A 288,358-nucleotide genomic window follows, 5' to 3' on the forward strand; every position below is an offset into this window, starting at 1 on the left:
CACTAGGACTTATGTGTGGGCACTGGAGTACCAGCAAGTCTAAAGAAGAGAGAAGGAAAATCAAGTCAAAACGGAGAAGAAATGCTTTACAACGGATAAAAAGCATCCAGATCAAACGAACGTTCAACTACAATGAACAGATGAGGGTGTGGTCAAGCACCATATCGCAAATTCTGATTACATCGTAAGTATTCAAGCTACATTTATTGCTTACTGTCCTTATTCCTGATCGCCGTAGTTGTAGTCTCAAGGACCCATCAACAAACTAAGAACAGCGTGATGCTGTCTTTGGCCATATTTATTGCTAACTAACTTTAATCTTTGTAGGGTTCTTTCCCTTCCCCAATTCCCTGGACACATAGGAGTCACACCACCCAAACCTTAGGTGGAAAAGACATTCTGGCCATAGTTATAGAGTCAGGGACCTATAAACAAAATAAAAGCAGCGTGGTACTATCTAAGCGCAAAGAGCTCCAGAAAAATGGGAATATCTAACTACAGGTGATTCAATTGCTTACCGATCATAATAAATCGACCTGTTCTCATCCACAGCGCCTTTCACCTTCTCCGAAATCCGAGATCCCAGCAGCCCAGACATAATGGGAGGGCAGTTCTGTTTATATAGTCCAGCTAATGAGGTGTAATTGCCGACACCTGTAATTGACGCGCGGAATCCAGGTCGAGAGAAGCCTCGGTGTAACATTGTAGGTGCTTGCAAATACGGCGGCCATTTTAGAGTGTGTCCCGTAACTAATGATTTGATGGTGAATGCGCCGTATTAAATAAAAACTTAGCATATTGTAGGTCCTCACGAAAGAAAAACTGGATGAAAAGAATTTAAAAGTCCTAGTGTATGGTTAAACGATAATATATGCCAAAATCCGAAGGCAAATGTAAAAGTACTTATTTGCGCCCATTAACATAAGCTGAACGATTCATAATTGATCCCGAAATGGCCGTATACAACGAAAGCCTCTCAGAAGTCTGAATCGATTCTGAGATGTGAAAGGCTGACTTTTACTCAGACGCCCAATCGACCACAAGCTTAAGAACCCCATCCTATTCCACCAGTAACAGCAAATGGCGAGTGAAGGCGCCGGGCGAGAATGACGTGACCTGCCTGCCTCTAATTTGCCTTTGCCATGCTCGTATTTAGTTTTGAAGAGAAACTTTAGCCCATACACCCAAAGTTGGACTCGAAAATAAATAATGTGCATAAGGAAAATGATTTAGGTCTCCTTTTCTCTTCTCGCCCGATGATGTACAATAGACCAAAGAGTCAGAATATTACTGGGGGTCAAGTTGAGTGGATGTCGTGAGTGAACCAAAGAGAGAGAGAACGTGCATTAAGACCAAATAGGTGTTGAAATGAAGGTAAGTAAAATCTAAGAAGGGGACGAGGATAGAAATCCATGTTCTCCAGTTTAACATGAAAACAACGTTTTAAGTTTTACTCTGTACATAAGTGTGACATCACAACATAAAATCTACATTACCTGATTGACCTGGGCTTTACATGAAAGATCTTTATCTAATAGAAAACCAAGGTTTCTGACCTTATCTACTGGGAGAGGGCAAGATCCTGCTTCGGGAGGCCACCATAAGTTACTCCAGATAGATGGTTTATGACCGAACTCTATGATTTCGGTCTTGTCCGTGTTCAGTCTAAGAAAATTGTGGCTCATCCAGTTCTTCACCCCAGCAAGGCAGTTTCTAAAGCGTTCCGCCGTGGCTTCGATGGAATGTGAGATTGACACTATAATTTGAGTGCCATCTGCGTAGGACACCAGTTGTAGGTCATGGGATCTGATCAAGGCTGCTAAAGGAGTGACATATAGGTTGAATAATGTGGGCGATAAGGCCGATCCCTGTGGGACCCCACCCGGAAGGGAAAATTCAGTGGACTGTAATCCATTCCAGATCACTTGTCTAGTGCGAGCGCCTAAAAAAGAGGTGATAAGAGCCAGAGCAGTGTCGGTGAATCCTAGGGAGGTTAGCCTTTTTTTGTAGGACAGAGTGGTTTACAGTGTCAAAGGCCGCTGTAAGGCCGAATAATATCAGGGCCGACCGACCACCCTCGTCCATGGTCTTTCGTATTTTTTCAGTGGCCATGATGAGAGCTGATTCCGTGGAGTGGAGGGGTCTAAAACCGTGCTGTGACGGATCTAGCAGCTTCTTTTCATCCACATATCTCATAATTACCTGATTCATGGCTTTTTCTAAGATTTTTGCAGGTAAGGGCAGACAGGAAATGGGACGGTAGTGTTTGGGTTCTGAGGGATCAAGGGTGTCCTTCTTAAGGATAGGTCTGATACAGGCCATCTTCCAGCTTTTGGGGAATTCACTTTGAAGAATAATTTTGCATCTGCACACTCATCTTATAAAGTCTCCAGTGATTAGTGCCTGAAAACATTGATCAACAGTTAAGCAATATAAGGTTGACCCCCCTATGCACACCTGTCTGTCCTTCATTGCTAAAAAAAAGCTGCATGTGGCCTCACAAAACACATATACGAATCACGTAGATCTTAGATCTTTATTGTGTAAAAGCGATTAGCCATTTGTCAATCTCAGCCCCCACTCTTCACATCTTGTTAGGCCTTCTTTCATACTGCGGGTTTGGAGACGCAAGATCTCGGCCCCAACCAATCTCGGCGGCCATCTTGGAGCGAGGTCTTAAAATTAAACCACTGACTGAGCCTCCCGAGTTGCTTGGCTTTGTCACTCCTACCTGGAGGAGGTACCCGATCTTCTCCTGCTTGATTCCAGCTTACGAACCTGATTTTGACCGGCTCCTGATGCATAACGCATCTTCTTGACCTGCTCCCGCTGCCTGTCATCTGAAATTTCATAATCTTCTCAGTATTCACGGCACCTAAAACAAAGAAAACATAGTAACAGTGAGTGAAACAACTAAACCTACGCTCGCACTCAAAGACGCTCGAGGCATCAAAACAAAGGCCAGTGCGCACGGAACCCTAAAAGCTTGCAAAGACTTTTGATGTCAGCTTGTCTAAAAGTATTTTGCCTCCATTAATGCATCGGACATCAGCAAAACCATTTAACAATAGATGTATGAATGGAATGAATGAATATGAATGGAATGTGAATTATGAGATGCCACTTACGTTGTTGTAATGCACATCTATACAGTAATAGGTTTGGAACTGAGAGATACTACGTATGTTGTTGCAACTCAGATCTATGCAATTATAGATCTGGAACTGGAAGATGTTACTAACGCTAATGTAATGCTAATAATTAACAAATAGACTGTTGTGTTGCTAACCAAGGGAAAGTTTGATAACTAGAGACTTGTACTAACAGGTGCATGAAAGATATGGACTTTGTAATGGTGTCTAATCTCATTGTGTGCTTCACTGATAATCATGATAACTTCTTCAAACTGTTACTAGAGTTAGTAGATGGTGATTGCATTATTTTCAATAATAGCAGATATTCAGGTGTATATGTGTTGTTTTTTCTTATAAAGGTACTCCCTTGGCATTGAGGCATAAAAGTAGTTCCTAGATTTCGCAGGCTACCGAGTTCAGGAAGAATTCATGTAGCAGACCAGTGTGCCTTCTCGTCTGCAATTGTGTTCCCTCCAAGTGTGGAGGCTTTGTCTGAAGGTGAGTGAGTGGCTTAATCTTTGCTCCCCCTGAACCTGGATTTCAGATGAGTGGTACCTGGCTCGTGACAGTTGTAATGTATTTGACCTCTTTCTCTTGTATTCCCCTTTTCCCCTTTTATGCACACTTTTATCACCCCTCTAACCCCACCATCCTTGATACAGTCGTTATCCCATGCTGTTGGAATGTTCAGGTAAGGCAGGTGGAACTGTGTGATCCTGTCTTAGAGAAGAGCTTTGAAGGTGTTGCTCTTAACAATTAAAGATTTTCTTATTAATACATTTAAACTGGTTGAGATATGTGAAATATTTATGTTTGAGTTTGGCAGTCATGCCATCTTTACCAAACATGAATTAATTGATAAAAAGGATATGCACTCTACCAAGCAATAATTCATTGGTAAACAGATTAAACTCATTACCAAACGAGATATAAGTGATAAAGAGTACGAAAGTGGGTAAAAAATTACCTTTGACTGATTAGTAGTTTACAAAGTGAATCAAAAGAACTACACAAACCTTCCATTAAATCTTATATCCTTCTCAAAACTACAGTGAATATGAAACACTATGATCCTCAATTTCTGTGACCACTAAGTGCTACTTTGCTTTAGAATGGCTGTAGTGCATCTTTTCCCAAGAGCTAGGTTGCCACTGAGAATTTTAATGCATGTTCCTGTGTTCCCGCTTCTCAGACGGCACTGCATTCCATGTAATTTTGTAATTTTTACAAGTTCACTTGACAGATTTCTTGGTCCTTTTCTTGATGATTTTAATTTCTCTCAATGCAGAGTTGCTTTTCATTTTTGCAATTGCTGGACATTCAATTGAAATGATTTTCTGCTGGTTTTTTGGGAGCTGCTATTAGGTTTAGGGACAAGATATTGCTGCAACGAATTTTAACTATTTATGATATACTTTTATCTATAGTTATTTTTTTATTTGTCATAATGTTGATATGATAATTTTAATTTTGTAACCTTTATAGTTTAAAAGTTGAATAAAGGAATTGATGGTTTTATTGAATGATGTAGGATTTCTACTACAACACGATAAAGAATAACAATATGATAGTGTGGTTGGGATGTATGATGGAACTACGCATGCCATTACCACGCATGCCTTTACCACGTTTTCATTACCACACATATGTCTTTACCACGCAAGTCCACCACGCAATGCCTTTACCACGCATACCTGTACAACGAAAATGTAAGTATATCGCAGGTAATTGAAAACCATACATATACATATATTGTATTGTAATTGCATTTATATAGCGCTTACTACCCCATACGAGGTGTCGAATCGCTTTTTCGGCGAGTAACACGCTACTCCGGGACCCATAGAGGATAAGTGTTGAATTAGTATAGTGAAACATGCAAGTACATTTTAAGTGGTGGATAGGTTAGTCAGTTATTTTGATTTGGAATGATAGCAGAAGGATAGAGGAGGACAAAGGTTTGTATTTATATAGCGCTTGTTGACGCACGCTATTCAGGAAGCCTACAAAGGTGGTGAATTAATATAGTGAAATATGAAGTAATTTCAGTGGTGGATATTAGTCAGTTACTTGGAGTGAGAAGGATAGCGGAGGGATAAAAGGGGAAGAAAGATTTGCATTCATATAGCACTTGTTACCCCTGATGGGTGTTGAAGCGCTTTTCTGGCGAGTAGCACGCCACTCCGGAACCCATAAAGGATTACTGTTGAAAATGAGTATAGTAAAAAAATATGAAGTAATTTGAGTAGTGGATATGTTATTCAGTTATTTATTTTATTTATTTATTTTATTTTTTTATTTTATGTAGCTTATAAAGCGCGCAGCTACCCCCTGAGGGGTGTCCCGGCGCTGGAACCTGAGTCTTTAGAGGGGAGAGAAGGAACGGACAGGGGAAGTGACATGATAAATCAGAGTCTAGAAAAGAGCCAGGTTTTGGGTAGTATATTAGTATACTTTAATGTGGAATTTGAGAAGTGAACATGTTAGTCTGTTAATTTCGATTGAAAAGGATAATGGAGGGATAAAAGAGTGAAAGATTTTTTTTTTTTAGGTCGTAGCAATAGGAGGAGGCTTTTGGATGAGTAAAAAGGAGTTTTGGAGGGGAGGACTCAGAGGAAAGAGTTTAGAAAGGTTTGTTTTAGGGGATCGGTATAGTAAAAGAGGTGTCAGGTGATGCAAGGAGGGGTAGAGTAGTAGAGAGTCTAGAAAGGGTTATTTTGGCAATCATAGTAGTGGTATGGGGTTTGGGATAAATGAGAGAGTGGATGTAGAGTATATATTGATAGATGTATAGGATGAGAGATAGGGCAGTGCATTGGAAGGAGTAGTAGAAGAAGTTTGAGATGAGTCAGAAGATTGGGCTAGAAGATATATTGAGCGAAGAATAGGCTGAGAAATAGGGTAGTGCATTGGAATGCTAAATTAGAAGAAAGTGATAAATCTATAGATCCATAATTACATTGAAAGTATATAGATACACAAAGGAGGTGAGTATATGTCGATTAAAGATATTAATAGAGGCACAGTGTGAGAACTGGGGTCACCAATTCCACGGGGGTAGCGTTGCGCGAGCGGAAAGGCACCCGAAAGCTAGGTGTAAAGTAGAAGTGCAGCACACACTCACAGGGAACGCACACCATGAATGACACCACACCAGCTAGTTTTTTAGAATCAAGGTGCTTTTATCTAGCTCGAGTTCATTGCTGGTAAGTAATTCATTGTAATCAATTTAGCATCAACTCATTACGTAACATTTCATTGGAGCATCAGAAGTAAAACCATTCCTTGAAAGATCAACCAACATTTCATTGTTTAGGCATGTGCAAAACCATTCCAATAAAACTCAGGCAACAATGTTTATCCCCATCAGATTCTACATAGCCACAGTTCCTGGGATCAGCTGTAATAAAACATATTTCTCAAGCACATGACTCCTTAAAAACAGATACCAATACTGAAAGGGGTGCAGCACGGCTGGAATACAGTTCTACACGGCAGGGGGCCATGAACACTCCCCCAACCAGGGGTTAACGTTTGGAACAACACCAGGTGCTCAGTTCGGGCTGTCACCCGGTTCAGGGGCTCTCAGTCTCCTTTAGCGTTGTTTCAGGCTCTGGACCGACTAGGCCCTGGCCGCCCTGCCCAGGGTCACCACAGGGTTAATCAGGGCCCAACCACAGTCTCCTAAGGGGACGGGTGGTAACGGGCCCTCCGCCCTCCCCCCCAGGGGTATTACCTTCTTCTGCGGCCCTCCAGGGGCCCTTGCGGCGTGCAGTAGGCTGGTGGTGCAAGTTGCAACCGGGCGGGGGCTCGCACTCCCTTGGGAGCCCCCTTGTCGGTGTGGCAGGGCTAGCGGGAGGGGCTCTCCTTCTCTATGGGGGGGACGGAGGCTGCATCGGGGTCTTTGCGCGGGGAGCCCCGGGGCCGCAGGATTGACGACAGGCCCCCAGGCGCCTCTCAAGCGGCAGTGCCGAACCCGGGCTTCCCCCCACGTGGCACCGGGCCCCCAGCGATGAGCACCACACGGCGCTGTCCGATCACAGGGCAGGACAGGGACCGGCAGCAGCGGCGAAGGGCGCCGGCGCCCAGATGGCAGGAATGCAGGCCGCAGCACTAGCGGTGACACAGGGGAGACCCGGGCTGCTGCGGTGAAACAGGTATGCAGCGCTTCAATGGATACAGCGCTTCCAGGGGCAGAGGGGCGCTTGGCCAATATAGTGCTCAGGGTTGCACAGCAGGAGAGCGCTTCGGAAGTACAGCGCTTTAGAGATAGCAGTTTGAGCAGTCCAAGGCAAGGGAGCTTCAGCAGGACAGCACAGGGGGGCACAGTTCAGTCAGGGGAGCGCTAGGATGGTGCAGCGCTAATACCTGGTCGATCCCCCAGCAGTCCTCCTTGCAAGTAGATGTTCCCTTGCGGCGCTGGGTGGTTTCTGTGCCCTTCTCAGGCAGTTTCTTGGGGGGTAGGTAGTAAGGGGGTTGAGTTAGTGGGTCAGAGTCAGGATGGTTCCCTTAGCTCACTGTAGGTGGTTCCCTGGGTTCCCCAACACTGGGCCAGATCAGTGGGTTTGGTAGAGTCCCTCACTCAGCTTAGAAGGCAGTGCCTTGGCCCAGTTGTAGCAGCAAGCCTCAGCCAGGCCTACTAGTGCAAGGGATTCGCTCTTCTCCGCTCAGAGTCCTTATACCAATAGTAAGAAGTTGGCACAGAAACTGGAATAGAAAAGACAGAGTTTATTAAACCTCATGAGGTGGAACTACATTCACACAACACCCTTCGGTATAGTATGAGGTAGCACACTGACTAGAAGGAGCTTGGTCCTTTTATACCCACACAGGGGCTGAAATGAAGGCGGTACAAGGCACAGAGTGTTGGTTTCAATACATACAAGGTCATACAGAGAGTGTGCTAGCGACAAGTGGGAAGGGCTGACAGCTAATTTTGGTGGACACAGCTTGACAGTTACAAATTGGAGACAGCTGTATGCTCTTCTGAGCATTTGCAAAGTAGAGGAGACTAAACATATCTTGTCTCTAGGCAGATTTCAAGAGCAATTGACAGGAAGGTAGGACAGAGCACATGGCATACAAAATGGCCGACAGAAATAAAAAATGGATTCCGTAAAACGGGCAAGGTAGTCTCGAAATACAGAATGTCTTCTGCTAATGCTTAACCTAATTATTGCTAAACTACCACAGACGACCCTTTCAGCATTTGCTGAAGACATTAGTCTGTCTAGGGTAATCTGGATCTGCATCCTGTATATTGATATTCATCATATCAGTAATTTCATTGCTTAACATTTGCTGTTCTTTTGTAACACTTCTTTTGGCAGGTGTACAAGCAGTAATGCACATAGATCAAATCATGGGACCACATTGTATACAAGTACAGCATGTAAATAGTATCACCAGTAGTATACATAGAAAAGTCAGTAGTTTCCAGCCCCAAGTAACATAGAGTGTCCATATCCAGTTTGAAAATGTCCATGTACCAGTCTCTGGATGAATGTCTGCAGCAATCTTATGCAACTTAGAGATTGCGTCATAAACTGAAGGTGAGTGGTCTGGGATGAAGACGCAGCAACTGCTTTCGATGATGCGGCATGCACCACCGCGATCAGCCAAGATCACATCGAGCACCATCTGATTTTGGAGTGCTACAATTCTTGCAATTTGCAGTTCTTCTGTAATGTTCCCAAGTGCCATAGCTGTTTGATTGGTGGCAGCTTCCACTACACGAGTCAATCGTCTGATCGTTCTACTATTTAATGCAGCACCCACAAAGAAATACAAACCCAAATTGAAATCAACATATTGTTGCAGAGCGGTGTCTGTCTGGTTAATCTCATCAGTACTTGTTGTCCGTTTATATCTATTCCTTGAAATATCATTATACAGTTTCAAGTCAAGATGATATGATGCAGGTGCTAAAAACACAGGGGGTAACAAAAATGATATGTAGCATACCCCTGATCATCCAACAGGTAATTGGTAATATCCTTTATTACCGCACACAAAATAGGTGTTATGTGACGATATAAAGCTGCTATTGTTAACACCCTCAATGTTTAATACAGTAGTACATTCGCTTCGTCCTACGGGAATTCTCCCAGCACTGCTAATACACAAATCTGCTTTTGCTCTGGTTACAGTAATCACAAAGGGTCCAATGTTCTTCATATTCCTCACATTTGTGAAGACATATGGTGTTGAAATATTGTCCGGTTGGTATTCATCCCACTCCCATTTAGTCCCTTTAGCTTGAGGATAACCGTTCTCATCTTGGTAACATTCTTTATTTAACTGAAAAATGATTCCACCTACTGAAGGCTTTCTATAAGCAAACAAAAGGGCATACCAAGCTTGACATGAACCATTATGAGAAAACGGTAGAGCAATAAAAGTCGTTCCTCCTTTCTTCTGGTGCGCAGGCATCATCCCACACACCCAACAATTGGTAGTATTTGTAGCATTATGGGTATGATGCAACATCTGAATGAATGTGTTATTCAGATAGGACTGTCGATTTTCTGCTTATGATAAGGAAGAGTGTAATAGTAGTGCTCCAGTGGAGCTGGAGTAGTTGCACCAAAAACCTGTCGAGCAGGAATTGCTTTCTCAATGAACCAAGTGGTTATTGCCAAAACCACCAGGGCAACAACAAATCCTACACCACAAATTATTTTCTTGTTCTCGTTGGAGCTCTTATCCCTTGGGTAGCCGCTGATTTCTACATCACGGGCCAAGACGGGTGTCACTACACTAATGCAGGGCTGACCCCCTTTTGCCTCATTGGCTCTCCGTTTCACAAACCCAGGGCGGTAGCTGAATCAGTCTCGTTCAAAACTGCAGATTCTTTCTTCAGTCTCAAATTATATCGCACTGTTCCAGGAATCGTGTGGTCCGGGAATACTTCCGTAGACTCGTCAGATGAGATAGCTTGACCCTTCTCCATTTCCAGAATCTCTCGATGGTCGGTCAGCACAGCAGGTTCCACCAAGGCGGGCGTTACACGCTTGCAATGTGTGGTATGGAGCCAGTTTTTTCTGTACGTCACTCAAACTGCTGTCCTTGTAGCCAACTGCACCTGCTCCGGGCCTCGCCACCTCGGCTCCAAGCTGTTCGATCTGTCGAAGACCTTGACCATCACATGGTCACCAGGACGGAGATCATGGGCCTCACCTGTAGATCTATTAGGAAGAGCTTATCGACCTGTTGATGAATAGAAGTCAAACTGTCAGTAACTGTTCCAAATAATCATTCAACAGAACACAAGGTACATCATGTATGGGGCGTGGCTTAGGAACTCCCCAAATGTTCATCAGTCTTCCAAATACCACCTCATACGGTGTGAGACCTGATCGTGAGTGTGGTACTGATCTTATGGACAACAGTGCCAAAGGCAATGCATCTGGCCACTTTAGGGACGTGGAAGCTAGTATTTTTGCCAGCTTCAATTTTAAGGTAGCATTATACCTTTCTACCAATCCTGCTGAGTGTGGGTGGAAGACTGCATGGAATTTCTGTTTTATCCCTAATCCTTTCAGGACATTATCAACAACCTGCCCAATAAAATGGGGTCCGTTGTCACTCCACAAAGTTTTACAAACACCATATCTAGGGAAAAATTCCTTCAGAAGCACCTTTGCTGTGGTAAGAGCAGTATTATCCTTTGTAGGATACGCCTCTATCCATTTACTGAAGGCACATACCACCACTAGGACATATTTTAGATTATTACAGCACTCAAGCTGGATGTAATCCATCTGCAAAACTTCAAAAGGTGCGGTTGGTGTAGCAAACCCTCCTGTAGGAGTTCGTGTCCCTTTTCCAGGATTGTACTGCCAACAGATCAAACAGGACTGTACCACTCTTTTAGCTGTGCTGGCAATTTCAGGGTGCTCCCAGACTTGTTCAAGCAATTTAGTGATTGCTAGAGCCCCACCATGTGCCAGCCCATGTGCCATTTGAACCATAGGTTGTAAATAGGCTGCAGGCAATTTCCACGTGTTCATCTCTTTGTTACGCCAACAACCCTCCTCGTCCAACATTCCGTCTTTGGACCACTGTTCAAGTTCTTCCACAGAGGCAGATCTCTGTATATCCAATACTTCCTCTCTAGCATCATGCCAACGCTCAGCTTGTGATTTTACTACGTACATAGGTGTAGTGCTTCGCTGTATTGCAGTTTCGCGAGCTACACGATCTGCAAAGGCATTTCTTTGTCCTATTTTGTCGGGAATCTTCTTGTGTGCGCTACACTTCATAATGGCAACTTTCTTTGGATATGTAAGTGCAGTCAAAAGATTATGTACGGGGGCGTGGCCAAGGCGGCGATGTGAACAGACACATCTCGGGCGAGCTCCGTCGCCCCGCTGCCCCAACTAGCCATCATAAGCGGAACCCGGGGGGCTTTCAGGGGAAATCTGCCTGCCAACTGCTCCCTGGACAAGGGGTGACCTCCGGGGAAATCGCCCCGGTGCGAGAGACCCAGCGGGGGCCAGCCAGTGCCCAGAACGATTACCGGCCAGGGTGCTCCCGCCATTTTGCCGCCGAGCCCGGCGACTGGCGCCCTGAGCGCGCCTTCATAGCAGGCGTCCCCTTGAGCTGCAGAGGTACCTGGAGGAGCGAGCGGTCTCCGGAGGCGGATTCCCCAGCTGCCGACTACACGTCGGGAGACCAGAGACCGGAGGGAAAGCTGCAGCAGATTTAGAGGCGGCCCCCTGGCGGGGGTGTTGCTGGAGCCCGGCTGCGGACATCACGCGAGACCCCGGCTTCTGCGGAGGCGCAAGGCCGCGACTGGCGCGGGGAGACGGCCGACAGAACTGCTGCTGCGACGCCCTGCTGCGGGACCACGATCGGTTGCTGAGGAATCCTGGAGTGCAGTTCCCGTTGTGCCCGCCGCCTGCCTGCTGACGGCTGAGCCCTGGTCCCTTGAGCCGCGACCGGGCTCCCTCAAGGTACTGTCCGCCATCTTGCCTCCCCTACCGGCCCCCGCCGCCCGGGTGCCTGCCCTCCCGCGCTCCCGGCTGGACACTGCTGGACACCTACGCTCACTCCCCCCTGCCCTCCCGCGACCTGGCTGGACACTGCGGGCCCCGTCGGGTGGTGCCCGCCTGCTGGAGCGGGGCCGGGCGCTGCGGAGAAGGCCCTCCCTGCACCGCGCTGCCACTGGGGTTGAGGGAACCGGCCTTTGCTTTGTGAGCCACAGCGGGTCCCTGTCCCGCCTTTGAATAGCCAGCGGAGCGGAGTGGTGGAGCTGCGGGTGGCGGCGCGCTCCCCGGACTGAGGCGGAGTGACTGCACGGCCGCCGGTCCTACTCCGGGACCCGGCTTCAGTGAAGGGGTGAGGCCGCTCTGGGTGCGGGACGACTGCCGGCTCCCCTGGTGGGGTATCGTCTCGCTCCCCCTGACCCTTGCTGGACTGTCCTTGGCGCCCCCCTCCTGACCTGCGGACTGCTGCTCTGCCGGCGCTCTGGGCTGAGGCGCTGAGACCGGTCACGCTGATTACCTTCCCGGCCGGCTTGCCTCCATATCCTGGAACTGAGCCGCCATTTTGGGCCCCTGCATCAGTGCCTCTGCTTGACTCCGCTACCCTTGGGGACCCTCTGGGAGGCGTTAGAGAGGGTCGGGCCCCACTGGTCAAGCTCCGGTGCCCGCGCTGGACCCTCATCTGCACTTCTGCCCCACGGCACCTGGGGGGGGCTTTGGGCTGACCGGCTGCCTGGAGCTATGGCGGCGCCTGGAGCTGCCGCGCAGTGACTGAGAGCGCCGGAGGAGCTGCCCGCTATCCTGGACAGGCCTTGGAGTGCTGTTGCTTGCCACCTCGACTGCACAAGCGACCCCACAGCGTACTGGACCCCTGCTGCCCGGGCGAGCCTCACCTGCCACCAACGGGCCGGGACTGCCCTACCTCGGGCTTGTGGAAGTTGTCCCGCGCCGCCTCCTGATCCCCGGCCTTGAACCCCTGATCGCAGGACCAGGGCTGCTCGACCACCGGGGCGCTGGTGCGACCTCCCTTGATCTTTTCCTCACCACGACCCGGAGGATCCACGCAACAGCCTGCCCTGCTTCTCACTATCCTTGGTCACTCCGAGTTGGTCATGACTCGGGGCAGAGGGACCAAGCCGGACCCCCCCCCAGCGACGACCAGGGGCACATCCGTGGCTTCCATGTGGGGTAAGGCGGGTTCGTCGCCATCTTCTGGGGGTCCCCCGCCAACGGGGGAGAAGCCTCTACCGCCGGCCGACTCCCCTCCGGTGACTCAGGCCTTCATGTCCTCCTTCATGGCAGATCTTAAGTCCGAAATTGGGTCCCTCAGGACGGAGGTCCACACATGCGTCAAGGAACTACGCAAGGAGGTCACCGACCTCGGCGACCGGGTAGATGGCCTGGAGAAGACGGTCGACTCCCGCACCGACGACCTCGAGCAGCTCTGGCAGAGAGTGGCGACCCTCGAAGAGCAGCACATCCAGCTCCAGATCAAGCAGGAGGATTTGGAAAACAGGGGGCGCCGCAACAACCTCCGCATACGGGGTGTGCCACTCGGAGAAGAGGGGACTAACACCATGGCCTATGTGGCGCTACTCCTGCAAGCGGTGTGGGGCGAAGAGGATGCTCCCCCACCGCGTCTTGACCGCGCACACCGAGTCTTTGGAGCGGGGGGCAAAGCTGGCCTCCTCCCAGACATTGTCGTCAGACTTCATTACTTCACGGAGAAGGAGGCCATACTCAAGGCGGCTAGGGATGCCCCGGACCTGCGGTACGAAGGCCACAGAATCCAGATCTTTCAGGACCTGGCCCCCACCACGCTCCACAGGAGGAGGGTCTTCCGACCGATCACGGAGAAGCTCCGGACCCTCAACATTTCTTATCAATGGGGCCACCCTTTTGCTCTCATCTTTAAGTGGGAGGGCAAGCGAAGGGCCCTCCGGTCCTACCAGGAAGCGGCGCAATTGCTTGAAATGCCGGGGTCCCCGGATCACAGCCCGGCCCGCTCTCACCACACAGAGAAGGCTCCTCCGCGCCCCGACTGGTCCACTGTACGTAAACGTCGCCGGTCCCCCCCTGTGGACGCCCTCTCTGCCTCACAGACCAAGCAGGACATTATTGCCCACATCCGCTCCCTCGAGGGCGACCGCGGGGAGCAGGACTCACAGCTTCCCGCTTCTGGCGCTGAGGGCGGGGACCGTCCTACGACACCGGAAGGCCACTGATTGTGACCACTGAGACCCGAGCTGCCTTCTGCCTCCACTCGCCCATCGGACACACGGACTTAACCTATCGTGTCACGGCGGCCTGCTCCTACTGCTCTTGGAGGGGGACCTCCCCCATCTCTCTAGCGGGTCGCCCCTGCGGCTTCCCCCCCTGTGGGGATCGGGAACATCTGACTCTGGCCGACACCTCTCCTGGGTCCTGCTCCACTCCACTGAGCTTCGGTGCCCTGTTGGCGACTGGTCCGCGCATGCGGACCCATGACTCACCCCCGGACTACCTAGCGGCAGCGGGGTGGACGAGCTGCGAGACGACTGGATTCCACTTCATCTACCTAGATCTCCGCTCCCCCCCTTTGTCCCATAGGAAGTGACATTCCTGAGTTCATCCAAACCCTTGGGTAAAGGATGTCTGGTACCTGGGACAATGTACACTGGCCCTGTTGGCCTGTTTTGGTTATATCTCTTCTTTGCGCCCTTTATATTTCTTCTCTCTCATCTCTTCCTCCTTTTCTCTTGCTCTGCCTTCTCTTACTGTTCTCTCCCCGCGCCTGCGGAGGGGTGGCGTGGTGGGTCCTACAGGGGTTGACGCGCTGGAGGCGAGTTGAGGCTGCCGCTGCCCTGGCTGAGGGGAGATTTGCTACACTGGGTCTTGCGCTGCTCCACTCCCCCTTGGTACTATGACAGCGAACGTCCCTACACCCTTGAAGGTCCTCTCACTCAATGTCAAGGGGCTCAACTCCCCCAACAAGAGAAATCAGATATGGCGCTACCTCCTACACCACTCCCCTGACATTATCCTCCTCCAGGAGACGCACCTTCTCAGGGGAGACACCACACGCATGGCGCACCCTAGATACCCCACACAGTTCTGGGCATCCTCCGACACCAAGACAGCGGGGGTGGCAATCCTCTGCAGGGCTGGCATTAGGCGGGGACCCACGAAACCCTTCAAGAGTGCTGACGGGCGTTTCCTCCGAGCCACGGTGCAGGTGGGTCGTATACAGCTCACCCTCGGATGTGTATATGCGCCCAACCAGTCGCAGGACAAATACCTCCAGACACTCCTGCGGGATCAGTTCCCATCGGGTGACCCTAACGTGATCCTGGGTGGGGACTTCAACCTTGTCTGGGACCCTGAGCTGGATCGTGCGGGGGCCTCCTTCAATGGCACGGGAGCGATGTCCGCTACCCTTAGAACGCAGCTTACAGACCTGGGACTCGTGGATGTGTGGCGCTACCACAACCCGGGGACCCGGGACTACTCCTTTTATTCACACTCCCATCGGACATACTCCCGAATCGACTATCTCTTCACATCCCTTGCATTGGCCCGAGACTCCTTGGCTGCCGCTATATCCGACATCTCCCTGTCAGACCACGCCCACGTGGAACTTTTGCTGCAGGACCCCCTGGCCCACGCCACTCGTGAACGCCGATGGGTGCTCCCGCCGAGAGTCCTTCGGGACCCGGAGGACGTCGCCAGCATCCGTGACGCCATAGACTCGTATTTCGCTGTCAACGACACCCCTGACTTGCCCTTTCATACGATCTGGGATGCCTTTAAGGCCACCATTCGGGGCCATATCACCTCCCTGGCGGTGGCGCGGAGGAAGGAGGAGTTCAAGATGGAAACCGACCTGGCTAACGAGATCAAACAAGCGGAGGCCCGGGACCGGGACTCCCCTTCACGGGCGTCAAAGAGAATTCTCGCCAACCTCAGGGGGCAACTCCGCGCTCTGCGCACCAACAAGGCGGAACACTCCCTACTGGCGCTCAAACAACGCTACTACGAGGGCGGGGACAAAGTTGGCCGCCTGCTGGCCGGCAGGCTGCGGGCACGTGCCGCTAGGGCCCACATCGCCAACGTCAAGCGGCTGGACGGCACCTGCGCCACCACTGAGAAAGCCAAGCAGGCCGCATTTGTCGCTTACTACACTTCTCTATATGCTGAGGAGCCTACCTCCGCGGAGGCGCGGGAGGCCGTTCTTGCGGATTTCGAGGGGTCTCCACTGTCTCCGGCGTGTGCAGCTACACTAGAGGGCCCCCTGCAGGAGGAGGAAGTAACGGAAGCTGTTAAAGACCTTCCCACTGGAAAGACCCCGGGGCCGGACGGCCTGCCGTTGGCCTTCTATCGCCTATTCCTGACCCAGCTCCGCCCGCACCTGCTGCGGCTATACGGTTCCTTCTCGGACACCACCGGCCCGTCCCCTGACATGGGCCTGGCGGAAATCGCCCTGATCCCCAAGCCGGGGAAGGACCCCACCTTATGTGCCTCCTACCGCCCCATTGCCCTCCTGAACACAGACCTTAAGATCTACACTAAGATCCTGGCCAAACGGCTGGACCCGTACATGCCGGGATTGGTAAACCCGGATCAGGTGGGTTTTATACGGGACCGTCAGGGGGCCGACAATGTTCGCAGGTTGGCACATTTGGTGGGGAAGGTGCAGCATTGGGATATCCCGGCTTGCCTCCTTTCACTAGACGCGGAAAAGGCCTTCGACCGGGTGGATTGGTCCTTCCTGCGGGCGGTCCTCCGGAAACTAGGCCTAGGCCCTACCATGATTTCTAGGTGCATGGCCCCGTACCTCGGGCCGCAGGCCAGAATTAGGGTCAACGGCCAACTGACATCGCCACTCTCGATCCACAGGGGCACGAGGCAAGGATGCCCGCTTTCCCCGCTCCTGTTCGCCCTAGCGGTGGAACCCCTGGCGGAGCTGATTAGGCGCACTCCTGACATTCACGGGATCCCCCACGGGGGGCGCTCCAACAAGGTAGCACTGTTCGCGGACGATCTGATCCTTACTCTTACGCACCCTCGGGACTCTCTCCCAGCGGTGCATAACGCCCTCACACTGTTTGAACAAGCGTCCGGCCTTAAGATTAACCACACCAAATCTTGGGCTCTGAACCTTACCATCCCCGAGGAGGAGGTCTCTTTCCTGAAGGGGGTCGCGCCCTATCGTTGGGCGGAAGACCACATTAAATACCTGGGCCTGGACCTCACGCCCCACCTCGACTCGTGGTCCACGAGGAACTGGGCCTCCTGCCGCAAGGAGGTTCTGGCGGACCTGCGGAAATGGAAGCCCTTGATGATTTCTTGGCTGGGGCGATTGAATGCGGTCAAGATGTCGGTCCTCCCCCGTATTCTATATGTTTTCCAGTGCCTACCCACCCCGATCCCGCTCCACTGCATCAGGAATCTCCAACGTGACCTCACGTCCTTCATATGGGGTGGCAAGCGACCCCGGTTCTCGCAGAAGGTTCTCATGGAACCGAGAGACAGGGGCGGTCTCGCCTGCCCAAATCTCCTCCACTACTACTGGGCGGCGCATCTTCGGTTCGTGATAGAATGGGGTGCACGCGAAAGCGACAAGCACTGGTTCCACATGGACCGAGTAGTCACGGGGCGCACCATATGGGATCTCCCTTGGCTGCCGCGTGTGGCGCGCTCCAGAAGTGCTTACATGGCGGTCCCAACGAAGACGGTTCTTGACGTGTGGGACAGAGTGGCAGTGCCCAAGGGACTAACGACGTTCCCCTCACCACACACCCCCATTGCAGGTAACCCGCACTTCCCTCCTGCCGCCCGGACCCGGGCTTTTGAGAGCTGGACACAGGGAGACTGCAGGGTTGTGGGGGACCTCTTTCTTGGGGGGTCGCCTAAATCGTGGCCAGACTGCAGGGACGAATTTAACCTCCCCTTAACCGCCAGCTTACAATATGCGCAGCTGCGCCACTGGACTTCGGGAGACGACATGTTTCGGGCTGCTACCAGGGCATACACTCCATTCGAGAAGTTGGCACGCTCCCTAGGGGGACTGAAGCGGCTCATCTCCCAGATCTACAACATCCTGCAACACCCCACCAATCCGCCCGCACACCCCTACCAAAGGCAATGGCAGTCGGCGACTGGCGCCGATATCACACCTTCTCAGTGGGCTAGGCTGTGGACTGACATTCCCAAAACCTATCGCAGCATTCCGCAGAGGGAAAACGCATACAAGATGCTTACGCAATGGTACTACACCCCCCTGCGACTCAGCAAAATGTTCCCCACTTCCTCCCCACTGTGCTGGAGGTGTGGCACTGCGACTGGCGACTTCGTACACATCTGGTGGTCGTGCTCTACCCTGGCTGTCTTCTGGAAAGAGGTCCTTAGTCACATCAAGAAGGTGTTGGGTTTCCCCCTCCCCGAGGAGGTATGCACACTCCTGCTGGGCATTCGACCCCCCACACTCAGGGCCCTCACGCGCAGCGACTGGATCCTCACCCTTCACATGTTAGGCGCTGCCAAACAACTCATTGCTCTGTACTGGAAGCGGGCTGAGGCACCGCCGATAGCGTCCTGGTTCGTGCGCCTCTGGCAGGTCCTGACTATGGAGCTGCTCACGGCGCGGATACAATCGAAGGGGGTACGCTTCAAGGCGGTGTGGGAACCTCTTGTGCGCCATCTGTGCTCCATCAGCTATGCCCGCCATATGCCTCCCAGACTTCGCGCCCTGCAGTTATTTGAGGACGCCCTCATCCCTGCTGACCCGAGCAGACTAGGCTCTTAGTCGCTTCCCCCGGTGCAGGCTTGCGTCTCCTATCCCCGACCGGCGACTGCAGTTTCTCCCCCTAGACCCCTCTCCGCCTCGCTACTGCTCAGTCCTCTTCCGACTTTTTCTTCTTTCCTACTTGCCTCTCTGGCTTCCGCCCCTCTTTGGGGCAGTTTGGGCCCCGTTGGGCCTTTTGAAAATGTGACATCACTGCTCCCTCTCCTATACGCGCCTCCCCCGCACAACGATGCATCGCCAGCGTATGGTTGCCTCCTGCCGCCATTGCCCCTAAAGCCACGCAGCCGGCCCCCTCCAGGGGTTGTAGGCAGGGCGCTGTGTTAATGCTCCATCCTCCCCTGGCAACGTGAGTTTACACACTCCTTTTTTGCGCGGCCGGCCCCGACTTGGGGTTGTAGGCTTATCGCTGTGTTCACAATAAAACAGTTTTGAACAAAAAAAAAAAAAAAAAAAAAAAAAAAAAAAAAAAAAAAAAGATTATGTACTAGTTCTCCATGCATTATCTTCATCCCGTGGGATGTAAGAAAGCCTCTTTCCTTCCAAAGTAGGCCAAAATCATGAACCACTCCAAAAGCCTAGCAGCTATCCGTGTAAATGTTCATACATAAGTCAGTACTAAGCTCACATGCTCGTGTCAAAGCTATTAGTTCAGCTGCTTGAGCCGACTTTTGTGGTATGCGAGCAGTTTCCACTACTGTTTCAAGTGTTGAGATTTGGTATGCGGCTGAGGTTGTGCCATGTGGTAACTTCAAACAGGACCCATCAACCCACAGCTCCCCATCGACATCTGGAAGGGGCGTATCTTGCAGATCAATGCAACCCTTTCTCTGTTCCTCAGTAAGGAACATACAATCGTAAGACGCCTTTGATTGAGACTGAGTCGCAGGATATGGCAACAAAGTGGCTGGGTTTAGTGTTGCACACCTCTTTAATGTAATATGAGGTGCTAACAGTGTCAATTCGTATCCTGTCAAGCGAGCACTAGTTAAATGCTGAGTTTTAGTCTGATTCAAAAGGGCATCTACTGCATGGGGTACTAGCGCCAACAGTTTCTGTGACAAAAACTATCCCTTCACTCTGACGTATAGACACGGCTGTCGCTGCGACTGAACGGAAACATCCAGTCAACGCACAAGCAACAGGATCAAGAACTGCAGAAAAATACGCACAGGGACGTTGCTTGTCACCGTGTGTTTGCACTAATCCATCCATCCATCTTTCTCGTGTACATAGAGTGTAAAGGCCTTCGTATAATCTGGTGTACCTAACACTGGTGCAGAGCAAAGAGCTTGTTTCAACTGGCGAAAAGCGTTTTGACATTCATCTGTCCAAGGAAGAGGAAGAGGAGTGTTCTTAGTCAAAAGTGCTAGCAATGGCTTAACAATGTTTGAAAAACCCCATGGCTTAACAATGTGTGAAAAACCCAATATCCATTGCCTACAAAATGAAGTTAAACCATTAAATGCACGGACATCTTTCTGTGTGGAAGGTACTGGAGTATCTAAAATTGCTTGAATGCGATCTGATGTCAGTGTACGTCCCTCCTTAGACAGAAGATGACCTATATAGGTTACCTTCGGTCTACAATATTGCAGTTTCTTCCGTGATACTTTATGGTGATGTGTCGCAAGAAAAGAAAGTAAGGACAAAGTACATTTTTCACACTGTTCAGGTGTATCAGCTGCCAACAAGATGTCATCGACATATTGTATGAGAGCCACTCCTTCAGGCAAAATAAAGGAATCGAGTTGTCTTGTCAAGGCTTAACTATAGATACTTGGACTCTCAGTGTACCCTTGAGGAACTCTACAAAATCTATATGATCTGTTATTCAAAGTGAAATCGAACAAATATCGGCTATCAGGATGAATAGGGATCGAGAAGAAAGCATTCTTCAGATCCACTACTGAAAATGTAGTTGCAGTTGGAGGGACCAAAGTAAGCAGTGTCGTTATGTCAGATACTACAGGATACTGTGGTACTACAATCTTGTTGACCTCTCTCAAATCAATGATAAATCTTAGTGTCAGCATCTTTTTTCAAAATGGGAAGAATCGGACTATTGCAAACATTATATGGAACTTCTTCCACCACTCCCACCTTAATCAGATCTTGTACAATACGTGTAAGTGCCTCTTCTCCTTCTCGAGAAATTTTATACTGAGGCAATCTCTGCAGTATACCACCCTCCTTGACACTAATATGTACTGGTGGAATAATCATTTGCCCTATGTCAGTGTCTGAAGTAGCCCACAAAGTACTAAGGAGTGAAGCTAGTGCAATATCCTCTTTAACAATACAGGATCTCTCAATCATAGGGTGGTTGTCGTTTAAAATAACCCGTACTCCTTCCGGAGAACATCGTATCGTGGCCCTGAAATATTTGAGCATGTCAAGACCCACAATGTTGTCTGGTGTATTTGGAGAAAAGCAAAAATGGACAGGGAGCAGTGAACCTATCAACATGGAGTGCAAGTGGTTGTGACAATGGGCTAAGGGAAGGTGTTCCATCAAAACCTATTGATGTAATAGTTAATCCAGACAGGGCAGCCCTTGGAATCAAGTGTTTAGACAAGTAGCTCCTGTATCAACCAGAAACTGATCAGTAGAACCCAAAACATGTGCTGTAACATAGGGACCACTGTTCCCACTAAGCTGCGCGCGTGGGCGCGCGCCCACGATGGTCACTCGGAGCGCGCAGTGTCCAGGATTTAGCGCGCACACCCCTACCTCGCGCCGCCGCTTTTAAAACACAAGCGGCGCGAAATCCAGGGGGGAGGCAGAGGAAGAGACGCAAAGCCCATTGTGCTCAAAGTGCTTCAGACTTTAGCTTCAGCCCCCCCCCACCGCTCCTCCCCTTCCTCCCCTCATGTGTGGACCCCCAGGCTGAGATAGCTTCCCGGGCACCCAACAGCCGCACTCAAGTACTTCACGGGTCTTTAAAAGACCATTTGCACATTAATGGGCTTTGTCGTTTTTTCACACCTTCTTAGCCCCTGCATCTCCAGACTCCACACTTCCTACTGGCACAAAAGAAGAAAGCACGAACATGCAAAGGGTCAGATAAAATTGCAAGAAGTATCTGGCAGTGAATTAAAGAGGCCGACGTTAAATGGCACTGGCAGAGGACTTCAGAGGCAGAGCTTCGGGCACCGGCATTCTTCGCACACCACTAGTTTTCTATGTGACGGCTGTGGCTAAGGTACTTATTGTGCTGCTGTAAAGGCATCGAAATCCGCTTGCTTAACTTTTACGTGCGTAATTTCATATGCACATAATACTTTATATAAGTTTGCATTTGAAACCTATAGCTGCAAAAGTTTGGTTAGTTTGTGGGATGCAAAAATAGTTTACTTATTTCCTGGCATAATATTTTCGTTGTTTTGGCCGCCGTGCTGTTTATGTATGCGGTTCCGGTTTTTATACCTCTTGCTTGCCTTCTTTTGTCCTGACCGCTACCTTTCTTTAGCTGGTGACGTCAAATCTCACTCCAGCCAGTATCTGCAACGTGGAACCTTCTCAGCTCTTTGTTTCATGGGGTGTAAGAAGCAGTAGCAGCAGCTCAATTGCTCATAATACCTTAATAGAGGAAATGCCATTTAAGTCAGTTTTGTTTCAGAAGTATTGTCGGGTTCAGTTTCCGTAGCTTCGTGTACTAGTGACATTGGGTTATGTTTTGGAGTCTGGAATCCCGGGGTTTCATTGTGCACTTTGGGGTGACATGTTAAACCTCTTTGTGCAATGTACCTCCCTGTGTGCCTTGCGTCTATTATGCCATTTTATTCTTAGATGCTGGCTGCATTTAGTGGGACAGAATCAGTGTTTAGTTTGTTTTCTGTGAGATTGCCCTCTCCTGCCTACTTTGGGGGGTAAGATGGCTCAGTGAGATGAGTGGGGGCTGCTTGCTGGATGCAGATCCATGTCTGCAAGAGATCCAGATCTGGCCGGTGAACCCTGTCAATCAAATGCACCTTGTTTTCTTGGGTAAAGACTTGCCAATTGCTGAACTTAGTTTACCTCTCTTATCCTGTGTGGAGAACATTAGGGTGGTGTTCCTAATTCTGGCTCTCTTCCCTGGATGCTGCAGACCTGTTGCATTGAAAACACATTTCAGTATGGCTCTGGGTGATTGCCAGGTGACAGCGCTTTATTAAACAAACAAATAAAGAATTCAAGCGCTGCAAAGCCATACATTATGTGGTGTGTGCACTTTCTATTCATGGTTGTGTAGAGCACCAAAAACGGCGTAAGTAGTTTGGGCGTTGTACTCGCCAATTCTATAATTCTGTCATAGGTTTGCACTGGTCTCCGATGTGGCAAAGCAGGCTACACCAGTTGCGGCCCTGACTGGTGTTGCCCGACTGATTCAGGACGGTGGTAGTTGCTGACCGGGACTGGGCTGCAGACAGTCACAGGGGAGACACACAAACAGCGTTTGGGCTGGTGGGTGCTGTGGGCAGTAGGAGGACGAGGGCATCTCTCTGGGCAGGACTGGGATGTGCTCCATCAGATACTATCTCCGAGTTCTCTGCCTGGGAGCCCGTGTTTTACATGGCAGAACCCCTCTTCCCCTTCCACTATCCGTATAATATGCAGTTGGGTGTGCTCTATTCCGTATACTATTCAGACTGCCATTCACGGGTTACCTCACAAGTTAGACCTCAAAGGCTGTTTTTTTACTTTTTGTTTTAGTTGAAGATTATCTTTTTACAAATATTTTTTTATTGTGTGTGTGTATATGTGAAAGAAACGTATAGCAGCTACCCCCCACCTCCCCCACCCCAATCCTAAAAACCATTGTTAGGCTCTGTCTACAACTATTGCATGCTAATTTATTTGTTGAAGCCGCTTCCTCTGAACCTCTAGTAAGTGCCTAAGGAATGGTATAACAATTTGAACCACATTATCAAAATGACAGACTGGTACAGCATGAACTTTTTATCAGAACCCTTTTCAGAGGACTAGTGGGTCCAGCCATGGGAGTTGAGCCCTTTTACTTCTGATTTTCCTAGGGCTTTACTTACCATAGGTTTTAAGCAACTGGCCCAAGTAACCCATCTGCGGTTGACTCTCCCTAGTAGCTTGTTTATTTCTTTCAAGAGTATCTTGTTACATATGGAGACGCATCTGTTACCTGAACGCCTGTGGGTTTCTGGCCGAGGGGATTTCCCTCCATGGCTTTCGTTTCAGTATTGGGTTTTTTTCACCTGTTTTTTTGGTATATTTCTTGTGCATATGCAATAGAAATGAAAAGTTTAAGAAATAAGTAAAAATAAAAAAAATAAATGAAAGGACATATTGGCCCTCAGCACTAAGTGCCCTGCTTTCTAAGTGCATGTGTTGCTATGAAATGCTATCCCAGGCAAGACAGCCAAGAGCCTAAGTGGGCTGACCCATTTTGTCTGCAGTGGTCGGCCGAAGCAACATGTGAGCGACAATTTAACGTATGAACGGATGAAGAGGGCTCACTCAGAACCTCCTCTATGTATATATTTTAATTCATGACTATTTTAATACCCAATAAAGGTCTCACAATATTAAAGTTTGAGCTATTGCAGTTGCATTATTTAGCAATGCCAATAGCTCAAACTTTAATAATGCGAGACCTATTGCATTGCAAATGCTTGTTAATCTCCAGGTGTTAAGAGTTGAAAGGCTCTGTGCAGGTTTAGGAAACCGACCCACCCTCCTCTTGTAAATGACACTGGTTTACGGACCTTCCGGCCTCAACTACACCTGTTTTGTCTCCTCGGGGCGCTCATACCAGCATTTTAGACCATCACATGAGAATGTTTTAATCCAGCCTGACCTTTGTGTGGCACACGTTCAGGTGCACTGCTGCAAAAAAGGGGCTTCAAACTCGCCATAGAATGAGGTGTTTGCTTTTCTTTCTGTGCTTCTGCGGCATCATTTTCTGTCTGGATTGTCTTCTGCTCGGCCTTTAAGTTCTCAGGCACAGCTCATAAAGGGTACAGCTAACGCGCACAGACCGTCTATGGAACATGCACCACGGGGTGCATTACCAGCACTTTTCTTTGTCCAGTGCTCGTCTGAGTGCGGTGTGCGTTGGCGGGGAATTTCTTTTTGCATCCTTACCTAAGTGATCAGAAATGAAACACATAAAATGTTCCCAACTCTGTTTAGTTTAAAATATAGCGTGCCATGTTTTTAGTCCTCAAGGGAGGGTAAGCCCGGAATGTGTAGGTGACACAACGCTTTAAAGTCTTGGCTGCCATACAAAGAAGAGGTAAGATTTTTTAAAGGTTTGACGTAACTCCTAAACTCATGTTCAGTTGAGTGCTAAAGTCTTACCGTGTAACAGGCATATTTACCCTCTGTACTACTTTATGATGAGTCAAAACTGCAACCAGACAAACATGTCTCTCCAGCAGAAATATTAGTCACGGGAAACCTCCTTTACCTCGCAGTCTCAACAACAACCAGCCTTTTGCAAAGCATTCACTACCCCGACTGCGACTTTACCACAAGTTACTTTAACCCAGAAGTTGTTACGACGACTTGTTGTAGGAGACTCTTTTTTGGACTGGTGGCAAACTATCTCTGACGGGATATCCAGACATTACTCCGTAGCTTGCACGTCTAATTGTAAATATGTTATCTAATTGTAAATATATGTGATCTTGTATAGGCTCCCAACATTCCCCACCCTATGAACAGTCCTTGAGCTGAGGATCTTCAGCAAAATCGTATTTTGATACCACCATTGGAGTCCTGTGCTTTTCTAAACCCAAAGTGTACTTGCTTGTGTAACCAATTCATGTCATTGCATGTGTATCTAAATTGAAAACCTGCCTTAAGACATTTCATGCGGCGCTACCTGTGTGGAAATGCACTCTCTTTTCACTTTTTTAAGCAAAGGTTTGGAGTGATATTTGGCACTGCACCCACATACGCAGTCTGGTTCCTCAATTGCAGCGCACAGAGACCTTATACTGCCGCACACAGAGTTAAAAAATTAGAGGGAACATAGATAGGGACCCTTCTGATCTACTGGAACTTCAACTGATTCCTTACCCCATCCTAGGCAATCCTATGCATAAGCAGAATCTTGCAAATTAGACGGCTCATAGTCGGACATTTGATATTGAATCCGTCTGTCAAAAGTATTAGCTCCCTCTTGTCCACGTGTATTAGCGTCAAACCTAGCACGATCATTTGTATTTCCTCTAGGCCCTGAATATCCTGAACGATTTCTCATTTGTCCCCGACCACGTGAACCCTGCTGAGCACGTAGCACCGGACAATTAGAAATCCAATGGCCAAATTGTCTGCAATACGCACACTGATTAATAGACAAACCTACACGAGGAGAGGGAGGAAAAGACAAACCATAAGATCCACGTCCTCCTCTATTATCACCTCTAGAAGGTGGGCCATAAGCTTGAGCCATCATAACCTTTGTCTTTAACTCTTTAGATTTTTTTATCCTCCTTACTTTTTGCTTCTAATTCCTGTTGTTCATAATACTGAGCCATAGTTAGGAGAGAAGCCGGAGAGGAGGTAGTCGATGAACTTTCGCTGGCCTTTAAGCGACTAGCTATTTCTGGCAAAAGGTTTGTGACATATTTATCGACAAACAGATGCCTACCTGTGTCATCTGTCAATGACTGGCCACTAAAATCGTGGAATGCTTCCTCAAAGCGTGTGAAAAAATCTGAAACTGATTCGTCTACTTTTTGTTTGCAAGATGCTAACATAGTCCAATCTATATTTTTAGGGGGAATAATGGTCTTTATTTTAACCAATATAGCTGCTGGAAGATCTAAAATTTGCTGACATGGTTTTTGTGCAGGTTCTCTATCTTTATCTAATTGTTCTATATCTGACCACAATGCCCCAAATACCACACAATCGTCAACTTTACGCACAGTTCTCCACATATCAGGTGGTAATATTAATCCAAAAAACAAATCAATGTCAGACAAAGTCATAGTACAAGAACTAATGGCACCCTCAATTTCTTCATAAAAAGCTGTCGGATTCTCTCGTGGATCAGGCAATGCATTTTTAAGAGCCATGACATCTGCTCTATTCCAAGGAGGGTAAACCCAATTATAAATAAAATACCCTTTTGCGTCAGTAGAAGTCTTATCATCACTTGTGCCTGTTCCTTTAGGAGGAACATATAAAGGCGCGGCATCCCGCATAGGTTTCACATTTACAACATTATCTGTTTCGAGCGTCGGAGCTCGTGCCATGTTGATTCGAGATGTTTGTGTAGCTGTGTCTGCTGCCTTTTTCTCCTCCCGCAAACGGACTGCTTCATCACGTAGTTTAACCAAGCGTCTGATTGTGTCAGGCACCTGGGAGAAGACAAAAGAACCTTCACGTAATTGCTTACAATCCGCTGCTATTTCATCTGGCTCTACTTTCATTGAATATTTCCTAATTCGCTCAAGAACCTCTCCAGCAAATATCTCGGTGAAATATTTTTGTTCCCTTTCCGACCAATTCTGAATAGTATCTAAAATTTCAGAGGCAGTATTAGTACTAAGATCGGCTTTACGCGCCGCAGATCTAATCTGAGAGGAACGTTCGGTATTTAACATTGAGCGAGTGTCTCGAGCTTTATCCTGATCCGTAGGAGAGTAGTCATCTGACTCATCAGGAGCAGAGGGGAGAGTATATGGAGGTGGACAACGATCTAATAAGAGAGAATCATCTTGGGGTTTATTAAGAATAGGATAAAGAGGCCTACGAATAGCGTATTGGCCATTTACCTGTAACTGACGCTCCCTATCTTCCCTTTTTTAAATTTCTTTAATTTCTTTATTTCTCATTTCTAATGCTTTCTCATGCACACTTTTACGCTGTTCTTTTTCAATCAAGGCCTGTTCACGTTTCATTTGCTCACGCACTTCTTTCTCCCACTTTCGCACTCAGTCAAACATGTCTTGCCTTTCGCTTGAACATCCGTTGCTCCACATACTGAATCTTTCGCAAATAAAATGACCCCTGCATAGGCCAACGCAACTCAGGATCCTTACGGGTATATTTGTTCCATAACGTGCTGTACATTATGGACGAAATACCATATTTAATATACATATCCCTATTAGGCGTCCCCTCCGGGGGGGCCGGTTGTGCTTCATCGATTCTCAAATTGGTACCACTACAAAAACAACACATTGTACGAAATGTGCTAGAAACAGGCATGCCGAAAATAGTGCAAAATATGCAGTATTATAAAAAAGTAGCGCTTAAAGTACTCTTTGTACGTTGCGCCGTTCAAATTTCATAGGAATAGAGAAAAATCTCCTCATTACCTGCCTATATGTGTTGCAACTCAGATATGGTTCATTTACATAGGACGAGTTTAATATTTTGGCCAATTCATATACTAATGCCGTAGTAAGCGTTTCTAAACTACCTTACTAGTAGAAGGCTTCATACTTGCAGCAAGTGCCGTAAAACGGCTCTTATCAGTGAAATGGTGTCCAGGTTCCTCCTGCCAAGTTCTCAAATCGACCAAACGGTCACTGCACGGCGAATCAACAGAAGAGATCTCAGTCGAGGACCGGCGCCACCTGGATGGTCAGATCAGAAAGAAAGGGAAAATGCCGTGGATGCTAAGACTCGGGTCTCTTCCGGCAGTGATCATGTCCAAAGCGAGATTCCAATCCTTCATCTCGACCAGTCCTTTGGGCATCCGAGTCACCGATGAGCCCCACGTTGGACGCGCCAATTTGTAGTAGCAAGCCTCAGCCAGGCCTACTAGTGCAAGGGATTCGCCCTTCTCTGCTCAGAGTCCTTACACCAGTAGTAAGAAGTTGGCCCAGAAACTGGAATAGAAAAGACAGAGTTTATTAAACCTCATGAGGTGGAACTACATTCACACAACACCCTTCGGTATAGTATGAGGTAGCACACTGACTAGAAGGAGCTTGGTCCTTTTATACCCACACAGGGGCTGAAATGAAGGCGGTACAAGGCACAGAGTGTTGGTTTCAATACATACAAGGTCATACAGAGAGTGTGCTAGCAACAAGTGGGAAGGGCTGACAGTCAGCTAATTTTGGTGGACACAGCTTGACAGTTACAAACTGGAGACAGCTGTATGCTCTTCTTAGCATGTGCAAAGTAGAGGAGACTAAACATATCTTGTCTCTAGGCAGATTTCAAGAGCAGTTGACAGGAAGGTAGGACAGAGCACATGGCATACAAAATGGCCGACAGAAATAAAAAATGGATTCCGGAAAACGGGCAAGGTAGTCTCGAAATATCGAATGTCTTCTGCTAATGCTTAACCTAATTATTGCTAAACTACCACGCAGTCACTTCCAGTGGTGTAGGTTCCTCCCCTAGGCCCTACCGCCTAAACTCCTGCAGAGGTACCCCCAGGTCCAGTGATGCCCCAACTGGCAAACAGGTTTCCCTCCTTTCCCTAAATACCCCTAGGTCAGGTAACCACTCTCTAAGGCGGCAAAGTGTAACCCCTCCCCTATTCCGGAAGGTTCCAGGAGCTTCCACAGTCTAAGCTATGGGCAGAAAAGGCACAATGGCATTGCTACAGTATCCTACTGTCCCAGCCAGCTCCTGACTACTAATATGTTACTAAAAAGCCCACTCCGCAGTACCAGGGGCCTGTGGCAGCCATGTTGGTAGGAGAGAGCACCTGCACCGTAGCACTGATTGGCAGTGGTAAGGCGCCCAGAGACCGAGGTCCAACAAAAAAAAGGTGGTGGAAAAAACAAGGCAAGGCGAAAAAAAACAGGGTAAGACCACCCTAGGGCTGACAGGTCTAACATGCAACCCCCCCAGCCGAAAGTGGGGAGAGCTACCCAACCTCTAGGGAGTTCTCGTCACTAAGGCAGAAAAACCGGGAGAGACCGTCAGCATTGGCATGGTCAACTCCAGGCCGATGTTCCACCCGAAAGTCCATACCCTGGAGGGAAATGGACCACCTTAGCAACTTTGGGTTTTCGCATCTCATTTGCATGAGCCAGCGAAGGGGTCGGTGGTCAGTCTGAATGAGGAAGTGAGAACCAAAGAGGTATGGCCTCAACTTCTTCAGGGCCCAGACCACAGCGAAGGCTTCTCGCACGATTGTACTCCACCGTTGTTCCCTGGGGAGTAGCCTTCGGGAAATAAAGGCCACAGGTTGGTCTTGGCCGTCGTTGTTCAATTGAGAGAGCACAGCTCCTATGCCATGCTCACAGGCGTCTGTCTGCACGATGAATTCCTTTGAGAAATTGGGTGTTGCAAGCACCGGAGAGGTGCGCATCGCGTGCTTCAAGGTGTCGAATGACTCTTGACAGGCAGCCGTCCAGATGACTTTTCGGGGCTGCTTTTTGGACGTTAATTCAGTCAGAGGGGCTACGATGGTATCATACCCCTTGACAAACCAGCGGTAATATCCAGTGAGGCCGAGGAAAGTTCGGACCTCAGTTTGGGTTTTGGGGGGCTCCAAGGCCATGATGGTCTCAATTTTGACCTGGAGGGGTTGCACCTTACCGCCGCCCACCAGGTGTCCCAGGTAGACGACAGATCCCTGTCCAATCTGGCACTTGCTAGCCTTGATGGTTAGGCCAGCATGTTGCAGAGCCTGCAGCACCTCCTGGAGATGCTGCAGATGGTCCTCCCAGCTGCTGCTAAAGACAGTTATGTCATCCAGGTAGGCAACGGAGAAGGACTCTAGGCCAGACAGCACCTGGTTAACCAACCACTGAAAATTGGCCGGAGCATTCTTGAGCCCGAAGGGCATCACCCGAAATTGAAAGTGGCCCTCGGGGGTGGAGAACGCTGTTTTCTCCTTCGCTCCATCCATCATGGCAATCTGCCAGTATCCTGACGTCATATCGATGGTACTGAGATACCGGGCTGCTCCCAGCCGGTCAATCAGCTCATCCGCCCGAGGGATCGTGTGAGCGTCCGTTTTGGTCACAGAGTTCAGATCACGGTAATTTACACAGAACTGAAGTACTGGTGTTGTGCCCGCATGGGGCCGCCTACGGCACCAACACTACCGGACTAGCCCAAGGGCTGCTGGAAGGCTCAATCACCCCCAGCTTCAACATTTTGGCCACCTCACCCTGGATGCTGCTCTTGATCTTGTCGGACAGCCGGTAAGACTTGGTCTTCATAGGTGGGCTGTCCCCTGTGTCCACGTCATGGGTACACAGATGCGTGATTCCAGGCATGAGGGAGAACAACAAGGCATACTGCTCCAATACCTGGCGGCAGTTCCTCTGTTGCTCCGGGGTCAAGGACGGGGAGAGGACCACTCCCCCCACCGATCCATCCTTCTCTTGGGCCACCAGAAGGTCTGGAAGAGGCTCGCTCTCTTCCTCCTCGCTCCCATCCGTCACCATGAGGAGAGCAAGCTCAGATCGCTCATGGTGTGGCTTCAGGCGATTGATGTGGAACACCCTATGGGGTTGTCGGGGGGTCTTCAGGTCGACGACATAGGTGGTCTGGCCTCGCCTCTCCACAATTTCCTATCACTGTAGAGGAGGCCATCCTCCCAGCACACATTGTAATTGCCGGTCACTTGGTTGGTCGCTTGGGCTTCGGCCTGCCGCCGCATGCCTTCAAGCGTGGGGCACTCTCTCTGCGCCCAACAGAATTCCTCCCGGGTAGGCCCTCCTTCCACCTGCCACTCAGCAGGGGTCCACCTCCGCGGACTCCGGGGTTACCTCCACGGGCTCCCCATCCATCTCACGGGGCATGTCCTCCACAACATCCTCTTCTTGACCAGCATTGGGTTGGGCCGTAGTCTCAGGCTCCAACCCGGGTTGAGTTCCTTGCCAGGCAGCCATGGACCTCGTGACCACGCAAGTCCATCCTGGTAACCCCAGTATTTTAGTGTGGGCTTGGAACTCCACTTCCTTCCAGGCGGTATACTCCAGATCATTTCCAAGCAGACACTCAACTGGCAAGGCAGGGCTTACACCAACTCTCAATGGGCCCTTGACTCCTCCCCATTCAAAGGGAACCTAAGCCACAGGGTATTGACTCAGACTGCCGTCAGCCAATATGGCCGGATGGAATACGTCAGAGATCACTTGCTCCGGGGACACCAGCCGCCTCAACACTGTTGTCATGCTGGCACCTGTGTCCCTCAGAGACTCCACCTCCTGTCCGTTAACCTGCACCCTCTGCCGGTATTTGGCAGTTTTCGATGGCTAGGGTGTCACTGGGACCATCTCTCTGTCCCCGAGTGAGACCGGGGTCAGGCCTGTCCACTCCCCTCCCTTGTTTAGGGGCAACTCCTTCCCCAGCGCTACACTAGCCACCCTGGGGCTCTTACCTCCTGTGGGGGCTAGGGACCTCTTGCGACACTGGTGATCCCCCTTGTAGTGTCCAACCTCCCCACACTCGTAGCACCGGACAGTTCTTGGCTGCTGACTCTTGTCAGGGTAAGTGGGTTTCAGGGATCCAGATTGAGGTGGGGAACCTACTCCTTTCCCAGGCTGTCTATTTTGTGGGCTTCGTGAGAACTCCTTTCTTTTATCTCCCCCCTCTCTCTTATGGGAAAAACCCTGTTCACCTCTCGGGCCATCTCCCTCGGGTCCCTTGTGGGACACCCAAGTGCTAACCCAGGTATCCGCCTCTTCCGCAAGTTCGCGAGAATCGGTCACCTTGTGGTCCACCAGATGTTGGCGCAGCTCCAGAAAACATTTATCCAGAAGGTGCTCTCTTAAGAACAAATTGTATAGCCCTTCATAATTGCTCACTTCGCTGCCACGCACCCAACCATCTAAAGCCTTCCGGGCATAGTCAAAGAAATCCACCCAGTTCTGTGTATGCAGCTTATGGCTGTTGCGGAACCTCTGGCGATACCTCTTTGGGGTGAGGCCAAACTTCTTAAGCAGAGCCTCCTTCATGACAGGGTAGTTGACTTGGTCCGCTTTCTTTAAGGTCCAGAGTGTGTCCTTTACCACTGGAGGTATGTATCGGTACAGGCCACCCCCCCAGTAGCTCTCAGGCACCCCATGGGTTACCAAGGACACCTCATACGCCTCCAATCACTTGTCAATGTCATCCCCCACACTGTAACTGGCTATCACCTCCTTTGGTAGATAGAACTTAAGCTCTCGTGGAACCTCTGGTACGCTGCCACCATTCAGATTACCTTGCTCACCTATCTGCATTGCTCGCAGCTCCAACTCTTTTAAGCTAAGCTCGTGCGCGAGCCTTCTCTCCTCCATCACTAACCTCTTTTCCTCTCTCTCCTTCTCCATCTTAGCAAGCTCCCATCTCAATTGCCTCTCCTCCCTCCTGTCCTTATACTCCTCTGGCGATGCACTCCTCCTAGACACACGACTGCCTGCCCCGGAACGTCTTCCTGGCAACACATTCTCACTAACATTAATGTTCAGTAGGTGTAGCTCTCCTGGAGCACCCGCCTCCTTTTGTGTGCCCAGCTCCTCCTGTCCCCCCTCCCCTCCCCTCCGGGTGGGCCATTACCCATGTCCTCAAGGCTTTCCAAAGCTCCTCCTTCTTGGCGCTTCGCCGGACAGACACCCCCATCCCCCTGACAGAAGTCCTTCAGCTGTGCCAGCGTGTACACTTCGAGATTGGCCAGCTCAAACTCCATTTTGACAGGTGGGGACCCAGACAGTCTAAGAAAAAGAACTCTAGGACGTAGGTAACAGGTTAAACAGGAATCTGCACAATCACTTAGACAGTGGGGGTCAATTTGGTAAGCTTGCCTGCAACAGGTGTCCAACTGCGGCGCGCACTGACTCACTGGAGGGTGCTGCACAACCACAGGTCCTTATCCCGCTGCTGCCACCAATGTGAGAACTAGGGTCACCAATTCCACGGGGGTAGCTTGGCGCGAGCGGGAAGGCACCCGAAAGCTAGGTGTAAAGTAGAAGTGCAGCACACACTCACGCTGAAACAGGGAACGCACACAATAAATAACACCACACCAGCTAGTCTTTTAGAATCAAGGTGCTTTTATCTAGCTCGAGCTCATTGCTGGTAAGTAATTCATTGTAATAAATTTAGCATCAACTCATTACGTAACATTTCATTGGAGCATCAGAAGTAAAACCATTCCTTGAAAGATCAACCAACATTTCATTGTGTAGGCATGTGCAAAACCATTCCAGTAAAACTCAGGCAACAATGTTTATCCCCAGCAGATTCTACATAGCCACATTTCCTGGGATCAGCTGTAATAAAACATATTCCTCAAGCACCTGACTCCTTAAAAACAGATACCTAATACTGAAAGGTGTGCAATAGGGCTGGAATACAGTTCTACACAGCAGGGCAGGGGGCCATGAACACTCCCCCCAACCAGGGGTTAAAGTTTACCACAACACCAGGTGCTCAGTTCGGGCTGTCGCCCAGTTCAGGGGGCTCTCAGTCTCCTTTAGCGTTGTTTCAGGCTCTGGGGCCGACTAGGCCCTGGCCGCCATGCTCAGGGCCACCACAGGGTTAATCAGGGCCAACGGGGCCCAACCACAGTCTCCTAAGGGGAGGGGCAGTCACGGGCCCTCCGCCCTCCCCCCAGGGGTATTACCTTCTTTTTCGGACCTCCAGGGGCCCTTGCGGCGTGCAGTAGGCTGGTGGTGCGAGTTGCAACCGGGCGGGGGCTCGCACTCCCTCTGGAGCCCCCTCGTGGGTGTGGCAAGGTTAGTGCTGCGGCGACCCTCTCCTGGCTCCGGGGGCCGCCGCGGGGGACGGAGGCTGCGTCGGGGTCTTCACGCGGGGAGCGCCGGGGCCATGGGAGTGACGACAGGCCCCCAGGCGCCTCTCAAGCAGCAGCGCCGAACCCTGGACTTCCCCCCCATGTGCCGCCGGGCCCCCAGCGATGAGCGCCACACGGCGCGGTCCGATCACAGGGCAGGACAGGGACCGGCAGCAGCAGCAAAGGGCGACGGCACCCAGATGGCAGGAATGCAGTCCGCATCGCTAGCGGTGACACAGGGGAGACCCGGGCTGCTGCGGTGAAACAGGTATGCTGCGCTTCAATGGATACAGCGCTTCCAAGGGCAGAGGGGCGCTTGGCCAATATAGCGCTCAGGGTTGCACAGCAGGAGAGCGCTTCGGAAGTACAGCGCTTTAGAGATAGCAGTTTGAGCAGTCCAAGGCAAGGGAGCTTCAGCAGGACAGCACAGGGGGGCACAGTTCAGTCAGGGGAGCGCTAGGATGGTGCAGCGCTAATACCTGGTCGATCCCCCAGCAGTCCTCCTTGCAAGTAGATGTTCCTTTGCAGTGCTATGTGGTTTCTGTGCCCTTCTCAGGCAGTTTCTTGGGGGGTAGGTAGTAAGGGGGGTTGAGTTGGTGGGTCAGAGGCAGGATGGTTCCCTTAGCTCACTGTAGGTGGTTCCCTGGGTTCCCCAATGCTGGGCCAGATCAGTGGGTTTGGTAGAGTCCCTCACTCAGCTTAGAAGGCAGTGCCTTGGCCCAGTTACTTCCAGTGGTGTAGGTTCCTCCCCTAGGCCCTACCGCCTAAACTCCTGTAGAGGTGCCCCAGGTCCAGTGATGCCCCAACTGGCAAACAGGTTTCCCTCCTTTCCCTAAATACCCCTAGGTCAGGTGACCACTCTCTAAGGCAGCAAAGTGTAACCCCTCCCCTATTCCCAAAGGTTTCAGGAGCTTCCACGGTCTAAGCTATGGGCAGAAAAGGCGGGATGGCATTGCTACAGTATCCTACTGTCCCAGCCAGCTCCTGACTACTAGTATGCTACTAAAAAGACCACTCCGCAGTAGCAGGGGCCTGTGGCAGCCAAGTTGGTAGGAGAGAACACCTGCGCCTTAGCACTGATTGGCAGTGGTAAGGCGCCCAGAGACTTAGGTCCAACAAAAAAAAGGTGGTGGGAAAAACAAGCCAAGGTGAAAAAAAACGTGGTAAGACCACCCTAGGGCTGACAGGTCCAACACACAGGATGAGAAATAGGGTAGTGCATTGGATATGCTTTTTCAGGAGAAAAGTAACAGACACACAGATCCAAGTACATGGAAGGTACATAGATGCCCAATGGAAGTATGTACATGTAGTCCAAAGATGATTTTTATTTATTTATTATTATTATTTTTTCTCTCAACAACATAATTATTTTACATGTTTATACAAAGTAATACGCAAACATAGGTACATCAAAAGTGACAAAAAAATGCTTGTATACAGAGGGATATGCTGTAAATTTCTGTTTGCGTATGGTGCTTATGTGGGGAAGAGCCAAATCTTGAGTAGTTTTCTGAAGATAAGGTGGTTGTCGGTGGACCTTATGTTTGGGGGTAAAGAGTTTAATAGTTTGGCTGCTTGAACATAGAAGGATGTGCCACCCATGGTTTTTTTCTTGTATCATGGGATTTTGAGGCGAGATGCTCCTTTAGAGCGGAGGTTCCTTTGTTGATTGTGTTTGGTGATTTTATTCCTGATGAAGAGCGGTCCCATTCCATGTATTGCTTTGTGGGTGATACAAAGCAGCTTGAACGTGGATCTTCTGGCAACCGGTAACCAATGCAGGGCTTTCAAGGCAGGGGAGATGTGGTCTCTCGGTTTGATACGCAAGAGTAGTCTGGCAGCCGAGTTCTGAATCCGTTGTAGTCTTTTCATGCTCGTTAAAGGTGATCCGTGGTACAGGCTATTGACGTAATCGAGTTTGGACAGAACAAGGGAGATGGTAGCTTGGACCTTGTGTGGAAACCCCAATTGAGGGAAAATTTGTTGCAGCGTTTTTATAGTAGCAAAGCTTGATCTTGCTAGTTGATCCACTTGGGCATTCATCGACAGCTTGGAGTCCATGGTCATTCCGAGGTTTCTTACTTCCTTCCTTCGATACATTAGGCAGTGATCCCAGTTCATCAGGCCATGCAGTAGCGGGCTGTAATGTTTCCAATCGCCACACGTGAGTTTTTCAGTTTTTAAAGCATTCAATTTGAGATGGCTCCAGGTCATCCACTGATCCACGGCTCTGAGACAGCTGAAAATTTGTGATTTTCCAATGTCTTTGGGGCATTCCAGTTGAAGGAGTATTTGCGTGTCATCTGCATAGTTATAGCACGTGAGGTGAAATTTATTGATCAGTACAGGTAATGACTTCATGTAGATGTTGAAAAGCATGGTCGAGGTGATAGAACCTTGAGGGACCCCTGCTTTTGTGGAATACGGGTTGGACGAGAAAGGTGGGGTATGGATGACATTAGTTCTGTTTCGAAGGTATGACGCGATCCAGTCTAAAGCAGTTCCCTCTATGCCTGCTTCATAGAGTCTCTGTGTCAAGTACCTGTCCCAGAATCTCTAGTTTCCGCAGGAGCCGATGACTGTCCTCAATTTCCAAACTCCATTACCAAGGTTCTAGTAAACTCTAACAACAACGAGAGGGAAAAGGGAAATTGGAAAGAAAGTGACACGCCACGTCTTCTTGCTGGACGGCACTGCTTCTGTTCTGCTGCGTGCTTCCTGCAAAAGAACAACCTTAGCAATTTTTGTAAAACTTTCTTAAATCTTATATCACTTCTTTACTATGATTACCTGTTCTAGCATTGTGGCTATATGTCTCTTGTGAATTGATGTTCTATTGGGTGTCGCTCTTCAGAGGTTTCATCTGACTAATAGAAGTACAAAACAAGCATTAATAATCAATAATTATTCTTAAACTTTTCCTCTTTAATGCCCTTCTTCAGATCTTTACCCTTTATACCTGACTAGTAATTTATGAGTCTTTGTCTTTTCTTTTCTCCTTAGAGCAAGTTTCGAAGATGAATGTAGTGAGCCAGCTTCAAGAAGATGTGTCTACCAGGGAGGCTTAAAACGGTTGGTAAGTATCCCTATACATATATATATATATATATATATATATATATATATATATATATGCACGAAAACTCCAAAACGCCACCTCCAATCCCAACTCGGATCAGCGAAGCAAGCAGGAGACGGACCACCAAGTCGAATTACAGGTTCTTTATGGCATTTCAGCTGGATAAAAGGGCAAGACGCGTTTCGGGCTTGGACAGCCCTTGTTCACATGCAAATGACCAAATGTAACATTTTTCTTTTTATAATGCTTAGTGACCCGCCTACATCCCGCCTCCAATCTGGTCCTGTGACCATAAAGATAGAAAACATACTGTGCATAGGACTTCTGTGTGCAAAATACGCAAATATCAATGTAAAGTGCGCCACATAAAAATGAACATATATTGACAATCTAGTAAAAAACATACTTGTTTTACCGATTCATTTGTTATAGCAGGATAAATCCTTTCTTTTCTGTTATCTATAACATAACATTATATTTATGTGTAATACATAGAGAATGCACATTGTTATGTTATCAGCGGACAATAATAGCAAGAAAAAGGCAGGGAAACTTGTAGTGCTGCTGATAGTGACACCCGGTCAATGCCGAAAGTGCGAGAAGTTATATTACACGTGCAAACAGTCGGGATAAAGTGCTGCAGTGCATGATAAATCAACCTGTAATTGTAATGCATAAATGCTATCTTAACAATTGGGATCAAACAAGACCTCATTTTGTTAGAAAAAAGTTAATTAAAACATTACATATTGGTTTAATAATTTATCATGGTTAAAAGTGAATAAAACACCCTGTGTATAAAAAAGTAATAGCACGTATGTACAAATGAAGAAGCTGGAGAACTGATGGATACATTACAATGGCTAACAGGGAGCCTGACTAGCCATTGTGGAGCAACAAATCATCCATCTAAAGGGTCAAGAAATCTATCACAGATAATCATTCCACAGGCAACAGGGAACCTGACTACCTGGGGCTATAGGTGCATGTTTGGGGAGTCAATACCAGAGCCCAGACAGAACATATTACAAGAAGTTATACAAGTCCTCGGTGTTATTCAGTCCGTTGGGCCACTTGCTGTCGAACTCGAGGATCATGTTACACTCCAATTGTCTCAGTTTCAGCGCTCTATTACCTCCCCTTAGAAGTTTAGGTACCGCTGCCACTACATAGTAAGTTAAGCAATTCACATCCTTATTGTGTTTGCTTTGAAAATGGCGAGCCACCGGATATCAGGGGTCGCTGTGAAGGATGGCTTGGAGGTGTTGTAAAATCCTGATGTGCACCTGTTGTTTGGTACTGCCTATATAATTCAGGCCACAGGTGCACGTCAGGACGTAGACGGCGAATTCCGTTTTACAGGTGTGATTGCCTGTGATCGGAATTTCAGTGCAACTGAATGGGGTGCGGTAAAGAGTTTTGTTCACACCAAACTTGCAGGCCCTGCAGCTAGAGCATTTGCGAAACCCAGCTGCAGGTTGCAGCCAATTCGCCTTATGTTTCAGTTCAGGACTGCTTTGATCTAGACTAGCCCCCATACTGCGAGCTCTGCGAAACGTAACTAATGGTTTATTCGGTAGCATGCACCCTAATATATTGTCTGTGAGAACAATAGACCAATTCTTGTTAATGATCTGTCTGATCTTAGTTTCTTGATCACTGAAGGCCGTTATGAATCTAGGACAATTATTTTATAGCTCATCTACAGCAGGGGTAGATACTATAGCCTGGCTGCTAGTAGTGTCAGTAGGGAAAAGGCTGGCCCTCGTTCTTAAATTGGCTTTGACTAATGCCTGCTCAAACATAGTGTCTGAATAGCCTCGAATTTTCAGCCGGTCTCGTAGTTCCCCCACACATCTAGCAAAGTCATCAGTGGAACTACATATTCTTTTGAGCCGTAAAATTTCACCAAAAGGAAAGCTGTTAATAGTGTGTTTGGGGTGGAGACTGGAGGCGTGCAGGGTGGTGTTACCTGCAGTAGGCTTTCTATGCAGTGTAGTCTGTACTCTATTGTAATTGTCAAAATAAATTTTGACATCAAGAAATTCAACCTGCTTAGCACTTATATGAGATGTAAACTTCAGGTTAGGGAAGTTGTTGTTAATTTCTTCAATGAAGGCGGATGCTTCTTTCTCGTCTCCCTGCCACACTATAAAAATGTCATATATATATTTACGCATAATTACACCTACTTGTAGATCTATGTCGTTCCTGCTTGCTCTCCAAATACAGATGGGTAAGTCTTTCATTAGCCAAAATAATAATGCTGCGATATTACTTCGTACCGCCTTTTTTAGCAACTAGTCTCTTTGTAGGTAGCTTTGATAAACAAATACAATTTAGTGTCTCTTGTGACTGCTACCATAGGAAAAATAATGGCAACATCCAGGTCAATTATTAACTCAAGAGAACTAAAAGGCTTCTCTGTGAACTTTCTTTTATGGTTCTCCTCGTTCAAATATAACAAAATGAGCTTACTGCAGTCTCCTAAAATCGCTAGAAAGAAAGAGTATCTCTGCAATACTCACGAAATCCAAAACGACATTCACGGGAGCGCCGCTAAAACTAAAGCGACCACTCTTCATGAATCAACAGCTGAAGTACGCATTTTACCACTTTTGAAAACGCGAGCACAGCTGCGCTGGAGACAAGAGCGGAACACTATACTGCAAACCTAGACGTGCTCCACGGCGGCCATCTTGAAATTCTGCCTTAGAGAATTCTTTTGCTTGCTTAACATTAACGTTGTCCATCTATTTGGCAGCCACTTCTTTGACCTGAAATAACCACTAAGAGCTCCTTTACGCCCTACTAGAAGGATTTTTAGTTTTATGAGGGAATTTATCGGACCAGTCCCGACAGTACCCCCCCCCCACCAAAACTCTCCCCTTCATCTCCTTGGGTTTGTTTGGAAATTTCTTGTGGAATTCTTTAATCAATCGAGGAGAGTTCAGATTACTTTTGGGCTCCCAAGTTCTTTCTTCTGGACCAAAACCCTTCCAATCCACAAGATAGAACAACTTCCCTTTCTTAACCTTTCTTAAAAGCGCACAAAGTCGGACTTCTTCAGCCGCCAGTTGGACCAAGCGAAGAACAGGCCAAGAAAGCTGTTCGAGCTAATCAAGACCCAAACAAAGGCACAACCCACACAATCAAACAGCACAACAAACGACACCCCACACTGTGAAGCCTTCTCTGCTTTCTTTAAACTAAAGACTGACAACATAAGAAATGACCTCATCATAGATGTAAGCCGATACCCCAACCACACCAGAATGGCAGACACTCAACCTAAAAACAAGGCATCCTGGCAGTACTTCGATACCTATTCAGAAGAAGCAATATACAAACTGCTCTGCACCTTGAAGCCCTCTAATCACCTCACAGACCCTCTACCTGCTAATGCTGTAAAAGACTTTATCCCCTTGCTCCTCCCTCTCTGGACCAAGATCATCAACAGCTCTCTGCAACAAGGCCACATTCCAGACTCCCTTAAGGTGGGGCAAGTCACGCCCATACTCAAGAAACCTACAGCTGATCCGTCTGACCTAAACAACTATCGGCCCATCACCAATATCCCCACCCTGGCCAAACTGCTGGAGAAATGTGTCCAACTCCAACTAACAAAACACATTGATCAATTTGACCTCCTCAACCCTCATCAATCAGGCTTCAGAGCGAAACATAGCACGGAAACAGCTATGACACACATAATTGATGACGCCCTCCAAATTCTGGATCGCAATGAGTCCTGCCTCCTCATCCTTCTTGACCTCTCGTCAGCATTTGACACGGTCAAACATGAGAACTTGCTGGAGCTGCTAAGCACTAGAATGGGGCTATCGGGAACTGTTCTCAAGTGGTTTTCGTCTTTTCTTCACAATCGGTCTCAGAGGTTCAAGATCGACAATGTGCTATCTACACCTGTGCCTGCAGATCTAGGTGTCCCACAAGGATCCACCCTCTCCCCTACACTGTTCAACCTCGTTATGGAACCGCTCGCCACCTTGCTTCAAGCATCCAATGTTCAATTCCATATGTACGCCGATGACACACAACTCTATCTAAAGTTACAATCCCCGGAAGATATCAAACATCTGAATTCCACGCTTATTAACACCCAATCTTGGCTGGCCGATAATCACCTCAAACTAAATGCTCTGAAAACTGAGTTCCTACTCATCACACCCCCGGCGAAAATCTCCACCACCCAAACCTGGCTCAACAACCTAACAGCACTCAATATCCAACCTACCATCGTGGACTCGGCGAAATCCCTAGGCATCACACTCGACGCCAAGCTCAACATGCAGCAACACGTCAGCAAAGCCACAAAAGCAGCTAATTTTCAAATTAACACGCTGAGGAAAATTAAACCCTTCCTCCCGGCCAAAGACTTCCAAACTGCTGTACAAGCTTTAGTCATCCCTCGAATAGACTACGGAATTGCGGCCCTCAGCGGTCTCCCACTAGCCACAACAGCACCCTTAAGAGCCTCCCTGAACGCTGCCGCGAGACTCATTACTGGCTCTAGAAAGCACTCGCACATATCCCCAGACTTAAAGACTCTAAAATGGCTGCCTTTTGAGGCCAGAATACATCTAAAAATTGCAGTTATGACACACGCGGCCGTGCACCACAAGGCACCCAACTACCTCGCTCAAAAGCTGTCTATATCAGGAGGTTCGAGATCCAATAGGAGTACAAAAAATCTACTCCTGAAACCTCGTAGATTCCGGAAAGTGAAAACCTACAAGCGCTCCTTCTCAGGAATGGCACCCAGGATCTGGAATGCGCTCCCTCCTGAAATCAGGCTGATCTCCTCCACTGCACTCTTCAAGAAAGAGGTGAAAACCATCCTTCTGGCCAAGATCTCCTGATCGTTATAGATGTTGGTTCAGAGACTCTGCATTGCTTGTATCACTGCTCAATATCCCCTGGCACTATACTCTACTTGTTGGGGGCACCACTACGCTACTCTCTTACTACCGACCAAGATGTGATACACGTTGGTTTACTGATCCACCTGTACACCTCTGTAATGGGATCAATGACCTGTGCTGTCCTATATTACTTCCTTACCTGATTGTATATGGATTGGTTTTATGTATGTTTTTATTAACCATGTTATTACCATGTTATTGACTATTATACTGTTCCCATTATCTCTGTTGACTCCTACTGCCCCTACCCTGTCTTTGTGAAGCGCTCTGATATCTGTAAGGATCCTGTTCGCGCTATATAAAACTTTGAATAAATAAATAAAATAAACCTTGGAATCTAACAATTCTCTTTACCTCGAACTCCTCTTCAGACTGCACCATAATAGGCTTGGGAGAACCCTTTCTTCTCAAATTGGGAGGACTCTTTCTCAACAATGAAACATGAAATACAGAGTGCAACCGTAATCTTGGAGGAAGTCAAACTTGTACACTGACTGGATTTACCATCCTTTCTACTTGAAAAGGACCAATACATTTAGGCTGAAATTTTCGATTTCCCTTTAACCGGAGATTACGAGTGGATAACCAAACTTCCTCCCCTGGTTTATAAATTGGGCTGATGCGTCTTTTCTTGTCTGCCTGTTTCTTGTAAGACACATTAGCTTTGATAAGATTGTCTGTGGCTTGCTGATAAGCTTCTTGTAGGTTTTGCACCACCTCCTCTACAGATGGAACATCACTCTCCTGCCTACCCACAAAAGTGTTTGGATGTCTCCCAGAGTTCAAATAAAAAGGGGTATAACCAGTAGAAGAATGTTTCGCATTATTATAAGCGAACTCAGCCGCCCAAATGATCTCAGGCCACTCCCCCTCATGATCCATTAAGGACAGGCCCAGATACTGCTCAAGTTCTTGATTTACTCTTTCCGGTGGCCGTCAGTTTCAGGATGAAAACTGGAAGACAAACATGAATCAACATCCAATTTTTTCAAAAAAGCCCTCCAAAAATGAGAGATGAACTGAGGGCCCGATCAGAAATGACCACCTTAGGAATGCCATGGGCTCTGACTACATGTTGAGTGAATAAGGATGATAACTGAGTGGCATTTGGCAAAGATTTCAAGGGAATGAAATGACTCATTTTGGTAAAATGATCCACTACCACCCAAATGACTGAAAACCCCTGACTGGAGGGAAGTTCTACAATGAAGTCCATGGAAACAGTATGCCACGGATATGGGGCGGGAGACAAAGGAAGTAATAAACCTCGTGGAGCCATTCTAACAGATTTCCCCTTTAAACACTGTTCACAAGAGGCCACATGTTGTCCCACCTGAGCTTCCATGGTCGGCCACCAAAATTCGCGTAGAACCAACTCCAAGGTTTTCTTGACTCCTTTATGGCTAGCTAATAAATCATCATGGAAATGCTGGATAACCTGCCCTTGAAGGTCTTGAGTTGGAACAAACAATTTGCCCTTGAAATAAAAAGGGCGTCCATTAGCAACCTCACGATTGGAATCCTGGCCTCTCCATTCTGAAGGGTTTAGAGACTTTAAGGCCAGATCCAGCTTCTGTTCAAAGTCGGGAAAATAAATAACTCCAATTATCCTTTCCTTCTGGATTATCAACTCTTTCTCCAGTATCGGAGGTGCTTCTCCATCAGTCAGACGTGATAAGACATCTGCCTTTCCATTGGAGGAAACCAGGTCTATAGGTTAACTCAAAGTCGTAATCGGCAAAAAACAATGACCAACGCAATTGTCTTGGGTTCAAGGTTCGAGCGGATTTTAAAAACTGAAGATTCCGATGGTCAGTGAAGACGGTAACTTCATGCCGAGCACCCAACAAGTAATGCCTCCACTCCTGAAAAGCATCCTTGACCGCCAATAACTCCTTACCGTCGATGGAATAGTTCAATACTGCTGGAGTCAGTTTGCGAGACCGGTAGGCAACAGGATGAAGCTGACCCATTGTTTGATCTCTTTGTGATAGAACTCCTCCAATTGCCAAATTGGAAGCGTCAGCTTCAACAAAGAAAGGCTCCTTAGGATTTGGATGCAAAAGCAATGGCGCAGAAGTAAAGGCTTCCTACAATTCACAAAATGCTTGCTCCGTTGCTGCCGTCCAATCAAATTTCAGTCCTTTTCGCAACAGACGAGTTAACGGAGAGACGGTCTCTAAAAAATCTTCAATGAATCGTCTGTAAAAAATTGGCAAAGCCAATGAAACTCTGTACTTGTTTCACATTTCGTGGAGTTGGCCATTCTTTGATAGTCTTCACTTTTGCTTCATCCATGGAAACCCCTTCAGGTGACAGGACAAAGCCCAAACATTCCACCTTACTGGAATTAAACACACACTTCTCCAACTTCACAAAAAGTTGATGATCCAATAACTTCTGTAGAATGGTACGAACATGCTGAATGTGCTCCTTCAGATTTTCCGAGAATATTAGGATATCATCAATGTAGACTACTGCAAAGCGGTCTAAAAATTCCCTCAAGACATCATTTACAAAGTGCTGAAAGGCTGCAGGGGCGTTGCATAAACCAAAAGGCATCACCTGATAATCGAACAATCCGAGCCTGGTTCGGAAAGTGGTCTTCCATTCCTCCCCCTTGGCCATGCGAACCAGATGATAAGCCCCTCTCAAATCCAACTTTGTATGGACTTGTGCACCCTTGACCTGATCCAACAATTCAGAATTTAACGGCAATGGATACCTATTCTTCTTTGTGACAGAATTCAAAGCTCTATAATCGATGCAGGTCCTCAAGCTTCCATCCTTCTTTGGAATAAAAAAGAGTGGAGAAGATGCTGGGGACTGAGATGGACGAATAAAACCAGTAGAGAGATACGGGTCCAAATACTCCTTAAGATATTGATTTTCTTTTTCGGGCAGAGCATAAATCCTACTGCAAGGTAGCGAATTCCCAGGTTCCAAGTCTATTGTACAGTCATAATCTCGATGTGGAGGTAACTTATTGGCCTCTTTTTCATCAAAAGCCGCCGCCAGATCCAAATATTCATTGGGAATTTCCTGTGTTTCCATTACACAAATGGACTTGCCCCAACTCGCCAGATTTCTGGATGGTGAATCCAACAGAGGTTCCGAATCAATATGAAAACAATGAGTCTGACAATAATCGGAATTCATCACAATGGTTCTCTTGGCCCAGTCAATTGTCGGATTATGTTCTGTAAGCCACGGTAGACCCAAAATCAGCTGAAATTGTGGAGCGTCTATAAGACTAAAACTCAAAACACTTAAATGTCTGCCAGGACCAGTTAACCTGATTTCCTCTGTATCATGTATTATGGGCCCCGAGGATAAATTGGTTCCGTCCACCGCTCGAACAGCTTCAGGTCTTTGTTTCTTCACAAACTTGATTCCCAATGATTTAGTGAATCCTATATCACAAAAATTACCCGTAGCTCCCGAGTCAATCATTACTGAAATAACTTTCAACATTGTTTCACCAAATTCAATGGATCTTGCCACAATTAAGTGCGGTGCTGAAGAGTGCAATGTATTGGCAACATGCAGAGAATCAAAAATTAGCTAGCATTCGCGCCAAGAATTTTCAATTCTATTAAGGACACGGAGGCGAGGATTATGCTTCTCTTTCTTATATTTGCTACTCACAGCATCCAATGAAAAACGTTTTGTATGCAAATAAAACTACATTTCCCATGATGCTTGTACATACATCACATCCTGTATAGCCCCATAGGAGCTGCTGTATCCTGTGTCTCCTCCTCTTTCTTTGCTCGAACATATACAGTCCACACATTAATAAATGCAGTCCTTTTCACAGAATATGAGTCTCAATAAACATCCTTCAACATGGAGAACCAGCATTAATAAATCCAGTCCTTTTCACGGAACTGAGTCTCGATAAACATCCTTCAACATGGGGAACCATCGTCAACTGGAAAGATCACATGTTCTAGGCCAGAAGAACACCTGCTCCTTCTTCCTTACTCGAAGCTGAAAGTAATGATACAGGAAAAACCCGTAACTTCTGCTGATACAGAATATCAAGTACATGCGGGTGGGCAATTATTACCAATACTGTAATAAACCGGGTGGGATAATCCTCGCCTCCGTGTCCTTAATAGAATTGAACATTCTTGGCGCGAATGCTAGCTAATTTTTGATTCTATTACAGGACCGGAGGCTTCGGATTATGCTAGTTTAACGCTTATCAACATAACTACAGTCTTAAATCTCCCACCGGCACATAATATACTGGTTAAATAGAGTCCAAGAAACTCCATCAGAATAAGTAAAACATGCACGACAATGGAATTATCTAAACGATAATGAAAAGTATTGTACCTGGGCGAACTGCGCCTCACAATTGGTTCTAACCCCATTCTGGCAATAGGCCCTCAATAATCGGCTGTAATAGCCTCGTACTCACATATAGAATGTCAATAATCATATGAACATCTACTCGAAAACCTCAGATAGTAAATCCGAGAATCATCGTTGTAAGCCATGAGGCATGCGAAGAAACACCCATAAAGTGCATTATCTCGAAAGCGTGTGACCAGGTCCTGGCCACATGCAATTCAGACCTCGCTGACAGAGCAACTTCCTATAGTATATACTGTACCTGTAAAACGCGGGCTTGCCTCGCCCTAGGAACACCTGAAGGTGGAATGCTTCATAACACTGCCTGACAATATGTAATGTCCAGTCGACATACTATTATAAGTATAGTAATAAAAGGAAATCACGAGACTTAGTCCGGTTTGGAATATGTACGCCACCAAAGAATTCGCAAGAAAAAACCCAACGCAAGTTCAGCAACTTGCCCTGAACCGAGAATGAGCCGCCGAAAACCGGCCAAAATGGATGCTATAAGGTGAACGTTACCGAAGTCCCCGTACAATATGTGGTAAATAGCTTACAAGTAGAGAAATCAGTCCTCACAAAACCGCCAAAGGCGCACATAGCTACAAGCGACCCTCTATCGCTTAAACGTATGTCGGGAATGAAAGGACCCAGACTACGAAATGAACGCCCTCAGCACGTTCGAAATACAAGGAAGCTAATGCAGATACCAGAAACTTGGTCATAAATAAAGCAAAGTCTGAATACCCATCACCTAGGAAAAACTGTATTCACCACATCGCCACGTGTCAAACCCAGACCCGTGCATACCAGACGGCAGCGATGAAACTGTGGGTCGTAGCCCCTGGTGAACCATAAAGGCATCTGCCCTGATCTATAGTGCTAGTTCATGAGAAAAAACAGGGAAAATTGTAAGGTAAGGCAGGAACCGAGCTGGCCACCGCGGACCCAAGGGACATTGGGATTTCAAAAGGAGTCCACCCTGCCCGAAGGACCGACCTAGTCGCCGGAAATACAAGGAACCGGATGGAACAATCCGTCACTGTCATGTAGGTTAAGCGGTATACCGGTTCAACAACCTAAATATGAAGGTTTCGGCAGAATGGCCTGAGTCCTGGAACAAGTCCACTAAAAATTGACCTATATGCCCATATCTGCTGATCGTTCTCGCAGTCGAGATATTGCGCATGTTGATCAGTAAGCCTCCAGAGGCGTGCACGACAAAAGCTTGAATAACTGAAGTATCGGAAAACTGTTTGAATGACGGTGCCCAACACACCGCAACAGTGGCACTCACATGAAGGGAAACGCAAGCACTGATAGCATCGGAAGCCAATCTCGCACTATAGATTGGGACGTACAACCACTGAGTCGCGTAAGCTTGAGATAAACCTAAAAGTAAGAGCCACAAATGTATGAAGGTTATGACCGGGCTATTCCAGCACATCAATTCGATGCCTGGAAATGTAAGGCCAAGGCCTGGTAAGATAGACCTATCCATACATATATGTATCCAGGTAACTTGAAAGGTAAAATAACTCTGTACACGGAGGGTACTAGAGAGCTAATATCTTGGTATGACCTACACCTCGCATCACCCATTGGAACCGCTACCGGAACAACTGCCATCGTGGGGAAGGAGGAGATCACTAGACACTCTCCTGAACGCTATATGCCAGAAGCTGAGGAAAAACGATGGAAAAAGGAACCGACCAACTAGTATGAATGTGACCACAAGCAAAAACAGCAACCCTTTACACACTCGACGATAATCAATCTGTCCCATAGGGGCCTGTCGCGAAAGGGCCTACCTGGATCTGATGTCCTGGGGCCCAACTGTATGAAAGGCTTTGCGCCTCTCGGACGATCTGGCGCAACTGCGTCATACCGCCTATCGTGGCTGACTACGACATTGATTTGCAGCTTGTCAAATCCGGGAATCCCTTTCCGAGACGACTGGAAAGAAGAAGATTGGCGACACCGTCGGGTAAATCCTCAACTATACCCACAAGGGGCTCGCAACACCCTAGGCTAAATCCCGTCACACGCGTTGGCCGCCTTATGTGTTGGCGAAAAGGAAACACGAAATAAAAATAATAGATAAAAATAAATAAATAAAAAATAAAATCATGCTCAAAGATGTGTGGTAGCAGAAGGGAAAAAGGGGTGCGTCAAGCAAGCCCTGTCACACAGTTAGGTAACGTCATACTCGAGGCCCTGTTGACCACACAAGAACGGAAAGAACCTGGGTGTCAACATAATTAGTTCAGGAGGCTCTTGCGCTCCTATCAGTAGTTGTCATCCTCCAATACATATATATCACCATCACCTTCAAGGGATATCCGTATTCAACATGTATAGTAGTGCAAAGCACAACGCAATGGAGGAGTAGAGGGGGAGCCAACCCTGTGCACACTGAAACAGAGAAATGAATAATGTATCGGCTCCTCAGCAAAGCTGTAGTCATTATACCAGCCCAAAGGGCGTCGGAGTCAATGTAAATTACAAGGAGCGTGTGCGCAATGTGGAAACATCATCGTTGGAACGTAACTAGGATCAAAAAGTCTAGACAAAAACATAATACCCATTACATCATGGCACAGTGCAAGCGCCGCATTTCAGCTCCCGAGGGAGCATTGATGTAGATTGCGGCCGAGTCCAGGCCACCCATGAGGCTCAATTTCGCCGGCAAGAGCAAAGCGACCTCACTACTCCAGCAGGAGCGATCTGAAAATGGTATTGGTGGATGAAACAAAAAACGCTACCAAAATCAATAATGAAACATGTACCAGGAAAATAAGGAACGTGAATTACAATAAAACACGAAGATAGAAATTATAAACCTTTAATTTTCTTTTGATAATTAGAAAACATGACTCGGGGCACCTGGGATCGAACCCTGCACCATGGTGATAAGAGGCAACAGCCTTGCCCCTAAGCCACGTGTAAACCAATCATGGTGAAGATAATGAGGCCTGAAGACCCCTGCAGGGAAGCACGGCCCTGGAAAAAACCAGCGAAGTACAGGGCGCCTGATAAGACCACCCGCGTAGCGGCTACACCGCCGTACACACAGTCCCAGGAGACGAGGCGGCGCGCGCCCGCCATTTATGAAGGGGAGCCAGAAGTTGTAACGTTCTGCTGCCAACAGGGACAGAAGCCGCGCCCGAACGGGCCAACAGAGGGAAGCACATACTCTCTGTGGGAGGCTCAACACTCCGCCCCCTCGATAAACACTGCCATGCCAAGGCCGTCGGGCGTCGGAAAACGCGGCCGGAGAGGCCGAACAATCAAGTAAGGAAAAGCTTCCCAGGAGCACGCCGCTCCCAGCGGGAGCCGCTCCACCGCTGGTTCAAGAAGTATGGCAATTCCGTTTTAAGTCTGCAAAAAACATGCGTTGAGCATCAAAACACCATAGTGGCACCAGCATCAAATACAGCGCGATAAAAGCGCAGAGCATTTTCACATAGCGCGATATAAGCGCAGGCATGCAAATTAGCGCGATATGAGCGCAAACATACAGGTAATACATCAAAGGCAATCCAACAGTCAACTAAGACCTTAATCAAACACAATGTTCTGAGCACTTAACTGTCTGCGTGAGCAGCAAAGAAAGAGGAGGAGACATAGGATACAGCAGCTCTTATGGGGCTATACAGGATGTGATGTATGTACAAGCATCATGGGAAATGTAGTTTTATTTGCATACAAAACGTTTTTCATTGGCTGCTGTGAGTAGCAAATATAAGAAAGAGAAGCATAATCCGAAGCCTCTGGTCCTGTAATAGAATCTGGAGTCGACTTTTCCTTGGCTTCCACCAGAGCAACTCCTCTTACTGGTGGAGCCTGTCTTTTACTGGAGCATTGTTCTTTGGTTTCTTAGTGCATTCCTTCACGAAATGCCCTGATTCACCACAGTACATGCACAACTTGCCCATTCTTCTTCTCTCTCTCTCTTTTCTTTAGTTAATGGGCCCGGCACAGATCCAATCTGCATAGGTTCCTCTTCAGAAACTGTCTCCTTGAACTTCACATTTTCGGGTCTAGATCGATCGAAACAAGGTGGAAAATATTTAACTTTCTTTCGATGCTCATTCTTTCGCTCGCTTTGTCGTTGGTCTGAAGAACCAAATCGATTAATTCTGATACATCTGTGGGTCGCACTGGTATCTGAGCTAACCCATCCTTCAACTCATCCTTTAGACCTCGGTAGAAAATGGAAGCTCTCTTAGACTCTGGCCAATAGGTCTCTACAATCAACTTGTTAAATTGCGCCAAGTATGCCACCAACTCTCTGTTTCCCTGTTTCAAATTGAGCAGTTCATTGTCAGTGATTTGAGAAACAGATCTTCTATCAAAAATTCTCAAAAGTTCCTTCTTAAAGGCATCAAAATCGTACAAAATTGCATCGTTGTTATTAACCAATGGCATAGACCACGCCGCTGCGTCACCACTCAGGTAAGACAACATGAACACCACCTTGGCCTGATACTCTTTAAATATTATTGGCCTACAAAGATAGTGCAAAGAGCATTGAGTGATAAAAATCTGCGCCTTATGACGATCCCCACTAAACCTTTCTGGAGCTGCTAAAGGAAAAGTGGGAGAAATAGCATGAATAACCTGAGTAGTTAGTTCCGGTGCAGAGGGAGCAGGTGCAAAAGACTGAGGTTTACTTTCAGTAAGTTCTGTAACTGTACTCGCAGATAATTCATCTAACCTTTGTCTCAAAAACCGAGTCTCTCTACTAGACCTCCTAACCTCTTCCCTAAGGGATTTATTCTCCGACATAGTGTCGCTGAGTTGTGCTTGGATACCTTCTAAACCAGTGGCTAATGTCTTCATATCAATACCCTCAGCCATCCTGCCCAGGCAGAAATGTTTTGAGAAGGGCACTTCAATCTGTCAAGTAAATGTCCCAGAATCTCTAGTTTCCACAGGAGCCGATGACTGTCCTCAGTTCCCAAACTCCATTACCAAGGTTGTAGTAAACTCTGGCAACAAAGAGGGGAAAAGGGGAATTTGAAAGAAAGAGACACGCCACGTCTTCTTCTTGCTGGACGGCACTGCTTCTGTTCTGATGCGTGCTTCCTGCAAAAGAACAACCTTAGCAATTTCTGTAAAACTTTCTTAAATCTTATATCACTTCTTTACTATGATTACCTGTCCTAGCAATGTGGCTATCTGTCTCTTGAGAATTGATGTTCTATTGGGTGTCGCTCTTCAAAGGTTTAATCTGACTAATAGAAGTACAAAACAAGCATTAATAATCAATAATTATTCTTAAACCATTCCTCATTAATGCCCTTCTTCAGATCTTTACCCTTTATACCTGACTAGTAATTTATGAGTCTTTGTCTTTTCTTTTCTCCTTAGAGCAAGTTTTGACGATGAATGTAGTGAGCAAGCTTCAAGAAGATGTGTCTACCAGGGAGGCTTAAAACGGTTGGTAAGTATCCCTATACATATATATATCTATATATATATCTATCTATATATATATAAACGCGTAGGGCTTTTATCTTTGAAGGAATCATCCTGCTGTTTGCTGCGCTGCTTTTGTCCTGCATTAAAGGCGGTTAACTTTCTGATGTGGCTCCTCACATGGACGTTTTTTTGTGATGGATTAAATGCGGCCGTGTCCGGTTGCGAGGAAGCCCGCTCCTCATCTCAGGCAGATCCAGCGCTTGCTAACTCTGAGCGCAGTGGAGCAGAAAGGCCATTTTTGGGATTATGAACTAATGCAGCTTTGCACACATGGAAGTCACCTTCGCCCACTGGGGTTTTCTAATGTGGAACACTGGTCTGATTCTAGCAGCACCCACAGGGGGGAGAAGATGGTGAACCACAGGCTCCAGCATGCCCTGAGGCACTCAGTCACAGAGGCGGAGCCTCGCAATACTTATCAAGGTGTTCCCCATCATGACTGCCATTTCAGCTTTTTACCCGTGAACAAGAACACTCCGTTGTTCGAAACGCGTAGGGCTTTTATCTTTGAAGGAATCATCCTGCTGCTTGCTGCGCTGCTTTTGTCCTGCATTAAAGGCTATTAACTTTCTGATGTGGCTCCTCACATGGACGTTTTTTTGTGATGGATTAAATGCGTCCGTGTCCGGTCGCCAGGAAGCCCGCTCCTCATCTCAGGCAGATCCAGCGCTTGCTAAATCTGAGCGCAGTGGAGCAGAAAGGCCGTTTTTGGGATTATGAACTAATCCAGCTTTGCACACACGGAAATCACCTTCGCCCACTGGGGTTTTCTAATGCGGAACACTGGTTTAATTCTGGCAGTACACACAGGGGGGAGAAGATGGTGAACTACAGGCTCCAGCATGCCCTGAGGCACTCAGTCACAGAGGCAGAGCCTCGCAATACTTATCAAGGTGTTCCCCATCATGACTGCCATTTCAGCTTTTTGCCCGTGAACAAGAACACTCCATTGTTCGAAACGTCTAGGGCTTTTATCTTTGAAGGAATCATCCTGCTGTTTGCTGCGCTGCTTTTGTCCTGCATTGAAGGCTGTTAACTTTCTAATGTGGCTCCTCACATGGACGTTTTTTTGTGATGGATTAAATGCGGCCGTGTCCGGTCGCGAGGAAGCCCGCTCCTCATCTCAGGCAGATCCAGCGCTTGCTAAATCTGAGCGCAGTGGAGCAGAAAGGCCACTTTTGGGACTATGAACTAATGCAGCCTTGCACACACGGAAGTCACCTTCGCCCACTGGGGTTTTCTAATGCGGAACACTGGTTTAATTCTGGCAGCACCCACAGGGGGGAGAAGATGGTGAACTACAGGCTCCAGCATACCCTGAGTCACACAGTCACAGAAGCGGAGCCTCGCAATACTTATCAAGGTGTTCCCCATCATGACTGCCATTTCAGCTTTTTGCCCATGAACAAGAACACTCCGTTGTTCGAAACGCGTAGGGCTTTTATCTTTGAAGGAATCATCCTGCTGTTTGCTGCACTGCTTTTGTCCTGCATTAAAGGCTGTTAACTTTCTGATGTGGCTCCTCACATGGACTTTTTTTGTGATGGATTAAATGCGTCCGTGTCCGGTCGCCAGGAAGCCCGCTCCTCATCTCAGGCAGATCCAGCGCTTGCTAAATCTGAGCGCAGTGGAGCAGAAAGGCCGTTTTTGGGACTATGAACTAATGCAGCCTTGCACACACGGAAGTCACCTTCGCCCACTGGGGTTTTCTAATGCAGAACACTGGTTTAATTCTGGCAGCACCCACAGGGGGGAGAAGATGGTGAACTACAGGCTCCAGCATACCCTGAGTCACACAGTCACAGAGGCGGAGCCTAGCAATACTTATCAAGGTGTTCCCCATCATGACTGCCATTTCAGCTTTTTGCCCATGAACAAGAACACTCCGTTGTTCGAAACGCGTAGGGCTTTTATCTTTGAAGGAATCATCCTGCTGTTTGCTGCGCTGCTTTTGTCCTGCATTAAAGGCTGTTAACTTTCTGATGTGGCTCCTCACATGGACTTTTTTTGTGATGGATTAAATGCGTCCGTGTCCGGTCGCCAGGAAGCCCGCTCCTCATCTCAGGCAGATCCAGCGCTTGCTAAATCTGAGCGCAGTGGAGCAGAAAGGCCATTTTTGGGATTATGAACTAATCCAGCTTTGCACACACGGAAGTCACCTGCGCCCACTGGGGTTTTCTGATGCGGAACACTGGTTTAATTCTGGCAGCACACACAGTGGAGAGAAGATGGTGAACTACAGGCTCCAGCATGCCCTGAGGCACTCAGTCACAGAGGCGGAGCCTCGCAATACTTATCAAGATGTTCCCCATCATGACTGCCATTTCAGCTTTTTGCCCTTGAACAAGAACACTCCGTTGTTCGAAACGCGTAGGGCTTTTATCTTTGAAGGAATCATCCTGATGTTTGCTGCGCTGCTTTTGTCCTGCATTAAAGGCTGTTAACTTTCTGATGTGGCTCCTCACATGGACTTTTTTTGTGATGGATTAAATGCGGCCGTGTCCGGTTGCGAGGAAGCCCGCTCCTCATCTCAGGCAGATCCAGCGCTTGCTAACTCTGAGCGCAGTGGAGCAGAAAGGCCATTTTTGGGATTATGAACTAATGCAGCTTTGCACACATGGAAGTCACCTTCGCCCACTGGGGTTTTCTAATGTGGAACACTGGTTTGATTCTGGCAGCACCCACAGGGGGGAGAAGATGGTGAACTACAGGCTCCAGCATGCCCTGAGGCACTCATTCATGGAGGCGGAGCCTCGCAATACTTATCAAGGTGTTACCCATCATGACTGCCATTTCAGGTTTTTCCCCGTGAACAAGAACACTCCGTTGTTCGAAACGCGTAGGGCTTTTATCTTTGAAGGAATCATCCTGATGTTTGCTGCGCTGCTTTTGTCCTGCATTAAAGGCTGTTAACTTTCTGATGTGGCTCCTCACATGGACGTTTTTTTGTGATGGATTAAATGCGGCCGTGTCCGGTCGCGAGGAAGCCCGCTCCTCATCTCAGGCAGATCCAGCGCTTGCTAACTCTGAGCGCTGTGGAGCAGAAAGGCCGTTTTTGGGATTATGAACTAATGCAGCTTTGCACACACAGAAGTCACCTTCGCCCACTGGGGTTTTCTAATGTGGAACACTGGTTTGATTCTGGCAGCACCCACAGGGGGGAGCAGATGGTGAACTACAGGCTCCAGCATGCCGTGAGGCACTCATTCACGGATGCGGAGCCTCACAATACTTATCAAGGTGTTCCCCATCATGACTGCCATTTCAGCTTTTTTGCCCGTGAACAAGAACACTCCATTGTTCGAAACGCGTAGGGCTTTTATCTTTGAAGGAATCATCCCGCTGTTTGCTGCGCTGCTTTTGTCTTGCATTAAAGGCTGTTAACTTTCTGATGTGACTCCTCACATGGACGTTTTTTTTGTGATGGATTAAATGCGGGCGTGTCCGGTCGCGAGGAAGCCCGCTCCTCATCTCAGGCAGATCCAGCGCTTGCTAAATCTGAGCGCAGTGGAGCAGAAAGGCCACTTTTGGGACTATGAACTAATGCAGCCTTGCACACACGGAAGTCACCTTCGCCCACTGGGGTTTTCTAATGCGGAACACTGGTTTAATTCTGGCAGCACCCACAGGGGGGAGAAGATGGTGAACTACAGGCTCCAGCATACCCTGAGTCACACAGTCACAGAGGCGGAGCCTCGCAATACTTATCAAGGTGTTCCCCATCATGACTGCCATTTCAGCTTTTTGCCCATGAACAAGAACACTCCGTTGTTCGAAACGCGTAGGGCTTTTATCTTTGAAGGAATCATCCTGCTGTTTGCTGCACTGCTTTTGTCCTGCATTAAAGGCTGTTAACTTTCTGATGTGGCTCCTCACATGGACTTTTTTTGTGATGGATTAAATGCGTCCGTGTCCGGTCGCCAGGAAGCCCGCTCCTCATCTCAGGCAGATCCAGCGCTTGCTAAATCTGAGCGCAGTGGAGCAGAAAGGCAGTTTTTGGGACTATGAACTAATGCAGCCTTGCACACACGGAAGTCACCTTCGCCCACTGGGGTTTTCTAATGCAGAACACTGGTTTAATTCTGGCAGCACCCACAGGGGGGAGAAGATGGTGAACTACAGGCTCCAGCATACCCTGAGTCACACAGTCACAGAGGCGGAGCCTAGCAATACTTATCAAGGTGTTCCCCATCATGACTGCCATTTCAGCTTTTTGCCCATGAACAAGAACACTCCGTTGTTCGAAACGCGTAGGGCTTTTATCTTTGAAGGAATCATCCTGCTGTTTGCTGCGCTGCTTTTGTCCTGCATTAAAGGCTGTTAACTTTCTGATGTGGCTCCTCACATGGACTTTTTTTGTGATGGATTAAATGCGTCCGTGTCCGGTCGCCAGGAAGCCCGCTCCTCATCTCAGGCAGATCCAGCGCTTGCTAAATCTGAGCGCAGTGGAGCAGAAAGGCCATTTTTGGGATTATGAACTAATCCAGCTTTGCACACACGGAAGTCACCTGCGCCCACTGGGGTTTTCTGATGCGGAACACTGGTTTAATTCTGGCAGCACACACAGTGGAGAGAAGATGGTGAACTACAGGCTCCAGCATGCCCTGAGGCACTCAGTCACAGAGGCGGAGCCTCGCAATACTTATCAAGATGTTCCCCATCATGACTGCCATTTCAGCTTTTTGCCCTTGAACAAGAACACTCCGTTGTTCGAAACGCGTAGGGCTTTTATCTTTGAAGGAATCATCCTGATGTTTGCTGCGCTGCTTTTGTCCTGCATTAAAGGCTGTTAACTTTCTGATGTGGCTCCTCACATGGACTTTTTTTGTGATGGATTAAATGCGGCCGTGTCCGGTTGCGAGGAAGCCCGCTCCTCATCTCAGGCAGATCCAGCGCTTGCTAACTCTGAGCGCAGTGGAGCAGAAAGGCCATTTTTGGGATTATGAACTAATGCAGCTTTGCACACATGGAAGTCACCTTCGCCCACTGGGGTTTTCTAATGTGGAACACTGGTTTGATTCTGGCAGCACCCACAGGGGGGAGAAGATGGTGAACTACAGGCTCCAGCATGCCCTGAGGCACTCATTCATGGAGGCGGAGCCTCGCAATACTTATCAAGGTGTTACCCATCATGACTGCCATTTCAGGTTTTTCCCCGTGAACAAGAACACTCCGTTGTTCGAAACGCGTAGGGCTTTTATCTTTGAAGGAATCATCCTGATGTTTGCTGCGCTGCTTTTGTCCTGCATTAAAGGCTGTTAACTTTCTGATGTGGCTCCTCACATGGACGTTTTTTTGTGATGGATTAAATGCGGCCGTGTCCGGTCGCGAGGAAGCCCGCTCCTCATCTCAGGCAGATCCAGCGCTTGCTAACTCTGAGCGCTGTGGAGCAGAAAGGCCGTTTTTGGGATTATGAACTAATGCAGCTTTGCACACACAGAAGTCACCTTCGCCCACTGGGGTTTTCTAATGTGGAACACTGGTTTGATTCTGGCAGCACCCACAGGGGGGAGCAGATGGTGAACTACAGGCTCCAGCATGCCGTGAGGCACTCATTCACGGATGCGGAGCCTCACAATACTTATCAAGGTGTTCCCCATCATGACTGCCATTTCAGCTTTTTTGCCCGTGAACAAGAACACTCCATTGTTCGAAACGCGTAGGGCTTTTATCTTTGAAGGAATCATCCCGCTGTTTGCTGCGCTGCTTTTGTCTTGCATTAAAGGCTGTTAACTTTCTGATGTGACTCCTCACATGGACGTTTTTTTTGTGATGGATTAAATGCGGGCGTGTCCGGTCGCGAGGAAGCCCGCTCCTCATCTCAGGCAGATCCAGCGCTTGCTACCTCTGAGCGCAGTGGAGCAGAAAGGCCGTTTTTGGGATTATGAACTAATGCAGCTTTGCACACACGGAAGTCACCTTCGCCCACTGGGGTTTTCTAATGTGGAACACTGGTTTGATTCTGGCAGCACCCATAGGGGGGGGAGAAGATGGTGAACTACAGGCTCCAGGATGCCCTGAGGCACTCATTCACGGAGGCGGAGCCTTGCAATACTTATCAAGGTGTTCCCCATCATGACTGCCATTTCAGCTTTTTGCCCGTGAACAAGAACACTCCATTGTTCGAAACACTTAGGGCTTTTCTCTTTGAAGGAATCATCCTGCTATTTGATGCGCTGCTTTTGTCCTGCATTAAAGGCTGTTAACTTTCTAATGTGGCTCCTCACATGGACGCTTTTTTGTGATGGATTAAATGCGGCCTTGTCCGGTCGCGAGGAAGCCCGCTCCTCATCTCAGGCAGATCCAGCGCTTGCTAAATCTGAGCGCAGTGGAGCAGAAAGGCCGTTTTTGGGATTATGAACTAATGCAGCTTTGCACACACGGAAGTCACCTTCGCCCACTGGGGTTTTCTAATGTGGAACACTGGTTTGATTCTGGCAGCACCCACAGGGGGGAGAAGATGGTGAACTACAGGCTCCAGCATGCCCTGAGTCACACAGTCACAGAGGCGGAGCCTCGCAATACTTATCAAGGTGTTCCCCATCATGACTGCCATTTCAGCTTTTTGCCCATGAACAAGAACACTCCGTTGTTCGAAACGCGTAGGGCTTTTATCTTTGAAGGAATCATCCTGCTGTTTGCTGCACTGCTTTTGTCCTGCATTAAAGGCTGTTAACTTTCTGATGTGGCTCCTCACATGGACTTTTTTTGTGATGGATTAAATGCGTCCGTGTCCGGTCGCCAGGAAGCCCGCTCCTCATCTCAGGCAGATCCAGCGCTTGCTAAATCTGAGCGCAGTGGAGCAGAAAGGCCGTTTTTGGGACTATGAACTAATGCAGCCTTGCACACACGGAAGTCACCTTCGCCCACTGGGGTTTTCTAATGCAGAACACTGGTTTAATTCTGGCAGCACCCACAGGGGGGAGAAGATGGTGAACTACAGGCTCCAGCATACCCTGAGTCACACAGTCACAGAGGCGGAGCCTCGCAATACTTATCAAGGTGTTCCCCATCATGACTGCCATTTCAGCTTTTTGCCCATGAACAAGAACACTCCGTTGTTCGAAACGCGTAGGGCTTTTATCTTTGAAGGAATCATCCTGCTGTTTGCTGCGCTGCTTTTGTCCTGCATTAAAGGCTGTTAACTTTCTGATGTGGCTCCTCACATGGACTTTTTTTGTGATGGATTAAATGCGTCCGTGTCCGGTCGCCAGGAAGCCCGCTCCTCATCTCAGGCAGATCCAGCGCTTGCTAAATCTGAGCGCAGTGGAGCAGAAAGGCCATTTTTGGGATTATGAACTAATCCAGCTTTGCACACACGGAAGTCACCTGCGCCCACTGGGGTTTTCTGATGCGGAACACTGGTTTAATTCTGGCAGCACACACAGTGGAGAGAAGATGGTGAACTACAGGCTCCAGCATGCCCTGAGGCACTCAGTCACAGAGGCGGAGCCTCGCAATACTTATCAAGATGTTCCCCATCATGACTGCCATTTCAGCTTTTTGCCCTTGAACAAGAACACTCCGTTGTTCGAAACGCGTAGGGCTTTTATCTTTGAAGGAATCATCCTGAGGTTTGCTGCGCTGCTTTTGTCCTGCATTAAAGGCTGTTAACTTTCTGATGTGGCTCCTCACATGGACTTTTTTTTGATGGATTAAATGCGGCCGTGTCCGGTTGCGAGGAAGCCCGCTCCTCATCTCAGGCAGATCCAGCGCTTGCTAACTCTGAGCGCAGTGGAGCAGAAAGGCCATTTTTGGGATTATGAACTAATGCAGCTTTGCACACATGGAAGTCACCTTCGCCCACTGGGGTTTTCTAATGTGGAACACTGGTTTGATTCTGGCAGCACCCACAGGGGGGAGAAGATGGTGAACTACAGGCTCCAGCATGCCCTGAGGCACTCATTCATGGAGGCGGAGCCTCGCAATACTTATCAAGGTGTTACCCATCATGACTGCCATTTCAGGTTTTTCCCCGTGAACAAGAACACTCCGTTGTTCGAAACGCGTAGGGCTTTTATCTTTGAAGGAATCATCCTGATGTTTGCTGCGCTGCTTTTGTCCTGCATTAAAGGCTGTTAACTTTCTGATGTGGCTCCTCACATGGACGTTTTTTTGTGATGGATTAAATGCGGCCGTGTCCGGTCGCGAGGAAGCCCGCTCCTCATCTCAGGCAGATCCAGCGCTTGCTAACTCTGAGCGCTGTGGAGCAGAAAGGCCGTTTTTGGGATTATGAACTAATGCAGCTTTGCACACACAGAAGTCACCTTCGCCCACTGGGGTTTTCTAATGTGGAACACTGGTTTGATTCTGGCAGCACCCACAGGGGGGAGCAGATGGTGAACTACAGGCTCCAGCATGCCGTGAGGCACTCATTCACGGATGCGGAGCCTCACAATACTTATCAAGGTGTTCCCCATCATGACTGCCATTTCAGCTTTTTTGCCCGTGAACAAGAACACTCCATTGTTCGAAACGCGTAGGGCTTTTATCTTTGAAGGAATCATCCTGCTGTTTGCTGCACTGCTTTTGTCTTGCATTAAAGGCTGTTAACTTTCTGATGTGACTCCTCACATGGACGTTTTTTTGTGATGGATTAAATGCGGCCGTGTCCGGTCGCGAGGAAGCCCGCTCCTCATCTCAGGCAGATCCAGCGCTTGCTACCTCTGAGCGCAGTGGAGCAGAAAGGCCGTTTTTGGGATTATGAACTAATGCAGCTTTGCACACACGGAAGTCACCTTCACCCACTGGGGTTTTCTAATGTGGAACACTGGTTTGATTCTGGCAGCACCCACAGGGGGGGGGAGAAGATGGTGAACTACAGGCTCCAGGATGCCCTGAGGCACTCATTCACGGAGGCGGAGCCTTGCAATACTTATCAAGGTGTTCCCTATCATGACTGCCATTTCAGCTTTTTGCCCGTGAACAAGAACACTCCATTGTTCGAAACACGTAGGGCTTTTCTCTTTGAAGGAATCATCCTGCTATTTGATGCGCTGCTTTTGTCCTGCATTTAAGGCTGTTAACTTTCTGATGTGGCTCCTCACATGGACGCTTTTTCGTGATGGATTAAATGCGGCCGTGTCCGGTCGCGAGGAAGCCCGCTCCTCATCTCAGGCAGATCCAGCGCTTGCTAAATCTGAGCGCAGTGGAGCAGAAAGGCAGTTTTTGGGATTATGAACTAATGCAGCTTTGCACACACGGAAGTCACCTTCGCCCACTGGGGTTTTCTAATGTGGAACACTGGTTTGATTCTGGCAGCACCCACAGGGGGGAGAAGATGGTGAACTACAGGCTCCAGCATGCCCTGAGACACTCATTCACGGAGGCGGAGCCTTGCAATACTTATCAAGGTGTTCCCCATCATGACTGCCATTTCAGTTTTTTACCCGTGAACAAGAACACTCCGTTGTTCGAAACGCGTAGGGCTTTTATCTTTGAAGGAATCATCCTGCTGTTTGCTGCGCTGCTTTTGTCCTGCATTAAAGGCTGTTAACTTTCTGATGTGGCTCCTCACATGGACGTTTTTTTGTGATGGATTAAATGCGGCCGTGTCCGGTTGCGAGGAAGCCCGCTCCTCATCTCAGGCAGATCCAGCGCTTGCTAACTCTGAGCGCAGTGGAGCAGAAAGGCCGTTTTTTGGGATTATGAACTAATGCAGCTTTGCATACACAGAAGTCACCTTCGCCCACTTGGGTTTTCTAATGTGGAACACTGGTTTGATTCTGGCAGCACCCACAGGGGGGGAGAAGATGGTGAACTACAGGCTCCAGCATGCCCTGAGGCACTCATTCACGGATGCGGAGCCTCACAATACTTATCAAGGTGTTCCCCATCATGACTGCCATTTCAGCTTTTTTGCCCATTGAACAAGAACACTCCATTGTTCGAAACGCGTAGGGCTTTTATCTTTGAAGGAATCATCCTGCTGTTTGCTGCGCTGCTTTTGTCTTGCATTAAAGGCTGTTAACTTTCTGATGTGACTCCTCACATGGACGTTTTTTTTGTGATGGATTAAATGCGGGCGTGTCCGGTCGCGAGGAAGCCCGCTCCTCATCTCAGGCAGATCCAGCGCTTGCTACCTCTGAGCGCAGTGGAGCAGAAAGGCCGTTTTTGGGATTATGAACTAATGCAGCTTTGCACACACGGAAGTCACCTTCGCCCACTGGGGTTTTCTAATGTGGAACACTGGTTTGATTCTGGCAGCACCCATAGGGGGGGGAGAAGATGGTGAACTACAGGCTCCAGGATGCCCTGAGGCACTCATTCACGGAGGCGGAGCCTTGCAATACTTATCAAGGTGTTCCCCATCATGACTGCCATTTCAGCTTTTTGCCCGTGAACAAGAACACTCCATTGTTCGAAACACTTAGGGCTTTTCTCTTTGAAGGAATCATCCTGCTATTTGATGCGCTGCTTTTGTCCTGCATTAAAGGCTGTTAACTTTCTAATGTGGCTCCTCACATGGACGCTTTTTTGTGATGGATTAAATGCGGCCTTGTCCGGTCGCGAGGAAGCCCGCTCCTCATCTCAGGCAGATCCAGCGCTTGCTAAATCTGAGCGCAGTGGAGCAGAAAGGCCGTTTTTGGGATTATGAACTAATGCAGCTTTGCACACACGGAAGTCACCTTCGCCCACTGGGGTTTTCTAATGTGGAACACTGGTTTGATTCTGGCAGCACCCACAGGGGGGAGAAGATGGTGAACTACAGGCTCCAGCATGCCCTGAGACACTCATTCACGGAGGCGGAGCCTTGCAATACTTATCAAGGTGTTCCCCATCATGACTGCCATTTCAGTTTTTTACCCGTGAACAAGAACACTCCGTTGTTCGAAACGCGTAGGGCTTTTATCTTTGAAGGAATCATCCTGCTGTTTGCTGCGCTGCTTTTGTCCTGCATTAAAGGCTGTTAACTTTCTGATGTGGCTCCTCACATGGACGTTTTTTTGTGATGGATTAAATGCGGCCGAATCCGGTTGCGAGGAAGCCCGCTCCTCATCTCAGGCAGATCCAGCGCTTGCTAACTCTGAGCGCAGTGGAGCAGAAAGGCCGTTTTTTGGGATTATGAACTAATGCAGCTTTGCATACACAGAAGTCACCTTCGCCCACTTGGGTTTTCTAATGTGGAACACTGGTTTGATTCTGGCAGCACCCACAGGGGGGGAGAAGATGGTGAACTACAGGCTCCAGCATGCCCTGAGGCACTCATTCACGGATGTGGAGCCTCACAATACTTATCAAGGTGTTCCCCATCATGACTGCCATTTCAGCTTTTTTGCCCGTTGAACAAGAACACTCCATTGTTCGAAACGCGTAGGGCTTTTATCGTTGAAGGAATCATCCTGCTGTTTGCTGCGCTGCTTTTGTCTTGCATTAAAGGCTGTTAACTTTCTGATGTGACTACTCACTTGGACGTTTTTTTTGTGATGGATTAAATGCGGGCGTGTCCGGTCGCGAGGAAGCCCGCTCCTCATCTCAGGCAGATCCAGCGCTTGCTACCTCTGAGCGCAGTGGAGCAGAAAGGCCGTTTTTGGGATTATGAACTAATGCAGCTTTGCACACACGGAAGTCACCTTCGCCCACTGGGGTTTTCTAATGTGGAACACTGGTTTGATTCTGGCAGCACCCATAGGGGGGGGAGAAGATGGTGAACTACAGGCTCCAGGATGCCCTGAGGCACTCATTCACGGAGGCGGAGCCTTGCAATACTTATCAAGGTGTTCCCCATCATGACTGCCATTTCAGCTTTTTGCCCGTGAACAAGAACACTCCATTGTTCGAAACACTTAGGGCTTTTCTCTTTGAAGGAATCATCCTGCTATTTGATGCGCTGCTTTTGTCCTGCATTAAAGGCTGTTAACTTTCTAATGTGGCTCCTCACATGGACGCTTTTTTGTGATGGATTAAATGCGGCCGTGTCCGGTCGCGAGGAAGCCCGCTCCTCATCTCAGGCAGATCCAGCGCTTGCTAAATCTGAGCGCAGTGGAGCAGAAAGGCCGTTTTTGGGATTATGAACTAATGCAGCTTTGCACACACGGAAGTCACCTTCGCCCACTTGTGTTTTCTAATGTGGAACACTGGTTTGATTCTGGCAGCACCCACAGGGGGGAGAAGATGGTGAACTACAGGCTCCAGCATGCCCTGAGACACTCATTCACGGAGGCGGAGCCTTGCAATACTTATCAAGGTGTTCCCCATCATGACTTCCATTTCAGTTTTTTACCCGTGAACAAGAACCCTCCTTTGTTCGAAAAGCGTAGGGCTTTTATCTTTGAAGGAATCATCCTGCTGTTTGCTGCGCTGCTTTTGTCTTGCATTAAAGGCTGTTAACTTTCTGATGTGACTCCTCACATGGACGTTTTTTTTGTGATGGATTAAATGCGGGCGTGTCCGGTCGCGAGGAAGCCCGCTCCTCATCTCAGGCAGATCCAGCGCTTGCTACCTCTGAGCGCAGTGGAGCAGAAAGGCCGTTTTTGGGATTATGAACTAATGCAGCTTTGCACACACGGAAGTCACCTTCACCCACTGGGGTTTTCTAATGTGGAACACTGGTTTGATTCTGGCACCACCCATAGGGGGGGGAGAAGATGGTGAACTACAGGCTCCAGGATGCCCTGAGGCACTCATTCACGGAGGCGGAGCCTCGCAATACTTATCAAGGTGTTCCCCATCATGTCTGCCATTTCAGCTTTTTGCCCGTGAACAAGAACACTCCATTGTTCGAAACACTTAGGGCTTTTCTCTTTGAAGGAATCATCCTGCTATTTGATGCGCTGCTTTTGTCCTGCATTAAAGGCTGTTAACTTTCTAATGTGGCTCCTCACATGGACGCTTTTTTGTGATGGATTAAATGCGGCCTTGTCCGGTCGCGAGGAAGCCCGCTCCTCATCTCAGGCAGATCCAGCGCTTGCTAAATCTGAGCGCAGTGGAGCAGAAAGGCCGTTTTTGGGATTATGAACTAATGCAGCTTTGCACACACAGAAGTCACCTTCGCCCACTGGGGTTTTCTAATGTGGAACACTGGTTTGATTCTGGCAGCACCCACAGGGGGGAGAAGATGGTGAACTACAGGCTCCAGCATGCCCTGAGACACTCATTCACGGAGGCGGAGCCTTGCAATACTTATCAAGGTGTTCCCCATCATGACTGCCATTTCAGTTTTTTACCCGTGAACAAGAACACTCCGTTGTTCGAAATGCGTAGGGCTTTTATCTTTGAAGGAATCATCCTGCTGTTTGCTGCGCTGCTTTTGTCCTGCATTAAAGGCTGTTAACTTTCTGATGTGGCTCCTCACATGGACTTTTTTTGTGATGGATTAAATGCGGCCGTATCCGGTTGCGAGGAAGCCCGCTCCTCATCTCAGGCAGATCCAGCGCTTGCTAACTCTGAGCGCAGTGGAGCAGAAAGGCCGTTTTTTGGGATTATGAACTAATGCAGCTTTGCATACACAGAAGTCACCTTCGCCCACTTGGGTTTTCTAATGTGGAACACTGGTTTGATTCTGGCAGCACCCACAGGGGGGGAGAAGATGGTGAACTACAGGCTCCAGCATGCCCTGAGGCACTCATTCACGGATGTGGAGCCTCACAATACTTATCAAGGTGTTCCCCATCATGACTGCCATTTCAGCTTTTTTGCCCGTTGAACAAGAACACTCCATTGTTCGAAACGCGTAGGGCTTTTATCGTTGAAGGAATCATCCTGCTGTTTGCTGCGCTGCTTTTGTCTTGCATTATAGGCTGTTAACTTTCTGATGTGACTACTCACATGGACGTTTTTTTTGTGATGGATTAAATGCGGGCGTGTCCGGTCGCGAGGAAGCCCGCTCCTCATCTCAGGCAGATCCAGCGCTTGCTACCTCTGAGCGCAGTGGAGCAGAAAGGCCGTTTTTGGGATTATGAACTAATGCAGCTTTGCACACACGGAAGTCACCTTCGCCCACTGGGGTTTTCTAATGTGGAACACTGGTTTGATTCTGGCAGCACCCATAGGGGGGGGAGAAGATGGTGAACTACAGGCTCCAGGATGCCCTGAGGCACTCATTCACGGAGGCGGAGCCTTGCAATACTTATCAAGGTGTTCCCCATCATGACTGCCATTTCAGCTTTTTGCCCGTGAACAAGAACACTCCATTGTTCGAAACACTTAGGGCTTTTCTCTTTGAAGGAATCATCCTGCTATTTGATGCGCTGCTTTTGTCCTGCATTAAAGGCTGTTAACTTTCTAATGTGGCTCCTCACATGGACGCTTTTTTGTGATGGATTAAATGCGGCCGTGTCCGGTCGCGAGGAAGCCCGCTCCTCATCTCAGGCAGATCCAGCGCTTGCTAAATCTGAGCGCAGTGGAGCAGAAAGGCCGTTTTTGGGATTATGAACTAATGCAGCTTTGCACACACGGAAGTCACCTTCGCCCACTTGTGTTTTCTAATGTGGAACACTGGTTTGATTCTGGCAGCACCCACAGGGGGGAGAAGATGGTGAACTACAGGCTCCAGCATGCCCTGAGACACTCATTCACGGAGGCGGAGCCTTGCAATACTTATCAAGGTGTTCCCCATCATGACTTCCATTTCAGTTTTTTACCCGTGAACAAGAACACTCCTTTGTTCGAAAAGCGTAGGGCTTTTATCTTTGAAGGAATCATCCTGCTGTTTGCTGCGCTGCTTTTGTCCTGCATTAAAGGCTGTTAACTTTCTGATGTGGCTCCTCACATGGACGTTTTTTTGTGATGGATTAAATGCGGCCGTGTCCGGTTGCGAGGAAGCCCGCTCCTCATCTCAGGCAGATCCAGCGCTTGCTAAATCTGAGCGCAGTGGAGCAGAAAGGCCGTTTTTTGGGATTATGAACTAATGCAGCTTTGCATACACAGAAGTCACCTTCGCCCACTGGGGTTTTCTGATGCGGAACACTGGTTTAATTCTGGCAGCACACACAGGGGGGAGAAGATGGTGAACTACAGGCTCCAGCATGCCCTGAGGCACTCATTCATGGAGGCGGAGCCTCGCAATACTTATCAAGGTGTTCCCCATCATGACTGCCATTTCAGGTTTTTCCCCGTGAACAAGAACACTCCGTTGTTCGAAATGCGTAGGGCTTTTATCTTTGAAGGAATCATCCTGATGTTTGCTGCGCTGCTTTTGTCCTGCATTAAAGGCTGTTAACTTTCTGATGTGGCTTCTCACATGGACTTTTTTTGTGATGGATTAAATGCGGCCGTGTCCGGTTGCGAGGAAGCCCGCTCCTCATCTCAGGCAGATCCAGCGCTTGCTAACTCTGAGCGCAGTGGAGCAGAAAGGCCATTTTTGGGATTATGAACTAATGCAGCTTTGCACACATGGAAGTCACCTTCGCCCACTGGGGTTTTCTAATGTGGAACACTGGTTTGATTCTAGCAGCACCCTCAGGGGGAAGCAGATGGTGAACTACAGGCTCCAGAATGCCCTGAGGCACTCATTCACGGGGTTGAGCCTCGCAATACTTATCAAGGTGTTCCCCATCATGACTGCCATTTCAGCTTTTTGCCCGTGAACAAGAACACTCCATTGTTCGAAACACGTAGGGCTTTTCTCTTTGAAGGAATCATCCTGCTATTTGATGCGCTGCTTTTGTCCTGCATTAAAGGCTGTTAACTTTCTGATGTGGCTCCTCACATGGACGCTTTTTCGTGATGGATTAAATGCGGCCGTGTCCGGTCGCGAGGAAGCCCGCTCCTCATCTCAGGCAGATCCAGCGCTTGCTAAATCTGAGCGCAGTGGAGCAGAAAGGCAGTTTTTGGGATTATGAACTAATGCAGCTTTGCACACACGGAAGTCACCTTCGCCCACTGGGGTTTTCTAATGTGGAACACTGGTTTGATTCTGGCAGCACCCACAGGGGGGAGAAGATGGTGAACTACAGGCTCCAGCATGCCCTGAGACACTCATTCACGGAGGCGGAGCCTTGCAATACTTATCAAGGTGTTCCCCATCATGACTGCCATTTCAGTTTTTTACCCGTGAACAAGAACACTCCGTTGTTCGAAACGCGTAGGGCTTTTATCTTTGAAGGAATCATCCTGCTGTTTGCTGCGCTGCTTTTGTCCTGCATTAAAGGCTGTTAACTTTCTGATGTGGCTCCTCACATGGACGTTTTTTTGTGATGGATTAAATGCGGCCGTGTCCGGTTGCGAGGAAGCCCGCTCCTCATCTCAGGCAGATCCAGCGCTTGCTAACTCTGAGCGCAGTGGAGCAGAAAGGCCGTTTTTTGGGATTATGAACTATTGCAGCTTTGCATACACAGAAGTCACCTTCGCCCACTTGGGTTTTCTAATGTGGAACACTGGTTTGATTCTGGCAGCACCCACAGGGGGGGAGAAGATGGTGAACTACAGGCTCCAGCATGCCCTGAGGCACTCATTCACGGATGCGGAGCCTCACAATACTTATCAAGGTGTTCCCCATCATGACTGCCATTTCAGCTTTTTTGCCCATTGAACAAGAACACTCCATTGTTCGAAACACTTAGGGCTTTTCTCTTTGAAGGAATCATCCTGCTATTTGATGCGCTGCTATTGTCCTGCATTAAAGGCTGTTAACTTTCTAATGTGGCTCCTCACATGGACGCTTTTTTGTGATGGATTAAATGCGGCCTTGTCCGGTCGCGAGGAAGCCCGCTCCTCATCTCAGGCAGATCCAGCGCTTGCTAAATCTGAGCGCAGTGGAGCAGAAAGGCCGTTTTTGGGATTATGAACTAATGCAGCTTTGCACACACGGAAGTCACCTTCGCCCACTGGGGTTTTCTAATGTGGAACACTGGTTTGATTCTGGCAGCACCCACAGGGGGGAGAAGATGGTGAACTACAGGCTCCAGCATGCCCTGAGACACTCATTCACGGAGGCGGAGCCTTGCAATACTTATCAAGGTGTTCCCCATCATGACTGCCATTTCAGTTTTTTACCCGTGAACAAGAACACTCCGTTGTTCGAAACGCGTAGGGCTTTTATCTTTGAAGGAATCATCCTGCTGTTTGCTGCGCTGCTTTTGTCCTGCATTAAAGGCTGTTAACTTTCTGATGTGGCTCCTCACATGGACGTTTTTTTGTGATGGATTAAATGCGGCCGTATCCGGTTGCGAGGAAGCCCGCTCCTCATCTCAGGCAGATCCAGCGCTTGCTAACTCTGAGCGCAGTGGAGCAGAAAGGCCGTTTTTTGGGATTATGAACTAATGCAGCTTTGCATACACAGAAGTCACCTTCGCCCACTTGGGTTTTCTAATGTGGAACACTGGTTTGATTCTGGCAGCACCCACAGGGGGGGAGAAGATGGTGAACTACAGGCTCCAGCATGCCCTGAGGCACTCATTCACGGATGTGGAGCCTCACAATACTTATCAAGGTATTCCCCATCATGACTGCCATTTCAGCTTTTTTGCCCGTTGAACAAGAACACTCCATTGTTCGAAACGCGTAGGGCTTTTATCGTTGAAGGAATCATCCTGCTGTTTGCTGCGCTGCTTTTGTCTTGCATTAAAGGCTGTTAACTTTCTGATGTGACTACTCACATGGACGTTTTTTTTGTGATGGATTAAATGCGGGCGTGTCCGGTTGCGAGGAAGCCCGCTCCTCATCTCAGGCAGATCCAGCGCTTGCTACCTCTGAGCGCAGTGGAGCAGAAAGGCCGTTTTTGGGATTATGAACTAATGCAGCTTTGCACACACGGAAGTCACCTTCGCCCACTGGGGTTTTCTAATGTGGAACACTGGTTTGATTCTGGCAGCACCCATAGGGGGGGGAGAAGATGGTGAACTACAGGCTCCAGGATGCCCTGAGGCACTCATTCACGGAGGCGGAGCCTTGCAATACTTATCAAGGTGTTCCCCATCATGACTGCCATTTCAGCTTTTTGCCCGTGAACAAGAACACTCCATTGTTCGAAACACTTAGGGCTTTTCTCCTTGAAGGAATCATCCTGCTATTTGATGTGCTGCTTTTGTCCTGCATTAAAGGCTGTTAACTTTCTAATGTGGCTCCTCACATGGACGCTTTTTTGTGATGGATTAAATGCGGCCGTGTCCGGTCGCGAGGAAGCCCGCTCCTCATCTCAGGCAGATCCAGCGCTTGCTAAATCTGAGCGCAGTGGAGCAGAAAGGCCGTTTTTGGGATTATGAACTAATGCAGCTTTGCACACACGGAAGTCACCTTCGCCCACTTGTGTTTTCTAATGTGGAACACTGGTTTGATTCTGGCAGCACCCACAGGGGGGAGAAGATGGTGAACTACAGGCTCCAGCATGCCCTGAGACACTCATTCACGGAGGCGGAGCCTTGCAATACTTATCAAGGTGTTCCCCATCATGACTTCCATTTCAGTTTTTTACCCGTGAACAAGAACACTCCTTTGTTCGAAAAGCGTAGGGCTTTTATCTTTGAAGGAATCATCCTGCTGTTTGCTGCGCTGCTTTTGTCCTGCATTAAAGGCTGTTAACTTTCTGATGTGGCTCCTCACATGGACGTTTTTTTGTGATGGATTAAATGCGGCCGTGTCCGGTTGCGAGGAAGCCCGCTCCTCATCTCAGGCAGATCCAGCGCTTGCTAACTCTGAGCGCAGTGGAGCAGAAAGGCCGTTTTTTGGGATTATGAACTAATGCAGCTTTGCATACACAGAAGTCACCTTCGCCCACTGGGGTTTTCTAATGTGGAACACTGGTTTGATTCTGGCAGCACCCACAGGGGGGTAGAAGATGGTGAACTACAGGCTCCAGCATGCCCTGAGACACTCATTCACGGAGGCGGAGCCTTGCAATACTTATCAAGGTGTTCCCCATCATGACTGCCATTTCAGCTTTTTGCCCATGAACAAGAACACTCCGTTGTTCGAAACGCATAGGGCTTTTATCTTTGAAGGAATCATCCTGCTGTTTGCTGCGCTGCTTTTGTCCTGCATTAAAGGCTGTTAACTTTCTGATGTGGCTCCTCACATGGACTTTTTTTGTGATGGATTAAATGCGTCCGTGTCCGGTCGCCAGGAAGCCCGCTCCTCATCTCAGGCAGATCCAGCGCTTGCTAAATCTGAGAGCAGTGGAGGAGAAAGGCCATTTGTGGGATTATGAACTAATCCAGCTTTGCACACACGGAAGTCACCTTCGCCCACTGGGGTTTTCTGATGCGGAACACTGGTTTAATTCTGGCAGCACACACAGGGGGGAGAAGATGGTGAACTACAGGCTCCAGCATGCCCTGAGGCACTCATTCATGGAGGCGGAGCCTCGCAATACTTATCAAGGTGTTCCCCATCATGACTGCCATTTCAGGTTTTTCCCCGTGAACAAGAACACTCCGTTGTTCGAAACGCGTAGGGCTTTTATCTTTGAAGGAATCATCCTGATGTTTGCTGCGCTGCTTTTGTCCTGCATTAAAGGCTGTTAACTTTCTGATGTGGCTTCTCACATGGACTTTTTTTGTGATGGATTAAATGCGGCCGTGTCCGGTTGCGAGGAAGCCCGCTCCTCATCTCAGGCAGATCCAGCGCTTGCTAACTCTGAGCGCAGTGGAGCAGAAAGGCCATTTTTGGGATTATGAACTAATGCAGCTTTGCACACATGGAAGTCACCTTCGCCCACTGGGGTTTTCTAATGTGGAACACTGGTTTGATTCTAGCAGCACCCTCAGGGGGAAGCAGATGGTGAACTACAGGCTCCAGAATGCCCTGAGGCACTCATTCACGGGGTTGAGCCTCGCAATACTTATCAAGGTGTTCCCCATCATGACTGCCATTTCAGCTTTTTCCCCGTGAACAAGAACACTCCGTTGTTCGAAACGCGTAGGGCTTTTATCTTTGAAGGAATCATCCTGCTGTTTGCTGCGCTGCTTTTGTCCTGCATTAAAGGCTGTTAACTTTCTGATGTGGCTCCTCACATGGACGTTTTTTTGTGATGGATTAAATGCGGCTGTGTCCGGTCGCGAGGAAGCCCGCTCCTCATCTCAGGCAGATCCAGCGCTTGCTAACTCTGAGCGCTGTGGAGCAGAAAGGCCGTTTTTGGGATTATGAACTAATGCAGCTTTGCACACACGGAAGTCACCTTCGCCCACTGGGGTTTTTGTAATGTGGAACACTGGTTTGATTCTGGCAGCACCCACAGGGGGGGAGAAGATGGTGAACTACAGGCTCCAGGATGCCCTGAGGCACTCATTCACGGAGGCGGAGCCTTGCAATACTTATCAAGGTGTTCCCCATCATGACTGCAGTTTCAGCTTTTTGCCCGTGAACAAGAACACTCCGTTGTTCGAAACGCGTAGGGCTTTTATCTTTGAAGGAATCATTCTGCTGTTTGCTGCGCTGCTTTTGTCCTGCATTAAAGGCTGTTAACTTTCTGATGTGGCTCCTCACATGGACGTTTTTTTGTGATGGATTAAATGCAGCCGTGTCCGGTTGCGAGGAAGCCCGCTCCTCCTCTCAGGCAGATCCAGCGCTTGCTAACTCTGAGCGCAGTGGAGCAGAAAGGCCATTTTTGGGATTATGAACTAATGCAGCTTTGCACACATGGAAGTCACCTTCGCCCACTGGGGTTTTCTGATGCGGAACACTGGTTTAATTCTGGCAGCACACTTAGGGGGGAGAAGATGGTGAACTACAGGCTCCAGCATGCCCTGAGACACTCATTCACGGAGGCGGAGCCTTGCAATACTTATCAAGGTGTTCCCCATCATGACTGCCATTTCAGTTTTTTACCCGTGAACAAGAACACTCCGTTGTTCGAAACGCGTAGGGCTTTTATCTTTGAAGGAATCATCCTGCTGTTTGCTGCGCTGCTTTTGTCCTGCATTAAAGGCTGTTAACTTTCTGATGTGGCTCCTCACATGAACGTTTTTTTGTGATGGATTAAATGCGGCCGTGTCCGGTTGCGAGGAAGCCCGCTCCTCATCTCAGGCAGATCCAGCGCTTGCTAACTCTGAGCGCAGTGGAGCAGAAAGGCCATTTTTGGGATTATGAACTAATGCAGCTTTGCACACATGGAAGTCACCTTCGCCCACTGGGGTTTTCTATTGTGGAACACTGGTTTGATTCTAGCAGCACCCACAGGGGGAAGCAGATGGTGAACTATAGGCTCCAGCATGCCCTGAGGCACTCATTCACGGGGTTGAGCCTCGCAATAGTTATCAAGGTGTTCCCCATCATGACTGCCATTTCAGCTTTTCCCCCGTGAACAAGAACACTCCGTTGTTCGAAACGCGTAGGGCTTTTATCTTTGAAGGAATCATCCTGCTGTTTGCTGTGCTGCTTTTGTCCTGCATTAAAGGCTGTTAACTTTCTGATGTGGCTCCTCACAAGGACGTTTTTTGTGATGGATTAAACGCGGCCGTGTCCGGTTGCGAGGAAGCCCGCTCCTCATCTCAGGCAGATCCAGCGCTTGCTAACTTCGAGCGCAGTGGAGCAGAAAGGCCGTTTTTTGGGATTATGAACTAATGCAGCTTTGCATACACAGAAGTCACCTTTGCCCACTGGGGTTTTCTAATGTGGAACACTGGTTTGATTCTGGCAGCACCCACAGGGGGGTAGAAGATGGTGAACTACAGGCTCCAGCATGCCCTGAGGCACTCATTCACGGAGGCGGAGCCTTGCAATACTTATCAAGGTGTTCCCCATCATGACTGCCATTTCAGCTTTTTGCCCATGAACAAGAACACTCCGTTGTTCGAAACGCGTAGGGCTTTTATCTTTGAAGGAATCATCCTGCTGTTTGCTGCGCTGCTTTTGTCCTGCATTAAAGGCTGTTAACTTTCTGATGTGGCTCCTCACATGGACTTTTTTTGTGATGGATTAAATGCTTCCGTGTCCGGTCGCCAGGAAGCCCGCTCCTCATCTCAGGCAGATCCAGCGCTTGCTAAATCTGAGAGCAGTGGAGGAGAAAGGCCATTTTTGGGATTATGAACTAATCCAGCTTTGCACACACGGAAGTCACCTTCGCCCACTGGGGTTTTCTGATGCGGAACACTGGTTTAATTCTGGCAGCACACACAGGGGGGAGAAGATGGTGAACTACAGGCTCCAGCATGCCCTGAGGCACTCATTCATGGAGGCGGAGCCTCGCAATACTTATCAAGGTGTTCCCCATCATGACTGCCATTTCAGGTTTTTCCCCGTGAACAAGAACACTCCGTTGTTCGAAACGCGTAGGGCTTTTATCTTTGAAGGAATCATCCTGATGTTTGCTGCGCTGCTTTTGTCCTGCATTAAAGGCTGTTAACTTTCTGATGTGGCTTCTCACATGGACTTTTTTTGTGATGGATTAAATGCGGCCGTGTCCGGTTGCGAGGAAGCCCGCTCCTCATCTCAGGCAGATCCAGCGCTTGCTAACTCTGAGCGCAGTGGAGCAGAAAGGCCATTTTTGGGATTATGAACTAATGCAGCTTTGTACACATGGAAGTCACCTTCGCCCACTCAGGTTTTCTAATGTGGAACACTATTTTGATTCTAGCAGCACCCTCAGGGGGAAGCAGATGGTGAACTACAGGCTCCAGAATGCCCTGAGGCACTCATTCACGGGGTTGAGCCTCGCAATACTTATCAAGGTGTTCCCCATCATGACTGCCATTTCAGCTTTTTCCCCGTGAACAAGAACACTCCGTTGTTCGAAACGCGTAGGGCTTTTATCTTTGAAGGAATCATCCTGCTGTTTGCTGCGCTGCTTTTTTCCTGCATTAAAGGCTGTTAACTTTCTAATGTGGCTCCTCACATGGACGTTTTTTTGTGATGGATTAAATGCGGCCGTGTCCGGTCGCGAGGAAGCCCGCTCCTCATCTCAGGCAGATCCAGCGCTTGCTAACTCTGAGCGCTGTGGAGCAGGAAGGCCGTTTTTGGGATTATGAACTAATGCAGCTTTGCACACACGGAAGTCACCTTCGCCCACTGGGGTTTTTGTAATGTGGAACACTGGTTTGATTCTGGCAGCACCCACAGGGGGGGAGAAGATGGTGAACTACAGGCTCCAGGATGCCCTGAGGCACTCATTCACGGAGGCGGAGCCTTGCAATACTTATCAAGGTGTTCCCCATCATGACTGCCGTTTCAGCTTTTTGCCCGTGAACAAGAACACTCCGTTGTTCGAAACGCGTAGGGCTTTTATCTTTGAAGGAATCATACTGCTGTTTGCTGCGCTGCTTTTGTCCTGCATTAAAGGCTGTTAACTTTCTGATGTGGCTCCTCACATGGACGTTTTTTTGTGATGGATTAAATGCAGCCGTGTCCGGTTGCGAGGAAGCCCGCTCCTCATCTCAGGCAGATCCAGCGCTTGCTAACTCTGAGCGCAGTGGAGCAGAAAGGCCATTTTTGGGATTATGAACTAATGCAGCTTTGCACACATTGTAGTCACCTTCGCCCACTGGGGTTTTCTGATGCGGAACACTGGTTTAATTCTGGCAGCACACACAGGGGGGAGAAGATGGTGAACTACAGGCTCCAGCATGCCCTGAGACACTCATTCACGGAGGCGGAGCCTGGCAATACTTATCAAGGTGTTCCCCATCATGACTGCCATTTCAGTTTTTTACCCGTGAACAAGAACACTCCGTTGTTCGAAACGCGTAGGGCTTTTATCTTTGAAGGAATCATCCTGCTGTTTGCTGCGCTGCTTTTGTCCTGCATTAAAGGCTGTTAACTTTCTGATGTGGCTCCTCACATGAACGTTTTTTTGTGATGGATTAAATGCGGCCGTGTCCGGTTGCGAGGAAGCCCGCTCCTCATCTCAGGCAGATCCAGCGCTTGCTAACTCTGAGCGCAGAGGAGCAGAAAGGCCATTTTTGGGATTATGAACTAATGCAGCTTTGCACACATGGAAGTCACCTTCGCCCACTGGGGTTTTCTAATGTGGAACACTGGTTTGATTCTAGCAGCACCCACAGGGGGAAGCAGATGGTGAACTACAGGCTCCAGCATGCCCTGAGGCACTCATTCACGGGGTTGAGCCTCGCAATACTTATCAAGTTGTTCCCCATCATGACTGCCATTTCAGCTTTTCCCCCGTGAACAAGAACACTCCGTTGTTCGAAATGCGTAGGGCTTTTATCTTTGAAGGAATCATCCTGCTGTTTGCTGCGCTGCTTTTGTCCTGCATTAAAGGCTGTTAACTTTCTGATGTGGCTCCTCACATGGACTTTTTTTGTGATGGATTAAATGCGGCCGTGTCCGGTCGCGAGGAATCCTGCTCCTCATCTCAGGCAGATCCAGCGCTTGCTAACTCTGAGCGCTGTGGAGCAGAATGGCCGTTTTTGGGATTATGAACGAATGCAGCTTTGCACACACAGAAGTCACCTTCGCCCACTGGGCTTTTCTAATGTGGAACACTGGTTTGATTCTGGCAGCACCCACAGGGGGGAGCAGATGGTGAACTACAGGCTCCAGCATGCCCTGAGGCACTCAGTCACAGAGGCGGAGCCTCGCAATACTTATCAAGGTGTTCCCCATCATGACTGCCATTTCAGCTTTTTGCCAGTGAACAAGAACACTCCATTGTTCGAAACGCGTAGGGCTTTTATCTTTGAAGGAATCATCCTGCTGTTTGCGGTGCTGCTTTTGCCCTGCATTAAAGGTTGTTAACTTTCTGATGTGGCTCCTCACAAGGACGTTTTTTGTGATGGATTAAATGCGTCCGTGTCCGGTCGCGAGGAAGCCCGCTCCTCATCTCAGGCAGATCCACCGCTTGCTAACTCTGAGCGCAGTGGAGCAGAAAGGCCGTTTTTGGGATTATGAACTAATGCAGCTTTGCACACACGGAAGTCACCTTCGCCCACTGGGGTTTTCTAATGTGGAACACTGGTTTGATTCTGGCAGCACCCACAGGGGGGAGAAGATGGTGAACTACAGGCTCCAGCATGCCCTGAGACACTCATTCATGGAGGCGGAGCCTTGCAATACTTATCAAGGTGTTCCCCATCATGACTGCCATTTCAGCTTTTTACCCATGAACAAGAAGACTCCGTTGTTCGAAACGCGTAGGGCTTTTATCTTTGAAGGAATCATCCTGCTGTTTGCTGCGCTGCTTTTGTCCTGCATTAAAGGCTGTTAACTTTCTGATGTGGCTCCTCACATGAACGTTTTTTTGTGATGGATTAAATGCGGCCGTGTCCGGTTGCGAGGAAGCCCGCTCCTCATCTCAGGCAGATCCAGCGCTTGCTAACTCTGAGCGCAGAGGAGCAGAAAGGCCATTTTTGGGATTATGAACTAATGCAGCTTTGCACACATGGAAGTCACCTTCGCCCACTGGGGTTTTCTAATGTGGAACACTGGTTTGATTCTAGCAGCACCCACAGGGGGAAGCAGATGGTGAACTACAGGCTCCAGCATGCCCTGAGGCACTCATTCACGGGGTTGAGCCTCGCAATACTTATCAAGTTGTTCCCCATCATGACTGCCATTTCAGCTTTTCCCCCGTGAACAAGAACACTCCGTTGTTCGAAATGCGTAGGGCTTTTATCTTTGAAGGAATCATCCTGCTGTTTGCTGCACTGCTTTTGTCCTGCATTAAAGGCTGTTAACTTTCTGATGTGGCTCCTCACATGGACTTTTTTTGTGATGGATTAAATGCGGCCGTGTCCGGTCGCGAGGAATCCCGCTCCTCATCTCAGGCAGATCCAGCGCTTGCTAACTCTGAGCGCTGTGGAGCAGAATGGCCGTTTTTGGGATTATGAACGAATGCAGCTTTGCACACACAGAAGTCACCTTCGCCCACTGGGCTTTTCTAATGTGGAACACTGGTTTGATTCTGGCAGCACCCACAGGGGGGAGCAGATGGTGAACTACAGGCTCCAGCATGCCCTGAGGCACTCAGTCACAGAGGCGGAGCCTCGCAATACTTATCAAGGTGTTCCCCATCATGACTGCCATTTCAGCTTTTTGCCAGTGAACAAGAACACTCCATTGTTCGAAACGCGTAGGGCTTTTATCTTTGAAGGAATCATCCTGCTGTTTGCTGTGCTGCTTTTGCCCTGCATTAAAGGTTGTTAACTTTCTGATGTGGCTCCTCACAAGGACGTTTTTTGTGATGGATTAAATGCGTCCGTGTCCGGTCGCGAGGAAGCCCGCTCCTCATCTCAGGCAGATCCACCGCTTGCTAACTCTGAGCGCAGTGGAGCAGAAAGGCCGTTTTTGGGATTATGAACTAATGCAGCTTTGCACACACGGAAGTCACCTTCGCCCACTGGGGTTTTCTAATGTGGAACACTGGTTTGATTCTGGCAGCACCCACAGGGGGGAGAAGATGGTGAACTACAGGCTCCAGCATGCCCTGAGACACTCATTCATGGAGGCGGAGCCTTGCAATACTTATCAAGGTGTTCCCCATCATGACTGCCATTTCAGCTTTTTACCCATGAACAAGAAGACTCCGTTGTTCGAAACGCGTAGGGCTTTTATCTTTGAAGGAATCATTCTGCTGTTTGCTGCGCTGCTTTTGTCCTGCATTAAAGGCTGTTAACTTTCTGATGTGGCTCCTCACATGGATGTTTTTTTGTGATGGATTAAATGCGGCCGTGTCGGGTTGCGAGGAAGCCCGCTCCTCATCTCAGGCAGATCCAGCGCTTGCTAACTCTGAGCGCAGTGGAGCAGAAAGGCCATTTTTGGGATTATGAACTAATGCAGCTTTGCACGCATGGAAGTCACCTTCGCCCACTGGGGTTTTCTAATGTGGAACACTGGTTTGATTCTAGCAGCACCCACAGCGGGGAGCAGATGGTGAACTACAGGCTCCAGCATGCCCTGAGGCACTCATTCACGGAGACGGAGCCTCGCAATACTTATCAAGGTGTTCCCCATCATGACTGCCATTTCAGCTTTTTGCCCGTGAACAAGAACACTCCGTTGTTCGAAACGCGTAGGGCTTTTATCTTTGAAGGAATCATCCTGCTGTTTGCTGCGCTGCTTTTGTCCCGCATTAAAGGCTGTTAACTTTCTATTGTGGCTCCTCACATGGACGTTTTTTGGTGATGGACAAAATGCGGCTGTGTCCGGTCGCGAGGAAGCCCGCTCCTTATCTCAGGCAGATCCAGCGATTGCTAACTCTGAGCGCAGTGGAGCAGAAAGGCCGTTTTTGGGATTATGAACTAATGCAGCTTTGCACACACGGAAGTCACCTTCGCGCACTGGGGTTTTCTAATGTGGAAACTGGTTTGATTCTGGCAGCACCCACAGGGGGGAGAAGATGGTGAACTACAGGCTCCAGCATGGCCTGAGGCACTCATTCACGGGGGCAGAGCCTCGCAATACTTATCAAGGTGTTCCCCATCATGACTGCCATTTCAGCTTTTTCCCCGTTAACAAGCACACTCCGTTGTTCGAAACGCGTAGGGCTTTTATCTTTGAAGGAATCATCCTGATGTTTGCTGCGCTGCTTTTGTCCTGCATTAAAGGCTGTTAACTTTCTGATGTGGCTCCTCACATGGACGTTTTTTTGTGATCGATAAAATGCGGCTGTGTCGGGTCGCGAGGAAGCCCGCTCCTTATCTCAGGCAGATCCAGCGATTGCTAACTCTGAGCGCAGTGGAGCAGAAAGGCCTTTTTTGGGATTATGAACTAATGCAGCTTTGCACACACGGAAGTCACCTTCGCCAACTGGGGTTTTCTAATGTGGAACACTGTTTTGATTCTGGCAGCACCCACAGGGGGGAGCAGATGGTGAACTACAGGCTCCAGCATGCCCTGAGGCACTCATTCACGGATGCGGAGCCTCGCAATACTTATCAAGGTGTTCCCCATCATGACTGCCATTTCAGCTTTTTTGCCCGTGAACAAGAACACTCCATTGTTCGAAACGCGTAGGGCTTTTATCTTTGAAAGAATCATCCTGCTGTTTGCTGCGCTGCTTTTGTCTTGCATTAAAGGCTGTTAACTTTCTGATGTGACTCCTCACATGGACGTGTTTTTTTGTGATGGATTAAATGCGGCCGTGTCCGGTCGCGAGGAAGCCCGCTCCTCATCTCAGGCAGATCCAGCGATTGCTAACTCTGAGCGCAGTGGAGCAGAAAGGCCGTTTTTTGGGATTATGAACTAATGCAGCTTTGCACACACAGAAATCACCTTCGCCCACTGGGGTTTTCTAATGTGGAACACTGGTTTGATTCTGGCAGCACCCACAGGGGGGGAGAAGATGGTGAACTCCAGGCTCCAGCATGCCCTGAGGCTCTCATTCACGGAGGCGGAGCCTCGCATTACTTATCAAGGTGTTCCCCATCATGACTGCCATTTCAGCTTTTTGCCCGTGAACAAGAACACTCCGTTGTTCGAAACGCGTAGGGCTTTTATCTTTGAAGGAATCATCCTGCTGTTTGCTGCGCTGCTTTTGTCCTGCATTAAAGGCTGTTAACTTTCTGATGTGGCTCCTCACATGGACGTTTTTTTGTGATGGATTAAATGCGGCCGTGTCCGGTTGCGAGGAAGCCCGCTCCTCATCTCAGGCAGATCCAGCGCTTGCTAACTCTGAGTGCAGTGGAGCACAAAGGTCATTTTTGGGATTATGAACTAATGCAGCTTTGCACACACGGAAGTCACCTTCGCCAACTGGGGTTTTCTAATGCGGAACACTGGTTTAATTCTGGCAACACCCACAGGGGGGAGAAGATGGTGAACTACAGGCTCCAGCATGCCCTGAGGCACTCATTCACGGAGGCGGAGCCTCGCAATACTTTTCAAGGTGTTCCCCAGCATGACTGCCATTTCAGCTTTTTGCCCCTGAACAAGAACACTCCGTTGTTCGAAACGCGTAGGGCTTTTATCTTTGAAGGAATCATCCTGCTCTTTGCTGCGCTGCTTTTGTCCTGCATTAAAGGCTGTTAACTTTCTGATGTGGCTCCTCACATGGACGTTTTTTTGTGATGGATTAAATGCGGCCGTGTCCGGTTGCGAGGAACCTCATCTCAGGCAGATCCAGCGCTTGCTAACTCTGAGCGCAGTGGAGCAGAAAGGCCATTTTTGGGATTATGAACTAATGCAGCTTTGCACACATGGAAGTCACCTTCGCCCACTGGGGTTTTCTAATGTGGAACACTGGTTTGATTCTAGCAGCACCCACAGGGGGAGCAGATGGTGAACTACAGGCTCCAGCATGCCCTGAGGCACTCATTCACGGAGGCGGAGCCTCGCAATACTTATCAAGGTGTTCCCCATCATGACTGCCATTTCAGCTTTTTGCCCGTGAACAAGAACACTCCGTTGTTCGAAACGCGTAGGGCTTTTATCTTTGAAGGAATCATCCTGCTGTTTGCTGCGCTGCTTTTTTCCTGCATTAAAGGCTGTTAACTTTCTGATGTGGCTCCTCACATGGACTTTTTTTGTGATGGATTAAATGCGTCCGTGTCCGGTCACCAGGAAGCCCGCTCCTCATCTCAGGCAGATCCAGCGCTTGCTAAATCTGAGCGCAGTGGAGCAGATAGGCCGTTTTTGGGATTATGAACTAATCCAGCTTTGCACACACGGAAGTCACCTTCGCCCACTGGGGTTTTCTAATGCGGAACACTGGTTTAATTCTGGCAGCACACAAAGGGGGGAGAATATGGTGAACTACAGGCTCCAGCATGCCCTGAGGCACTCAGTCACAGAGGCGGAGCCTCGCAATACTTATCAAGGTTTTCCCCATCATGACTGCCATTTCAGCTTTTTGCCAGTGAACAAGAACACTCCATTGTTCGAAACGCGTAGGGCTTTTATCTTTGAAGGAATCATCCTGCTGTTTGCTGTGCTGCTTTTGTCCTGCATTAAAGGCTGTTAACTTTCTGATGTGGCTCCTCACAAGGACGTTTTTTGTGATGGATTATATGCCTCCGTGTCCGGTCGCGAGGAAGCCCGCTCCTCATCTCAGGCAGATCCACCGCTTGCTAACTCTGAGCGCAGTGGAGCAGAAAGGCCATTTTGGGGATTATGAACTAATGCAGCTTTGCACACATTGAAGACACCTTCGCCCACTGGGGTTTTCTAATGTGGAACACTGGTTTAATTCTGGCAGCACACACAGGGGGGAGAAGTTGGTCAACTACAGGCTCCAGCATGCCCTGAGGCACTCATTCACGGAGCCGGAGCCTCGCAATACTTATCAAGGTGTTCCCCATCATGACTGCCATTTCAGCTTTTTGCCCGTGAACAAGAACACTCCTTTGTTCGAAATGCGTAGGGCTTTTATCTTTGAAGGAATCATACTGCTGTTTGCTGCGCTGCTTTTGTCTTGCATTAAAGGCTGTTAACTTTCTGATGTGACTCCTCACATAGACGTTTTTTTTGTGATGGATTAAATGCGGCCGTGTCCGGTCGCGAGGAAGCCCGCTCCTCATCTCAGGCAGATCCAGCGCTTGCTAACTCTGAGGGCAGTGGAGCAGAAAGACCGTTTTTGGGGATTATGAACTAATGCAGCTTTGCACACACAGAAGTCACCTTCGTCCACTGGGGTTTTCTAATGTGGAACACTGGTTTAATTCTGGCAGCACCCACGGGGGGGGAGAAGATGGTGAACTACAGGCTCCAGCATGCCCTGAGGCACTCATTCACGGAGGCGGAGTCTTGCAATACTTATCAAGGTGTTCCCCATCATGACTGCCATTTCAGCTGTTTGCCCGTGAACAAGAACACTCCGTTGTTCGAAACGCGTAGGGCTTTTATCTTTGAAGGAAACATCCTGCTGTTTGCTGCGCTGCTTTTGTCCTGCATTAAAGGCTGTTAACTTTCTGATGTGGCTACTCACATGGACGTTTTTTGTGATGGATTAAATGCGTCCGTGTCCGGTCGCCAGGAAGCCCGCTCCTCATCTCAGGCAGATCCAGCGCTTGCTAAATCTGAGCGCAGTGGAGCAGAAAGGCCGTTTTGGGGATTATGAACTAATCCAACTTTGCACACACGGAAGTCACCTTCGCCCACTGGGGTTTTCTAATGCGGAACACTGGTTTAATTCTGGCAGCACACACAGGGGGGAGAAGTTGGTCAACTACAGGCTCCAGCATACCCTGAGGCACTCGTTCACAGAGGCGGAGCCTCGCAATACTTATCAAGGTGTTCCCCATCATGACTGCCATTTCAGGTTTTTGCCCGTGAACAAGAACACTCCGTTGTTCGAAACGCGTAGGGCTTTTATCTTTGAAGGTATCATCCTGATGTTTGCTGCGCTGCTTTTGTTCTCCATTAAAGGCTGTTAACTTTCTGCTGTGGCTCCTCCCATGGACTTTTTTTGTGATGGATTAAATGCGGCCGTGTCCGGTTGCGAGGAAGCCCGCTCCTCATCTCAGGCAGATCCAGCGCTTGCTAACTCTGAGCGCAGTGGAGCAGAAAGGCCAATTTTGGGATTATGAACTAATGCAGCTTTGCACGCATGGAAGTCACCTTCGCCCACTGGGGTTTTCTAATGTGTAACACTGGTTTGATTCTAGCAGCACCCACAGGGGGGAGCAGATGGTGAACTACAGGCTCCAGCATGCCCTGAGGCACTCATTCGCGGGGGCAGAGCCTCGCAATACTTATCAAGGTGTTCCCCATCATGACTGCCATTTCAGCTTTTTCCCCGTGAACAAGAACACTCCGTTGTTCGAATTGCGTAGGGCTTTTATCTTTGAAGGAATCATCCTGATGTTTGCTGCGCTGCTTTTGTCCTGCATTAAAGGCTGTTAACTTTTTGATGTGGCTCCTCACATGGACGTTTTTTTGTGATGGATTAAATGCGGCCGTGTCCGGTCTCGAGGAAGCCCGCTCCTCATCTCAGGCAGATCCAGCGCTTGCTAACTCTGAGCGCAGTGGAGCAGAAAGGCCGTTTTTGGGATTATGAACTAATGCAGCTTTGCACACACGGAAGTCACCTTCGCCCACTGGGGTTTTCTAATGTGGAACACTGGTTTGATTCTGGCAGCACCCACAGGGGGGGAGAAGATGGTGAACTACAGGCTCCAGCATGCCCTGAGGCACTCATTCACGGAGGCGGAGCCTTGCAATACTTATCAAGGTATTCCCCATCATGACTGCCGTTTCAGCTTTTTGCCCGTGAACAAGAACACTCTGTTGTTCGAAACGCGTAGGGCTTTTATCTTTGAAGGAATCATCCTGCTGTTTGCTGCGCTGCTTTTGTCCTGCATTAAAGGCTGTTAACTTTCTGATGTGGCTCCTCACATGGACGTTTTTTTGTGATGGATTAAATGCGGCCGTGTCCGGTCGCCAGGAAGCCCGCTCCTCATCTCAGGCAGATCCAGCGCTTGCTAAATCTGAGCGCAGTGGAGCAGAAAGGCCGTTTTTGGGATTATGAACTAATCCAGCTTTGCACACACGGAAGTCACCTTCGCCCACTGGGGTTTTCTGATGCAGAACACTGGTTTAATTCTGGCAGCACACACAGGGGGGAGAAGATGGTGAACTACAGGCTCCAGCATGCCCTGAGGCACTCAGTCACAGAGGCGGAGCCTCGCAATACTTATCAAGGTGTTCCCCATCATGACTGCCATTTCAGCTTTTTGCCCGTGAACAAGAACACTCCATTGTTCGAAACGCGTAGGGCTTTTATCTTTGAAGGAATCATCCTGCTATTTGCTGCGCTGCTTTTGTCCTGCATTAAAGGCTGTTAACTTTCTAATGTGGCTCCTCACATGGACGTTTTTTTGTGATGGATTAAATGCGGCCGTGTCCGGTCGCGAGGAAGCCCACTCCTCATCTCAGGCAGATATAGCGCATGCTAAATCTGAGCGCAGTGGAGCAGAAAGGCCGTTTTTGGGATTATGAACTAATGCAGCTTTGCACACATGGAAGTCACCTTCGCCCACTGGGGTTTTCTAATGTGGAACACTGGTTTGATTCTAGCAGCACCCACAGCGGGGAGCAGATGGTGAACTACAGGCTCCAGCATTCCCTGAGGCACTCATTCACGGAGGCGGAGCCTCGCAATACTTATCAAGGTGTTCCCCATCATGACTGCCATTTCAGCTTTTTGCCCGTGAACAAGAACACTCCGTTGTTCGAAACGCATAGGGCTTTTATCTTTGAAGAAATCATCCTGCTGTTTGCTGCGCTGCTTTTGTCCCGCATTAAAGGCTGTTAACTTTCTAATGTGGCTCCTCACATGGACGTTTTTTTGTGATGGATAAAATGCGGCTGTGTCTGGTCGCGAGGAAGCCTGCTCCTCATCTCAGGCAAAACCAGCGCTTGCTAACTCTGCGTGCAGTGGAGCACAAAGGCCGTTTTTGGGATTATGAACTAATGCAGCTTTGCACACACGGAAGTCACCATCGCCCACTGGGGTTTTCTAATGTGGAACACTGGTTTGATTCTGGCAGCACCCACAGGGGGGAGAAGATGGTGAACTACAGGCTCCAGCATGCCCTGAGGCACTCATTCACGGGGGCAGAGCCTCGCAATACTTATCAATGTGTTCCCCATCATGACTGCCATTTCAGCTTTTTTCCCGTGAACAAGAGCACTCGGTTGTTCGAAACGCGAAGGCCTTTATCTTTGAAGGAATCATCCTGCTGTTTGCTGTGCTGCTTTTGTCCTGCATTAAAGGCTGTTAACTTTCTGATGTGGCTCCTCACATGGACGTTTTTTTGTGATGGATTAAATGCGGCCGTGTCCGGTCGCGAGGAAGCCCGCTCCTCATCTCAGGCAAACCAGGGCTTGCTAACTCTGCGTGCAGTGGAGCACAAAGGCCGTTTTTGGGATTATGAACTAATGCAGCTTTGCACACACGGAAGTCACCTTCGCCCACTGGGGTTTTCTAATGTGGAACACTGGTTTGATTCTGGCAGCACCCATAGGGGGGAGAAGATGGTGAACTACAGGCTCCAGCATGCCCTGAGGCACTCATTCACGGAGGCGGAGCCTCGCAATACTTATCAAGGTGTTTCGCATCATGACTGCCATTTCAGCTTTTTGCCCGTGAACAAGAACACTCCGTTGTTCGAAACGCGTAGGGCTTTTATCTTTGAAGCAATCATCCTGCTGTTTGCTGTGCTGCTTTTGTCCTGCATTAAAGGCTGTTACCTATCTGATGTGGCTCCTCACATGGACTTTTTTTGTGATGGATTAAATGCGGCCGTGTCCGGTTGCGAGGAAGCCGGCTCCACATCTCAGGCAGATCCAGCGCTTGCTAACTCTGAGCGCAGTGGAGCAGAAAGGCCATTTTTGGGATTATGAACTAATGCAGCTTTGCACACATGGAAGTCACATTCGCCCACTGGGGTTTTCTAATGTGGAACACTGGTTTGATTCTAGCAGCACCCACAGCGGTGAGCAGATGGTGAACTACAGGCTCCAGCATGCCCTGAGGCACTCATTCACGGAGGCGGAGCCTCGCAATACTTATCAAGGTGTTCCCCATCATGACTGCCATTTCAGCTTTTTGCCCATGAACAAGAACACTCCGTTGTTCGAAACGCGTAGGGCTTTTATCTTTGAAGGAATCATCCTGCTGTTTGCTGCGCTGCTTTTGTCCTGCATTAAAGGCTGTTAACGTTCTAATGTGGCTCCTCACATGGACGTATTTTTATGATCGATAAAATGCGGCTGTGTCCGGTCGCGAGGAAGCCCGCTCCTTTTCTGAGGCAGATCCAGCGATTGCTAACTCTGAGCGCAGTGGAGCAGAAAGGCCGTTTTTGGGATTATGAACTAATGCAGCTTTGCACACACGGAAGTCACCGTCGCCCACTGGGGTTTTCTAATGTGGAACACTTGTTTGATTCTGGCAGCACCCACAGGGGGGAGAAGATGGTGAACTATAGGCTCCAGCATGCCCTGAGGCACTCATTCACGGGGGCAGAGCCTCGCAATACTTATCAATGTGTTCCCCATCATGACTGCCATTTCAGCTTTTTGCCCGTGAACAAGAGCACTCCGTTGTTCGAAACGCGTAGGGCTTTTATCTTTGAAGGAATCATCCTGCTGTTTGCTGTGCTGCTTTTGTCCTGCATTAAAGGCTGTTAACTTTCTGATGTGGCTCCTCACATGGACGTTTTTTTGTGATGGATTAAATGCGGCCGTGTCCGGTCGCGAGGAAGCCCGCTCCTCATCTCAGGCAGAACCAGCGCTTGCTAACTCTGAGTGCAGTGGAGCACAAAGGCCGTTTTTGGGATTATGAACTAATGCAGCTTTGCACACACAGAAGTCACCTTCGTCCACTGGGGTTTTCTAATGTGGAACACTGGTTTAATTCTGGCAGCACCCACGGGGGGGGAGAAGATGGTGAACTACAGGCTCCAGCATGCCCTGAGGCACTCATTCACGGAGGCGGAGTCTTGCAATACTTATCAAGGTGTTCCCCATCATGACTGCCATTTCAGCTGTTTGCCCGTGAACAAGAACACTCCGTTGTTCGAAACGCGTAGGGCTTTTATCTTTGAAGGAAACATCCTGCTGTTTGCTGCGCTGCTTTTGTCCTGCATTAAAGGCTGTTAACTTTCTGATGTGGCTACTCACATGGACGTTTTTTGTGATGGATTAAATGCGTCCGTGTCCGGTCGCCAGGAAGCCCGCTCCTCATCTCAGGCAGATCCAGCGCTTGCTAAATCTGAGCGCAGTGGAGCAGAAAGGCCGTTTTGGGGATTATGAACTAATCCAACTTTGCACACACGGAAGTCACCTTCGCCCACTGGGGTTTTCTAATGCGGAACACTGGTTTAATTCTGGCAGCACACACAGGGGGGAGAAGTTGGTCAACTACAGGCTCCAGCATACCCTGAGGCACTCGTTCACAGAGGCGGAGCCTCGCAATACTTATCAAGGTGTTCCCCATCATGACTGCCATTTCAGCTGTTTGCCCGTGAACAAGAACACTCCGTTGTTCGAAACGCGTAGGGCTTTTATCTTTGAAGGAAACATCCTGCTGTTTGCTGCGCTGCTTTTGTCCTGCATTAAAGGCTGTTAACTTTCTGATGTGGCTACTCACATGGACGTTTTTTGTGATGGATTAAATGCGTCCGTGTCCGGTCGCCAGGAAGCCCGCTCCTCATCTCAGGCAGATCCAGCGCTTGCTAAATCTGAGCACAGTGGAGCAGAAAGGCCGTTTTGGGGATTATGAACGAATCCAACTTTGCACACACGGAAGTCACCTTCGCCCACTGGGGTTTTCTAATGCGGAACACTGGTTTAATTCTGGCAGCACACACAGGGGGGAGAAGATGGTCAACTACAGGCTCCAGCATACCCTGAGGCACTCGTTCACAGAGGCGGAGCCTCGCAATACTTATCAAGGTGTTCCCCATCATGACTGCCATTTCAGCTTTTTGCCCGTGAACAAGAACACTCCGTTGTTCGAAACGCGTAGGGCTTTTATCTTTGAAGGTATCATCCTGATGTTTGCTGCGCTGCTTTTGTTCTCCATTAAAGGCTGTTAACTTTCTGCTGTGGCTCCTCCCATGGACTTTTTTTGTGATGGATTAAATGCGGCCGTGTCCGGTTGCGAGGAAGCCCGCTCCTCATCTCAGGCAGATCCAGCGCTTGCTAACTCTGAGCGCAGTGGAGCAGAAAGGCCATTTTTGGGATTATGAACTAATGCAGCTTTGCACACATGGAAGTCACCTTCGCCCACTGGGGTTTTCTAATGTGGAACACTGGTTTGATTCTGGCAGCACCCACAGGGGGGAGAAGATGGTGAACTACAGGCTCCAGCATGCCCTGAGGCACTCATTCACGGGGGCAGAGCCTCGCAATACTTATCAATGTGTTCCCCATCATGACTGCCATTTCAGCTTTTTTCCCGTGAACAAGAGCACTCAGTTGTTCGAAACGCGTAGGGCTTTTATCTTTGAAGGAATCATCCTGCTGTTTGCTGTGCTGCATTTGTCCTGCATTAAAGGCTGTTAACTTTCTGATGTGGCTCTTCACATGGACGTTTTTTTGTGATGGATTAAATGCGGCCGTGTCCGGTCGCGAGGAAGCCCGCCCCTTATCTCAGGCAGAACCAGCGCTTGCTAACTCTGCGTGCAGTGGAGCACAAAGGCCGTTTTTGGGATTATGAACTAATGCAGCTTTGCACACACGGAAGTCACCTTCGCCCACTGAGGTTTTCTAATGTGGAACACTGGTTTGATTCTGGCAGCACCCATAGGGGGGAGAATATGGTGAACTACAGGCTCCAGCATGCCCTGAGGCACTCATTCACGGAGGCGCAGCCTCGCAATACTTATCAAGGTGTTTCGCATCATGACTGCCATTTCAGCTTTTTGCCCGTGAACAAGAACACTCCGTTGTTCGAAACGCGTAGGGCTTTTATCTTTGAAGGAATCATCCTGCTGTTTGCTGTGCTGCTTTTGTCCTGCATTAAAGGCTGTTAACTTTCTGATGTGGCTCCTCACATGGACTTTTTTTGTGATGGATTAAATGCGGCCGTGTCCGGTTGCGAGGAAGCCGGCTCCTCATCTCAGGCAGATCCAGCGCTTGCTAACTCTGAGCGCAGTGGAGCAGAAAGGCCATTTTTGGGATTATGAACTAATGCAGCTTTGCACACATGGAAGTCACCTTCGCCCACTGGGGTTTTCTAATGTGGAAACTGGTTTGATTCTGGCAGCACCCACAGGGGGGAGAAGATGGTGAACTACAGGCTCCAGCATGCCCTGAGGCACTCATTCACGGGGGCAGAGCCTCGCAATACTTATCAATGTGTTCCCCATCATGACTGCCATTTCAGCTTTTTGCCCGTGAACAAGAGCACTCGGTTGTTCGAAACGCGAAGGCTTTTATCTTTGAAGGAATCATCCTGCTGTTTGCTGTGCTGCTTTTGTCCTGCATTAAAGGCTGTTAACTTTCTGATGTGGCTCCTCACATGGACGTTTTTTTGTGATGGATTAAATGCGGCCGTGTCCGGTCGCGAGGAAGCCCGCTCCTCATCTCAGGCAGAACCAGCGCTTGCTAACTCTGCGTGCAGTGGAGCACATAGGCCGTTTTTGGGATTATGAACTAATGCAGCTTTGCACACACGGAAGTCACCTTCGCCCACTGGCGTTTTCTAATGTGGAACACTGGTTTGATTCTGGCAGCACCCACAGGGGGGGGAGAAGATGGTGAACTACAGGCTCCAGGATGCCCTGAGGCACTCATTCACGGAGGCGGAGCCTTGCAATACTTATCAAGGTGTTCCCCATCATGACTGCCATTTCAGCTTTTTGCCCGTGAACAAGAACACTCCATTGTTCGAAACACGTAGGGCTTTTCTCTTTGAAGGAATCATCCTGCTATTTGATGCGCTGCTTTTGTCCTGCATTAAAGGCTGTTAACTTTCTGATGTGGCTCCTCACATGGACGCTTTTTCGTGATGGATTAAATGCGGCCTTGTCCGGTCGCGAGGAAGCCCGCTCCTCATCTCAGGCAGATCCAGCGCTTGCTAAATCTGAGCGCAGTGGAGCAGAAAGGCAGTTTTTGGGATTATGAACTAATGCAGCTTTGCACACACGGAAGTCACCTTCGCCCACTGGGGTTTTCTAATGTGGAACACTGGTTTGATTCTGGCAGCACCCACAGGGGGGAGAAGATGGTGAACTACAGGCTCCAGCATGCCCTGAGACACTCATTCACGGAGGCGGAGCCTTGCAATACTTATCAAGGTGTTCCCCATCATGACTGCCATTTCAGTTTTTTACCCGTGAACAAGAACACTCCGTTGTTCGAAACGCGTAGGGCTTTTATCTTTAAAGGAATCATCCTGCTGTTTGCTGCGCTGCTTTTGTCCTGCATTAAAGGCTGTTAACTTTCTGATGTGGCTCCTCACATGGACGTTTTTTTGTGATGGATTAAATGCGGCCGTGTCCGGTTGCGAGGAAGCCCGCTCCTCATCTCAGGCAGATCCAGCGCTTGCTAACTCTGAGCGCAGTGGAGCAGAAAGGCAGTTTTTTGGGATTATGAACTAATGCAGCTTTGCATACACAGAAGTCACCTTCGCCCACTTGGGTTTTCTAATGTGGAACACTGGTTTGATTCTGGCAGCACCCACAGGGGGGGAGAAGATGGTGAACTACAGGCTCCAGCATGCCCTGAGGCACTCATTCACGAATGCGGAGCCTCACAATACTTATCAAGGTGTTCCCCATCATGACTGCCATTTCAGCTTTTTTGCCCGTTGAACAAGAACACTCCATTGTTCGAAACACTTAGGGCTTTTCTCTTTGAAGGAATCATCCTGCTATTTGATGCGCTGCTTTTGTCCTGCATTAAAGGCTGTTAACTTTCTAATGTGGCTCCTCACATGGACGCTTTTTTGTGATGGATTAAATGCGGCCGTGTCCGGTCGCGAGGAAGCCCGCTCCTCATCTCAGGCAGATCCAGCGCTTGCTAAATCTGAGCGCAGTGGAGCAGAAAGGCCGTTTCTGGGATTATGAACTAATGCAGCTTTGCACACACGGAAGTCACCTTCGCCCACTGGGGTTTTCTAATGAGGAACACTGGTTTGATTCTGGCAGCACCCACAGGGGGGAGAAGATGGTGAACTACAGGCTCCAGCATGCCCTGAGACACTCATTCACGGAGGCGGAGCCTTGCAATACTTATCAAGGTGTTCCCCATCATGACTGCCATTTCAGTTTTTTACCCGTGAACAAGAACACTCCGTTGTTCGAAACGCGTAGGGCTTTTATCTTTGAAGGAATCATCCTGCTGTTTGCTGCGCTGCTTTTGTCCTGCATTAAAGGCTGTTAACTTTCTGATGTGGCTCCTCACATGGACGTTTTTTTGTGATGGATTAAATGCGGCAGTGTCCGGTTGCGAGGAAGCCCGCTCCTCATCTCAGGCAGATCCAGCGCTTGCTAACTCTGAGCGCAGCGGAGCAGAAAGGCCGTTTTTTGGGATTATGAACTAATGCAGCTTTGCATACACAGAAGTCACCTTCGCCCACTTGGGTTTTCTAATGTGGAACACTGGTTTGATTCTGGCAGCACCCACAGGGGGGGAGAAGATGGTGAACTACAGGCTCCAGCATGCCCTGAGGCACTCATTCACGGAGGCGGAGCCTTGCAATACTTATCAAGATGTTCCCCATCATGACTGCCGTTTCAGCTTTTTGCCCGTGAACAAGAACACTCTGTTGTTCGAAACGCGTAGGGCTTTTATCTTTGAAGGAATCATCCTGCTGTTTGCTGCGCTGCTTTTGTCCTGCATTAAAGGCTGTTAACTTTCTGATGTGGCTCCTCACATGGACGTTTTTTTGTGATGGATTAAATGCGGCCGTGTCCGGTCGCCAGGAAGCCCGCTCCTCATCTCAGGCAGATCCAGCGCTTGCTAAATCTGAGCGCAGTGGAGCAGAAAGGCCGTTTTTGGGATTATGAACTAATCCAGCTTTGCACACACGGAAGTCACCTTCGCCCACTGGGGTTTTCTGATGCAGAACACTGGTTTAATTCTGGCAGCACACACAGGGGGGAGAAGATGGTGAACTACAGGCTCCAGCATGCCCTGAGGCACTCAGTCACAGAGGCGGAGCCTCGCAATACTTATCAAGGTGTTCCCCATCATGACTGCCATTTCAGCTTTTTGCCCGTGAACAAGAACACTCCATTGTTCGAAACGCGTAGGGCTTTTATCTTTGAAGGAATCATCCTGCTATTTGCTGCGCTGCTTTTGTCCTGCATTAAAGGCTGTTAACTTTCTAAAGTGGCTCCTCACATGGACGTTTTTTTGTGATGGATTAAATGCGGCCGTGTCCGGTCGCGAGGAAGCCCACTCCTCATCTCAGGCAGATATAGCGCATGCTAAATCTGAGCGCAGTGGAGCAGAAAGGCCGTTTTTGGGATTATGAACTAATGCAGCTTTGCACACATGGAAGTCACCTTCGCCCACTGGGGTTTTCTAATGTGGAACACTGGTTTGATTCTAGCAGCACCCACAGCGGGGAGCAGATGGTGAACTACAGGCTCCAGCATTCCCTGAGGCACTCATTCACGGAGGCGGAGCCTCGCAATACTTATCAAGGTGTTCCCCATCATGACTGCCATTTCAGCTTTTTGCCCGTGAACAAGAACACTCCGTTGTTCGAAACGCATAGGGCTTTTATCTTTGAAGAAATCATCCTGCTGTTTGCTGCGCTGCTTTTGTCCCGCATTAAAGGCTGTTAACTTTCTAATGTGGCTCCTCACATGGACGTTTTTTTGTGATGGATAAAATGCGGCTGTGTCCGGTCGCGAGGAAGCCTGCTCCTCATCTCAGGCAAAACCAGCGCTTGCTAACTCTGCGTGCAGTGGAGCAGAAAGGCCGTTTTTGGGATTATGAACTAATGCAGCTTTGCACACACGGAAGTCACCATCGCCCACTGGGGTTTTCTAATGTGGAACACTGGTTTGATTCTGGCAGCACCCACAGGGGGGAGAAGATGGTGAACTACAGGCTCCAGCATGCCCTGAGGCACTCATTCACGGGGGCAGAGCCTCGCAATACTTATCAATGTGTTCCCCATCATGACTGCCATTTCAGCTTTTTTCCCGTGAACAAGAGCACTCGGTTGTTCGAAACGCGAAGGCCTTTATCTTTGAAGGAATCATCCTGCTGTTTGCTGTGCTGCTTTTGTCCTGCATTAAAGGCTGTTAACTTTCTGATGTGGCTCCTCACATGGACGTTTTTTTGTGATGGATTAAATGCGGCCGTGTCCGGTCGCGAGGAAGCCCGCTCCTCATCTCAGGCAAACCAGGGCTTGCTAAGTCTGCGTGCAGTGGAGCACAAAGGCCGTTTTTGGGATTATGAACTAATGCAGCTTTGCACACACGGAAGTCACCTTCGCCCACTGGGGTTTTCTAATGTGGAACACTGGTTTGATTCTGGCAGCACCCATAGGGGGGAGAAGATGGTGAACTACAGGCTCCAGCATGCCCTGAGGCACTCATTCACGGAGGCGGAGCCTCGCAATACTTATCAAGGTGTTTCGCATCATGACTGCCATTTCAGCTTTTTGCCCGTGAACAAGAACACTCCGTTGTTCGAAACGCGTAGGGCTTTTATCTTTGAAGCAATCATCCTGCTGTTTGCTGTGCTGCTTTTGTCCTGCATTAAAGGCTGTTACCTATCTGATGTGGCTCCTCACATGGACTTTTTTTGTGATGGATTAAATGCGGCCGTGTCCGGTTGCGAGGAAGCCGGCTCCACATCTCAGGCAGATCCAGCGCTTGCTAACTCTGAGCGCAGTGGAGCAGAAAGGCCATTTTTGGGATTATGAACTAATGCAGCTTTGCACACATGGAAGTCACATTCGCCCACTGGGGTTTTCTAATGTGGAACACTGGTTTGATTCTAGCAGCACCCACAGCGGTGAGCAGATGGTGAACTACAGGCTCCAGCATGCCCTGAGGCACTCATTCACGGAGGCGGAGCCTCGCAATACTTATCAAGGTGTTCCCCATCATGACTGCCATTTCAGCTTTTTGCCCATGAACAAGAACACTCCGTTGTTCGAAACGCGTAGGGCTTTTATCTTTGAAGGAATCATCCTGCTGTTTGCTGCGCTGCTTTTGTCCTGCATTAAAGGCTGTTAACTTTCTAATGTGGCTCCTCACATGGACGTATTTTTGTGATCGATAAAATGCGGCTGTGTCCGGTCGCGAGGAAGCCCGCTCCTTTTCTCAGGCAGATCCAGCGATTGCTAACTCTGAGCGCAGTGGAGCAGAAAGGCCGTTTTTGGGATTATGAACTAATGCAGCTTTGCACACACGGAAGTCACCGTCGCCCACTGGGGTTTTCTAATGTGGAACACTTGTTTGATTCTGGCAGCACCCACAGGGGGGAGAAGATGGTGAACTATAGGCTCCAGCATGCCCTGAGGCACTCATTCACGGGGGCAGAGCCTCGCAATACTTATCAATGTGTTCCCCATCATGACTGCCATTTCAGCTTTTTGCCCGTGAACAAGAGCACTCCGTTGTTCGAAACGCGTAGGGCTTTTATCTTTGAAGGAATCATCCTGCTGTTTGCTGTGCTGCTTTTGTCCTGCATTAAAGGCTGTTAACTTTCTGATGTGGCTCCTCACATGGACGTTTTTTTGTGATGGATTAAATGCGGCCGTGTCCGGTCGCGAGGAAGCCCGCTCCTCATCTGAGGCAGAACCAGCGCTTGCTAACTCTGAGTGCAGTGGAGCACAAAGGCCGTTTTTGGGATTATGAACTAATGCAGCTTTGCACACACGGAAGTCACCTTCGCCCACTGGGGTTTTCTAATGTGGAAACTGGTTTGATTCTGGCAGCACCCACAGGGGGGAGAAGATGGTGAACTACAGGCTCCAGCATGCCCTGAGGCACTCATTCACGGGGGCAGAGCCTCGCAATACTTATCAATGTGTTCCCCATCATGACTGCCATTTCAGCTTTTTGCCCGTGAACGAGAGCACTCGGTTGTTCGAAACGCGAAGGCTTTTATCTTTGAAGGAATCATCCTGCTGTTTGCTGTGCTGCTTTTGTCTTGCATTAAAGGCTGTTAACTTTCTGATGTGACTCCTCACATAGACGTTTTTTTGTGATGGATTAAATGCAGCCGTGTCCGGTCGCGAGGAAGCCCGCTCCTCATCTCAGGCAGATCCAGCGCTTGCTAACTCTGAGCGCAGTGGAGCAGAAAGACCGTTTTTGGGGATTATGAACTAATGCAGCTTTGCACACACAGAAGTCACCTTCGCTCACTGGGGTTTTCTAATGTGGAACACTGGTTTGATTCTGGCAGCACCCACGGGGGGGGAGAAGATGGTGAACTACAGGCTCCAGCATGCCCTGAGGCACTCATTCATGGAGGCGGAGTCTTGCAATACTTATCAAGGTGTTCCCCATCATGACTGCCATTTCAGCTGTTTGCCCGTGAACAAGAACACTCCGTTGTTCGAAACGCGTAGGGCTTTTATCTTTGAAGGAAACATCCTGCTGTTTGCTGCGCTGCTTTTGTCCTGCATTAAAGGCTGTTAACTTTCTGATGTGGCTACTCACATGGACGTTTTTTGTGATGGATTAAATGCGTCCGTGTCCGGTCGCCAGGAAGCCCGCTCCTCATCTCAGGCAGATCCAGCGCTTGCTAAATCTGAGCACAGTGGAGCAGAAAGGCCGTTTTGGGGATTATGAACGAATCCAACTTTGCACACACGGAAGTCACCTTCGCCCACTGGGGTTTTCTAATGCGGAACACTGGTTTAATTCTGGCAGCACACACAGGGGGGAGAAGATGGTCAACTACAGGCTCCAGCATACCCTGAGGCACTCGTTCACAGAGGCGGAGCCTCGCAATACTTATCAAGGTGTTCCCCATCATGACTGCCATTTCAGCTTTTTGCCCGTGAACAAGAACACTCCGTTGTTCGAAACGCGTAGGGCTTTTATCTTTGAAGGTATCATCCTGATGTTTGCTGCGCTGCTTTTGTTCTCCATTAAAGGCTGTTAACTTTCTGCTGTGGCTCCTCCCATGGACTTTTTTTGTGATGGATTAAATGCGGCCGTGTCCGGTTGCGAGGAAGCCCGCTCCTCATCTCAGGCAGATCCAGCGCTTGCTAACTCTGAGCGCAGTGGAGCAGAAAGGCCATTTTTGGGATTATGAACTAATGCAGCTTTGCACACATGGAAGTCACCTTCGCCCACTGGGGTTTTCTAATGTGGAACACTGGTTTGATTCTGGCAGCACCCACAGGGGGGAGAAGATGGTGAACTACAGGCTCCAGCATGCCCTGAGGCACTCATTCACGGGGGCAGAGCCTCGCAATACTTATCAATGTGTTCCCCATCATGACTGCCATTTCAGCGTTTTTTCCCGTGAACAAGAGCACTCAGTTGTTCGAAACGCGTAGGGCTTTTATCTTTGAAGGAATCATCCTGCTGTTTGCTGTGCTGCATTAAAGGCTGTTAACTTTCTGATGTGGCTCCTCACATGGACGTTTTTTTGTGATGGATTAAATGCGGCCGTGTCCGGTCGCGAGGAAGCCCGCCCCTTATCTCAGGCAGAACCAGCGCTTGCTAACTCTGCGTGCAGTGGAGCACAAAGGCCGTTTTTGGGATTATGAACTAATGCAGCTTTGCACACACGGAAGTCACCTTCGCCCACTGAGGTTTTCTAATGTGGAACACTGGTTTGATTCTGGCAGCACCCATAGGGGGGAGAATATGGTGAACTACAGGCTCCAGCATGCCCTGAGGCACTCATTCACGGAGGCGCAGCCTCGCAATACTTATCAAGGTGTTTCGCATCATGACTGCCATTTCAGCTTTTTGCCCGTGAACAAGAACACTCCGTTGTTCGAAACGCGTAGGGCTTTTATCTTTGAAGGAATCATCCTGCTGTTTGCTGTGCTGCTTTTGTCCTGCATTAAAGGCTGTTAACTTTCTGATGTGGCTCCTCACATGGACTTTTTTTGTGATGGATTAAATGCGGCCGTGTCCGGTTGCGAGGAAGCCGGCTCCTCATCTCAGGCAGATCCAGCGCTTGCTAACTCTGAGCGCAGTGGAGCAGAAAGGCCATTTTTGGGATTATGAACTAATGCAGCTTTGCACACATGGAAGTCACCTTCGCCCACTGGGGTTTTCTAATGTGGAAACTGGTTTGATTCTGGCAGCACCCACAGGGGGGAGAAGATGGTGAACTACAGGCTCCAGCATGCCCTGAGGCACTCATTCACGGGGGCAGAGCCTCGCAATACTTATCAATGTGTTCCCCATCATGACTGCCATTTCAGCTTTTTGCCCGTGAACAAGAGCACTCGGTTGTTCGAAACGCGAAGGCTTTTATCTTTGAAGGAATCATCCTGCTGTTTGCTGTGCTGCTTTTGTCCTGCATTAAAGTCTGTTAACTTTCTGATGTGGCTCCTCACATGGACGTTTTTTTGTGATGGATTAAATGCGGCCGTGTCCGGTCGCGAGGAAGCCCGCTCCTCATCTCAGGCAGAACCAGCGCTTGCTAACTCTGCGTGCAGTGGAGCACATAGGCCGTTTTTGGGATTATGAACTAATGCAGCTTTGCACACACGGAAGTCACCTTCGCCCACTGGCGTTTTCTAATGTGGAACACTGGTTTGATTCTGGCAGCACCCACAGGGGGGGGAGAAGATGGTGAACTACAGGCTCCAGGATGCCCTGAGGCACTCATTCACGGAGGCGGAGCCTTGCAATACTTATCAAGGTGTTCCCCATCATGACTGCCATTTCAGCTTTTTGCCCGTGAACAAGAACACTCCATTGTTCGAAACACGTAGGGCTTTTCTCTTTGAAGGAATCATCCTGCTATTTGATGCGCTGCTTTTGTCCTGCATTAAAGGCTGTTAACTTTCTGATGTGGCTCCTCACATGGACGCTTTTTCGTGATGGATTAAATGCGGCCTTGTCCGGTCGCGAGGAAGCCCGCTCCTCATCTCAGGCAGATCCAGCGCTTGCTAAATCTGAGCGCAGTGGAGCAGAAAGGCAGTTTTTGGGATTATGAACTAATGCAGCTTTGCACACACGGAAGTCACCTTCGCCCACTGGGGTTTTCTAATGTGGAACACTGGTTTGATTCTGGCAGCACCCACAGGGGGGAGAAGATGGTGAACTACAGGCTCCAGCATGCCCTGAGACACTCATTCACGGAGGCGGAGCCTTGCAATACTTATCAAGGTGTTCCCCATCATGACTGCCATTTCAGTTTTTTACCCGTGAACAAGAACACTCCGTTGTTCGAAACGCGTAGGGCTTTTATCTTTGAAGGAATCATCCTGCTGTTTGCTGCGCTGCTTTTGTCCTGCATTAAAGGCTGTTAACTTTCTGATGTGGCTCCTCACATGGACGTTTTTTTGTGATGGATTAAATGCGGCCGTGTCCGGTTGCGAGGAAGCCCGCTCCTCATCTCAGGCAGATCCAGCGCTTGCTAACTCTGAGCGCAGTGGAGCAGAAAGGCCGTTTTTTGGGATTATGAACTAATGCAGCTTTGCATACACAGAAGTCACCTTCGCCCACTTGGGTTTTCTAATGTGGAACACTGGTTTGATTCTGGCAGCACCCACAGGGGGGGAGAAGATGGTGAACTACAGGCTCCAGCATGCCCTGAGGCACTCATTCACGAATGCGGAGCCTCACAATACTTATCAAGGTGTTCCCCATCATGACTGCCATTTCAGCTTTTTTGCCCGTTGAACAAGAACACTCCATTGTTCGAAACACTTAGGGCTTTTCTCTTTGAAGGAATCATCCTGCTATTTGATGCGCTGCTTTTGTCCTGCATTAAAGGCTGTTAACTTTCTAATGTGGCTCCTCACATGGACGCTTTTTTGTGATGGATTAAATGCGGCCGTGTCCGGTCGCGAGGAAGCCCGCTCCTCATCTCAGGCAGATCCAGCGCTTGCTAAATCTGAGCGCAGTGGAGCAGAAAGGCCGTTTTTGGGATTATGAACTAATGCAGCTTTGCACACACGGAAGTCACCTTCGCCCACTGGGGTTTTCTAATGAGGAACACTGGTTTGATTCTGGCAGCACCCACAGGGGGGAGAAGATGGTGAACTACAGGCTCCAGCATGCCCTGAGACACTCATTCACGGAGGCGGAGCCTTGCAATACTTATCAAGGTGTTCCCCATCATGACTGCCATTTCAGTTTTTTACCCGTGAACAAGAACACTCCGTTGTTCGAAACGCGTAGGGCTTTTATCTTTGAAGGAATCATCCTGCTGTTTGCTGCGCTGCTTTTGTCCTGCATTAAAGGCTGTTAACTTTCTGATGTGGCTCCTCACATGGACGTTTTTTTGTGATGGATTAAATGCGGCAGTGTCCGGTTGCGAGGAAGCCCGCTCCTCATCTCAGGCAGATCCAGCGCTTGCTAACTCTGAGCGCAGCGGAGCAGAAAGGCCGTTTTTTGGGATTATGAACTAATGCAGCTTTGCATACACAGAAGTCACCTTCGCCCACTTGGGTTTTCTAATGTGGAACACTGGTTTGATTCTGGCAGCACCCACAGGGGGGGAGAAGATGGTGAACTACAGGCTCCAGCATGCCCTGAGGCACTCATTCACGGATGCGGAGCCTCACAATACTTATCAAGGTGTTCCCCATCATGACTGCCATTTCAGCTTTTTTGCCCGTTGAACAAGAACACTCCATTGTTCGAAACGCGTAGGGCTTTTATCGTTGAAGGAATCATCCTTCTGTTTGCTGCGCTGCTTTTGTCTTGCATTAAAGGCTGTTAACTTTCTGATGTGACTACTCACATGGACGTTTTTTTTGTGATGGATTAAATGCGGGCGTGTCCGGTCGCGAGGAAGCCCGCTCCTCATCTCAGGCAGATCCAGCGCTTGCTACCTCTGAGCGCAGTGGAGCAGAAAGGCCGTTTTTGGGATTATGAACTAATGCAGCTTTGCACACACGGAAGTCACCTTCGCCCACTGGGGTTTTCTAATGTGGAACACTGGTTTGATTCTGGCAGCACCCATAGGGGGGGGAGAAGATGGTGAACTACAGGCTCCAGGATGCCCTGAGGCACTCATTCACGGAGGCGGAGCCTTGCAATACTTATCAAGGTGTTCCCCATCATGACTGCCATTTCAGCTTTTTGCCCGTGAACAAGAACACTCCATTGTTCGAAACACTTAGGGCTTTTCTCTTTGAAGGAATCATCCTGCTATTTGATGCGCTGCTTTTGTCCTGCATTAAAGGCTGTTAACTTTCTAATGTGGCTCCTCACATGGACGCTTTTTTGTGATGGATTAAATGCGGCCGTGTCCGGTCGCGAGGAAGCCCGCTCCTCATCTCAGGCAGATCCAGCGCTTGCTAAATCTGAGCGCAGTGGAGCAGAAAGGCCGTTTTTGGGATTATGAACTAATGCAGCTTTGCACACACGGAAGTCACCTTCGCCCACTTGTGTTTTCTAATGTGGAACACTGGTTTGATTCTGGCAGCACCCACAGGGGGGAGAAAATGGTGAACTACAGGCTCCAGCATGCCCTGAGACACTCATTCACGGAGGCGGAGCCTTGCAATACTTATCAAGGTGTTCCCCATCATGACTGCCATTTCAGTTTTTTACCCGTGAACAAGAACACTCCTTTGTTCGAAATGCGTAGGGCTTTTATCTTTGAAGGAATCATCCTGCTGTTTGCTGCGCTGCTTTTGTCCTGCATTAAAGGCTGTTAACTTTCTGATGTGGCTCCTCACATGCACGTTTTTTTGTGATGGATTAAATGCGGCCGTGTCCGGTTGCGAGGAAGCCCGCTCCTCATCTCAGGCAGATCCAGCGCTTGCTAACTCTGAGCGCAGTGGAGCAGAAAGGCCGTTTTTTGGGATTATGAACTAATGCAGCTTTGCATACACAGAAGTCACCTTCGCCCACTGTGGTTTTCTAATGTGGAACACTGGTTTGATTCTGGCAGCACCCACAGGGGGGTAGAAGATGGTGAACTACAGGCTCCAGCATGCCCTGAGACACTCATTCACGGAGGCGGAGCCTCGCAATACTTATCAAGGTGTTCCCCATCATGACTGCCATTTCAGCTTTTTGCCCATGAACAAGAACACTCCGTTGTTCGAAACGCGTAGGGCTTTTATCTTTGAAGGAATCATCCTGCTGTTTGCTGCGCTGCTTTTGTCCTGCATTAAAGGCTGTTAACTTTCTGATGTGGCTCCTCACATGGACTTTTTTTGTGATGGATTAAATGCGGCCGTGTCCGGTCGCGAGGAAGCCCGCTCCTCATCTCAGGCAGATCCAGCGCTTGCTAACTCTGAGCGCTGTGGAGCAGAAAGGCCGTTTTTGGGATTATGAACGAATGCAGCTTTGCACACACAAAAGTCACCTTCGCCCACTGGGCTTTTCTAATGTGGAACACTGGTTTGATTCTGGCAGCACCCACATGGGGGAGCAGAATGTGAACTACAGGCTCCAGCATGCCCTGAGGCACTCAGTCACAGAGGCGGAGCCTCGCAATACTTATCAAGGTGTTCCCCATCATGACTGCCATTTCAGCTTTTTGCCAGTGAACAAGAACACTCCATTGTTCGAAACGCGTAGGGCTTTTATCTTTGAGGGAATCATCCTGCTGTTTGCTGTGCTGCTTTTGTCCTGCATTAAAGGCTGTTAACTTTCTGATGTGGCTCCTCACAAGGACGTTTTTTGTGATGGATTAAATGCGTCCGTGTCCGGTCGCGAGGAAGCCCGCTCCTCATCTCAGGCAGATCCACCGCTTGCTAACTCTGAGCGCAGTGGAGCAGAAAGGCCGTTTTTGGGATTATGAACTAATGCAGCTTTGCACACATGGAAGTCACCTTCGCCCACTGGGGTTTTCTAATGTGGAACACTGGTTTGATTCTGGCAGCACCCACAGGGGGGAGAAGATGGTGAACTACAGGCTCCAGCATGCCCTGAGACACTCATTCATGGAGGCGGAGCCTTGCAATACTTATCAAGGTGTTCCCCATCATGACTGCCATTTCAGCTTTTTTGCCCGTGAACAAGAACACTCCATTGTTCGAAACGCGTAGGGCTTTTATCTTTGAAGGAATCATCCTGCTGTTTGCTGCGCTGCTTTTGTCTTGCATTAAAGGCTGTTAACTTTCTGATGTGACTCCTCACATGGACGTGTTTTTTTGTGATGGATTAAATGCGGCCGTGTCCTGTCGCGAGGAAGCCCGCTCCTCATCTCAGGCAGATCCAGCGATTGCTAACTCTGAGCGCAGTTGAGCAGAAAGGCCGTTTTTTGGGATTATGAACTAATGCAGCTTTGCACACACAGAAGTCACCTTCGCCCACTGGGCTTTTCTAATGTGGAACACTGGTTTGATTCTGGCAGCACCCACAGGGGGGGAGAAGATGGTGAACTCCAGGCTCCAGCATGCCCTGAGGCTCTCATTCACGGAGGCGGAGCCTCGCATTACTTATCAAGGTGTTCCCCATCATGACTGCCATTTCAGCTTTTTGCCCGTGAACAAGAACACTCCGTTGTTCGAAACGCGTAGGGCTTTTATCTTTAAAGGAATCATCCTGCTGTTTGCTGTGCTGCCTTTTCCTGCATTAAAGGCTGTTACCTTTCTGATGTGGCTCCTCACATGTACTTTTTTGTGATGGATTAAATGCGGCCGTGTCCGGTCGCGAGGAAGCCCGCTCCTCATCTCAGGCAGAACCAGCGCTTGCTAACTCTGAGTGCAGTGGAGCACAAAGGTCGTTTTTGGGATTATGAACTAATGCAGCTTTGCACACACGGAAGTCACCTTCGCCAACTGGGGTTTTCTAATGCGGAACACTGGTTTAATTCTGGCAGCACCCACAGGGGGGAGAAGATGGTGAACTACAGGCTCCAGCATGCCCTGAGGCACTCATTCACGGAGGCGGAGCCTCGCAATACTTTTCAAGGTGTTCCCCATCATGACTGCCATTTCAGCTTTTTGCCCCTGAACAAGAACACTCCGTTGTTCGAAACGCGTAGGGCTTTTATCTTTGAAGGAATCATCCTGCTGTTTGCTGCGCTGCTTTTGTCCTGCATTAAAGGCTGTTAACTTTCTGATGTGGCTCCTCACATGGACGTTTTTTGGTGATGGATTAAATGCGGCCGTGTCCGGTTGCGAGGAAGCCCGCTCCTCATCTCAGGCAGATCCAGTGCTTGCTAACTCTGAGCGCAGTGGAGCAGAAAGGCCATTTTTGGGATTATGAACTAATGCAGCTTTGCACACATGGAAGTCACCTTCGCCCACTGGGGTTTTCTAATGTGGAACACTGGTTTGATTCTAGCAGCGCCCACAGGGGGAGCAGATGGTGAACTACAGGCTCCAGCATGCCCTGAGGCACTCATTCACGGAGGCGGAGCCTCGCAATACTTATCAAGGTGTTCCCCATCATGACTGCCATTTCAGCTTTTTGCCCGTGAACAAGAACACTCCGTTGTTCGAAACGCGTAGGGCTTTTATCTTTGAAGGAATCATCCTGCTGTTTGCTGCGCTGCTTTTGTCCTGCATTAAAGGCTGTTAACTTTCTGATGTGACTCCTCACATGGACTTTTTTTGTGATGGATTAAATGCGTCCGTGTCCAGTCACCAGGAAGCCCGCTCCTCATCTCAGGCAGATCCAGCGCTTGCTAAATCTGAGCGCAGTGGAGCAGACAGGCCGTTTTTGGGATTATGAACTAATCCAGCTTTGCACACACGGAAGTCACCTTCGCCCACTGGGGTTTTCTAATGCGGAACACTGGTTTAATTCTGGCAGCACACAAAGGGGGGAGAATATGGTGAACTACAGGCTCCAGCATGCCCTGAGGCACTCAGTCACAGAGGCGGAGCCTCGCAATACTTATCAAGGTGTTCCCCATCATGACTGCCATTTCAGCTTTTTGCCAGTGAACAAGAACACTCCATTGTTCGAAACGCGTAGGGCTTTTATCTTTGAAGGAATCATCCTGCTGTTTGCTGTGCTGCTTTTGTCCTGCATTAAAGGCTGTTAACTTTCTGATGTGGCTCCTCACAAGGACGTTTTTTGTGATGGATTATATGCGTCCGTGTCCGGTCGCGAGGAAGCCCGCTCCTCATCTCAGGCAGATCCACCGCTTGCTAACTCTGAGCGCAGTGGAGCAGAAAGGCCATTTTGGGGATTATGAACTAATGCAGCTTTGCACACATTGAAGACACCTTCGCCCACTGGGGTTTTCTAATGTGGAACACTGGTTTGATTCTAGCAGCACCCACAGCGAGGAGCAGATGGTGAACTACAGGCTCCAGCATGCCCTGAGGCACTCATTCACGGAGCCAGAGCCTCGCAATACTTATCAAGGTGTTCCCCATCATGACTGCCATTTCAGCTTTTTGCCCGTGAACAAGAACACTCCTTTGTTCGAAATGCGTAGGGCTTTTATCTTTGAAGGAATCATACTGCTGTTTGCTGCGCTGCTTTTGTCTTGCATTAAAGGCTGTTAACTTTCTGATGTGACTCCTCACATAGACGTTTTTTTTGTAATGGATTAAATGCGGCCGTGTCCGGTCGCCAGGAAGCCCGCTCCTCATCTCAGGCAGATCCAGCGCTTGCTAAATCTGAGCGCAGTGGAGCAGAAAGGCCGTTTTGGGGATTATGAACTAATCCAACTTTGCACACACAGAAGTCACCTTCGCCCACTGGGGTTTTCTAATGCGGAACACTGGTTTAATTCTGGCAGCACACACAGGGGGGAGAAGATGGTCAACTACAGGCTCCAGCATACCCTGAGGCACTCATTCACAGAGGCGGAGCCTCGCAATACTTATCAAGGTGTTCCCCATCATGACTGCCATTTCAACTTTTTGCCCGTGAACAAGAACACTCCGTTGTTCGAAACGCGTAGGGCTTTTATCTTTGAAGGTATCATCCTGATGTTTGCTGCACTGCTTTTGTTCTCCATTAAAGGCTCTTAACTTTCTGCTGTGGCTCCTCCCATGGACTTTTTTTGTGATGGATTAAATGCGGCCGTGTCCGGTTGCGAGGAAGCCCGCTCCTCATCTCAGGCAGATCCAGCGCTTGCTAACTCTGAGCGCAGTGGAGCAGAAAGGCCATTTTTGGGATTATGAACTAATGCAGCTTTGCACACATGGAAGTCACCTTCGCCCACTGGGGTTTTCTAATGTGTAACACTGGTTTGATTCTAGCAGCACCCACAGGGGGGAGCAGATGGTGAACTACAGGCTCCAGCAAGCCCTGAGGCACTCATTCGCGGGGGCAGAGCCTCGCAATACTTATCAAGGTGTTCCCCATCATGACTGCCATTTCAGCTTTTTGCCAGTGAACAAGAACACTCCATTGTTCGAAACGCGTAGGGCTTTTATCTTTGAAGGAATCATCCTGCTGTTTGCTGTGCTGCTTTTGTCCTGCATTAAAGGCTGTTAACTTTCTGATGTGGCTCCTCACAAGGACGTTTTTTGTGATGGATTATATGCGTCCGTGTCCGGTCGCGAGGAAGCCCGCTCCTCATCTCAGGCAGATCCACCGCTTGCTAACTCTGAGCGCAGTGGAGCAGAAAGGCCATTTTGGGGATTATGAACTAATGCAGCTTTGCACACATTGAAGACACCTTCGCCCACTGGGGTTTTCTAATGTGGAACACTGGTTTGATTCTAGCAGCACCCACAGCGAGGAGCAGATGGTGAACTACAGGCTCCAGCATGCCCTGAGGCACTCATTCACGGAGCCAGAGCCTCGCAATACTTATCAAGGTGTTCCCCATCATGACTGCCATTTCAGCTTTTTGCCCGTGAACAAGAACACTCCTTTGTTCGAAATGCGTAGGGCTTTTATCTTTGAAGGAATCATACTGCTGTTTGCTGCGCTGCTTTTGTCTTGCATTAAAGGCTGTTAACTTTCTGATGTGACTCCTCACATAGACGTTTTTTTTGTGATGGATTAAATGCGGCCGTGTCCGGTTGCGAGGAAGCCCGCTCCTCATCTCAGGCAGATCCAGCGCTTGCTAACTCTGAGCGCAGTGGAGCAGAAAGGCCATTTTTGGGATTATGAACTAATGCAGCTTTGCACACATGGAAGTCACCTTCGCCCACTGGGGTTTTCTAATGTGTAACACTGGTTTGATTCTAGCAGCACCCACAGGGGGGAGCAGATGGTGAACTACAGGCTCCAGCAAGCCCTGAGGCACTCATTCGCGGGGGCAGAGCCTCGCAATACTTATCAAGGTGTTCCCCATCATGACTGCCATTTCAGCTTTTTGCCCGTGAACAAGAACACTCCTTTGTTCGAAATGCGTAGGGCTTTTATCTTTGAAGGAATCATACTGCTGTTTGCTGCGCTGCTTTTGTCTTGCATTAAAGGCTGTTAACTTTCTGATGTGACTCCTCACATAGACGTTTTTTTTGTGATGGATTAAATGCGGCCGTGTCCGGTCGCGAGGAAGCCCGCTCCTCATCTCAGGCAGATCCAGCGCTTGCTAACTCTGAGCGCAGTGGAGCAGAAAGACCGTTTTTGGGGATTATGAACTAATGCAGCTTTGCACACACAGAAGTCACCTTCGCCCACTGGGGTTTTCTAATGTGGAACACTGGTTTGATTCTGGCAGCACCCACGGGGGGGGGGAGAAGATGGTGAACTACAGGCTCCAGCATGCCCTGAGGCACTCATTCACGGAGGCGGAGTCTTGCAATACTTATCAAGGTGTTCCCCATCATGACTGCCATTTCAGCTGTTTGCCCGTGAACAAGAACACTCCGTTGTTCGAAACGCGTAGGGCTTTTATCTTTGAAGGTATCATCCTGATGTTTGCTGCACTGCTTTTGTTCTCCATTAAAGGCTCTTAACTTTCTGCTGTGGCTCCTCCCATGGACTTTTTTTGTGATGGATTAAATGCGGCCGTGTCCGGTTGCGAGGAAGCCCGCTCCTCATCTCAGGCAGATCCAGCGCTTGCTAACTCTGAGCGCAGTGGAGCAGAAAGGCCATTTTTGGGATTATGAACTAATGCAGCTTTGCACACATGGAAGTCACCTTCGCCCACTGGGGTTTTCTAATGTGTAACACTGGTTTGATTCTAGCAGCACCCACAGGGGGAGCAGATGGTGAACTACAGGCTCCAGCATGCCCTGAGGCACTCATTCATTGAGGCGGAGCCTTGCAATACTTATCAAGGTGTTCCCCATCATGACTGCCGTTTCAGCTTTTTGCCCGTGAACAAGAACACTCTGTTGTTCGAAACGCGTAGGGCTTTTATCTTTGAAGGAATCATCCTGCTGTTTGCTGCGCTGCTTTTGTCCTGCATTAAAGGCTGTAAACTTTCTGATGTGGCTCCTCACATGGACGTTTTTTTGTGATGGATTAAATGCGGCCGTGTCCGGTCGCCAGGAAGCCCGCTCCTCATCTCAGGCAGATCCAGCGCTTGCTAAATCTGAGCGCAGTGGAGCAGAAAGGCCGTTTTTGGGATTATGAACTAATCCAGCTTTGCACACACGGAAGTCACCTTCGCCCACTGGGGTTTTCTAATGCAGAACACTGGTTTAATTCTGGCTGCACACACAGGGGGGAGAAGATGGTGAACTACAGGCTCCAGCATGCCCTGAGGCACTCAGTCACAGAGGCGGAGCCTCGCAATACTTATCAAGGTGTTCCCCATCATGACTGCCATTTCAGCTTTTTGCCCGTGAACAAGAACACTCCATTGTTCGAAACGCGTAGGGCTTTTATCTTTGAAGGAATCATCCTGCTATTTGCTGCGCTGCTTTTGTCCTGCATTAAAGGCTGTTAACTTTCTAATGTGGCTCCTCACATGGATTTTTTTTGTGATGGATTAAATGCGGCCGTGTCCGGTCGCGAGGAAGCCCACTCCTCATCTCAGGCAGATATAGCGCATGCTAAATCTGAGCGCAGTGGAGCAGAAAGGCCGTTTTTGGGATTATGAACTAATGCAGCTTTGCACACATGGAAGTCACCTTCGCCCACTGGGGTTTTCTAATGTGGAACACTGGTTTGATTCTAGCAGCACCCACAGCGGGGAGCAGATGGTGAACTACAGGCTCCAGCATGCCCTGAGGCACTCATTCACGGAGGCGGAGCCTCGCAATACTTATCAAGGTGTTCCCCATCATGACTGCCATTTCAGCTTTTTGCCCGTGAACAAGAACACTCCGTTGTTCGAAACGCATAGGGCTTTTATCTTTGAAGAAATCATCCTGCTGTTTGCTGCGCTGCTTTTGTCCCGCATTAAAGGCTGTTAACTTTCTAATGTGGCTCCTCACATGGACGTTTTTTTGTGATGGATAAAATGCGGCTGTGTCCGGTCGCGAGGAAGCCCGCTCCTTATCTCAGGCAGATCCAGCGATTGCTAACTCTGAGCGCAGTGGAGCAGAAAGGCCGTTTTTGGGATTATGAACTAATGCAGCTTTGCACACACGGAAGTCACCTTCGCGCACTGGGGTTTTCTAATGTGTAAACTGGTTTGATTCTGGCAGCACCCACAGGGGGGAGAAGATGGTGAACTACAGGCTCCAGCATGCCCTGAGGCACTCATTCACGGGGGCAGAGCCTCGCAATACTTATCAAGGTGTTCCCCATCATGACTGCCATTTCAGCTTTTTCCCCGTTAACAAGAACACTCCGTTGTTCGAAACGCGTAGGGCTTTTATCTTTGAAGGAATCATCCTGATGTTTGCTGCGCTGCTTTTGTCCTGCATTAAAGGCTGTTAACTTTCTGATGTGGCTCCTCACATGGACGTTTTTTTGTGATCGATAAAATGCGGCCGTGTCCGGTCGCGAGGAAGCCTGCTCCTCATCTCAGGCAGAACCAGCGCTTGCTAACTCTGCGTGCAGTGGAGCACAAAGGCCGTTTTTGGGATTATGAACTAATGCAGCTTTGCACACATGGAAGTCACATTCGCCCACTGGGGTTTTCTAATGTGGAACACTGGTTTGATTCTAGCAGCACCCACAGCGGTGAGCAGATGGTGAACTACAGGCTTCAGCATGCCCTGAGGCACTCATTCACGGAGGCGGAGCCTCGCAATACTTATCAAGGTGTTCCCCATCATGACTGCCATTTCAGCTTTTTGCCCGTGAACAAGAACACTCCGTTGTTCGAAACGCGTAGGGCTTTTATCTTTGAAGGAATCATCCTGCTGTTTGCTGCACTGCTTTTGTCCTGCATTAAAGGCTGTTAACTTTCTAATGTGGCTCCTCACATGGACGTATTTTTGTGATCGATAAAATGCGGCTGTGTCCGGTCGCGAGGAAGCCCGCTCCTTTTCTCAGGCAGATCCAGCGATTGCTAACTCTGAGCGCAGTGGAGCAGAAAGGCCGTTTTTGGGATTATGAACTAATGCAGCTTTGCACACACGGAAGTCACCGTCGCCCACTGGGGTTTTCTAATGTGGAACACTGGTTTGATTCTGGCAGCACCCACAGGGGGGAGAAGATGTGAACTACAGGCTCCAGCATGCCCTGAGGCACTCATTCACGGGGGCAGAGCCTCGCAATACTTATCAATGTGTTCCCCATCATGACTGCCATTTCAGCTTTTTGCCCGTGAACAAGAGCACTCCGTTGTTCGAAACGCGTAGGGCTTTTATCTTTGAAGGAATCATCCTGCTGTTTGCTGTGCTGCTTTTGTCCTGCATTAAAGGCTGTTAACTTTCTGATGTGGCTCCTCCCATGGACTTTTTTTGTGATGGATTAAATGCGGCCGTGTCCGGTTGCGAGGAATCCCGCTCCTCATCTCAGGCAGATCCAGCGCTTGCTAACTCTGAGCGCAGTGGAGCAGAAAGGCCATTTTTGGGATTATGAACTAATGCAGCTTTGCACACATGGAAGTCACCTTCGCCCACTGGGGTTTTCTAATGTGGAACACTGGTTTGATTCTGGCAGCACCCACAGGGGGGAGAAGATGGTGAACTACAGGCTCCAGCATGCCCTGAGGCACTCATTCACGGGGGCAGAGCCTCGCAATACTTATCAATGTGTTCCCCATCATGACTGCCATTTCAGCTTTTTTCCCGTGAACAAGAGCACTCAGTTGTTCGAAACGCGTAGGGCTTTTATCTTTGAAGGAATCATCCTGCTGTTTGCTGTGCTGCATTTGTCCTGCATTAAAGGCTGTTAACTTTCTGATGTGGCTCCTCACATGGACGTTTTTTTGTGATGGATTAAATGCGGCCGTGTCCGGTCGCGAGGAAGCCCGCCCCTTATCTCAGGCAGAACCAGCGCTTGCTAACTCTGCGTGCAGTGGAGCACAAAGGCCGTTTTTGGGATTATGAACTAATGCAGCTTTGCACACACGGAAGTCACCTTCGCCCACTGAGGTTTTCTAATGTGGAACACTGGTTTGATTCTGGCAGCACCCATAGGGGGGAGAATATGGTGAACTACAGGCTCCAGCATGCCCTGAGGCACTCATTCACGGAGGCGCAGCCTCGCAGAACTTATCAAGGTGTTTCGCATCATGACTGCCATTTCAGCTTTTTGCCCGTGAACAAGAACACTCCGTTGTTCGAAACGCGTAGGGCTTTTATCTTTGAAGGAATCATCCTGCTGTTTGCTGTGCTGCTTTTGTCCTGCATTAAAGGCTGTTAACTTTCTGATGTGGCTCCTCACATGGACTTTTTTTGTGATGGATTAAATGCGGCCGTGTCCGGTTGCGAGGAAGCCGGCTCCTCATCTCAGGCAGATCCAGCGCTTGCTAACTCTGAGCGCAGTGGAGCAGAAAGGCCATTTTTGGGATTATGAACTAATGCAGCTTTGCACACATGGAAGTCACCTTCGCCCACTGGGGTTTTCTAATGTGGAAACTGGTTTGATTCTGGCAGCACCCACAGGGGGGAGAAGATGGTGAACTACAGGCTCCAGCATGCCCTGAGGCACTCATTCACGGGGGCAGAGCCTCGCAATACTTATCAATGTGTTCCCCATCATGACTGCCATTTCAGCTTTTTGCCCGTGAACAAGAGCACTCGGTTGTTCGAAACGCGAAGGCTTTTATCTTTGAAGGAATCATCCTGCTGTTTGCTGTGCTGCTTTTGTCCTGCATTAAAGTCTGTTAACTTTCTGATGTGGCTCCTCACATGGACGCTTTTTCGTGATGGATTAAATGCGGCCTTGTCCGGTCGCGAGGAAGCCCGCTCCTCATCTCAGGCAGATCCAGCGCTTGCTAAATCTGAGCGCAGTGGAGCAGAAAGGCAGTTTTTGGGATTATGAACTAATGCAGCTTTGCACACACGGAAGTCACCTTCGCCCACTGGGGTTTTCTAATGTGGAACACTGGTTTGATTCTGGCAGCACCCACAGGGGGGAGAAGATGGTGAACTACAGGCTCCAGCATGCCCTGAGACACTCATTCACGGAGGCGGAGCCTTGCAATACTTATCAAGGTGTTCCCCATCATGACTGCCATTTCAGTTTTTTACCCGTGAACAAGAACACTCCGTTGTTCGAAACGCGTAGGGCTTTTATCTTTGAAGGAATCATCCTGCTGTTTGCTGTGCTGCTTTTGTCCTGCATTAAAGGCTGTTAACTTTCTGATGTGGCTCCTCACATGGACTTTTTTTGTGATGGATTAAATGCGGCCGTGTCCGGTTGCGAGGAAGCCGGCTCCTCATCTCAGGCAGATCCAGCGCTTGCTAACTCTGAGCGCAGTGGAGCAGAAAGGCCATTTTTGGGATTATGAACTAATGCAGCTTTGCACACATGGAAGTCACCTTCGCCCACTGGGGTTTTCTAATGTGGAAACTGGTTTGATTCTGGCAGCACCCACAGGGGGGAGAAGATGGTGAACTACAGGCTCCAGCATGCCCTGAGGCACTCATTCACGGGGGCAGAGCCTCGCAATACTTATCAATGTGTTCCCCATCATGACTGCCATTTCAGCTTTTTGCCCGTGAACAAGAGCACTCGGTTGTTCGAAACGCGAAGGCTTTTATCTTTGAAGGAATCATCCTGCTGTTTGCTGTGCTGCTTTTGTCCTGCATTAAAGTCTGTTAACTTTCTGATGTGGCTCCTCACATGGACGCTTTTTCGTGATGGATTAAATGCGGCCTTGTCCGGTCGCGAGGAAGCCCGCTCCTCATCTCAGGCAGATCCAGCGCTTGCTAAATCTGAGCGCAGTGGAGCAGAAAGGCAGTTTTTGGGATTATGAACTAATGCAGCTTTGCACACACGGAAGTCACCTTCGCCCACTGGGGTTTTCTAATGTGGAACACTGGTTTGATTCTGGCAGCACCCACAGGGGGGAGAAGATGGTGAACTACAGGCTCCAGCATGCCCTGAGACACTCATTCACGGAGGCGGAGCCTTGCAATACTTATCAAGGTGTTCCCCATCATGACTGCCATTTCAGTTTTTTACCCGTGAACAAGAACACTCCGTTGTTCGAAACGCGTAGGGCTTTTATCTTTGAAGGAATCATCCTGCTGTTTGCTGCGCTGCTTTTGTCCTGCATTAAAGGCTGTTAACTTTCTGATGTGGCTCCTCACATGGACGTTTTTTTGTGATGGATTAAATGCGGCCGTGTCCGGTTGCGAGGAAGCCCGCTCCTCATCTCAGGCAGATCCAGCGCTTGCTAACTCTGAGCGCAGTGGAGCAGAAAGGCCGTTTTTTGGGATTATGAACTAATGCAGCTTTGCATACACAGAAGTCACCTTCGCCCACTTGGGTTTTCTAATGTGGAACACTGGTTTGATTCTGGCAGCACCCACAGGGGGGGAGAAGATGGTGAACTACAGGCTCCAGCATGCCCTGAGGCACTCATTCACGAATGCGGAGCCTCACAATACTTATCAAGGTGTTCCCCATCATGACTGCCATTTCAGCTTTTTTGCCCGTTGAACAAGAACACTCCATTGTTCGAAACACTTAGGGCTTTTCTCTTTGAAGGAATCATCCTGCTATTTGATGCGCTGCTTTTGTCCTGCATTAAAGGCTGTTAACTTTCTAATGTGGCTCCTCACATGGACGCTTTTTTGTGATGGATTAAATGCGGCCGTGTCCGGTCGCGAGGAAGCCCGCTCCTCATCTCAGGCAGATCCAGCGCTTGCTAAATCTGAGCGCAGTGGAGCAGAAAGGCCGTTTTTGGGATTATGAACTAATGCAGCTTTGCACACACGGAAGTCACCTTCGCCCACTGGGGTTTTCTAATGAGGAACACTGGTTTGATTCTGGCAGCACCCACAGGGGGGAGAAGATGGTGAACTCCAGGCTCCAGCATGCCCTGAGGCTCTCATTCACGGAGGCGGAGCCTCGCATTACTTATCAAGGTGTTCCCCATCATGACTGCCATTTCAGCTTTTTGCCCGTGAACAAGAACACTCCGTTGTTCGAAACGCGTAGGGCTTTTATCTTTAAAGGAATCATCCTGCTGTTTGCTGTGCTGCCTTTTCCTGCATTAAAGGCTGTTACCTTTCTGATGTGGCTCCTCACATGTACTTTTTTGTGATGGATTAAATGCGGCCGTGTCCGGTCGCGAGGAAGCCCGCTCCTCATCTCAGGCAGAACCAGCGCTTGCTAACTCTGAGTGCAGTGGAGCACAAAGGTCGTTTTTGGGATTATGAACTAATGCAGCTTTGCACACACGGAAGTCACCTTCGCCAACTGGGGTTTTCTAATGCGGAACACTGGTTTAATTCTGGCAGCACCCACAGGGGGGAGAAGATGGTGAACTACAGGCTCCAGCATGCCCTGAGGCACTCATTCACGGAGGCGGAGCCTCGCAATACTTTTCAAGGTGTTCCCCATCATGACTGCCATTTCAGCTTTTTGCCCCTGAACAAGAACACTCCGTTGTTCGAAACGCGTAGGGCTTTTATCTTTGAAGGAATCATCCTGCTGTTTGCTGCGCTGCTTTTGTCCTGCATTAAAGGCTGTTAACTTTCTGATGTGGCTCCTCACATGGACGTTTTTTGGTGATGGATTAAATGCGGCCGTGTCCGGTTGCGAGGAAGCCCGCTCCTCATCTCAGGCAGATCCAGCGCTTGCTAACTCTGAGCGCAGTGGAGCAGAAAGGCCATTTTTGGGATTATGAACTAATGCAGCTTTGCACACATGGAAGTCACCTTCGCCCACTGGGGTTTTCTAATGTGGAACACTGGTTTGATTCTAGCAGCGCCCACAGGGGGAGCAGATGGTGAACTACAGGCTCCAGCATGCCCTGAGGCACTCATTCACGGAGGCGGAGCCTCGCAATACTTATCAAGGTGTTCCCCATCATGACTGCCATTTCAGCTTTTTGCCCGTGAACAAGAACACTCCGTTGTTCGAAACGCGTAGGGCTTTTATCTTTGAAGGAATCATCCTGCTGTTTGCTGCGCTGCTTTTGTCCTGCATTAAAGGCTGTTAACTTTCTGATGTGACTCCTCACATGGACTTTTTTTGTGATGGATTAAATGCGTCCGTGTCCAGTCACCAGGAAGCCCGCTCCTCATCTCAGGCAGATCCAGCGCTTGCTAAATCTGAGCGCAGTGGAGCAGACAGGCCGTTTTTGGGATTATGAACTAATCCAGCTTTGCACACACGGAAGTCACCTTCGCCCACTGGGGTTTTCTAATGCGGAACACTGGTTTAATTCTGGCAGCACACAAAGGGGGGAGAATATGGTGAACTACAGGCTCCAGCATGCCCTGAGGCACTCAGTCACAGAGGCGGAGCCTCGCAATACTTATCAAGGTGTTCCCCATCATGACTGCCATTTCAGCTTTTTGCTAGTGAACAAGAACACTCCATTGTTCGAAACGCGTAGGGCTTTTATCTTTGAAGGAATCATCCTGCTGTTTGCTGTGCTGCTTTTGTCCTGCATTAAAGGCTGTTAACTTTCTGATGTGGCTCCTCACAAGGACGTTTTTTGTGATGGATTATATGCGTCCGTGTCCGGTCGCGAGGAAGCCCGCTCCTCATCTCAGGCAGATCCACCGCTTGCTAACTCTGAGCGCAGTGGAGCAGAAAGGCCATTTTGGGGATTATGAACTAATGCAGCTTTGCACACATTGAAGACACCTTCGCCCACTGGGGTTTTCTAATGTGGAACACTGGTTTGATTCTAGCAGCACCCACAGCGAGGAGCAGATGGTGAACTACAGGCTCCAGCATGCCCTGAGGCACTCATTCACGGAGCCAGAGCCTCGCAATACTTATCAAGGTGTTCCCCATCATGACTGCCATTTCAGCTTTTTGCCCGTGAACAAGAACACTCCTTTGTTCGAAATGCGTAGGGCTTTTATCTTTGAAGGAATCATACTGCTGTTTGCTGCGCTGCTTTTGTCTTGCATTAAAGGCTGTTAACTTTCTGATGTGACTCCTCACATAGACGTTTTTTTTGTAATGGATTAAATGCGGCCGTGTCCGGTCGCGAGGAAGCCCGCTCCTCATCTCAGGCAGAACCAGCGCTTGCTAACTCTGAGCGCAGTGGAGCAGAAAGGCCGTTTTGGGGATTATGAACTAATCCAACTTTGCACACACAGAAGTCACCTTCGCCCACTGGGGTTTTCTAATGCGGAACACTGGTTTAATTCTGGCAGCACACACAGGGGGGGGGGGAGAAGATGGTGAACTACAGGCTCCAGCATGCCCTGAGGCACTCATTCATGGAGGCGGAGTCTTGCAATACTTATCAAGGTGTTCCCCATCATGACTGCCATTTCAGCTGTTTGCCCGTGAACAAGAACACTCCGTTGTTCGAAACGCGTAGGGCTTTTATCTTTGAAGGAAACATCCTGCTGTTTGCTGCGCTGCTTTTGTCCTGCATTAAAGGCTGTTAACTTTTTGATGTGGCTACTCACATGGACGTTTTTTGTGATGGATTAAATGCGTCCGTGTCCGGTCGCCAGGAAGCCCGCTCCTCATCTCAGGCAGATCCAGCGCTTGCTAAATCTGAGCGCAGTGGAGCAGAAAGGCCGTTTTGGGGATTATGAACTAATCCAACTTTGCACACACAGAAGTCACCTTCGCCCACTGGGGTTTTCTAATGCGGAACACTGGTTTAATTCTGGCAGCACACACAGGGGGGAGAAGATGGTCAACTACAGGCTCCAGCATACCCTGAGGCACTCATTCACAGAGGCGGAGCCTCGCAATACTTATCAAGGTGTTCCCCATCATGACTGCCATTTCAACTTTTTGCCCGTGAACAAGAACACTCCGTTGTTCGAAACGCGTAGGGCTTTTATCTTTGAAGGTATCATCCTGATGTTTGCTGCACTGCTTTTGTTCTCCATTAAAGGCTCTTAACTTTCTGCTGTGGCTCCTCACAAGGACGTTTTTTGTGATGGATTATATGCGTCCGTGTCCGGTCGCGAGGAAGCCCGCTCCTCATCTCAGGCAGATCCACCGCTTGCTAACTCTGAGCGCAGTGGAGCAGAAAGGCCATTTTGGGGATTATGAACTAATGCAGCTTTGCACACATTGAAGACACTTTCGCCCACTGGGGTTTTCTAATGTGGAACACTGGTTTGATTCTAGCAGCACCCACAGCGAGGAGCAGATGGTGAACTACAGGCTCCAGCATGCCCTGAGGCACTCATTCACGGAGCCAGAGCCTCGCAATACTTATCAAGGTGTTCCCCATCATGACTGCCATTTCAGCTTTTTGCCCGTGAACAAGAACACTCCTTTGTTCGAAATGCGTAGGGCTTTTATCTTTGAAGGAATCATACTGCTGTTTGCTGCGCTGCTTTTGTCTTGCATTAAAGGCTGTTAACTTTCTGATGTGACTCCTCACATAGACGTTTTTTTTGTGATGGATTAAATGCGGCCGTGTCCGGTCGCGAGGAAGCCCGCTCCTCATCTCAGGCAGATCCAGCGCTTGCTAACTCTGAGCGCAGTGGAGCAGAAAGACCGTTTTTGGGGATTATGAACTAATGCAGCTTTGCACACACAGAAGTCACCTTCGCCCACTGGGGTTTTCTAATGTGGAACACTGGTTTGATTCTGGCAGCACCCACGGGGGGGGGGAGAAGATGGTGAACTACAGGCTCCAGCATGCCCTGAGGCACTCATTCACGGAGGCGGAGTCTTGCAATACTTATCAAGGTGTTCCCCATCATGACTGCCATTTCAGCTGTTTGCCCGTGAACAAGAACACTCCGTTGTTCGAAACGCGTAGGGCTTTTATCTTTGAAGGAAACATCCTGCTGTTTGCTGCGCTGCTTTTGTCCTGCATTAAAGGCTGTTAACTTTCTGATGTGGCTACTCACATGGACGTTTTTTGTGATGGATTAAATGCGTCCGTGTCCGGTCGCCAGGAAGCCCGCTCCTCATCTCAGGCAGATCCAGCGCTTGCTAAATCTGAGCGCAGTGGAGCAGAAAGGCCGTTTTGGGGATTATGAACTAATCCAACTTTGCACACACGGAAGTCACCTTCGCCCACTGGGGTTTTCTAATGTGGAACACTGGTTTAATTCTGGCAGCACACACAGGGGGGAGAAGATGGTCAACTACAGGCTCCAGCATACCCTGAGGCACTCATTCACAGAGGCGGAGCCTCGCAATACTTATCAAGGTGTTCCCCATCATGACTGCCATTTCAACTTTTTGCCCGTGAACAAGAACACTCCGTTGTTCGAAACGCGTAGGGCTTTTATCTTTGAAGGTATCATCCTGATGTTTGCTGCACTGCTTTTGTTCTCCATTAAAGGCTCTTAACTTTCTGCTGTGGCTCCTCCCATGGACTTTTTTTGTGATGGATTAAATGCGGCCGTGTCCGGTTGCGAGGAAGCCCGCTCCTCATCTCAGGCAGATCCAGCGCTTGCTAACTCTGAGCGCAGTGGAGCAGAAAGGCCATTTTTGGGATTATGAACTAATGCAGCTTTGCACACATGGAAGTCACCTTCGCCCACTGGGGTTTTCTAATGTGTAACACTGGTTTGATTCTAGCAGCACCCACAGGGGGGAGCAGATGGTGAACTACAGGCTCCAGCATGCCCTGAGGCACTCATTCATTGAGGCGGAGCCTTGCAATACTTATCAAGGTGTTCCCCATCATGACTGCCGTTTCAGCTTTTTGCCCGTGAACAAGAACACTCTGTTGTTCGAAACGCGTAGGGCTTTTATCTTTGAAGGAATCATCCTGCTGTTTGCTGCGCTGCTTTTGTCCTGCATTAAAGGCTGTTAACTTTCTGATGTGGCTCCTCACATGGACGTTTTTTTGTGATGGATTAAATGCGGCCGTGTCCGGTCGCCAGGAAGCCCACTCCTCATCTCAGGCAGATCCAGCGCTTGCTAAATCTGAGCGCAGTGGAGCAGAAAGGCCGTTTTTGGGATTATGAACTAATCCAGCTTTGCACACACGGAAGTCACCTTCGCCCACTGGGGTTTTCTAATGCAGAACACTGGTTTAATTCTGGCTGCACACACAGGGGGGAGAAGATGGTGAACTACAGGCTCCAGCATGCCCTGAGGCACTCAGTCACAGAGGCGGAGCCTCGCAATACTTATCAAGGTGTTCCCCATCATGACTGCCATTTCAGCTTTTTGCCCGTGAACAAGAACACTCCATTGTTCGAAACGCGTAGGGCTTTTATCTTTGAAGGAATCATCCTGCTATTTGCTGCGCTGCTTTTGTCCTGCATTAAAGGCTGTTAACTTTCTAATGTGGCTCCTCACATGGATTTTTTTTGTGATGGATTAAATGCGGCCGTGTCCGGTCGCGAGGAAGCCCACTCCTCATCTCAGGCAGATATAGCGCATGCTAAATCTGAGCGCAGTGGAGCAGAAAGGCCGTTTTTGGGATTATGAACTAATGCAGCTTTGCACACATGGAAGTCACCTTCGCCCACTGGGGTTTTCTAATGTGGAACACTGGTTTGATTCTAGCAGCACCCACAGCGGGGAGCAGATGGTGAACTACAGGCTCCAGCATGCCCTGAGGCACTCATTCACGGAGGCGGAGCCTCGCAATACTTATCAAGGTGTTCCCCATCATGACTGCCATTTCAGCTTTTTGCCCGTGAACAAGAACACTCCGTTGTTCGAAACGCATAGGGCTTTTATCTTTGAAGAAATCATCCTGCTGTTTGCTGCGCTGCTTTTGTCCCGCATTAAAGGCTGTTAACTTTCTAATGTGGCTCCTCACATGGACGTTTTTTTGTGATGGATAAAATGCGGCTGTGTCCGGTCGCGAGGAAGCCCGCTCCTTATCTCAGGCAGATCCAGCGATTGCTAACTCTGAGCGCAGTGGAGCAGAAAGGCCGTTTTTGGGATTATGAACTAATGCAGCTTTGCACACACGGAAGTCACCTTCGCGCACTGGGGTTTTCTAATGTGGAAACTGGTTTGATTCTGGCAGCACCCACAGGGGGGAGAAGATGGTGAACTACAGGCTCCAGCATGCCCTGAGGCACTCATTCACGGGGGCAGAGCCTCGCAATACTTATCAAGGTGTTCCCCATCATGACTGCCATTTCAGCTTTTTCCCCGTTAACAAGAACACTCCGTTGTTCGAAACGCGTAGGGCTTTTATCTTTGAAGGAATCATCCTGATGTTTGCTGCGCTGCTTTTGTCCTGCATTAAAGGCTGTTAACTTTCTGATGTGGCTCCTCACATGGACGTTTTTTTGTGATCGATAAAATGCGGCCGTGTCCGGTCGCGAGGAAGCCTGCTCCTCATCTCAGGCAGAACCAGCGCTTGCTAACTCTGCGTGCAGTGGAGCACAAAGGCCGTTTTTGGGATTATGAACTAATGCAGCTTTGCACACATGGAAGTCACATTCGCCCACTGGGGTTTTCTAATGTGGAACACTGGTTTGATTCTAGCAGCACCCACAGCGGTGAGCAGATGGTGAACTACAGGCTTCAGCATGCCCTGAGGCACTCATTCACGGAGGCGGAGCCTCGCAATACTTATCAAGGTGTTCCCCATCATGACTGCCATTTCAGCTTTTTGCCCGTGAACAAGAACACTCCGTTGTTCGAAACGCGTAGGGCTTTTATCTTTGAAGGAATCATCCTGCTGTTTGCTGCACTGCTTTTGTCCTGCATTAAAGGCCGTTAACTTTCTAATGTGGCTCCTCACATGGACGTATTTTTGTGATCGATAAAATGCGGCTGTGTCCGGTCGCGAGGAAGCCCGCTCCTTTTCTCAGGCAGATCCAGCGATTGCTAACTCTGAGCGCAGTGGAGCAGAAAGGCCGTTTTTGGGATTATGAACTAATGCAGCTTTGCACACACGGAAGTCACCGTCGCCCACTGGGGTTTTCTAATGTGGAACACTGGTTTGATTCTGGCAGCACCCATAGGGGGGGGAGAAGATGGTGAACTACAGGCTCCAGGATGCCCTGAGGCACTCATTCACGGAGGCGGAGCCTTGCAATACTTATCAAGGTGTTCCCCATCATGACTGCCATTTCAGCTTTTTGCCCGTGAACAAGAACACTCCATTGTTCGAAACACTTAGGGCTTTTCTCTTTGAAGGAATCATCCTGCTATTTGATGCGCTGCTTTTGTCCTGCATTAAAGGCTGTTAACTTTCTAATGTGGCTCCTCACATGGACGCTTTTTTGTGATGGATTAAATGCGGCCGTGTCCGGTCGCGAGGAAGCCCGCTCCTCATCTCAGGCAGATCCAGCGCTTGCTAAATCTGAGCGCAGTGGAGCAGAAAGGCCGTTTTTGGGATTATGAACTAATGCAGCTTTGCACACACGGAAGTCACCTTCGCCCACTTGTGTTTTCTAATGTGGAACACTGGTTTGATTCTGGCAGCACCCACAGGGGGGAGAAAATGGTGAACTACAGGCTCCAGCATGCCCTGAGACACTCATTCACGGAGGCGGAGCCTTGCAATACTTATCAAGGTGTTCCCCATCATGACTGCCATTTCAGTTTTTTACCCGTGAACAAGAACACTCCTTTGTTCGAAATGCGTAGGGCTTTTATCTTTGAAGGAATCATCCTGCTGTTTGCTGCGCTGCTTTTGTCCTGCATTAAAGGCTGTTAACTTTCTGATGTGGCTCCTCACATGCACGTTTTTTTGTGATGGATTAAATGCGGCCGTGTCCGGTTGCGAGGAAGCCCGCTCCTCATCTCAGGCAGATCCAGCGCTTGCTAACTCTGAGCGCAGTGGAGCAGAAAGGCCGTTTTTTGGGATTATGAACTAATGCAGCTTTGCATACACAGAAGTCACCTTCGCCCACTGTGGTTTTCTAATGTGGAACACTGGTTTGATTCTGGCAGCACCCACAGGGGGGTAGAAGATGGTGAACTACAGGCTCCAGCATGCCCTGAGACACTCATTCACGGAGGCGGAGCCTCGCAATACTTATCAAGGTGTTCCCCATCATGACTGCCATTTCAGCTTTTTGCCCATGAACAAGAACACTCCGTTGTTCGAAACGCGTAGGGCTTTTATCTTTGAAGGAATCATCCTGCTGTTTGCTGCGCTGCTTTTGTCCTGCATTAAAGGCTGTTAACTTTCTGATGTGGCTCCTCACATGGACTTTTTTTGTGATGGATTAAATGCGGCCGTGTCCGGTCGCGAGGAAGCCCGCTCCTCATCTCAGGCAGATCCAGCGCTTGCTAACTCTGAGCGCTGTGGAGCAGAAAGGCCGTTTTTGGGATTATGAACGAATGCAGCTTTGCACACACAAAAGTCACCTTCGCCCACTGGGCTTTTCTAATGTGGAACACTGGTTTGATTCTGGCAGCACCCACATGGGGGAGCAGAATGTGAACTACAGGCTCCAGCATGCCCTGAGGCACTCAGTCACAGAGGCGGAGCCTCGCAATACTTATCAAGGTGTTCCCCATCATGACTGCCATTTCAGCTTTTTGCCAGTGAACAAGAACACTCCATTGTTCGAAACGCGTAGGGCTTTTATCTTTGAGGGAATCATCCTGCTGTTTGCTGTGCTGCTTTTGTCCTGCATTAAAGGCTGTTAACTTTCTGATGTGGCTCCTCACAAGGACGTTTTTTGTGATGGATTAAATGCGTCCGTGTCCGGTCGCGAGGAAGCCCGCTCCTCATCTCAGGCAGATCCACCGCTTGCTAACTCTGAGCGCAGTGGAGCAGAAAGGCCGTTTTTGGGATTATGAACTAATGCAGCTTTGCACACATGGAAGTCACCTTCGCCCACTGGGGTTTTCTAATGTGGAACACTGGTTTGATTCTGGCAGCACCCACAGGGGGGAGAAGATGGTGAACTACAGGCTCCAGCATGCCCTGAGACACTCATTCATGGAGGCGGAGCCTTGCAATACTTATCAAGGTGTTCCCCATCATGACTGCCATTTCAGCTTTTTTGCCCGTGAACAAGAACACTCCATTGTTCGAAACGCGTAGGGCTTTTATCTTTGAAGGAATCATCCTGCTGTTTGCTGCGCTGCTTTTGTCTTGCATTAAAGGCTGTTAACTTTCTGATGTGACTCCTCACATGGACGTGTTTTTTTGTGATGGATTAAATGCGGCCGTGTCCTGTCGCGAGGAAGCCCGCTCCTCATCTCAGGCAGATCCAGCGATTGCTAACTCTGAGCGCAGTTGAGCAGAAAGGCCGTTTTTTGGGATTATGAACTAATGCAGCTTTGCACACACAGAAGTCACCTTCGCCCACTGGGCTTTTCTAATGTGGAACACTGGTTTGATTCTGGCAGCACCCACAGGGGGGGAGAAGATGGTGAACTCCAGGCTCCAGCATGCCCTGAGGCTCTCATTCACGGAGGCGGAGCCTCGCATTACTTATCAAGGTGTTCCCCATCATGACTGCCATTTCAGCTTTTTGCCCGTGAACAAGAACACTCCGTTGTTCGAAACGCGTAGGGCTTTTATCTTTAAAGGAATCATCCTGCTGTTTGCTGTGCTGCCTTTTCCTGCATTAAAGGCTGTTACCTTTCTGATGTGGCTCCTCACATGTACTTTTTTGTGATGGATTAAATGCGGCCGTGTCCGGTCGCGAGGAAGCCCGCTCCTCATCTCAGGCAGAACCAGCGCTTGCTAACTCTGAGTGCAGTGGAGCACAAAGGTCGTTTTTGGGATTATGAACTAATGCAGCTTTGCACACACGGAAGTCACCTTCGACAACTGGGGTTTTCTAATGCGGAACACTGGTTTAATTCTGGCAGCACCCACAGGGGGGAGAAGATGGTGAACTACAGGCTCCAGCATGCCCTGAGGCACTCATTCACGGAGGCGGAGCCTCGCAATACTTTTCAAGGTGTTCCCCATCATGACTGCCATTTCAGCTTTTTGCCCCTGAACAAGAACACTCCGTTGTTCGAAACGCGTAGGGCTTTTATCTTTGAAGGAATCATCCTGCTGTTTGCTGCGCTGCTTTTGTCCTGCATTAAAGGCTGTTAACTTTCTGATGTGGCTCCTCACATGGACGTTTTTTGGTGATGGATTAAATGCGGCCGTGTCCGGTTGCGAGGAAGCCCGCTCCTCATCTCAGGCAGATCCAGCGCTTGCTAACTCTGAGCGCAGTGGAGCAGAAAGGCCATTTTTGGGATTATGAACTAATGCAGCTTTGCACACATGGAAGTCACCTTCGCCCACTGGGGTTTTCTAATGTGGAACACTGGTTTGATTCTAGCAGCGCCCACAGGGGGAGCAGATGGTGAACTACAGGCTCCAGCATGCCCTGAGGCACTCATTCACGGAGGCGGAGCCTCGCAATACTTATCAAGGTGTTCCCCATCATGACTGCCATTTCAGCTTTTTGCCCGTGAACAAGAACACTCCGTTGTTCGAAACGCGTAGGGCTTTTATCTTTGAAGGAATCATCCTGCTGTTTGCTGCGCTGCTTTTGTCCTGCATTAAAGGCTGTTAACTTTCTGATGTGACTCCTCACATGGACTTTTTTTGTGATGCATTAAATGCGTCCGTGTCCAGTCACCAGGAAGCCCGCTCCTCATCTCAGGCAGATCCAGCGCTTGCTAAATCTGAGCGCAGTGGAGCAGACAGGCCGTTTTTGGGATTATGAACTAATCCAGCTTTGCACACACGGAAGTCACCTTCGCCCACTGGGGTTTTCTAATGCGGAACACTGGTTTAATTCTGGCAGCACACAAAGGGGGGAGAATATGGTGAACTACAGGCTCCAGCATGCCCTGAGGCACTCAGTCACAGAGGCGGAGCCTCGCAATACTTATCAAGGTGTTCCCCATCATGACTGCCATTTCAGCTTTTTGCCAGTGAACAAGAACACTCCATTGTTCGAAACGCGTAGGGCTTTTATCTTTGAAGGAATCATCCTGCTGTTTGCTGTGCTGCTTTTGTCCTGCATTAAAGGCTGTTAACTTTCTGATGTGGCTCCTCACAAGGACGTTTTTTGTGATGGATTATATGCGTCCGTGTCCGGTCGCGAGGAAGCCCGCTCCTCATCTCAGGCAGATCCACCGCTTGCTAACTCTGAGCGCAGTGGAGCAGAAAGGCCATTTTGGGGATTATGAACTAATGCAGCTTTGCACACATTGAAGACACCTTCGCCCACTGGGGTTTTCTAATGTGGAACACTGGTTTGATTCTAGCAGCACCCACAGCGAGGAGCAGATGGTGAACTACAGGCTCCAGCATGCCCTGAGGCACTCATTCACGGAGCCAGAGCCTCGCAATACTTATCAAGGTGTTCCCCATCATGACTGCCATTTCAGCTTTTTGCCCGTGAACAAGAACACTCCTTTGTTCGAAATGCGTAGGGCTTTTATCTTTGAAGGAATCATACTGCTGTTTGCTGCGCTGCTTTTGTCTTGCATTAAAGGCTGTTAACTTTCTGATGTGACTCCTCACATAGACTTTTTTTTTGTAATGGATTAAATGCGGCCGTGTCCGGTCGCGAGGAAGCCCGCTCCTCATCTCAGGCAGAACCAGCGCTTGCTAACTCTGAGCGCAGTGGAGCAGAAAGGCCGTTTTGGGGATTATGAACTAATCCAACTTTGCACACACAGAAGTCACCTTCGCCCACTGGGGTTTTCTAATGCGGAACACTGGTTTAATTCTGGCAGCACACACAGGGGGGGGGGGGAAGATGGTGAACTACAGGCTCCAGCATGCCCTGAGGCACTCATTCATGGAGGCGGAGTCTTGCAATACTTATCAAGGTGTTCCCCATCATGACTGCCATTTCAGCTGTTTGCCCGTGAACAAGAACACTCCGTTGTTCGAAACGCGTAGGGCTTTTATCTTTGAAGGAAACATCCTGCTGTTTGCTGCGCTGCTTTTGTCCTGCATTAAAGGCTGTTAACTTTCTGATGTGGCTACTCACATGGACGTTTTTTGTGATGGATTAAATGCGTCCGTGTCCGGTCGCCAGGAAGCCCGCTCCTCATCTCAGGCAGATCCAGCTCTTGCTAAATCTGAGCGCAGTGGAGCAGAAAGGCCGTTTTGGGGATTATGAACTAATCCAACTTTGCACACACAGAAGTCACCTTCGCCCACTGGGGTTTTCTAATGCGGAACACTGGTTTAATTCTGGCAGCACTCACAGGGGGGAGAAGATGGTCAACTACAGGCTCCAGCATACCCTGAGGCACTCATTCACAGAGGCGGAGCCTCGCAATACTTATCAAGGTGTTCCCCATCATGACTGCCATTTCAACTTTTTGCCCGTGAACAAGAACACTCCGTTGTTCGAAACGCGTAGGGCTTTTATCTTTGAAGGTATCATCCTGATGTTTGCTGCACTGCTTTTGTTCTCCATTAAAGGCTCTTAACTTTCTGCTGTGGCTCCTCCCATGGACTTTTTTTGTGTTGGATTAAATGCGGCCGTGTCCGGTTGCGAGGAAGCCCGCTCCTCATCTCAGGCAGATCCAGCGCTTGCTAACTCTGAGCGCAGTGGAGCAGAAAGGCCATTTTTGGGATTATGAACTAATGCAGCTTTGCACACATGGAAGTCACCTTCGCCCACTGGGGTTTTCTAATGTGTAACACTGGTTTGATTCTAGCAGCACCCACAGGGGGGAGCAGATGGTGAACTACAGGCTCCAGCAAGCCCTGAGGCACTCATTCGCGGGGGCAGAGCCTCGCAATACTTATCAAGGTGTTCCCCATCATGACTGCCATTTCAGCTTTTTGCCAGTGAACAAGAACACTCCATTGTTCGAAACGCGTAGGGCTTTTATCTTTGAAGGAATCATCCTGCTGTTTGCTGTGCTGCTTTTGTCCTGCATTAAAGGCTGTTAACTTTCTGATGTGGCTCCTCACAAGGACGTTTTTTGTGATGGATTATATGCGTCCGTGTCCGGTCGCGAGGAAGCCCGCTCCTCATCTCAGGCAGATCCACCGCTTGCTAACTCTGAGCGCAGTGGAGCAGAAAGGCCATTTTGGGGATTATGAACTAATGAAGCTTTGCACACATTGAAGACACCTTCGCCCACTGGGGTTTTCTAATGTGGAACACTGGTTTGATTCTAGCAGCACCCACAGCGAGGAGCAGATGGTGAACTACAGGCTCCAGCATGCCCTGAGGCACTCATTCACGGAGCCAGAGCCTCGCAATACTTATCAAGGTGTTCCCCATCATGACTGCCATTTCAGCTTTTTGCCCGTGAACAAGAACACTCCTTTGTTCGAAATGCGTAGGGCTTTTATCTTTGAAGGAATCATACTGCTGTTTGCTGCGCTGCTTTTGTCTTGCATTAAAGGCTGTTAACTTTCTGATGTGACTCCTCACATAGACGTTTTTTTTGTGATGGATTAAATGCGGCCGTGTCCGGTCGCGAGGAAGCCCGCTCCTCATCTCAGGCAGATCCAGCGCTTGCTAACTCTGAGCGCAGTGGAGCAGAAAGACCGTTTTTGGGGATTATGAACTAATGCAGCTTTGCACACACAGAAGTCACCTTCGCCCACTGGGGTTTTCTAATGTGGAACACTGGTTTGATTCTGGCAGCACCCACGGGGGGGGAGAAGATGGTGAACTACAGGCTCCAGCATGCCCTGAGGCACTCATTCACGGAGGCGGAGTCTTGCAATACTTATCAAGGTGTTCCCCATCATGACTGCCATTTCAGCTGTTTGCCCGTGAACAAGAACACTCCGTTGTTCGAAACGCGTAGGGCTTTTATCTTTGAAGGAAACATCCTGCTGTTTGCTGCGCTGCTTTTGTCCTGCATTAAAGGCTGTTAACTTTCTGATGTGGCTACTCACATGGACGTTTTTTGTGATGGATTAAATGCGTCCGTGTCCGGTCGCCAGGAAGCCCGCTCCTCATCTCAGGCAGATCCAGCGCTTGCTAAATCTGAGCGCAGTGGAGCAGAAAGGCCGTTTTGGGGATTATGAACTAATCCAACTTTGCACACACGGAAGTCACCTTCGCCCACTGGGGTTTTCTAATGTGGAACACTGGTTTAATTCTGGCAGCACACACAGGGGGGAGAAGATGGTCAACTACAGGCTCCAGCATACCCTGAGGCACTCATTCACAGAGGCGGAGCCTCGCAATACTTATCAAGGTGTTCCCCATCATGACTGCCATTTCAACTTTTTGCCCGTGAACAAGAACACTCCGTTGTTCGAAACGCGTAGGGCTTTTATCTTTGAAGGTATCATCCTGATGTTTGCTGCACTGCTTTTGTTCTCCATTAAAGGCTCTTAACTTTCTGCTGTGGCTCCTCCCATGGACTTTTTTTGTGATGGATTAAATGCGGCCGTGTCCGGTTGCGAGGAAGCCCGCTCCTCATCTCAGGCAGATCCAGCGCTTGCTAACTCTGAGCGCAGTGGAGCAGAAAGGCCATTTTTGGGATTATGAACTAATGCAGCTTTGCACACATGGAAGTCACCTTCGCCCACTGGGGTTTTCTAATGTGTAACACTGGTTTGATTCTAGCAGCACCCACAGGGGGGAGCAGATGGTGAACTAGAGGCTCCAGCATGCCCTGAGGCACTCATTCATTGAGGCGGAGCCTTGCAATACTTATCAAGGTGTTCCCCATCATGACTGCCGTTTCAGCTTTTTGCCCGTGAACAAGAACACTCTGTTGTTCGAAACGCGTAGGGCTTTTATCTTTGAAGGAATCATCCTGCTGTTTGCTGCGCTGCTTTTGTCCTGCATTAAAGGCTGTTAACTTTCTGATGTGGCTCCTCACATGGACGTTTTTTTGTGATGGATTAAATGCGGCCGTGTCCGGTCGCCAGGAAGCCCGCTCCTCATCTCAAGCAGATCCAGCGCTTGCTAAATCTGAGCGCAGTGGAGCAGAAAGGCCGTTTTTGGGATTATGAACTAATCCAGCTTTGCACACACGGAAGTCACCTTCGCCCACTGGGGTTTTCTAATGCAGAACACTGGTTTAATTCTGGCTGCACACACAGGGGGGAGAAGATGGTGAACTACAGGCTCCAGCATGCCCTGAGGCACTCAGTCACAGAGGCGGAGCCTCGCAATACTTATCAAGGTGTTCCCCATCATGACTGCCATTTCAGCTTTTTGCCCGTGAACAAGAACACTCCATTGTTCGAAACGCGTAGGGCTTTTATCTTTGAAGGAATCATCCTGCTATTTGCTGCGCTGCTTTTGTCCTGCATTAAAGGCTGTTAACTTTCTAATGTGGCTCCTCACATGGATTTTTTTGTGATGGATTAAATGCGGCCGTGTCCGGTCGCGAGGAAGCCCACTCCTCATCTCAGGCAGATATAGCGCATGCTAAATCTGAGCGCAGTGGAGCAGAAAGGCCGTTTTTGGGATTATGAACTAATGCAGCTTTGCACACATGGAAGTCACCTTCGCCCACTGGGGTTTTCTAATGTGGAACACTGGTTTGATTCTAGCAGCACCCACAGCGGGGAGCAGATGGTGAACTACAGGCTCCAGCATGCCCTGAGGCACTCATTCACGGAGGCGGAGCCTCGCAATACTTATCAAGGTGTTCCCCATCATGACTGCCATTTCAGCTTTTTGCCCGTGAACAAGAACACTCCGTTGTTCGAAACGCATAGGGCTTTTATCTTTGAAGAAATCATCCTGCTGTTTGCTGCGCTGCTTTTGTCCCGCATTAAAGGCTGTTAACTTTCTAATGTGGCTCCTCACATGGACGTTTTTTTGTGATGGATAAAATGCGGCTGTGTCCGGTCGCGAGGAAGCCCGCTCCTTATCTCAGGCAGATCCAGCGATTGCTAACTCTGAGCGCAGTGGAGCAGAAAGGCCGTTTTTGGGATTATGAACTAATGCAGCTTTGCACACACGGAAGTCACCTTCGCGCACTGGGCTTTTCTAATGTGGAAACTGGTTTGATTCTGGCAGCACCCACAGGGGGGAGAAGATGGTGAACTACAGGCTCCAGCATGCCCTGAGGCACTCATTCACGGGGGCAGAGCCTCGCAATACTTATCAAGGTGTTCCCCATCATGACTGCCATTTCAGCTTTTTGCCAGTGAACAAGAACACTCCATTGTTCGAAACGCGTAGGGCTTTTATCTTTGAGGGAATCATCCTGCTGTTTGCTGTGCTGCTTTTGTCCTGCATTAAAGGCTGTTAACTTTCTGATGTGGCTCCTCACAAGGACGTTTTTTGTGATGGATTAAATGCGTCCGTGTCCGGTCGCGAGGAAGCCCGCTCCTCATCTCAGGCAGATCCACCGCTTGCTAACTCTGAGCGCAGTGGAGCAGAAAGGCCGTTTTTGGGATTATGAACTAATGCAGCTTTGCACACATGGAAGTCACCTTCGCCCACTGGGGTTTTCTAATGTGGAACACTGGTTTGATTCTGGCAGCACCCACAGGGGGGAGAAGATGGTGAACTACAGGCTCCAGCATGCCCTGAGACACTCATTCATGGAGGCGGAGCCTTGCAATACTTATCAAGGTGTTCCCCATCATGACTGCCATTTCAGCTTTTTTGCCCGTGAACAAGAACACTCCATTGTTCGAAACGCGTAGGGCTTTTATCTTTGAAGGAATCATCCTGCTGTTTGCTGCGCTGCTTTTGTCTTGCATTAAAGGCTGTTAACTTTCTGATGTGACTCCTCACATGGACGTGTTTTTTTGTGATGGATTAAATGCGGCCGTGTCCTGTCGCGAGGAAGCCCGCTCCTCATCTCAGGCAGATCCAGCGATTGCTAACTCTGAGCGCAGTTGAGCAGAAAGGCCGTTTTTTGGGATTATGAACTAATGCAGCTTTGCACACACAGAAGTCACCTTCGCCCACTGGGCTTTTCTAATGTGGAACACTGGTTTGATTCTGGCAGCACCCACAGGGGGGGAGAAGATGGTGAACTCCAGGCTCCAGCATGCCCTGAGGCTCTCATTCACGGAGGCGGAGCCTCGCATTACTTATCAAGGTGTTCCCCATCATGACTGCCATTTCAGCTTTTTGCCCGTGAACAAGAACACTCCGTTGTTCGAAACGCGTAGGGCTTTTATCTTTAAAGGAATCATCCTGCTGTTTGCTGTGCTGCCTTTTCCTGCATTAAAGGCTGTTACCTTTCTGATGTGGCTCCTCACATGTACTTTTTTGTGATGGATTAAATGCGGCCGTGTCCGGTCGCGAGGAAGCCCGCTCCTCATCTCAGGCAGAACCAGCGCTTGCTAACTCTGAGTGCAGTGGAGCACAAAGGTCGTTTTTGGGATTATGAACTAATGCAGCTTTGCACACACGGAAGTCACCTTCGCCAACTGGGGTTTTCTAATGCGGAACACTGGTTTAATTCTGGCAGCACCCACAGGGGGGAGAAGATGGTGAACTACAGGCTCCAGCATGCCCTGAGGCACTCATTCACGGAGGCGGAGCCTCGCAATACTTTTCAAGGTGTTCCCCATCATGACTGCCATTTCAGCTTTTTGCCCCTGAACAAGAACACTCCGTTGTTCGAAACGCGTAGGGCTTTTATCTTTGAAGGAATCATCCTGCTGTTTGCTGCGCTGCTTTTGTCCTGCATTAAAGGCTGTTAACTTTCTGATGTGGCTCCTCACATGGACGTTTTTTGGTGATGGATTAAATGCGGCCGTGTCCGGTTGCGAGGAAGCCCGCTCCTCATCTCAGGCAGATCCAGTGCTTGCTAACTCTGAGCGCAGTGGAGCAGAAAGGCCATTTTTGGGATTATGAACTAATGCAGCTTTGCACACATGGAAGTCACCTTCGCCCACTGGGGTTTTCTAATGTGGAACACTGGTTTGATTCTAGCAGCGCCCACAGGGGGAGCAGATGGTGAACTACAGGCTCCAGCATGCCCTGAGGCACTCATTCACGGAGGCGGAGCCTCGCAATACTTATCAAGGTGTTCCCCATCATGACTGCCATTTCAGCTTTTTGCCCGTGAACAAGAACACTCCGTTGTTCGAAACGCGTAGGGCTTTTATCTTTGAAGGAATCATCCTGCTGTTTGCTGCGCTGCTTTTGTCCTGCATTAAAGGCTGTTAACTTTCTGATGTGACTCCTCACATGGACTTTTTTTGTGATGGATTAAATGCGTCCGTGTCCAGTCACCAGGAAGCCCGCTCCTCATCTCAGGCAGATCCAGCGCTTGCTAAATCTGAGCGCAGTGGAGCAGACAGGCCGTTTTTGGGATTATGAACTAATCCAGCTTTGCACACACGGAAGTCACCTTCGCCCACTGGGGTTTTCTAATGCGGAACACTGGTTTAATTCTGGCAGCACACAAAGGGGGGAGAATATGGTGAACTACAGGCTCCAGCATGCCCTGAGGCACTCAGTCACAGAGGCGGAGCCTCGCAATACTTATCAAGGTGTTCCCCATCATGACTGCCATTTCAGCTTTTTGCCAGTGAACAAGAACACTCCATTGTTCGAAACGCGTAGGGCTTTTATCTTTGAAGGAATCATCCTGCTGTTTGCTGTGCTGCTTTTGTCCTGCATTAAAGGCTGTTAACTTTCTGATGTGGCTCCTCACAAGGACGTTTTTTGTGATGGATTATATGCGTCCGTGTCCGGTCGCGAGGAAGCCCGCTCCTCATCTCAGGCAGATCCACCGCTTGCTAACTCTGAGCGCAGTGGAGCAGAAAGGCCATTTTGGGGATTATGAACTAATGCAGCTTTGCACACATTGAAGACACCTTCGCCCACTGGGGTTTTCTAATGTGGAACACTGGTTTGATTCTAGCAGCACCCACAGCGAGGAGCAGATGGTGAACTACAGGCTCCAGCATGCCCTGAGGCACTCATTCACGGAGCCAGAGCCTCGCAATACTTATCAAGGTGTTCCCCATCATGACTGCCATTTCAGCTTTTTGCCCGTGAACAAGAACACTCCTTTGTTCGAAATGCGTAGGGCTTTTATCTTTGAAGGAATCATACTGCTGTTTGCTGCGCTGCTTTTGTCTTGCATTAAAGGCTGTTAACTTTCTGATGTGACTCCTCACATAGACGTTTTTTTTGTAATGGATTAAATGCGGCCGTGTCCGGTCGCCAGGAAGCCCGCTCCTCATCTCAGGCAGATCCAGCGCTTGCTAAATCTGAGCGCAGTGGAACAGAAAGGCCGTTTTGGGGATTATGAACTAATCCAACTTTGCACACACAGAAGTCACCTTCGCCCACTGGGGTTTTCTAATGCGGAACACTGGTTTAATTCTGGCAGCACACACAGGGGGGAGAAGATGGTCAACTACAGGCTCCAGCATACCCTGAGGCACTCATTCACAGAGGCGGAGCCTCGCAATACTTATCAAGGTGTTCCCCATCATGACTGCCATTTCAACTTTTTGCCCGTGAACAAGAACACTCCGTTGTTCGAAACGCGTAGGGCTTTTATCTTTGAAGGTATCATCCTGATGTTTGCTGCACTGCTTTTGTTCTCCATTAAAGGCTCTTAACTTTCTGCTGTGGCTCCTCCCATGGACTTTTTTTGTGATGGATTAAATGCGGCCGTGTCCGGTTGCGAGGAAGCCCGCTCCTCATCTCAGGCAGATCCAGCGCTTGCTAACTCTGAGCGCAGTGGAGCAGAAAGGCCATTTTTGGGATTATGAACTAATGCAGCTTTGCACACATGGAAGTCACCTTCGCCCACTGGGGTTTTCTAATGTGTAACACTGGTTTGATTCTAGCAGCACCCACAGGGGGGAGCAGATGGTGAACTACAGGCTCCAGCAAGCCCTGAGGCACTCATTCGCGGGGGCAGAGCCTCGCAATACTTATCAAGGTGTTCCCCATCATGACTGCCATTTCAGCTTTTTGCCAGTGAACAAGAACACTCCATTGTTCGAAACGCGTAGGGCTTTTATCTTTGAAGGAATCATCCTGCTGTTTGCTGTGCTGCTTTTGTCCTGCATTAAAGGCTGTTAACTTTCTGATGTGGCTCCTCACAAGGACGTTTTTTGTGATGGATTATATGCGTCCGTGTCCGGTCGCGAGGAAGCCCGCTCCTCATCTCAGGCAGATCCACCGCTTGCTAACTCTGAGCGCAGTGGAGCAGAAAGGCCATTTTGGGGATTATGAACTAATGCAGCTTTGCACACATTGAAGACACCTTCGCCCACTGGGGTTTTCTAATGTGGAACACTGGTTTGATTCTAGCAGCACCCACAGCGAGGAGCAGATGGTGAACTACAGGCTCCAGCATGCCCTGAGGCACTCATTCACGGAGCCAGAGCCTCGCAATACTTATCAAGGTGTTCCCCATCATGACTGCCATTTCAGCTTTTTGCCCGTGAACAAGAACACTCCTTTGTTCGAAATGCGTAGGGCTTTTATCTTTGAAGGAATCATACTGCTGTTTGCTGCGCTGCTTTTGTCTTGCATTAAAGGCTGTTAACTTTCTGATGTGACTCCTCACATAGACGTTTTTTTTGTGATGGATTAAATGCGGCCGTGTCCGGTTGCGAGGAAGCCCGCTCCTCATCTCAGGCAGATCCAGCGCTTGCTAACTCTGAGCGCAGTGGAGCAGAAAGGCCATTTTTGGGATTATGAACTAATGCAGCTTTGCACACATGGAAGTCACCTTCGCCCACTGGGGTTTTCTAATGTGTAACACTGGTTTGATTCTAGCAGCACCCACAGGGGGGAGCAGATGGTGAACTACAGGCTCCAGCAAGCCCTGAGGCACTCATTCGCGGGGGCAGAGCCTCGCAATACTTATCAAGGTGTTCCCCATCATGACTGCCATTTCAGCTTTTTGCCCGTGAACAAGAACACTCCTTTGTTCGAAATGCGTAGGGCTTTTATCTTTGAAGGAATCATACTGCTGTTTGCTGCGCTGCTTTTGTCTTGCATTAAAGGCTGTTAACTTTCTGATGTGACTCCTCACATAGACTTTTTTTTGTGATGGATTAAATGCGGCCGTGTCCGGTCGCGAGGAAGCCCGCTCCTCATCTCAGGCAGATCCAGCGCTTGCTAACTCTGAGCGCAGTGGAGCAGAAAGACCGTTTTTGGGGATTATGAACTAATGCAGCTTTGCACACACAGAAGTCACCTTCGCCCACTGGGGTTTTCTAATGTGGAACACTGGTTTGATTCTGGCAGCACCCACGGGGGGGGGGAGAAGATGGTGAACTACAGGCTCCAGCATGCCCTGAGGCACTCATTCACGGAGGCGGAGTCTTGCAATACTTATCAAGGTGTTCCCCATCATGACTGCCATTTCAGCTGTTTGCCCGTGAACAAGAACACTCCGTTGTTCGAAACGCGTAGGGCTTTTATCTTTGAAGGTATCATCCTGATGTTTGCTGCACTGCTTTTGTTCTCCATTAAAGGCTCTTAACTTTCTGCTGTGGCTCCTCCCATGGACTTTTTTTGTGATGGATTAAATGCGGCCGTGTCCGGTTGCGAGGAAGCCCGCTCCTCATCTCAGGCAGATCCAGCGCTTGCTAACTCTGAGCGCAGTGGAGCAGAAAGGCCATTTTTGGGATTATGAACTAATGCAGCTTTGCACACATGGAAGTCACCTTCGCCCACTGGGGTTTTCTAATGTGTAACACTGGTTTGATTCTAGCAGCACCCACAGGGGGAGCAGATGGTGAACTACAGGCTCCAGCATGCCCTGAGGCACTCATTCATTGAGGCGGAGCCTTGCAATACTTATCAAGGTGTTCCCCATCATGACTGCCGTTTCAGCTTTTTGCCCGTGAACAAGAACACTCTGTTGTTCGAAACGCGTAGGGCTTTTATCTTTGAAGGAATCATCCTGCTGTTTGCTGCGCTGCTTTTGTCCTGCATTAAAGGCTGTAAACTTTCTGATGTGGCTCCTCACATGGACGTTTTTTTGTGATGGATTAAATGCGGCCGTGTCCGGTCGCCAGGAAGCCCGCTCCTCATCTCAGGCAGATCCAGCGCTTGCTAAATCTGAGCGCAGTGGAGCAGAAAGGCCGTTTTTGGGATTATGAACTAATCCAGCTTTGCACACACGGAAGTCACCTTCGCCCACTGGGGTTTTCTAATGCAGAACACTGGTTTAATTCTGGCTGCACACACAGGGGGGAGAAGATGGTGAACTACAGGCTCCAGCATGCCCTGAGGCACTCAGTCACAGAGGCGGAGCCTCGCAATACTTATCAAGGTGTTCCCCATCATGACTGCCATTTCAGCTTTTTGCCCGTGAACAAGAACACTCCATTGTTCGAAACGCGTAGGGCTTTTATCTTTGAAGGAATCATCCTGCTATTTGCTGCGCTGCTTTTGTCCTGCATTAAAGGCTGTTAACTTTCTAATGTGGCTCCTCACATGGATTTTTTTTGTGATGGATTAAATGCGGCCGTGTCCGGTCGCGAGGAAGCCCACTCCTCATCTCAGGCAGATATAGCGCATGCTAAATCTGAGCGCAGTGGAGCAGAAAGGCCGTTTTTGGGATTATGAACTAATGCAGCTTTGCACACATGGAAGTCACCTTCGCCCACTGGGGTTTTCTAATGTGGAACACTGGTTTGATTCTAGCAGCACCCACAGCGGGGAGCAGATGGTGAACTACAGGCTCCAGCATGCCCTGAGGCACTCATTCACGGAGGCGGAGCCTCGCAATACTTATCAAGGTGTTCCCCATCATGACTGCCATTTCAGCTTTTTGCCCGTGAACAAGAACACTCCGTTGTTCGAAACGCATAGGGCTTTTATCTTTGAAGAAATCATCCTGCTGTTTGCTGCGCTGCTTTTGTCCCGCATTAAAGGCTGTTAACTTTCTAATGTGGCTTCTCACATGGACGTTTTTTTGTGATGGATAAAATGCGGCTGTGTCCGGTCGCGAGGAAGCCCGCTCCTTATCTCAGGCAGATCCAGCGATTGCTAACTCTGAGCGCAGTGGAGCAGAAAGGCCGTTTTTGGGATTATGAACTAATGCAGCTTTGCACACACGGAAGTCACCTTCGCGCACTGGGGTTTTCTAATGTGTAAACTGGTTTGATTCTGGCAGCACCCACAGGGGGGAGAAGATGGTGAACTACAGGCTCCAGCATGCCCTGAGGCACTCATTCACGGGGGCAGAGCCTCGCAATACTTATCAAGGTGTTCCCCATCATGACTGCCATTTCAGCTTTTTCCCCGTTAACAAGAACACTCCGTTGTTCGAAACGCGTAGGGCTTTTATCTTTGAAGGAATCATCCTGATGTTTGCTGCGCTGCTTTTGTCCTGCATTAAAGGCTGTTAACTTTCTGATGTGGCTCCTCACATGGACGTTTTTTTGTGATCGATAAAATGCGGCCGTGTCCGGTCGCGAGGAAGCCTGCTCCTCATCTCAGGCAGAACCAGCGCTTGCTAACTCTGCGTGCAGTGGAGCACAAAGGCCGTTTTTGGGATTATGAACTAATGCAGCTTTGCACACATGGAAGTCACATTCGCCCACTGGGGTTTTCTAATGTGGAACACTGGTTTGATTCTAGCAGCACCCACAGCGGTGAGCAGATGGTGAACTACAGGCTTCAGCATGCCCTGAGGCACTCATTCACGGAGGCGGAGCCTCGCAATACTTATCAAGGTGTTCCCCATCATGACTGCCATTTCAGCTTTTTGCCCGTGAACAAGAACACTCCGTTGTTCGAAACGCGTAGGGCTTTTATCTTTGAAGGAATCATCCTGCTGTTTGCTGCACTGCTTTTGTCCTGCATTAAAGGCTGTTAACTTTCTAATGTGGCTCCTCACATGGACGTATTTTTGTGATCGATAAAATGCGGCTGTGTCCGGTCGCGAGGAAGCCCGCTCCTTGTCTCAGGCAGATCCAGCGATTGCTAACTCTGAGCGCAGTGGAGCAGAAAGGCCGTTTTTGGGATTATGAACTAATGCAGCTTTGCACACACGGAAGTCACCGTCGCCCACTGGGGTTTTCTAATGTGGAACACTGGTTTGATTCTGGCAGCACCCACAGGGGGGAGAAGATGTGAACTACAGGCTCCAGCATGCCCTGAGGCACTCATTCACGGGGGCAGAGCCTCGCAATACTTATCAATGTGTTCCCCATCATGACTGCCATTTCAGCTTTTTGCCCGTGAACAAGAGCACTCCGTTGTTCGAAACGCGTAGGGCTTTTATCTTTGAAGGAATCATCCTGCTGTTTGCTGTGCTGCTTTTGTCCTGCATTAAAGGCTGTTAACTTTCTGATGTGGCTCCTCCCATGGACTTTTTTTGTGATGGATTAAATGCGGCCGTGTCCGGTTGCGAGGAATCCCGCTCCTCATCTCAGGCAGATCCAGCGCTTGCTAACTCTGAGCGCAGTGGAGCAGAAAGGCCATTTTTGGGATTATGAACTAATGCAGCTTTGCACACATGGAAGTCACCTTCGCCCACTGGGGTTTTCTAATGTGGAACACTGGTTTGATTCTGGCAGCACCCACAGGGGGGAGAAGATGGTGAACTACAGGCTCCAGCATGCCCTGAGGCACTCATTCACGGGGGCAGAGCCTCGCAATACTTATCAATGTGTTCCCCATCATGACTGCCATTTCAGCTTTTTTCCCGTGAACAAGAGCACTCAGTTGTTCGAAACGCGTAGGGCTTTTATCTTTGAAGGAATCATCCTGCTGTTTGCTGTGCTGCATTTGTCCTGCATTAAAGGCTGTTAACTTTCTGATGTGGCTCCTCACATGGACGTTTTTTTGTGATGGATTAAATGCGGCCGTGTCCGGTCGCGAGGAAGCCCGCCCCTTATCTCAGGCAGAACCAGCGCTTGCTAACTCTGCGTGCAGTGGAGCACAAAGGCCGTTTTTGGGATTATGAACTAATGCAGCTTTGCACACACGGAAGTCACCTTCGCCCACTGAGGTTTTCTAATGTGGAACACTGGTTTGATTCTGGCAGCACCCATAGGGGGGAGAATATGGTGAACTACAGGCTCCAGCATGCCCTGAGGCACTCATTCACGGAGGCGCAGCCTCGCAGAACTTATCAAGGTGTTTCGCATCATGACTGCCATTTCAGCTTTTTGCCCGTGAACAAGAACACTCCGTTGTTCGAAACGCGTAGGGCTTTTATCTTTGAAGGAATCATCCTGCTGTTTGCTGTGCTGCTTTTGTCCTGCATTAAAGGCTGTTAACTTTCTGATGTGGCTCCTCACATGGACTTTTTTTGTGATGGATTAAATGCGGCCGTGTCCGGTTGCGAGGAAGCCGGCTCCTCATCTCAGGCAGATCCAGCGCTTGCTAACTCTGAGCGCAGTGGAGCAGAAAGGCCATTTTTGGGATTATGAACTAATGCAGCTTTGCACACATGGAAGTCACCTTCGCCCACTGGGGTTTTCTAATGTGGAAACTGGTTTGATTCTGGCAGCACCCACAGGGGGGAGAAGATGGTGAACTACAGGCTCCAGCATGCCCTGAGGCACTCATTCACGGGGGCAGAGCCTCGCAATACTTATCAATGTGTTCCCCATCATGACTGCCATTTCAGCTTTTTGCCCGTGAACAAGAGCACTCGGTTGTTCGAAACGCGAAGGCTTTTATCTTTGAAGGAATCATCCTGCTGTTTGCTGTGCTGCTTTTGTCCTGCATTAAAGTCTGTTAACTTTCTGATGTGGCTCCTCACATGGACGCTTTTTCGTGATGGATTAAATGCGGCCTTGTCCGGTCGCGAGGAAGCCCGCTCCTCATCTCAGGCAGATCCAGCGCTTGCTAAATCTGAGCGCAGTGGAGCAGAAAGGCAGTTTTTGGGATTATGAACTAATGCAGCTTTGCACACACGGAAGTCACCTTCGCCCACTGGGGTTTTCTAATGTGGAACACTGGTTTGATTCTGGCAGCACCCACAGGGGGGAGAAGATGGTGAACTACAGGCTCCAGCATGCCCTGAGACACTCATTCACGGAGGCGGAGCCTTGCAATACTTATCAAGGTGTTCCCCATCATGACTGCCATTTCAGTTTTTTACCCGTGAACAAGAACACTCCGTTGTTCGAAACGCGTAGGGCTTTTATCTTTGAAGGAATCATCCTGCTGTTTGCTGTGCTGCTTTTGTCCTGCATTAAAGGCTGTTAACTTTCTGATGTGGCTCCTCACATGGACTTTTTTTGTGATGGATTAAATGCGGCCGTGTCCGGTTGCGAGGAAGCCGGCTCCTCATCTCAGGCAGATCCAGCGCTTGCTAACTCTGAGCGCAGTGGAGCAGAAAGGCCATTTTTGGGATTATGAACTAATGCAGCTTTGCACACATGGAAGTCACCTTCGCCCACTGGGGTTTTCTAATGTGGAAACTGGTTTGATTCTGGCAGCACCCACAGGGGGGAGAAGATGGTGAACTACAGGCTCCAGCATGCCCTGAGGCACTCATTCACGGGGGCAGAGCCTCGCAATACTTATCAATGTGTTCCCCATCATGACTGCCATTTCAGCTTTTTGCCCGTGAACAAGAGCACTCGGTTGTTCGAAACGCGAAGGCTTTTATCTTTGAAGGAATCATCCTGCTGTTTGCTGTGCTGCTTTTGTCCTGCATTAAAGTCTGTTAACTTTCTGATGTGGCTCCTCACATGGACGCTTTTTCGTGATGGATTAAATGCGGCCTTGTCCGGTCGCGAGGAAGCCCGCTCCTCATCTCAGGCAGATCCAGCGCTTGCTAAATCTGAGCGCAGTGGAGCAGAAAGGCAGTTTTTGGGATTATGAACTAATGCAGCTTTGCACACACGGAAGTCACCTTCGCCCACTGGGGTTTTCTAATGTGGAACACTGGTTTGATTCTGGCAGCACCCACAGGGGGGAGAAGATGGTGAACTACAGGCTCCAGCATGCCCTGAGACACTCATTCACGGAGGCGGAGCCTTGCAATACTTATCAAGGTGTTCCCCATCATGACTGCCATTTCAGTTTTTTACCCGTGAACAAGAACACTCCGTTGTTCGAAACGCGTAGGGCTTTTATCTTTGAAGGAATCATCCTGCTGTTTGCTGCGCTGCTTTTGTCCTGCATTAAAGGCTGTTAACTTTCTGATGTGGCTCCTCACATGGACGTTTTTTTGTGATGGATTAAATGCGGCCGTGTCCGGTTGCGAGGAAGCCCGCTCCTCATCTCAGGCAGATCCAGCGCTTGCTAACTCTGAGCGCAGTGGAGCAGAAAGGCCGTTTTTTGGGATTATGAACTAATGCAGCTTTGCATACACAGAAGTCACCTTCGCCCACTTGGGTTTTCTAATGTGGAACACTGGTTTGATTCTGGCAGCACCCACAGGGGGGGAGAAGATGGTGAACTACAGGCTCCAGCATGCCCTGAGGCACTCATTCACGAATGCGGAGCCTCACAATACTTATCAAGGTGTTCCCCATCATGACTGCCATTTCAGCTTTTTTGCCCGTTGAACAAGAACACTCCATTGTTCGAAACACTTAGGGCTTTTCTCTTTGAAGGAATCATCCTGCTATTTGATGCGCTGCTTTTGTCCTGCATTAAAGGCTGTTAACTTTCTAATGTGGCTCCTCACATGGACGCTTTTTTGTGATGGATTAAATGCGGCCGTGTCCGGTCGCGAGGAAGCCCGCTCCTCATCTCAGGCAGATCCAGCGCTTGCTAAATCTGAGCGCAGTGGAGCAGAAAGGCCGTTTTTGGGATTATGAACTAATGCAGCTTTGCACACACGGAAGTCACCTTCGCCCACTGGGGTTTTCTAATGAGGAACACTGGTTTGATTCTGGCAGCACCCACAGGGGGGAGAAGATGGTGAACTCCAGGCTCCAGCATGCCCTGAGGCTCTCATTCACGGAGGCGGAGCCTCGCATTACTTATCAAGGTGTTCCCCATCATGACTGCCATTTCAGCTTTTTGCCCGTGAACAAGAACACTCCGTTGTTCGAAACGCGTAGGGCTTTTATCTTTAAAGGAATCATCCTGCTGTTTGCTGTGCTGCCTTTTCCTGCATTAAAGGCTGTTACCTTTCTGATGTGGCTCCTCACATGTACTTTTTTGTGATGGATTAAATGCGGCCGTGTCCGGTCGCGAGGAAGCCCGCTCCTCATCTCAGGCAGAACCAGCGCTTGCTAACTCTGAGTGCAGTGGAGCACAAAGGTCGTTTTTGGGATTATGAACTAATGCAGCTTTGCACACACGGAAGTCACCTTCGCCAACTGGGGTTTTCTAATGCGGAACACTGGTTTAATTCTGGCAGCACCCACAGGGGGGAGAAGATGGTGAACTACAGGCTCCAGCATGCCCTGAGGCACTCATTCACGGAGGCGGAGCCTCGCAATACTTTTCAAGGTGTTCCCCATCATGACTGCCATTTCAGCTTTTTGCCCCTGAACAAGAACACTCCGTTGTTCGAAACGCGTAGGGCTTTTATCTTTGAAGGAATCATCCTGCTGTTTGCTGCGCTGCTTTTGTCCTGCATTAAAGGCTGTTAACTTTCTGATGTGGCTCCTCACATGGACGTTTTTTGGTGATGGATTAAATGCGGCCGTGTCCGGTTGCGAGGAAGCCCGCTCCTCATCTCAGGCAGATCCAGCGCTTGCTAACTCTGAGCGCAGTGGAGCAGAAAGGCCATTTTTGGGATTATGAACTAATGCAGCTTTGCACACATGGAAGTCACCTTCGCCCACTGGGGTTTTCTAATGTGGAACACTGGTTTGATTCTAGCAGCGCCCACAGGGGGAGCAGATGGTGAACTACAGGCTCCAGCATGCCCTGAGGCACTCATTCACGGAGGCGGAGCCTCGCAATACTTATCAAGGTGTTCCCCATCATGACTGCCATTTCAGCTTTTTGCCCGTGAACAAGAACACTCCGTTGTTCGAAACGCGTAGGGCTTTTATCTTTGAAGGAATCATCCTGCTGTTTGCTGCGCTGCTTTTGTCCTGCATTAAAGGCTGTTAACTTTCTGATGTGACTCCTCACATGGACTTTTTTTGTGATGGATTAAATGCGTCCGTGTCCAGTCACCAGGAAGCCCGCTCCTCATCTCAGGCAGATCCAGCGCTTGCTAAATCTGAGCGCAGTGGAGCAGACAGGCCGTTTTTGGGATTATGAACTAATCCAGCTTTGCACACACGGAAGTCACCTTCGCCCACTGGGGTTTTCTAATGCGGAACACTGGTTTAATTCTGGCAGCACACAAAGGGGGGAGAATATGGTGAACTACAGGCTCCAGCATGCCCTGAGGCACTCAGTCACAGAGGCGGAGCCTCGCAATACTTATCAAGGTGTTCCCCATCATGACTGCCATTTCAGCTTTTTGCTAGTGAACAAGAACACTCCATTGTTCGAAACGCGTAGGGCTTTTATCTTTGAAGGAATCATCCTGCTGTTTGCTGTGCTGCTTTTGTCCTGCATTAAAGGCTGTTAACTTTCTGATGTGGCTCCTCACAAGGACGTTTTTTGTGATGGATTATATGCGTCCGTGTCCGGTCGCGAGGAAGCCCGCTCCTCATCTCAGGCAGATCCACCGCTTGCTAACTCTGAGCGCAGTGGAGCAGAAAGGCCATTTTGGGGATTATGAACTAATGCAGCTTTGCACACATTGAAGACACCTTCGCCCACTGGGGTTTTCTAATGTGGAACACTGGTTTGATTCTAGCAGCACCCACAGCGAGGAGCAGATGGTGAACTACAGGCTCCAGCATGCCCTGAGGCACTCATTCACGGAGCCAGAGCCTCGCAATACTTATCAAGGTGTTCCCCATCATGACTGCCATTTCAGCTTTTTGCCCGTGAACAAGAACACTCCTTTGTTCGAAATGCGTAGGGCTTTTATCTTTGAAGGAATCATACTGCTGTTTGCTGCGCTGCTTTTGTCTTGCATTAAAGGCTGTTAACTTTCTGATGTGACTCCTCACATAGACGTTTTTTTTGTAATGGATTAAATGCGGCCGTGTCCGGTCGCGAGGAAGCCCGCTCCTCATCTCAGGCAGAACCAGCGCTTGCTAACTCTGAGCGCAGTGGAGCAGAAAGGCCGTTTTGGGGATTATGAACTAATCCAACTTTGCACACACAGAAGTCACCTTCGCCCACTGGGGTTTTCTAATGCGGAACACTGGTTTAATTCTGGCAGCACACACAGGGGGGGGGGGAGAAGATGGTGAACTACAGGCTCCAGCATGCCCTGAGGCACTCATTCATGGAGGCGGAGTCTTGCAATACTTATCAAGGTGTTCCCCATCATGACTGCCATTTCAGCTGTTTGCCCGTGAACAAGAACACTCCGTTGTTCGAAACGCGTAGGGCTTTTATCTTTGAAGGAAACATCCTGCTGTTTGCTGCGCTGCTTTTGTCCTGCATTAAAGGCTGTTAACTTTCTGATGTGGCTACTCACATGGACGTTTTTTGTGATGGATTAAATGCGTCCGTGTCCGGTCGCCAGGAAGCCCGCTCCTCATCTCAGGCAGATCCAGCGCTTGCTAAATCTGAGCGCAGTGGAGCAGAAAGGCCGTTTTGGGGATTATGAACTAATCCAACTTTGCACACACAGAAGTCACCTTCGCCCACTGGGGTTTTCTAATGCGGAACACTGGTTTAATTCTGGCAGCACACACAGGGGGGAGAAGATGGTCAACTACAGGCTCCAGCATACCCTGAGGCACTCATTCACAGAGGCGGAGCCTCGCAATACTTATCAAGGTGTTCCCCATCATGACTGCCATTTCAACTTTTTGCCCGTGAACAAGAACACTCCGTTGTTCGAAACGCGTAGGGCTTTTATCTTTGAAGGTATCATCCTGATGTTTGCTGCACTGCTTTTGTTCTCCATTAAAGGCTCTTAACTTTCTGCTGTGGCTCCTCACAAGGACGTTTTTTGTGATGGATTATATGCGTCCGTGTCCGGTCGCGAGGAAGCCCGCTCCTCATCTCAGGCAGATCCACCGCTTGCTAACTCTGAGCGCAGTGGAGCAGAAAGGCCATTTTGGGGATTATGAACTAATGCAGCTTTGCACACATTGAAGACACTTTCGCCCACTGGGGTTTTCTAATGTGGAACACTGGTTTGATTCTAGCAGCACCCACAGCGAGGAGCAGATGGTGAACTACAGGCTCCAGCATGCCCTGAGGCACTCATTCACGGAGCCAGAGCCTCGCAATACTTATCAAGGTGTTCCCCATCATGACTGCCATTTCAGCTTTTTGCCCGTGAACAAGAACACTCCTTTGTTCGAAATGCGTAGGGCTTTTATCTTTGAAGGAATCATACTGCTGTTTGCTGCGCTGCTTTTGTCTTGCATTAAAGGCTGTTAACTTTCTGATGTGACTCCTCACATAGACGTTTTTTTTGTGATGGATTAAATGCGGCCGTGTCCGGTCGCGAGGAAGCCCGCTCCTCATCTCAGGCAGATCCAGCGCTTGCTAACTCTGAGCGCAGTGGAGCAGAAAGACCGTTTTTGGGGATTATGAACTAATGCAGCTTTGCACACACAGAAGTCACCTTCGCCCACTGGGGTTTTCTAATGTGGAACACTGGTTTGATTCTGGCAGCACCCACGGGGGGGGGGAGAAGATGGTGAACTACAGGCTCCAGCATGCCCTGAGGCACTCATTCACGGAGGCGGAGTCTTGCAATACTTATCAAGGTGTTCCCCATCATGACTGCCATTTCAGCTGTTTGCCCGTGAACAAGAACACTCCGTTGTTCGAAACGCGTAGGGCTTTTATCTTTGAAGGAAACATCCTGCTGTTTGCTGCGCTGCTTTTGTCCTGCATTAAAGGCTGTTAACTTTCTGATGTGGCTACTCACATGGACGTTTTTTGTGATGGATTAAATGCGTCCGTGTCCGGTCGCCAGGAAGCCCGCTCCTCATCTCAGGCAGATCCAGCGCTTGCTAAATCTGAGCGCAGTGGAGCAGAAAGGCCGTTTTGGGGATTATGAACTAATCCAACTTTGCACACACGGAAGTCACCTTCGCCCACTGGGGTTTTCTAATGTGGAACACTGGTTTAATTCTGGCAGCACACACAGGGGGGAGAAGATGGTCAACTACAGGCTCCAGCATACCCTGAGGCACTCATTCACAGAGGCGGAGCCTCGCAATACTTATCAAGGTGTTCCCCATCATGACTGCCATTTCAACTTTTTGCCCGTGAACAAGAACACTCCGTTGTTCGAAACGCGTAGGGCTTTTATCTTTGAAGGTATCATCCTGATGTTTGCTGCACTGCTTTTGTTCTCCATTAAAGGCTCTTAACTTTCTGCTGTGGCTCCTCCCATGGACTTTTTTTGTGATGGATTAAATGCGGCCGTGTCCGGTTGCGAGGAAGCCCGCTCCTCATCTCAGGCAGATCCAGCGCTTGCTAACTCTGAGCGCAGTGGAGCAGAAAGGCCATTTTTGGGATTATGAACTAATGCAGCTTTGCACACATGGAAGTCACCTTCGCCCACTGGGGTTTTCTAATGTGTAACACTGGTTTGATTCTAGCAGCACCCACAGGGGGGAGCAGATGGTGAACTACAGGCTCCAGCATGCCCTGAGGCACTCATTCATTGAGGCGGAGCCTTGCAATACTTATCAAGGTGTTCCCCATCATGACTGCCGTTTCAGCTTTTTGCCCGTGAACAAGAACACTCTGTTGTTCGAAACGCGTAGGGCTTTTATCTTTGAAGGAATCATCCTGCTGTTTGCTGCGCTGCTTTTGTCCTGCATTAAAGGCTGTTAACTTTCTGATGTGGCTCCTCACATGGACGTTTTTTTGTGATGGATTAAATGCGGCCGTGTCCGGTCGCCAGGAAGCCCACTCCTCATCTCAGGCAGATCCAGCGCTTGCTAAATCTGAGCGCAGTGGAGCAGAAAGGCCGTTTTTGGGATTATGAACTAATCCAGCTTTGCACACACGGAAGTCACCTTCGCCCACTGGGGTTTTCTAATGCAGAACACTGGTTTAATTCTGGCTGCACACACAGGGGGGAGAAGATGGTGAACTACAGGCTCCAGCATGCCCTGAGGCACTCAGTCACAGAGGCGGAGCCTCGCAATACTTATCAAGGTGTTCCCCATCATGACTGCCATTTCAGCTTTTTGCCCGTGAACAAGAACACTCCATTGTTCGAAACGCGTAGGGCTTTTATCTTTGAAGGAATCATCCTGCTATTTGCTGCGCTGCTTTTGTCCTGCATTAAAGGCTGTTAACTTTCTAATGTGGCTCCTCACATGGATTTTTTTTGTGATGGATTAAATGCGGCCGTGTCCGGTCGCGAGGAAGCCCACTCCTCATCTCAGGCAGATATAGCGCATGCTAAATCTGAGCGCAGTGGAGCAGAAAGGCCGTTTTTGGGATTATGAACTAATGCAGCTTTGCACACATGGAAGTCACCTTCGCCCACTGGGGTTTTCTAATGTGGAACACTGGTTTGATTCTAGCAGCACCCACAGCGGGGAGCAGATGGTGAACTACAGGCTCCAGCATGCCCTGAGGCACTCATTCACGGAGGCGGAGCCTCGCAATACTTATCAAGGTGTTCCCCATCATGACTGCCATTTCAGCTTTTTGCCCGTGAACAAGAACACTCCGTTGTTCGAAACGCATAGGGCTTTTATCTTTGAAGAAATCATCCTGCTGTTTGCTGCGCTGCTTTTGTCCCGCATTAAAGGCTGTTAACTTTCTAATGTGGCTCCTCACATGGACGTTTTTTTGTGATGGATAAAATGCGGCTGTGTCCGGTCGCGAGGAAGCCCGCTCCTTATCTCAGGCAGATCCAGCGATTGCTAACTCTGAGCGCAGTGGAGCAGAAAGGCCGTTTTTGGGATTATGAACTAATGCAGCTTTGCACACACGGAAGTCACCTTCGCGCACTGGGGTTTTCTAATGTGGAAACTGGTTTGATTCTGGCAGCACCCACAGGGGGGAGAAGATGGTGAACTACAGGCTCCAGCATGCCCTGAGGCACTCATTCACGGGGGCAGAGCCTCGCAATACTTATCAAGGTGTTCCCCATCATGACTGCCATTTCAGCTTTTTCCCCGTTAACAAGAACACTCCGTTGTTCGAAACGCGTAGGGCTTTTATCTTTGAAGGAATCATCCTGATGTTTGCTGCGCTGCTTTTGTCCTGCATTAAAGGCTGTTAACTTTCTGATGTGGCTCCTCACATGGACGTTTTTTTGTGATCGATAAAATGCGGCCGTGTCCGGTCGCGAGGAAGCCTGCTCCTCATCTCAGGCAGAACCAGCGCTTGCTAACTCTGCGTGCAGTGGAGCACAAAGGCCGTTTTTGGGATTATGAACTAATGCAGCTTTGCACACATGGAAGTCACATTCGCCCACTGGGGTTTTCTAATGTGGAACACTGGTTTGATTCTAGCAGCACCCACAGCGGTGAGCAGATGGTGAACTACAGGCTTCAGCATGCCCTGAGGCACTCATTCACGGAGGCGGAGCCTCGCAATACTTATCAAGGTGTTCCCCATCATGACTGCCATTTCAGCTTTTTGCCCGTGAACAAGAACACTCCGTTGTTCGAAACGCGTAGGGCTTTTATCTTTGAAGGAATCATCCTGCTGTTTGCTGCACTGCTTTTGTCCTGCATTAAAGGCCGTTAACTTTCTAATGTGGCTCCTCACATGGACGTATTTTTGTGATCGATAAAATGCGGCTGTGTCCGGTCGCGAGGAAGCCCGCTCCTTTTCTCAGGCAGATCCAGCGATTGCTAACTCTGAGCGCAGTGGAGCAGAAAGGCCGTTTTTGGGATTATGAACTAATGCAGCTTTGCACACACGGAAGTCACCGTCGCCCACTGGGGTTTTCTAATGTGGAACACTGGTTTGATTCTGGCAGCACCCATAGGGGGGGGAGAAGATGGTGAACTACAGGCTCCAGGATGCCCTGAGGCACTCATTCACGGAGGCGGAGCCTTGCAATACTTATCAAGGTGTTCCCCATCATGACTGCCATTTCAGCTTTTTGCCCGTGAACAAGAACACTCCATTGTTCGAAACACTTAGGGCTTTTCTCTTTGAAGGAATCATCCTGCTATTTGATGCGCTGCTTTTGTCCTGCATTAAAGGCTGTTAACTTTCTAATGTGGCTCCTCACATGGACGCTTTTTTGTGATGGATTAAATGCGGCCGTGTCCGGTCGCGAGGAAGCCCGCTCCTCATCTCAGGCAGATCCAGCGCTTGCTAAATCTGAGCGCAGTGGAGCAGAAAGGCCGTTTTTGGGATTATGAACTAATGCAGCTTTGCACACACGGAAGTCACCTTCGCCCACTTGTGTTTTCTAATGTGGAACACTGGTTTGATTCTGGCAGCACCCACAGGGGGGAGAAAATGGTGAACTACAGGCTCCAGCATGCCCTGAGACACTCATTCACGGAGGCGGAGCCTTGCAATACTTATCAAGGTGTTCCCCATCATGACTGCCATTTCAGTTTTTTACCCTTGAACAAGAACACTCCTTTGTTCGAAATGCGTAGGGCTTTTATCTTTGAAGGAATCATCCTGCTGTTTGCTGCGCTGCTTTTGTCCTGCATTAAAGGCTGTTAACTTTCTGATGTGGCTCCTCACATGCACGTTTTTTTGTGATGGATTAAATGCGGCCGTGTCCGGTTGCGAGGAAGCCCGCTCCTCATCTCAGGCAGATCCAGCGCTTGCTAACTCTGAGCGCAGTGGAGCAGAAAGGCCGTTTTTTGGGATTATGAACTAATGCAGCTTTGCATACACAGAAGTCACCTTCGCCCACTGTGGTTTTCTAATGTGGAACACTGGTTTGATTCTGGCAGCACCCACAGGGGGGTAGAAGATGGTGAACTACAGGCTCCAGCATGCCCTGAGACACTCATTCACGGAGGCGGAGCCTCGCAATACTTATCAAGGTGTTCCCCATCATGACTGCCATTTCAGCTTTTTGCCCATGAACAAGAACACTCCGTTGTTCGAAACGCGTAGGGCTTTTATCTTTGAAGGAATCATCCTGCTGTTTGCTGCGCTGCTTTTGTCCTGCATTAAAGGCTGTTAACTTTCTGATGTGGCTCCTCACATGGACTTTTTTTGTGATGGATTAAATGCGGCCGTGTCCGGTCGCGAGGAAGCCCGCTCCTCATCTCAGGCAGATCCAGCGCTTGCTAACTCTGAGCGCTGTGGAGCAGAAAGGCCGTTTTTGGGATTATGAACGAATGCAGCTTTGCACACACAAAAGTCACCTTCGCCCACTGGGCTTTTCTAATGTGGAACACTGGTTTGATTCTGGCAGCACCCACATGGGGGAGCAGAATGTGAACTACAGGCTCCAGCATGCCCTGAGGCACTCAGTCACAGAGGCGGAGCCTCGCAATACTTATCAAGGTGTTCCCCATCATGACTGCCATTTCAGCTTTTTGCCAGTGAACAAGAACACTCCATTGTTCGAAACGCGTAGGGCTTTTATCTTTGAGGGAATCATCCTGCTGTTTGCTGTGCTGCTTTTGTCCTGCATTAAAGGCTGTTAACTTTCTGATGTGGCTCCTCACAAGGACGTTTTTTGTGATGGATTAAATGCGTCCGTGTCCGGTCGCGAGGAAGCCCGCTCCTCATCTCAGGCAGATCCACCGCTTGCTAACTCTGAGCGCAGTGGAGCAGAAAGGCCGTTTTTGGGATTATGAACTAATGCAGCTTTGCACACATGGAAGTCACCTTCGCCCACTGGGGTTTTCTAATGTGGAACACTGGTTTGATTCTGGCAGCACCCACAGGGGGGAGAAGATGGTGAACTACAGGCTCCAGCATGCCCTGAGACACTCATTCATGGAGGCGGAGCCTTGCAATACTTATCAAGGTGTTCCCCATCATGACTGCCATTTCAGCTTTTTTGCCCGTGAACAAGAACACTCCATTGTTCGAAACGCGTAGGGCTTTTATCTTTGAAGGAATCATCCTGCTGTTTGCTGCGCTGCTTTTGTCTTGCATTAAAGGCTGTTAACTTTCTGATGTGACTCCTCACATGGACGTGTTTTTTTGTGATGGATTAAATGCGGCCGTGTCCTGTCGCGAGGAAGCCCGCTCCTCATCTCAGGCAGATCCAGCGATTGCTAACTCTGAGCGCAGTTGAGCAGAAAGGCCGTTTTTTGGGATTATGAACTAATGCAGCTTTGCACACACAGAAGTCACCTTCGCCCACTGGGCTTTTCTAATGTGGAACACTGGTTTGATTCTGGCAGCACCCACAGGGGGGGAGAAGATGGTGAACTCCAGGCTCCAGCATGCCCTGAGGCTCTCATTCACGGAGGCGGAGCCTCGCATTACTTATCAAGGTGTTCCCCATCATGACTGCCATTTCAGCTTTTTGCCCGTGAACAAGAACACTCCGTTGTTCGAAACGCGTAGGGCTTTTATCTTTAAAGGAATCATCCTGCTGTTTGCTGTGCTGCCTTTTCCTGCATTAAAGGCTGTTACCTTTCTGATGTGGCTCCTCACATGTACTTTTTTGTGATGGATTAAATGCGGCCGTGTCCGGTCGCGAGGAAGCCCGCTCCTCATCTCAGGCAGAACCAGCGCTTGCTAACTCTGAGTGCAGTGGAGCACAAAGGTCGTTTTTGGGATTATGAACTAATGCAGCTTTGCACACACGGAAGTCACCTTCGACAACTGGGGTTTTCTAATGCGGAACACTGGTTTAATTCTGGCAGCACCCACAGGGGGGAGAAGATGGTGAACTACAGGCTCCAGCATGCCCTGAGGCACTCATTCACGGAGGCGGAGCCTCGCAATACTTTTCAAGGTGTTCCCCATCATGACTGCCATTTCAGCTTTTTGCCCCTGAACAAGAACACTCCGTTGTTCGAAACGCGTAGGGCTTTTATCTTTGAAGGAATCATCCTGCTGTTTGCTGCGCTGCTTTTGTCCTGCATTAAAGGCTGTTAACTTTCTGATGTGGCTCCTCACATGGACGTTTTTTGGTGATGGATTAAATGCGGCCGTGTCCGGTTGCGAGGAAGCCCGCTCCTCATCTCAGGCAGATCCAGCGCTTGCTAACTCTGAGCGCAGTGGAGCAGAAAGGCCATTTTTGGGATTATGAACTAATGCAGCTTTGCACACATGGAAGTCACCTTCGCCCACTGGGGTTTTCTAATGTGGAACACTGGTTTGATTCTAGCAGCGCCCACAGGGGGAGCAGATGGTGAACTACAGGCTCCAGCATGCCCTGAGGCACTCATTCACGGAGGCGGAGCCTCGCAATACTTATCAAGGTGTTCCCCATCATGACTGCCATTTCAGCTTTTTGCCCGTGAACAAGAACACTCCGTTGTTCGAAACGCGTAGGGCTTTTATCTTTGAAGGAATCATCCTGCTGTTTGCTGCGCTGCTTTTGTCCTGCATTAAAGGCTGTTAACTTTCTGATGTGACTCCTCACATGGACTTTTTTTGTGATGCATTAAATGCGTCCGTGTCCAGTCACCAGGAAGCCCGCTCCTCATCTCAGGCAGATCCAGCGCTTGCTAAATCTGAGCGCAGTGGAGCAGACAGGCCGTTTTTGGGATTATGAACTAATCCAGCTTTGCACACACGGAAGTCACCTTCGCCCACTGGGGTTTTCTAATGCGGAACACTGGTTTAATTCTGGCAGCACACAAAGGGGGGAGAATATGGTGAACTACAGGCTCCAGCATGCCCTGAGGCACTCAGTCACAGAGGCGGAGCCTCGCAATACTTATCAAGGTGTTCCCCATCATGACTGCCATTTCAGCTTTTTGCCAGTGAACAAGAACACTCCATTGTTCGAAACGCGTAGGGCTTTTATCTTTGAAGGAATCATCCTGCTGTTTGCTGTGCTGCTTTTGTCCTGCATTAAAGGCTGTTAACTTTCTGATGTGGCTCCTCACAAGGACGTTTTTTGTGATGGATTATATGCGTCCGTGTCCGGTCGCGAGGAAGCCCGCTCCTCATCTCAGGCAGATCCACCGCTTGCTAACTCTGAGCGCAGTGGAGCAGAAAGGCCATTTTGGGGATTATGAACTAATGCAGCTTTGCACACATTGAAGACACCTTCGCCCACTGGGGTTTTCTAATGTGGAACACTGGTTTGATTCTAGCAGCACCCACAGCGAGGAGCAGATGGTGAACTACAGGCTCCAGCATGCCCTGAGGCACTCATTCACGGAGCCAGAGCCTCGCAATACTTATCAAGGTGTTCCCCATCATGACTGCCATTTCAGCTTTTTGCCCGTGAACAAGAACACTCCTTTGTTCGAAATGCGTAGGGCTTTTATCTTTGAAGGAATCATACTGCTGTTTGCTGCGCTGCTTTTGTCTTGCATTAAAGGCTGTTAACTTTCTGATGTGACTCCTCACATAGACTTTTTTTTTGTAATGGATTAAATGCGGCCGTGTCCGGTCGCGAGGAAGCCCGCTCCTCATCTCAGGCAGAACCAGCGCTTGCTAACTCTGAGCGCAGTGGAGCAGAAAGGCCGTTTTGGGGATTATGAACTAATCCAACTTTGCACACACAGAAGTCACCTTCGCCCACTGGGGTTTTCTAATGCGGAACACTGGTTTAATTCTGGCAGCACACACAGGGGGGGGGGAGAAGATGGTGAACTACAGGCTCCAGCATGCCCTGAGGCACTCATTCATGGAGGCGGAGTCTTGCAATACTTATCAAGGTGTTCCCCATCATGACTGCCATTTCAGCTGTTTGCCCGTGAACAAGAACACTCCGTTGTTCGAAACGCGTAGGGCTTTTATCTTTGAAGGAAACATCCTGCTGTTTGCTGCGCTGCTTTTGTCCTGCATTAAAGGCTGTTAACTTTCTGATGTGGCTACTCACATGGACGTTTTTTGTGATGGATTAAATGCGTCCGTGTCCGGTCGCCAGGAAGCCCGCTCCTCATCTCAGGCAGATCCAGCTCTTGCTAAATCTGAGCGCAGTGGAGCAGAAAGGCCGTTTTGGGGATTATGAACTAATCCAACTTTGCACACACAGAAGTCACCTTCGCCCACTGGGGTTTTCTAATGCGGAACACTGGTTTAATTCTGGCAGCACTCACAGGGGGGAGAAGATGGTCAACTACAGGCTCCAGCATACCCTGAGGCACTCATTCACAGAGGCGGAGCCTCGCAATACTTATCAAGGTGTTCCCCATCATGACTGCCATTTCAACTTTTTGCCCGTGAACAAGAACACTCCGTTGTTCGAAACGCGTAGGGCTTTTATCTTTGAAGGTATCATCCTGATGTTTGCTGCACTGCTTTTGTTCTCCATTAAAGGCTCTTAACTTTCTGCTGTGGCTCCTCCCATGGACTTTTTTTGTGTTGGATTAAATGCGGCCGTGTCCGGTTGCGAGGAAGCCCGCTCCTCATCTCAGGCAGATCCAGCGCTTGCTAACTCTGAGCGCAGTGGAGCAGACAGGCCGTTTTTGGGATTATGAACTAATCCAGCTTTGCACACACGGAAGTCACCTTCGCCCACTGGGGTTTTCTAATGCGGAACACTGGTTTAATTCTGGCAGCACACAAAGGGGGGAGAATATGGTGAACTACAGGCTCCAGCATGCCCTGAGGCACTCAGTCACAGAGGCGGAGCCTCGCAATACTTATCAAGGTGTTCCCCATCATGACTGCCATTTCAGCTTTTTGCCAGTGAACAAGAACACTCCATTGTTCGAAACGCGTAGGGCTTTTATCTTTGAAGGAATCATCCTGCTGTTTGCTGTGCTGCTTTTGTCCTGCATTAAAGGCTGTTAACTTTCTGATGTGGCTCCTCACAAGGACGTTTTTTGTGATGGATTATATGCGTCCGTGTCCGGTCGCGAGGAAGCCCGCTCCTCATCTCAGGCAGATCCACCGCTTGCTAACTCTGAGCGCAGTGGAGCAGAAAGGCCATTTTGGGGATTATGAACTAATGCAGCTTTGCACACATTGAAGACACCTTCGCCCACTGGGGTTTTCTAATGTGGAACACTGGTTTGATTCTAGCAGCACCCACAGCGAGGAGCAGATGGTGAACTACAGGCTCCAGCATGCCCTGAGGCACTCATTCACGGAGCCAGAGCCTCGCAATACTTATCAAGGTGTTCCCCATCATGACTGCCATTTCAGCTTTTTGCCCGTGAACAAGAACACTCCTTTGTTCGAAATGCGTAGGGCTTTTATCTTTGAAGGAATCATACTGCTGTTTGCTGCGCTGCTTTTGTCTTGCATTAAAGGCTGTTAACTTTCTGATGTGACTCCTCACATAGACTTTTTTTTTGTAATGGATTAAATGCGGCCGTGTCCGGTCGCGAGGAAGCCCGCTCCTCATCTCAGGCAGAACCAGCGCTTGCTAACTCTGAGCGCAGTGGAGCAGAAAGGCCGTTTTGGGGATTATGAACTAATCCAACTTTGCACACACAGAAGTCACCTTCGCCCACTGGGGTTTTCTAATGCGGAACACTGGTTTAATTCTGGCAGCACACACAGGGGGGGGGGAGAAGATGGTGAACTACAGGCTCCAGCATGCCCTGAGGCACTCATTCATGGAGGCGGAGTCTTGCAATACTTATCAAGGTGTTCCCCATCATGACTGCCATTTCAGCTGTTTGCCCGTGAACAAGAACACTCCGTTGTTCGAAACGCGTAGGGCTTTTATCTTTGAAGGAAACATCCTGCTGTTTGCTGCGCTGCTTTTGTCCTGCATTAAAGGCTGTTAACTTTCTGATGTGGCTACTCACATGGACGTTTTTTGTGATGGATTAAATGCGTCCGTGTCCGGTCGCCAGGAAGCCCGCTCCTCATCTCAGGCAGATCCAGCTCTTGCTAAATCTGAGCGCAGTGGAGCAGAAAGGCCGTTTTGGGGATTATGAACTAATCCAACTTTGCACACACAGAAGTCACCTTCGCCCACTGGGGTTTTCTAATGCGGAACACTGGTTTAATTCTGGCAGCACTCACAGGGGGGAGAAGATGGTCAACTACAGGCTCCAGCATACCCTGAGGCACTCATTCACAGAGGCGGAGCCTCGCAATACTTATCAAGGTGTTCCCCATCATGACTGCCATTTCAACTTTTTGCCCGTGAACAAGAACACTCCGTTGTTCGAAACGCGTAGGGCTTTTATCTTTGAAGGTATCATCCTGATGTTTGCTGCACTGCTTTTGTTCTCCATTAAAGGCTCTTAACTTTCTGCTGTGGCTCCTCCCATGGACTTTTTTTGTGTTGGATTAAATGCGGCCGTGTCCGGTTGCGAGGAAGCCCGCTCCTCATCTCAGGCAGATCCAGCGCTTGCTAACTCTGAGCGCAGTGGAGCAGAAAGGCCATTTTTGGGATTATGAACTAATGCAGCTTTGCACACATGGAAGTCACCTTCGCCCACTGGGGTTTTCTAATGTGTAACACTGGTTTGATTCTAGCAGCACCCACAGGGGGGAGCAGATGGTGAACTACAGGCTCCAGCAAGCCCTGAGGCACTCATTCGCGGGGGCAGAGCCTCGCAATACTTATCAAGGTGTTCCCCATCATGACTGCCATTTCAGCTTTTTGCCAGTGAACAAGAACACTCCATTGTTCGAAACGCGTAGGGCTTTTATCTTTGAAGGAATCATCCTGCTGTTTGCTGTGCTGCTTTTGTCCTGCATTAAAGGCTGTTAACTTTCTGATGTGGCTCCTCACAAGGACGTTTTTTGTGATGGATTATATGCGTCCGTGTCCGGTCGCGAGGAAGCCCGCTCCTCATCTCAGGCAGATCCACCGCTTGCTAACTCTGAGCGCAGTGGAGCAGAAAGGCCATTTTGGGGATTATGAACTAATGAAGCTTTGCACACATTGAAGACACCTTCGCCCACTGGGGTTTTCTAATGTGGAACACTGGTTTGATTCTAGCAGCACCCACAGCGAGGAGCAGATGGTGAACTACAGGCTCCAGCATGCCCTGAGGCACTCATTCACGGAGCCAGAGCCTCGCAATACTTATCAAGGTGTTCCCCATCATGACTGCCATTTCAGCTTTTTGCCCGTGAACAAGAACACTCCTTTGTTCGAAATGCGTAGGGCTTTTATCTTTGAAGGAATCATACTGCTGTTTGCTGCGCTGCTTTTGTCTTGCATTAAAGGCTGTTAACTTTCTGATGTGACTCCTCACATAGACGTTTTTTTTGTGATGGATTAAATGCGGCCGTGTCCGGTCGCGAGGAAGCCCGCTCCTCATCTCAGGCAGATCCAGCGCTTGCTAACTCTGAGCGCAGTGGAGCAGAAAGACCGTTTTTGGGGATTATGAACTAATGCAGCTTTGCACACACAGAAGTCACCTTCGCCCACTGGGGTTTTCTAATGTGGAACACTGGTTTGATTCTGGCAGCACCCACGGGGGGGGAGAAGATGGTGAACTACAGGCTCCAGCATGCCCTGAGGCACTCATTCACGGAGGCGGAGTCTTGCAATACTTATCAAGGTGTTCCCCATCATGACTGCCATTTCAGCTGTTTGCCCGTGAACAAGAACACTCCGTTGTTCGAAACGCGTAGGGCTTTTATCTTTGAAGGAAACATCCTGCTGTTTGCTGCGCTGCTTTTGTCCTGCATTAAAGGCTGTTAACTTTCTGATGTGGCTACTCACATGGACGTTTTTTGTGATGGATTAAATGCGTCCGTGTCCGGTCGCCAGGAAGCCCGCTCCTCATCTCAGGCAGATCCAGCGCTTGCTAAATCTGAGCGCAGTGGAGCAGAAAGGCCGTTTTGGGGATTATGAACTAATCCAACTTTGCACACACGGAAGTCACCTTCGCCCACTGGGGTTTTCTAATGTGGAACACTGGTTTAATTCTGGCAGCACACACAGGGGGGAGAAGATGGTCAACTACAGGCTCCAGCATACCCTGAGGCACTCATTCACAGAGGCGGAGCCTCGCAATACTTATCAAGGTGTTCCCCATCATGACTGCCATTTCAACTTTTTGCCCGTGAACAAGAACACTCCGTTGTTCGAAACGCGTAGGGCTTTTATCTTTGAAGGTATCATCCTGATGTTTGCTGCACTGCTTTTGTTCTCCATTAAAGGCTCTTAACTTTCTGCTGTGGCTCCTCCCATGGACTTTTTTTGTGATGGATTAAATGCGGCCGTGTCCGGTTGCGAGGAAGCCCGCTCCTCATCTCAGGCAGATCCAGCGCTTGCTAACTCTGAGCGCAGTGGAGCAGAAAGGCCATTTTTGGGATTATGAACTAATGCAGCTTTGCACACATGGAAGTCACCTTCGCCCACTGGGGTTTTCTAATGTGTAACACTGGTTTGATTCTAGCAGCACCCACAGGGGGGAGCAGATGGTGAACTAGAGGCTCCAGCATGCCCTGAGGCACTCATTCATTGAGGCGGAGCCTTGCAATACTTATCAAGGTGTTCCCCATCATGACTGCCGTTTCAGCTTTTTGCCCGTGAACAAGAACACTCTGTTGTTCGAAACGCGTAGGGCTTTTATCTTTGAAGGAATCATCCTGCTGTTTGCTGCGCTGCTTTTGTCCTGCATTAAAGGCTGTTAACTTTCTGATGTGGCTCCTCACATGGACGTTTTTTTGTGATGGATTAAATGCGGCCGTGTCCGGTCGCCAGGAAGCCCGCTCCTCATCTCAAGCAGATCCAGCGCTTGCTAAATCTGAGCGCAGTGGAGCAGAAAGGCCGTTTTTGGGATTATGAACTAATCCAGCTTTGCACACACGGAAGTCACCTTCGCCCACTGGGGTTTTCTAATGCAGAACACTGGTTTAATTCTGGCTGCACACACAGGGGGGAGAAGATGGTGAACTACAGGCTCCAGCATGCCCTGAGGCACTCAGTCACAGAGGCGGAGCCTCGCAATACTTATCAAGGTGTTCCCCATCATGACTGCCATTTCAGCTTTTTGCCCGTGAACAAGAACACTCCATTGTTCGAAACGCGTAGGGCTTTTATCTTTGAAGGAATCATCCTGCTATTTGCTGCGCTGCTTTTGTCCTGCATTAAAGGCTGTTAACTTTCTAATGTGGCTCCTCACATGGATTTTTTTGTGATGGATTAAATGCGGCCGTGTCCGGTCGCGAGGAAGCCCACTCCTCATCTCAGGCAGATATAGCGCATGCTAAATCTGAGCGCAGTGGAGCAGAAAGGCCGTTTTTGGGATTATGAACTAATGCAGCTTTGCACACATGGAAGTCACCTTCGCCCACTGGGGTTTTCTAATGTGGAACACTGGTTTGATTCTAGCAGCACCCACAGCGGGGAGCAGATGGTGAACTACAGGCTCCAGCATGCCCTGAGGCACTCATTCACGGAGGCGGAGCCTCGCAATACTTATCAAGGTGTTCCCCATCATGACTGCCATTTCAGCTTTTTGCCCGTGAACAAGAACACTCCGTTGTTCGAAACGCATAGGGCTTTTATCTTTGAAGAAATCATCCTGCTGTTTGCTGCGCTGCTTTTGTCCCGCATTAAAGGCTGTTAACTTTCTAATGTGGCTCCTCACATGGACGTTTTTTTGTGATGGATAAAATGCGGCTGTGTCCGGTCGCGAGGAAGCCCGCTCCTTATCTCAGGCAGATCCAGCGATTGCTAACTCTGAGCGCAGTGGAGCAGAAAGGCCGTTTTTGGGATTATGAACTAATGCAGCTTTGCACACACGGAAGTCACCTTCGCGCACTGGGGTTTTCTAATGTGGAAACTGGTTTGATTCTGGCAGCACCCACAGGGGGGAGAAGATGGTGAACTACAGGCTCCAGCATGCCCTGAGGCACTCATTCACGGGGGCAGAGCCTCGCAATACTTATCAAGGTGTTCCCCATCATGACTGCCATTTCAGCTTTTTCCCCGTTAACAAGAACACTCCGTTGTTCGAAACGCGTAGGGCTTTTATCTTTGAAGGAATCATCCTGATGTTTGCTGCGCTGCTTTTGTCCTGCATTAAAGGCTGTTAACTTTCTGATGTGGCTCCTCACATGGACGTTTTTTTGTGATCGATAAAATGCGGCCGTGTCCGGTCGCGAGGAAGCCTGCTCCTCATCTCAGGCAGAACCAGCGCTTGCTAACTCTGCGTGCAGTGGAGCACAAAGGCCGTTTTTGGGATTATGAACTAATGCAGCTTTGCACACATGGAAGTCACATTCGCCCACTGGGGTTTTCTAATGTGGAACACTGGTTTGATTCTAGCAGCACCCACAGCGGTGAGCAGATGGTGAACTACAGGCTTCAGCATGCCCTGAGGCACTCATTCACGGAGGCGGAGCCTCGCAATACTTATCAAGGTGTTCCCCACCATGACTGCCATTTCAGCTTTTTGCCCGTGAACAAGAACACTCCGTTGTTCGAAACGCGTAGGGCTTTTATCTTTGAAGGAATCATCCTGCTGTTTGCTGCACTGCTTTTGTCCTGCATTAAAGGCTGTTAACTTTCTAATGTGGCTCCTCACATGGACGTATTTTTGTGATCGATAAAATGCGGCTGTGTCCGGTCGCGAGGAAGCCCGCTCCTTTTCTCAGGCAGATCCAGCGATTGCTAACTCTGAGCGCAGTGGAGCAGAAAGGCCGTTTTTGGGATTATGAACTAATGCAGCTTTGCACACACGGAAGTCACCGTCGCCCACTGGGGTTTTCTAATGTGGAACACTGGTTTGATTCTGGCAGCACCCACAGGGGGGAGAAGATGTGAACTACAGGCTCCAGCATGCCCTGAGGCACTCATTCACGGGGGCAGAGCCTCGCAATACTTATCAATGTGTTCCCCATCATGACTGCCATTTCAGCTTTTTGCCCGTGAACAAGAGCACTCCGTTGTTCGAAACGCGTAGGGCTTTTATCTTTGAAGGAATCATCCTGCTGTTTGCTGTGCTGCTTTTGTCCTGCATTAAAGGCTGTTAACTTTCTGATGTGGCTCCTCACATGGACGTTTTTTTGTGATGGATTAAATGCGGCCGTGTCCGGTCGCGAGGAAGCCCGCTCCTCATCTCAGGCAGAACCAGCGCTTGCTAACTCTGAGTGCAGTGGAGCACAAAGGCCGTTTTTGGGATTATGAACTAATGCAGCTTTGCACACACGGAAGTCACCTTCGCCCACTGGGGTTTTCTAATGTGGAAACTGGTTTGATTCTGGCAGCACCCACAGGGGGGAGAAGATGGTGAACTACAGGCTCCAGCATGCCCTGAGGCACTCATTCACGGGGGAAGAGCCTCGCAATACTTATCAATGTGTTCCCCATCATGACTGCCATTTCAGCTTTTTGCCCGTGAACGAGAGCACTCGGTTGTTCGAAACGCGAAGGCTTTTATCTTTGAAGGAATCATCCTGCTGTTTGCTGCGCTGCTTTTGTCTTGCATTAAAGGCTGTTAACTTTCTGATGTGACTCCTCACATAGACGTTTTTTTTGTGATGGATTAAATGCGGCCGTGTCCGGTCGCGAGGAAGCCCGCTCCTCATCTCAGGCAGATCCAGCGCTTGCTAACTCTGAGCGCAGTGGAGCAGAAAGACCGTTTTTGGGGATTATGAACTAATGCAGCTTTGCACACACAGAAGTCACCTTCGCTCACTGGGGTTTTCTAATGTGAAACACTGGTTTGATTCTGGCAGCACCCACGGGGGGGGGAGAAGATGGTGAACTACAGGCTCCAGCATGCCCTGAGGCACTCATTCACGGAGGCGGAGTCTTGCAATACTTATCAAGGTGTTCCCCATCATGACTGCCATTTCAGCTGTTTGCCCGTGAACAAGAACACTCCGTTGTTCGAAACGCGTAGGGCTTTTATCTTTGAAGGAAACATCCTGCTGTTTGCTGCGCTGCTTTTGTCCTGCATTAAAGGCTGTTAACTTTCTGATGTGGCTACTCACATGGACGTTTTTTGTGATGGATTAAATGCGTCCGTGTCCGGTCGCCAGGAAGCCCGCTCCTCATCTCAGGCAGATCCAGCGCTTGCTAAATCTGAGCGCAGTGGAGCAGAAATTCCATTTTGGGGATTATGAACGAATCCAACTTTGCACACACGGAAGTCACCTTCGCCCACTGGGGTTTTCTAATGCGGAACACTGGTTTAATTCTGGCAGCACACACAGGGGGGAGAAGATGGTCAACTACAGGCTCCAGCATACCCTGAGGCACTCGTTCACAGAGGCGGAGCCTCGCAATACTTATCAAGGTGTTCCCCATCATGACTGCCATTTCAGCTTTTTGCCCGTGAACAAGAACACTCCATTGTTCGAAACGCGTAGGGCTTTTATCTTTGAAGGTATCATCCTGATGTTTGCTGCGCTGCTTTTGTTCTCCATTAAAGGCTGTTAACTTTCTGCTGTGGCTCCTCCCATGGACTTTTTTTGTGATGGATTAAATGCGGCCGTGTCCGGTTGCGAGGAAGCCCGCTCCTCATCTCAGGCAGATCCAGCGCTTGCTAACTCTGAGCGCAGTGGAGCAGAAAGGCCATTTTTGGGATTATGAACTAATGCAGCTTTGCACACATGGAAGTCACCTTCGCCCACTGGGGTTTTCTAATGTGTAACACTGGTTTGATTCTAGCTGCACCCACAGGGGGGAGCAGATGGTGAACTACAGGCTCCAGCATGCCCTGAGGCACTCATTCGCGGGGGCAGAGCCTCGCAATACTTATCAAGGTGTTCCCCATCATGACTGCCATTTCAGCTTTTTCCCCGTGAACAAGAACACTCCGTTGTTCGAATTGCGTAGGGCTTTTATCTTTGAAGGAATCATCCTGATGTTTGCTGCGCTGCTTTTGTCCTGCATTAAAGGCTGTTAACTTTTTGATGTGGCTCCTCACATGGACATTTTTTTGTGATGGATTAAATGCGGCCGTGTCCGGTCGCGAGGAAGCCCGCTCCTCATCTCAGGCAGATCCAGCGCTTGCTAACTCTGAGCGCAGTGGAGCAGAAAGGCCGTTTTTGGGATTATGAACTAATGCAGCTTTGCACACACGGAAGTCACCTTCGCCCACTGGTGTTTTCTAATGTGGAACACTGGTTTGATTCTGGCAGCACCCACAGGGGGGGAGAAGATGGTGAACTACAGGCTCCAGCATGCCCTGAGGCACTCATTCACGGAGGCGGAGCCTTGCAATACTTATCAAGGTGTTCCCCATCATGACTGCCGTTTCAGCTTTTTGCCCGTGAACAAGAACACTCTGTTGTTCGAAACGCGTAGGGCTTTTATCTTTGAAGGAATCATCCTGCTGTTTGCTGCGCTGCTTTTGTCCTGCATTAAAGGCTGTTAACTTTCTGATGTGGCTCCTCACATGGACGTTTTTTTGTGATGGATTAAATGCGGCCGTGTCCGGTCGCCAGGAAGCCCGCTCCTCATCTCAGGCAGATCCAGCGCTTGCTAAATCTGAGCGCAGTGGAGCAGAAAGGCCGTTTTTGGGATTATGAACTAATCCAGCTTTGCACACACGGAAGTCACCTTCGCCCACTGGGGTTTTCTAATGCAGAACACTGGTTTAATTCTGGCAGCACCCATAGGGGGGAGAATATGGTGAACTACAGGCTCCAGCATGCCCTGAGGCACTCATTCACGGAGGCGCAGCCTCGCAATACTTATCAAGGTGTTTCGCATCATGACTGCCATTTCAGCTTTTTGCCCGTAAACAAGAACACTCCGTTGTTCGAAACGCGTACGGCTTTTATCTTTGAAGGAATCATCCTGCTGTTTGCTGTGCTGCTTTTGTCCTGCATTAAAGGCTGTTAACTATCTGATGTGGCTCCTCACATGGACTTTTTTTGTGATGGATTAAATGCGGCCGTGTCCGGTTGCGAGGAAGCCGGCTCCTCATCTCAGGCAGATCCAGCGCTTGCTAACTCTGAGCGCAGTGGAGCAGAAAGGCCATTTTTGGGATTATGAACTAATGCAGCTTTGCACACATGGAAGTCACATTCGCCCACTGGGGTTTTCTAATGTGGAACACTGGTTTGATTCTAGCAGCACCCACAGCGGTGAGCAGATGGTGAACTACAGGCTCCAGCATGCCCTGAGGCACTCATTCATGGAGGCGGAGCCTCGCAATACTTATCAAGGTGTTCCCCATCATGACTGCCATTTCAGCTTTTTGCCCGTGAACAAGAACACTCCGTTGTTCGAAACGCGTAGGGCTTTTATCTTTGAAGGAATCATCCTGATGTTTGCTGCGCTGCTTTTGTCCTGCATTAAAGGCTGTTAACTTTCTGATGTGGCTCCTCACATGGACGTTTTTTTGTGATGGATTAAATGCGGCCGTGTCCGGTCGCGAGGAAGCCCGCTCCTCATCTCAGGCAGAACCAGCGCTTGCTAACTCTGCGTGCAGTGGAGCACAAAGGCCGTTTTTGGGATTATGAACTAATGCAGCTTTGCACACACGGAAGTCACCATCGCCCACTGGGGTTTTCTAATGTGGAACACTGGTTTGATTCTGGCAGCACCCACAGGGGGGAGAAGATGGTGAACTACAGGCTCCAGCATGCCCTGAGGCACTCATTCACGGGGGCAGAGCCTCGCAATACTTATCAATGTGTTCCCCATCATGACTGCCATTTCAGCTTTTTTCCCGTGAACAAGAGCACTCGGTTGTTCGAAACGCGAAGGCTTTTATCTTTGAAGGAATCATCCTGCTGTTTGCTGTGCTGCTTTTGTCCTGCATTAAAGGCTGTTAACTTTCTGATGTGGCTCCTCACATGGACGTTTTTTTGTGATGGATTAAATGCGGCCGTGTCCGGTCGCGAGGAAGCCCGCTCCTCATCTCAGGCAGAACCAGCGCTTGCTAACTCTGCGTGCAGTGGAGCACATAGGCCGTTTTTGGGATTATGAACTAATGCAGCTTTGCACACACGGAAGTCACATTCGCCCACTGGGGTTTTCTAATATGGAACACTGGTTTGATTCTGGCAGCACCCACAGGGGGGAGAAGATGGTGAACTACAGGCTCCAGCATGCCCTGAGGCACTCATTCACGGGGGCAGAGCCTCGCAATACTTATCAATGTGTTCCCCATCATAACTGCCATTTCAGCTTTTTGCCCGTGAACAAGAGCACTCCGTTGTTCGAAACGCGTAGGGCTTTTATCTTTGAAGGAATCATCCTGCTGTTTGCTGTGCTGCTTTTGTCCTGCATTAAAGGCTGTTAACTTTCTGATGTGGCTCCTCACATGGACGTTTTTTTGTGATGGATTAAATGCGGCCGTGTCCGGTCGCGAGGAAGCCCGCTCCTCATCTGAGGCAGAACCAGCGCTTGCTAACTCTGAGTGCAGTGGAGCACAAAGGCCGTTTTTGGGATTATGAACTAATGCAGCTTTGCACACACGGAAGTCACCTTCGCCCACTGGGTTTTTCTAATGTGGAACACTGGTTTGATTCTGGCAGCACCCACACGGGGGAGAAGATGGTGAACTACAGGCTCCAGCATGCCCTGAGGCACTCATTCACGGAGGCGAGCCTCGCAATACTTATCAAGGTGTTCCCCATCATGACTGCCATTTCAGCTTTTTGCCCATGAACATGAACACTCCGTTGTTCGAAACGCGCAGCGCTTTTATCTTTGAAGGAATCATCCTGCTGTTTGCTGGGCTGCTTTTGTGCTGCATTGAAGGCTGTTAACTTTCTGATGTGGCTCCTCACCTGGACTTTTTTTGTGATGGATTAAATGCGGCCGTGTCCGGTCGCGAGGAAGCCCGCTCCTCATCTCAGGCAGATCCAGCGCTTGCTACCTCTGAGCGCAGTGGAGCAGAAAAGCCGTTTTTGGGATTATGAACTAATGCAGTTTTGCACACACGGAAGTCACCTTCGCCCACTGAGGTTTTCTAATGTGGAACACTGGTTTGATTCTGGCAGCACCCACAGGGGGGAGAAGATGGTGATCTACATGCTCCAGCATGCCCTGAGGCACTCATTCACGGAGGCGGAGCCTCGCAATACTTATCAAGGTGTTCCCGATCATGACTGCCATTTCAGCTTTTTGCCCGTGAACAAGAACACTCCGTTGTTCGAAACGCTTAGGGCTTTTATCTTTGAAGGAATCATCCTGCTGTTTGCTGGGCTGCTTTTGTCCTGCATTAAAGGCTGTTAACTTTCTGATGTGGCTCCTCACATGGACTTTTTTTGTGATGGATTAAATGCGGCCGTGTCTGGTTGCGAGGAAGCCCGCTCCTCATCTCAGGCAGATCCAGCGCTTGCTAACTCTGAGCGCAGTGGAGCAGAAAGGCCATTTTTGGGATTATGAACTAATGCAGCTTTGCACACATGGAAGTCACCTTCGCCCCCTGGGGTTTTCTAATGTGGAACACTGGTTTGATTCTAGCAGCACCCACAGGGGGAGCAGATGGTGAACTACAGGCTCCAGCATGCCCTGAGGCACTCATTCACGGAGGCGGAGCCTCGCAAAACTTATCAAGTTGTTCCCCATCATGACTGCCATTTCAGCTTTTTGACCGTGAACAAGAACACTCAGTTGTTCAAAACGCGTAGGGCTTTTATCTTTGAAGGAATCATCCTGCTGTTTGCTGCGCTGCTTTTGTCCTGCATTAAACGCTGTTAACTTTCTGATGTGGCTCCTCACATGGACATTTTATTTGTGATGGATTAAATGCGTCCGTGTCCGGTCGCCAGGAAGCCCGCTCCTAATCTCAGGCAGATCCAGCGCTTGCTAAATCTGAGCGCAGTGGAGCAGAAAGGCCGTTTTTGGGATTATGAACTAATTCAGCTTTGCACACGAGGAAGTCACCTTCGCCCAGTGGGGTTTTCTAATGCGGAACACTGGTTTAATTCTGGCAGCACACACAGGGGGGAGAAGATGGTGAACTACAGGCTCCAGCATGCCCTGAGGCACTCAGTCACAGAGGCGGAGCCTCGCAATACTTATCAAGGTGTTCCCCATCATGACTGCCATTTCAGCTTTTTGCCCGTTAACAAGAACAGTCCGTTGTTCGAAACGCGTAGGGCTTTTATCTTTGAAGGAATCATCCTGCTGTTTGCTGTACTGCTTTTGTCCTGCATTAAAGGCTGTTAACTTTCTGATGTGACTCCTCACATGGACGTTTTTTTGTGATGGATTAAATGCGGCCGTGTCCGGTTGCGAGGAAGCCCGCTCCTCATCTCAGGCAGATCCAGCGCTTGCTAACTCTGAGCGCAGTGGAGCAGAAAGGCCATTTTTGGGATTATGAACTAATGCAGCTTTGCACACATGGAAGTCACATTCGCCCACTGGGGTTTTCTAATGTGGAACACTGGTTTGATTCTAGCAGCACCCACAGCGGGGAACAGATGGTGAACTACAGGCTCCAGCATGCCCTGATGGATATATATATATATATATATATATATATATATATATATATATATATATATATATATATATATATATATATATATATATATATATAAAATCACCTCCTCTCGAAGAAAGAAGCAGGAGCCTCAGTAGGGATTGGAAAGGCTGCACCCTTTATTTCAGATTGATGGCGTATGCATTTCGGCCGGTATGGCCTCATCAGCGCCTGCGGTGGTGATAACGGTAGTCCTGACGTTCTGCAGTTTGTAAATGCACCCTACCGCACTATATATATATGCATAATTACACCTACTTGTAGATCTAAGTCGTTCCTGCTTGCTCTCCAAATACAGATGGGTAAGTCTTTCATTAGCTAAAATAATAATGCTGCGGTATTACTTCATACATATTTTAGCAACTAGTCTCTTTGTAGGTAGCTTTGATAAACAAATACAATTTAGTGTCTCTTGTGCCTGCTAGAATAGGAAAAATAATGCGCAACAAAAGGCAATGTCCAGGTCAATTATAAACTCAAGAGGAACCTACTATCTACCGCCCCTACTCACCTACATGGTCATCTTCTTGATCCCATTTTTGCCAACTGGGACGGTATCATAGCCCTCCCTCCGGTTGTCATAATCTGGTCTGGTCACTTTGTCGTCCCGATCATGGTCGACAACACACTTATTGAAAACAAATCAGTTAAACTCCCTTCCCTGAAGCGTAGAAACTGGAAAAAGTTTAACCAAGAAGCTTTCAGACTCGCTCTCCACAAACACTCTCCTCCGCATAGTAACTCCCTCCTGGAGGCCTGGCAAAACTACGAAAAATGGCTGTCCACGGCCCTGGATGAGATAGCCCCCTGGACATCCAAGCCTCTTGCTAGACAATCCAAAACTGCTCCTTGGTTCTCGGAAAAATTAAAGCTTGCTAGAGCAAGATGCAAAACGTTGGAACTGAGCTGGAGGAAATTCTATAGGCCGGAGGACAAACTTTTATTAAGTGTGAATTACATAAGTATTACAAACTAGTAAGATCCGAAAAAAGCTGTCATCTTAAAAGCAGAATCGACTCAGCAGACAATCCCACAAAAGAGCTCTTTTCTATCTACAAGGAACTTACGATCCCAACGAGGTTGGAGGCTAAAGACACTCACTCGAAACAACTATGCGACTCCATGGCTGACTTCTTTGTGAATAAGATAGATAAAATCTATGCCACCTTTACGGAGTATGAGGCCAGCTCAAGTAAACTTGGAATAGCCAAGACCAGCAACACGGGGACTCCCGGTCTCACGAGCTTTATCACTCCTGTTAAACAAGAGTTATTGAGCATTGCAAATAGCATCCAAACTGGCTCTCCGAGCGATGTGTGCCTGCCGACTCGATGTAAAGGAATCTTGGAGACCACATTAATTGACCACATCAGCCTTATGGTGTCTCTCTCCTTTCAAGAATGCCAGGTCTTGGATGCTTGGAAAACTGCCCAAGTAATCCCCCTTAAAAAAAAAGGCTAACATTCATATTACCCAATTTCAAAATCTTCGCCCTATCTCCCTTCTCCCCTTCTGCGCTAAACTTGTGGAAAAAGTAGTTAATAGACAGCTGATGAGCTATCTAAAAGAACACTCTCTCCTGCACCCCACTCAATCTGGGTTCAGAGCAGAGCACTCTACGGAGTCTGCCCTGCTTTTTTCCACCGAAACTCTGAGGCAGATAGTGGATGATGGAGAGACAGCAGCGTTGGTACTTTTAGATCTGAGTGCAGCCTTCGACACCGTGCTGCACTCAACGCTGCTGTCTCGGCTATCTGACATGGGAGTAACGGGACATGCCCTGGCATGGATGGAGTCCTTCCTGGCTGACAGGCATTTTCAGATGCACTGCCCCCCCTTTAAGTCTTCTCTTAGGAAGGCGAGCCATGGTGTTCCTCAGGGCTCTAGTCTGAGCCCTACTCTATTTAATATCTATATGGAACCCCTGGCTCGCATAGTGGAGACTTACGGGGTGGGTATTGTCAGCTACGCTGATGACACCCAGCTGATGTTCAAGCTTACACCGGACCACAGAGAGGATGCCATTAATTTTTCCAACTGTCTCTCCTCTGTGGCAGCCTGGATGAATAAGAACTGCCTTCGCCTCAATGGCGATAAAACCGAGCTTCTGGTGGTAGGAAAATCTTCTTCCGCATGGTCCCATGTGTGGTGGCCTGCGGAATTAGGTAGCCTGCCTTGTCCAGCGGTCTCGGTGCGCAACTTGGGCATAACACTCGACTCAAATCTCTCATACCTACCCCAGGTCAGCAAAGTCTCTGCCAGATGCTTCAGCGTATTGAGGGTTCTCCGAAAGGTATTAGACCTCCTCCCCATGGACTCCAGGAAGACCATTGTCCATGCCCTAGTAACCCCCCATCTGGACTATGGGAACGCCTTGTTACTGGGATTGAGCAAAAAGGGACTCCGCCATCTCCAGTGTGTCCAGAATGCCGCTGCACGACTTGTGCTCAAGCTTCCTCGCAGAGCCTCAGGGAAATCTGCCCTGTCCAAACTTCACTGGCTCCCCGTCAAGGAGCGAATCAAATTTAAAGCATTATGCTTTGCCCATCGCATCGCTCATGACACAGGGCCTGATTATTTAAAAAGCCTTCTTACAATACACCGCCCCTCCAGAAATCTTAGATCTTCGGGGGCTATGCTGTTTAAAATCCCTAAAGTCACCAGAGCCAGGATGGGTGGCTGCTCGTTTGGATATCTGGCTTCTAAGTGCTGGAATGAACTCCCACTCGAGATCCGTATGGAGCCCTCTGAAACTAGGTTTCGGGGAAAACTGAAAACTCTATTATTTCCACGCACTTAACCGTTTCCCCTCAGATGGCTATCCAGCTTTCCCTTCTCTAGCGTCTGTGCAGTCTTCAGCGCGGGGACACTCTGTTCTTGAGAAACCAGGCGCTTTACAAATGGCTTTAAATTAAATTAAATTAAGAGAACTAAAAGGCTTCTCTGTGAACTTTCTTTTATGGTTCTCCTCGTTCAAATATAACAAAATGAGCTTACCGCAATCTCCTAAAATCGCTAGAAAGAAAGAGTTTCTCTGCAGTACTCAAGAAATCCAAAACGACATTCACGAGAGCGCCGCTAAAACTAAAGCGACCGCTCTTCATGAATCAACAGTTGAAGTGCGCAGTTTACCACGTTTAAAAACGCCAGCACAGCTGCGCTGGAGACAAGGGCGGAACACTAGACTTCAAACCTAGATGTGCTCCCTGGCGGCCATCTTGAAATTCCGCCTTAGAGAATTCTTTGGCTTGCTTACCATTAACATTGTTCATCTATTTGGCAGCCACTTCTTTGACCTGAAATAACCACTAAGAGCTCCTTTACGCTATACTGGAAGGAATTTTAATTTCATGAGGGAATTTATCGGACCAGTCCTGACACTTTGTTTCAGAGTGTCATAGTCAACCATGTCAAAGGCAGCTGAGAGGTCCAAGAGGAGTAGCGCAGCAACCCTGTTGCGGTCAACTGTTTTCTTTAGGTCATCCCAGATGGCAAGGAGGGCAGATTCAGGGCCTCTTCCCGGACGGAATCCTGTTCGGAAGTCTGAAAGTATGTCATTCTCTTCAATGAATTGTGACATCTGGACGAACCCTGCTCTTTCTATCAGTTTGCCCAGGAACAGTCCATTTGTAATGGATCTGTAGTTGTCAGGGTTCAGCGGGTCCAAGTTTGTTTTCTTCAGTAAAGGGCTTATGTATGACTTTTTGAGTTCTTCTGGAAATATTCCAGTAGTTGATGATTCTTCTTACTTGAGTGGCAGCAGAGGTTGTTAAAAGAATTGTCTTGAAAGTTTGTGGCGGACAATGTGCCTGCTTTGTCCGTGTAATGATTTGCCAGTTTGTCTGTGAAATCTTGAGTAACAGGATGAGTTCCTTCTAGGCAATTTGGTTTGCGAAATTCATTGAGTATTTTATAGAATTCTCTATTTGCGCATTTAGCGTTTTGAATTCTGTCTGAATAGTACCTTTTCTTAGCTTTTTTGATAGCAGACTTGTATAATCTGTTAATTTTCTGTAGGTGAAGTTTGTCTTGTTTGGTGTTTGTTTTGAGCCAGGTACGTTGCGGCTTTCTAATCTGTTGTTTTATGTCTTTTATTTCTATGTTTCTCCAAGGCGCTTTTTTTCTTTTGTTCTGTTGTGTGGTTTTGAGTGGTATCAGGATGTCAAAAGCTTCCTGTAGCCACTCATATAGATTTTGAACAGAATTTATGCTTTCCAGATTTGTACTGGATGTTAGTTGTGTTTCCAAGTGTTCCAAATTGACTTTGTTCCACGGCCGATAGGTGGATGGATGTAAGGTAGTTTTAGGTGAGTTGCTTAGCGTTGTTTTATGTTGGAAGGCAACCAAGTGGTGGTCCGACCATGTGACTCCAGTTATATTTTGAAAGGTAACTAGTTCAGTATTAGCTAAAATGACATCTAGGATATGTCCAGCGGTTTGTCGGATTGTGGACAATCTGATACAGGTTTAATGCGTCTAGGCCGGTGATTATAGTTTTTGGATGGGTCATATTGGGTTTATCAAACCAAATGTTAAGGTCACCCAGAAAACATAGGTTGGAGTGTATTGTTATCAGGTTTGAAACTGTGTTTAGAAGTGCGTCTGGGAATGTTGCCTTGCTAAGTGGAGGTCTGTAAAGGAGCAGGAAGTTACAGGAGGAAAATAGTGTACGATTGCATCTTGTTAGAAGAACCTCATAATTCTTTATGGAGATGTTGTCAATTTTAGTGATATGTATTGTTTGCCTGAATACAACAGCTAAACCACCTCCTTTTTTGCCTATACGATTTTGGGTGATTATTTGATAGCCTAGTGGAATGGCTTCATGCAGGACTGGAGCCATATCTTCTCCCAACCATGATTCGATTATGAATAGTATGTCTGTTTTTGCATCGGTGAGAAGGTCGTAGATGTGATGCTTGTTTTTAGAGAGGGAGCGAGCATTTATTAGTAGACAGTTTAGTGAGTGGCCTTTGGTGATAGTGGGACTTTGTTTGGTAGAAGAGTGATCAGTATTGTGTGGGTTTGTAGCAGGTGTGTTTTTAGTGCTGGTATTAGCTGTATTAGGATAGCAATCGTGTAACTGTTCTGTATCGTGTTCCTCATCCAGCATGCTAAGAAGGCATTTTGATGGGTCTGCATGTGTATGTGTTGGAGATGGTGTTTGAGAGTGAGTTGGAGTGCTGTGTTGGTTTTGTGGTGTAACATTGTTGTGAAGTAGGCATGGGGAAGCAAAGTTGTGACGTGTGGCATGTTGTTTATATTTTTTGTGTATGTTTAAGGCAGAAGGTGTATGAGTCAGGGGAGGTGGTGCAGCATGTGGGTCATGTAGTAATGTTCTAAATTGTCCAATGGATGAGAGGCTGTTAGAAGAGAGGTGCTGTATTGCTGTATCTGAGTTAGGTGTGGTGGAAGAGTGAAAGTTTGGCATTGGAGTTTGTTCCTTTGTGTGGTTTGAAAGGTGGGTATATGGTTTTATTTTGTGATGGTAAGTATTATGAGATGTTGCGCTTTGAAGATCTTGTTGTGCTGGTGTGTGTGATACGTTTTGCCTTTAAGGAGTAGTGAAAAAGGGTGCTGATGTATATGTTTTATGCAATGGATTTGGTTGTGTAGTATTGTTTGTGAGAGGAGGTTGTGATGTAGAGGGGGTGGTGATGTGTTTATGAGTAGAGTATGTTGTGTGTAGGAGGGAATGAAGTAGAGGTGAGAGTGTTTATCTTAGACTGGTTTGTTGCAAGAGTTACAAAGTGTGGTGGTGTGCAATGTGTGTGTTGTGCGTTAGTGTTATTATGGTAGAATGGAGAGGAGGGTGTTTGTTGGACAACTGATGGAAAGATGATTATACGTTTTTTAGTGATAAAAGGTGGTCTGTTAGGTGTAATTACAGCAGGGAGAGTGTGTCTGAATGGTATGTAGTTATGTATGGTGTTGATTGGCGTTGTGTTAGTGATGAGTGTATTGTTAGTGGTATAGGATAGAGATGTATACTGTTTGTAGGTAATGGTGGATATGTGTGGTAGTTGGGATAGTAGGGTGTGTAGATGTGGTTTGGTTGGGTTTGTAGAGCAGGATGGTACATTAATCTGTGCATAAGGTTGTGTGTGGTGTACATTTGGTGTGTTGCTCTGTTTGTGAATGTGGATGGTGTGGGCTGGGTATTGCTAAATGAGAAAAAGGGCAGCATTTCTGTCCCTAGTCCCAACCAGTCTCGTACATGCTCAAACAGGCAACTGCCCTTGTCCTCTCTGCCCTTAGCCTCGACGCCCCGGCTGAGAAGCCCTAACCCTGGCCTTTTTTATAGCCCTAGTAATCAGGTGACCCCTTCAGCCAATGGGAACCCTAGCCCTAACACTATCCAATCACAACACTAGTCCTAAAATCTAGAACCAATAGGAGACCAGGACCTTACAACCAATCTTAACCCAAGTCCAAGCACCCAATCAGTTCAAAAACCCTGATCTCTACGTCCAATAAAGGCCCTAGCCCTACCAGTAGTCCCAAAACAAGTCCATGCAACCAATGGCACAGGTAGCCCTAGTCCCTACTTCCAATAGAAAGCCTAACCCTACTCTAAGTCCCACACCTAGTCCAGCAACCAATCACACCAGAAGCCCTAATCGCTACTTCCAATTAAAGGTCTGATCCTAGCCCTAGTCCCACCCTACTCCCAACAACTAATAACATAGGAAGCCCTAGTCCCTACTTCCAATAGAAATCTTAACCCTAGCCCTAGTCCCAACCCTACAATGATTGAATCACAGACCCAGAAACCAATCAGAACCCTCAAATACCCAACCAATGAGGACATTAACCCTAATCCAATAGAAACACCAGATACAACCCCCAATCAGTGTAAACATGTACCAACCACTAACAGACCATATAAGGTCCCAGCGACCTCAGACAAGGTTTGCTGGCCAGTGAGTTGGAAGCTGCTTCTCCTGTTCAGAATCTCCTAGAAGACAGACAGGCTCAATCCACACTTTGGACTTCAGCAGGTAAGGGCCTCACTAACTTGAAATGTAACAATACTGTTTAAATAAAACTTTACTCCCCCTGCTGACCAAAAAACGAAGTGCACAGGCCCTAGTAAAACACAGTTTAAACAGCTCACAGAAGCACCCTCTGATGTAGAAAATCCCTGTTGCTGGGGGGGGGGGGGAGGCAGGGGGGCTGGTTTCACTGGCTTGTGAACACAAAACGGTGGCTGGGAGTGCACTGTTTAACATACAGGTCTTAGCACAGACCAAAGGAGAAATTTGGAGGGAAAACAGAATTGTTACCAAAGAATGAGAGGGACAAACTACAGATGTTGGACTGCAAATCCCACAATTCAACAGGCTAAATGGAGACAATCATGGGCAGGGAAAACCACAAGTTTAAAACACAACACAGGTGATAAAATATGCAATTACAGGCAGGCTAAAACTACCATTTTTAACTGTAACAACCACAGGCAAAGACAGTAAACACAGAAAGTGAAAATCGTTTTTAAACAACTTTTTGTCTTGGGAAGAGACAGCACTAGTCTGTCTCCTTACCACTTCCTGGACTCTGCTCACTGCAATCTGGGGCACAGGTAGGCTGCAACTGTGTGTGCATCGATCTATCTACATCTACATCTATATATATATATTACCTACTGGCGATAGCCAGTAGGTATATATAGTTAGGATTTTTTTCCTATGGGATTTTTGAAAATTCTATGTCGAATAACTTTGGCGTTTGAGGACAGAATTGGCTGAAATTTTCAGGGAAATGGAACATTTTGTTTCTGAGCAGCCCCTGAAAATTTGGGGGAGTTTCGTCAAGGGGGGGCCGAGAAAAAAGGGGGGTCCCAAAACGTGTTTTTCCCATGCAATTTTCCATAGGGCGGTTGGCCTCACTTTTAGCCTGAACGGCTCAATGGATTTACACCAAACTTGGCAAAATTGTAGGGACTGCCTTTGCTATGTCTCAAGATATAGGCTCCAGTGGTTTTTACGAAAATTAACTTTGAAAAATATATATTGGGCTACATTGGGCTATATATATGTTGGAGCCCAAATGTAGCCCAATGTAGCCCAATGTAGCCCAATGTAGCCCAAAGATGGCCACCAGAGACAAAAAAAAACAAATGTAGCCCAAATATCAGCCAGATGTAGCCCAACTATAGCCCAATGACAGAATGTCCCAGAGTGTTCTAAAGAACAACTAGAGTGCTAACAGGCCTACTTATTACAAAGGTATGGCACACCTAAAGCCATCTTGATTGGAATAAAGTGGTAACTCTTAAAACATTTAATTTAAAAAGGAACAAAATGAGGGGGTTCATTTTGCCATAGAAAGTATGATTAGCGAATATATGACGAAATCCCGCATACCATCAGTCCGCAAAAAAAATACCGCATGTACTATTAGGCCGCAAATTAAAATAACGAAAACTTTTAGAACGAATATGCCTTTAGCATACACTAAACAACTAAACTACCCTAAACCCTAAAACACTACCCCCAGCATGACCCTACACTACACAAACAGTACAACACTACCCTAAACCCTAAAACACTACCCCCAGCATGACCCTACACTACACAAACACTACAACACTGCCCTAAACCCTAAAACACTACCCCCAGCATGACCCTACACTACGCAAACACTACAACACTACCCAAAACCCTAAAACACTACACCCCAGCATGACCCTACACTACGCAAACACTACAACACTACCCTAAACCCTAAAACACTACCCCCAGCATGACCCTACACTACACAAACACTACAACACAACCCTAAACCCTAAAACACTGCCCCCAGCATGACCCTACACTACGCAAACACTACAACACAACCCTAAACACTACCCTCAGCATGACCCTACACTACGCAAACACTACAACACTACCCTAAACCCTAAAACACTACCCCCAGCATGACCCTACACTACGCAAACACTACAACACTACCCAAAACCCTAAAACACTACACCCCAGCATGACCCTACACTACGCAAACACTACAACACTACCCTAAACCCTAAAACACTACCCCCAGCATGACCCTACACTACGCAAACACTACTACACTACCCAAAACCCTAAAACACTACACCCCAGCATGACCCTACACTACGCAAACACTACAACACTACCCTAAACCCTAAAACACTACCCCCAGCATGACCCTACACTACGCAAACACTACAACACTACCCTAAACCCTAAAGCACTACCCCCAGCATGACCCTACACTACGCAAACACTACAACACTACCCTAAACCCTAAAACACTACCCCCAGCATGACCCTACACTACGCAAACACTACAACACTACCCTAAACCCTAAAACACTACCCCCAGCATGACCCTACACTACGCAAACACTACAACACTACCCTAAACCCTAAAACACTACCCCCAGCATGACCCTACACTACGCAAACACTACAACACTACCCAAAACCCTAAAACACTACCCCCAGCATGACCCTACACTACGCAAACACTACAACACTACCCAACACCATAAAACACTACCCCCAGCATGACCCTACACTACGCAAACACTACAACACTACCCAAAACCCTAAAACACTACCCCCAGCATGACCCTACACTACGCAAACACTACAACACTACCCAAAACCCTAAAACACTACCCCCAGCATGACCCTACACTACGCAAACACTACAACACTACCCAAAACCCTAAAACACTACACCCCAGCATGACCCTACACTACGCAAACACTACAACACTACCCAAAACCCTAAAACACTACACCCCAGCATGACCCTACACTACGCAAACACTACCCAAAACCCTAAAACACTACCCCCAGCATGACCCTACACTACGCAAACACTACAACACTACCCAAAACCCTAAAACACTACCCCCAGCATGACCCTACACTACGCAAACACTACAACACTACCCTAAACCCTAAAATACTACACCCCAGCATGACCCTACACTACGCAAACACTACAACACTACCCAAAACCCTAAAACACTACCCCCAGCATGACCCTACACTACGCAAACACTACAACACTATCCTAAACCCTAAAACACTACGCCCAGCATGACCCTACACTACGCAAACACTACAACACTACCCTAAACCCTAAAACACTAGCCCCAGCATGACCCTACACTACGCAAACACTACAACACAACCCTAAACCCTAAAACACTACCCCCAGCATGACCCTACACTACGCAAACACTACAACACTACCCTAAACCCTAAAACACTACCCCCAGCATGACCCTACACTACGCAAACACTACAACACAACCCTAAACCCTAAAACACTACCCCCAGCATGACCCTACACTAAACAACCACCACAACTCTACACTACACTAACACAACACTACACTACACAACACTACACTACACAATCACTAACCCACGAAAAAATTAACACAAACCCACTTACCTCTCTCGTCATCGTGGTTTTCACAACGCAAATGCATTTGCCATACATGCCTTTAAAATGTAATTCTTTGTAAAGGCATGCGCGATAAATGCACATGCGTTTTGAAAAAATGCGGGATAATGGTATGCGAGGTCAATGACCTTGCGGGATAATGGTATGCGGACTGAAAGTCTGCGGGATAAAAAATGCGGGAAAATGGCTGCAAACCATGATTAGCAGCAGACTTCCCTGGTGAGCACTAGCTTTACTACAGTGATCTAATGAGCAACTAGAGTGCTAACATTCAGAATTTATGGCAAATGTGTGACACATCTGAATGCCTTCTTGATAGAACCAAAGTAAACAAGCATTGAAAATGCAATAGATCTCGCCCTCGTTTAAGTTAAAGCCATTCTGTTTGTAATGAGGTGGCTTTTTAGCTTTGCTTTTATTAGTGTTTTTAAAACTTTCATGTAAATAACATGCATATGTATGCATATATGTATATGTATGCATGCATTTATATTTATATAGATATGCAGATTATATATGTTTATATATGTATATTACCTACTGGCGATAGCCAGTGGGTATATATAGTTAGGATTTTTTCTCTATGGGATTTCTGAAAATTCTATGTCTAATAACTTTGGCGTTTGTGGACGGAATTGGCTGAAATTTTCAGGAAAATGGCACATTTTGTTTCTGAGCAGCCCCTGAAAATTTGGGGGGGGGTTTCGTCAAGGGGGGGCCGAGAAAAAAGTGGGGTCCCAAAACACGTTTTTCCCATACATTTTTCCATAGGGCGGTTGGACTCACTTTTAGCTCGAACGGCTGAATAGATTTACATGAAACTTGGCAAAATTGTAGATATGGTTTGCCCGACGTGCCTTTGCTATGTCTCAATATATGTGCTCCAGTGGATTTTGAGAAATTAACGTTTAAAAAAATATATATATCTGTGACAGCGCTCCGGTTAGCGCCCCGGTTCGCGTACCTGACGCGTAACGGAACTTCGCGAAACGAAGCTGATTGGCTCTCCGGTGTCTGTCAACATTCTAAACAGTCCAACGGAACTTCGCGAAACGAAGCTGATTGGCTCTCCGGTGTCTGTCAACATTCTAAACAGTCCGGAGCGGCCGCCATCTTGTCTCTCGGTACGATCGAGAGACAAGATGTGGTGAAAAACGAAGGGGGAAATGAAGGAAAGGGGGCAAGGCAGACCACTCCTGACCCCCTAGGATTGATGAGGGGGATATTAAAGTGCCCCGCGGGGCAAAAAATAAATTTTTTTTTTTTTTTGCGATTTTACGCCGTAGAGGCGCGTCCCGGTACGCGAACCGGGCAGCTCACCGGGCAGCTCACCGGGTAGCTAACCGGGCAGCTAACCGGCAGCGTAGCTGTCAACATTGTAAACAGTCCGGAGCGGCCGCCATCTTGTCTCTCGGTAGGTTCGAGAGACAAGATGTGGTGAAAAAAGAAGGGGGAAATGAAGGAAAGGGGGCAAGGTAAACCCCTCCTGACCCCCTAGGATTGATGAGGGGGATATTAAAGTCCCCCGCGATTTTTCGCGGTAGAGGCGCTTCCCGGTACGCGAACCGGGCAGCTAACCGGCAGCGTAACGGGAGTCCGCCATCTTGTGTTTTTGGAGCGTCCGGTTCGCGTACCGGGTAGCGTCCCGGTAAGCGTAACAAGGGGAAAACCAAGAGAAACAGTAAAAAAAAAATTAAGGGAATAGATTTCCAGCAAACTTGGCAAAATTGTAGGGACTGTTTGTTTGATGTGCCTTTGCAAGGCCTCAAGATATGTGCACGTGTGGATTTTGTCTAATTAAGGTTAAAAAAAATATATATATCTGTAAGCGTGCTCCGGCACGCTTACGTTATGGGTTTTGTTTGCGCTGCAGAGCCGATACGTCACGGTTATGCGACGCGTCATGAGGCGTCTCACGTGGCTACGTGATATGTCACGTAATAAAGAATATATTTTACAGCTATAGATATTAGCTTTTAAAAAACCAATGAAATTCACTGAAAAAACCATAGGTTATAGACCATATATAGTTAGGAATTTGCATTTACAAAACCTTGAAAATTCACTGAAATAACCATAGGTTAGAGACCATATATAGTTAGCTGGACATTTTATTGACATAAAACCAATGAAATTCCATATATAGTTAGTTGCACTAACTATATATCGCGCACCCGCAATCCACTGCTGATGATGTCACATATTACATCATTCATGACATGGTCAGTGACATCACTGATGACATCACTGATGACATCTCGAATGACATCACTGATGACATCACTGATGACATCTCAAATGACATCACTGATGACATCATGACACACCAATACCAGTTACTACATACGCACTCACTGATTCCTACGTCTACACACACATTCACTCATTCACCCATACAATCACTCATACATACAGTCACTCATTATTACAACACTATCATGTGCACTCATACACCTATGCAGACACTCACACACTGCCACTCATCCATGGAGTTACTCACACACCTAGTCAGTCCTGTAAAGAATCAATCACACTTCCATTTCCTCATCTATACAGTTAAACACAGAACACCATACTTCAGTGACATCACTGATGACATCACTGATGACATCTCAAATGACATCACTGATGACATCTCAAATGACATCACTGATGACATCATGACACACCAATACCAGTTACTACATACGCACTCACTGATTCTTACGTCTACACACACATTCACTCATTCACCCATACAATCACTCATACATACAGTCACTCATTATTACAACACTATCATATGCACTCATACACCTAGTCAGTCCTGTGAAGAATCAATCACACTTCGATTTACTCATCTATACAGTTAAACACAGAACACCATACTTTTCACACATATACTAACACATACTTACTCTCTTATACAATCACTGATAGAAGTACACATTGATATGCACAGAGTCACACACCTCCCAGCCAGCCACACACACACTCAGTCTTCCATACATCCACTCATTCTTCAATATGTAAAACATATTTAAACTTTACAAAAACACACAGACACTAGATGATGTCATCAGTGATGTCATTTGAGATGTCATCAGTGATGTCATCAGTGATGTCATTTGAGATGTCATCAGTGATGTCATCAGTGATGTCACTGACCATGTCATGAATGATGTAATATGTGACATCATCAGCAGTGGATTGCGGGTGCGCAATATATAGTTAGTGCAACTAACTATATATGGAATTTCATTGGTTTTATGTCAATAAAATGTCCAGCTAACTATATATGGTCTCTAACCTATGGTTTTTTCAGTGAATTTTCAAGGTTTTGTAAATGCAAATTCCTAACTATATATGGTCTATAACATATGGTTTTTTCAGTGAATATATATATATATATATATATATATATATATATATATATATTCACTGAAAAAACCATAGGTTTCACACCAGTTATAGTTAGCTGGAAATTTTACTGACATAAAACCATTGAAATTCCCACGTTATAGTTAGTTGGACTCACTATAACTCGCGCGCCCGCAATGCACTGCTGATGATGTCACATATTACATCATTCATGACATGGTTAGTGACATCACTGATGACATCACTGATGACATCTCAAATTACATCACTGATGACATCTCAATTGACATCACTGATGACATCATTGATGACATCATCCAGTGTCTGTGTGTTTCTGTAAAGTTAAAATATGTTTTACATATTGAAGAGTAAGTGTATGTATGAGTGTCTGGATGAAGGATTTAGTAGGTGCGTGACTGGCTGTATGAGTGAGTGATTAAATGTGTCTTAGTGAATGCATGGGTTAGTGACTTAACTGTCTGAATGTGTACATCATTATGTTTGTTGTTGTGTAAGCTGCTGCATGTGAGAGTTGTCATATATAAATGACTATATATAACAGCCTGTGATTGCATAAGTGACTGTATCTATCAATATGTACTTGTATCAGTGATTGTAAAAGACAGTAAGTATGTGTTAGTCTATGTTTAAATAAACAAGGTTTTGTGTGTATAACTGTATAGTTGTGGAAATGGGAGTGTGATTGATTCTTTACATGACTGACTAGGTGTATGAGGAACTCCATGGATGAGTGGCAGTGTGTGAGTCTCTGTATAGGTGTATGAGTGCATATGTTGGTCTTGTATTGATGAGTGACTGTATGTATGAAAGATTGTATGGGTGAATGAGTGGATGTGTGTGTAGACCTAGAAATCAGTGAGTGCGTATGTGGTAAGTGGTTTTACTGTGTCAATGGTTTCAGGAATGGTAGTTTCTATTTAACACTAGGTGTATCATGTGTTAGATTAGAGTGCGAGGAGGTGTATTGTATTATCACATGGATGATGTCATCAGTGATGTCATCAGTGATGTAATTTGAGATGTCATCAGTGATGTCACTAACCATGTCATGAATGATGTAATATGTGACATCATCAGCAGTGCATTGCGGGCGCGCGAGTTAAAGTGAGTCCAACTAACTATAACGTGGGAATTTCAATGGTTTTATGTCAGTAAAATTTCCAGCTAACTATAACTGGTGTGAAACCTATGGTTTTTTCAGTGAATTTAATAGGTTTTTTAAATGCTAATTCATAACTATAACTGGTGTGAAACCTATGTTTTTTTTAGTGAATTTCATAGGTTTTTTAATAGCTAATTTCTATTTTATAATGAATCCTATATTGTATATTTATGTAATACTATTTTTTATATTTTTTTTTTTGCCCTGGAGCGCAGTCTTGCGGCGCGCCCCGGTGCGCGTACCGGTGAGCGTCCTGTTAGCGCTATTGCCGCGAACAACATTGTGACGTATCGCGTAGCCGCGACGCCGTGCGTCATAAGACACGTTTCGCGTAGTCACGAGATGCGTCTTATGACGCACTGCGTAAGCGCACCCGAAAGCGCCCGAGCGCATACGATCGCGCAACGTAAGCACCCCGGGGCGCGTAGCGTAAGCGCGTCGGGTCATGTGACCTGAAAATAACACTTTTCATTGGTTCAGAACAGTTTTGGTTTCCAAATGATGAAAGCCCGGGTCATGTGATCTGAAAATAACACTTTTCATTGGTTCAGGACAGTTTTGTTTTCCAAATGATGAAAGCCCCCACCTTTTTTCCTCATTCTCACTTTGTACTTTGATTGAGGAAGACCTGTTTACAGATCTATTTGTACCTATTTGTACTGAAAAATGGCTACAGTAGCAGCAGCAGCAGGAGCATGTGCACCACCACCACCACCACAAGGACCACCACAACACCACAGTGGTGGAGATGAAGAAGAGGAGGAGGAAGAGGAAGAGGAGGAGAGGCAGCAGTTCTTGCCTGAACATACTACCCCCTATAAGCCAAAGGAGCACATTGTGTGGGAGTTTTTCAAAATCCCAAAGGACCAAAAGAAAGTTAATGCGCCAAAGGTTACTTGTCGGATCTGTGGCACTGTACTGTCCAGGGGGAACCCTGCCAAAAAATACTCTTTTGGCAACAACACCATGATTCGCCACATGCAACACCGGCATCCAAACAACTATTCAGCGGCAGAGGTCAGAGAACTGACCAGAAACCTTTCCTAATCTTCACCCAGCACCTCCCAAAGTAAACAACCCACTCCATCGTGTCCAGAGACAAGGGAGATGGTCATAAACATACAAACCAAGTTTGGTGGATACAAAATCGTTTGTATATTTTGTGGAAAAACAATTACCTATGGTGAGCAAAGTATTACACTCATCAACCATGCTGGTGATAACCACAAGTGCCCAAAGAAACCTTATTTGTTTCCTGTTTTTTTTGTTGCTCCAGTTAAGCTGCTTACAATTCCCTGTTTTTTGTTTGTCCCCTTAAAAATTACAAAAAAAAATAAAATTGTTCATAAAAGCCAAAAAAAAGTAAAAAATGTTCAAAAAAACAATATAAAAATATAAAACAACAAAAAGAAGAAAAAAAACCAGTTCTTTTTATAACTACCTCCAATTTATAAAAAAAATGCTACATTTTTTAAAAACTCTGTCATTCTTTTTTCTCCAGGGTACGCTCCCCGGTGCGCGTACCGAGCGCTCCCCCCGCGAAAATCGTTTTTTTTTTGTTGCCCCGCGGGCCCTTTTATAGCCCCCACATCAAACCTAGGGGGCCAGGGGGGGTCTACTTTTGGTCATTTCCCCCTTTGTTTTTGCCACCTCTTGTGTCTCGATCCTACCGAGACACTAGATGGCGGCCGCTCTGGACTATTTGGAATGTTGACAGACACCCTTGAGCCAATCAGCTTTCCGCTCGCGTACTCGCGCCGGGTGCGCTCCCCAGTGCGCGTACCGGGGCGTGCTTATAGATATATATATTTTTTTGAACCTAAATTACTCAAAATCCTCTGGAGCACATATCTTGAGACATAGCAAAGGCACATCGGGCTACCAGTCCCTACAATTTTGCCAAGTTTGGTGGGAATCCATTCAGCCGTTCGGGCTAAAAGTGAGTCCAACCGCCCTATGGAAATTAACATGGAGAAAACACGTTTTGGGACCCCCCTTGTATCTCGGTCCCCGCTTGACGAATCCCCCCCAAACTTTCAGGGAAGGAGCAGAGCGGAGCGGGCCATCTTCTTTGAGAAATTTGCGACAATTCGTTTACCGGCGCCAAAGTTATTCCCAATAGAATGTTGCGGATTTCCTATGGAAACTAGGTCCTAACTATAACTACCTACTGGCGACCGCCAGTAGGTAATATATATATATATATATATATATATTCACGCTCCAAGGTTGTCCACCTTATGAGTAGCACGCGAGCAGCAGCTTTATTTATGTGTAGGTGATGCACCACCCCGTTAACGTGGGGGTCACGGCAGTGAAGTAGCAGCCGTACATGGGATCGAGGACGGGCCCACTCGTGGAGTCCATACAGGACTTGATTGTGTGCTTTCCGCACTACACTTCCCAGAAGTCTCATTGGAGCCTCCCATTGGCGGGTGAGTTATATGAAATTGGAGAAGTGTAACGGGTGCGCACACCGCTTCCGTTAAAGCCCCTGAAGAGAAGCAGATGGAGCTTCGAAACGCGTCGGGCAGATCCATTACGGAGCGGCGTCTACGAGCGGATCCCCGTCCTCACCTACACATAAATAAAGCTGCTGCTCGCGTGCTACTCATAAGGTGGACAACCTTGGAGCGTGAATCTATATGCGGCAGTCCAGCCGCAGAGTATGCACCACCCCGTTAACGTGGGGGTCACGGCAGTGAAGTAGCAGCCGTACATGGGATCGAGGACGGGCCCACTCGTGGAGTCCATACAGGACTTGATTGTGTGCTTTCCGCACTACACTTCCCAGAAGTCTCATTGGAGCCTCCCATTGGCGGGTGAGTTATATGAAATTGGAGAAGTGTAACGGGTGCGCACACCGCTTCCGTTAAAGCCCCTGAAGAGAAGCAGATGGAGCTTCGAAACGCGTCGGGCAGATCCATTACGGAGCGGCGTCTACGAGCGGATCCCCGTCCTCACCTACACATAAATAAAGCTGCTGCTCGCGTGCTACTCATAAGGTGGACAACCTTGGAGCGTGAATCTATATGCGGCAGTCCAGCCGCAGAGTATGCACCACCCCGTTAGCGTGGGGGTCACGGCAGTGAAGTAGCAGCCGTACATGGGATCGAGGACGGGCCCACTCGTGGAGTCCATACAGGACTTGATTGTGTGCTTTCCGCACTACACTTCCCAGAAGTCTCATTGGAGCCTCCCATTGGCGGGTGAGTTATATGAAATTGGAGAAGTGTAACGGGTGCGCACACCGCTTCCGTTAAAGCCCCTGAAGAGAAGCAGATGGAGCTTCGAAACGCGTCGGGCAGATCCATTACGGAGCGGCGTCTACGAGCGGATCCCCGTCCTCACCTACACATAAATAAAGCTGCTGCTCGCGTGCTACTCATAAGGTGGACAACCTTGGAGCGTGAATCTATATGCGGCAGTCCAGCCGCAGAGTATGCACCACCCCGTTAACGTGGGGGTCACGGCAGTGAAGTAGCAGCCGTACATGGGATCGAGGACGGGCCCACTCGTGGAGTCCATACAGGACTTGATTGTGTGCTTTCCGCACTACACTTCCCAGAAGTCTCATTGGAGCCTCCCATTGGCGGGTGAGTTATATGAAATTGGAGAAGTGTAACGGGTGCGCACACCGCTTCCGTTAAAGCCCCTGAAGAGAAGCAGATGGAGCTTCGAAACGCGTCGGGCAGATCCATTACGGAGCGGCGTCTACGAGCGGATCCCCGTCCTCACCTACACATAAATAAAGCTGCTGCTCGCGTGCTACTCATAAGGTGGACAACCTTGGAGCGTGAATCTATATGCGGCAGTCCAGCCGCAGAGTATGCACCACCCCGTTAACGTGGGGGTCACGGCAGTGAAGTAGCAGCCGTACATGGGATCGAGGACGGGCCCACTCGTGGAGTCCATACAGGACTTGATTGTGTGCTTTCCGCACTACACTTCCCAGAAGTCTCATTGGAGCCTCCCATTGGCGGGTGAGTTATATGAAATTGGAGAAGTGTAACGGGTGCGCACACCGCTTCCGTTAAAGCCCCTGAAGAGAAGCAGATGGAGCTTCGAAACGCGTCGGGCAGATCCATTACGGAGCGGCGTCTACGAGCGGATCCCCGTCCTCACCTACACATAAATAAAGCTGCTGCTCGCGTGCTACTCATAAGGTGGACAACCTTGGAGCGTGAATCTATATGCGGCAGTCCAGCCGCAGAGTATGCACCACCCCGTTAACGTGGGGGTCACGGCAGTGAAGTAGCAGCCGTACATGGGATCGAGGACGGGCCCACTCGTGGAGTCCATACAGGACTTGATTGTGTGCTTTCCGCACTACACTTCCCAGAAGTCTCATTGGAGCCTCCCATTGGCGGGTGAGTTATATGAAATTGGAGAAGTGTAACGGGTGCGCACACCGCTTCCGTTAAAGCCCCTGAAGAGAAGCAGATGGAGCTTCGAAACGCGTCGGGCAGATCCATTACGGAGCGGCGTCTACGAGCGGATCCCCGTCCTCACCTACACATAAATAAAGCTGCTGCTCGCGTGCTACTCATAAGGTGGACAACCTTGGAGCGTGAATCTATATGCGGCAGTCCAGCCGCAGAGTATGCACCACCCCGTTAACGTGGGGGTCACGGCAGTGAAGTAGCAGCCGTACATGGGATCGAGGACGGGCCCACTCGTGGAGTCCATACAGGACTTGATTGTGTGCTTTCCGCACTACACTTCCCAGAAGTCTCATTGGAGCCTCCCATTGGCGGGTGAGTTATATGAAATTGGAGAAGTGTAACGGGTGCGCACACCGCTTCCGTTAAAGCCCCTGAAGAGAAGCAGATGGAGCTTCGAAACGCGTCGGGCAGATCCATTACGGAGCGGCGTCTACGAGCGGATCCCCGTCCTCACCTACACATAAATAAAGCTGCTGCTCGCGTGCTACTCATAAGGTGGACAACCTTGGAGCGTGAATATATATATATATATATATATATATATATATATATATATATATATATATAGACTGCTCTTTGCATGTTCTCAATTTGAAATGGCAAATACAAGGGTGCCGCATTTGTAATACATTTGCACATTAAATAGTCTATGTTTGGGCGGATTGACTGCTCTAAGATGGTGCCGCGATTGTAAACATACAAACAAAGTCCCCCCCTATGTCTATGTCCATGAAATGATGACGATTCATGATTTAAATGGCTCCTCTCAGTGTAGATGGTAGACACTGAAGAAGGAGTTTCCGAAACACATTTGTTGTGATAATAAACTTACAGCGTGAATCTTTCCCCGGGAGTGCTGTACTCTTTTCAAAAAGGAGATTTTGAGAGTCTGAAGCGGAGATATTACATGGGGCACCACCACGGTGAGAAGCACCCGTCCATGAGCGATCCGATCACCTTTGCAGTAACGGAGCATGATTTGATTTCGGAGGCACCGTCTCTGGGCAGAACAACACACACGGAGCACTGAAAGCAACACACAGACCGGCAACCCAAGTAGAGCGAGGGACGAGAGTAGGGTAAGCGGAAAGTGTGTGTTTCGGTGACGTCTGTGAGTGTGTACAACCAGAGACAGGACGAAGGGAAACAGCACCATTGAAGAGTGTGAGTAGCTCTTTCACAACGTTATTGACGATATGTTCAGCGAATTGGCGCGCAGGGAGGCGGCCATGGATATGTTTAAAAAGAGGAAATCTGAAGTAGGAGCAATCAGAGAAGAAACGTGTTCCAATGCACCTAACAGTTTGTACATGCAGTTTACCAAGCTGGAGAGGCTCCACGAAAGAGAAATGAGGAAGTGGTGGGAGGCCACCTCCCTCCAAAACTACATGGAGGTTGATAGGGTCCCAAGAGGCCTGTGAATACATACGGTTCCAGCGTATGAGAATCCGGACCCACTATTAATAGAGGAGTGGGCAGAGTACACAGTCTTATCCTGCAAAGGCATGCTTACTATTCTTATAAAATTTGCCTGGAGTAATAGAGAGACGGCGCTAGTAGAAATAGCAATACTGGAGGAAGACATAGCGAAAGACATGGATAAGAACAAACAAGACGAATTGAGAGAAGTAATGAAAAATCGTTTGCCGAGATATGAGCTCAAAATTCGACAAAGAAAACAGGACAAATTTGAAAGGGACGAAGGAGTTTACTCCCAAGGCAGGATACTGACTTTCCCCAAAAAGTTTGATGGGCCGCGAAAAGAATTGACCAAGAGAAGACTCCTTTACTTGAGAGAGTAGAAATCTCAGAATCTGAGATCACCAAAAAAGAATAATCAGCAGGGGATGAGCTGGCAGCCACCTCTGGTGACAAACCGAAGACCCCTTTTCTTGTGGAATTCAACCTTATTTGCCAGACGTGGCTGAGAGGAGGAAAGACCAAACCACCGGAAGTGACAGGCGAACAAGAGAGGGGACTGGAAGAGGAAGAGGGAGCACTACAACGAGAGTGACACGGAGCAAGAGAGGAGGAAGGTGGTAATGGAAACAGAGAATCTCACAGTTATAAATTTAACATCCAGAGTGTTAACATTAGCAGAGGAATAGGCACTCAAATTAGGATTAACCTTTTGCCCCAATGACCGACTTGAGTTCACACAAACTAGGATCAATCTTTTTAAGTTTGTGAGAAAACTGAAACTGCACACATTCTTTAAGTTAAAGCCTTCCGTGAAAGAAGCGCGACAGTTAAAATTGAAATCAAAATCTAGGGACACTGACATTCTATTAGTAGATGATCAGATATCTTTAAAAATACTGGATGACTTGCGTCTGGAGGAAGAAGGAGAAAGGGACTACAATGAAGATCTGGCACTCAGGACAAGACGTATTGGCATGGAACAAGAGGCACAGTTAACCCCTTTAAAACCGAAATCTCAATTTATTCCGCAAATGCCAGATGATGCCATTGATTTCTTCTCTGATGCGGTAATGAAAGGTCTCGTCAAATTCAGATGTAGTAAGCCTCTGAAAAAGGTAAAGAACTTGACCAGGGAACAAGAAAGAACCTTGGCCAATTTGCAAAAGGATACTGGGATCATCTGCAAACCCTCTGAAAAAGGGGGTAATGTCGTTCTTATGATAAGGGAGCAGTACTGCCGCAAGGCTTTAAGACAACTGAACCAGGGCCGTAACACAGGCTCCTGCAGCCCACGTGGTGCGGGGGGCCCCTAGCTCCAAGGGGCCCCCTCGGCACTGAACGCTGGCTGTGAGAGCTCCTGATTGAGCCCGGAGGGGCCCCCCTAAGTGCCGTGCAGGGAGGCCCCCTCACTTTCCGTTACGCCAGTGAACTGAACAATGACAGGTATTATGAAAAAACAAGCAAAGGACGATTAAATGAAAGTATCAAGCAATACCATGTTTTAATTAACAAGTGGCATATTAAATTCATGCTTGACACAGATGAATATTTCTTCTTAAGAAACAGCGATCCAGTCATACCAACATTCTATCAGCTTCTAAAAATTCATAAAGACAATGTTAACCCGCCTGGGAGGCCTACAGTATCATCAAAAGGAAGCCTCGTCAAAATCTGTCTATTTACATTGACTATTTCCTTTTCCAATTGGTTTTGCAACTGGTTTCTTATATTAAGGACACAAAGGATTTTATTATCCAGATTAGGGAACTGAAGTGGGAACCAGCGTATTTGTTGAATGCACTTGATATCACAAGTTTGTATATGTGTATTAACCATCAACACGGTTTAAAGGCAATCAAATACTTTCTGAAAAAGAGACCATTGAAATTTGCAGAACATAGCGAAATGTTAACTGAATTCATTGAATTCTGCCTGTTGAATAATATTTTTCTATTCCAGGGGGACCTCTATAGACACATCTTCTGGACACCGATGTGTACCTGCTTTGCCCCCAGCTACGCAAATTTATTTGTGGGCTTGTGGGAGGAGCAGGTAGCCTTGACCAAAGATAATGCCCAGTTGGTCAGTGAAATAGTAGCCTGGCACAGGTACATCGATGACCTTCCTTGTATGGCAGGGGTAATTGAATTCAGCTGAGGAATTCATACAACACCTCAATAACACTGATGTAAATTTAAGGTTTACATCGGAAATCAGTTTAGTGGCAGTGAACTACCTGGATTTGAGGCTTTATGTGCTGGAAGAAGTGTTGGAGACTAAGTTGTACAGAAAACCGACTTCCGGCAATTCCATCTCAGGGTGAGGGTGGACCTGAGCAATAAATATTTGCCTCATCTTTACTACCTAGTGTCCGTGCCTTCTTCCATGGAGGTGTCTGTGGAAGCTGGATGGTTTGGTCATATATATATATATCCAAACTATGCTGTCGTATTTTACATGAATAGTCTGTTTTAATATTTTATTATTGGGTTGGATTTTAGAGTTATCAATTATATGCTAGGAGTTGTCATTATTTATCTGCATAACCATCTGCACTGAATCTCATTGAAAGTATGTTGTCTATGTCTACTTTATTAGTAGAAGTGGCATTATGTTAATCACTATTTATTGACACGCCTGTTTCAAACACGTCATGTGATCAAGAGCGGGGCGACCCGGTCGAAACGTGTCATGATGAGGTGGTCTAATTGAAAATAAATGCACCTTATTCTACAAGCTGCTGTGGTCCGTACCTGTTCCTTTCCTTGCCCCGCGTGGGCTATTGGAGTTTGCCGACAGGATTTGTTAGTATATATATATATATATATATATATATATATATATATATATATATATATATGTATATATATATTCACAGTAGTTCGCGACCAACTCGGCATCCGCTTCCGTTGATAACGAAGATTGAAAAAAGCCACAAACTCGGTGCTCTCGTTTCCAGTGAGTTTATTTCGTGAGTAACAGCCCACCAGTCGCCATGACGCGTTTCGCCTCAGCCGAGGCTTGATCACATGTATATATATATATTTTAACCCCAAGCGTAGTGGGTGTAGCAGGGCTACGCAGAGGGCCACGGAGTTGAGAACAAACTCTGTGGAACTCCGTGGAGCGCCGCAACACTACCCGCCTCCCACCCGCCCTATTAACAATTGCTTGCAACTTTAAAAAATGACTTTAAAGTAAATAAAAATACCTTACCTTAGCTGCAGCATCCCCGGGCTGTCCTTCTCTTCATCACGTTCTTTGGAAAACTGCGCATGCATGCTCCTCAACACGCGCATACGCAGTTTTCCAAGAGAACGGGATGAAGAGGAGGAGGGCAGCCCGGGGACCCCGCAGCTAATGTAAGGTGTTTTTATTTACTTTAAAGTCATTTTTTTAAAGTTGTAAGCATTTCATTTCATTTCATTTATAATCTTTATTTCGGCACAATAGATCCATAAAAGATACATAAAACACAATTTGCACAATCCAAAGACCATACCGAGGAATAAATGATTTTCCAGATATCATGAACATGGTTGGGAAATCGTTACACTAAAATCATGATTTAAATTAATTAAAAAGGCATCCAAATATATAAAAAAGTATAAAAAAACACATGGATTACACTGTTTCGTTACAGTTCATCATCATATCTTATTTTACTAAGGCGTTGAGTATTAAACCCTAGATTAAAAAGTAAAAACATATGTACACAATTAATCTAGTAAAAAAAACAGTAATATTTTACAATCGGTTATTATAAGTTTGCCTCTCAATTTCATTTATGGCTTCAGGCCCACTTTATCATGAATAAAACTTATCGCTAGCAGAAATCTACTGACACCGAAAACTATTACCTGGGCGGTGTCTGTCTTTAAAATCCTTTCTGCTTCTTTATATGAACGTATTCCCAATTTTAGGCAAAGAGGTTTAATCCATCTCTTCCTTACTACATCATAAACTGGGCAAAAGAAGAGAATGTGCGGGTCTTCTTCTATTGTGTTACATGGGCACATAGTACATAGATCACTAGTCTTTGTTGTATGGTTACTTGTTCATCTAGCAATGGTCTTATTTGTTTTCAAGGTTCCATACCTAAATTTCATATATAAGGTTTTGGCCCGGGAAGGCTGGACCTCATCCAAAAACTGTACAAAGTGTGGGCAATCTTTAAATATAAGAAAGTTGCTTGTCAATGATCCACCTGTTCTATCATTTGACAAGCTATGATCAATATAGGCCCAGAATGCAGATTTCAATAGCTTTTTCGAATTTTGTGTCAATACTGAAGGCTCATCCCAAAACTGTGTCAGGACAATCTTTTTAAGCCAAATACGCACGTGCTTTAACCAGACAATTGTATTATTTTGGTCTAATCCCATTTTTTCTTGCAAGCCATCTTTATAGTCGGCTAACTCAGGTGTAGACCATAGTCTCACCCATAGCAATAGTGGTCTCAGGGTGGTATAATGGTCCATGCGCTTCATATTTAAATCTAGCATTAATGGTCTAAACGGTGTACTTATTGGGAGTCTAAGAAGTGCCCTATAAAATTTGTTTTCTCTACTTGAGAAAACATTCCTGCTCTGCGCCCCCCATATTTCTGCACCATATAGTGCTGCAGGCTGTGCCTTAAATTTAAAAACCTCGAGTGCCAGAGAAACAGCTTTACTATGGCTGTTCCCGTGTTTTTTCAGGATTGGTAAGGTATTCTGTGTCAATATCATTCTACTTTTTTCAACTTGGGTCTTCCATAACAATTTCGAGTCTAATGAAACTCCCAAGTAGGTAAAATTTTGCACATGTTCTAACTTTTGGCCATCTGAAAGTAAGTTCCTTTTGAAGGTTTTGAGTGGGTTTATGGCCATGTATTTAGTTTTTTTTTGTATTAATCTCAAGGCCTTTCCTTTTGCAGTATGTCTGGAAAGAGTATTGTAAATGTTGCAAACCTCTGGGCGTTTGGGATACCAATATAGTATCGTCTGCAAATAGGAGGGCTGGAACCCTTTTACCATGCAATTTTGGTGCATCATTTTCACAACCCTTCAAATATGATGGGATGTCATTTACAAACATTGGAAATAATGTAGGTGCCAACACGCATCCTTGGCGAACTCCCCTTCTAATAGGGATAGCATTTGTTAGTTCGCCATTTGGGCCCCATCTTACTTTAGCATAGTTATTTTCATGCAGTCGTACAATCTCGTGCAAAAGGCAAGCTGGAAGCCCTTGACGATGTAATGACGCCCATAACAATTCACGCGGAATAAGATCGAAAGCGGCCCTGAGCTCTACAAAAAAAATATATAAATGCCCCTTCCTTATCTTAACATATTTCCAACATAATCAGCATAGTCTGAAGAACTGATCTATGGTGCTTATTTTGGGTCTGAAACCTGCCTCAAATTTTGTTAGAAACGCTGTTTCATCTATCCATGTGTTCATACGATTTAAAATTTGCCTTGCATAGATTTTTTGTAAGATATCCATTAAACTAATAAGGCGATAGTCAGCTGGTTCATTCCTATCTCCCTTTTAAAACATCAATACGATTTCCGCCCCCCTCAAGGTATCCGGAAAATCCACGCCTGCTGCCAATGCATTACACAAATAGGTAATGTAAGGCGCCCAGACGTTGATCTCGTGTTTACATAAATCACCTGGGATCTTATCCAGTCCGGGTGCCTTTCCATTTTTAACTGCATTAATAACTAGCACTGTTTCCTCTATTTCAAACTTCAATTTGGGTATGCTGGGGCTTAACACTAAAACATCCTTATTTAGGATCCCAACATTTTCTGGAGCCCTATATAACTGAGTAAAATGTTCAACCCAGGTTGTCTCGTCAAGGAAGGCATATTTTGCTACTCCTCCAGTACAATTCCCCTTAGCCACTAATCTCCAGAACTCCACTTGATCCTTATTTTTGGCAGCAGCCAACAATTCTGACCAGCTTTCTTCATCCAAATTTGTTTTTGCATCCTCTTGTTTGTTTCTATATTGTTTCCTAGCTTCCCTTATTTCAATTGGGTTCTTGTTTTTTATTGATTGTAGTAACCTATCTAAACTCCGCAGTGGTTTATTATAGGTTTTTTGGCGCCTCTTAGAAAGTGACACAGTATATTTGATGTGAGTTTATCTTACGGTGCTATAAGGGAAAAGGAACCACTATTCCTTTAAATTTTAGCTACTGCATCGGAGTCACAACACTCCCTAGCACACGTATGGTTATAATGAAGTTCTTATATATCAGTGTTTCCACAGGTTCTTGCTGGAAAAGTAGAGGAGACTTCTTATTCTTGTAAATCAATTCCAAGTTTTATTCTTGATAACTGGATGACGTTTCACACAGCCAACACGTGTTTCGTCGTAAATGGGAATGTAACCCACGACTTTTTCAAGGCTGTACAAAGTAAAAGACAAAAGTTGTATATCGCACAGTGTATATAAAGATTCTTGTTTCTAGTTAGTTTATACACCTGTTACCCATCTCTAAACAGCTTTTAGAGATGTCCCTCACCGGTGATTCAAACAATATTGTAAAGTGCTCATAGTGCGCGGTGGTAATACAAAATTGAAGAGTAACACACAAATTTATACATTATAAAATAACACAGAATGTACCTCTGAGAATTTCAGAAAGGTCTATGAGCCTAGTTTAGGTTGGAGAGACTACGTGCATATTTGTTTGTTAGTCTTTAAGTTATTATGGGGGCGTAATAACGTCCAAGTAGGTTTATAGTGATCTATTTGGAAATTCATGCACGTAATGTATTAGTATTGTCAAAATAAATATTCGATACCTGAATCCAGATCTGTATTTTCATATCTGTAAATTGTAGTAACCTAGCCTTGCCATTACGGCAATCTTTGTCATACCAGGGTTTCCTATTTAATGTCAAGTTTGTGCTTTTGGTAACTTTCTTTGGCATTTTCGTTACCAATGATATTAATGAGTTAAAAAAACCCTTATAGGGGCGTGGCCAAGATGGCGACGGAGTAAGACGTCCTTGAGAGTCCCTCCGGCGCCGACCTCCGCTTAGCCTTGATCAGCAAATGAAGCGCCGACCAAGCGGCACCCCTACTGCTGGCTGGGCAGCCCAAGGTGACGGAGAGCGGTCTGGCGCAGTGCGCTTGACCGGCGAGGGCTCAGAAGCGACGAACGGCCAGCCAGCAATCTGAGGCCCTGTGATCCCCGGCCTCGCGTGGAGAGCCAAGCCGGCCTTCGGCACCGACACGGGGGTGAGCAACGGCAGGCGCGGGCCACGCGCGGACGACTCCCCGGAGCCCCCGGCTTGTGGATCCCCCGGGCTGGGGGCGCTGCCTTTGATCCCGTGGGGGGCTGCATTCCCCGGGACCTCTGCTACGAATGGGGGACGGGTGCTGATTGCGGAGGACAGCGACGGCGGTGGCGACTCTCCGTTCTCCCCCCCTCCCCACTCCTGAGCTGACCTGGGAGGGGGCTGCCCCGCTGAGGAATTTGGTGGAGGGGCTTACCGAGCGCGGAGGGCGGCCGGGGAGGCCTGCCTGATTGCACTTCGCCTGCGCAGCCAGGTTGCAGCGAAGGACACCGCCATTTGCTAACCCGGCCTGCCGGCCCGATTGACGCAGAAGTGGTGAAGAGAGGCCTCGGCTGGGATCCCTCGGCGGAGGGGACCGGTTGGTTTTCCTGGGTCCGGGCCTGGACCGTCATTGCCTCTGGGAGCCTGGTGACCGGGAGGCCCTACGGAACCGGTCACGATCTCGGAGCAGGGGAGGCGGCGGACGGAGCTAGCTCCCGGCCTGCTGGCGTGGTGGTGCAGGCCCGGCGCCGCGTGGGCTGACGTTCCCCGGCCGCGGGGGGCGGCCTTGACGCCTCCGGGGCCTCAAGAGGCTGCCGCACTCAGCTCTAGCACAGCCTGCGAGCGGTGGTACCGTAGGTGATATCTGGATTTGGCCGGCTGTCCTCCTGTCTCTGGCTCTATTTACAAGGTGACCTGTACTGAGCCTTGCACTGCTCCGGGACCTCTGCCGACTCGGGGGGGGGGGGGCAGCCCACCGAGGCCAATATGTCCACGTCCCAGCGCAAGGGGAAACCCAGCAAGGAGGCACCGCAGAGAGGGGTTCAACAACCAGCGTCCCCTGGGACCAGCGCGTCTTCCGGACAGTCCGACGATGAGGCTCCTGCCACCAAGGCCTTTATGAAGGAACTCTTTGCCGCCATCAAGGACGATATCTCAGAACTTCGTTCACAACTGGCCTCTGACCTCCGCGAGGTGCGGCGAGACGTCGACAGCATTGGGGAGAGGGTGGCCACCCTGGAGGATCACGATCTCGGCACGGCTAATGACCTGCATCAACTGCAGCAAGAGGTTCTCCGACTTACGGAACAAAACCTGGATCTTCAGGCCCACACTGAGGACTTAGAGAACCGCTCCCGCCGGAATAACATCCGCATTCGGGCGGTGCCCTGGGACGGAGAGGCTGGGGACCTGCGGGGGTATGTGGAAGCGCTCTTCCTTCAGGTTCTTGATGAGGCGGACCTTACTGCCATCAGAATGGACAGAGTCCATAGGGTTGGCCTGCCCAGGCGAGGAGGGGGGCCATTCTAGTGTGCGTCCACGACTTTCAGCTGAAGGAACGCATCCTCCGGAAGGCCCGGGACATCCCTTCTATACAGTTCCGTGATCATCATCCCCAGCTGTTTCAGGATTTGGCGGCGTCCACTCTCCAGAAGCGGCGGGAGTTTCGGCCTGTCACCTCTCGCCTCCGGGAACAATCTATATCTTATTCCTGGGGCCATCCCTTCCGCCTCATCTTTCGATGGCAGAATAGGCTGGTGCAGGTGCGGTCACTTCAGGCTGCCAAGGACATCTTGGGCATTGATGACGCGACCCCGGGATCCACTGACGGAGACACCCCATCGAGGCGGAGACGTCGATCTTCATCTTGGCAGAGAGTGGGGCGAGACAGGAACCTGGGACAACCCGACCATACGACCAGCTTGCAGGAACGGGGAGCGGCGTTTGCCTCCGTTGCATCAGTAACGGTGCCTTCGACGCAAGGTAGCTCTGGGGCGGCTTGAGCCTTGGTCTTCAGCTGATGGCGCCGGAGGGGCCCTCCGCCTTCAGGTACTGTGGGTCACTTGTACTTTTTGGGAAGACACCACAGACCGGTCCCGAGAGGACTCGACCATTGGGCCCTTTCCCTCACGAGAGAGACGACAACGTTTGCCTTGCATGGAACCTTGATGGTTTGTTTGTCCACATGTGAGGATTTTTTTTGGGGTTCGGGGGGTTGGATTCGGGAGGGTCTGTTGAGAGGTGGGTTGGTTTGGGAGTTGGGGTGGTCAGTTGGGTTGTTCGGGGGGTGGTGGTGACAGAAATGCTTGGATTGCAGTGAATGCTGAATTTGCTTGGGGGTTCTCTCCTTGTCCCGGGAGGTTGGGGTTCTACGGAGGTTCTGGACCAATCTTTGGCTTTGTTGGCCCCGATCTAGGGAGGCTCTTGACGTGTCCCGGGAGGGTGAGTGGGGAGCGGAACTGGGTGCTGCAGATGGAGGGGGTGAGGCGTGTTGGCGGGAGGGACGCTGGGGTTTGGAGGGGAGGGAGGACTCTGGCTGGGATCCTGCTTGATGCATGGGGCGAGTAGACAGGATGAATGCAACGCGTGTGAATCCATTCTGTTTCAATGCCACTTAATATTGCTACTTGGAATGTGAAGGGCCTGAACTCCCCACAGAAGCGCCAGAAAGTTTGGAAATACCTGACTGATCATCAACTAGATGTGGTGGGCCTTCAGGAAACCCACTTGGCGCGTAAAGATGAGCTCCGTCTTAAGCATAGGCACTTTCCCCTTATTTATAGGTCCTCGGCCTCCACCAAGCATAGAGGGGTGGCCCTTATGTTCCGAGCGGCCCTTCACTTTCAACCGCTGGGGATGCATGGTGATAAGGAAGGCCGCTGGCTGATGGTCAAAGGGTTACTGCACGAAAGACTTTATACGTTTGTGGTGGTGTATGCTCCTAATTCTGGGCAAAATAGTTTTCTCCAGGGTCTGCTGCGTAGGGTTGAGACCTTTGTTGAGGGTCATTTGATTATCCTGGGAGATTTTAACTTGGTTTGGGACAAGGACCTGGATAGCTCCGGTACTCTTAGAACTGATGCCGGCTCGTTCTCCACAGCCACGCAGCGTAGGGTGGGAGAATTAGGTCTGATTGATGGTTGGCGCGCGCTGCACCCTCACTCCCGAGACTACACCTTCTTCTCTTCTGTCCATCGCTCCTATTCCCATCTGGACCATATCTTTCTGAGCCAGGCCCTTCAGGGCGATGTCCGCGAATCCAGCATATTTCCACTCTCTGTCTCAGACCACAGTCTACTGGTCCTTGGGTTGCGCTGGTCGGCGAAGGGGGATGGTCTGCGCAAATGGTATTTCCCAGCTGCCTTAATCCGGGATGATACTTCGTGTAAGGCGTTGCGGACGGCCATCCGGGACTTCCTGACTCTTAACCCCGTATCGGACACGTCCGTCTACAATACTTGGGATGCCTGCAAGGCTTCTCTGAGGGGCACATGCCTCGCCCTTAACGCTAATCTTAACAAATTGCGGAGGGCGGAATGGGAAAGCCTGGAGACGGAGCTTGCCTCCCTGGAATCAGCGCATAAATTGAACCCCTCCCGACTCACCCTTCGCCCTCTTGCGGCGGTCCGGGGGAAACTGAAGGCCCATTACAACAATAGGGCGGAATTTACTCTACTGCGGCTGCGGCACATTTCATACTCGCAAGGGGACAAGGTGGGGAGGCATTAGCCCGTCAGCTTCGAGAGAAACGAGAAAGAGAATATATTGGGGGCATGCGGGACGAGACGGGTGACCCGCTCCACCGAGATGAGGAAAAGGCGGCCCTGTTTGGCTGTTTTTATGCTGCTCTCTATAGGAGCGATGACCTCGATCATGAAGCGCAGAGGAGATATCTAGCAGATTTGCCACTGCCTCAAGTCTCTGCAGACCGGAACGAACTCTTAACGGCCCCCATCTCCCGAGAGGAGGTGCTGGAAGCCATAAAAGCCCTGAAGCCTCACAAGGCACTGGGGCCAGATGGATACACCGCCCTTTTTCATCAGACCTTCTCCACCGAGATCTGTGACTACCTGGTCGATCTCTTCAACGCGATGGCCGAGACAGGGGGCATCTCTGGCTCTATGGCCGAGGCGGTGATCTCTGTCATTCCTAAACCCGGGAAGGACCCCTCTAGTTGCTCCTCCTACCGACCGATTGCTCTTTTAAATATCGATGCGAAACTATACTCAGCTATTGTTGCACGGCGCCTCCAAGATCTAATGCCGGTCCTCATCCACCCGGATCAGTCTGGCTTTATCACGGGAAGACAGACTCACGATAACTTACGTCAGGTGATCCATTTGATTGAGAAAGCCAACAGATTCCGCATCCCGGCAGTACTGGTGGGACTAGATGCGGAGAAGGCTTTCGACCGCGTGGACTGGGGGGTTTTGTTCCGTACCCTAGCTGCCTTCGGGTTCTCGGATAAATTTATCACGATGATCCGGGCGAACTACTGTGCTCCCCGCTACAGGGTGACGATTAATGGCCACTTGTCCCCCTCTTTCTCCCACTCCCGCGGTACCAGACAGGGTTGTCCCCTTTCCCCTCTACTCATTGCGCTGAGCATTGAGCCACTGGCGCTGGCGGTGAGGGAGCACGAGGGGATTCGGGGTCTCCCCTTCACCAGGGAGCAACACAAGATTTCACTCTTCGCGGACGATGTGCTGTTGTTCATTGGGGAGCCAGCTCGCTCGCTCCCACATATCCAGACGGTCCTATCCGAGTTTGAGGAGGTAGCTTGATTTAAGGTCAATTTTGGAAAATCGTATGTCCTTAACCTTACACTTCCGCCTGCTGAAGTGGAGCGGGTGCGGCTCTTGACCCCTCTGTCCTGGGCGACCAGCTCCCTCTTGTATCTGGGGGTCCACTTGACGCCTACCATAGGGGGCCTATTCTCTGCAAAATTCCCCCCACTGCTGACGTCCATTCGAGCTGACTTGGCCCGCTGGAAGCCCAAGTACATCTCATGGCTAGGCAGAATCCATGCTCTCAAGATGGTTCTCCTCCCCAAATTTCTTTACCTTTTTCAGGCCCTTCCTATTCCGCTAGATCTAGGCTTTTTTAGGCGCCTTAAGACTTTGATGCTCCGCTTCATCTGGCAGGACGGGCGAGCCCGTTTTTCCTTCTTTACATTGCGCCGATTACGAGCGGAAGGGGGAGTGGGTCTTCCTGATATGCACTTGTATTATAAGGCTGCACAGCTGCGAGTCCTTGTGGAATGGTCCCAGCAGCTCTCAGAAAAACACTGGCTGCATATGGACAGGAGTGTCGCGGGTCGGTTCATATGGGTCCTGGCTTGGAAGCCCAAGGTGGATAGGCCCAGGAACGCCTATATCAGTACCCCCACTAGCACGGTGTTGAAAGTGTGGGACACAGTCTCTGGCGATGACCGCTGGACGACATTCCCGTCGCCCTTCACTCCTATTCATTTCAACCCAGCCTTCCCCCCGGCGATGCAGAAGGGTCCCTTCCGACTGTGGCGGGAGGGGGGATGTAGAGCACTTACTCATCTGTTCCACGGTACCGTCCCGCTTACCTTTGCCAACTGCATGAGAGACTATGGAGTTCCTCCATCTGAACGGTATCACCATCTCCAGCTCCTCCACTGGGCTACATCCACCGGGGTGGGTGATGCGGCCACAAGACCGCCGTCCACTTTCGAGGCCTTCCTCCTGCGCACTACCACCATGAAGGGGGCTAACTCCTTCCTCTATAAGTTGCTCCTCACTACGGCGGCGTCTCCTCGCCCTCGTTATATAGGACATTGGGAGGAACTGCTCGGAAGAGACATCGACGATGCAGACTGGGCGGGCCTCTGGCGTGATATCACGGCGCATAACCGATCTGTGGCGCTACGGGAAGCCTATTACAAAACACTCATGGACTGGTACCTGTACCCGTCCAAGTTGCATCGCATTTTTCCGTCATCCTCGGACCGCTGCTGGAGGGGCTGTGGTTTATTGGGGGACTTCCGCCACATCTGGTGGGACTGCCCGATCATTCGCCCTTACTGGGAAGAGATATTGTCCCACCTCAAGGACATACTTGACTATCCAATCTCTGACTCACTTGAACACGTCCTGCTCGGGCTTCGAGACCCTGCTCTTGAACACCAGACGAGAGCTGACAAGCAGATTCTTTGGCTCTGACTTGGGGCGGCTAAACTCACCCTTGCGGCAGCGTAGAAGAAACCAGCTGCTCCAGCGATTTCCCTATGGCACGCTAGACTGTGGAGACTACTGAGTGTGGAGCGGGTGGCGGACATCTTCTTGGGCAACTTTAAGAACTTCATCTTCCGGTGGGGCCCTCTGGTCCGATTTCTTTCCCGAGGTTTGCCATCGGCAGTTTGCCCTTCCACGGTACGCGCACTCCACTTATTTCAACTCTAACTGTGTATAAAGTGTGTATGTGTGACTGAATGGCTGTCATCACCACTGGGGGTGGGGTGGGAGGGGGGGTTTGTTGTTTGGTCCTGTTGTGCGACACCCCTGGCTCATTTGGATGGGTTCAGCACTTTGTACACGAGACTGCTTGTTTCTGATTCGGCTACCCTCCATAACACGGCTCCGGATATTGACTTTGGATTTGTTTTTGCTCCACTTTCTTTCGAGACTGTTCTGACCTGCAAGGTGCTTGACTCCTGAGTTATTTTGCCCATGGGTGGACTGCATTGCAGGGGTGTCGCTCATTGTAATGTGTTTATTTTTTCTTCTCCCACTTTGTCTTTCTTGAAAACGCAAAATAAAAATTTTACAAAAAAACAAACCCCTTATGTAGATCCACAAAGACACTCCCTTCAAGCGGTATATTTAAGTTTCCAGAAAAAGTATTGGCTAGTATACTATAAATTTCCTCTCATATTTTGCCATGTTCCAACATGTAGCCCCATTTTAATGAGCGACGATTATTACTAGTTAGTATAACGTCGTTATCTATATTAACTACTTCAGTATTTATATTTGGACCAGGCAATAACTATGAAGGAATAACAATTGGAGCAGGCGATGGTCACTCTCGATTCTGCGCATAACCTCTAAGTTGATTACATAATTCCAGATATCGAACGAGGCAATGACGTAGTCAATCTTACTTTGGGAATTGTTTCTATAGAAGGTGGCAGCCTCAAATATATCAGATGGAAGACTACCATTTCATGCTCGTAGCCCATACGTAGCTGTCATCCTCATTATTTGTGCAGGCAACTGAGTTAAAATTATTTAACGTAGGAATGTTATTGGCACTATCCTCATCTTTGAAAATGTCTTCGAGCCTATAATGGGCTCATAATTGCAATTTAAGTCGCCACCTATTATGATGCTTGAATTCCCCTCCAAAGAATCAAGGAGAGTATCTAGCTTTTCTAGTGTCTATTACTCTTTTGTCAAGGGACCCGGTCTATTATAAACATTAAACAGATGGAGCACCCTTCCTCCCTTCGTAATTATTCTTACTCCGAGTATATCCAATGAATTGGTACTTAGCTCTACAATTCTGATCTCAAGTGTTACTTTTACCCATACTACAAGTCCCCCCGAAGGCCTTCCCCTTACTGAGGGGAGTGCATCAACATGGAATGTTCTATACCCCACTCTATGTGGGGTATTTAACGCCCAAGTTTCCTGCAATAGGCAAATATCACTTGTATCAATATACTCATTCCACTCCGGGTCACTAACATTTTTCCCGCTATATTCCATGAGATTAGTTTTAGATCTGGAGAATTTCTATCACTCAAGTGTACCAAGGATTCATTAAAGACAGTATAACTTGTGTTTGCATCTTCCCTCAGCACTACTTCTTCACCAACCCAAACTTGATGTAGTTTTTTCAAACATTAGACCATCCCCACCCATATCTACCTCCTGCTCTATCGGTCTTTTAGGCTGCGGTTCAGTGCTTGAAGCATTTATTTCACCATCCTAATCTGTTACTATTGGAGCAGCTATTTGTTCTCCTCCCAGTGCTTTTGATGAGTACAGTCAATCCACCGCATTTAGATTTGAAAGTTCTTGAAATCTATTAGCAACTTGTGGGGGGAAGGAGTTATCACAACTCCTAATTGATTCTCCACCAATCGGTCTATAAAAATACGCAAGAGGAAGTGCATGGATGTTGGTATTCTGTGTTAATGTCACCTCTTGTATTCTTAGTAAATTTTGAACTATATGGGGACGCCTGAAGTTAACAACTATACAATCACCTTGGATATTTTTCCAGTGGTCCCCCACCCACCCTACCCTATGAACCATTAGAATTTCCTCCATCTTTTGCGGGTTGAATCTTGTAAATTTTTGAAGCCAATCTACAACTTTGTTTCTAAGATTGTGCCATGTTTCAATTTGGTCTTGCTTTAGAAGCGGCACACCAGTTAGAATTAAGACATACAGGCATGCGGCTGGAGGTAGCTTTAAGTTATCATGGTTAGGGATTAGATTAGTTCCACTTAAACTTGGTACTGGCCCTCCTATAGCGCCATTATTGGGAGGTCAGTTCCCCTCACAGCAGAATACGTTCTTCTCTCTCCTTGGTGAGTGTTCTTACTTAGGGTCTCCTTATTCCTAACTGGTACAACTCTTTCCTCCATGATACTGATATTGTTAGTAAGAGCTGCTCTTGGTTGTGTTTGAATGTGGTCATCATCACTCACTTCCCTAGTTTTAAGATAATTATTTCTATATTCAGTAAGTATTTTAGCCCCTTCATCAATAATGTTGCCCTCATTTTCAAGCATAGTGTCTAATTTCGATATAGCCTGATTTATTCGTGCAATTTTATCATCTATATCCTTCGTTCTAATACCCAGGGAGTCTTTTATTTGCTCTTGAACGGAGTCTAGGGTGGTCTTGAAAATGTCTGCAACAATTTTCTCTAATGTCTCAATGGTACCATCTACTCTATTAGTTTAAGGAAAGTTTTGCATCTCGGTTTGAGTACCAAAGGATCTAGTTGGGGCCTCCGTATATTCAACCAATTCGGTGACCCCCTTGTTTGAAGTCCCCGGCCGCCTAGCATCCCCATTATTTTTAACATTCCGTTTCCCCCTTGATGCAGCCTTTAATCTTTCCTTTGTTAGGACCCCCTTCCTTGAACCTTAAAGTTGTAAGCAATTGTTAATAGGGCGGGTGGCCAAATCTCCTCCGCCGCGGAGTGTGTGGATATTTGCCTACTCCGCGTTCTCCGTGGACCGCTGAGTAGGCAAATCTCTGCAAACTCCTCAGGCGGAGCGAAGCTCTCCACCCTCGGTTATTATATATTACCTACTGGTGGTCGCCAGTAGGTAGTTATAGAGGGTACCTAGTTTCCCTAAGAAAATCTCTTTTTGTTTTGCCAATAACTTTGGCGCTGTTTGAAGAATCTTAACGAAATTTTCCAAACTAGATTACCACTCACTTCAGCTGCTGTGTTTGTGGGGGATCTGTCAAGAGGGGACCAAGAAAAAGTGGGGGTTCCAAAATGTGTTTTCCCCATGCAGTTTCACATAGGGATTTCAGACAGGCATAGCCGAACCGCTGCATGGAATTACACAAAAGTTAGCAGAAAGGTAGATATTGGTCCAGCGAAGTGCCGTTTTTGATTTGGTGTAAATCCGTTCAGTAGTCTTTGAGAAAGTAAGAGAAAAACTGATTTGTATATATATATAGGGATGTGGATCCTCTGAGGATTTGACAGTCCCTGTGCTGAAATCTGATTGGCTGCCAACACTTCAACTAGGAACTGTTGGCAGCCATTGTGTAACTCCCTAGGCCTCTTGGGGTGGGGATGGGGGGGGGGGGGTCCCCCGCAGTGCAAAACAATTATTTGGGAAAAAATGTTGGTGGGAGCCACAGCTCCAGTGCAAAATGTATTTAAAAAGAAGTGCAGGTTCCCTCACTTCTGTAATGTTTGGCCCCTAGATGGGCTATGTCCCGGGGGCATAGGAAATATATAGAGGAGGGGAGTGCATGGGGCACCCCCTCCTAGGGTTACGAAAGCCCTGAGGACCACAACCTACCCTGGCACTGCTTGTAATCTATGGCGGGATGCCCTGGGACCGCCAGCCCCAGGGCAAACTTCTATAAATAAATGTAAGGGGCCTGCGTAGCCCCATCCCTGCAGCCCAGGGACCGCCAACTCCCCGGGCACTTAAAAATATGTATGTATGCAGGAAGGCAACTGGGCCTGTCTGTGCCCCGGTAACCACCAGCTCCTTGGGTGAATCATGCTAAAATAATGCGGGGGCACAAGTGCCCCCTGAAGTCCTGGGGCAAAACATCTACTATTAATGTGGTGGGGAGCCCATACGGCCTCCTCCCCAGTTCCAGGGATTGCAACCTCCCTGGGGCTTCATTCATATTTAAGGGGGTGGGCAGCCACCCTGCAGTCCTGGAGACAACCATTTCCCCAGGGCTTAGTACTACATTGGAGGGGGGCCGCATAGCCCCCCTTGTGTAACCATGGTTGGCCTTGGTCTTTAGGCTCCACCCATGGCCTAGGGGAGAAAAAGGCAAAATAAAGGGCCGAAACGAGGAGAAAGATGCAGAATAAAGGTCCGATATGAGCAGAAAGAAGCAAGATAAAGGTGAGAAATTAGCAGAAAGGGCCAGAAAAAGGTGAGAAGTTAGCAGAAAGAGGCAGAATAAAGGTTAGAAATGAGCAGAAAGATGCCGGATAAAGTTCATGAATGAACAGAAAGAGGCAAAATAAAGGAGAGAAATGAGCAGAAAGAGGCAGAATGGAGGTCAGAATTGAGTAGAAAGTGGCAGAATAAAGGTCAGTAATGAGCAGAAATAGGGAAGCTAAAGGTGAGAAACTACCAGAAAGTGGCAGAATAAAAGTTAGAAACAAGAAGAAAGAGTCGAAGTAAAGGCGAGAAACGAGCAGAAAGGGATAGAACAAAGGTAACGAAAACTTTGCGAGCTCCAACCAGGCCTCCTGAAAATGAGCAGAAAGTAAGCAGAACCCACTCAGGCACTTACAGAACAACTCACACTCTCACAACCGCCACAGACTCATTCATTCTTGTACACACTCACAGACGAACTCAGATGTGTACACCCACTGACAAACGCAGTCAGGCACTCACTGCTTGTGACCTCACATATAGCATCACACATGACATGGTTAGTGACATCACTGATGGCATCATCCACAGAACCACACACACACCCATTCACATCCCCATGCAACCTCTCATAAGCCCACTCAGACACCCGCGCAACCACTCACATACCCATTCACTGACTCATAGAGCCAATCACACACCCACTCACTCGTAGAGCCTGTTCATTTAACCAGTCACTCACCCATATAGCCACTCACACAGCCATACACTCACCCATACAGCTACTGACACACCCATATATTCACCTATACAGCAATTCACACACCCACTCAGTCACCCATCCAGCCTCTCAACAGAGCCACTTGGTCACCCATACAACCACTCACACACTCACTCACACACCCCAATGCCTTTTTTCTAAACACAAGGCATTTTCTTCCTCTTCCCGCGACCATCGGATGATGGCCGTCAAGGCACAAACTGACGATATTGAATTCACCTGGGTTCTGGGGAATGTATTTAATTGTACTACCACAATGGCACAAGTTATCTCCGGGCAAGCAGATAGAAGGGTAGGTGAAAGGGTCTTCACCGCACTGAGATATCTAAGTAACCTCTCTCCAAAGCGGTGTGTTCCAGTCTCCCATGTACGCTAGCCTTATGCCCTGATTCTTTGTCTCGCACTTACTTTCTAGAACTTCTATGCTACCGACCCAAGGAGCATTACCTCCTTGACTCTAGGATAAGACTGTATCCCTACCCATATCCTGTGTCACTATGTGTATGTTCTGTGTGTGTTTGTCTGTTTTATGTTTTATACATATTGTTACAGCGATTACCTAAGTGTCACTCACCTGATATGTGATATGCGTGGCACAGCGATATACACAACAGGAGCTTTGCATTGCACGTCTAGCATGCCGCGGCTTGTTTACTGATACTCTTATGCCATTATGCACTCCCCATGGACTTTAAGGGAATGTACATATCCTCTACAAGTACATGATCCCATCATATTTTCCTTTATCTTTCACGTTGGATTGGGATACCTTAATAGGTTTAATCATTGTAGGTACTTTTTTACTTACTCCCAACCCCTTTTTTGAATAATTTCACATCCTTATACTGATGCACCTAGCCCTGACTAAGGGTAAGGATATTTGATTTTTGGTCCTAAAGAAACGCAATTGATCCTTCCTGGCAGGCTGAGGCGTGAAACTTGTCGACCTTCTAGGGCACATTTTAAGAGATTGCCAGTCTTCTTAATCAGAGTTGACAATCCACACATATATTAACCCTACCAAGGGGACCCCTGATTTATTATTATTTTTTTTTTATTGTAAAGTTTTTTATTGCAGATTGCACAGTTTGCACAGCTTGTATATGCCTACAACCCTGGCGACGGCAGCATCTGACAGTGAAAAGACAAAGAAAAAATACACAGCTTATATGCCGACAGCCCGGGGGATCGGCAGTGATATTTTAAAACAACAACATAAGGATTTGTGCAGCCTCGGTAAGAACCCATTCATGTTCTCATGTAACGGATATGAAAATAAACAGTAGCAACTTATAAACACCCCCACCTGCCCTAGCAATACATCATCTAACCAGCTCCTGACTCCACACATTAGGACCTGCTGAGAGTGCCACACGACTCATATGGCACATTCCATCAAGGCTTTGCAACAGCCTACAGTCTAAAACAATTCTGCATATATCTTTGAACAACCAGCACAATGGCTCCAATGCCAAGTCCCATGCCCAAAATAGTGTTTCACGTGGCAGTATCCCTACAGTGATCCGCACCCCCCGCTTCCAGCCAGTGCACGTAAGGTCCTCATATATCCAGAGGCCTCGACCTGCTGGGCATCAATTCCCAATATTGGGATAGTTGTCGATCCTTGCAATATGTGACAGCATGCACCACCCAGCCACTGCTAGAGGTTGATGTTTCTTCCAGTGGATCGCCACTTGGCGCTTCGCCATCAGAAGCAGCATGGATGTGACTTTGCGAGAACCTTTTGGGATGTCTAAGACAAACCCCAGCAGTGCAACCAACGGTGTGAGTGATATCTGCACAGCAGTGGTATCGCCAATATGTCTAACCACATCCGACCAGAACTGTGCTACGGGTCTGCAATACCAGGCTAAGTGTATAAATGTGGCATCCTGAGAACCACATCTCCAACATGTAGTGTCTGGGTGTAACCCCATATGATGCAATTGTACCGGTGTGCAGTACACTCTGTGTAGAAAATTAAAATGGATCAGTCGTAATCTATAATTCGGTGAAAGGTGATCTAGTTGTGAACAGCAGTATTCCCATTATTTATCTGTTATTAATAAGTCTGATTCCCTTTCCAAATCTATTTTTGATGTACACAACACTAAAGAGGATGTCTCCTGCGTTATGCTATATATACGTGTTATCAATTTATGGGGAGAGGGGTTTGACAATACATTCTCCTGCGCTGACAAGACCGGTGGTTACTTGGGAAAGTCAGTATATCTCACTCTGCAAGCCGCCCTAAGCTGATAATACAACAGCATGTCTGAAGCCTAGGGCGGTTGCAGTTTGCACATCTGCTGTATTGACATAAATGTAGCATCCAGGTATAGATCACTACCCTTGACCAGGTCATGTGCCTTTGCCCTCAGTGTAGTAGCCTTATCCGTCAGTGGTGTCAGCAGTGGATTGCCCCCTATGGGCATAGATGGTGGGTACAATTCCTGTACACCCGCCCTTCTGGTTATTCCCCGCCATGCCCACCGTGTCGCTTCTACCGTATCTATTTCTTGATGAGGCCGTTTGTAAGGTTGGTATACTGCCGCCTCTAATGGGACCGGAGTGACCTTATCCTTGCGGCTGATATGGAGTAGGGTGCTGCCAAAAGTACAAATATTGTGCCTGTGCACTATATGCAAGGGGACCCCTGATTAAATTTATATTTCGGTACCCTGTAGGTAGTTTCAACGCATGTCCTTTCACCATCTCACTCTCCCCACACACCTGAACCCATCATCACTGCAATATAGGAAAGAACTCCATCAAAGAGCCCACTCACTGGCCCTTGGGGCATTGTAGCGCCGGCCTCACAAGGGGCTAAGCCCATGATAAAGCATGATACCCACACAGGTGTATGAGGGCACTTCCTTCCAATGAGCAAGGCTCCCTTCCCCACCTAATTATCCAGCCAATCACATCTATCTCTGGAACAGTTACCCTCCTAGTGTTTTTGTACCTTGTCTTGGGAGCAAGGGTGCTGGACCTTTTATTGGCTTCCTGACCCTCTCTCTTTTGTGATTGATAGGCAGCAAAAACTGACTGTCAAATACCTACATGATCTACTATAGAAAAAGTCACCAATCCTGATTTGAAATTTTTAATATATTTCAATTTTTTTCATACGAAATGTGGGCGTTTCTTTTCCTTGCAGTAAAGATGTATTGCTGATTCAAAATGGTATACTTTCTGTTAGACGGGTATTCACTGAATGAGTGGAGATTCACTTGATGAGATTCAGTAATACCGAAATACATCCAATTAAGTTTGTGACATTACTATATAGTAATCTTTAGCCACTCCTGTGCATTTCACCTTCGTTAGCGAGCGATACCTATATTATATTGTTTGTTTGGGGTGATGGCAGCACACATGTAGGGGTGTACTCATTGGTAAATAAAGGGTGCAGAGACAGTTGCATACTTAATTTGTTTGACCGTTGTACTTTCTACTTCGGAACATTTAACTCTAAGTGCCAGCGGTTCTAAATGCTTGTCTACTTATCTTGTTGCATATTTCGTGGTAACGTAACATTATTCTAAACATCAAGAGCTTCGACATGAGGATGTGCCTTTGCTTTTGCGTTTGTGTAAATCATTGTGATTACATTCAAAACGCCATGACTAGACAGTGTGTTACCTATATCTTCTTTTCCCTAATTCTCGAACATTCTAACTGTGAATCAAGCCTCTTTCAATTGTGTAGCGAAGGACAGTAAGGGACGTTTAGCTCCATCCACAGATGAGTCCACAGGACATCCAGTATGGTAGGTCCAGCTCCTGAGCGGTTTACGTTTGTGAGAGACGATCTAACTTGAACTCAATCTCACATTTCCAAACTCAACAAGGTGTTTGGTATTCCTAGAGCTTTTTAACATAACTTAACTAATCCATACTCTTCCATTGATTTTAGCTTGATGTACATGATAAAAGTTATGTTCCTGTTTGACCTTCTGTCTTTGGAGTAAGGGAGTTTCATCTTAGCAAGAGTGGTGTGGAACTGTATGCAACTCTGGTCGTATATTAGTTTATGGATGTAGTACCTTGCAGATGACCTTATTTATTGTTGTGGAGAAATAACAATCCACTGGAGGAAATTGTGACTTAATCCCAACGAAAGCTGTGGTTGAACCTTACAGAGGCTGAAACTTTTCTTGCCAGTAACAGGAAGAAGGAAATGCCTTCTTTGGTACTAAACTTATGAAATAACAGCCGCACTGTGCCCATTCCAGGAACCGAACCATACCATACCCGTGTATCTGTATTACTACACACAGCCAACAGTCATTGTCTTTGTGGTGGTTGTTGGCCGCAGTTTATTACTCATTACATACGTCATATTTGTACAACTCCCATGGACACCTACTCGTGCAGGGGGTCATAAATCATTATCATACATTATCACAATTTGTTATCAGTCAGTGTCATTTGGACATCATAAATCATGGGTCATAAATCATCGGGTATCATAACATTCTGTCATCTTTTTTTGTCATAAATCGCTCTGCTGGAGCATCATACATCATTGTCATAAATCATGGTCATAAATCATCAGGATGTCATAAATCATTCTGTCACAAATCTGTCATCATTCTGTTGTCATAAATCATTCTGCATGGGCATCATAAATCTTCAGCCATAAATCATCGGCTGGCCATAAATCACTGGTTTGTCTTTTTGCTCATTTGCATATCAAAGGGTGGTAAATCACCCTGAAAGCTTGTAGATTGTTCTTTGTTGTTTTCCACGCCCCTTTGCGTGTGGGAGGTAGCCTTTTTCCGGAGCCAGGCCACAACTCGGTACCTTGCTAGTCTCTCCTGCTCCCTGCCTTCTGGTGGGGGCTGGGCTGGGAGTGGCGTCTCCGTGTGCTACCAAGATTTTTTGTCAGGCATACTCACCCAGCGGTGAGGCATCTCAGAGTGAGTGGCCCTCCTTCTACACATTGCTCTGTCGGTGTGTTTCCATAACCAAGCCAATACACCTTTTGTTTCTGCCACGCCGCCAGGGAGGCTTACGTCTTCCTGTGGCTCCCCCAACCCTGTGTCGTCTCTTCGCCCCGCCGTTGCTCTTTCTGTGGGCCTGCCCATGCTGTTGTACCACTCGAGAGCTAGGGTACCCACCTCTAGCTGTATCTCCGGGAGGCTGACATCTGGTAAGCTCTGACGGCAATCTTCCCCACAAACGCCATAGTGTGCTATGCTCCATCCTTGTCATTCTGCGTGGCACGCTTGTGTCCCGGTTGGAGTCTGACAGCACTGTCTCCTTGCACCATGGGTCATACATGAAATTAAAAGTTGGGACACAGTCAGATGCCGCTTGTGGAGGCGTGATACAACATACATTACTTCCATGACCTCTACCCTAATTAGTATCACATTATCCCTGTCACATTCTTTTACCACATAACTGTGCATTTTGTTGTGGTACTTTCGCATTGGACATTTTCTTTCCATCCCGTCCACTGAACTCTCATTATTTCTTACTGTGAGAGGATGAAATTCTGAGTTGGCCCTGCGGGGAGGGGCGTGGGGAATCTAACCTTTGTATTGCTATGGACTCCTCTGTGCGGTATGATGGAGCCTGAGGGCACGCCCGAGCCCTGTGCTTGTCCCACCGCAGGTACAGGTGGGGGTGTGTAACTACTGCCTGTGTTTTATTATATATTAATTTATTTCTCCTCTGTCGGAGCCATATCGCCCTATGCTGCTTGTGCAGTCCCTCCGCTGTTCCCCGTTCGGGTACATAATCCTCCTTTCTAACTCGCCCCACGCAGCACACACCACTTTTCTACTTGCCTTACAGCACTGTCGCCTCTCCCCATGGGTCATACCTGAAATCAAAAACAAAATTGGGAGATAGTCATATACTGCTTGTGGAGGCGTGAATATTCGTGGGCTCGCGCATTCAAATCTACTAGTTTACAAACACATTGGGTCATTGTAGTACTGTCAGTCTGAACAGTTAAAATGGCCTTACCGTGCGACCCACTGTACATATTTTCTACTTTGGAGGATGAATATCACGATTTGGCCCTACCGGTATGCGGGACAGCTAGAAAACCTATTTGTAACGCGCATGTAAACCCAAGGGAAACCCGGTGCTAAAGTGATTCAGTGCTTGCACTTATGTTTGCACTGTTCTCACGCCACCCCTTTCCTCTCAATGGAGAGCTCCACCATGTACTGCAAGAACGCACGTCACTTCTGAAACCTGGAGTACCTAGATTAACTACTGACCCGGCCCCCAGCATGGAAATGATCTATTCCCCGTGTCCCTATGCTTATAAACTATTGGTAGTTCATTGTTCCAGACTTGGAATATATATATTGTGGAGTATTTTTTTTGTTGAAAATGGATATGTCTTGCACCCAAGACGCATCTGGCGCTGTATAACAGATGTTTATTGCCATCCCAACACTTTCATTTGACTGCAATGGCATTGCTGGAACCTATAACTATCTTAGATAGCCCAGCCAGGTTAAGTGTTACCAATATACCTCTGATACAGAAAGGCAATTATTATTTATTTATTTTTTTGTACTAGCTTTTACTCTACTAAAAACAAAATATTGTGAACCTCATTCAATTCCGCATAACTGGCTTCGAGGCACCATAAGCTAACACAAGAATTCTAAACGAATTACAAGTGTAATTAATTGGACCTGCTTTCTTAAGTGGAACGGCGAGATGTTAGCCAAGACCTGTGTTTACACACTGGCTTGAGCAATTCCGTTTGTTGTTTTCAGACCTTTCTTAGAAGAAACCCTCACACCTGACTTTGATCCTTTGAACATACCTGTATCAAGTACTCAGAAGTGAGAGCTGGCCGTTCCCACCTATACTCTAAATGCGGAGTGTAACATGGCAAGCAAGACATGCAGCGTCCTGTGTTCAAGTCTTGCTGCTTCTCGGTGCTAACTCTTTGCACGGGTCATGTTCGCATGCTGTCAGCAGCACCCTTTTTTAAAGGGGGGCTTGATTCCTTTCCTCTGATAAACTCTCCCTCTGCCGTCGTCATTACGCCCGGATCCTGCCAATATATCTTGGCCCCTCAGCTGTGAAATCTGGCAAGCACACCAACTATAACTAACTGACGCTCCATCGAACTGGCAGGCTGTGCACCCAGCTTTTCCCCGCATTCTTTTATGCCCCGCCGGCAGCCTGCCTTGTATGGGGGGCCGGAGCGCATGTTTATTATTTTTTTATTTGTTTGTTTCTTGCGTTCAGGATGCAAACCTGCAGTCCCTTTGCCTGTACCTTGCCCCCCCCCATTCAAACAACCCTCAACATTAGGTTCAACCCCCAACATTAGTTTCTGTGCATGGAGTGATTAAGTTGGTTGTAAAGGGTGCCCACGCGGCAAAGTGCAGTGTTGCCCGAAGATCCGATACTTCATGCAAGCAGACTGCCAAAGCCCGGATTCGGGCTATCGTTTGGCCGCATTCACCTGCAACTACATCACCTTCACCAGAGGTCGATGGGAGAAATGTATTCTTCCGATTTATTTATTTTTAAACCCTTATCTTGCCAGATGTTGGCATGTGTTGCCGTGGGTGATCAGAATGTGAGTCGCAACCTTGTCACTCCCAATCACTGGACGCGGACTCGGGGCTCACGTTTAGGAGACCCACTGCCCATCTTTTTAGGGCTCGGGCTCTGCGTACACTGCGCAGCAGTGTCACGCAGCCCAGAGTCCTAATCCCGGCGTTTTGAAAATGGACCTTGGATTCCACATAGCTCGTGCGTGTGGATTTCCAAGGTCCAATTTTATTGGCCTTCGGGTGCGTGCTGTTTTTAAACAGAACACGCAATAGGCCATAGGCGGTGATGTCCAGCCCATGACGCGCAGCTCGGTGATCTTCTTATCCTCGGAAACAGCGGCCGCCATTTTGCAGATGTGCGAGCGGGAGAGAACTGAGCAAGCCGCCGAAGAGAGCGAGTATGAACAGCGGCGTCGCACTGCCCTTGCGCCTACTACATAGCCAACAGCCAGCTAGAAGCTGAGGAGAACAAGTAAAACAAGCGTGAGGCAGCTGCGTGTTTACTTTCACATCGCGCTTTCACTGTAAGTGAAAGCGCAATGCGAAATTAAACACGCAGCTGATTTTGCCAAAGCTGAGAGAGAGAAAAAAAGTGTGTAGGGACTAATAAATGGGAGAGTGTCACGCCGCCGGTAAAAGATCAAATCCCGGTGGGCGTGGCCAAAAGGAGACAAGGCGGCAACAAGGAGGGACTAACAAGCCTCTTTTACAATGAGATGCCAGGCTGTTGCATGCAAGATAATGCGAACCAATCAAAAAGATGGGCGGGGCTTCAACGCCGCCTCCGAGAGCTTTGGAATCTGTATTGATTCCAAGAAGCTCTCGGATGCCGAGAGCAGTGCATGTGCGCTGCTTTCTCCAGCCGAGACCTAAAAATTAATCACAAATGAGGATAAACTCATCATCAATGTACATCTAACTACCCATCTCTATACATAGGATCTAGAACTCAACAATTACATTTAATGATAACTAAAAGGAAGAATGGGTTATACATAGGTCTCTATAGTAATGCATCAATGAGGCCATCTTCAAGACACAGATTAATCTTGTGAGAATCAACGACACCTCTGGGAAAACAATTTATAAAAAGAAACATAACTAATCAATGAATCATTGCTTATCAGATAAACACCAGGAATATTGTGAGAAAAAAAATTCAAGATTATGAAAGTCAAGTTTGTGTTGATAGATCTCTATCACCAAATATTAGTTAAAAAGGGTAAAGTATTTATTATTAAGAGGTGAAATAAACACCCATAGGTACATTCACTAACATATAATGTATAATACTATTAATTAAATGATCGAAGTGCTTACTAACCAAAGGCTTGGAGATTAAAACAATATAAATGTGGTCTATTCAGATCAATTGCAAGTAGACCTGTAACAACAGGTTAAAAGGAGTACGGAATGCAGATCCTTCTTCAATTTAAATGTAAATAGTAAATAAAGAAAGTGCATAAGTTAATACTTACTTAAATCGAACCAAGACAGCTACACGTCAAAGACTTAAATCATGGTCATACACGATCCTGAAAAGAATATTTATAGGATATTTTCATAGTCATAGAGGCTTGTGAGTCTCCAAAATGTGGAGACTGAATAACTCAACAGTATAGAGATGTTTTTAATCCTTACTGTTGACAAGTCTATAGGACACAGTATATGTACACAGGTTTTCACAATATATTGGCTGAATAAAGTATAAATAAAGTTTAGTATCACAACCAAATGAGAGTTTACATGTCATAGACTTTTGACACGTGTGATATGTCGTATAGTTAACTGCGAAGGATATAGTAGCCTTACAGTCAATTATCAAAGTCAGGAGAATCTTATAAAAGGTAAAAATTCCTTGTATAAGAGGTTCTAATGTTCATAAGTGAACACGTGTCACATTGCCAAGAAAAGCAGTACATTACTATCAGCTTTAAAGAAGAAAAGAGGTCTAGAATAACCCAATTTGTATAGTTTTTAAAACATTCAGGAAATGATGTCTTGTTATGTTCAACAAGCATCTTCTATCAGAAATGGGTTATAGTTACACAATGTTAAAAAATGCACGCACAAAGCCAGCAAAAATAAATAAATGTATGCGCATGGCATCTCGGGAACCCGGCGCAATGGCGATTAAAACAATCATTTGCAAAAAAGGCACTGCACTGTTTAATTAGTAATCTGATCCATGGGTCGGAATGGTATCTCCCCTGAAGTTAACATTATGGGTGAATTACTGACACTCATAATCTTTGTGTTATAACTTTTATACACCCTCCAAAGAGGGTAGCTATCTGCATGACTGCTTCTATTCTCACACTTTTCTTAAATAAATTACATAACCACAGATTCAAGCTTGATGCAACATGGGCTAGCAGTCTCTGCCCTTCAGATTCAGGGCTACACGCAGTATCAAAACACGATACAACATCATACGAGCAATACTCTGTTCCTAAGAAGGGCACTTTACGTCCTGATAATGTGTTCCTAGCCTCAGACCCTGATAAAGTAATTTTCATTATTCTACAGTGGATGAACCCATTACCGACATTTTTCTGAGGATGAAGTCTCTACCTCGAAAGTACAATTTCGAAATCCCTGATGATAGAAAAACCATCTCCATAATTCATATCATGGAGCGATCGAGCCTTTAGTCACATTTTTGTTGATTCACTTACTTTCTGTGCTCAGCGATGGAGCTACTATTTTTGTGCCTCTACGTTTTCCATGTGATTATGAATTTAATGTGTTAGCCACGTAATGCACTACATGCTGCATTGTTTGCAAATTTCAAAAGTGTGTGATCCGTTGAAAGGGATCAAAGATTAATTTGTTTTAAAAAGTGCCAGCGGTAGCGTGCTATGGTAAATTCTTTACCTATGGTAACTGGTGTAGCAGTAATTACTGTTCTGGTGTTAAACTGAAAATAGTCAGTTGAAATAGGTGCCCAGAGATGAATGATGTGTGTTTAATTTAAAACGAAAAAACAATGACAGAACTTACTGCCTTATAATTTACTTTTGTTTCTAGTAACTTTAGTCAACGCTGCTGCATATTTTGATCTTCAATCGCTGCAGAACTCAAGTGTACCTGGCCTTGTTCCTTGAACCTGATTCAGGCACTTCATGATGACACAGAGCTTCTCTTTAAAACTTCAGACAAAGTGGCCACTTTAATATTTTTGCATAATAACATCTACTACATTTATAAAGCATACTGTACTAGCTGTCCGGTCATTAGATTCCAATAACATAAACTAAGCTATGCCTAGTCATTAGTACTCAATAGTAGTCATTACATGGACCTCGGAAGGATGAAAGCCAAGTGGGCCCAGCGGAATTCACACCTGTGATCTTTAGGTTACACAAAGATATCTACAATGGATGAATTACTCCACCTGAGTTAGCTTAACAACTTCCCACTCTGGCACTTGTAGTCCTAAATGTTGTGTTTAAAATGATGAACATAACAATGTGTATAGGACGCTAGTAATGGAGGCTTCAAGCCCACCGACCCTGAGATTAAGCTTATAAAAGTGTCAACTGACAAGCACAGAGGTAAGTTCCACGCACCCTTCTACTCCTCCAGAGTGCACCGACATGGCGATCCTCCCTCCAGCTGCTGCTGGTGGTGGCGAACGCGGATCACGTGATACACCAGGTGGGTCCATCCAGGGAGAGGCAGGCACGGGAACTCGGAACCAGAGAAGGATGGAGAACTAGGAAAACTTGAGCGCCACACCGACACAGAAGAAGGACTAGCCGGCACGGATGAGGCGCATGAAACCACGCACTGCCGGGGACGTGGACGACGGACTCACAGCATCGCAAATGCAGGCGATTGGCGAAAGGTTACAAAAGAAAAGCTGACTTAGTCTAAATTGAAAGATTAAATAATAAAAACTAAAGCGCTCGGGTTTCATGATTACGTGCGTCAGGGGCTCTTCCAGGCTGGGTTTTTGCGATATTATAAGAAAACAAGCATTTGCAATGTAATCGGTCTGATAGCATTGCAAATGCTTAAGTTTACAACTGAGCTCGGCGCCGCTTCACGGACACCGTGCTCGGTTTCTTTATATATTTCTTAATTTCAACACTGAGCGCTGTGTCCTTGAAGCGGGCCCTGCGCTCAGTATTAAAGGGTACACAGACATAATATCGACTCCAAAATATCGTTTGGACAGAATATCGAGTTTTAAATATCGTTTGGAGAAAATATCGACAGGACAGAATATCGACAGCCAAAATATCGTTTTTAAGGTAAGTGAAGTAATATCGACTGTAAATAATATCGAAAGTAAAAAATATCGTTTTTTATATAATATGTAATTATTTATAGTGTTTTTATGTTATAATATGTGTGAAAAGTGTCATTTTATGTTATAATTATTTTTAATTAATGATTTTTTTAAATTATTGTGTAATTTTATTCTGTAGCGGGTTGTGGGTTTATAGGGGAATAGGGTGGGAAGTAATTTAATTATAATTAATTAAATATGTAAATTTATTAAATGGTAGTAATAATTAATTAATTGGTAATTAAATAATATATGTTAATTATTTAAAATTTAATTGGTAATTAATTTAATTTAATTTATTAATTGCTAATTATGTAAATTAAATTAATGTATTTCCTGTAGCGGGTTGTGGGTTTATAGGGGAATAGGGTGGGAAGTAATTTAATTATTATTTATTAAATATGTAAATGTATTAATTGGTAGTAATATTTAATTAATTGGTAATTAAATAATATTTGTTAATTAATTAAAATGTAATTGGTAATTATTTTAATTTAATTGATTAATTGCTAATTATGTTAAATTAAAGGGGTATTTTTAGGGTTCAGGGTCAGTTTTTAGTTTTTGGGTAAAGGGGTATTTTTAGGGTTCAGGGTCAGTTTTTAGTTTTTGGGTAAAGGGGTATTTTTAGGGTTCAGGGTCAGTTTTTAGTTTTTGGGTAAAGGGGTATTTTTAGGGTTCAGGGTCAGTTTTTAGTTTTTGGGTAAAGGGGTATTTTTAGGGTTCAGGGTCAGTTTTTAGTTTTTGGGTAAAGGGGTATTTTTAGGGTTCAGGGTCAGTTTTTAGTTTTTGGGTAAAGGGGTATTTTTAGGGTTCAGGGTCAGTCTTTAGTTTTTGGGTAAAGGGGTATTTTTAGGGTTCAGGGTCAGTTTTTAGTTTTTGGGTAAAGGGGTATTTTTAGGGTTCAGGGTCAGTTTTTAGTTTTTGGGTAAAGGGGTATTTTTAGGGTTCAGGGTCAGTTTATAGTTTTTGGGTAAAGGGGTATTTTTAGGGTTCAGGGTCAGTTTTTAATTTTTGGGTGAAGGGGTATTTTTAGGGTTCAGGGTCAGTTTTTAGTTTTTGGGTAAAGGGGTATTTTTAGGGATCAGGGTCAGTTTTGGGTTTTTGGGTAAAGGGTTTTTTTAGGGTTCAGGGTCAGTTTTGGGGTACAGGGGTACAGTGTAAAAATAAAGTAAAATTAAATTTACATTAATTTAATTTAATGAAATTAAATTAAATTAAATTATATTTAAATATTTTTAAATAATTTAAATTAAAAAAAATTATTATATACTTACCAATACTTACGTTGTAATGGTAGTGCGTTGTAAAAGTTGCGTTGTAACGTCATATATCCACTGTTGCACTCTTTGCAGTGGGAATAGTAATTTTTACTCTTTTGTATTTGTACGTTAATAATATTGGCTGTTATTTAATTAAATTTTGTTACTATATATATATATATGTTTTAAGAAATATGATTAAAAAAATATTATTTTTTTACTTTCATTAATTATTTAATTATTAAAAGTTAATTTAAGTATTGGTAATTATATTTTAGTAATCAATTTTTTATATCAATGTAATTAAACATTGTTTTTATTAAAGTCGATATTTTTTACAACGATATTTTTGTAAACGATATTTTGTACTCGATATTTTTGTACTTACCTGTTTGTACATACAAACTCGATATTTTGGTTGTAGATATTTTTTCCTCGATATTTTGGGTAGTCGATATTTTGGTAGTCGATATTATTTCAGTGATCCGTATTAAAGTTAAGAAATATATAAATAAACCATGTGCGGTGTCCGTTAAGCGGCGCCACGCTCAGTTTCAAAGTTAAACGAACGAGCGAGACTCCCAGAGCGTTTCCCTTGCTGGAGCGAGCCAAGGGCACCATCTTTTTGCAAATTAATTACAAACAGATGGTTTCAAGCTCGCTCCCGCAAGGGAATCGCTAAACGTGCACGCGTTGCCATTGAAAGCAATGCAACACGTGCACGTTTTTGGCCAAAACAGAGAGTCGATTACAAGAGGTCCCCCCATGCAGCGTTGGGGAGACCTAAAAAATCAGACTAGGGAGGAAAAACATTGAGTAAAACGGCAAGAGCCCAGAAGCAGTGGGCGAAGGTGCTTCTGTGTGCACGTGTGCTGCGGCGTGTTAAAGTAAAGGGACTGGAAAAACCCAGAAAGCAGTTCTAACACCAGGCTGTCTGCGCAGCGCTGTCTCACAGGTAACATGTGTGCCTAAGGGGGACGCGGGAGTGGTGCGTGCATGCGCACGCAGTCTGCTCTTTTTGGAAGCAGCCCCTGCTCGCTCCCGCAAGGTCGATGCCGCACGAGTATGTGCTTCCAAAAAGAGCAGAGCGACGGCTAAAGGTCCTCCTATGCAGCGCATGCGCACTGCGTAGGCGAGACCTAAAAACAGTTACGGCAAGGTACAGGTTTGCAAAATATATGTAATAGTTGTACCAACTTTACAACGTCACAGTAGACATTTCAGACATATCGGTGAGTAATTGAGACACTGTTGTTCCACATTTCGAGATTACTTTAATGTTAAAACCAACTTTTATGTGTTGTAGAGTGCCACAGGTATTTAATAAACCATACAAAGTAGGGCCACAGGAAGGAGATACTCCAACAAAGTTAAAACCACTTTTCCAATGGGCACCCGTATGATGTGGAAACTTACCTAAAATTGCTGTCATCCATAGCGTTCATCCCACATTTTCATCTGGCATTCCACAAATGTTAGAATCCATCGGAGGAAATGGAAATCAGCGATGACAGAAGGTTTTATAAAGAAGGAAGCGTATTGGGCCAAAGGTTTAAGTCTATGAGGGTTGGTCAGATTTTTATGCACTTTTGGAAGAATGTATATTGCTGGTACAGTAGGATTAGTGTTTATTAAAAAGGCTGATTCTTTTACACTCAGCCAATCCTCCTCTAAACCTGATTTACTTAAAGTGTAGATTTTTTTACTTGCTTCTATCATGGGATTTTTTTTAAGAGTTATTTGTAGTGCTCTGGATCATACAGTTGTTGGAGCAATTCCTCTTTGAATAAGGTTTTATCCATAAGGACAATGCCCCACCTTTCTCAGTTAGTTTTATAATTGCATCAGAGAGTGTCTGAAGATTTTGGAGGGCTTTATGTTGATCTTTAGCTAGATTGTATTTTCTCTGATATGGACTGGTGAAGAGATTATCAATGTCAGTCATAACAGCTTTTTAAAGTTTACAATTCCTTTAGGTATCATAGTGTTTGTTGGACAAAAAGTGGAAGTGTTATGAAGCCTAGTAGTGTCTTGTCTTTGAACAGGCTCTCGCATAACAGAAAAAATTCATTGTCGCAATGTTCAGAAAATTTTATGCAGTTCTATTTTAGTCCAAAATATGTAATTCCAATGTGTCGGAACAAAGAATAGTCCTTTTGCCAGGACGGACGATTCAATATCCATGAGTATGTGTGAGGATAAATCAAAAATGGGTATTGTCAAATTGTTATTTACCATTCCTAATATTGGTTCCTAGTCTGTCTCTGTCTCGGAATATACTGATTCTGATTCCACCCTCGTCTGCTCCCCTGTGTTCTCCTGCAGGGACCTGAACCTTTGAGACTCAGTCCTAAAAAAGCTTGATGGGAGGTGGAGTGTTGATTGTTGTAACCTGTTTGGAATGTTTTATTAATTGCTTGTTCACTGTCTGTATCAGAACTAGTATCAGAGAACATGATTCTTTTATCAGGTTGGAATTAGGGCAAGGGATTTGATAAAAATCTTTCCTCAGATAAGGATATGTACATTCTTTATTGTACCTTTTTATATCGTTTTTGAGTTTATCAGTATTTTTACTTATGTTAAATTGTTCAAACTCTTTAATGGTAGATGTCATTTTGTCTAAAAGTGCTTTGGAGTTAGAAATTGTAGAATCAGAACTAATTTTCTATTTGAAATCTATTTCTTTTAAACGTATTTTGATATGTTTTAGAGATGTCTCAATGCTCAGAATCATCCAGGTTCATGAGCATTTGTTTGCTGAGAAACTGAAACCTATTTTGAATTCCTTGTGATCTGTGAAGATAATTGGAATATTCCTGCTTTGAAAACCTGTCGGTTTGATATTTACATTAAGGTAGTCAGTTAGAAATCTCTCATGTAATTCAGTTCTAACTAATTTCTTTTTTAATCTTTCAAGATGTGCCAAATCTGTCTCAAGTGGGAGGAACCAGTGAATATTTTGAGTATGTATTCATCCGTATAAGAAAGAGTCTCAGGCTCAGACATAGGGAAGGCTGAATGTGATAACTAAAACCCACAAACCACTTCTAACAAGTGGCCAAAAACAGACAAATGTCTGCGCACAAAGTATTTCAATAAATTTGGGCAACCCAATCTACCCTTGTGGCTTGGGTAATAGAAGTCTACAGGTAAGGATGTCTACAAGGGATTTTTTTTAAACATATTTTTTGAACAAATATATCTTATATAGAATGTCATCACATAGCATTGTAAATTATTGAATACATACCTTTTAAACAGTTTGTGAACATAAATCAGTTAAATAAGCCAGGTGTATCATTGGTAACTCCATTTATTCCAACGTGCACAAAAAAGTAGGGTCTCAAAGCATGAACGTCTCACAAACATCGATAACAGAAATCAAAAATGAATCACACATGATGATAAACTTGTCATCAATGTATAACTAGCTACCCATCTCCACATGTCAAAGATTGAGTCTCTCCTATACATCGGATCTAGAACTCAAACATTACATTTCACATTAACTAAAAGGAAGAATGGGTGATATGTCGAAGTTTTGGTCTCCGTTGTAATGCATCAATGAGACCATCTTCAGGACACAGATACATCTTGTGAGACTCAACAACCCCTCTGGGAAAACAATTTGTAAAAAGAAACATAACCAACCAATGAATAATTACTTATCACATAAACACCCGGAATATTGTGAGGAAAAATCAATCTTATGAAAGTCAAGTTTGTGTTCATAGAACTCTATCACCAAATATTAGTTAAAAAGGAAAACATATCCATTATTAAAAGGTGAAAACAGACACTATTGGCAAACCTATAATGTATAATACTATTAAATAAATTATCAAAGTGCTCACTAACCGAAGGCTTGGCGATCAAAACAATATCAATGTGGTATCTTCAGATCAATTGGAAGTAGACTTGTAACATCAGGTAAGAAGGAGTGAGAAAATCAGATCCTTCTTTAACTTAAATGCCAATAGTGAATGAAGAAAGTGTATACGTTAATACTTAAATAGAACTAAGGTAGCCTCACGTCAAGGACCTAAATAATATTCATACTCGATCCTGTAAAGAATATTTATAGGATATTTTCATAGTCATAGAGACTTGTGCGTCTCAAAAATGTGGAGACTGAGTAACTCAACAGTATGGATACGTTTTTAATCTTTGCCGAAAAGTGTAAAATTATGTTGACAAGTCTATATGACACGGTATATGTATTCTGGTTTTCACAATATATTGTCTGAATAGAGCATAAATAAAGTCCCGTTTCACATCCAAATGAGAGTTCACAGGTCATATGACACGTGTGAAATGCCATATAGTTAACTGTGAAGGATGTAGTGGCTTTACAGTCAATTGTTAAAGTCAGGACAATGTTATAAAAGGTAAATATTCCTTGTATAATGTTCATAATTCAACACGTGTAACATTGCCAAGAAAAACAGTGCTTTGTTTTCAGCTTTAAAAAAGAAAAGAGGTATAATAATCCAATTTGTTTAGTTTTTAAAACATGCAGGAAGTGATGTCATGTTCAAAAACAGTCACCGCAAGGAACATGTTTGCAAAAGATATGCAATAGTTATACCAACTTTACAACGTCACTGTAGACATTTCACATATATCGGAAAGTAACGGGGACACTTGCTCCACATTTCGAGATTACATTAACGTTAGAGATCGATATCCTACGATTAACATTGCGAACAATAAATTCACAAGTGCGACTGGGAATAAACTGACTTTTATGTGTTGCGGAGTGCCACATGTAGTTAATGAACTATACAAAATAGACCCACAGGAAGGAGATACTTCAACAAAGTTAAAACCACTTTTCATAATGGCATCCGTATGAGGTGGAAACGCACTTAATTCTGATGTCAGCCGTAGCGTTTGTCCCACAGTCTAATCTAGCATCCCACAAATTTTAGAAGCCATCAGAGGAAACGGAAATCGGCATATTGATAGACCCAGTCGAATGTAAAGCTATCGCCCAGGTGAACTTCAGGGACAGAAATGCCCTGCTGCAAGCTGCCAGAAAAGCCGGCTGCTCCCTAATAGAATATGTATAAGTTATACTATTCCCGGACTATACCCTCACTATGCAACATAAAAGATCCTCTTTCACTCAAGAAGAAATTGAGAGCTCATGATCTCAAATATGCACTCCTATTTCCTGCCGATCTACAGATCACGGATCACGGTTATTAGTGCTCACATTTTTTTCTGGAGTCAGAACATGCTTGGGACTGGATTGAGCAACACCAATTCCACCGTCATATCAATGAAGGGGGTAGGCCGCGCGAAATTCGAAGCCTTGCACACGTGGATGCAGTGGGAAAACAGTGACTCAGAGACATTCCAGTGGGGATGATGCACAACTGATCCTGGCATAGCACAGGGAGGCACTTGAAGTGTGATCAACACTGGGTGCGTTTCCCCCCGCTGATTTGTCTAAGAGCTCTTCTTCATCCTCTACTGAAACCTCCCTTGATGACCATGAGATTCCGTATGGCTCGCCGCTCTTTCCTGGTGTCACTTCTCAGACAGCAGACAATATGATATAATCCTTGCACTGAATGTATTCCTTGCAGCTTTAGCTGTATGGCATATTACTTGGCCAAGTCCTTGGGAAGATTATTCTGAAACAGCTATGACCTAATAATCAGTCATGCCCTCCCTGTACTGTGGGGTGCAGTGTGGTGGGCGACACGCAGTGGTTGGAGGTTATGGGGTGAACCACAGTTTCCTGGCATGTTTTGTGACATTTACATCCAATGCAAGGTTGCATATCATTATACTATGCTCTGACAACACTCTGAGTACCTTTACTTTTTCTGATCCCAGGCCACTTCTCTTCTCTGAATTCTCACATTGTTAGATGGTTAATGCTGCCTGTTACACCTGCAAAGTCTCATGGACAGAACGTTGGTGAAGCCTGTTCCAAGGGGTGGGTGGGTTGGTGTTTAATTGTAGTTATTTACGTCTCGGTCAGTGGACTGTGTATCCGGACATCGGTTCTGGCCCATAGGACCCTCCTCGATATTCTACATAATCTGGAATGCGAGCTGCATATAAACATGACACGTGTTACTGTCACAGGGCAGACTCTAGAAACACATCCCAAACTACAGAAGCAACATACCACTTGAATGGAAATACTGAGATGCATTGATTATGCCTCGTACCAGGCTAAGGCACATAAGAAAGGATTACAAGGCAGGCAGATCATTAGCACATACTCCATTGTACTGTGGGTGCAGGTATGGTGATAGACATGCAGTGTGGTTGTGGGGGCGCACCACAGGATCATGACATGTTTGTTTGACATTTGCATTCAATGTAAGGTCGTGTATCATTACAATATGCTTGGAGAGCATGCCGAGTACCTATACTTTTGCTGACCCCACTCCTCATCTCTGAATCCCCACATGCTTAGGTGGTAATGCTGCTTGTGTCAGCTGCAAAGTTTCATGGACGGAACGTTGGAGAAGTCTGCCCTAAAGGGGGTGTGTTAGAGTTTAATTTTCACACAGCTTCAGTGGCATGTAGCCGAGCAGTGGCCGAAGGAAGGGGAGGGCTGCCCTCCCTCCTGTCCCCTATACAGAGCCCACTACCTCCCTACTGGATGCTGCCCTGTCACTTAAACTCCTGTAATGTCAGGAGTTTGAATGCGCACATTAAGCGATATAAAGTCCACTAATCGCTTATGCACTGGAACGCTCATATAACGTTCTTACAAGAAACCCACCTTACAAACACTGAAGGAATTTGATTGCAGCGCCACTGGAGAGGACAGGTATTTAATGCCACATACCCTTACTTATTTGTCTGGCCCTGCTCTGGGTGTGGGCAGGGGTTCTGTTGGTGGTGGGAGTCACACATTGATCTGTATATCAGATATGTTCTACTATATAGCAGACCGGATGTAATGCGATTAGTTCTGGGCTGTTTTATGCCCCAAAAGTGGATCATGGCAAATACTGGAATTCCCTAACTAGGAAGCTATCCAGTTGGATAGGGGTTCTTTGGATACTGGGGGAGTCTACAACTGTGTCCTGGATATAGCAGGGGACAGGTCTATACCTTTGCTTCCACAGCAAGCCCTGGTATAACAGGCTAGAGATATGCAGTTGGATAGCTGGGTGCCATGGATGTGTGACATCAACTGCAATCAGAATACGCAAGAATGCTACTTTTACTGCCCATCGCACAACATTTTCACCAGATTAAACCACGTTGTTTGCACATCAGGGGTACTTAACTTCTTGCAGTTTGCAGAATGCAAACCCAAAGTTATCTCCGACCATAACCAGATAGCGAGAGCTCTGGGATGGGGTGGGGTAGGATTCGTTCATCAATCCTGACTTGGCTTACAATGTTTGAAGATGCCTGCTTTCAGCATATTGAACAATTCTTCAGTAATAATGAGGGTACTGCCTCCTTGCTGTTCATTGAGTGGGAGGCCTTTAAGGTCTTGGCCAGCGGGCTGTGTATCCCGATATTGATTCGGCCATGTAGGACCATACTCAATACTCTACATAATCTAGAACACAAACTGCATATTAACATGACACGTACTTCCGTCATAAGGCAGACGCTTTAAACACTTTCTGAACTACAGAAGCAACAGGACACTTCCATGGAAACACTGAGATACACTGATTTTGCTGTACCTAGCTAAGACACATATGGAGGATGACAAGGCAGCCAGACTACTGGCATGTATGCTTAAAATCCCGCCCACACACTCCACGCCAACCTCCATCAGGTATCATCTTGGGCACTCTCGCTGCACGCAAGTGATATTAATGCTGCATTCATTACCTTTTATCAGAATATCTGGAGAAGAGCTCCTCTTCCTCTGCCAGATGCAATTATTGACTTTTTATGGGCTGTATGTCAGTTGCTTTCACAATACACAGGGGTATGAGGAAGTGGTGCCCCCACTCTCCATTTGACATCACTTTGGCAATTGAAGCACTTACTGAGACCTTATGCAGGGTCAGGGTGAACGTGGGCATCCCAGTGGCCGGAAGCACTAAGGTGGTATCAGTCTATGCAGATGACTTATGTGAGAGATGTCTAAGCTGATCTAACCCTGATAGCTCTGCACCAGTTCCATCTAGTTTCCGTGCTCAACATCATTAGCAATAAATGTAGCATTTCCACTCTCAGTAAGGGTTCCATTCCCAGGCCTTTGGGTGCGGACCTGGGTACCCTGCGCTCGGCCTCATATTGTTTCAAATATCTTGGAGTACAGATATACCACTCCAGCACTGATAATATTGAAGGAAATTTGAGAGTGGCAGTTCACTTGTTGAGAGCGACAGGTTACATTCTGGACCACTCTGCTTTTGTCCATGGTTAGCCCAATGGTCCTGGTGGTTGCTGTTACTGTCCTAAGATTGGGATTGATGCTAAGCCGCCCTCTCGTCTCCCACGTCTCAGCAATTCCATTGTTAGGCTTTCCCCTGTAAACAGGGAGGCTACCCTAAGTGCTCTGACCTACTGGACCACTACTAATATCATGCAGGTGGAAGTTCTCTTTGATGCAGGGACCCTGATGAGCTTGCATGAGCTCTGGGAGCAATGTAGCGAACATGAGGGGCAATTCATGACATACGAACACATAAAGGCAGCAATACACGCCCTTTGGGATACGGCCATGCAGGAACCGCCACACAAAAGCCTGTCTAAACTATGCACACATTTGGAATGAGCTGTAAGCTCATCCACTGGCTGTATCGTGGTCAGCTGCAGCCTGCCCAAGTCAAAAAGGAAGATCATCATGGATGACTTCAGCTGAACCATTCCTGTAATTATCTGGGGAAGTCATCCCAAACCATCCTGAAGTATGCCTATAGGGCATAATATTTAAATGAGATGACTCCCTGAGTCATCGGAGAAACTACCCCAGGATGAGGTTCTGATTACGTCATTTAAAAGTGTGTGATCATCTCCTTCTACTCCAGGAATACTAAGTGACAACTTCAGGATGAGTGTGAATTACTCCTGGATGATTTCAAGACAACTTCAGAATGAGTCTTAATTACACCAGGAGGACTTCAGAACAACTTCAAGATGAGTCTTAATAACATCAGAATGATTTCAGGACAACCTCAAGATGGCTGTGCATTACTTGAGGATTATATTAGGATAACTTATGAATGAGTGTGAACTACTCTATGATAATTTTATGACAAGTTTAGAATGCGCATTGATTACTCCATTATTATTTTCTACCATCTTCTAAATTCTTATGGAATACTTTTTAAAGAATTAATGACAACTTTGTGATGAATCTCAAGGATACCATGAAAAAGGTTGGATAGTTGAAGATCATTGCCAAATGACTAAATATTAAGTGAGGGTTGGATCACCTTGAGAGTTCTGTGACAGGAGTACATTCTCTGTTTGACACTTTGACCATCCAGGGTCCATCCGGAAGAATTTAGAAAAACTAACTTGTAAGTAATAACTTGGGGAAGCACCACCCCCTTTTAAAAATGCAATTGTGGTTGGGTGTAACAAATGTTCCTTCTTGGTACAATACAGCTATTTAAAAAATAACCAGTAATCAGACCAACCAAAGCTTTTTCTTCGGCATATCATTTCATGCATCTTCACAGTAATAAGATGGACAGTGATAGGAACCTGTGCGAAAAGTAGATGCCAGCATAAGGCCATATAATTTGTATTTAAACACAGCATTGCATCGTGTGACGTTCAGCCATACTAATAGGGTCTTGACTTTGAGGTACAGTTTATTATACTATGTTTTAACATAATAACTTGCTGATGTAAGTAAAAAGGGCTTGAATGACATATTGATGTTTAATTTTATTAAGTTAAAACACATACTTCACCCAGAGGAACCCAGAACACCAATACAAGACAATATCAAAGATATGCAAAAATTAAAGTAGTCAACGTAAACAAGAAACATTGTTATATGTTTTCAGGCTTGGCATTTTCTTTAGTTCTCCTCTGACAGCATTTTTTATGGCAAGCTTTTTCTTCATAGATCTGTTGTTTGAAACTTATCAGCTATTGGCCCTTGTACATAGGTTTTGTAAACCCTAAAAAAACCAACAAAAAAGATAACAAAAGCATAGATTAGAACCTTGGTCTGCCTTAAAAAAAACAGCAAATGTATTTACAGCCAGCATGATAAGATGTTAGGAGTATAGGGGTTCATAAGTTAACAGTATGTGCACTTCACTTGGACAGTGCTTGTGTCATAGGTGCAAAAAGGAGTACAAGCACATTTAAGTCATTTATAGGATTGTAGGTTACAACAAAAAAATCTCTCTCTGAACTAGACGAGTGATGTGCCAGAATGTGGATGTTCATATAAAAGCACTGTCAAAGGCAATAGGTCTCTTCTATGGAAGACCTATTGGCTTTGTAAATATGTTTTAGCAATGTTGGACACCAGAGTGGTTGTTGTTCGGCATGGCTAAAGGTTAGTAGGGTAAAGAAGAGTGGCATGGAGTGTCATGAAGTGGAGTAGAGTGCAATGTTATGGAGTGGCGTACAGTAGAGTTGAGTGATGTGGACAGGAGAGAAGTGAAGAAGCATACAGTGTTGTGGCAGGATTAGAATAGAGTTGAGTGGAGAACAGTGTCAGAGTGGAGTAGCATAGAGTGTTGTGAAGTGGTGTATAGTGGAGTGGCAGAGAGGGTGCTGAGTGGAGTGTTGTAGAGTATAGTAGCGTACAGCGGAGTAGATTGTCATAGAGGAGTGAAGTAGTGTGTCATAGAATAGAATGGAGTAAAGTGGCATTGAGAGAGTGTCGTAGAGTGGAGTAGTGTTGCAGAATGGCACAGAGTAGAGTCAAGTGCTGTGGAGTGGCATAGAGTGGAGTACAGTGTCGTATAGCAATTCAGGACCCTAGTGTAATTTTATCGATTCAAGCCCTTATATAGGTATAACTCACCTTGTCCTTATATAGGCATAGAAATCATAACCATATTTAGACATAGCCCATCCAGTCCAAATACGGCATGGCTACTTCCACTAGTTCCGAAAATCCACAACGATTTTTTAGAAAACTCGGCTTCAGCAGTTAGGGACTTCCCCTTGCTTGAATATTGATTTGTCCAAGAACTCATGGAGTTTTCACAGAACTGAGACTCTTTAATGACTTTATTATGTCCAACTTTACGTCAAACTCGGCACCTTCAAGGTATAAATATGCCCACACTTGCCATAGCAAACACACAGTGGTTTGGAGCAGTTCAACTATCTACTTGCCCGACGCAGCTCACTACAGCAAGTGCCAAAGGAAGCCGACCCTCCAGCAGACGCACTGAGAGAGACGCTGTCTTTTCTCCTGCCGAGAAATCCAGCCCCAGTGTTTCCAAGCTCACCTTGCGGGATGTTGGGAAATCGAGTCCTGAGACATAGAGATACCAGACCTCCTTCATTCTAAACCAAGGTACGGAGCGGATTAGACTCTAAGAGAAATCTTGGATAGATTCTTGGCAAAAGAATGCTAAACTTATGCTACACCACACTTACTTCTCCCCTCGTACTAGACTTGGGTTAGGTACATCGGGGTAGGCGTATTTTAGAAGCACCAGTTGAGTACTTTTAGTCTTTATTTATTTATGTATGTATTTTATGGCTTAGAAACCATACCATGCTTTTACAGTATTATTTTATAATACTCTTCTTGCTGTACGCATTATACTTTACAGCCACTATTACGATTGTAGCAGTTCATTTCTTCTGCATGAGAAAGAAGACTGTTAAATAAATACTTTTATTGAAAAAGCCCGTCTCTCTATTTCTCTGCACCTCTGGTGAAACGAAGCATGCACGATTGACTGAGTGAAATATCTATCTATTGTTTCCACGACTCTGACGATACGTTTTATCTTGGGGAAACAAAGTTGTCATGTTTATGCAGTTGTCAGAAACGAATCCCTTCTTGTTTATTCAAGAAAGTTTCTAGTGACCTCTGAGCTAACTGGCACTCACAATTAAGTTTAATATATTCGATAGAGACCTAGTCGACCTAAGTTCTATGTCACATCTATAGGATATATTATTCCAATGCGCACAGCCTATTGGGAATATAGGAACTACACTACATGGCGTCCAACGTTTGGTAAGGCACTAATTTAACACTAGATACTCAAATAACTCAGTCGTGCTTTTCACAGAGACCCCTATTTTCACGTAAAATACTCCAATAGACGTTTGGAGTGGGTTAAAGGATAAAATAACCGCCATAACTGAGTAGGATGAAAAATCCTATCTATTAGGTTTTGGTTTGTTCAACGTTGAAGGATACAGTGTTCCAAAATATTGTGCACCTTATCTTTGTTCCCTTGAAATTTGCTCTGCAAACTTTCAGTCAACAAAATGAGTGACGAAGAAAACGGTGGAGATGCAGTAAATGCAAACCAACCGGGTTTAAACCTTACAGGTTTCCAAGAAACCAATGCAGATGCTATAATCATCCTGGAAAATGTACGGAAAACAATCGCTATAAAGCTTATACAAAATGGCCTATCATCAAGAGGTGGTAGGGTAATTTTTGTCATAGAGGCACACGAATATCGGCAGACAGAGGTATTCTATTTATGGATTATCTTCCCTGATGCAAATCCAAGAACACATGTGTTCCACTTCTACAAGATAGAGGAACCCACAGTGGAATACGTTCCTTTTGAGGACATTGAAATTCCACTAACTTACCAAGAGCATCAGCTCTGGTTTAAAGGCGCCCTACAGAATGAAAATCACATTACCAGGCTCGGTCCACTGGGTAGACCAGGAGCAAGATGGTCGGTACTAGCTAGCTATACACCACATCCTGACATAGAAAGAATGACAGATGTAGAACTGTTAGCCCAGCTAAAACAATTAATTAAAATACATAGACATTTGGTACAATATGTCATGCGTACACTAACAGTCCAACCTGCTATAAGAATTCCACAGCACACCCCTCATCAGGGGAACACAAACAAAATTACACCACAGACCATACAATTGGTCATTGGTAAATTACAGACAAAAAGGGAACAAATTCCATTCTGGTTAGCTAAAAAAATAACTCAAATCGAGGCGGTATTTCCAGCTAGTACACCTCATGAGAAACACAGAATTCTAACAATCTGTTTACCAATGGGGATCGCACCACACCTGGAGGACTGTGACACTTGGGGTACAGTCTTTGCTGCAATCTACACAAAAACACATGGTGTTCCGTCCATGGCGGTAATACCAGACGTCCTCAAACAGATTCAAAATGAATACAGGGCAGAGCCTGCTTTGAATCTCGGTATGAAGTTACTGAAGGATTTTAAACAGGTCTCAGCTATAATATTAGCTAATATTATAGGTGAAGCAGCATCCGTGGCGATTCACCAAAAACTAAAAGAACTTGATGTAACTGAGCAACCGTATGGACTGGCCAGAATAATTGAGAAATCCTATGAAGAACTAGGTAGAGATAGCTTGGGTGGGAAACCAGTAAAGCCCGAACTAACAGAACATCCTGAAAACGTTTTTTTATTAAAAACACACTCACTGCTCCTAAAAAGAAGTGGGAAAATACCAGACAGACACTTCCTAAATAGAAGCGTTTTAAATCCAGAGGTAGGTCTCCTCAAAAGGAGCCCTCTAAAAAGAGGTATAACCTCAGAAATAGGGATAATTTGAGAAAACCTGATAGATATCAAGATACTGATACCTATTCCTCTCGTACCTTTCAGACTTCCCCACAGCAACTATTCTATCATTAGCACTTCAATCAGCTAATTTCAGTATTTTTGGTGACTTCAACCTACACCTTGAGCGGCAAGATTCCCCCAACATATTGAAGTTTCTTGGCGACCTAGAAGCCTGCCAGCTTCACCAACTGATTGTGGGACCCTCTCATCAGGCAGGCCACCTTCTTGATCCAGTTTTTACTAACATAGAGGAAGCTACAGCGGAATCTCCCAGCCCTCTTAGCTGGACTGATCACTTTCTGGTGTCAGTGTCAGTGAAGATTCCAGTTAGTGGCAGGGAGATCCCCCCTCCCTCCTTACGGAGGCGTCCTTGGAACAGCCTAGATATAGTTCAGTTTGAAGCTAGGCTTAACCAGACACGTCCTGTCTGGCCAGATAACATGGATGAAGCAGACTATGCCTATAGAGAGTGGATAAACAATTCTCTAGACCACTTTATCCCCATGAGATGCTCGAGACCTAGGCGAGCTCAGACCCACCCTTGGTACTCGGAGACTCTTGTGGAAACAAAAAAGCACTGTAAGCTCCTAGAACGCATCTGGAGACGATCGTACGACCCTCTAGCTAAAACTAAATTTAGAATGGCCACAAAAACCTATCATAAGCTTATAAAGAAAACTAAAGCCATGTACTACACAGATCTGATTATTTCCAGTACAAATCGTTCTAAAACGATCTTTTCTCTGGTAAAGGATATGACCAAAGCTCCGGCAGGCACAGGCAATTTGATAGTGTCGGATGCACAGTGCGAAGAACTATCTGGCTTTTTTATCAATAAAGTTAAAGGTATATATGATTCCTTACAACTGGACAGCCTGGTGGGGCCCTCTAATCCTGATAAAGACACTTTTGACCCTCCCTACTCTCTCTTTACTCTCCCATCTATAGATCAGCCAGGGATAGTACATCTAGCCCTAAGAGTAAAATCAGGCTCCCCAGATGATCCCATTAAACCAGTTCTGTTTAGATCACTTCATGACTCTGTCCTGCAGGGAGGGCGGGAGCTGATTAATCGATCTTTACAGCAAGCCGAGGTCCCTAAATCCTGGAAACACGCCAAAGTATTACCCCTTTTGAAAAAAACAACTTTGGATCCACTTAGGCCTGATAGTTTTCGACCTATATCGTTGCTTCCCTATCTTGCGAAAGTGATGGAAGCACATGTCAATTCCACTCTGACTGCCTATTTGGAGTCTAATGGGATCCTTGATGACTCCCAGAATGGCTTCCATGCTAATCATAGTACGGAGTCTGCCCTGTTAACAGTGACAGAGCATCTGAGGGCCTCCCTGGATATGGGCCCAACCTCTATCTTGGTTTTGCTGGATTTGAGTGCGGCCTTTGACACGGTCTCCCATAAGATACTACTTGAGAGACTGTGGGAGATCGGAGTCAGGGAAACGGCCCTGGACTGGTTCGCGTCTTTTCTATCTGACCGTTCCTTCCAGGTGCACGCCCCGCCGTACTCATCCAGCAAGCTCCCTCTTGAATGTGGAGTGCCTCAGGGGTCTGCGCTCAGTCCCACATTGTTTAATGTGTATGTCCGCCCCCTGGCCTTGTTGGCTCGGGAACGTAAGATCTCATTAACATCTTATGCGGACGACACGCAACTTATTTTCAACTTTTCCAACAACAATGTGGAGGACCAAATCAAATTCCAGGAAGACATTTTGGCGATCTCTAGGTGGCTATCCAATAACTGCCTTCAGCTTAATGCCTCTAAAACAGAGGTACTTCTGGTTGGTAATGGCACGCAGACCTGGGAAGAGCACTGGTGGCCTCAGGCGCTGGGACCTGCCCCTTTGCCCAAGGAGTCGGTGAAAAATCTGGGGGTGCTACTGGACAATACTCTCAACCTGGAGTCTCATGCCCAAAAAGTGGCAGGCACCTGCTTTGGGCGTCTTCGCTCTCTTAAACCCATTCTTGGTTTTTTTGAGCCTGCCACTCGTCAGATCATAGTCCAGGCCTCAGTTTTATCTCACCTGGACTATTGTAACGCCCTCATGCTGGGATCCAACTTGACGGCAATAAATAGGCTGCAAAGAGCACAGAACGCTGCCGCCCGCGTTCTATTTGCTCTACCCAAAACCTGCCACACGTCCCCCCTTCTCCGTCGACTACACTGGCTTCCTATACAACAGCGCATTCACTTCAAAATTCTTTGCCTCACTCACAAAATCCTGTATAACATTGGCCCCCTAACTCTGCATGGACTGTGTTCCTTCTATACGCCTGCGCGCGCACTCCGCTCAGCGAACCTCTCACTGGCCTGTACTGTCAGAATTCGGAGGAGCAGAGCTGGTGGCCGGTCCTTCAGGTATCTGGCCCCTAAGCTCTGGAACTCTATCCCCCCTAAAGCCCGGGCTACCACTAATCACTTGCAATTCCGGAAACTTATAAAAACCTGGTTATTTGCATCCATCTAGCACCTCCTTTATCATACTAGGACCTGGCATGTCTGCAAGCGCTGGGACGCCCCGTTGCTGGGGTAGCCATGCGCTATATAAGCTAGTTTAACATAACATAACAAATCGGAAAGAAGAGGACGATCAGAACGCAAGGAAGAATATGTGAAGTCCAAAGACGATCAACACTTTGCAAAACTTTTCAAACGTTCCTTGCAAATACATATCTGGTTACACCATGGGTTGAATTTTGGATTGTGTTAGGTGTACTTTTTCTACAACTATGGCTCATTCTTGTTTTAAGTTTGGGGAAGCTGATAGATGGAAAATATAGTAAAATGGACAAAGCAAGTAAGAACATCAACTTGCTCCTGAAACCATACAAATCATCTCATCGTGAACAAAGAGACCTGTCATCAGTGAACATCACAGCAGTTCCTCTACCTGGTGGTATAGCATGGGACAGAACTGATTATGACATTTATGGTCCGGTAGAGCTGTTTAAGATTCCACACCAATTTAAGGTTTCCTTGAGTGACTTTGTTTCACCCAGAACATTTTCTGATGATTGGGACTTTGAGACTGTTAATAACATGATGGCAGACTTAGAAATGTCAGCAAAATTTACAAAACATGAATACTTAGAAGGTTCATCTGATTATGAACAAATGTATTGTTTTAATCATTATGGTCATCATTATGTGCACAAATCTGCAAACCCTAGAAATGTTTTTACTTATAATCAATTGGAACATTGTCCGACGCCACCAAAGGGTAGCTCAAAAACATTTTTATAAAAAGTGTCCATACTTCTCAGGTTTTAATGTCTCGAATCCAGAAACATTTTACTTTAAAACTGTTAATAAGACAGGAATGAAAAGTAAGTTGACTAATACTAAGCAAATTTATTCTGCGGCCTTTTATGCTCAATTGTCCACATTAGGTTTTGACTTTTGGAAAGACAACATTGTGAGAAGTTAGGCTGGCATATGATGTCCACTAGTTCTAGTGGGCACCTTGCACCAGTCTAATCGACCCTTATTGATGGTGGTTGTAAAGTCAACCTTATAGAAAGCTATCCTAGTGGTAGCATGAACCAGCAGTCATCAGGCTAAGACTTCAGTAGGCGAGTTAAGCAAGTTGTTTTACCAATTATAATTCCTTGAGTACCAAATGAAAGGACACCACACAAGGTATATATCAAATATATATGTATTTAATCTAAACACAACCCCTTCTGCACTCTTTATGAGGTCAGAGGTAAAAATACAATACAAGTCACACAATTAATATAGAAAAGTTGCACAGTATATGTTATGCCCTAGGGGCCTCACAAACCATATATTAAGTAAGTGGTATAAGAACCACAAGAGAATTAGAAAGCAGGTCTGGGGCCTGTGGAATCACTGGGGCTACTCTAATCAACCAAAGGTTAGGAAGTAGGAGGCCCACGGGAGACGCGTGCAGTGTCTAAACACAGGCGAGGGTTACCATTGACTTTCGATGGAGATCGTAAAAGTTACAAATATACAATTTAAGGACACTTCCGGATGGACTAGGATGGAACCCTTTTAAACTAGGACACTTCGAGAGTCATGACCCACGGGAGCACCGAAGCACTCGTGTTACCTCACTTCAGGGAAGCCGGGTGCATAGGTGTCTTTTCGTGTCGGGTTTCGTCGTCGTTTTCTATGAAGAGCTGCAAAGAAGTGCTGCAGACGACCAGGGAAAAAGTGTCCGGCTGGATCCAAGGGTGGATCGAAGATCTGAAGAACCTGAAAGCAGAAGGGACAGAGTCTGGGTCACTAGCCAGTGACCAGGAAGGTACCAGGAAGGAACCAGGCGATGCCGGGTGATTTCAGGTAAAGTAGTCAAACTTTTCTCTTCAGCCACGAGGTTCAGGAGGCACCGAAAATGACCAGTTGCTGGATTCGAGCTGTCCCATGATGGATCTAGTTGACTGCAGTGTTGGTATCCGGATTGGACCCAACAAGCCTTGGCAACCGTAACCCACGCAGGATGTCAAGATTGGCTCTGTTGCAGACCAGCAAGGTCTGTGGTGCTTCTCCTTTGCAGGGAAGTTGGAGCAAGCCTGGAGCAACCAGAAAAGTGAGTTAGTTTTAAAATGGAGTCTTCAGGGGGCTAACAGACTTGGAACCGGGAAGACACGTCAAGCTCAAATGCAAAAGCAGGGCCCACAGAACACTTGCGGATTGTGGGGGCCTGGGCTTCAGTGCAAATGGGGCTCAGGGCTGGGGCTTCAAGCACCCCAAAGCACAACTTCGAGATACCTTGTTGAAGGAGTGCAGCTTGCAAAAGGCAGGATATCCAGGAGTTCCGGTCCCACGACGCTCATGTCCGCCACATGTCTCAGCTTTGCTGTGGATGTGGGTGGGGGTCAGAGATGTTTGGAAGTCCAGGTCCTGTGTTGCAGATTCTTTGGGATCCAGCGGGAGCCTCGAAAATGCAGACCGGCAAAGTTGCTGTTGGTGCCTGTTTGAACAGGGTGGTCACTCCTTGACCACAAGGGAGATATCTTCCATCTTCCAGTCAGAATGGAACGTCGAAGGTCCAGGATATGTCTTTCAAAGATTTGTCCAGGGTAATCCAAAGTCCTAGTGACACAGCTCCTATACTTTTACTACGGATGGGGGCTAGACTACCTGGCTAGGTCCCTCCTATGGGTGCACCTGAGAAGGGGGTAGTTACACCCCTTTCCCTCTGTCCAGTTTCGTGCCAGAGCTGGGGCTGAGTGCCCCAGCAACTGGTTTGAACCGGGCTATGCATGGAGCACCTTGTATGCCCCAGGCAGTGTATGGAAAAGCATCTGCTGATGCAGCCCTCCCTGCCCAATACACAAAACCCTGTCTGGACAGGAAACCTATTGTCCAGGCCTCCCCTGCCAGAGTTCCATCCAGCAGCAGGAGGTCAGACTCGTGTCTGGGGCAGCAGCATCCATTTTGTGATGCTGAGGCTCTGTTTAACTTTAACCGGGTAAAGCAGTAACTACATGTTTTCTCCCTGTAGAAGGGTGGAATGCTACCCCCTCCGCCCAGACTGGCGGGGGGGGGGGGGAGTAGTATTCCAAAGTGTTTGACACCTTACACAACATGTTTTGATAAAGCCAAACCAAAGTTAGCATTAACCGCAAGGATTATAATGCACTTAAGAGTATATGGTATGGCTATATCTTAGAACAGCTATAAGGAGATGGTTCTGAAAGCTGCAGAGGGGTTCACCTCATGCTAGGGCACCCTCTCACATAAAACCAAGCCTCCAGGATTGTTAAGGCCTGCCAATGGAGTGACTTATAGATGTATATGTGTCTATATGTATATATAGATATAGGTATACTACATCTAAGTAAGGGGTGATTACACCACCTTACCCAGGCTGTGTGAACAGACCTGTGGTGTCAGTTTGGAAGGCAAACCAGGGGTGGCACAATACATGCTGCAGCCCCTGGTAGGCCTAAGGTGCACCTATGCCCTGGGTACCTATGGTACACTATACAGGGCTCACAAGGGTGACCCAATAACCAATCTGGTATGTACATTAAGTACATGGAGTCCATTTTATAGAGAAAGCAGATATACTGGGGCCATGAATAGCAGGGTCCCAGGCCAACTAAGTCGAAAACCAGCAAAACACCAGGAAAACAAGTGGGGGCAACCATATAGTCAGATTCCACCTTCCTACAAACATTGAGACAAAAACTGTCTGGGGCACAAACGACTGGAAGGTGCAAGGTTTAGAAGCATTATTCAGAGCCTGCATCATCCCAGAACAAATAATGTTCTTAAATGACACTGGTCAACAGACATCTTGTCTTGGCCTGGCTAAGATAAAAGGCTTAAACAAACAGTCCATATCTGATAGTAATGGAACTACAGATGAGGAGGTAGACGTGAAATATATTTTACAACAAAACAGAACTAATCCTGATTGGGAAAAATGGTTAATCTGGCCCACAGACACTAATAACTGTCAAGATAGATTCCTGAATAAGACACAAGGGTTTACAGTAACTAGGCCAGATCCAAGATATGTCCAGAGACAACATCCAGGGATAATAACAACAATTAACTTTACTTAAAGATAGTGTTGATTTGAGAGATTTCTTACTAGGACCTGGTAAACCACGTCATAAACGTTTCATATACGCCGGTATCTATGCTGCCAATAATGAAGCATGGAAAGTCACGCAAATGGAAACTGCAGAACGAATACGAGAAATTGATTGTATTAATTTAGAGAAAGCTCTCTCTGTAGTTGACAATGGTTTAACGACTCTGTCATCCAGAATTTATTCTTTGGACAGCATTGTATCCTCTGCCATAGACATATGGAACAGGACTTGCTCATGTTACAACATGGACAGTCTCAATTGCGTACTATAATGCTGCTAGGCTGGACGTTAAAAAATCTTCGTTCAGGCTATGTGCCTTAGTGTCTAATCAACACCACATCATTGTTTACTGGATTTAACCTTACAGATAAACAAATCTCTTTGGCACAGAGGGGAGCAGACTATACGGTGCTGAGCATAGAAAAACTGGAAAGATTACTTTTAACCGTTTCTGAGAAACCTGCAGTAGAATGGATAATACATGGCACCATCACGATGCCAGTGACGATTTTCCAGTTTCAGTATTGCTTGAAGCACATACCAACAGGCCTGCATGAAAGGTTGGGTAAAGAATACATAAAGTCGACCTGGGATTTACCATGCACACACAAATGTTGGAGTGGGGAAAAGGAGGTATTTATTAGTGGTAAAAATTGCAAAAGCGCACTAAGCGGTACACTTTTATGCCAGAGTATTAATTTACATGGAGCTGCGATGGTTCATCGATCAACTTATCCTGCCACCTGCAAGGTTCTCCGGCAGCAGTGATAGATCCAATTTTTAGGCAGCTTTCCAATGGTAGCTACATAATGTTGAATGATCACAGCTGTTGTGGAATGATGCCAGGAATAGCCTATCTCGTTAGTGTGTCAGCCAGGGTCACTTGTTGTATGCAAGTATTGTTTCCTAAAACTAAGACAGACGGGGAGTCGCCGCTATGGCCTTCACTGAACATCTCTTCTATACGAATTGATACTTTAAGCAGAATGAAAGCCATTCTTTCACAAAAACTGTGCCACTGACCTCGTCCACAGAGACGTATGATCTGCAAGTTGCAAGGTCCTCTGCGGAGATACATGCCCTATTATCAACAAACTGCCCCATACATTTCTCAGAAATGTTAGGTCGTATCTTAAACATGTCTGATATCAGTGGTATTGTACATGTATTTAAGACAATTTTTTCGGGACTGTTAGCACCCTTTGAAGCAGTCCCAGGCATTTTTCCAAACTTCGTGCACTCTGTGTTCGGCGGCCTGCCTCTCATTTTGTGACTCGTAGCAGGGATACTATTTTTGTTCCTTCTGCTCCGATATGGCAAGTCCAGTCACCAGCGATACCCAGATTACCATGGAGAACAGTCTTCTGGCAATGCAGTATCGTGAGTGCATAACACAGATTCTTGGCTTGGCTCGTTTGAGAGATCTGAATACCACATGGTTCCTGTTGTTCATACCAATCTGGCAAGATTATATCTTACCTGTTCTACGATGCCTGCTTTGTGGAGAGGAATGCGTGTTGGATATTTGTCTGACAATTCCATCAGCACTGCCAACGGATGTTGATGCTTTGCTTGGTTCGGTAAAGGCTCATGCATTGTGTTGTCCCCAGTAGCTACCAATCCTGATGACGGCATTCATTGAGGTCTCACCAGCAATTCCAGCTGAAGGTGAGATACGTGGACCAACAGGCACACAGGTACCATCTATTGCGAACATTGCTAGTGCGACTGACGCTGAAGGCGATGCTTCTCATCTGTGTACAATTGATCTACTTAATGAAGTGGTTCAACTTTCACCTACTGTGGTAGATGATTTCTTTGCCAGCGTAGAGGATTTAATGTTTTCTCCTGACACTGAGAATAACTTTTGAAATTAGCACACAGCGTTCTATCAACTTTGAATTCGACCTTCGTTTTTCAAAACAAAAAAACTTCTAACTTAGGAACTCTATTTTTCTACGATTTGATTTGACTTTTTTCCAAAATTGAACTTTGGCACAAAGTAATCTGCTTAAAGTAGAAACTATTCTTAGAGAACAAGAATTCTTTGAATACTTCCTAGAAACAATATTGACCTTATCGACAGACTAAACCAGTTTATATATTCAGCTATGGGATACTCTCGACCATTTTTCTTCTGTATTTAACCACTTCCATGCTAATGACAAGGTCAGCTCGTCATGCAGTTTACTGGAGCTGTGCTTATGACGAGTTGACCTTGTCATGAACAATGGGAATTCATGAAGTTTAGCACCCAGCGGGAATTGCCTTAGCAGGCAAGGTGTTAAGAGCCATTTCATAAATGTAATTTTTATGATTTCATTCAGTTAGCATTACCAATATCATACTTTATGCTTAAATTGAAATTATTTCTTTCAAATGCGAACAGTACAAATACTCGTTTTCATGTACAACCATTTCAAATGCATTTTATGTATTTTTGGGTGGGATTGTGATCACATGCTTTCGATATGTTTTAGTGCTTACATTTAGTAAATGTCGAACATAATAAAGTGGAGTGGGTCTTGTATAGCATTTTAGGACCTAGTGTAATTTTCCCGATTCATGCCCTTATACAGGTATAACTCACCTTGTTCTTATATAGGCATAGAAATCATAACCATATTTAGACATAGCCAATCCAGTCCAAATACGGTATGGCTACTTCCACTAGTTCCGAAAATCCACAACGAATTCTTGGAAAACTCGGCTTCAGAGGTTAGGGACTTCCCATTGCTTGAATATTAATTTGTACTAGAACTCATGGAGTTTTCAAAGAACTGAGACTCTTTAATGACGTTATTATGTCCAACTTTACGTCAAACTCGGCACCTTCAAGGTATAAATATGCCCACACTTTCCATAGCAAACACACGGTGGTTTGGAGGAGTTCGACTATCTACTTGCCCGACGCAGCTCGCTACAGCAAGTGCCGAAGGAAGCCGACCCTCCAGCAGACGCACTGAGAGAGACGCTGTCTTTTCTCCTGCCAAGAAATCCAGCCCCAGTGTTTCCAAGCTCACCTTGCGGGGTGTTGGGAAATCGAGTACTGAGACAGAGAGATACCAGACCTCCTTCATTCTAAACCAAGGTACGGAGCTGATTAGGCCCTAAGAGAAATCTTGGATAGATTCTTGGCAAAAGAATACTAAACGTATGCTACACCACACTTACTTCTTCCCTCGTACTAGACTTAGGTTAGGTACATCGGGGTAGGCGTATTTTAGAAGCACCAGTTGAGTACTTTTAGTCTTTATTTATTTATGTATGTATTTTATGGCTTAGAAACCATACCATGCTTTTACAGTATTATTTTATAATACTCTTCTTGCTGTACGCATTATACTTTACAGCCAGCCAGTATTACGATTGTAGCAGTTCATTTCTTCTACATGAGAAAGAAGACTGTTCAATAAATACCTTTATTGAAAACGCCTGTCTCTCTATTTCTCTGCACCTCTGGTGAAACGAAGCATGCACGATTGACTGAGTGAAATATCTATCTATTGTTTCCACGACTCTGACGATACGTTTTATCATGGGGAAGCAAAGTTGTCATGTTTATGCGGTTCTCAGAAACTAATCCCTTCTTGTTAATACGAGGAAGTTTCTAGTGACCTCTGAGCTAGCTGGCACTCACAATTAAGTTTAATATATTCGATAGAGACCTAGTCAATCTAAGTCCTACGTCACATCTATAGGATATATTATTCAACTGTGCAGAGCCTATTGGGAATATAGGAACTACACTACAACAGTGTGAGTGGAGCAGAGTTTAATGGGATTGAGCATCGTAGAGTGTAGGTTCGTAGAGTGGAGGTAGTAGAGCGACATTGAGTAAAGTGGTGGAAAGTTCAGTGGTGCAGAGTAGATTGGAGTAGAGTGCATTGGCTTTGAGTGATGTGGTGTAGAGTGCATTGGGGTAGACTGCTGTGACTTACAGTAGCGCAGAGTGCAGTGGCATGGAGAAGAGCGGTGCAGATTAGATTGCAGAGATGTGGAGTGCAATGGTGTAGAGTGGAATGGTGCAGAGTGCCATAGGGTGAAGTGGTGCAGGGTAGAGTGTAGTGGCGTAGAGTAGCACAGAGTGCACTGGTGTAGACCAGAGAAGACTGCAGTGGCATAGAGTGCAGTGCCGTAGAGTGCAATGGCATAGAGTGCAATGGCATAGAGTGCAATGGCATAGAGTAGATTGCACTGACATAGAGTGTATTCATTTAGAGGACAGTGGTGCAGAGTAGACTAGAGTAACGTAATGGGCAGTGAAGTAGAGTGCAGTGGCAGAGTGGAATGTTATAGAGTATAGTGACGTATAGTGCAGTGTTGAAACATAGTTGGTATAGGTACAGGGTTTTAGGGTGCATTGGTTTTGAGTAGAGTGGAGTGGCTTAAAGTGGCTTATAGTGGAGTGGAGCAGAGTGCAGTGGCGTAGAGTGTATTGGTTTTGAATAAAATGGCATAGAGTGGAGTGGCATGTGGAAAGGCCATCATCCAATGTATTGGTAGGCTGCAACCTAAAAATGTCCATCAGCGAATGTGCTCTTTAATTTTTGTTCTGTTTTTCAAGTGAAGAAGAAAGTGAAGGATCTTAGCTCTGCCCATGGGACGTTCTAGTTTTACATGGTAGCATCTATGGATGATGTCTTTTTTGAGTTTGAAATGCAGAGATCTTGGCAGGAAAGAAGAGAGACAGGCTAAAGTACAGAAGTAGAAAAGTGAAACCAAAAAGAATGCTTTCCCAGTACCAGCAATTGCGGTCAACAGATGTCACTTGTGTAAAGATATGGCTTCTTCAAGATGGGCACTGGGGAAAATTTGATGTACTGGGCTTGCATCATGCCTGTCAAAAAAAAGTTAAGAAACTGCTCTTGCGCCCAGTATCAGACGGCAAATAGAAGCCTTCATACAGCACTATTACACAGTCTACCAAGCATAGTCTGATATGAAGCTGGGAACAGTGTCCCATCATTGTAGTTAAAAAAATTCTAACACAGTTTTATGGTTTGAGTCCTTTTCATGAGACAAGGAAAAACGTGATCCTTTGGAAACAAGTGGTTGGAAGAGTGCAGAGAGAGAAAATACAAAACAGCAATGATGGACTCCTTTTTCAATGTGATTTGTTTGGGGGATAACATATGCCAAGCAGTTTTAAGGCTAAAAAATAATATTATGTGTATTACTATTTTTATGCAAATAGTTCAATACCTTTCAGTTGAATGGTTGTTACTAGTTGATCCTTGTGCAATATTCTCTTTAGGACTGGGGCATTTGTTTCTCAGTAGGGCCCATTAGAATCCTTCAGCTGGTGCTGCAGATCAGTCTGTATATAACAATACATGGCATTATCATCATACATGTCATTATGTCCACATACTATAAAAAAAAACGAAAAGCACTGGTTGTGGATGGTGATTTGACATCTATACGGAGTATGCGTAACAGTGTATAAAATCAGATGGTTAGCACCAAAAATACATATTAGCCACAATCTATCCATTAACCAGCTTACTTTTTCAGGAAATCTTTGTTTCTCAAGCTATTAGTACTACAGGACTACTATCCGAGACTAAGAGCACAAATATGGTGGAAGCAGAAAATAAAGCATGTCACCTTACGTACTAGAAATTAGCCACTGCATATTTTTGAGAATGCTGCATTGTTTGTGCCTTTGAATATGTCAAAATAGTGCTAATCAAAAATGCGGAACTGCAAACTAATTTTCATGTATGCCTCATAGCTCATAACTGTGCCACCATGCAGTAAAGTTTTTAAAGCCATCACGTTTGGTTAATTCAAACATACTTTTGAGCTATGCAAGTGAGAGATGGAAAACAAAGCGTCAGAGAATTAAGTGCAGAGGGTTATGTGGCCTGGTTTTAAATGATGCGTTTCGCTTACAATTTAAAGTAGTCATTCTCACCTTATAGACGTCTCACTTTTGCTTGTATTAATAAATGTTTCTTCTGCCCTCAGGCCCAGTCCAGTTTAATGCAAGCCTGGCCGCAGGCTCTAATCTTCTTCCTTCCTCCCTTGATGCTCCTATGGTACTGCACAGTATATGTATCACAAGAGTTTGCTGAGCCTTGGAGTGCAGTATTTCTGTATAACCAACCCCCCCATGTGGTACCACACTGATGCTGCCAAAAACCTCACAAGGCTTCTGTGCTGACCCTCCTTACCAGGTGCAGGTCAGAGTAGCGCATCCAGTCCAAGAGTCTGCTTTCTTTTCTACATGTGTAGTCCTGTTCATCCCATTATGGAATCAGAACTACAAGTTATTCAATGCAAAAAAAAAAGGAAGAACTATTAAGGATGACATACTCTTACATGGAATAGGGAATCTTGTACTCTAAACCCTATTAATCACTGCTGAGAAGCGGGTGCCTAGGGCTCTGTGCTTGTAGGGGCTTGAGAGAGAGGAGCACAGCTGTCAGAGGGCATACAGATAGTATTTTTTTCTGAAAGCTATATTCAGCTGGCCACACCAATACAAGAGGAGGCTTCAGAGAATCCTCATCTGGAAACCACTTGCATGCAAAAACAAGATTCAAACAGTGCTCTTAAATTTAAAGAGGAGGCTTCAGAGAATCCTCATCTGGAAACCACTTGCATGCAAAAACAAGATTCAAACAGTGCTCTTAAATTTAAAGAAATACTGCAAGGCGGCTTACAGGTGAAAGGAAACATGTTTGATCGGCTCCTTGTATGAAGAGACAAAGGAAGGAGTGGGGCTTCCTGTGTGAGATAAAAGAGAGCCATGGTTCATCAAAATGTGAAAGAGAATGCGTGGGAGTCACAACAGCTGCAGAGGGTCCCACAATAAAACAGTATGGGCTAGAAAGGGCAGACTCTGTAGAAAAGGGGGCTTAAATCAGGGAATTAGGCTGAAGGGTGCCCCACACAAAATGGCAGCAGTCCATTGTTCCTGGGAGGAGGAGAATGGTCCCTGGTTTCACTTTGAGATGTGAGAACAGAGGTTTATGTTTTGCTAAATTTACATTAACAATGTGGTAAGTGTCATTTGGACCCCTTCCCATTTACAAACCAGTTACCACCCCAAATCTAGAACACAACACGTCTACATGTTATTGCAAACAGAATACGGTTGCAAGACATTGATACATCACAAACCAATTCGATATTTGGAAGGGATGCTTACAACATGACCCTTCCAAATATTGAATCGGTATGGGGTCACAATAAAGCCAATAGGTTGCGCCTACGTGAGAGCTATTATCTTTACCAATGTCTTTTAGCCATGTTGTACTGCAGGGTGGCTGCAGTTCTGCATGGCTAAAAGTTAGTAGAGTGGCAAAGGATAGAGTACTGTAGAGTGGCGCAGAGTAGAGTGGCATAGAGTGGTGTGGAGTGGCATGAAGTAGAGTGGCAGAGAGAGGAGTGGCAGAGAGGGGGGAGAAGTAGAGTGCCATTATGTGGAGTGGTGTAGAGCGCCATTAAGTGGTGTGGAGTAGAGAAGTGTGACATAGAGTGGGGTTAAGTAGAGAAGTGTGGAACCATACAGTGGAGTTGCATAGAGTAGAGTGGAGTGACGTAGAGTGAAGTGGCATACAATACCAAAGAGTGCTGGGGAGTGGCGAAGAATGGCACTGTGTGGTGTGGAGTAAAGTGGCGTTACATAGAATGGGGAGGAGTGGAGTAAAGTGGATTAAACTACCATTGAGCGAAATGGTATAGAGTGCAGCGGACTTGAGTGGGATATATTAGAGTGGTGTGACGTAGAGTGAAGTGGCATAGAGTGCAGCTAAATGGAGTGGGATGGAGTGGCGTAGAGTAGAGTGGTGTGACAAAAAGGGGAGTAGAGTGGTATGGCATAGAGTGCTGTAGAGTTTCATTGTGTGGAGTGGGGTAGAGTGGGATAGAGTGGAGTAAACTCTGGTGAAGTGGCGCAGAGTAGAGTGGGATAGAGTGACGAGGAGTAGAGTGGCATTGCGTAGTATGGCACAGAGTTGTATTGTATGGATTGGTGCAGAGAGGAATTGTGTAGAGTGGCACAGAGTGGCATTGTGTAGAGAGGCATTGTGCAGAGTGGCGCAGAGTGGCATTGTGTAGAGTGGTATTGTGTAGAGTGGCGCAGAGTGGCATTGTGTAGCATGGCACAGAGTGGCATTGTGTAGCATGGCACAGAGTGGCATTGTGTAGAAGGGCGCAGAGTGGCATTGTGTAGAGTGGCACAGAGTGGTATTGTATAGAGCGGCGCTGTGTAGAGTGGCGCAGAGTGGCGCTGTGTAGAGTGGCACAGAGCGGCACTGTGTGGAGAGTTGCACAGAGCGGCACTGTGTAGAGTGGCACAGGGTGGCACTGTGTAGAGTGGCACAGGGCAGCACTGTGTAGAGTGGCGTGGAGTGGCACTGTGTAGTGGCGCTGAGTAAGGGGTCACAGAGTGCAGTAGAGCGACATTGTGTATAGTGGATTAGAGCAAAGTGTTTTGGAGTAGAGTAGAGCTGAGTGGAATTGTATGGCGTGGAGTGGCATAGATTGGAGCTGCACAGAGTATAGTAGCGCTGTAAATTAATATTGGAAAGGTGGAAGGCTGTGTTCACCACATATGAATTCAGACTGCTCCTAAAGCTGTGGCACTTAGCCCACTGATTTATCCCCTGTGGTACAGGTTTAAATTTGATATACTGTTCGAAAGGGTGTGTTTGGGAGCTCAATGGGTCAATTAACCTGCTGCAAATAACGTAATGTAAAATGCAGTTAAGGTTTTCAATCTCAGTATGCATAACTCAGACTTTCAATCACACAATATTGGTAGTCATTTATGTGACAATGCTTGTGGTGATCGGCGGATTAAAGAATTTAAAGAAAGTGTAAGGATATTTTGTGAAAATAATAGCCACGGAGAATGTTGGTAGAGGAATGTCTCTTGGTACGTTTTGTGATTATTGCTAGGATTGCCACCTGGCCAGTGTTGTACAGCATGGCCGGTATTATAATCTCCCTGCCGGTACAAAAGTTAGGGAAATCCCCTTATGCCTGCATTTTACCCTTATCAGTAAATACTTTAAACGTTCTATCATGTAAGAATAAAACATTTTTAAATGTGTTCTACAACATCATTAATGACCACAAAACAACAATTAAAGTAAACAAAAGCAGAAAGGCTGTGTTAACAATTAATACAGGTGATTTCATATAAGGTTCTACTTGAGAATCATAGCAGACTCTTTTTTTTATTTCAAAAGATTTTATTGTTATAAATAAACAAATGAAGATACAGAATGTAAATAAAGTGATACATTTGAGAGCAATATAACAGACCATCAGAAGATGAAATCCAATAATAAGACACATGAAATGCATCCTTATATAATAAATAAAAGTAGTCTGTTAGAAATAAAAATAGGCATTCATGAAGACCAAGCAGCTTAGCATATATGTAAACCAATCACAAATGTATCACTATCAGTTGATAGAATCAAAAGAAGAGAAAAGCAGAAAAAGAAGGAAGAAAAACGAGAGTAAGAGGGAGCAGCTGGAAAAAAGAGGATACAGAGAAGAAAGAAGGGAAAAAGGAAAGAAGGATTTCCCAATGAATAAACCTGAAAAATAAAGAATAAATCCGAATAAACAAGACGCCATTCAACCAGACATACGAAAGGGATATTGGTCAACCAACCCTTGTGAGGACAAATCCATGTAATTGTCTAGAGCGGTCCAAACCCCACTAGCAATCGACGGAGAGAGATGAGCTTGATCAACCGAAGTATGAGCACTGCGTAAGAAGGAAACCCAAGCCCACCAAGTATGATACGAAACAGAGGAAAAGGATTTCCAATCCATAAGAATTACTTTCACAGCGACGGTCAAGAGAAGATCTAATAATTGTAACTCCATGGGTTCTAAGGGGAGTGGAGATGAAGCCGCAAGAGGACCCAATAAAATTAATGGGAGAGAAAGTTGGAATTTAATATCAAAGATGAGCATAATATGCTTATGAATGAGGTCCCAAAAGGGTTGGAGTAGAGAGCAGTTAAAAAACATATGTGAAAAATCTCCTGCCGATAAGCCACAACTCCAGCATAGATTATCTTCTTTGAGATTAAGCGAATGTAGGCGCACGGGTGTCCAATGAAGAAGATTGATAGAGAAAAATTTAGATTGCATTAACGATGGGGCAATTTTATTGTGAAGAGAAAGTTTACCAATCATCTGCCAGGTATCTGAAGAAATATGTTCAATGATACTATGTTCAAAATGACGTAACCATTTATGTTGAGCAACCGTATGAGGGGAAGATGAATGCAAAGATAAAAATTTATAAATTCTTGAGGCAACATGACCAGATTTTAACCAAATTTGAAAGAGAGTAACCGTAGAAGAAGTAGGATGAAGACGTACTTTAGCAAGTGCCACCTTTATTTTAAGAAAAGTATAAAAATCTAGATTGGTTAAGGAGAATTGTTGAGCTAAAGAGGAAAAGGGTAGAGGCTCATCGTCAGGACCATAAAGATGTTTAACCAACGATATCCCCTTAGTCGCCCAGTAGGAAATCAAGGAAGGATCAATATTAATTTTAATTTTAGAATTCCGCCAAATAGACGCCCATCTAGATTTATGAAGTGGAAACGCTGCCAACTTGTCCACTTTCCGAACCGCAGCCAGAGTGTCTAAAATGATAGAGCGGGAAAAAGGGATAGATAAGGTAGACGCAGTGCCAAAAGATGCAGTCGGTAATGGAGAAGCCAATTCCTGTTCTATGAACAGCCAGGAAGGCACGTGACTAACGGGACAAGAAAACCAAAGAGCGCCTTGGGAAGCCAAAAAGGCAATTTGGTATTTATCCCAGTCAGGCAGATTAACCCCTCCCATATCATAGGGCTTCCGTAAGAATTTATAAGCCAATCTCGCTCGTTTATCATTCCATAAAAATTTAGACGTCAAAACGTCAACTTCATGAAAAAAGGAATCTGAAAGTTTCACTGGGAGCATAGAGGATACAAAGTTAACAATAGGTGTAATCATCATTTTAAGAGTCTGAAGACGACCCCACCAAGAAATGTGTTTCGGTGACCAGGTATCTAAAAGACAGCGCACTTTAAGAATAGTCTGGTTTTCATTATAGGCAATTGTGTCATATAAAAGTAGAACAGAAATAAATACCCAAGTATTTTAAGTGTTTAGACTGCCATTTGAAGCCAGCAGAACCCATATGTGTGGGGAAGCAATAGGCATTTAAGGGAAACAACTCTGTTTTCTCTTTATTTAAGGTGTATCCAGAAACCTTTGAGAAAAGGGCAATCGTATCTGAGATAGCAGGTATAGCCACGGCAATATCGTCTGAAAAAATAAGGACATCATCTGCATATGCAGCAGTTTTGATGCAGTGAGGACCAAACGAAAAACCTTTAATATCCGGATTCAGCTCAATCAATCTAAGGAGAGGGTCAATGGATAACAAAAATAAAAGAGGAGATAAGGGACAACCCTGTCTGGTGCCCTGGCGAAGACTAAAAAAAGAAGACGTAGCACCATTAACACGTATATTAGCTCTGGGCTGGGCATATAAGGACATAACCATGTTAATAAAGGAGTCACCAAGATTATGTGCATATAAGACGGCCCGCAGAAATGGCCAAGAAACCTTATCAAAGGCCTTTTCCGCATCAAGCGCCAAGGCCGCAGCAGGGAGAGTAGAACGTTTGGCAGCTCCAAGAACGTGACAGAATGTGCGAATATTGTCACGTGCAAGACGGCCTTTCACAAAGCCAGTTTGAGAGGAATGTACCAATGTAGGAATGAAGGATTCTAATCTCTTGGCCAAAATCTTAGCAAAGATCTTAGCTTCCATATTCAAAAGGGAAATGGGGCGAAAATTTTTGGGATCTGAATGATCTTTCCCCTCTTTAGGGATAACTACAATCGTAGCATTCGCCGCAGTACCAGAAACAGATCCATTCTGAATAAAAGCATCAAACACAGACTGAAGCTTGGGAACAAGTACAGGAAGAAAGGTTTTATAAAAAAGAATAGGGTAACCGTCAGGCCCTGGAGCTTTCCCCGAACGAGTAGCCTTAATTGCGGAAATAATTTCATCAGGAGTGATAGGGCCACCCAAAAGAGTAGTATCTTCCAGAGAAACCGATTTCATAGGAACGGATTTTAAGAATTCTTGACATTGTTCAAATGAGGCCTGATCAGAAGGTGAGTACAAGTTATTGTAAAAATCACGAAAAACCTCAAGAATTTCCCCGGTCTGAAATTTTTTAACACCTAAATGATCAGCAATAGAAGAGATTTGGGAAGACTTAAAGGAAGAATCTTGGAATTTCAACGTAGCTGCGAGCATCTTTCCCGCTCTATTTTTTAACAATAACCTTTTGGATTTCTGAGCTTGAACCCCAATATAGGCTCTCTTGGTGACTATGGTGTTATATTTGTATTTGAGGAGCTTAATTGACTGTAGGCAAGATGTATCTTTAGAGTGACGAAAGGAAGATTCCAGAGATTTAATGTCGGTAGCGAGATCTGCAAGTTCTTTTTTAATATCAGCATTCCTTTTAGACATACATTTAATAGCCTGGCCTCGGAAAGTGCATTCGAACGAGTCCCAGAGAACAATCGGGGAGGAAACTGAACCTTCATCTTCCAGAAAAAAAGTGTCAATCGCGCTAGAAAATTCATCAACCTGGGTAGTGTCATATAAAAGTTCTGTGTTTAACCTCCAAGACCTAGCTTTCGATTTGGGAGCAAAGAACAAGAGATTAAAAGTAACCGCGGCATGATCAGAAATCAGAATAGGATGAATGATCGGAGCAGAGGAAGCAGGAACAAGGGAAGAATGAACTAGTAAGTAATCAATACGAGAGAAGGTAGAATGAGGTGAAGAGAAGAAGGAGAAATCACTACCAGTAGGATTATGAAGGCGCCATATGTCTTGTAGATGAGAAAGGGAGCACATATTAAGCATTTGTTTATGAGATTTTGGAAGACGAAATTGAAAAGCTGAATTCCTATCAAGAATGGGATCCATTACCAAATTAAAATCACCCCCAACAACAAGGTTACCAGAGTGAGGCGTGTCATTCAATTTTTTGGCAACTGATTTCCAAAAGACCGGATCATCCTTATTAGGGGCGTAGATGTTCATAACATAAAGATCAGAAGAACCATCAGACAATCTAGTTAATAACCAACGACCTTCAGAATCGTGAACAGAAGAAACTATGGACAAACCTGAGTTCCTGGAAATCAAAGTGACAACCCCATTTCTTTTGCCACACGCATCAGAACAAACAACATCTGAAACCCAATCCTTCTTCAAGAATAATGCTTCTTTGGTAGATATTTTTGTCTCCTGAAGTAGGACTAAATCTGAAGAGAGAGATTTGCAATAATCCAAGATCTTGGATCGTTTCACAGGGTGATTTAAGCCCTTAACATTAAGGGATAACACATTCAAGCCAGGCATTGACTAATATAGAAAACAAGAACATAGGTTAAAAATAATAGACAGAGAGCAACCCACATGAAGACAACCGTCCAAACATTCAACAACAATGTCCAAAAAGGAAAAACCATTGGGGAAATCCGAAAAGAGAAAAGAGAAAAGAAAGAAGAAGAAAGAAGAAAGAGAAGAGCCAGCAGAGAGGGTCTGAAAAAGACCAAATTCATACTAGGGGGGAACGTGGGACGAGAACCAGGGGAGCCATCATAAGGAGCAAATATAATAGAAATCAGCAATCTACAGCCCCATTATATAGCAGGACGAAGTATAATTAATAGGGAAGAGAGAAAACATGACTATGGAATAAAGTTAAATTAGAGGATTATAAGATATATCAACATGAAATTCTATGAGAACAACCAGCGTATAACATGCATGTAACAATATAATGGATAGGTATAAAGACATGTTTAAGAGTAAATAAAGCACATCCAGAAGAAGCTATATATCTATCGGGGAACAATACATAGAAGGAGTTATATCATATACGCACTATGCAAAAAGCAAGAGAAAACAATGAATCAATCAATGGACGTAAAATACTTAAAGCTGGTTACGAGAGATGTAGGAATGCATGTGAGAATATGGCAGGTGTAACTGAATATTCAGTAAAATATTAGAGAACTGTACACTGTACTATTGACCTAATCCTTAAATCTAGTAAAATTATACATTAAGGAAAGAAATAAACATTCATTAAGTGAACAAGCAGAAAATAAATAAGTGAATTAGACAAGTATAAGAAGCATAGCACTAAAAACATAACTGGAAAAATAGGGATCATTGTAGCAATACCAGTAACAATCCATAAGACAGTATCGGAAAGAAATAGATGATGGAAGAGTCAAAATACATAACAGCAAAAGGCACACAAGAATATATCAATCCAACTCAGATTAGATGGAGCAAAGGGAAAGAAAGGCCAATTATAAACAGGAAGACAAAGAAATATCATGGAAACTGCAGAGAAGGAATAAACCAAAAACATAAATGAAGATAAGAAAGAAAAAGAAAACGAAATAAACCACTGGTAACCCAAAAAAAAAACAAGAAAGACATAGAAACATTAACAGGACAGACAAATTAAAAGGTAACCTAGAAAGTTAAGCAGTACCACAAAAAAAAAACGAAAAAGGCACAAAGAGAGTACACCGAGACATGGACAACCTATAACAGAAAGGGAGAGGGGGACAGGTATGAAAAGAACAAAGAAAAAGAAGAAGAACCACATCATCGTAGGAAATTAAAACATCGTATATAAGCTAAGTGACTAAAAACAGAACAATATGCGTGTACCCAGACACCACTACACCAAAGAAAGAGGCAAATCTAGCAGCTCTTAAAAGGACAAACACATTACTCGGACATATACTGTCGCAGGCGCAGAGGCGGCAGGTATAAACGACATCACTATTTGCAGAGGTATCTGCAACAAGAGAAAAGAGAGGTACAGGAGTAATCAACACACTAGAGGCAATATAGAAAACAAGCAACCCACATAAGAGTATAGAGAGTAATGAGAGAATATCTCAAACGTGGTAACGAATGAAACAGCAGAAAGGGAGGAAGAGGAGTGAGAAAGAAGAAAGAGAACATGTCGCACATATAATTGACCACATCAAACAGAAAACATCAGAACACAGAGAAGCAGTAAGAACGGTGGACCATCATGCCACCACCCAGATCTAAAAAGACAAACTTAAGAGATCTGAGAAAGAACAAACACATGACAGGCCTGGACATCTATCTCAAGTGCCGGAAGTACTAGAAGTACGCGAAGCGTCCATTTGAAGCTCCATCTGAAGCTCCATCTGATTGTCCAAAAAAGATGCCAGGTCAGCAGGCTCATCGAAAACTCTGGAACGGCCTTTGAAGGTAATTCGAAACTTTGAGGGACCAGAGAAGGAAAAGGGGATATTCATCTCAGATAGTCGCTTCCGTAGGTTAAGAAAGCCCTTCCTTCTTATCACTGTATCTCTGGCAAAGTCTTGAGAAATGGAAATACGATGGCCATTCCAGGAAACATTCTTAACCTTCCTCATGTGCGCCAAAATTTGCTCCGTGTGCTGATGACGCAGTGGCTTAAAAATTATAGCCCTTGGTTGTGAGGCCGATTTGGAGCGGAAGGTGGGGACACGATGTGCTCGCTCTATCTCAAAGTCTCTTTGGAAAGAAATTTGCAATGTAGCAGGAAGCCAATTGGATATAAAATCAATCATAGAGAGAGCCTCTTTCTCAACTTCCTCAGGAAGGCCAAAAATGCGTAGATTGGATCTACGATTGCGATCCTCTTGCTCAGTGAGGTCTCTCCTCAATGCCGCCATTGAACGCTCTAGTTGGCCCATAGATCTAGATTGTTTCTGCACAACATCTTCTGCACCGCTAATACGTGTCTCTGTGGCGGAAACACGCAGGGAAAGAGCCTTAAATTCATTCCTGATGGCAGACACCTCAACTTGCAGCATATCCGTGTTTGTTTTCGTTGACTGAGCAATGTCATGAACATCATTCAAGCGCGTCAGAATAGTCTCTAGCGTGGACGCAGTGTCCTTCTGAGGGGACTCAGGTGTGGGAGATGGTTGTTTCAATCTCTTTAAAGAGGCTTTAGTATCTTTGGCATTTGAGGGCAAACCCATACTCTCAGCCATAAAGGTAACGTCCCAAAAAGTGACAAAGCAACACACACTGCAGTTGTTTAAGAACAGCAAGAGAATAAGGAGAATGGGAGGGAGCCCACGACACGCAAATAAATTGTCAGTCAAAAATAATAGTAAAACGCCTTCACAACCAACAGTTATTTACAACAAGGGGTGGTGATGGACAGAGTCTCTGAATTAAGCAGAGTACTCTCACCCAGTCAAGAGATCAGGGCTAGATCCAACACCGTTTTTTAGCTCATTGCACCATCCCAGTTTCAGAACCTGGCTGTATGCAAATTAGTCTGTCCCTGGCCCAGTGCATCATGGGAACAGGGCAGACCAGACTACAACAGCCAATTCTTACACTGGGAAGGAAACAAGCTTCCGGGGACCGGTTTCTGCCATTTCAGGCGTCTTCGGCCCGGCTTGCTTGAATCCTGATGGTGCACCACCCCCTTTTCTGTATCGTTTTTGGCCACTATAGGTGTGGCAGGGTATACTCAGACATGAGTCCCTTTCTCACTGCTCCATCAGGATTCAAGCAAGCCGGGCCGAAGAGGCTGAAATGCCAGAAACCGGTCCCCGGTAGCTTGTCTCCTTTCTGGTGAAGAATTGGCTTGGTAGTTTGGTCTGCCCTGTTCCCATGATGCACTGGGCCAGGGACAGACTAATTTGCATATAGCCAGGTTCTGAGCTGGGATGGGGCAGTGAGATAAATAACGGTGATGGATCAAGCCCTGATCTTTGGACTGGGTAAGAGTGGTCTGCTTAATTCAGACACTCTGTTCATCACCACCCCCTTTTCTGTATCGTTTTTGGCCACTATAGGTGTGGCAGGGTATACTCAGACATGAGTCCCTTTCTCACTGCTCCATCAGGATTCAAGCAAGCCGGGCCGAAGAGGCTGAAATGCCAGAAACCGGTCCCCGGTAGCTTGTCTCCTTTCTGGTGAAGAATTGGCTTGGTAGTTTGGTCTTCCCTGTTCCCATGATGCACTGGGCCAGGGACAGACTAATTTGCATATAGCCAGGTTCTGAGCTGGGATGGGGCAGTGAGATAAATAACGGTGATGGATCAAGCCCTGATCTTTGGACTGGGTAAGAGTGGTCTGCTTAATTCAGACACTCTGTTCATCACCACCCCCTTTTCTGTATCGTTTTTGGCCACTATAGGTGTGGCAGGGTATACTCAGACATGAGTTCCTTTCTCACTGCTCCATCAGGATTCAAGCAAGCCGGGCCGAAGAGGCTGAAATGCCAGAAACCGGTCCCCGGTAGCTTGTCTCCTTTCTGGTGAAGAATTGGCTTGGTAGTTTGGTCTGCCCTGTTCCCATGATGCACTGGGCCAGGGACAGACTAATTTGCATATAGCCAGGTTCTGAGCTGGGATGGGGCAGTGAGATAAATAACGGTGATGGATCAAGCCCTGATCTTTGGACTGGGTAAGAGTGGTCTGCTTAATTCAGACACTCTGTTCATCACCACCCCCTTTTCTGTATCGTTTTTGGCCACTATAGGTGTGGCAGGGTATACTCAGACATGAGTCCCTTTCTCACTGCTCCATCAGGATTCAAGCAAGCCGGGCCGAAGAGGCTGAAATGCCAGAAACCGGTCCCCGGTAGCTTGTCTCCTTTCTGGTGAAGAATTGGCTTGGTAGTTTGGTCTGCCCTGTTCCCATGATGCACTGGGCCAGGGACAGACTAATTTGCATATAGCCAGGTTCTGAGCTGGGATGGGGCAGTGAGATAAATAACGGTGATGGATCAAGCCCTGATCTTTGGACTGGGTAAGAGTGGTCTGCTTAATTCAGACACTCTGTTCATCACCACCCCCTTTTCTGTATCGTTTTTGGCCACTATAGGTGTGGCAGGGTATACTCAGACATAAGTCCCTTTCTCCCTGCTCCATCAGGATTCAAGCAAGCCGGGCCGAAGAGGCTGAAATGCCAGAAACCGGTCCCCGGTAGCTTGTTTCCTTTCTGTTGAAGAATTGGCTTGGTAGTTTGGTCTGCCCTGTTCCCATGATGCACTGGGCCAGGGACAGACTAATTTGCATATAGCCAGGTTCTGAGCTGGGATGGGGCAGTGAGATAAATAACGGTGATGGATCAAGCCCTGATATTTGGACTGGGTAAGAGTGGTCTGCTTAATTCAGACACTCTGTTCATCACCACCCCCTTTTCTGTATCGTTTTTGGCCACTATAGGTGTGGCAGGGTATACTCAGACATGAGTCCCTTTCTCACTGCTCCATCAGGATTCAAGCAAGCCGGGCCGAAGAGGCTGAAATGCCAGAAACCGGTCCCCGGTAGCTTGTCTCCTTTCTGGTGAAGAATTGGCTTGGTAGTTTGGTCTGCCCTGTTCCCATGATGCACTGGGCCAGGGACAGACTAATTTGCATATAGCCAGGTTCTGAGCTGGGATGGGGCAGTGAGATAAATAACGGTGATGGATCAAGCCCTGATCTTTGGACTGGGTAAGAGTGGTCTGCTTAATTCAGACACTCTGTTCATCACCACCCCCTTTTCTGTATCGTTTTTGGCCACTATAGGTGTGGCAGGGTATACTCAGACATGAGTCCCTTTCTCACTGCTCCATCAGGATTCAAGCAAGCCGGGCCGAAGAGGCTGAAATGCCAGAAACCGGTCCCCGGTAGCTTGTCTCCTTTCTGGTGAAGAATTGGCTTGGTAGTTTGGTCTGCTCTGTTCACATGATGCACTGGGCCAGGGACAGACTAATTTGCATATAGCCAGGTTCTGAGCTGGGATGTGGCAGTGAGATAAATAACGGTGATGGATCAAGCCCTGATCTTTGGACTGGGTAAGAGTGGTCTGCTTAATTCAGACACTCTGTTCATCACCACCCCCTTTTCTGTATCGTTTTTGGCCACTATAGGTGTGGCAGGGTATACTCAGACATAAGTCCCTTTCTCCCTGCTCCATCAGGATTCAAGCAAGCCGGGCCGAAGAGGCTGAAATGCCAGAAACCGGTCCCCGGTAGCTTGTTTCCTTTCTGTTGAAGAATTGGCTTGGTAGTTTGGTCTGCCCTGTTCCCATGATGCACTGGGCCAGGGACAGACTAATTTGCATATAGCCAGGTTCTGAGCTGGGATGGGGCAGTGAGATAAATAACGGTGATGGATCAAGCCCTGATATTTGGACTGGGTAAGAGTGGTCTGCTTAATTCAGACACTCTGTTCATCACCACCCCCTTTTCTGTATCGTTTTTGGCCACTATAGGTGTGGCAGGGTATACTCAGACATGAGTCCCTTTCTCACTGCTCCATCAGGATTCAAGCAAGCCGGGCCGAAGAGGCTGAAATGCCAGAAACCGGTCCCCGGTAGCTTGTCTCCTTTCTGGTGAAGAATTGGCTTGGTAGTTTGGTCTGCCCTGTTCCCATGATGCACTGGGCCAGGGACAGACTAATTTGCATATAGCCAGGTTCTGAGCTGGGATGGGGCAGTGAGATAAATAACGGTGATGGATCAAGCCCTGATCTTTGGACTGGGTAAGAGTGGTCTGCTTAATTCAGACACTCTGTTCATCACCACCCCCTTTTCTGTATCGTTTTTGGCCACTATAGGTGTGGCAGGGTATACTCAGACATGAGTCCCTTTCTCACTGCTCCATCAGGATTCAAGCAAGCCGGGCCGAAGAGGCTGAAATGCCAGAAACCGGTCCCCGGTAGCTTGTCTCCTTTCTGGTGAAGAATTGGCTTGGTAGTTTGGTCTGCCCTGTTCCCATGATGCACTGGGCCAGGGACAGACTAATTTGCATATAGCCAGGTTCTGAGCTGGGATGGGGCAGTGAGATAAATAACGGTGATGGATCAAGCCCTGATCTTTGGACTGGGTAAGAGTGGTCTGCTTAATTCAGACACTCTGTTCATCACCACCCCCTTTTCTGTATCGTTTTTGGCCACTATAGGTGTGGCAGGGTATACTCAGACATGAGTCCCTTTCTCACTGCTCCATCAGGATTCAAGCAAGCCGGGCCGAAGAGGCTGAAATGCCAGAAACCGGTCCCCGGTAGCTTGTCTCCTTTCTGGTGAAGAATTGGCTTGGTAGTTTGGTCTGCCCTGTTCCCATGATGCACTGGGCCAGGGACAGACTAATTTGCATATAGCCAGGTTCTGAGCTGGGATGGGGCAGTGAGATAAATAACGGTGATGGATCAAGCCCTGATCTTTGGACTGGGTAAGAGTGGTCTGCTTAATTCAGACACTCTGTTCATCACCACCCCCTTTTCTGTATCGTTTTTGGCCACTATAGGTGTGGCAGGGTATACTCAGACATGAGTCCCTTTCTCACTGCTCCATCAGGATTCAAGCAAGCCGTGCCGAAGAGGCTGAAATGCCAGAAACCGGTCCCCGGTAGCTTGTCTCCTTTCTGGTGAAGAATTGGCTTGGTAGTTTGGTCTGCCCTGTTCCCATGATGCACTGGGCCAGGGACAGACTAATTTGCATATAGCCAGGTTCTGAGCTGGGATGGGGCAGTGAGATAAATAACGGTGATGGATCAAGCCCTGATCTTTGGACTGGGTAAGAGTGGTCTGCTTAATTCAGACACTCTGTTCATCACCACCCCCTTTTCTGTATAGTTTTTGGCCACTATAGGTGAGGCAGGGTATACTCAGACATGAGTCCCTTTCTCACTGCTCCATCAGGATTCAAGCAAGCCGTGCCGAAGAGGCTGAAATGCCAGAAACCGGTCCCCGGTAGCTTGTCTCCTTTCTGGTGAAGAATTGGCTTGGTAGTTTGGTCTGCCCTGTTCCCATGATGCACTGGGCCAGGGACAGACTAATTTGCATATAGCCAGGTTCTGAGCTGGGATGGGGCAGTGAGATAAATAACGGTGATGGATCAAGCCCTGATCTTTGGACTGGGTAAGAGTGGTCTGCTTAATTCAGACACTCTGTTCATCACCACCCCCTTTTCTGTATCGTTTTTGGCCACTATAGGTGTGGCAGGGTATACTCAGACATGAGTCCCTTTCTCACTGCTCCATCAGGATTCAAGCAAGCCGGGCCGAAGAGGCTGAAATGCCAGAAACCGGTCCCCGGTAGCTTGTCTCCTTTCTGTTGAAGAATTGGCTTGGTAGTTTGGTCTGCCCTGTTCCCATGATGCACTGGGCCAGGGACAGACTAATTTGCATATAGCCAGGTTCTGAGCTGGGATGGGGCAGTGAGATAAATAACGGTGATGGATCAAGCCCTGATCTTTGGACTGGGTAAGAGTGGTCTGCTTAATTCAGACACTCTGTTCATCACCACCCCCTTTTCTGTATCGTTTTTGGCCACTATAGGTGTGGCAGGGTATACTCAGACATGAGTCCCTTTCTCACTGCTCCATCAGGATTCAAGCAAGCCGGGCCGAAGAGGCTGAAATGCCAGAAACCGGTCCCCGGTAGCTTGTCTCCTTTCTGGTGAAGAATTGGCTTGGTAGTTTGGTCTGCCCTGTTCCCATGATGCACTGGGCCAGGGACAGACTAATTTGCATATAGCCAGGTTCTGAGCTGGGATGGGGCAGTGAGATAAATAACGGTGATGGATCAAGCCCTGATCTTTGGACTGGGTAAGAGTGGTCTGCTTAATTCAGACACTCTGTTCATCACCACCCCCTTTTCTGTATCGTTTTTGGCCACTATAGGTGTGGCAGGGTATACTCAGACATGAGTCCCTTTCTCACTGCTCCATCAGGATTCAAGCAAGCCGTGCCGAAGAGGCTGAAATGCCAGAAACCGGTCCCCGGTAGCTTGTCTCCTTTCTGGTGAAGAATTGGCTTGGTAGTTTGGTCTGCCCTGTTCCCATGATGCACTGGGCCAGGGACAGACTAATTTGCATATAGCCAGGTTCTGAGCTGGGATGGGGCAGTGAGATAAATAACGGTGATGGATCAAGCCCTGATCTTTGGACTGGGTAAGAGTGGTCTGCTTAATTCAGACACTCTGTTCATCACCACCCCCTTTTCTGTATAGTTTTTGGCCACTATAGGTGTGGCAGGGTATACTCAGACATGAGTCCCTTTCTCACTGCTCCATCAGGATTCAAGCAAGCCGGGCCGAAGAGGCTGAAATGCCAGAAACCGGTCCCCGGTAGCTTGTCTCCTTTCTGGTGAAGAATTGGCTTGGTAGTTTGGTCTGCCCTGTTCCCATGATGCACTGGGCCAGGGACAGACTAATTTGCATATAGCCAGGTTCTGAGCTGGGATGGGGCAGTGAGATAAATAACGGTGATGGATCAAGCCCTGATCTTTGGACTGGGTAAGAGTGGTCTGCTTAATTCAGACACTCTGTTCATCACCACCCCCTTTTCTGTATCGTTTTTGGCCACTATAGGTGTGGCAGGGTATACTCAGACATGAGTCCCTTTCTCACTGCTCCATCAGGATTCAAGCAAGCCGGGCCGAAGAGGCTGAAATGCCAGAAACCGGTCCCCGGTAGCTTGTTTCCTTTCTGTTGAAGAATTGGCTTGGTAGTTTGGTCTGCCCTGTTCCCATGATGCACTGGGCCAGGGACAGACTAATTTGCATATAGCCAGGTTCTGAGCTGGGATGGGGCAGTGAGATAAATAACGGTGATGGATCAAGCCCTGATCTTTGGACTGGGTAAGAGTGGTCTGCTTAATTCAGACACTCTGTTCATCACCACCCCCTTTTCTGTATCGTTTTTGGCCACTATAGGTGTGGCAGGGTATACTCAGACATGAGTCCCTTTCTCACTGCTCCATCAGGATTCAAGCAAGCAGGGCCGAAGAGGCTGAAATGCCAGAAACCGGTCCCCGGTAGCTTGTCTCCTTTCTGGTGAAGAATTGGCTTGGTAGTTTGGTCTGCCCTGTTCCCATGATGCACTGGGCCAGGGACAGACTAATTTGCATATAGCCAGGTTCTGAGCTGGGATGGGGCAGTGAGATAAATAACGGTGATGGATCAAGCCCTGATCTTTGGACTGGGTAAGAGTGGTCTGCTTAATTCAGACACTCTGTTCATCACCACCCCCTTTTCTGTATCGTTTTTGGCCACTATAGGTGTGGCAGGGTATACTCAGACATGAGTCCCTTTCTCACTGCTCCATCAGGATTCAAGCAAGCCGGGCCGAAGAGGCTGAAATGCCAGAAACCGGTCCCCGGTAGCTTGTCTCCTTTCTGGTGAAGAATTGGCTTGGTAGTTTGGTCTGCCCTGTTCCCATGATGCACTGGGCCAGGGACAGACTAATTTGCATATAGCCAGGTTCTGAGCTGGGATGGGGCAGTGAGATAAATAACGGTGATGGATCAAGCCCTGATCTTTGGACTGGGTAAGAGTGGTCTGCTTAATTCAGACACTCTGTTCATCACCACCCCCTTTTCTGTATCGTTTTTGGCCACTATAGGTGTGGCAGGGTATACTCAGACATGAGTCCCTTTCTCACTGCTCCATCAGGATTCAAGCAAGCCGGGCCGAAGAGGCTGAAATGCCAGAAACCGGTCCCCGGTAGCTTGTCTCCTTTCTGGTGAAGAATTGGCTTGGTAGTTTGGTCTGCCCTGTTCCCATGATGCACTGGGCCAGGGACAGACTAATTTGCATATAGCCAGGTTCTGAGCTGGGATGGGGCAGTGAGATAAATAACGGTGATGGATCAAGCCCTGATCTTTGGACTGGGTAAGAGTGGTCTGCTTAATTCAGACTCTCTGTTCATCACCACCCCCTTTTCTGTATCGTTTTTGGCCACTATAGGTGTGGCAGGGTATACTCAGACATGAGTCCCTTTCTCACTGCTCCATCAGGATTCAAGCAAGCCGGGCCGAAGAGGCTGAAATGCCAGAAACCGGTCCCCCGTAGCTTGTCTCCTTTCTGGTGAAGAATTGGCTTGGTAGTTTGGTCTGCCCTGTTCCCATGATGCACTGGGCCAGGGACAGACTAATTTGCATATAGCCAGGTTCTGAGCTGGGATGGGGCAGTGAGATAAATAACGGTGATGGATCAAGCCCTGATCTTTGGACTGGGTAAGAGTGGTCTGCTTAATTCAGACACTCTGTTCATCACCACCCCCTTTTCTGTATCGTTTTTGGCCACTATAGGTGTGGCAGGGTATACTCAGACATGAGTCCCTTTCTCACTGCTCCATCAGGATTCAAGCAAGCCGGGCCGAAGAGGCTGAAATGCCAGAAACCGGTCCCGGTAGCTTGTCTCCTTTCTGGTGAAGAATTGGCTTGGTAGTTTGTTCTGCCCTGTTCCCATGATGCACTGGGCCAGGGACAGACTAATTTGCATATAGCCAGGTTCTGAGCTGGGATGGGGCAGTGAGATAAATAACGGTGATGGATCAAGCCCTGATCTTTGGACTGGGTAAGAGTGGTCTGCTTAATTCAGACACTCTGTTCATCACCACCCCCTTTTCTGTATCGTTTTTGGCCACTATAGGTGTGGCAGGATATACTCAGACATGAGTCCCTTTCTCACTGCTCCATCAGGATTCAAGCAAGCCGGGCCGAAGAGGCTGAAATGCCAGAAACCGGTCCCCGGTAGCTTGTCTCCTTTCTGGTGAAGAATTGGCTTGGTAGTTTGGTCTGCCCTGTTCCCATGATGCACTGGGCCAGGGACAGACTAATTTGCATATAGCCAGGTTCTGAGCTGGGATGGGGCAGTGAGATAAATAACGGTGATGGATCAAGCCCTGATCTTTGGACTGGGTAAGAGTGGTCTGCTTAATTCAGACACTCTGTTCATCACCACCCCCTTTTCTGTATCGTTTTTGGCCACTATAGGTGTGGCAGGGTATACTCAGACATGAGTCCCTTTCTCACTGCTCCATCAGGATTCAAGCAAGCCGGGCCGAAGAGGCTGAAATGCCAGAAACCGGTCCCCGGTAGCTTGTCTCCTTTCCGGTGAAGAATTGGCTTGGTAGTTTGGTCTGCCCTGTTCCCATGATGCACTGGGCCAGGGACAGACTAATTTGCATATAGCCAGGTTCTGAGCTGGGATGGGTCAGTGAGATAAATAACGGTGATGGATCAAGCCCTGATCTTTGGACTGGGTAAGAGTGGTCTGCTTAATTCAGACACTCTGTTCATCACCACCCCCTTTTCTGTATAGTTTTTGGCCACTATAGGTGTGGCAGGGTATACTCAGACATGAGTCCCTTTCTCACTGCTCCATCAGGATTCAAGCAAGCCAGGCCGAAGAGGCTGAAATGCCAGAAACCGGTCCCCGGTAGCTTGTCTCCTTTCTGGTGAAGAATTGGCTTGGTAGTTTGGTCTGCCCTGTTCCCATGATGCACTGGGCCAGGGACAGACTAATTTGCATATAGCCAGGTTCTGAGCTGGGATGGGGCAGTGAGATAAATAACGGTGATGGATCAAGCCCTGATCTTTGGACTGGGTAAGAGTGGTCTGCTTAATTCAGACACTCTGTTCATCACCACCCCCTTTTCTGTATCGTTTTTGGCCACTATAGGTGTGGCAGGGTATACTCAGACATGAGTCCCTTTCTCACTGCTCCATCAGGATTCAAGCAAGCCGGGCCGAAGAGGCTGAAATGCCAAAAACCGGTCCCCGGTAGCTTGTCTCCTTTCTGGTGAAGAATTGGCTTGGTAGTTTGGTCTGCCCTGTTCCCATGATGCACTGGGCCAGGGACAGACTAATTTGCATATAGCCAGGTTCTGAGCTGGGATAGGGCAGTGAGATAAATAACGGTGATGGATCAAGCCCTGATCTTTGGACTGGGTAAGAGTGGTCTGCTTAATTCAGACACTCTGTTCATCACCACCCCCTTTTCTGTATCGTTTTTGGCCACTATAGGTGTGGCAGGGTATACTCAGACATGAGTCCCTTTCTCACTGCTCCATCAGGATTCAAGCAAGCAGGGCCGAAGAGGCTGAAATGCCAGAAACCGGTCCCCGGTAGCTTGTCTCCTTTCTGGTGAAGAATTGGCTTGGTAGTTTGGTCTGCCCTGTTCCCATGATGCACTGGGCCAGGGACAGACTAATTTGCATATAGCCAGGTTCTGAGCTGGGATGGGGCAGTGAGATAAATAACGGTGATGGATCAAGCCCTGATCTTTGGACTGGGTAAGAGTGGTCTGCTTAATTCAGACACTCTGTTCATCACCACCCCCTTTTCTGTATCGTTTTTGGCCACTATAGGTGTGGCAGGGTATAATCAGACATGAGTCCCTTTCTCACTGCTCCATCAGGATTCAAGCAAGCCGGGCCGAAGAGGCTGAAATGCCAGAAACCGGTCCCCGGTAGCTTGTCTCCTTTCTGGTGAAGAATTGGCTTGGTAGTTTGGTCTGCCCTGTTCCCATGATGCACTGGGCCAGGGACAGACTAATTTGCATATAGCCAGGTTCTGAGCTGGGATGGGGCAGTGAGATAAATAACGGTGATGGATCAAGCCCTGATCTTTGGACTGGGTAAGAGTGGTCTGCTTAATTCAGACACTCTGTTCATCACCACCCCCTTTTCTGTATCGTTTTTGGCCACTATAGGTGTGGCAGGGTATACTCAGACATGAGTCCCTTTCTCACTGCTCCATCAGGATTCAAGCAAGCCGGGCCGAAGAGGCTGAAATGCCAGAAACCGGTCCCCGGTAGCTTGTCTCCTTTCTGGTGAAGAATTGGCCTGGTAGTTTGGTCTGCCCTGTTCCCATGATGCACTGGGCCAGGGACAGACTAATTTGCATATAGCCAGGTTCTGAGCTGGGATGGGGCAGTGAGATAAATAACGGTGATGGATCAAGCCCTGATCTTTGGACTGGGTAAGAGTGGTCTGCTTAATTCAGACACTCTGTTCATCACCACCCCCTTTTCTGTATCGTTTTTGGCCACTATAGGTGTGGCAGGGTATACTCAGACATGAGTCCCTTTCTCACTGCTCCATCAGGATTCAAGAAAGCCGGGCCGAAGAGGCTGAAATGCCAGAAACCGGTCCCCGGTAGCTTGTCTCCTTTCTGGTGAAGAATTGGCTTGGTAGTTTGGTCTGCCCTGTTCCCATGATGCACTGGGCCAGGGACAGACTAATTTGCATATAGCCAGGTTCTGAGCTGGGATGGGGCAGTGAGATAAATAACGGTGATGGATCAAGCCCTGATCTTTGGACTGGGTAAGAGTGGTCTGCTTAATTCAGACACTCTGTTCATCACCACCCCCTTTTCTGTATCGTTTTTGGCCACTATAGGTGTGGCAGGGTATACTCAGACATGAGTCCCTTTCTCACTGCTCCATCAGGATTCAAGCAAGCCGGGCCGAAGAGGCTGAAATGCCAGAAACCGGTCCCCGGTAGCTTGTCTCCTTTCTGGTGAAGAATTGGCTTGGTAGTTTGGTCTGCCCTGTTCCCATGATGCACTGGGCCAGGGACAGACTAATTTGCATATAGCCAGGTTCTGAGCTGGGATGGGGCAGTGAGATAAATAACGGTGATGGATCAAGCCCTGATCTTTGGACTGGGTAAGAGTGGTCTGCTTAATTCAGACACTCTGTTCATCACCACCCCCTTTTCTGTATCGTTTTTGGCCACTATAGGTGTGGCAGGGTATACTCAGACATGAGTCCCTTTCTCACTGCTCCATCAGGATTCAAGCAAGCCGGGCCGAAGAGGCTGAAATGCCAGAAACCGGTCCCCGGTAGCTTGTCTCCTTTCTGGTGAAGAATTGGCTTGGTAGTTTGGTCTGCCCTGTTCCCATGATGCACTGGGCCAGGGACAGACTAATTTGCATATAGCCAGGTTCTGAGCTGGGATGGGGCAGTGAGATAAATAACGGTGATGGATCAAGCCCTGATCTTTGGACTGGGTAAGAGTGGTCTGCTTAATTCAGACACTCTGTTCATCACCACCCCCTTTTCTGTATCGTTTTTGGCCACTATAGGTGTGGCAGGGTATACTCAGACATGAGTCCCTTTCTCACTGCTCCATCAGGATTCAAGCAAGCCGGGCCGAAGAGGCTGAAATGCCAGAAACCGGTCCCCGGTAGCTTGTCTCCTTTCTGGTGAAGAATTGGCTTGGTAGTTTGGTCTGCCCTGTTCCCATGATGCACTGGGCCAGGGACAGACTAATTTGCATATAGCCAGGTTCTGAGCTGGGATGGGGCAGTGAGATAAATAACTGTGATGGATCAAGCCCTGATCTTTGGACTGGGTAAGAGTGGTCTGCTTAATTCAGACACTCTGTTCATCACCACCCCCTTTTCTGTATCGTTTTTGGCCACTATAGGTGTGGCAGGGTATACTCAGACATGAGTCCCTTTCTCACTGCTCCATCAGGATTCAAGCAAGCCGGGCCGAAGAGGCTGAAATGCCAGAAACCGGTCCCCGGTAGCTTGTCTCCTTTCTGGTGAAGAATTGGCTTGGTAGTTTGGTCTGCCCTGTTCCCATGATGCACTGGGCCAGGGACAGACTAATTTGCATATAGCCAGGTTCTGAGCTGGGATAGGGCAGTGAGATAAATAACGATGATGGATCAAGCCCTGATCTTTGGACTGGGTAAGAGTGGTCTGCTTAATTCAGACACTCTGTTCATCACCACCCCCTTTTCTGTATCGTTTTTGGCCACTATAGGTGTGGCAGGGTATACTCAGACATGAGTCCCTTTCTCACTGCTCCATCAGGATTCAAGAAAGCCGGGCCGAAGAGGCTGAAATGCCAGAAACCGGTCCCCGGTAGCTTGTCTCCTTTCTGGTGAAGAATTGGCTTGGTAGTTTGGTCTGCCCTGTTCCCATGATGCACTGGGCCAGGGACAGACTAATTTGCATATAGCCAGGTTCTGAGCTGGGATGGGGCAGTGAGATAAATAACGGTGATGGATCAAGCCCTGATCTTTGGACTGGGTAAGAGTGGTCTGCTTAATTCAGACACTCTGTTCATCACCACCCCCTTTTCTGTATCGTTTTTGGCCACTATAGGTGTGGCAGGGTATACTCAGACATGAGTCCCTTTCTCACTGCTCCATCAGGATTCAAGCAAGCCGGGCCGAAGAGGCTGAAATGCCAGAAACCGGTCCCCGGTAGCTTGTCTCCTTTCTGGTGAAGAATTGGCTTGGTAGTTTGGTCTGCCCTGTTCCCATGATGCACTGGGCCAGGGACAGACTAATTTGCATATAGCCAGGTTCTGAGCTGGGATGGGGCAGTGAGATAAATAACGGTGATGGATCAAGCCCTGATCTTTGGACTGGGTAAGAGTGGTCTGCTTAATTCAGACACTCTGTTCATCACCACCCCCTTTTCTGTATCGTTTTTGGCCACTATAGGTGTGGCAGGGTATACTCAGACATGAGTCCCTTTCTCACTGCTCCATCAGGATTCAAGCAAGCCGGGCCGAAGAGGCTGAAATGCCAGAAACCGGTCCCCGGTAGCTTGTCTCCTTTCTGGTGAAGAATTGGCTTGGTAGTTTGGTCTGCCCTGTTCCCATGATGCACTGGGCCAGGGACAGACTAATTTGCATATAGCCAGGTTCTGAGCTGGGATGGGGCAGTGAGATAAATAACGGTGATGGATCAAGCCCTGATCTTTGGACTGGGTAAGAGTGGTCTGCTTAATTCAGACACTCTGTTCATCACCACCCCCTTTTCTGTATCGTTTTTGGCCACTATAGGTGTGGCAGGGTATACTCAGACATGAGTCCCTTTCTCACTGCTCCATCAGGATTCAAGCAAGCCGGGCCGAAGAGGCTGAAATGCCAGAAACCGGTCCCCGGTAGCTTGTCTCCTTTCTGGTGAAGAATTGGCTTGGTAGTTTGGTCTGCCCTGTTCCCATGATGCACTGGGCCAGGGACAGACTAATTTGCATATAGCCAGGTTCTGAGCTGGGATGGGGCAGTGAGATAAACGGTGATGGATCAAGCCCTGATCTTTGGACTGGGTAAGAGTGGTCTGCTTAATTCAGACACTCTGTTCATCACCACCCCCTTTTCTGTATCGTTCACAACCAACAGGGCCAAGCAAAAAGTATTGCCAAACATATGCGAGGAAAAAATAAGATATGGCAGAAGTCCTCCAAAAGAAGCCACTGCGTAGTAAAATAAAGCGCTGTCACACTTTAATTTTGAAAAGGTAAAAAGTCATTGCCAGATGAGAAAAAACATCGTAAAAAGAACGAAAAGAGTCATAAATAACCAACCAGAATCTGTTCCGACGTATTCCTGTCAATTGTATGACAAGCGCGCTGTCAGCTGAGGAGAAATTCCGATCTCCGTCACAGGATTGCAAGATGGCTGCCACTCTCAGGAAATACCAAGCATTGCACCCAGCCGGAAAGAAAACATCCTTCCACCAGCTGTCAGGGACGGAGAAAGACCGTAAAATACACCCAGCGTGTTTATGCAGGCAGAGACATCTCTCCCGGAAGATGGGGCTCCTGGAAACATCTGAAAAAGCTCCGACGGACCCTGCTCGTCGCGGAGCTCAAGCGCAGACCGCCACGTCAATGCGGCGCGCAAGCCACGCCCCCATCATAGCAGACTCTTTAAACATGATGATGGCCTTTATTTTTTTCTGGTTAAGGTGACTTCCTTGATAATCGATATTCATTGGCTAAACAATGTCCTAGCAATGGCCTAAAAATAAGCTGTACAATTTAAGGAAAGAAACATATTGAAGCAAAAAAGTACAATTACTTAAAAATATTTTATTTTTTTCAGCACAGTTTAAAGTCAGAGATCTGCCTTTTAATCCTCTGTAAATCTAAACTCCTTTGCCACAAAAATCACATGAAGTGAACGAACTTTACTCTAAAGGATACATTTCAGACCCTTAGCTTTGTAACAGAAATAGTTTTTTTGTCGGATGCCTTTTAAACTGTGAGAATCTCCAAACAGAAGGAAAGCACACTCCAGTTACCTGGTGCCAACATTCTTCTCTTTGGCCGCTGATTATATATTCCTATGCAGTGTTGAAACTGTTGAAGGTGGCAGAAATAAAACAGCGCAGGGAATCGCCATAGTGCCTAATACAAGAAAACTCGACGAAGATCTCTTCAAGTTGCAGCATTGTTCACACCAGTGCCTCGGCGCAGGTAGTGACATAATTTCCGGCGCCACAGGAAATGCATAGCCCAGGTCCAGGTGTAGAAACACAATGCATTTCTCTAGAGAAATTAAGTCTTATGTTGTGTCAGCTGCTGTAGCTAAGCCAACCACAAACATTTGCTGGTAAAGTTCTGTGTTTCAGGTCTGTCGATAAACTTTTCCTTACTGGAAAATACATGTCCAAAACTCAAATTGGTTAAGAGATTCTAGTAACCATAGGCATTAGTTACAACATGCACATGCTCACGTTTCCCTTTCGTCTAGCAGGACACCTTAAAAAAAAGAAGTTAGTTGTTTTAAGGCGTAGCCTGCCCGTAGCACTGCATTCCTTTTCAGGCAGCACAGTATAGTGAAGATCAGACACGAGTGGAGAGTTTTCAAGTAAACTTTATTCTCCTAGTTGAAACAGCACATCATATAGGAGGCGGGCAACGTAATGGCCACAGCGTGTCAATGCCTCATCTAAACTGTCATGCTCTTCGACAGCTGATGCATCAAAACATGTGTGGCATGCGCTGGGGTACGGGTGCCCAGAGAAAATTAAAAGGAGGGGGAAACGGGTGAGAGGAAATGCATTACAACGCATCTCCTTCCTCAGGACAAAGAAGTAGAGACAATCCAACATAACTGCAATGCTGTTAAATACAATGCAAATGAACATTTTATATTTGACTAAATGACACTGTGCGAATGGTGAACCTACGCAGACATTTGTTAATAACACTCAAAGTCCTTAAACCAACAAGGTTTGACTATTGCACGTCCAGTCCTAGTCATGCCAGGTTCTCTTTCGGTCTTAATTACCCCAGAGGAGTCACAGGCATCATGCTGACTTGCTGTGGCCTGACTCTAAACTTACCTCACAACTGTATCCTTGTTCACAACTCTCTCCTCTTGGTCTACAACAATCGGTGCCTCATCCACCCCTTGGGTCCGGCCATTCCCCCCCTGGGTGTCTGCATCTGAGTCATAACTCAACACATTCCACATCCTCGTTTTTTGTGTACACTATCATCCTCCTGTTCTGGATCTGCATGTGCATCGCTTTGTTGCAATAACCCATCCTTACACTTACTCCTAGAGAGTGCAGAAAAGTGCCAAACTTTTCCGTCGCTCAGCAAGGCTGAATTGCACCAAATTTTCTTTACCTCTTAGGGTTGTGTGTAGCGACTTTGCCGTTTTTCTATGAACCCCGAACGTCTTACTCTCACTCTCTCACCCAACTCCAGGGAGACTGGTCTGCACTTGTGTTTTGAGTAGTAATATTCCTTACTACATTCTTGTGAATGTAACAAATTCTCTTTCACCGTTTCCGAGGACCATTCAGCCTTTTGGCTGTTTCCAGCCATCCAACATTGTCCTTGCACATAGGTGATCTACCTCTCTTTAAGAAAAAGGGACTTGAACCTGTGCATTCATTCGGACTCACTCTGTATGTTCACACCATTTTGTATAATTCATTCTTCCATGCCAAGCCATTATTATTTGCCAACTGCACTTCCCTTGATAACACGGTTGAACTGTTCTATGGCTCCATTCCCAGCCGGGTGGTACACCGAGGTGGTTTTGTGGAGGATGCCATTCCTTTCCATATACTTTTTGAAGTTTTCTGACATGAATTGGGTCTCATTGTCGCTTATGATGGACTTGGGCAAACCTTCCCTTATCAATACCTCATCGAGGAACTTGGTGATGCTGCCTGAGTCTGGTTTGTGGAGTATACCCACCTCTGGCCAGTTTGAAAAATGGTCGATCACTACCACAATGTAGATCTGTTAATCTGCTCTCTTATGGGTTCCATTAAGTGAATACCAATTCTCTCCCAGGGCATTCCCGGACTAGGCAGGGGGTGTAACATGGGTCTAAATGGTACCTGAGACTTTTCTGAGTTCTCGCATTTATGCAATCCCTCACCTTTCTCTCAATAGAAATGTCACATCCCGGCCACCAGTACGATAGTTTGACTCTTCCCTTGGTTTTGCTTATTCCCAGGTGTCCTTCATGGCAAATCTCTAAAATTCTTTGTCTCAAGGTTTCAGGGGGTACCACTTTACCTTGTCTCAACACTAGGCCCCCTTCCAATAACAATACATTTTTAAGTTCCCAGAAGTTCTTTTTGTACTTTTCTCTTATCTGGCCTACCCTTCTTTATCATACTGCTTACTTCTTGTAACGTGTCATTGTCAGCTTGAGCTTTCCTCTAATCATCTTTTGAAATTACGGGGAATTCTTCAATGACATTAAACACACAAAATTCTTCAGCCACATCCTCAAAACACTCGTTCATGGAGAGGGGAAGACGGCTAAGAAAATCTGCCACCACATTCTTGGTACCAGGGACATACTGTACATCTTAATCGTAAACCCAACAATCTCACAGACGTGCGAGCCAATCTGGGCGAGGCTGTGTACAACCCTTTGGTGGTTAACACCTTTGTAAGCGGCTTGTGGTTGCTTCTCAACAGCACTTTCTTGCCCCAGATGAATTGGCGGAAGTTCTCCAGACCCCACACGCAAGTGAGAGCCTCACACTCGATTACCGAGTACCTCTCCTATGTGGGAGTTAATGAGCGTGAAGCAAACACAATTGTGTCCTCATAGCCTTCCATGTTCTTTTGAGTGAGTACTGCCCCAATGCCCTTCTCACTGGCATTGGTTGTGACTATGCTAGTGTCGTGTATTTCTATAGGTTCTGAATCGATCCCCCTATTCCTGACCCTATTCTGGTTAAACTTACTAGCTAGTTAACTAACAGTCAGCCCATGAGGCAAGAAATCCCCCATGATGCAGATACCGTTATCTGACGCAGTCACACTACGGCACAGGAACGTGTTATCTGATTAGGTCATAACGCTTGAGATCTAATTAGACAAGCGATATTCCTCCAGCCCCTGATAAGGCATACGATGTTCTCATAACAAATCAAACCTATGACAACCTGGATAATCCGTGCGGCCATTGTTTTGATTTCACAGAGAACTTTAGTAAAGAATGTGCTAACGAGCAAGTCGTATGACATCTTTATTGACGTACCTATGTCCATCCTTACGTCAATCCCGGCACCTTTAAGGTATAAATATTGCCGACCTTGCCCTATGCAAAACACACGCGTGGTGACAAGACGGAGCAGCCATACTTGCCGAAGCAGAGAGCCGAAGCAGACCCCGCAGGCAGCAGCCCCGCCTCCCTGACGCGCTGAGAGACGCGCTGCTATCTCAAGCCGAGAGACCCAGCACCGGCGCTTCTGGGCAGCCCTCGCAGGCAGCCTGGAATATCGAGAGCAGAGAAAGAGATACCATTCCTCATTCATCCTAAATTCCAGGTACAGAACTGAATAACCCCTCCTAGAGAATTCTTTAGTTATTCACTTGGCAAAAACAAACTTAACTTAAACTGTAACTTTCTATTCCCGCCCACGTATTAGACTTAGGTCAGGTACACGGGGTAGGCGTATTTAGAAACACCAGTTGAGTACGTTTAGTCAAATGTATATGTGTATGTAAATATATTTTAATCATTTTAAACATCATATGGCTCAGAAACCATATCAATGTTTTTACAGTATTATTTTATACTATTGCTTCTAATGTATGCACTTTACTTAACTATAAGTATCGCAATAATATCGATCCATTTCTCTTGTACGAGAAAAGAGACTGATCAATAAATAACATCTTTTATTGAACACGCCCGTCTCTTCCTTTTCTCTACATTCTGATGAGACTAAGAATGCACGTACTGACTGAGTAAAATAATTGCCTTGTGCTCACACGACTCTTGAGATTGACTCTTGATTAGGGGAGAGCAAAGTTGTCATGTTCTATGGTTGTCAGAAACTAAATCCCTTCTTGTCTAATCAGGGAAGTTAATCCTTCCTTGAACATTCGAGAAAGTTTCTAGCGAACTCTGAGCTTAGCTGGCAAACCCAAAAATTAAGTCTAGTATCGACAGTAGTAGACCTAGTTAACGTCTGGCCTAGGCCTTTACTGCTGTAGGTACTATTCCAATGCGCAGAGCCTATTGGGAAAATAGGAGCTACACTACATGGCGCCCAACGTGTTTGGAAAGGGCGATAAAACTAACGTAAGACATTTAGAGTAACTCAGTCGTGCTTTCTCACTCAGACCCCTTTTTCCAAATACTCCAAAGACGTCTGGAGTGGGTGAAAGGTTATTATATCCTCCAAAACCTCGCAGGAGGGAACTCCTATGTATGGTTTTTGGTCTAGTCAACGTTGAAGGATAAAACAGTTCCAGAATATTGTGCATCTAATCTCTGTTTCCATAAAAAACCTGATCTGCAAATAAAAATAATACCATCCTGTCAGTAAAATGGGAGACAGTGATGGAGAAAGAGAGGCAATTAGATTAGCTACTGAAATAGCAGATGCTGATGCTACCATGCAAGCAGCAGACGCGGATATAATACTCGTTCCGGTCACCAAAAGAAGATCTATAACCTTAAAACTTATAGAAAATGGACTGACACCTAGAGGTGGCACAGTCATATTCGTAATCGAGGCACACGAATATCGGCAGACAGAGGTATACTATACATGGATACATTTTCCAGCAGCAAATGCTGTAACAAAGTACTTCCACTATTACAAAGTAGAGGAACCTCCTAATGAGTACACTCCTTTCGAGGAGGTGGAAGTACCACTCAAATTCCAAGAGCATTTGCTCTTATTTGATGGCGCCCTAAAACATAATAATCACATTACAAGGCTCGGTCCTTTAGGAAGACCAGGAGCAACGTGGCCGGTCTTAGCCGGATACACACCACATCCAGACATCGAAAGAATGCCTGCAGCAGAGCTGTTAATACAGCTAAAACAACTACTAAAAATTCACAGACAATTAGTTCAGTATGTAATGCGGACTTCAACAATTCAGCCAGCGATTAAACTTCCACAGCTGACCCCTCACCAGGGGAACACAAATAAAATTACACCACAGAACATCCAATCCTGCCTAGGTAAAGTTCCAGCTAAACGGGAACAGATACCATTCTGGTTGGCACAGAAAATTACCCAAATAGAGGCGGTGTTTCCTGACACCACCCCGCTGGAAAAACACAGGATTCTGACTATATGTCTCCCAATGGGAATCGCACCACACATTGAGGACTGTGACACTTGGGGTACAGTCTTTGCTTCCATCTATACAAAAACACACGGTGTTCCATCCATTTCGGTAATACCAGATGTGCTTAAACAAATTCAAGATGAATACGGTCCAGAACCTGCTTTAACTCTTGGTATGAAATTACTGAAAGACTTCAAGCAGGTCTCGGCTATATTACTAGCCAACATAAAAGGTGAAGCAGCAAACGTGGCGATCCGCCAGAGGTTAAAAGAGACAGATATAGCAGACCAACCAGCTGAAATTGCCAGAATCATAGAAAAATCCTATGAAGAACTAGGCAGAGATAGTCTAGGTGGAATACCAGTAAAACCGCAACTGACTACAAGTCCAGAAAAAATGTTTTTTAATAATAATAATAATTCACCAAAAAAGAACTGGGATGGGAACAAACAATCCAATCCCAAAGAAAAGAAATTCCAGTCCAGAGGAAGGTCTCCTAGGCGAAGAGAGAAATCTCCAAACCCGAGACAAAGGTCACCTCAGAGTGACCCCTCTGGGAATAGATATAACCTTAGAAATAGGGATAATATTAAAAAACCTGATAGATATCAAGACATTGATACACGTCCCTCTCAATCTTTTCAGAATTCCTCGCAGAAGTCGGAAAGAAGAGGACGATCAGAAGAGCACGCCAAGTCCAAAGACAAGGAACCTGCTCAACTGAAAAAGAAATCACAATTTCCAAAAAAGAAGGTAGCCAGTATCAAGGTAGTTAACAATGCCGAGAATACTGAGGACACAACTGAAAAACGGAGAATGGGCTCAGACAATGCTAGACAGCGCAGCAGAGGTGAGCATAGCTCGCAAAGTCCTTATGGATCATCTGGAGACAGTGGACACGAATGAATACCTTCAAGTGGAAACTGCAGATACCAGAGTTAGCAAGCCCCACAAAATATACGAGATAACATTACGTATAGAGGGAGATAAGACTAGGAAAATAAGGGGACTATTTTGGGATAACCTATCCAAAGGCTATGACATACTTCTAGCTGAAAAAGACTGGCCACCAGAGTTTGTCAGGGAGTGCCCTCATGGCGAAGAAGTAATTATGCCTGCCTTCTCGAATCAAATACCGATTCATAAAAAATACACACTTGCTAGAAAGTGGGCAGTGGCCTTAGCACCTGCTTTATATAAAAATCATGTAGGATGGGATGAGGATTCTCCTCCTCACAAAATCCAGTTAAAATCACAACCAACTGCACAAAGGCAGTACCCAATTAAGCAAGAAGCTAAAAAACAAGTAAATGAAATACTAGATCAGCTAGAATACCAGGGGGTGATTGAAACTTGCACCTCACAAATGAACAATCCTTTGTTTCCGGTCTCCAAACCAGACAATTCGTACCGTCTAGTTTTGGATTACCGACACCTTAACACATGTTGCAAAACTTTTGCAGTGCAAAACTCACACAGTGCTGCACTAATGAATAACATAGTGCGCAAAAAATACAAAACAACCTTGGACATCTCCAACGGATTCTTTTGTCAAAACATAGCACCAGAGAGCAGATATTTAACTGCATTCTCAGTAAATGGCACTCAAAAACAATTCTGTCGGTTAGCCCAGGGGTACAAGAACAGCCCGGGGGTATTCTCAGCGAGAGTAACAGAATTACTACAACTATATGATGATGAAGCATTATCTTATGTCGATGACATTTACTTAACAGATGATGACTTGGAGACTCACTTGAAAAGAGTGAACACCATAATACTTGGTTTCGCTGCAGAGGGTTACAAATTCAACTTCAAAAAGTCCAGAATTGCCCATCTGACGGTCCTATTCTTAGGATATGAGTTATCAAGTGAAGGCAAAAGCCTGGCAGACAATTTCCTAGAGAAATGTGCCGTAATCCAAGCTCCTAAAACACTAAAAAACCTACAGTCAATTCTAGGCTTCCTAAATTTCGGAAGAACATATATTGCAAATTACGCAGAAAGGGTCAAACCCCTTTATGATCTAATTAAACCAGACTTTAAAAGATCCAGTTGGACTCAAGCACACACAGAAATTTTGAGATCCTTACAAACAGACATGCTAATTAAAACAAAATTAGAAACCCGTGATAATACACGCAACCTTGTGATCCGAGTCATCCCAGGGAGATGCGGATTCACATACCTAACCTCTAATGAGGGAGATAAGGTACCAATTGCATTTAAATCGCACTTGTACACTAAGGCTGAAATGAAATTTAGCCCAACGGAAAAAATTCTTACAGCAACACAGACAGCTATAGCAAAAGAACGAGCCCTGGCACAAGGTAAACGAATAATAATCGTGACACCAATACCAGCCTTAGAGGCGGTAACAAAGGCAAGCATTCCAAATGCGAAAGCACTCCATCCGAGATGGATACAATGGGCTAACTCTCTTGCTGCAACAGACGTGGTGTACGAATTTGATCCTTACTTAAAAACACAAGAATTTCTACAATATGAATTCGAATGTCCTCTGCCAACCGAAATTCTGCCTCTAGACCAATACGGCTGTATAATATATACAGACGGATCAGCACAACCCGCAGTAGGGGGTAAACAAGCTTACAGTGCTGCGTGCGCGATTGTTAAAGGTCGTTGGCACGAAGGGAAATTTAAACCATCCCTAACTAAAACACAATCTCTAGGAGATTGTACAGCTCAGCGAGCTGAACTACTAGCATTCAAGATGGCGCTTGAAAATACGGATCGAGAATTCCCCACACTCATAGTGTGCGATTCGTATTATTGCGTTCAATCTTACAATGAATACTTGCAGATCTGGCTTCAAAATGGTTTCAAGGATGCGAAAGGTGGCACAATCAAGCACAAAATGCTCTGGGAACAAGTAGCTCTTTTACAAAAAGAACTACCAAAGACTCACGTGATACATACACTGAGTCATCAACGTGATGGCGTTCACGTTGCAGGGAATTCATTGGCTGATGAGGCCGCGAAGGCAGCTGTGCAAACGGCTTCCGTAGCTGCCGTCACCCGGTCAAAAACAAAAATAGACAGTGAAATATTACAAGCTGTCAGCGCTTCAGAAAAGGATTCGATAGAACCACTCCCTAAAGGTTTTCCAGTAAAATACTCATACATAACTGATGCAAACAATGTTCCTTTTGCTCAAATCCCTGGAGTGGGGGATAGGGCAATTCCAAACATGGAACATAGGTTAGGACTAATAATAGCGGCACACGAAGGGCTTGCTTCTACCCATGCTGGCGTCTCAGCCACAGTATCATTATTAAAACAGAGATACTGGTGGCCACAAATGAGAAGACAAACCAGGAACTATGTTCTAGCATGTGAAATATGTCAAAAAATGAAAGTATCAACTGTGAGACGTCCAGCACAGACGCCCCTTCTAATCTCGGATAAACCATTAGCCTGTGTTTATCTAGACCACTGCGGTCCCTTACAAAGGGATGGTAACTATAAATATATCTTGGTCGCAGTGGACTCATGCACGAGATTCATATGGATGTGGCCCCAGCGAACGGCTGACGCCAGAACTGTTATAAAAGATTTGCGGGTCTTTATCGGCACATACGCAATTGGCATTCTGCATTCGGACAATGGTCCTGCTTTTAGCTCTCGGGCTTATAAGGAGGCCATGGTCAGCATGGGCGTGCAATTGCGGTACTCTTGTCCATTTCACCCTGAGGGGAACGGAATTGTTGAAAGAAAAAACCGTGACATAAAGCAATCTATAACGGCAAAGGTATTAGGTTCGGGAGCTGGGTGGGTCAAACATCTAATAAGTGTCCAACGTAGTCTAAATAACTTGCCAAGAAATTCTCTGAAGGGATTCAGTCCGTACGAATTATTATTCGGAACTAGGATGTTGATCTCTGACCTTGATAGTCAGACTTCAGTGGTAACAGAAAAAAGCTTTGATGTCAAAGACCGTTTGGCTATTTTGCAGGACTTAAACAAAACAAGAAAAGACCTGAGCAACATACAGTTGAAAGAACAGCCAACAACCACTGAAGAATCACCACCTGTCCCAGCAAGACCTGTCTGGATTCCAAAAGTCGGGGATCTAGTCAGGGAGAAGATCGCGGTAAAGAAGGAATTTGGGCCTTCTTACAGAAAAGCAGTTCCTGTATTGTCTGTCAACGGGACAAGATCAGTTGTACTACCGCCACTTGCTGGAAAAAAGGAGAACCGAGTTGTATCCATCGACCTGGTAAAACCACAACATGTGGCCGATAACAAACAGTAGGCCAAGTGGACTCCCAATAAGTAGCAGAACACCAAGGTTTGCTACCAGTACAGAGGTCCTAACAAAGAGGCTCATCACATTCGAAACGCCTACAGAAGAACAGCAAGGACTATGCAACAATGCAATAGAACTTAGACCTCTGAAAACCCAAATAAAGACATTTAGCAGAGACACACCAATCTATACAGAAGTACCAAGTGAAAATGCAAGAAACAAAAATCCTGAACCAATTGGAACAATTGACAGAACTGCATCTGGTTACTTCATCAACTTCGATGATTCCTCCGACGGTTTCAGCGAACAAAAGACACAGCCATCATCAAAATCCTTTAAAGACAAAGCGAAGGAACTTTTGAAACAACTAAAAAAAACATATCTGATTTCTCCATGGATTGAATTTTGGGTGGGTTTTGGTGCATTTATCCTCATACTTTGGCTCATCATGGTATTTACCTTGGGACGCTTCATTGAGGGAAAATATGCTAAAATGGACACAGCAAGTCAGAACATCAACTTGGTCCTCAAACCACACACATCTTCACACGTCGAGAAACGAGAACTTTCTTCAGAACTTTCTTCAGCCAACTTCACAGCAATTCCAATACCTGGTGGGGTAGCCTGGGACAACACTGACTATGAAATTTATGGTCCGGTCGAGATCCTGAAATATCCACACCAAAAATAAGATCTCTTTGAGTGACTTTGCAAAACCAAACTCATTTGCTGATGATTGGGACTTTGAAAGTATTAACAATATGATGTCTGACTTAATAATGTCTGCTAAATTTACAAAACATGATTATTTGCAGGGTTCTACAAATTATGACAGCATGTACTGCTATAACCATTATGGTAACCATTTCGTGCATAAATCTGCACAACCTAGAAATGTTTTAAGTTATAATCAATGGGAACATTGTGCTACACCTCCAAAAGGGAGCTCTAGAACCGTTTATGACAAATATTCATATTTTTCAGGTTTTAACATAACTAATGCTGAAACATTTTATTACAAATTGTCAAACAAGACAGGGATGAAAACCATGATAACCAACACAAAATTGATATATTCAGATTCTTTCTTTGAAAAAATGAATACCTTTGGATTTGATTATTGGGACAAAAATGTTGATTTGAAAAGTGTTTGGGGTACAAAAGAATGGCAAGTACAGGGTTTAGAAGCTTTGTTTAGAGCCTGCATGATCCCAGAACAAATGATATTTTTAAATGACACCGTTCAACAAACCACCTGTCTTGGCCTAGCAAAAATCAAAGATTTAAATAACCTGTCTATTCCAAAGCCAACAATGTTTAGCAATAACTCTGATATAGACATAAACCATATACTTAACCAAAACAGAACACATCCTGATTGGAAACAATGGTTGATCTGGCCCACAGATACAAATAACTGTCAAGATAGATTCCTGAATAAAACACAGGGTTTCAAAATGAACAGGCCAGACCCTAGATATCCCCAAAGACATCACCCAGGGATAATAACAACCTACAGTGTGGGCAAATTATGCCTTCAATGGCTGCAAACTTCCACACTGCCTGAAATTAAGCAACACCTAACTTTACTTACTGATGGTGCTGACTTGCGTGATTTCATACTGGGACCACGCAAACAGCGTCATAAGCGTTTCATAGCAGCCTCTGTATATGCAGCATACAATGAGGCCTGGAAGGTTACTCAAATTGAGACAGCAGAAAGAATACGGGAAATTGACCGTATTAATTTGGAAAAATCACTTTCTGTAGTGGACAATGGGTTAATGACTCTGTCCTCCAGAATTTTTTCATTGGACAGCATTGTGTCTTCAGCAATCGATATATTATCGCAAGACTTACTGTTATTACAACATGGTCAGTCACAATTGCGTTCTATTGTACAGCTTGGCTGGACGTTACAAAATCTGCGTTCAGGCTACGTGCCTTGGCGTTTAATCAACACTACGTCACTATTCCAAATCTTTAACCTTACTGATAGACAAATCGGTATGGCGCAGAAGGGTGCTGATTATACAATCTTGAGCATTGAAAAACTAGAAAGATTACCAATGACAATGTCAGAACGACCTGTCAGTGAATGGATAATCCACGGAATCATAAATATTCCAATCTCAACCTTCAGGTTTCAATACTGCCAAAAATATATACAGGCTGGCATGTACGAGAAATTGGGAAAGGGGTACCTTAAAACAACTTGGAACCTGCCCTATTCACATGCATGTGTCAGTAACAAAGGACAGAAAGTGTTTCTTAGTGGCAACAATTGTGCTATGTCACTAAGCGGCACGCTTCTGTGTAACGGTATTAGTTTGCACGGAGCCTGTGAAGGGAATTCATACAACCTTTCATGTCACCAGCAAGGCGCACCTGCAACTGAAATAGAACCATTCTTTCAAAGACTCTATAATGGGAGTTACATTCTTATCGTAGACCGCAGATGCTGTAGTCTTATGCCCGGGACTCCTTATCTCGTCACTACGACGGCGAAGGTCAAGTGCTGTGGACGTTCTTTGTTCCCCAGCTCCTTTCCAGACAGGGAGGCAAGGGCATGGCCCGGTCTGAAAATTACTTCTATTCGAATAGACACTTTAAGCAGAATGAAAACAGTGCTTCTTCAGACGCCTACAAGGCTCACGTCATCTAAAGAAACGTATGATCTACAAGTCGCAAGGACGACTGCAGAGATACATACATTATTATCAACCAATTCCCCCGTACATTTCGCGGAAATCCTGAGCGAAATCTTAAATATTTCTGATACCACTGGGGTCTCAAAGGTATTTAAGACAGTATTTTCGATGGCATTAACACCATTCAAAGCCATACTGGGTATCTTTCCAGATTTCGTCCATTCGATTTTTGGCGGACTTCCCCTGATCCTAGGACTAATTGCAGGAATCCTATTCCTGGTCCTTATTTTTCGTTATGGCAACCCATGTCACAGAACAAAATCTCACGACAATGGAAGATACGATCCTAGCCATTGGATACCGGGACCGGATATCAAAAATCCTGGGACTCTCCCGGCTTAGAGACCTAAACATGACTTGGTTTCTATCATTTCGACCAATGTGGCAAAGGTGTGTTTTACCTGTACTAAGGTGTCTGCTATGCGGAGAAGAATGCGTGTTAGACACCTGTCTGACGCTACAATCGGATGCGCCGGTGGATGCAGATACACTGTTGGTTCCTACCAAGGTTCACGCACTGTGCTGCCCTCAAAGGCTGCCAATTCTGATGACGGCATTCCTGGAATCTTCACCACTGCGATTGAAGAGTAGTGAAGTTCAAGATGAAAGCAGCATCGAACAGGTACGACCTTCTGTCAGCAATGCAAATCAGAATGTCAATGGAGACAATCATGCGCACAAATGCATGGTTACCCCTATTTCCGACTTAGAGGAACTTTCCCATGAAGCTGTTGACAGTTTTTTCGAAAGCCTGAATGATATGATGTTCTCTCCGGAACAGAAATAGAGACTTTTGAGTAAACTCGCACACGGCGTTCCCTGAATTCGGCCTTCAACTTTAAAAATAAAGTCACATGAACAATTACAATCCAGTTCACGGACAGCAACTTTTTTCAGCAAGCCCCTAAAATATTTTTCTATATATTTTTTCCCGGGACACTGATCTTCTGCTTAAAGTAAGAAACTATTCCTAGAGAACTAAGATTTCAATTTTTTTAGATACTTTATAGACTTTATATAGACTTTAGCTGCCCACTGGTATGTTCACAATATATTTTATGTGATGAAATGGTTTCGACTTTTTTTCTGTATAGCCATATTAAGAGCCATTTCATGTGTATTTCTCATATACCAACAAGCAATAATGCATAACAATGCGTGTTTACTTTTGCATTTAATTCATAGCTTAAGTGCATACAATATATATGACTGCAATTTTCCAGTATATTTGAAAATTTCAAAATGCATTTATGTATTTTGGGGTGGTAAGGTATACACTATACTCTATAGTATGTTGTACTATGTTATACTATGCATAGATTAGTAGATATGACCATAGTTAGCGTGGAGTGGGTGTCGTGTATTTCTATAGGTTCTGAATCGATCCCCCTATTCCTGACCCTATTCTGGTTAAACTTACTAGCTAGTTAACTAACAGTCAGCCCATGAGGCAAGAAATCCCCCATGATGCAGATACCGTTATCTGACGCAGTCACACTACGGCACAGGAACGTGTTATCTGATTAGGTCATAACGCTTGAGATCTAATTAGACAAGCGATATTCCTCCAGCCCCTGATAAGGCATACGATGTTCTCATAACAAATCAAACCTATGACAACCTGGATAATCCGTGCGGCCATTGTTTTGATTTCACAGAGAACTTTAGTAAAGAATGTGCTAACGAGCAAGTCGTATGACATCTTTATTGACGTACCTATGTCCATCCTTACGTCAATCCCGGCACCTTTAAGGTATAAATATTGCCGACCTTGCCCTATGCAAAACACACGCGTGGTGACAAGACGGAGCAGCCATACTTGCCGAAGCAGAGAGCCGAAGCAGACCCCGCAGGCAGCAGCCCCGCCTTCCTGACGCGCTGAGAGACGCGCTGCTATCTCAAGCCGAGAGACCCAGCACCGGCGCTTCTGGGCAGCCCTCGCAGGCAGCCTGGAATATCGAGAGCAGAGAAAGAGATACCATTCCTCATTCATCCTAAATTCCAGGTACAGAACTGAATAACCCCTCCTAGAGAATTCTTTAGTTATTCACTTGGCAAAAACAAACTTAACTTAAACTGTAACTTTCTATTCCCGCCCACGTATTAGACTTAGGTCAGGTACACGGGGTAGGCGTATTTAGAAACACCAGTTGAGTACGTTTAGTCAAATGTATATGTGTATGTAAATATATTTTAATCATTTTAAACATCATATGGCTCAGAAACCATATCAATGTTTTTACAGTATTATTTTATACTATTGCTTCTAATGTATGCACTTTACTTAACTATAAGTATCGCAATAATATCGATCCATTTCTCTTGTACGAGAAAAGAGACTGATCAATAAATAACATCTTTTATTGAACACGCCCGTCTCTTCCTTTTCTCTACATTCTGATGAGACTAAGAATGCACGTACTGACTGAGTAAAATAATTGCCTTGTGCTCACACGACTCTTGAGATTGACTCTTGATTAGGGGAGAGCAAAGTTGTCATGTTCTATGGTTGTCAGAAACTAAATCCCTTCTTGTCTAATCAGGGAAGTTAATCCTTCCTTGAACATTCGAGAAAGTTTCTAGCGAACTCTGAGCTTAGCTGGCAAACCCAAAAATTAAGTCTAGTATCGACAGTAGTAGACCTAGTTAACGTCTGGCCTAGGCCTTTACTGCTGTAGGTACTATTCCAATGCGCAGAGCCTATTGGGAAAATAGGAGCTACACTACACTAGGAAGGTTGGGATCGAATCCCTGTAACGCCGGGGTGTTGCAAACATCCTCTTTGAGTGAGACAAAACTTCTTTGGCATTCATTTGTCCATTCAAAAATGTTCTTACATTTTAAAAACTGTCTAATTTCATACATTTTGGTAGAAAAGTTATTTACAAATTTGGAATAAAATTCCACCAAACCCAAGAATGCTCGTACCTCTTCTTTGTTTATAAGCACAGGCGCCTCTCTAATGGCACCCAACAGTTCAGTTTTGGGTATGATGCTGTCTTGTGTAATCTCATGGCCTAAATACGTCACTTGCTTCTGTGCGCACTTACACTAATTGTAGTCCGCTGTCAAACCTTTCTCCTTCAATTTTTGTAACTTGTTTTGTAAATTACTGTCATGCTCCTCTTTACTCCTACCCATCACCAAGATGTCATCTTGAAAGATGAGCAAATTCTCAAAATCCCTGAATATCACATGCATGAGCCTTTGAAACATAGTGGCTGCTGACCATCGCATGTGTTGTGTGTGAGCCAACATCTCATTGATTCTGGGCTGGGGATGCTGATCTACTTGGATGCTTTTGTTTAGCTCATGCAAATCGATGCATAGTCTCAATTTGCCATTAGCCTTTCTTACTGCGACCAATGGTGACACCCACTCTGAGGATTCTGTGGTTTCAATGATCCCAGCTTTGTTTAATGCTTCTATTTGAGTTGTAACTTCCTCTCTCAATTTAAAGGGTATGTTCCTTACTTTATGTATGCATGGTTTTGCATCTGCCTTCAGTTGTATTCTGTGCTTAAACCCTTTGATTTTCCCGATGTGACCACTAAAAATTTCGGGGAATTCTTTGGACATGAGTAAACTTGGGTCATTTTGTGCTTGTGTGAGTAGAACAGGTTCTAGGCTGTTAGGGTCCAGGATGATACCTAACTTTCCTTGATCCCTCCAACCCAGCACCGAAGGACCCTTGACCGATACATATAATTTGCTTTGAGTTTTTAAAAGTAAATTTCAACTCCCTGTAGCCTATCATTTCAATGGGTTCCCCTGTGAATGTCTTCAAGATCACACCTGATTGAATTAAGTTGTTACCTAAAGTATGTGCAAACTTTCCTTCCCACACCTCCTTGCTCACTATGGTGTACGGGGATCCTGAATCTGCAACTATTTCTATGTTCACCCCCCCATCACCATGTTGCATGTGTTTGTTTCCTTTTACCTTCACCAGTGTCAATGTTGAGTACCTGGGGTTCAATCACATTAAGTACATACATGTTCATATCCGATTCATCGGAAGAGTCTGAGTCACACTCTGAGTCACACTCCTCCTCCTGCACAACTAATTTAATCCGGTTGTTACCTTTCCTCCTATTGCAAACCTTTGTGTAATGTACTACAGTTGCTACACCTTTGTGAGTGGGCGGGACACCTTCTGTCATCAGCTACATTTTCTGAACTACCACATCTGTAGCATGTCCTCTGTGACTTTTCCTTCGTGAGGTTCTGTTGCTTTGATACATCTGTATTTCTCCATTTCTTTTTGTGCGTAGGTTGAGATCTATGCTTCCCCCACTTATTCTCGCCACTGTTGATGCTTCATCTTGCTTTGCTTTCACCCAATACAGCTTTAGCACACCTACCAGTCAATTCTGCCCTCTTCACAATTTCAATGATTTCCTGTAATGGCTTTTCACCCTTAGCCCACAATGAGTCCTGGATGGCAGAATTAGCTGAGCACATAACAATTTGATCTCTTATGAGTTCGTCATGCAGATCTCCCCATTGATAAGTGAGCGACAACATTTTGAGAGCAGCTCAAAATCCTCCTAAGATTCATCCTTTCCCTGTTTCCTAGGGTAGAATCTGCACCTATCCACCGCTACACAGACAGTAGGTTTTTAGTAACTGTCTACATCTTCCAATGCGTTCATGTATATCTCCCTGCTCACCTGTGCATATTTTCTTATTTATTCGATTGTACACTTTGAGACCCCCAGCTCCTAGGCAGTGCAACGATATTCCTTTTTTCTGCTCAGGTGTCATATTGTTCTCTCCACCATTAAATGTGGATATATAATTTGAAAAGTACACCACTCCTCCCATTTCAATATTGGTTCTCCAGCAGCAGGCAGAAATGCTTGCGGGGTGATAAGTTGTACACATTCCGAAACGCCATAGTGGGAGGGCGTGGGGGTGGGGGTGCACTGGAAGTAGATACCTCCGGTGAGGAATCCAGATTGTCCATGTGTCAGGTGACTGCCTAGGAATGCTTGACAGTCCTGGGAGCCCTTGAAGAAGAAACAAAAACTCGTTGGCTCTCTTTTACACTTGACAATGACTTCACTGCTCTGTGATAAACTCGAAGAGTTTTAACCAATGTGTAATGGTTGTGTTGCAATAATTCCTTTTGAACACTAGGTGGCGTCTAAACTCGTCATTCTCCTGACGAATTTGACCAGGAAGCTTCTCCTGTTGCCGGGTATGACGCGGCTTGCACTTGTGTGAAAATCTGTCAGAATCAGCTGAAGTGTTACTTTTTTTTCTTTATGTTAGGCGCGCCCCTTTTAAGCCTGTAATGCGCAGCCGCACAGGGAAATCCGACGGCAAACAGCGTGGACGAAGCAGGGGCGAGCACGCTTTCAGTCAGCTGAAGAGAATTTAAAATCCTTTAGCTGAGTATCCAGCCAGAAACGCTGCCTCCAGGAATATGTCCTCAGGTCA

At 47.1% G+C, this 288,358-nt stretch overlaps 1 long non-coding RNA gene across 1 annotated transcript; it reads right to left on the reverse strand.

Moving 5' to 3' along the window:
* Positions 1–2,569: 2,569 nt before the first annotated feature.
* LOC144771576 (uncharacterized) lies at positions 2,570–217,664 on the reverse strand. The gene is made up of 3 exons (XR_013599365.1): positions 217,478–217,664; positions 215,384–215,440; positions 2,570–2,875 (listed from the first exon to the last, which is right to left on the reverse strand). It is a non-coding gene; the product is annotated as an uncharacterized LOC144771576 (long non-coding RNA).
* Between the last annotated feature and the right edge of the window lie 70,694 nt (positions 217,665–288,358).

The sequence above is a fragment of the Lissotriton helveticus genome, chromosome 1_1, assembly GCF_964261635.1.
Source record: "Lissotriton helveticus chromosome 1_1, aLisHel1.1, whole genome shotgun sequence".
NCBI classification, from domain to species: domain Eukaryota; kingdom Metazoa; phylum Chordata; class Amphibia; order Caudata; family Salamandridae; genus Lissotriton; species Lissotriton helveticus.